General features: G+C 35.2%; 12 protein-coding genes across 15 annotated transcripts in view; 5 read left to right on the top strand and 7 right to left on the bottom strand.

Moving 5' to 3' along the window:
- LOC100374361 (NADH dehydrogenase [ubiquinone] 1 beta subcomplex subunit 10-like) overlaps positions 1–5349 on the top strand; it is an 8036-nt gene extending 2687 nt beyond the window's left edge. The window contains exons 2-4 of the mRNA XM_002731822.4: positions 2559–2697; positions 3410–3549; positions 4938–5349. Coding sequence (XP_002731868.1) covers positions 2559–2697; positions 3410–3549; positions 4938–5044 — 386 coding nt within the window. The 3' untranslated portion in view covers positions 5045–5349. The remainder of the gene's footprint in view (positions 1–2558; positions 2698–3409; positions 3550–4937) is intronic.
- A 6602-nt stretch (positions 5350–11951) lies between these two features.
- LOC100374062 (tektin-4-like) lies at positions 11952–16221 on the bottom strand. Its single transcript, XM_006812816.3, has 7 exons — positions 16158–16221; positions 15413–16003; positions 14994–15064; positions 14242–14385; positions 13535–13757; positions 12904–13058; positions 11952–12435 (listed from the first exon to the last, which is right to left on the bottom strand). The coding sequence occupies exons 2-7, from the start codon at positions 15986–15988 to the stop codon at positions 12219–12221; spliced, it is 1386 nt and encodes a 461-aa protein (XP_006812879.1). The 5' UTR covers positions 15989–16003; positions 16158–16221; the 3' UTR covers positions 11952–12218.
- A 3326-nt stretch (positions 16222–19547) lies between these two features.
- On the bottom strand, positions 19548–54719 carry LOC100374815 (uncharacterized). Its single transcript, XM_002731825.3, has 4 exons — positions 53833–54719; positions 39198–39333; positions 25864–25996; positions 19548–22844 (listed from the first exon to the last, which is right to left on the bottom strand). Exons 1-4 carry the CDS (start codon positions 54609–54611, stop codon positions 22759–22761), a joined length of 1134 nt encoding a protein of 377 aa, XP_002731871.1. The 5' UTR covers positions 54612–54719; the 3' UTR covers positions 19548–22758.
- A 6930-nt stretch (positions 54720–61649) lies between these two features.
- Positions 61650–67167, bottom strand: LOC100371712 (large ribosomal subunit protein eL18-like). Its single transcript, XM_002733382.3, has 6 exons — positions 67107–67167; positions 66889–66975; positions 66003–66110; positions 65128–65226; positions 64207–64330; positions 61650–61844 (listed from the first exon to the last, which is right to left on the bottom strand). The coding sequence occupies exons 1-6, from the start codon at positions 67107–67109 to the stop codon at positions 61699–61701; spliced, it is 567 nt and encodes a 188-aa protein (XP_002733428.1). The 5' UTR covers positions 67110–67167; the 3' UTR covers positions 61650–61698.
- A 168-nt stretch (positions 67168–67335) lies between these two features.
- LOC102806856 (ribosome biogenesis regulatory protein homolog) lies at positions 67336–79720 on the top strand. Its single transcript, XM_085502124.1, has 11 exons — positions 67336–67515; positions 68436–68508; positions 69956–69994; positions 70390–70428; positions 70726–70827; positions 71146–71224; positions 75583–75690; positions 78300–78412; positions 78497–78538; positions 79145–79243; positions 79495–79720. Exons 1-11 carry the CDS (start codon positions 67364–67366, stop codon positions 79654–79656), a joined length of 1008 nt encoding a protein of 335 aa, XP_085358250.1. The 5' UTR covers positions 67336–67363; the 3' UTR covers positions 79657–79720.
- A 1968-nt stretch (positions 79721–81688) lies between these two features.
- On the bottom strand, positions 81689–113515 carry LOC102802268 (sorting nexin-14-like). 2 transcript variants are annotated; one of them, XM_085502122.1, is made up of 21 exons: positions 113407–113515; positions 112907–113062; positions 112106–112163; positions 110834–110900; positions 110515–110567; positions 109607–109693; positions 104401–104477; positions 104003–104058; positions 102339–102538; positions 102017–102066; positions 101297–101397; positions 99315–99417; positions 99128–99168; positions 98681–98751; positions 96723–96768; positions 95236–95368; positions 91712–91805; positions 85943–86013; positions 85441–85536; positions 84896–85041; positions 81689–83851 (listed from the first exon to the last, which is right to left on the bottom strand). In XM_085502122.1, exons 1-21 carry the CDS (start codon positions 113495–113497, stop codon positions 83822–83824), a joined length of 1827 nt encoding a protein of 608 aa, XP_085358248.1. In that variant the 5' UTR covers positions 113498–113515; the 3' UTR covers positions 81689–83821. The 2 variants fall into 2 exon arrangements, with proteins under 2 accessions (XP_085358248.1, XP_085358249.1); XM_085502123.1 differs by lacking the exon at positions 109607–109693.
- A 4395-nt stretch (positions 113516–117910) lies between these two features.
- Positions 117911–131398, bottom strand: LOC144351770 (sorting nexin-14-like). Its single transcript, XM_078009084.2, has 10 exons — positions 131290–131398; positions 124194–124314; positions 121170–121252; positions 120711–120789; positions 120350–120393; positions 120107–120194; positions 119675–119759; positions 119011–119161; positions 118372–118447; positions 117911–118024 (listed from the first exon to the last, which is right to left on the bottom strand). Exons 1-10 carry the CDS (start codon positions 131388–131390, stop codon positions 117911–117913), a joined length of 942 nt encoding a protein of 313 aa, XP_077865210.2. The 5' UTR covers positions 131391–131398.
- A 13287-nt stretch (positions 131399–144685) lies between these two features.
- LOC100376923 (phosphomannomutase 2-like) lies at positions 144686–154878 on the top strand. The gene is made up of 7 exons (XM_085502121.1): positions 144686–144766; positions 145670–145864; positions 148525–148616; positions 149127–149226; positions 152436–152511; positions 153591–153706; positions 154155–154878. Exons 1-7 carry the CDS (start codon positions 144698–144700, stop codon positions 154260–154262), a joined length of 756 nt encoding a protein of 251 aa, XP_085358247.1. The 5' UTR covers positions 144686–144697; the 3' UTR covers positions 154263–154878.
- Positions 154879–157993: 3115 nt separating this feature from the next.
- LOC144351771 (TPR repeat-containing protein DDB_G0287407-like) lies at positions 157994–177375 on the top strand. Its single transcript, XM_078009087.2, has 24 exons — positions 157994–158534; positions 160267–160440; positions 160862–161005; positions 161607–161895; positions 162083–162190; positions 162386–162894; positions 163006–163164; positions 163361–163465; positions 163580–163647; positions 163774–163861; positions 164169–164308; positions 164832–164943; positions 165796–165941; positions 169825–169984; positions 170432–170527; positions 170663–170817; positions 171946–171994; positions 172769–172924; positions 173194–173312; positions 173478–173622; positions 173768–173879; positions 174084–174324; positions 176645–176730; positions 177144–177375. Exons 1-24 carry the CDS (start codon positions 158196–158198, stop codon positions 177182–177184), a joined length of 3741 nt encoding a protein of 1246 aa, XP_077865213.1. The 5' UTR covers positions 157994–158195; the 3' UTR covers positions 177185–177375.
- Positions 177376–179509: 2134 nt separating this feature from the next.
- Positions 179510–215421, bottom strand: LOC102802146 (uncharacterized). The gene is made up of 6 exons (XM_085502120.1): positions 215200–215421; positions 198394–198466; positions 187533–187826; positions 185750–185991; positions 182007–182329; positions 179510–179808 (listed from the first exon to the last, which is right to left on the bottom strand). Exons 1-6 carry the CDS (start codon positions 215389–215391, stop codon positions 179796–179798), a joined length of 1137 nt encoding a protein of 378 aa, XP_085358246.1. The 5' UTR covers positions 215392–215421; the 3' UTR covers positions 179510–179795.
- Positions 215422–255503: 40082 nt separating this feature from the next.
- LOC100367325 (uncharacterized) lies at positions 255504–256540 on the top strand. Its single transcript, XM_002739055.4, has 2 exons — positions 255504–255715; positions 256063–256540. Exons 1-2 carry the CDS (start codon positions 255631–255633, stop codon positions 256278–256280), a joined length of 303 nt encoding a protein of 100 aa, XP_002739101.1. The 5' UTR covers positions 255504–255630; the 3' UTR covers positions 256281–256540.
- Positions 256541–256860: 320 nt separating this feature from the next.
- Positions 256861–288152, bottom strand: LOC102800559 (P-selectin-like). 3 transcript variants are annotated; one of them, XM_085502117.1, is made up of 19 exons: positions 287676–288152; positions 279066–279167; positions 278558–278690; positions 277753–277874; positions 276255–276434; positions 275797–275976; positions 274684–274860; positions 274247–274429; positions 273852–274031; positions 273586–273762; positions 272986–273162; positions 272713–272898; positions 269415–269612; positions 268328–268516; positions 265125–265328; positions 263445–263621; positions 262968–263150; positions 262224–262384; positions 256861–258357 (listed from the first exon to the last, which is right to left on the bottom strand). In XM_085502117.1, the coding sequence occupies exons 1-18, from the start codon at positions 287755–287757 to the stop codon at positions 262260–262262; spliced, it is 2955 nt and encodes a 984-aa protein (XP_085358243.1). In that variant the 5' UTR covers positions 287758–288152; the 3' UTR covers positions 256861–258357; positions 262224–262259. The 3 variants fall into 3 exon arrangements, with proteins under 3 accessions (XP_085358243.1, XP_085358244.1, XP_085358245.1); XM_085502118.1 differs by having other exon boundaries at positions 262228–262384; XM_085502119.1 differs by having other exon boundaries at positions 262968–263147.
- Positions 288153–288358: the final 206 nt, after the last annotated feature.

Here is a 288358-nt window from a genome sequence, read left to right as displayed (position 1 = left end):
AACTAGTGACCTTTTGGCCTACCCCATTCAACGACCGTCGGCCACCCACCGCTGTTGGCGCTGTAACAATTTAGTATCCAGGGTTCTCCACGAGGGGTTTTTACAGGGCACCGCGCCCTGTTATCTGACGCCCTGTTTAAATTGTCAGCGCCCTGTTATATTTCCTGTGCGCCCTGCATGGTCCCATACAAAGAATTGTTTACAAAACAGGCCAACACTCATTGTCTTCCGAAGATGATTCATCGTGCTCAGGGTAACTGGTTCATTGTTTTAAGGTGCAACTGTGAAAATTCCGGTTTGTTATCGTAGCAGGTCACCGTGAGGTGATAACACCACCAAACAAAAAGTTACAAGTTTTTCAACGCGATTAAAAATGAACATGTGGCCCAGAAAAGTGCATTACCGTACCCATATTTTTACTGCCAGGGTGACGTCAAATATATAAAATCATTATCGGTAAAACCATTCGTTAAACATAAGGTCTATGGTTAAAACCAAGTTCGCCGTGACTAGGTATCGGCAACATCGTCACCGCCGAGTGGAACAAAGGCAGCAACCGGGCAGCTATGCACTTGCATGATTGGTAAACGACCAGCGCAGCCGACGTACCATCACAGACATTGCTGATCACCAAGAAGTCCACACGAATGCTTGCTTGAACATTTAAATGTCACTATTTAAAGTTGAATTTTCTTTAAATCACGATTTATGAAAACCCCGGTAAAACGGCCATGCTTTCAACTCGCATCATAAGTGGAAGAAATAAATTTACTTGTGTTCTTTTGGAACAAATATTCTGATTGGTTGTTTTTCGCGTCAATGCGTGGCTTTGGCCAATCAAAAGCATCGTTACATAGTACCAGGGTGCACACAGTAAAATGAACTGTTTCCGGGTCATAGCTGTTTTGAACGAAGCAGACATCAACAAACTTTCGATTCGAATGAAAATTATTCTTTTAAACATGTATTTTGTTTTTTTATACCTAATTCTATTATTTTTGATAGTAACTGTTAACTGCAGATCGAAAATCTTCTATTGTGTACATTTTATTTCGTTTGATCACCTTGGTTTTTGGTGCCATTCATGCAAGTTTTTTAATGAACCAATTACGAACGTTTGTGCGACATATATTTTATTTTGCTTCGTCCAAATAAATATAAATCCTAAATATAAATTTTTGCTAATAATTAAATAAAGCATGTATGTATCTATTTGGGAAAATAAATTAACAAACTTGTTACGTTTTTTTCTGGACGCGATCATTACTTGTAAACAACTGATGTCGCCGCTTGAGGAATCGTGCAGCTAAAATCAGCTGCTTATACGTGCTGACGTTTACTTAATAATAGCTCTTCAAAATTCCTATTCATTTTGTAATAATAAATATATATTATGCATATGTAATAATATGTAGATTAATAGATTTTTTAGTTTCCATTTTTCAACATCCTTGCCAATGATGCACGTTACAAATGTGCCACGCCCACTTCACATTGGCGCGCCCTGTTTAATTTTCAAACCGTGGAGAACCCTGGTATCTAAGTTGCATAGGGGAGCAGCGCATTCTGGGTGTTCATGTACTGAATTCGGAAAGCGGTAATAAACATCAAACATGGCTGCCGGATTAGTTTACCGCGAGTATTTGTAATTGAATAATATTTTAGTTATCTTTTCCACATACTTTTTTTCATTTATCCATTTTTTATGTCTAATCTTTCGAGAACATAGCAAATTCTTTTATTTTGCCGATTGTTAGCATTTTTCTTGAATCCCAAAACAACGTGTGAAAACGTATCGTGACCGCAGACCGTATATACGTAAATGCATCTTACCGTCCGTCGGCACTGGTGAGTACTGATGCCACAAATAAAAAATGTTATGAGTTTTATTTTGACAAATCGCCCGTTTTGGCGTCGGGAACAAATCACCTCGTATATTTTCTACATTATAACTCGTACTTGCTCTTGGTTACCCGAATTGCATTTCATGAACGCAGAATAATTTGTGAACGTATAAATCACCGATTTCAAACTTTTTGCATTTCGTAAATATTAATAGTGACCAATCTGTTTGTATTTGAAAAAATTGTAACATGTTTCAATTAAATTAAAAAGAGAATAAATAATAAATAACTTAGTGTGTATTGCAGTTCATGACATAAATGCTAGAATGATGTATGTAAATGACATGTAAATTAGTATGCAGATTTATGCTAATTAGGCCGCCCACCAGCTATTTTGGATTGTGGAGAACACTGACCTGGTACCGGTAACAATGGTCACAAATGATATTAACATGATGCTCTCAATATGCTATGCAATGTAAGCCTAGATGAGTATTGTCAAATTTAAAAGTGGATAAAGCTGAACTTGTTGTACAAGTCTATCCTGTATCTACAAATTCATGAACATCAGCTTCAAATGATGTGTGCAAGAATTAATTACCCCTTTACCACAGCATGGTATACTCATCTGTCCCTTCACAGTCTGTTTTAAACTGAGATTATAGTTACATTTGTACATGTATTTCAATACACATATTATATTATTTCCACCAGAGAAAATTGAAGGTCAACAAAACAAGAATGTATATCCATACTACCATCAGCAATATAGACGTGTTCCGGACATAGATCAATGTGATGTTAATGATATATCATGCATGTATGAAGCAGAAATGCAATTCAAGAGAGACAAGTAAGCTTAAAGCGAGAGGGTCGTCATCTATGCACGTGCAGGAATTGAGTCCCAAGTGCCGATAACAATACACGCTAAAAATGCAAAGGCTCATGGGTAGACGTTTGTTTGATAAAAATAACACGCTGTGGCCATCTGACACATGCGTAGGTGACGACTCCCCCGCTTTAAAAAAATATATAACTACAATTCCAGTTTATAAAAAGTTTTCCATTGCAGTATAGTTGTACAGTGTATGCTATAACTGTTTTCCCAAATGATGGATTTGTGTGACTGAACAATGACCATAGAAAGAGACCATTCAGATATTCAGAAAAAATAACGGTATTTTGTTATCAGGAAATTTAGTATAAAATGCAGATCTGATGTGTGGAAAAATTGAAGCAGTGACTGTAATATTCTTCAGGCATTCACCAATGTCCCAAGAAGTATGCACTGCTGATATGTATACCATGTATTTAGAACCATATTATAATTGTCATTCAGTTCTCACTAGATTACCAGTAGATTACGGATCTGACTGTTTCTCCAATTTGCTTGATATTTGGTATTGATTTGTTCGCAAGATCTATATGAAAGTTGATTTGTCTTTTATATGCATGGCTTGTTTGTGCCAAGCATTCTCTTAAAATGTACGATTGAACAAAGATGGTAGATTCAGAGTTCAGTTTGACAGCACTTGTTAAAATAATGAATGTGTTAATCTGTGCAGGAGAGTTGATGAGGAGATTACCAAGATCCTGAGAAAGCGTATGGAAGACTGCTGGGTTATTGAAGGTGAAAGTGCCATCCAAAATTGCAAATCAGTAGTCGATCAATATGACAGGGAAGCCACAAACTATAATACCAAATGTAAGTCAAGTTCTGTGAGTGAATGTCTTGTACACATAGTGAATCAGTTGAGTAGCAACTGTCGTTGTGAATACCATACAGTCCATACATGAAACTGACAAGCATTGTATGTGTCACTCTTTAGTTTGATAATAATTCCTAAATTTGACATACAGATTTAATTAAAGTTACTCCTTCACAAGTAAATAATTAACATTTATTGATTGTTTTACTTTGCTTTTTAAGTATTCACATTGCTTTCTGTCCAAGCCATAGATCTCTACTTTTGATTTGCCAAGTAATACACTTCCTTGTGGTAATTTTTTCCTTACTGAGGTAGTCACACATATGGCGGAGGTCACTCACAATAGATTTCGATACATTCAAAATAACAAATTGAATTGTTTGAAAATGACTTTTGTGTAAGCACATGTACTCAGGGCATACAACTGGATCACTGACACTCCAAATCCACAAACATTAGTTGCGTTCACGCACAGCTCCTTAGCACGGGCTAAGAGGTCAAATTCCTTAGCCCGTGCTAAGAAAACGTGCGTGAACGCTTAGCACTGGCTAAGGAATGCTAAGTACGGGTTAAATCTGATCCGAATTTAAGACGCGGCCTAGACCTTAGCACGGGCTAACGAAGTATGCGCGAATGCTTAGCCCAGGGCTAAGCGCACTCTGCGGCGACCTTTGGGTGTGAAAATTGTCCCATGTTTGTATAACGACACTATTCCACCAGTCATTACTCCGCGCTCACTTCCACACTAATCGGGTCACTGTAGTAGAGCGTACAGCAGCTCCAATCGTAGACAAAATAAATTTGGTTCGCTGTCTACGACATGCATTAATAAAACGCTGTATTCTGTTACGCCCGTTGTATACTGTTTATGTGCATCCAAATAAGTGGTCCGTCTTCTCTCGCGTTCCTGTGCACGTCGCTTCAAAATTAGAACGAAACATGCCAGCAGCAGAAATAGAACCACGCGCATGTCATTCATTTTTCGTTCGTAAATAGCGGCTTACCAAAGGTCACCGACTAATGGCAGCCCTTAGCCCGTGTTAACGACTGGCCCTCCCTGTGCGTGGACGCAATTGGGTCTAGCCGAAATGCAAATATGCTAGATAAGCCTAAATCAGCTTAAATCTTAGCCCGTACTTCGTGTAACGTGAACACAACTATTGATATCGTTCCATATTGTTCAAATGTGGTGCCGTATAGTGCAGTTATGCTTTTTCTGTCTTCTCAAAGCATAGGGCAATACAGTGAAGTTTGTTAGGCAGCTTTTCATCATATACTAAGGGGCTATTTTGTGTCCGCCCAAGCGTGGGCTCAGAGGATACTTAGTTATTTCTTTTTAAAGAAATCAAACTTTTCTAACATTGCTTTCCTGCTTTTTCAACAGATGGCAACCTTGGCGGATTTGGATCAGCTCGAAGATGCCTAATGAAACAAAAATATCGCATGATTGAAGAAAGAAATCTAGCAAAGCAGGAAGCAACAGTCCAGTAAATGGTTTAGTTACTTCGAAATGAATTTGTTTTTCCCCTCTGAAATACTGAGAATAGCCAGTGGCAGATAGTGTGTGTGATGTATATTAAATGAGTCTAAAGTAACTAGCATACTACATGTATAGCTTACTTTGAGAATAGCATTGATGATTATTAATGCCTGCCATAGTCAATTGAACTCTCCATGGTGGTATAACTTGAAATATGCAGGAACCATCATCATTGGAGAACATCAACCCAGAGCTTTGTTTGCATGAATATATACAATTTGGAAAGTTTGGTGAATAAAATCAAGTTGTAAAACAATGTCTTAAGCGTTGTTTCATGTATTCCTGACTTTGTACTTCGTTGTGTACATGAATTTTTGACTCCCATGTGCGAAGCACATAATGGGAGTCTTTGCAGTTAGTGTGTATGTGTGTCCGACTGTTCCACTGCTATCTCAAGAACCATGCATCGGTTTTTGATGAAACTTGGTGCATAGATACTCTGGGCCAATGCGCAGATTTGATTAGGTTTTGGTAAAAATCCATGCTCGTTAATTACCTAATTTGCATGATAATTAGCTAATTTTTAGCTGTTCTATGACTGTTCCACTGATATCTAAAGAACCACTCATTGGATTTTGATGAAACTTGGTACATAGATGCTCTGAACATATGCGCAGATTTGATTAGTTTTTGGTAAAAATCCGTGCATATTAATTACCTAATTTGCATGATAATTAGCTGATTTTAGCTGTTCCATGATTGTTCCACTGATATCTAAACAACCACTCATTGGATTTTGATGAAACTTTGTACATACATGCTCTGAACTAATGCTAGGTTTTGATTAGTTTTTGGTAATAATCCGTGGATACTAATTACCTAATTTGCATAATGATTAGTCAATTTTCGGTTTTTCCACTGATATCTCAAGTACTAATCATCACATTTCAATGAAACTTGGTACATAGATGTCATATGACACTGCACAGACCTGATAGTTTTTATGGTAATATCAGTACATATTAATTACCTAATTTGCATAATTAATTAATGTTCAGCATTTGATATAAGTAGTGAGCATTACATTTCAATGAAACGTGGTACTTACATACTCAAGGACTATGCAGAGATTGATTGTTTCCGATAAATATTTGTGCATATCAATCACCTAATTTGCATAATTAGTTAATTTTCAGCTTCAGGGTATCTCAAGTACTAATCATCGCATTTCAATGAAACTTGGTACATAGATCCTTTATGACTATGCAGAGACCTGATTAGTTTTAGGGTAAATAATTGTGCATATTAATTAACTAATTTGCATAATTAATTTTCAGCTTTTCTACTGATATCTAAAGTACTAATCATCACATTTCAATGAATCTAGAATTATGCAGAACCAATTAGTTTCCGGTAAATATTTGTGCATATTAATTACCTAATTTGCATAATTAACCAACTTTCACACTGATATCTCAGGTACTAAACATCACATATCAATGAATGTACATGGATGCTGTAGGACAATAGACAGACCTGGATAATTGTGGGTTAAAATATGTACATATTAATTACCTAATTTGCATAATTAACCAATTTTAAGCTTTCACACTGATATCTAAAGTACTAATTATTCCATTTCAATGAAACTTAGTACAAAGATGCTCTAGGACAATGTACAAACCTAATTAGTTTGGGGTAAAAATCTGTTCATATTAATTCCCTAATAAGCATAATAATTCATAATTTTTTGGTTCTAATCACATTTCAATTAAACTTGGAAACATAGATTTTCTGTTACATTGCGCAGACCTCATTAGTTTTACACTCAAATCTGCTCATATTAATTTTCTGATTTGCATAATTAGTTTTCAGCTAAGTAATTTCGAATTATATTTAATGTGTCTCCAATACTCTCAGCACATGGGAGTTCTTTCTAAGCTTTCTTTGATTTACAGTGGAAGGTGAAAATAGGTGTGCATAAAACCTGCAATAACCCTATCAATGTTCCTTGTACAACTAAATACATTACACAAATGTTTGTATGAAGTATCAAACAAAACAGAGAGATAAAATAATGACCCCCCCCCCCATAGCGCTATATTGGATGAGGAGAAAGGTTTATAGCAAGGTAATGTCCATCGTCCGAATCGCACGGCCCTGTGTCTTCGACCTATAGGCCTCTACACGATACCGTGTGGGATCGCATAGGCTAATTACGTATCTTAAGCAGTGAGATCTGATTGGGCGAGCCTTGAAACAAGTCACCCAATCAGCTTGGACGTACCAAATTATAAAACAAAATTCCACTTCCTGTTTTTGTCGCTATGAAGACATCCTTCCCACACAAAACTGTGTTGATTGCCTGTACCTGATGAGGCTTGAGAGCACTAACACCAAAAACTTTCGCAATTTTATCATCACAAATATCCATTTTGTTTAAAATGAAACGCCAATAAAGGATTTGTAACACGCAAACTGATTGGACAATGATTAGCCACAACTGACTACTGGGGGGCGCTGTTAAAATACGCATATTTGATGGTCGTTCTGCCAAGGTCTGTTTAGAGACTTGGCCAAATAAACTTAGACCTTGGCTAGTGAAGATCATGGGTAATGTGTAAGGCGACTTCTCTGAATTAAATGACGATGTGGAAGATTCATTATTTAGTTAAATTTTGGCACTTTTTGTTGAAATGAATTTACTTTCGAATACAGGTTTACGTTACGTCATAAAATCCTCTAATTCTGGTAGTGGTGATTTATAACATGATAATGTAAAGCTATTACGTCATAAAAACCTCTAATTCTGATAGTGGTGATTTATAACATGATAATGTAAAGCTATGATGTCATAAAAACCTCTAATTCTGATAGTGGTGATTTATAACATGATAATGTAAAGCTATTACGTCATAAAAACCTAATTCTGATAGTGGTGATTTATAACATGATAATGTAAAGCTATTATGTCATAAAAACCTCTAATTCTGGTAGTGGTGATTTATAACATGATAATGTAAAGCTATTACGTCATAAAAACCTCTAATTCTGGTAGTGGTGATTTATAACATGATAATGTAAAGCTATGATGTCATAAAAACCTCTAATTCTGATAGTGGTGATTTATAACATGATAATGTAAAGCTATTACGTCATAAAAACCTCTAATTCTGATAGTGGTGATTTATAACATGATAATGTAAAGCTATGATGTCATAAAAACCTCTAATTCTGATAGTGGTGATTTATAACATTATAATGTAAAGCTATTACGTCATAAAAACCTAATTCTGATAGTGGTGATTTATAACATGATAATGTAAAGCTATTACGTCATAAAAACCTCTAATTCTGATAGTGGTGATTTATAACATGATAATGTAAAGCTATTACGTCATAAAAACCTCTAATTCTGGTAGTGGTGATTTATAACATGATAATGTAAAGCTATTATGTCATAAAAACCTCTAATTCTAATAGTGGTGATTTATAACATGATAATGTAAAGCTATTATGTCATAAAAACCTCTAATTCTGGTAGTGGTGATTTATAACATGATAATGTAAAGCTATTACGTCATAAAAACCTCTAATTCTGGTAGTGGTGATTTATAACATGATAATGTAAAGCTATTATGTCATAAAAACCTCTAATTCTGGTAGTGGTGATTTATAACATGATAATGTAAAGCTATTACGTCATAAAAACCTAATTCTGATAGTGGTGATTTATAACATGATAATGTAAAGCTATTATGTCATAAAAACCTCTAATTCTGGTAGTGGTGATTTATAACATGATAATGTAAAGCTATTACGTCATAAAAACCTCTAATTCTGATAGTGGTGATTTATAACATGATAATGTAAAGCTATTACGTCATAAAAACCTCTAATTCTGATAGTGGTGATTTATAACATGATAATGTAAAGCTATTACGTCATAAAAACCTCTAATTCTGGTAGTGGTGATTTATAACATGATAATGAAAAGCTATTACGTCATGAAAACCTCTAATTCTGATAGTGGTGATTTATAACATGATAATGTAAAGCTATTACGTCATAAAAACCTCTAATTCTGATAGTGGTGATTTATAACATGATAATGTAAAGCTATTACGTCATAAAAACCTCTAATTCTGGTAGTGGTGATTTATAACATGATAATGAAAAGCTATTACGTCATGAAAACCTCTAATTCTGATAGTGGTGATTTATAACATGATAATGTAAAGCTATTACGTCATAAAAACCTCTAATTCTGATAGTGGTGATTTATAACATGATAATGTAAAGCTATTACGTCATAAAAACCTCTAATTCTGGTAGTGGTGATTTATAACATGATAATGAAAAGCTATTACGTCATGAAAACCTCTAATTCTGATAGTGGTGATTTATAACATGATAATGTAAAGCTATTACGTCATAAAAACCTCTAATTCTGATAGTGGTGATTTATAACATGATAATGAAAAGCTATTACGTCATGAAAACCTCTAATTCTGATAGTGGTGATTTATAACATGATAATGTAAAGCTATTACGTCATAAAAACCTCTAATTCTGATAGTGGTGATTTATAACATGATAATGTAAAGCTATTACGTCATAAAAACCTCTAATTCTGATAGTGGTGATTTATAACATGATAATGTAAAGCTATTACGTCATAAAAACCTCTAATTCTGATAGTGGTGATTTATAACATGATAATGTAAAGCTATTATGTCATAAAAACCTCTAATTCTGATAGTGGTGATTTATAACATGATAATGTAAAGCTATTACGTCATAAAAACCTCTAATTCTGATAGTGGTGATTTATAACATGATAATGTAAAGCTATTACGTCATAAAAACCTCTAATTCTGATAGTGGTGATTTATAACATGATAATGTAAAGCTATGATGTCATAAAAACCTCTAATTCTGATAGTGGTGATTTATAACATGATAATGTAAAGCTATGACGTCATAAAAACCTCTAATTCTGATAGTGGTGATTTATAACATGATAATGTAAAGCTATTATGTCATAAAAACCTCTAATTCTGGTAGTGGTGATTTATAACATGATAATGTAAAGCTATTACGTCATAAAAACCTCTAATTCTGATAGTGGTGATTTATAACATGATAATGTAAAGCTATTACGTCATAAAAACCTCTAATTCTGATAGTGGTGATTTATAACATGATAATGTAAAGCTATTACGTCATAAAAACCTCTAATTCTGGTAGTGGTGATTTATAACATGATAATGAAAAGCTATTACGTCATAAAAACCTCTAATTCTGATAGTGGTGATTCATAATATGCAATATTAAAGATGACAATGAGTTGCTATTTTGTTTTCTAAATCAGGACTTCCCAACAAATCTATACAAGGTCACTACAAGACAAATTTCTGTCCTTGAACTTGTAGCGTGTCTTGCCACATTACTCCAATTTACACATTTTGTCTTTCAAGCTTGCACACCTTACCTTTAGCCGGATGGGGTGAGGGGGGTGATGGGGTGAGAGACATTTTCAGTTATTTCTATGGTCAAATAAGCCTTGTTTTAATGATGTAGAATGCAATAAATGCATATTTTGGGTTATGTGTGCTTCTAATCAAATATCAGCACAAAGATCATGAACGAAAATTCAGATTTGTCCAAAATGTAGGTTATGACCAGTGTTCTCTCCAGAAAACAGCATGAAATATTGACTAACAATATAGTATGTTAATTGCTTCTAGTGTATGCATTATTATGCTAAATAGACTATTCTTTATCAAAATTTAAACAGTTTGAAACCCAAGATGACTTTGCAAAACACTTTGGTCTTTGCCCAATCTAGACTTGTCGGCGCCACTTGATTGACAGGCGCGTGGTTTGGGATTCACTATTTCATAAGGGTTGTCGGCATGGTGAATTGCAAGTATTATCTAGCGTGCGTAAACAGCAACCATTCTTTATTTTTTATGCTTATGTTGTAATTTAAAAAATAGTTGGGTGTGGATTAAATTTGTTGAAAAATGTCAACCTCCTCGCTCATTTTAGTCAGTTGTACCTGTTTCAAAAATGGACTAGACATAATAACGGTTGTGATACCCTCGTTATTTTCAAACTGCAGTTGAAAAAGTGATTCGCTCAAGGAATTCACTTTTGATAATGGAATGACCCCAATTGTGGTCTAGATTGGAAAAGAGCCAAGTGTTTTGCAAAGTTCCAAGATATATTGCTATCTGACTGTCCAAATGATTCTCAGAACAGCTGTAATTGACCACTACCATCATGGACCATATACTACATTCAAAGATGGGTACATATATCGCAGAGTTAGCATCAGGTAAGCATGTATAATGAAGGGTTGTCATGTGATTCAAAAATCACTCCATGCAAGATCTTGCACCATTGACATTCACATCTCATTTTTAATAGCGCAATATCAGGCAAGTCAAATACGAATACATACACAATATTGTATAGGAAAACATATTTTATTGTATATTATATAGTAACATTCCAGTTTTGAAGACAGCAATAAGTAAAACTTAACATCACTGACTATACTGTATGTGCCACCAAACTCAATCACTACTGCCAAGAACATGCAGAATTTGACACATTTGTCATTCTGTCCAAATTGTCTTTAATATATCACACTGACGCAGACTTGCATTATTAGTGACAATGGGGTATAAAATAGTGAGAACACCGGGAATCTGGTGGTGCAATAAAAAGTTGATTTGAAATAAACGTTAAGTTTCACTGCACGCCATGTAAATAAAACAAAGGAAAGCTTTTTTTTAAAAAAGAAAAAGACGTTGCCTTGATCGAGGCACTACTTGGTAATTTATATAATCCCCCCTAACCCTACCACTCTGCACTACACCTAACATAAACTAGACTAGAAAACACCACTGCATTTTCAGCATATTACTTTATTGAGCAGATTTATATATAAATGGCAGTTGCATAGTTAATATGCAAACTTCACAGAAAAAAATCCTTATCAATGTGTTTGAGAATCTCTACAAATGTGTCCAGTTTATCATGATATCGGCAATGCCGTCATACTTTTTAGTTAAATTACAAATAAATTTATCCCCCATGGTTTTCACAGTTGAAAACAGCACCCTAAGATTACAATTATTTGTTGATGTCCTATTTTTTTTTTTGGTCTGGTTCTTACTGATATCCTACAAGTTTTGATGTAGTGGGATAACGTGTACGGGTGGTCATGCATTTGTCCTTGTCAACGAAAAGGCTGTTCTTCTTGACAGTGATTTCTTTTTCTAGAGTCATCCTGGTATCCATGAGATCTTTCAAAGAGGCTTCAGAGTCTGCCAATCTCTGCGTTAAGTTGTCAATTGACTGTTGAATTTCACCAACCTCACCAATTAATCTTAAATAAAAGAAAAAAAAAAGAAAAAAAGAATTAGTAAGGCTACTCTGTACAGAAGTGTCAATGCAAGAAAACAATGAACATTGCATTTGGAAATAGCAACACCCTTATTGGTTTCAATAGTACAGTGAACCATGACCTTGCCCCAACAATTTTTTTATGTTCACAACAAATGTGACATATAACTGATCTGATATTGTATCAGCGTTTTGTAAACACTCAACTACATTGTGGAATGTCATGAAAAACAGGACCAGCAACATTAAGGAATACCAATAACATATTTGCTCTATTAGTAGCACATGTGCTTACATGAATGACACAAGTATTTTCATATACGTAAGTTTGTATACAATGTATGCGTTTCTAATAGACCAAATACAATACTTGATTTTGGCTGTGAAATCAATTTTTATTTATCAAGCAGACTGCTTCAATGTTTACCGAAAATACTACTGTCTTACTTACTTGTATTGTGCAGGGTCACGGCACAGTTCAACATTAGGTCTGCCTGTTCTTATGTGAAGTCGAGTCTGGGCTACTTTCATTGGGGCTTCTTTATCTTTGATGGCTTGCTTCAAATCATTAATATTTTTCTCCATGTCGGCAACTTCATCAATGACCTATAATGGGACGACACAAGGTGTTATACCAGTAGTTAATATACGATATCTGCAGTTTTCACACGGCAACGTTTTACAAATAAATCAGACTTGATCAGATGAACCAAATACTGTAGAAATAATTCAAGTTTCTTAAATTTTTAAACTTAATCTGTATAGTCAGTAGCTTGGGAATTAATGTTGCTAATCTGATTTATGTGTGGTTATGTAATGAAACTGAATAAATAGTACATAAGCACTTGCCATTGTCTGTTCATAATGCTCTGAAAGTGACTATTTAATCACATTATCAAAACCACAACCAATTTGTATCTGATCAAAATAGTTAATAGTGGTAGTATATTTTTAATAAAATAGTTATTCACATTCTTCATTTTATATTTTCCTTGTGAAAATTGACAATTAATTAAAAATTTGAAATATGAAATGAAGTTCCAGTGAAAAGTGATAAATATATTGATTACTATGCAACGCACCTTTTTGAGATGGTTCTGCATCTGTGTGAGTGCATTATGGACCTCCTCTACTCTCTTGGCAAAGGCAGAGTCCACAGTATTGCACTGTTCACGCATATCATTGGAAGTATCAGTTAAGATATTATCAATCAAGTTCCTAAGTTGAATAGATGCCATGCGTTCATGTTCAGCTCTAACAATGTTGTCATGTGAGAATTTGGCCCATGACTCTGGATCTGAAGCACTGGTGAGTGAGAAAAAAACAACGATTATTATCATAGTATGTACATGTAAGTCATGTAGTGGTCCTGGCACTGTTTGCTCTGATGGTGACGACATATTGTGTTACCTGGCATCTACCTAGCCAAAGTACCGGTAACACTGGAGAGACAACTGTTTACATTGTTATGGGTTACCAATAATTCATTATGAATCACGTTGCCTGTTAATTTTGTGTCAAGTTTTGACAAATAAATGTAGCAACTGCAAAGTTATGGTGCATCTGTGATTTTATTATCTGAAAACAGTTTATAATTATTCACATCAACATTACAACTACACAATTTCATGCCCACCTACAACATCAACATTACAACCTTTTGATTGCCATGTATTTTGCCTATCTACATTTTTGGTACAATATTTGAGTTTTGCGTTCAAAGGGTTATTAACCTACAATTAAGCTGTTACCAGATGTTGGTCAGAAACAGGAAAAGAGTGTTACTTACATTTCCTCAAATTTAGCAGATCCTTCATGATACTGGATATCAGTAGAGTTGTTATTCAAACTGGCACACTTCTCATCAAGTCTGAATGCCTCAAGTTTATCTGACCAATCCATGGTCAACTTGTGCTTACCACCACGGTTCAACCTGGCATAGACACAATAAATCAATGGTTAATAACAGCAACTTACTATGGACCATCAAATTGTTAGAGCAATAAATTTAATTTGTTAACATGATATTTCTGATGTTTAAATTTTAAAATGTTATGAATGTCACTGACTCTTCAAAACTTATTAGAATTTGTTCATTGCTTAGCATTATTCACTACATTTTACTGTTATTTTTCTCTCTTTTTCCATCCCCTCGGGGATGATTAAAAAAATATTAAACTTGGTATGATTCAGATAATTAGTATTTCCTAAGCACTGAATAATTCCATTCTAGTGTCAATGTGTCATTAATAAGGTAATAAAATTTGATTAGAGAACAAGAGCTTGTTACCATGGAAATTATTTGAAAGAACATCAATTTCTAAGATTCTCTTAGGAAACTGTTTTAAAGGTGAGCAACGGTGCATACACATAGTGTGCGTACACCAGTACTGCCATGACAATGACATGCACCCATTATTTCCTCAAAATTACCAGTACAGGTCATAACTATGACCTACCTTAAATAACACAAATTATCTTACATATAAATACATGATACAGTATGGTGTATATTGAAATATTCGGATGAATTCTACTTACTTGATCTGTTTATCTGATTCGGCGATAGTCCTCTGCAGTAGATCTCGCACTTTCATGATTATACTCACTTCCTGCAACATAGAAGGACAGAAATAAATTACTCTAAATATACTGAGACAAGTTGAACCTAACATCAAATAATAGTGATATCCTGAAAGCCTGTATTATGAGCCCTTAATCATAAAAGTTATAGCTGTCTCGTATCGTTTTGTTTACTTTGCCTGACAATATAGCTGCTGGTTCATAACCATGGCATCTCTTTTAGTCAATTGTGTGTGGATGAACAGACCTTTTATTTCCAGCTGATTAGATCGATAGAATTGACTAGTTTTCATAGCACACCAAGTTTGTTATTGAACTCGTAACTAATTAACACATGGTAACATCTTAACAAATTATTTTTTTTAAATAACACATACTTTGTTTAGCTGCAATTCCACGTTGTCTTGTACAAGATCGACTTCTCGTCTTCGGGCACGACATCTGAGGTTATCCTGGGCAATCATAAGTGGGACATCAGTTGCATCCAGGGCATTCTCCAACCTCTTTTTCTGTGCACAAAGCAGATCAGTTTCGTTCCTGATTTCATCGATTTCTCTGTTCAGCTCCTCTTTCCAGAAATGTATATCGTGGATACGTTCTTCCAGCTTCTTAGTAGAGTCCTGTTGCGTACGCTGTGTCTGAGCCGCTGTTTCGGCAGCAGTCTTCTTCGATTCATGTCTCACTCTCTCGGCGTTGTCCCGATCAGAAAATGATTGGTAATATTTCTGATAGTTAGATTCGTTCCATTCTTGAGGCGTGTGTTTCGCCGAACGGAACCCTTGTGACGATGGAGCACCGGTGACTAGACCAGTTACACCGCTGTCGTTCAATGTACTGAGCTTCGCAACACTCTGAGCCAGTTCGGTTTCAGCCAGGGTTCCCGATCGCAGCGGTAGAGTCGGCATTGGAGGAGTTCGCTCTCTCGATAGCAACAAAGCTCCAGCGTCGGCCATGTTGATTTGTCTAACCTAGGAAGAAATCGCAAAATGACCGTTATGTTTCCACTGATTAAAACAAGCTAGCGTAAATAATTCGACGGAAATGCCTCCCTGTAGACTAAGCAACTATTAAGAAGGAAATGAATGACCAAAATCCAGGTAAACTCAAATTAATTGGACAAACCTGGTGGATAAAGTAACAGCAACAGAACGTCAGAGAGTGATAAACTGTGTACGTTCCTAGGGCACCTCGCGATATGCATATGGAACGTTTGTTTGTGGTTGTCAGGGAGATACCGTTCTTTTGTTCTACTCCGTGATGTCATGAATCACTGGCGCTGTGATTGGCTAGCAATTATTCCTTAGCGACAAAGTGCGCCATCACCTTCTAGAGTCGAGAAGTACGTAAACAAAAAAGAAGAACTTTCCGGCAAGTGCACCATCCGACTTGCAGACAGGCAATCACAGTAAACATTTCAATGTGTGCCACCTGTCGCAAAACGAGCACATGTTTTCCAATTTCAGAAACTGAAGTTGGCTACGGTTACTAGTAACCGTGAGTTGACTAAGAAATTGTGTATATTCTTTCAGAATACATGGAACTATGTGCAAAATGTTGAGATGAAAATTATGACTTTCAAAGAACAGATAAAGAAGAACCAATCTGATTAATATTTTTTAATTTATCTATTTTTGTTTATATTTGAAAATATTATTTAAAAAATCGGATTTTAATCAGATTGTGGAAGAATGTTCACAAGATCGTAATTATGAGAGCATTTAACATTTTTGCTAAATCTAACTTCTGTAAGATTTCTGATAAGAAGTATCCAGGCTTTTATTCAATAACATTGTGCACTATGGAAACTGATAACACTTGAAATCAACGCGGATGGCCCTTGGTTTTGTTTTTCAGATATTCGAAAGAATCATTGTCCAACATGCACATAGTAACTTCCCAGTATGTATTTTGACAACCATCTCTTCATTGGAAGTTATATTTTGTGATACATGCATAATAAATATCATAACAAATGGTCGAAATTCTCAAGTTACACTGGTTTCTATGGTGATATTATTTCTTCATATTTCATAATTTTGCTTGGTGCAATGTGATGAATAAGTCGTACATTATTGACACGAACTTGAATCCTGACATTGTTAAAAACAATTAAACAATTATATATAATTTATGCAGTATGGACTTTGGTAAATGATAGCGTTCCATTGAGTACTAGTATATTGGAAAATTCTTTCCAATAATGCACTGCATACTGTGCAAAAACATGACCAGTAGTGCAAAATTTGAATTCGCCTAGACCTGCCCGAAAAATCTTCTGGTGACTCGTCATATGATCATGTGCTGATATATATAAGCCCATGTTAAGCCCGACTCATCTCAACTCATCTTCAAACGCCCAGCCATAGCGAGTCGTAAAAGGGTGCGTAGCTGTTCCACTACTTATGCATGGTTTCTATTCGAGATGGTATCCGATTTATTCAGATTTTATGTTAAAACGTCTGGTGTCGATATAATGATATGCGGAGAGTGTGCGGTAGGTAGCGACTGCGTCCAAATCATGATAGCCCCGTACTTTTATCCAAAACACGTGACTTAATCAATATTCACGAATTTGAAAAATTTCAATCTAATCATACAATTTGAATTTTAAAAAGCGATGACATAATCACGATTGTCATTTTCCCACTTTTTATAAATCGTTCATCGTTTTGTTTACGTGAGCATAACTGCCGTAGTTAATTGTGAAATACTTATATTGTCTGTATATAAGGTAGACCAACAAATAATTATCTATGTGTTTCTCAGTGGGCATTAAATATCTATATAAAACACGTATTATAATTATTATTGACAGTATACTGTATATAACGTCCATTCTGCGAGAAACCCAAAATAGGATTGTTATATGCCTAGATCAGACTGGTACTCGAGTACAGATATACTCAGATTATATAGAAACAATGCACATATCGATAACTGTCGAGGAACAGGGTTCTAGGTAACACAAATAGTATGTTCAGGTCCGTCACGGTAAAACTATATTATCATCATACTTCATAATCAAACTCGAACATTTTGTGATGTCTTGCCCTGTCGATGCCCAACACAGAAACATTCTATCAGAATTTTGCAGGGGGTGAGATCTGCTCACCAACCTCGCGCCGAAGCCGCGACCTTACTAGGGGGTCCGTGGCATGCTCCCCATTAAAAATTTTCAAATCTAGACGCTCTGAAACGCTATTTCCTGCATTTTGAGGGGCAAATTTCGCCGACACAAAGGGTTTCAGCATTTTTTCCGAGGGGACGACCGCTCCCCTGCCCCGTGGGTAGTATTTATCTCGTCGTTTATTATGTATTATTAATATTTGGTCATCATGGTTTGATCTATCGCTACTGTGTGCGTAATCATGCTTTGACCAATATTTGCGAATCATTCTTTTAAAATTTATACAGCAACTTTTAGATATGGACATTATTCGATGATCTTCCCTTTTTTGGATTTTCTCGGTGCCTTTGTTTTTCTTTTCTGTGTTTTTATGTACTGCCAGTGTGTTCATTGGAATGGATGTTATCAGGGTGTTATGAATAAATACACTTGTGTGTTCACTTAGGTGAAAAGATGTTTTTACAATGCTGTCACGTTTGACAGCTTTGGTTATCACTAATTACCACAGTGAAATCACACTGTTTCTCTGTGATAAATTGTCGATTATCGCATGAAGGTACCGCCGTGATTAGTGATAGCATGGAGGTAGAAAAGATCTCTTTTCTACCTCCATGGTGATAGTTACGGGCATTTTATTCGAACAGTGCCCTCTAGTGTTAATCCATCTATTTTATTTCCACCAATTTGTTAACAGCGCCCTCTATTCAGATTATAGTATTTTCACCGACTAAATAAATTGGGAAATTTTTATATAATATATGCAGATTAACTAGTTTACACATATTATAATATGCAAATTAATTTGAATAATTCGGCATTGATTTATGTTTGTTGGACTTTTGTTTAAAATATTACCATACTGAGGTTTGTGAAAAGTTAGCAGGTATATTAGGCCTCAGAAAACAACATGAGGTCCATTCAAGTTGCCATGGTAGAAATGTTAAATTATTTCCCTTAGTATTAGTCTCTTTATGCCATGCCCCCTAATGTGACATGAATGATATATTTCTATGTCAATGTAAACTAAGCGTATCTCTTGCAGTATGTTCTTGTTCAGCCACAACATTCAGTTATCAACTCAATCATTTCTCAGGATTAAAATTGTGGGGCAACGTTTGTCAGATTTCACTCAACAAAATGAACAGTTCAGGCAATGACAAGAACAAAATAACAGTTTTTCCTCACTCATAATTTATACTGTGAGACATGGCCAGATACTGAAAAAAACTGTTCAACTGCCAAATTGAATGAAAACCCTGAAAACCCACTGCAATTTCATACCATTTACTTCATGACATCACCAAATGTTATTACACCAACTTACATCAATTATCAATTCACTTGGATGTCAACATCCACAAAAAAGTAATACACACAATATCATATTCACATAGCAAATTAAATATTTTTAATATCACATCATAATTCATATATATGGTAATTGATACATATATATTTAAACATCATCTCGGGATATGACAGCACTATAGATATTAACTAAAAAGCCAATAATTACATAGCAATGCAATAAAGACAAACTTTAGACTACAAGCCAACAACTGGTGTATTCTCACCATGCTTATTTGATTTTTCATAATTTTAAATGAAATCTGTCCAAAGATTCATTAGTTCTCACTTAATGGTGATAATGACAGGAAGTACATTCCATTTAATCTATACATTACCTAACTACACAAATATGCACAGGCAACCACTATATTATATCATTATAGACTGCTTAAACTGTACTTTTAGCCATCGGGTGTTACCTACACCATAATATTATTTTACTGATAATAATGTTTAATTTTGATTAGATCACCACAACTTGCTACCAAATACATGTATCAGTTATTAAATGAAGTTCACTTCTGCATACAGGGTTCCTATACGTCTCATTTCATACTATCTTACCCCTTTGAATGAATTAATCTCAAAACTTACACAAATTGTGAACATTTCTTAAAATATGCAATCACATTATTTACTACTTGACATCTTAATTGACCTATGACCTGCAGAAAACAAACAATTACGCAGTTAAGATCAAAATCACAGTAACTGTTATAGTAAATAAATTAGCATACCATATTTGCTTTATTAAAAGGGAGTCTTCAATAATAGTGCACATATATAAAACATGAATTGCCTTTGTAAACTGGATCATTAAAAAATTACATAATTTGACCACAGACAGACCTCTGTCATTTACTTTCATATGCACCTCCAATAGATCCAATATATGGTAATTGGTTTCAAACTGCAGACATTTCTGTATTTTCAGAGGTTTCCACAAGAACTCCACAAAAATGTTCTCATAATTTAGACATTTTCAAGGCATCAAAATAGTCAAGCTTGGTTAGGACATTTTTAAGATTTCAGAGGAAACTTTTGATTTTCAATGAATTCAGTTAAGAATAAAAACTACATAACTACTTTAGTTTGGAAAATAAAATACTCAATGACACAGTCCCGTCTTTGAACAAGAAATAATATGGCCTTGGTTAGTAAAAATATGACTTTGTAGTAACTTTTAACAAAAACCATCAAGGCATATCAGAAAAGATAAGATAAGAAAATATAAAAATAAAACCAACATGGCTGCCAGTTGGCCATTTCAAATGAAAAACAAAATGTGAGTTGTTCAAAAAGATTGAATATAACTGAATCAGCTACACCTGAGAAACAGTCAATGACATGTTCAATTGCTGTTTTTTGGTGTTTATGAGAACAAAAAAAGCCACCGGTAAATGAAAGCTCAACAAAGCAGGCCAATACGGCCACTTTTGAAAAGAATTGGTCCTGGCATGTCTGGGAAATTATGACAGATGCACACATGCATGCACAGCCGAAACCTGAAACAATTCAGAGTTCCAGATTAGGGGGACAAAGAGTATTGGATATGTTTTCACCTGCATTCCATCGACTTACCATGACTCTCCGACACAGATCAGATATAATTTTCTTTTTAATCACACACACAAATAAAACTTTTATTTGGAATATAAAAATATGAGATTAGAATATTATCATTATATCAGTAACTACATATCTAGAGCAGTTATATGTACACATTCGTTCATAGACCTTATAATAAAGCTATAACCCAACAAGAAGCATTTTACCTAACTTCAATTAATTGAAACTATACGATGAAATTTGGAATCATTATCGCAATATACCACTTACTTACAATGAATCTATTAGTATAATATAAAGAAATATAAATGATTAAAGCGAGAGGGTCGTCACCTGCGCACACGGGGGAATCGAGTCCCAAACGACGATAATAACACACGCTAAAAACGCAAAGGCTCATAGGTAGACGATTGTTTGTAAACAATGACACGCCATCTGACACATGCGCAGGTGATGACTCCCCGCTTTAAATCGAGGTGTAAATGTAAATAAGAGTAATAATTTAATGCACACTATATCATACAGGGTGTAAATGAGGAAGAATAAACAGAAATTTGTCGGCAAAATTCAAATAAGGAATCCTTGTCGTAAATTGTGATCAAAATTCAAATTTATGAGGTATATGTATTAGAACGTAGTCTGTTGATGTTCAATATTAGTGAAACAAGCATTGATAAAACATATGTCAGTGTGTTTTTTAAAACTTGGTTTACAAATACATGTAGTCATGTCAAGAAAATATATAGTGGATATATGGAAAGATTCAAACTTTCACCACTTTTGTTTCAAATGTAAAATCATTATTTATTTCAAGATATTTTCTTACCATATATAACGAGGATTTCTCATCTGATTTTTGCTCAACATTTACATACTTATAAGAAAGTAAATTGAAGAACATATTTATTTTACAGTTTTTCTGATAACAGTATTTCTCAACTTGTATTGCACACATCAAGCATAATATAAATTCAGAACCATTCAATGCAGTACACAGGTACGTGTAATTGATTCCAGACTGCAACTACTAGCAGACATTGCACTGTCTGTATAGTTAAAAACTACACTGCTCTGAACCATAAAATCAATAACATTAAATTAATTCCAGTACTACCCCCGGTATATACGGATTCATTCAATATTTTACTTTCAAACAGCCTTGTTTAATTATTTAAAATCAATTAAATATAATGAATTAATTATGTAAGGTACGTGCTTGATGTCGTATTGATTTTGTAGCAATCAACATGTGATAGGTAGAGCACATTAAATCATCGTCTTTAATCCCCACATTTATCACTATTAACAGAATAAACCTGCATAATTTTGACCATTCTTACATTAAATGTCTTGATTTGATATGTAGTCTGTGGGAGATAAAAAGCCACCTGGGCATGTTGATTTTAGAAAACATGTTGATCAAAAACTTTTTTTTTTTTAGCCTAATAACACAATATACATGGCATTGTTTTTTCACTATTCAACAAAATAAACAGAAAAGAAATATTGAAAGATTGATAACAACTATTTCTAATATAATAAATAAATATAAGTTATTTAATATGTGATATTACCATATATTACTAGGCTATGGAAAATAATATATATAACGTCAACATGTGAGTATCTCTCTTATGATAAAATAATTTCTTTGTTGTCAAGGTAATTTTTCTTTCTTCAATCATATTCCGATCCAATGGTTATGCTGATCTCCCCTGGAGTGACATATGTTGAATGGTACCAAATATTGGTGTCGACTACAACTAGGAAAAAAAAAAAAGGTATATCATTTAGTAAAAATTTCAAAAGGTGATGAAAACATCTCGAGACGTGTTATTAATTGCTTGCAGACAAATAGCACACAGGAAATGAGATATACATGTATACCTACGTATAGTGTATATATTACGTACGCCTATAGACTTAAAATACATCTAATAATTTATCAGATTTTTGAAAACCTGATGAATAAAATAATTGTGGCTTAGAATAAGATGATATGAAAATAGAGAAAACTTTTTTTTTTGTATATGTTATTAACTAGATCTTACGATGTGTTAAAACAGACAAAAGATGTAGACTGGTCTCTTTTTTCTGATAATCCCAAGAATTGAAGCAGCAATTGATTGGAGTGAAAATTGGGACAATCTTATTGATATTGCTCAGAATTGATATCCGTGAAGTGCTAGCAGCGTAATTTGTAGCATGCATGCTGAACAAATATCTTATCTATTATTAACGGTAGAATCCTACAATCAGTGTCTTTTGAGAGTGTATGGTATTACCTTTTTTTATGATTTTGTTCACAATAAACTTAATGTTGAATGAAATATTTTTTTTTTTTATTAAATTTTTTTTGTGCCAGGCAACAATTGAATGCCAATTTTGTCTCTCCTGACTTTTTTTTTGTATGTGCACATTGCAAGTGCTAGTGCTGACACATTTTGCATTTTGCCACAGAAGTCATATTAATGTTTGCGACTACTTGACAGGGCTGTGTGGCCATCTCTCTGTCAAATGGCAACTTTAATGCACTATCCTGGCATCAACCAGGCTCGGTCGAACACAAGCACCTGCGGACCTTAACCAAGATTTCCCCCCAAAGTCGCATTTGTTAGTGAATGAATCTCGGCCAGTGGAATTGGCCTTCCCATTGAGTCTGTGGTACACTCACCCAGGGTAGGGGTTGACCATTTAATGTTCAGCCTAAGGTAGGATTTGAACTTGGGTCTACTGATCATAAGTTTGATGCGACAACCACTATGCTACCAGTTCTTTTGATTGTAAATATTATTTGGTTCAAGCTTCCACTCACCCAATGATATTTGAGTTATTTGTATATGAAAAAAATAGATCATAAGATTTGATCTCATTTCATAAAATTTGATTTTATCCTATTTTTATTTTGTGAGTTTGTATAATTTGATTCTAAACTTTAAATTGAAAAGTAGAATTATTACCAATATTGTTGTCAGCTTAAATGATTTCAAGTTGTTACAGCTTACATGTATGACTGATATATATGCCAGATATTGAAAATGCCAAATAATGGCCATGCTCACATGGTTCTTACATACTTTTGCAAGTTAAAATGGTCATTGTGCTTTGTCACTAGAGTGCACAAATTCATAGGAAAGGTATACATATTACATATTAATATATAATAAATGCAAATTTACTATATAGATTCCTTGTACATTAGATGACTGTGGTATCAACATAAGTTATTACAGTGCGCAATATGTTAGCCGTACCAAACAATATGACAGTAAGAAAAAAAAACACAAGTCACAATGGTGCTAACAGAAAAATTAATCCATGAAATAACATAAAATCTACATAGGTCAGTGAGTAATGGATCACCACATCACAAATGGCACTTACTCTTCAATGGGAGACTGACTTGTGTATCTATACTATAAAATTGGGTTACCTACTAGCATTGTACGCGCATAACTCAAGATAAAGCTGGGTTAACTAGCAATGTACTTGCATAACGCAAGATAAAATTTATATTCAATATACTAAATGACAGTCAGCATGGTATACAATAAATAGTTTTATTTTTGTTTGGTTTGACATTTTTTTTTTTTTTAAATTGGCAGAAATCGCTCGAAATGTCTTGTCAATGAGCAGCGTGTTATAAAATGACATGACACTGAGATAATGTTAATGATTATATATTCTCAGTATAGTAAATACTTGAATTTACCATAATTTACACTACCTGAAAAAATAGCCTGATACATTACAATATTACCAAGGTTGAAAACAACTGAAAGTGCACCATACATTTCTTAATCTATTTATGGACAATAGCATTTACACTGAATGAGACCTTGAGTGTAGCACTGATACTTATCTCAAACAAAATATATCATTCTCAGGCATTCACACCGAAAGTGTGGCGAAACATGCAAGAAATCCCCACTGTTGACATTTAAATGACTACAAAAACTGCAACATATTTGCATATTACACTGTTTTATTAGCCTCGGTCAAAGAAGGTATACCCTTTAAGATAAGAAGATTATACATCTGTAATTTCAAGGGCTGTACATGCTTGACAGAAAGATGAGTTTAACAATATCACAGTTATATTTATAACAGATATATTATCTTAATGTTAAATCCTAAAAATCTAGCTGATCAAGATGCTGAGAGTTGAAGATATAACATTATTATATCAGTGTCTCTTTAAACATTCTCTTTCTCTTATTTTATAAGCCAAGCAATATAAAATACATGTATTTGCAAGCATGTATTTTTTTCATTTATAATATCATGCCAAGATAAATGAGGTATTACAATTTTCTAATGAATTTGTTTTCCAAATCCCAAATTGATGCGCAAAAGAATTTTAAATTTTTTATTTAAAATTGTCATTAAAATATTATTTTTCATAGAAAATTAAAAAATTTATTCTTAGACTATTTTTTTTTTTATTTTGGTTGAAGGCAAAAATGAGGTAAAGATTTCACAAATTCACAAAATTGTCACTTGGATTCCTCTCACTTAAATTGACTTTATGTATATAGTGCTATCTTCAAATATTATACCACACTTTTCAAATAGTGTATTAAACTTTTAATTATACTGTACATAACAAAAGCAACATGTATAAGCATGAGTTTACAATCACTTGTAAGTTTTGATTAACAAGTTTATATTACAACTGGCTATAATAGCAGGATAGGTTAATAATGTCATTTCAATATCGTGAGTGAATTATAAGTCTTCAGGGTATTCATCAATTGAAACACTTCACAGAATTGTACTTACTTATATCGCCTTTATTAACAGTAACCTTCATGGATTCCTTACACACATCTTCACATTCAGGGGGAGGAATCAGAGTCCAGATTTTTTGTCCTGAGATCTGTGCCTGCCAGGATGGACGCTGAACAAAGTCTAACTGTAAACAAAAATAAAAAAATGACAAATAAATAAATAAACAAACAAATAAATAAATAACCCTAAATGGTTTGTCATTCTATATTTTTGTATACCATTCCTAATAAACACTAATTTAGAATTATTAAAAATGTTTTAGAAACTGATAATCATTTTGTTTTTCATGATTATATTGAATATAATAATTAATATATTGAATTTAATAATTAATAAACCTGTATTATTATTTAGTCAACTTATTTTTCATGTTAGCAGACATGGGTGATTATAAAAGCAGAGTTTCATTTTAATCCAAGCCATAGGCAATCTGATTAAAATTTGACATAGGCAGACACTCACCCCCCCCCCCCCTCCCAGGTCAGTAACCTCTATAAAAATTGCATTCAAATCTTGTTTGATCAACAGCCAATCACTCCATGCATATGTGTTGTTTCTATATTCGACAAAAGCCTAAGAACGTGATTTCCATTTGTATTGTGTCAGATGTGGTTGGAGGCAACTATTTACTTACGATAAGATAAAAAAAAAATCCAATGACAATCTACCTGAATCAGGTTTTAATCAGCCTAAGCCCTAAAGACTGATGTTAAACTAAGAATAAAAAAACATAATGTAGCCTTGTATTTATTGGTATTGTCTACAAAAAGAAAGTGTTGAATTCTGGAACTATACACGTTAATATTACAATGTTTCAAAAACAAACTTGTAAAAATCAACGTATATTATGCTCTTATTAAAACAGCTCAATGAAAGCAAATTTTGAAATCTCGTTAAAGGGTACACAATTGAGGGGGGACTGTAAAAGGGTTAATTATTCAATGAGTTTTACTTTTGCTTATTTCGCTGACTGGAAAATGCGCTAAATTAAAACCCAGTGAATATGTAAAATTGAGCACAGAACACATTATCTAAATGATAAAACTGTGAATTTAAAACTCACCGAATATGTCTGAAATGTTAAATCAGTGAAATTTAAACCCAGTGAAAATTAGTTATTTTACAGCATATTACCTAAAGTTTTCTTTACTTTTTAATCTTACCTTTGAGTATTGTGGGAAATAATACATAATAGTACATGTACATATCTGCCATAACTAATTATTGCATTTGTTATTCATTCTCTGTAGAAATAGTGTATTTTCAAATCAAATTTTAATTGGCAAGGAATATGACGAAAATCTGATTCTGAAGTGTTATTTTTGCATAAATGTTGCTTTTTGAAGTAATTCTGCCAGCAGCTAACATATAGCACCTTTGATTTTGCTTTATATTCAGTGCCACATAATTTAGAAATGAATGATGTGGAAACTGACCAAGTGTAGATGTAAACTAATAGTCCCCGTTTTTGGACGGCTACGCACAAAGATGTTATGTTTGTTCCTTGATTGATGATAAAATGACATTAACACATGTCAACATGTTTGCATTCAAAGGTGAGCTAAAAGGTGAGAATGAATTACTATTATCAGGATCATGTGATATTCAGAGCTCATAAAGTCACCTTGTTTAGGGTCATTTACACAGCCTTATCTGTCAACCAATCAGCATGCAGACACTGAGCAAAGTCATTATATGAAAGGACTATGTTGAGTAATAAAGTAAAAAGTTTTTTTTACAAAATGCTAACTTTAGATCAGTCTTACATAGTGTAAACTGCCTTAAAGTTTATAAATCAAGAGAAAAATGTTGAAGCCGAAAAAATGTACTTTTGCTTCAAATCCTTGACAGAAAGAGGATGTGTAGTTCAGAACTTATATACAAACTGTTATTTCGAATAAATGTTGCTCTCACAAGAAATAACTCCTTTATTGCTATTTGATAGTCGAAAGAATTACCGTGATTTAAGCTAGCTATAGTCCACTCAAACCCCAGTGTGGTACGTTTGCTAATATGCGTGATGAACTGAAAACTTATGATGCAAGCAATATGGGAATGCAATAAATGGGAGACGTGCGATAAATGGATGACTTATGTTCAAATAATTTTATTACACAGAGAGGAACTGATTGAAGAACCACACATGGCCCATTAGTTTAATTGGTTTTGCTGTTGAACCAAGAAAATGTGATTTCCTGACTCAATAAAACCCAATATTGTGGAAAAGCAGAATTGTTTGATTTCCTTGATTCCAATATAGTGGAACATAGTGTCTGTTGATTCAATTTAACTCTTTTTATTCGATAAGCAGTATATATATTTTTTAGAGGCATGGAGGGTCGTCTTTCAATGGAAATTACAGAAGCTAATGATAATTGTTTAGGACAAATATTTAATTAGAAATTAATTACAAATTAGAATTATTTTAATTGAATCAAAACTATTTTGCATTTAAATATTCTTCAGAAAAAAAACTCATGAATTGTTTTGACTATTCACATTTTAAATAGATCAGATGACATTGGATTAATTAAAAATAATTTAAATCTACCGGTATATAAACTCATTTTATTTACTTTGCATTGGTTTCCATGAAGAAATTTTGGTCTTTAATTTATTAGTTTTCAAAGAGCTCAAAATATAAGAACAAGCAATTGCATTACATAGTTCCTGTGAGTTCTCAAGTTTGTGGAATATTCTGAAATGTGCCAGCAGTTGCCCATTTTGAATCTGGTCTGACAAACAATATGATATGAATTAAAAACAACTGTGATTCCACCATCTTGAATTGAATCAACAAATGAATAAATGAGCATTTGTGCAAAAGAAGAATTTTAACCAGCTTCTAAAATCGAAATAACGTTTCCAAAATTTACATTTACAAGAGTTCTTTGTGATGTTTACATGATTTCATTGCACTAAGTGTGATAATTACATGAATCCGTTGTACTAAGTAGGGTGTACACAAGAATTCTTTGTACTACCGGTAAGTGTGGTGTTTAAATGACTCTGTTGTACTAAGTGTGGTGTTTACAAGAATCCTTTGTACTAAGTGAGGTGTTAACAAGAATCTTTTGTACAAAGTGTAGTGTTTAAATGACTCTGTTGTACTAAGTGTGGTGTTTACAAGAATCATTTGTACTAAGTGTAGTGTTTACATGATTCATGATTCTGTTGTACTAAGTGTGGTGTTTACATGATTCTGTTGTACTAAGTGAGGTGTTTGCAAAAATCCTTTGTACTAAGCCAGGTGTTAACAAGAATTCTTTGTACTAAGTGAGGTGTTAACAAGAATCCTTTGTACTAAGTGTAGTGTTTACATGATTCATGATTCTGTTGTACTAAGTGTGGTGTTTACATGATTCTGTTGTACTAAGTGCGATATTACAAGAATCATTTGTACTAGTGTGGGGTTTACAAAAGTCAATTATTATGCTACATGTGGTGTTTACATGATTCCTTTATACTAGTGTGGTATTTACAAAAGTCCTTCCATAACCATATATGGTCATCTGGTACATTTAGTCATATCTCTCGTTTGATGTTTTCGTTAGCCGAATGTCCCTATCTAAAACATATTGAAATATTACAGTTATGCATATTAATGAGGTAACATATGACCATCTGATGTCACATCTCTTGTTCAATTTCTTCAACATTGTACTGGCTGCATCGTCCAACAGTGCTTGAGATACTAATGAGGTCACAAGGTCATGTGATAAGTAATTACTTAATATTTCTTGGGCAATGCCTTATTATAGCATCAGTTGCACATCCTTATCTTCAACAGTGGTTAAGATATTACAGCTATGCATATTAATGAGGTCACATGACACAATTTGTGCAAATTATGTAATAAATATGCATGGATTTCACCCCAAACCTAATAAGATCTGTGCTTTGTCCCAGGGCATTCATGTTTCATGTTTCATTGAAATCTTGGGATAAAGATGGAACAGACAGACATGTACATGCATAGACAAATATACACACATATAGAGGCTATAATTTCAAAGATTCCAATTATGTTCATAGTATTATAGTATTCCAGATCACTAGTGTAATTAACATTATATATTGCTTAGATTTTGATCAATTGAAAAGAAAAAAAATAACTGTTTCAATTATTTCATATTTTAAACAATTAAGTCGAAAGTACCGAAAACAGACAGAAACAATTTACTGGATTGAAAAAAACAAACAATTTGAATATATATAAATGCTCCATATATGTAATCAGAGACAGAACAACTCAGTGGAAAGCACCCAAAGCATCTGCATATATAGCAATATGAAAGCAATTAATCTTGCTAAACAGTTTTGAAGAAAATGATTGATGAATGCATGGAGATAAAGGAAGTTATTACTGTCAGAGGGGAGTGTATGGTAAAAAGTCAACAAAGCATATCATATTCTATTAAAATGAATAGCAGTAACATTACTTAAAAATGATGTCTGAGTGATCTGTCATCAACAAATACATCCCTGAATAGGATTTGATTGAACTGACATTTGGGGACACAAATGAAAGGATGTAAATTTCAATAAATTCAACCAAAAACTTGATGAACACATGCAAACCACATTGTTTTTATACAATATTTTCAAACAATCAGTCAAAGTGTGACAGAAAATGGATGCTAATTTGAATCTATTAAAATGCCAAAAAAACAACAACATCAATTCTGCATTTGTAATGCAACCAGCCATATTGTGTTTGTCTAGGCATGCCTGAGAAATGTTTGATGATATTTTGAAAAAAAATTTTTTTTAAACTTAATAGCTAGGGAAATGTAAGGGAAAAGTGCAAGGGAACAATTTGAAGTGCGTGTGTATATCTATGTGTCTCTGTATGTAAATTGGTTAAGAATATGGACATTGGCCAGGCAAAGATGGATGCATGGAACTATAAACACAAGTCAATTACGTTTCAGACTATATAGGACTAAAAATAGCTCATAACATGGATTTATATATATCATGTTTTTTAAATAAATGTGATAGCAAATTTCTTATCAAGTTTCCATTAACCTTAGGGTGGTGAAGCAATACAACAAATTTTGCAGGCATCATCACTTTGTCAACAGAGGGCGCTGTGCAGTTTTAACAAATAAAATTGGTACTCGAGTTTTTTGGGGTGCAAACACTCACCAGAAACACAATTTTGTTCAGACCTTAAAAGCTTTTTTTTTCTTTTTTTGTGTCATTAAGACTATGTCAGCAGTCTTCTATGATGAGATCAGATTTGATAAAGGCCATATATCAATCAGAGTACTAAGCAGGAAATGAATGCATCAATGAATAATGGTTACTAAATATAAACATTATTGCATTCAAGATTACAGTTAAATAAAATATTATGAAACAATCGTCATATATTTCAAAATGGAGAAATACTAATGTGACATTAATGAGCTTTGGTATAGACATTATGTGCAAGTTGATAAAAGGCGACTATAATTTATTTATCATAGAACATTAGATTTGTGTATTAAAACTTATATACCCTAAATTAAAAGTTGAAAACATTAAGATCTTAATTATTAGGATATTTTAAGACAGTTGGAAATGAATTTTAATACTGCAGCTAAATCACTCTTATCCTTATTAAAACAGGTATTTTATTTACAAACACTAAGTGTACATGTATATTTGTGTCAGCAATTGACTAATACTATGAGGTTATTACGAGAATACCTCAAAGGACAGTACAACTGGAGTATCGACTGATGTGCAGCGCAGGTTGTTGCGCAGCGTACGTACAGACTGAGTGCATACTTTGAAGTATCTTCATAATAACCTTATTACTATACATCTTTTCCTTCCAAAGATACACCCTGGGAATGCCAAAATCTAAAATGTTTAGAACAGAATCAGCAAACTTTTTTGTGTGGAGTCCGGTCAAACTCCGGTGGCAGCCATGTTTGTTTTTATTATGAGAGGAAGCTTACGCACTTAATGATTCCATATTTGGAATTCGCATTTCCTAATATGGTAGGATGAAAATACCCCGTAAAATATCGCAAAATTACGGCAGGCTGTAATGTATGGCGTTACGGTGACCTGTACTATGTATAATAATGGGTTTTAGTTTTATTTATATTTATTTTATTTCCAAAATGGACTATCGGTACTATATTATAGTCAAGAATGACCATTTATTGTGAGTTAATAGTCATAATAGTAGATTCCTTTAAAATTAGGAGTTATGGTTATGCATCCACTCCATCCATCAATGGAAAAAAATAAACAAATTCATTTTTGTGAGTGGAATGAGGGTAATTCGTATAAAAATAGATATACACTAATTTGCATAAAATAACAGTTTGAGTTTCATAAAAAATATAGGCACAGTAGATAGGTTTAGATTTAGTACAATTATTTTTCTATTTCCTGTAACTATAAATAGCGATGAGTGGCTAGATCATTTCAGTAAACTATATAACAATAACAACAATAATGCTGATTTTAAGCAATCACTAAAATTATTAGAAGATACAAAATTATCTAACCATGAGTTAAACAATGTTATTTCATATAATAAAATTAAAAAAGCTATTAAAAATTTAAAAAACAAAAAATCAACAGCAGAAGACAGTATTTCAAATGAAATGTTAAAAACAAAAAATAGTCTGTTAATTCCATGTATACGAAAATTATTCAATTTTATTTTGGAGAGTGGCACGTATCCAACAAGTTGGAAATCCACCATCTTAGTACCAATACACAAATCAGGTGACAGATCGAACCCATCCAATTATAGAGCAATTGCTATATCCAACTGTCTATCAAAATTATTCACAGGCATTATGAATTGCAGATTAACAAACCACTTGGAGAAAAACAAATTAATGAATGAGGTACAATTTGGATTTCGAAAAAACAGACGCACAAGTGATGCAATTTTTCTTCTGAAGACAGCAGTGGAAAAAACACTGTATGGAAAAAAAGAAACTGGTGCTAAATATAAAAGATTATACAGCTGTTTTGTAGACTTAAAAAAAGCATTTGACAGTGTCTCAAGAGATGCTTTATTTCTAAAATTACAAAAAACTGGCATAAATGGCAATTTCTACAACATAATAAAATCAATGTACACTGATCAAGAATATAAAGTAAAGCTAAACAGTGGTATCACAAAGGGATTTCATCCAACAAGTGGTGTCAAACAAGGGTGCAACATCTCACCAACGCTTTTTAACATTTTCATGAATGACCTCCCTGGTATATTCGGTGAGAATGTAGATAAACCAATCATGATTGGCACTTTTCCCCTAAATTGCATTCAGTATGCGGATGACTTGGCAATTATTTCGGAGTCCGTGGACGATCTACAAAACTGTCTGAACAAACTAAATGATTATTGTACAAAATGGTACCTAAATGTTAATGTTAGAAAAACTAAAGTAATGATATTTAACAACAGTAATCGTTTAATAAAAAATATGAATTTCAAAATAAATAATGAAGAGATAACATCTGTTAAGGAGTTTTGTTATTTAGGAACCATTTTCACACCAAATGGTAAATTTAAAATAAATCAGTCAAACCTAAAAAATAAAGCTATGAAAGCTTTATTTAGTATACGTCACACTATACTAAATCATAAAATGATCTCTACAAAACTAAGCCTTAAACTTTTTGATCAACTCATCTCTCCAATTTTGTTATATATGGGTCAGAGATTTGGGCCAATGAAATTACAAATGAAAACAATTACTTGGAGCAAGCATGCAACCACTTTTACCGGTTTATTTTAGGTGTTAGTAAAGTAACACCATTGATTGGCATAAGAGGCGAAATTGGTAGAATTCCTATAAGGATTAAGGCAACTTTATCGCTAATTAAATATTGGCACAGATTGTCATTGTTACCTGAAAATCATATTCTAAAAAGTGCACTAAAAGAAACAGTGTCCTCAAACTCAAGCTGGATAAAACATGTTAAAACAATTCTTGGACATACTGACTTATCTGAAGTAAATAAAATATATAAAATGGGAAACATCGCTGAATTAACAAAGTTGTTGGAAGACAAATTGAAAAATAAATATATACAAACATGGTATCAGCAACTTAGTCATGTCCCAAAAAACGGAAAATCAGGAAACAAACTAAGAACGTATAATTTGTTTAAAATGGAATATGAATTTGAAGGATATTTAACAGAAATTCAGGACTTCAATTTGAGAAGAATGGTTACCAAGTTTAGACTTAGTGACCATAATTTGGAAATTGAATTGGGCAGGAGAAAATTTCCAAGAATGGAGGCAAATTACAGATTGTGTAAAAAATGCAACACAGGTACTGTAGAAGATGAAAAACATTTCATCCTTGACTGTTGCTTCTTCACTCAAGAAAGAAATACCCTCTTAGAAGATTGTAAATTAGAAATGTGCAGTACAATTAACCAAAATTTAATATTCACTTGCATCATAAATAGTAGTACTGCACTTGCAAAATACTTAAAAAATACAATTTATAAAACCTAATTGTAATACGTATTTTATATATACCCTTTGATTTGTTTGTAATTTTGAAACTTTTGTTGTTTTTGTTTATTTGTGTTTGTTTTTTCTGATCTGTATCCTTACCATACAGCACCCACTGATGGTGCAGTTGTGTAATAAAGTTATTATTATTTAAAGTGGCACACAAGCAGACCACCACATATAGCACACATAACCAATAAAACATAATTGGTTCGCAATAAAACATAATTGGTTCGCAGAAAAGAAATAGTATGTACATGTATGTCATCCTGATATTTTGAACTTCAATTTACAACCCTAAGGTCACATTATCAGCTGTATCACAATAGACCATTTTCTGTTCACTGCGAGAATCACACGTTATGCGTGAAATCGAACGTAAACAAGCAGCCTGTCGGCTGAGATAGCTCCGCTGTTAGCAATGCACATGGCAATTAAAGAACAGAAGATATCATTAGAAAATGAACAATTCTGAGAGAGGTCCACATGTCATACCTATATATGTAATATCAAAGCAATTGCACTTGCGGTTTTCAACAAGAAGTCGAAAATATCACTTTTTACCAAAAATTACAAAAATATTCATCAAAATTAGAGAATTAAAGATATCATCATGAAATGAACAAATCTGAGAGAGGTCCACATGTAGTACCTATATATGTAATATCAAAGCAATTTGACTTGCAGTTTTTAACAAGAAGTTGAAAATATCACTTTTTACTAAAAATGACAAAAATATTCACCAAAATTAGAGAATTGAAGATATCATCATGAAATGAACAAATCTGAGAGAGGTCTACCCAAGGTACATATACACCAAGTATCAAAGCATTCAGGCTTGTAGTTTTCAAGAAGAAGTCGAAAAAGTAAAACATTGACACGGACGACGACGGACAATCACTCATATGATAAGCTCCGCTCGACAAAGTCGACAGCGGAGCTAAAAAAGGACAAACAAAGGTCATAGCGTCGTAGTGGCGTCAAACATCATGTGGGATTCAACGCAAAAATATATTGGGGGGCATTTCCGAGCTTAATAATTGTGCTGTACACATTTGATGACAGACAATTCCGATTAAGTGAGGGTATTCGAAAGCAATATTCCTCTGTCGAAGATCGGCCGGTCGATATGAGCTACAAAATAAAGAAATTTGAGTTCAAAATCAAATCGTTTGATTTTTGCGGCAGACGTTCAATGTGCGTCTTTCATGCATCTCGCGAGATCTCGCAGTTGAACGGAAAATCACCTATCAGAGATGTATGAAAAGACAGAAAAGTATACAAGTATATAACAGTGATGCAGCTATAAACAATAAACACAGAGCCAAAGATGATGTGTCTATATGTGATTATATCATTCACAATAGTGACAATTAGTGAGAAATATCGCTGATATTACTCACTAAACATATGGCAATATGCATGATAAACATCATCATTTTATGTGTGCTCAGTATATGCAGAAAACCAAAGCGTGTACAGTACATTTTTTATCACTACAGTATGAGAATTTCCAACTGGATAACAATTAACAATTACTCAAATGGTACATTGACAATAACTCATAATAATGATGACTGAAAGTTCATTTAAAAAAAAAAATCAGCTAAAAAGGGTAAAAATTTTGTTGGTTTTGAAAATAATTGGCAGTCGATCGTTAAACTGCAAAGGCGTATTGAACGAGCTTAGACGTCACACATAATTAGGATACTCATAGAATCATAAAGTGTAACATTTTTTGATTTGTGCATATTAACACTAGCCCACGACGTCGCTCGTATCAAGCAGTTCTACAAACCAGTGACATCAGGTGATAACCTCCTATTATTTTTAATCTCTGTTCATTTTGTGATATTCAGGAATATTAAGACAAGGTGGAAGAGTGGAATTTTTTTGTAATGCTTGTTGTGATTTAATTTGATAAAATTGTTTCAACACATAATAGAAGTATGAAGAAAATCTATATATTTGGAAAAGCACCAAGACAAATTGAACTCTTTGGGCATTGTGACAATTGATGCTTCCATGAAGTTCAAGACATGTATTACTGACATTATTTATTGGTGACGTGAAAACAGAACTGAGGGAATTGAAATTGAATGCATCACATTCCAAGTACAAAACATATTAGTAAATTTATCTCTATTAGAAGCGTTATCATCGTGTCACAGCAACTTTGGCACATCATTAGTGTTTGGTCATAGCAATGCTGTAAATCAACCTATAATGATGGTGGTAGGGATTATATTCTGAAATATATGAGATTAAAGATTAACACACATGCCAAAACCACGGAAGCTGGACACTTGACTGTAAGGGATATACAAAAATTGTCTAATCCTTCAATATTGAAATGGTCAGCATTTCACAGAAAATAATTTAAAAACCATCAAAGTTTTGTTTGTATCAATTCTGGACATAGTTATTCAAAAATTTCAAATTGTTTATTTTATTTATATCTATATAAATGTAACATTTATGATGTCAATAAAACCCTATTATCGGGTATATATTCTAATAAAACCCTATTATCAGGTATATATTCTAATAAAACCCTATTATCGGGTATATATTCTAATAAAACCCTATTATCAGGTATATATTCTAATAAAACCCTATTATCAGGTATATATTCTAATAAAACCCTATTATCAGGTATATATTCTAATATATTCTAATTAATGCATGTTGGGTGACTGTGTGTAGAATTCAAACACACATCTTTGATCAAGTCTATATTCCAGGTGCAATCACACCTGTGTGAAAAAGTGTGAAAACTCTATCAAAAAAAAACATGAAATATTAAATATTAATTTTTCCATTACATGATATTGTTTTTTTTACAATACCAGAGTGTTAGAATGGTTATGTAGACTGATCAAGAGTGGGAATCAGACATTGAACATCACTGTTGTCTCATCTGGGAAATTTCACTTCAAATCATACATAGAGTGGTTTTAATCATCAAAACCACATTTGATATTTGGGACTACATGGCAGGATTGTGTTTTAATCACCAAAACCACATTTGATATTTGGGACTACATGACAGGATTGTGTTACAATCTTTCTATCGTTATTGCAGTTGAAGCAAATGAAGATCAATCAGTCCCATTTGAATACAGCACCTGTAGCACCAAGGGTCCACAATGGATGTATCCATTAGCAAATAAAAATATCATTACCGCCGATTGAATGAAAGCATTATAATTTGCATCAATGCAGTTTTTCTTACCAACTATCAATACAAATATTATCATAAACAAATATTTATTTATTAAAGATTTCCTGCATACTATAATTTTTCAATTTGCTTAACAAGCAAACTCTCGGCTGAGATAGCTCTGCTGCTAGCAATACACATTTCAATTAAAGAATTGAAGATATCATCACAAAATGAACAAATATGTGTACTTGTATGTATATTATCAAAGCATTCGGCCTTGCGGTTTTCAACAAGAGGTCGAAATTATTACTTTTTACCAAAAATGACAGAAAATTCACCAAAATCGGGGAATTAAAGATATCATCATGAAATGAACAAATCTAAGAGAGGTCTACCCAAGGTACATATACACCAAGTATCAAAGCATTCAAGCTTGTAGTTTTCAAGAAGAAGTCAAAAAAGTAAAAAGGTTGACATGACAAAGGTAATAGTGTAGCTAAAATATGAGTTTAATCTTTGACCATAAAAAATTACTTTCCGAAGAGATTATTAAGATGTTACTGATTTGAATTTTTTTGGTTTTCTACAAAAAGATTTTTCTTGCTTATGAATGAAATTTAGTAAATTTTCTTATAAAATTGATTCTAATGCATTTTATCATCATCATGCTTCAGAATAAAATTCAGTTATTCATGCCTAAGACCAGGTAATATGGCCAAAAAGCAAGACTTAGCTGATTCCAATCAAATTGGTTATGCATTTCAGTGGTCATGTGACTAGGTAAACAGTTTCTGAATAAATTTGTAGTGTATGGTCATTAATTGAAAGTGACTTAACTATTTAACTTCAAAATTTGCAACTAAATTATATTTATATCTTTTTAATTATTTATTATTTTTGATTTTGATTTTTTTACTATGAACATTTAATCCAACCTTTTGAAAATATTCCTACAAATATTCGAGGCATGTATTATGTGTCAGGTAAGCTATTGTTCTTTGTCCTTATGCTAATTGTAAAGTTGTATTCACATGCAGAGTGTAATTGCAACAAATAACTGTATATCAATTGTCAACTGGAATTGTTTTAGCTATACATATATGTTGGTTTTTGGCCATAAGTTATGTAATTTCTTACATTATTTTGAGTCAAATAAAATATTCTATTCTATAACTTAATTGTAACATCACTATTGTAAATCAGACTAACTTGGCTAAAATTGTGTAGCAGTATCAATGTCTGGAGTTAATGAGAAGAAAATGTTGAAAAAGTTGGCACAAAAAGGAGTTTAAATCCACACTATCAACCACAGCAGGTAGAACCCAGCGACTTAGCGATTTTCAATGAAGGTAATTCTTGAAAAATACAGGAATTTTAATGTCAAGGGGTATGCACTGAATAATTCATGAGTAAATGACAAATTTTGTATTTATATGTAAACTAGCATAAGTTCAGCACTAGCATGTTGATTGCTGAATCTTTTAATTTTATCATTTTTTCATGGTATAAAAGTCTGATACATTCACTTAAAAAATGATATATAAACCAACAGTTTTGGTCAAAGTAAATTAAATTGTACTATTGCCTTCATACTTTTAACTTGACTCTGACCAAAACTCTTGGAATACCAGTGGACCTACACTTTCGCGTGGTGTTTCTAATACATACATGTATATTTGCTCCAATTCCTGAACCTCCCATAAAGATCCAATCCAATGCACTGGACTCAGAGTCAACTGGTAAAAAGTATGGTCTCTCATAATGTTCACGTAGGACAGATGCAACTTCCGGATGGCAGTTACTCCTGCAGTAGAAAGATAATAATAAAATAATTCAGAATTTGCTTCATCAATGATGTATATTTTAAAACAGTGTGGAATTGTTATAACATTTTCATATAGTATCATTGAAAAATGATGTGTTAACCTGTTATTTTGTGAAATGAGTCTGAAACAAGTAAATTTCAATGTAAATTCTCCCAGTCAATTATTTCAAGAATATATCAAATGATTTATGTATATAGTTCATCATATTTCATATTTAATTTATGTGTTAATGAATTTATTTCATTTTATTGAATTTGAATGTAATTATGATATTAAAATTAAAAAACCCATTATGCTCCAATACATTTATATCTATTACAAACTTGGCCACATATAAAGCTGGTATTAAAGTTTACCGTTGAATAGCTTGTCTGAATACAAGTTAGGCTGTGATAATGTTCATAGCTATATAGTGTTGAGTTCAATGGTTATATTCTCCCTTGGGTGTATTGAGCATGTACACCTGAGCTCCACAAGGTGAGGTGATTTGATGCAGATTGAAGGCAGCCAACGTGCATTAATTTATTCGGCTGTCGTTTCACCATTATACTTGCACTATAAACTATATTCAATGAAATCAAACAAAACCAGCACATGCTCTGATGTGTTTGCATGGTAAACTAGCAGCCTGTCGGCTGAGATAGCTCCGCTGTTATTAATGCACATTTCAATTAAAGAACTGAATATATCATCAGAAAATGAACAATATGTATAGTATTAAAGCAATCGAACTTGCTGTTTTCAACAAAAATTCGAAAATATAACTTTTTATCAAAAATATTCATCAAAATTAGATAATTGAAGAACAAAATCATCACGAAATGAACAAACCTGAGAGAGGACCACATGTAGTACCTACATGTAGATATGTAATATCAAAGCAATTGGACCTGCGGTTTTTAACAAGAAGTTGAAAATATCACTTTTTACCAAAAATGACAAAAATATTCATGAAAATTAGAGAATTAAAGATATCATCAGGAAATGAACAAATCTGAGAGAGGTCCACATGTAGTACCAAGATATGTACCGGTAATATCAAAGCAATTGAACTTTCGGTTTTTAACAAGAAGTCGAAAATATCACTTTTTACCAAAAATGACAAAAATATTCATCAAAATTAGAGAATTAAAGATATCATCACAAAACAAACAAATCTGAGAGAGGTCCACATGTAGTACCTATATATGTAATATCAAAGCAATTGGACTTGCGGTTTTTAACAAGAAGTCGAAAATATCACTTTTTACCAAAAATGACAAAAATATTCATCAAAATTAGAGAATTAAAGATATCATCACAAAACGAACAAATCTGAGAGAGGTCCACCCAAGGAATGACAATGCAATGACATACCAAGTATCAAAGCATTTGGGCTAGTGGTTTTCAAGAAGAAGTCGAAAATAGCATTTGTGACCAAAAATGACAAAAAAATTCGCTATAAATAAGACGATTGAACATATCCACACGAAATGAACGAATCTGAGAGAGAACCACCCAAGGTACCTTCCTAGAAAGTTTCATAGCTATACAGTTTGTGGTTTTTAAGAAGAAGTCGAAAATGTAAAGTTGACGACGGCGACGACTATAAGCAATACTATAAGCTCCACTCGACAGCGGAGCTAATAAAACACAAAGTCACATGTTGTGATGCGTTTCCATGGAAAACCAAACAAGAGTCATGCTTTTATCAGTTGAGCTGATATGAGTTATAAGATGATAAAATCTATTGGTTTAAATTTGAAATTGATTTGAGTTGTTACAGAAACGCTGATTGATGGATCCAGAGAATTTTAGCTCATCCAATCAAATCATTCAATTTAACTACAGCTCAAATACACTGTAGCTTTTCCTAACACTTATATCCATGCATGCCTGGGTTCCTAGGAACGACAATGAATGGTTGGCTTCAGCAAAAGCATGCAAATTAAACGATGATCAGCAATGTGTTGTGCAAATTAAGGGATCGATGCATGCAGTCAAGGGGTTCTAGTTATTTGTGTTACAAATATTTTTGCCAGTGGTACCTAATAAACAAGATGATTCGCTGCAATACATCCAAACCAGAGCAGCATCTCAGGTCACTGGTACCAAACAACGTCACTCAATTGCAATGACATTGAATTTTGTTTCCACTAAAACTCCACTAGTGCATAAGAGAGGAAAGACAGCATGCAATCAACTGATTTTACACAGTAACACATGATATCAAGGAAATATAACTACAATTCACAATATCATGATCGATAAACGATTCGTATTAGGAAAACGACCTGTTTTTTTGTGCATTCAGACTGTGATGAGCTCAAGTGTTTGGCGGCCTTGATGGACTAAAATGTTCTTAAAACACCGGACTGATGTAAAATCACCCTGGTAATAAATGAATAAGATTTATGGCCCCGATTCTAACAGCATTTGATAAAACAAAATGGCTGCCAGCCAGCTATTCTGGATCCAATCTGGTGTGGGGGGGGGGGGGTAACGTGCACCAAGGATCCATTTTATTAAATAGGCACAAAAAGTTTGAATGAACTGGTCACATGGTAGCATGGTGGTTGTCGTATCAGACTCATGATTGGTAGACCCAAGTTCAAATCCTGTCATGGGTGAGTCTGTCAGAGTCAATGTGAAGGTCTATCTATTCCACTGGCCGAGATTCATTCACTAACAAATGCGACTTTGGGGGAACTTTGAAACCATGCATGCATGACTGAGATTCTATTCCAGAATGGCAGAAATACTTGATTTTGATGAATTTTTAGCGCTAAATTGTTAGTCTTGAAGTGATTCATAATATGTATGATAGGAAGTGTGATGTGTGTATGAAATTTGAATGTAACCAACCCTGTGGCATATGTCTGAGATACCAGTGTGAATGCATGGTCAGACGTACAAAGGTGAAATTATAATTATTCGTTTTCAGTCTACATTCAAACTAGCCGAAGGCGAAGGGTTAGTGGAAGAAAGAGTGCATAAGCTTATGAGATATGAAAGTAATGCATAATAATATGATATATATATTATTACTCAAGGCAAATTACTGTAAACCACAACTCTCACCACTTATATTCATGGTTGAATAATTTAAACGCATATGCAAATGTAATTTTCATTCCTGTCACAAGCCCAGTGAAATTATGTTCATTAGCCAACAAAACTATAAACTTTTACCAATTTACAAAAACTCAGGAAATTTTAGCAGTTATTTACAAAATTATATCCTATAATGGTCTTCGAAGATTGACTCATTTTTAAATAAAAACCAAATCTATCATTTAGCTGTCAGCAGTACTAACTGATCGAATCTGTTTAATATAAAATGTGAAAACTAGGGAAGATTCACACCTTCCAAGACACCTTCCACAAATATGTCAAACAAATCAACACACGCCATGCATGCATTGATAGTTATTTGACTTGTCAGCTTCATGCAATTTAACAGTGATAGATTTATTTCTTTTAATTTGCAACCCCCTCTCGAATTCAACTGGATCACCCCTGATAGAATAATGTTGCAGCATGCAGACAAATGTAAATCACCATCACACTTTTACATCTGACAGGAAAGAAACCATAGTGTGTGTATGTTGTTACATGTAAAGCCATCATTCATGAAAGCTTTAACATTTTCATAACATTGTAGCATGATACTAAAATACTCAGGTGTGCTTGAAAAAATTCTATGCAATAAATGCAAAAAATATTCTTTATGATTACTGCACAATACACATGGCATATCCAATATTTATACTAATAATCAATAATTAATATCAAAATGAACAGATATTAACAATTTATCAAGCTTCAGTATAAATAAATTTTAATTTAGTATTAGATGTAGACATCGGGAAGATCTGGGTATATATTGTTCCCCATGGCCATATATTGTCATTTTTTTCCTCCCTTGTAGGTAGTTTGAAAGAGATTTACTGAGGAAGGATTACTCAGATTTAATCCCTATCTACTGTGTTATTTATCACAGGGGATTAACTAAAATCTGATGTGACAAATCCCAATGTGACTTTTTCTTTAGTGACATTAGGCAAAGGTTAATATATAATTGTATGAAATCTGGGTAAATCATGTTTGAACTCAATATGATCTTGTTGAAACCCTAAACCATTAAATTGTCACTGCGAGAAATTTTTATGATTTAAGGATATAATGGCAAATATAAAATTTGATAAAACTAACAGCCTGTTTGAGTTTTAATGTCTATATAATGAAATATTCACACAATATTTTGTGATTCATTACCCTGATTTGTGAAATTCACTAAATTTCACTCCCTTCAACATTTAGAATACCGGTATAATAAACGGCTCCTTATTTTTGTTCTCAATCAGTTTTCCTTGCAGCAAAATTATAATATTTAGTAGAGCAGCAAAGTGTGAAAAAGGTCCTTGTTTTAAGAGTTGCAACATATATCATATAACATTTCAAAGAACATTTTACCAGGAAATGTTTTACAGTGTAAATGGAAGTTTCCATGGTAACCATGGGTATTTTTGAGTGTAAATCATGTAATTTGATTTTAATTTGTATTACCATTTACCTTGCAGCCAACCTTAATATCCATGTCTGGTCTCAAACTGAAGACACGTCAAAATTATGCATGAATTGCAGTTATACTATATGTTATAGTTATGGACTTTTCCGCACAAAAAAGATGTAGAAAATTTACCATTTTGAACCCACCATATAAATAATTTAATTAAACTACCCAGTCACTTAAAGCGTGGTGGTCGTCGCGCTGTGCATGTGCGACATTTGTGTTGATTAACTTTGATTTTCCCATAATCCAATGCGCTCTTCAAATTGAAATCACAAGTATGAGGTTTGACCTGGGCACGACTTGTACTGAATACAGCCGGTGACTCCTTTGATACCTTCCAATCACCTAAAAATACATAATTAAAGCTTGGTTAATACTCATTGATCTGCGCAACGGTCAAAGTCGCTATCTTTGTTTATATGAGACCCACATATCTCGTGCATGTGTGACGCAACGACTACCGCCCTTTAACTCACAGCATGCAGAAAATTTTGCATCAGTTGAATTATACAAAAGTCACTATGACGACCTGCCTGACAAATAGTCCCAAGCATATTTTTTATTTGTACAATATTTTACCACTTTTCCTATTGGACAAAATTCTCTTGCAAATAAAATGGGTTTGCAATATTATTGCCCAACATATATGAGTAGTTTTCCTGCTACTCTATGTTCATTACCAGGTAATAAGACATCCAGAAAAAATCAATTTACAAAAACTGAGTTAGCAGGAAAACCGTGTTATCTCGTTACAACCCATTGAACATGCCTCTATTTGATTAAAAAACCAATCTTATATCTCAGTTTAATACTAGATTCATGCTCATTTAGCTTAATGATACTTAAATGCTTTTCATTTGAACTGCTGGATGTTTATTAAAGTATACTAGACTTGTATAGATATGTCCAATGACAATTGGAGCTGACAAGAACAGACTTTAATCATTGAAACATTATAATTTCAATTTAAGATGCATTTTAACTACATGAATATATATATACCATGTTTTTTGAAAATTGTTGGTGAGCTAAAAATGGCTCTTCTGAACACAGTGATTTGGGAAGGCTATCATACTGTAATCTTTTCTAACACCAGCTAAATTATTTTTTTTTGTAGTCACTGAAACCTATTATGTAACTAGCTTTAATGACAAATAACTTAGACGTGGCTTTGAGTCATGAAAAGTGTTGAATACTAGTTCAATTCTATATCACATGATCATGGTGTAGATTTACAATACATTAGTTATGTTTATTGTGAAATTTTTTAAAGAAATATAATTAATGATTATGAGGAGTAATCCAAGAATCATGTGTGCTGAGAGTATTAGAGACATGTTAAAAATTAATTAAAAATTTAAGATTTGTCTGCTATTTGAGATAAACAACGTGAAAAAAATGTTATAATACTTGTCACAACCAAGTTTCATTCAAATGTGAATTTGAGATATTAATGAAAAAGTCAGAAAATCATGGATTATTATGCAAATTAGGTAATTAATATGAACAAATTGTAACCTCAAACTTGGCAGGTTATTTACAATGCATGTCTATCTACAAAGTTTCATTGAAATTAAGATGATTAGTAACTTGAGATATCAGTGGAAAAGCCAAGAATGTATTAATCATTATGCAAATTAGGTAATTAATATGCATAAACTTCCTCTCAAAACTAATCAGGTAATCATCCCAGAACATCTGTGTACCAAATGGTTCAGTGGAACATTCATGGAACAAATACAAATTGGTGAATTATGATGCATATTAGGTAATTAATATGCACAGATTTCAACCAAAAACTAATCAAATCTGCACATTAGCCCAAAGAATCTGAAGTTTTATCAAAAGTGGTTTCTTGAGATATCAGTGGAACAGACACATACACCTCTAACCATTGTTTTGACGACACATACGCAGTGGATTAACTTGTAAGAGAGTTGCACTATGTCTGGATTAAAATATAATCTAATTAAACTTCAATAACATTGCAATTGTATATAGAATTGCATTTTAATTAAATAAAAATGAAGCAAAATAAAAATAATTTCATACATTCCATGACATAAAAATGTTTGTGAAGCTTAGGGCTAGTAAAGAGGGTAGGTATGGTACAGTTATATTAATATTCATATAAATTTGATTAAATAGTAATATAAATTATGAAAAATAGGAGGGTTGTCACTTGGTAGGTTTATCGTCACTTGGTAGATGTAAAGTTAAATGGAAGTTGTAACATCAATGATAAGATAAACGCACACATACAGACACACGAACTGCAATTCGACCATTTTGTGCTTCGCACACAGAAGTAAAATAACTATTAATAATATATTATACCAAATTATGTTGGTATGAACACCCAGGAAGAAAATGATGATTATAATAACATTATAGATGTGAAATTTTGAATGCAACATTTTTATTTATTTTTCTATAATTTCTATGTTGTTTTTGAACTAAATGGACATGACATTCCATTGACTACTAGGTCATTATCAACATTTTGAAAAATGACTTTGGCATTTTAAGATTTTATGATAAATTAGCTTCAGGATGAATGATTAGAAAAAAACAAGATTTACTATTTTGTAAAATATGACATGCTGTTGAAAAATGAGGATAATACCAAATAATTGTGGATAAGTATTAGTGCAGTGGAAGGGATTAGAGATTATCTATTAACGGAAAAGACAGTCACAACAAATGTATAAGCTTCAGTGTAACATTTCACCCATATTTCCTTCAATGAAAGGAATTTCCACACTTCCTTTCCTCAATACAACACATAAAACCTGAGATTCAGTGTAATTTGAACTGAAACGTTTTACTCATCTATCCAAGCAAACATCAAAAGAAACAGCTATAAGTATCCTAAATTGCTGTTGGTTGCCTAGCAGCCTGGTCTTCTTTATCCCACGTTGCCATGGTATGCATCATCAGGAGCCCATCTGTCTAATAAGTTGACTCATGATTGCTTTAAACGACTTCCTAAGACATATCGTGATATCCTAATAAAGACTATGACTTTCATCTCACATCAGCCTTCTCCACTTCCTATTACTCCTCAAATGCCTTCCTATCATCAGGTAACAATATACCTGGAGGAAGGATGAGAGGAGGATGAAGTGTTCCCATGTTGCTAACCAAACAAATTAAATAGTCACAGAAGAGTATAGGTATTTGTATCAATGACCCTTGAATGCCTCAAGGTTTAAATCAATAAAATGCATTTAACACAATAATTTTGAAAGGCATTCATTAGCTGGATTAAACATTCAGAGATAATAACTGAGCTTGGAGGATTCTATCTGTATGCAAAACTGGCCATTATTACCAGACGACTGGTACATTTGTATTTCAGTAATTTTATGCATATATCACAACAACAACAAATGATGTGATTATGTCATATTTTTGTAAATTATATATACATGTATAGTATAATATTTTTATGACTCATTTTAAAAAAAAATTTTTTTTCTTCTGATAAAGCAAATACAGTATAGTTCAGAAGCAAAAATACTTGGTTGTTTAATTACACCGAGAAACAAGTTTTCCACATTGAAATATAGTTATAGTCACAAATAAAGATTTTGTTAAATGTTGTAATTTTTCCAAAATTATTGTTGGCAGCCACAAATCACGGCTATGTTAGAATCTGGTTTTACAATCTACTTAAAAAAGTGTAATAGTTTTTTTTCAGCAAAATGTAGATACTATGATAATATCAGGCTGTCTCATGCGACAAGTGAACTACCACAAATTTTGATACCATGGTTTAAAAAAAAATGCGTTGCTTGTTTTTTTTAATTTTGTTAATTTAATATGACAACAGAATAAGCAAGACATAAAAAGACTTGTTTTGAAATGGTGGAATGGTAACATTTAGAATAGTGAGTATAAACTGGTTAAACTCTATTCATTGTAGCATACTGTGTACACATACTGATACCTTGATGATTCACCCCACCTTGCCCTGCTAATGTGGATATTAACTGTGAAATACTGAAGTAAGCTACAATAACAATGAGAATTACAGCAATTCCAGGCACTGATTTGACGCTGAAGTAGTGCTAGAAATAGAAAACATTCTACAATAGGTTACACAATTTGTTTTCACATTTACATAAGTTGTAACTAGAAATATATGAACATCGACTGCAAATCAGAGGAATGATTGACAGATATTCCCACAATGTTTTCTATTTTTGCTACAAAGTCAGGTACACTTAGACTTTGAGCGTGTCTGTCTTTTAGTCACTTTTAGTCAGTCATCGTGTTGATTGCGTGTCTACAAATCGGCATTTCTCCAAGTTGTTTAAACACCACAAGGAAGAAGCAAGGAGTCGAAAAACCAGTTGAAGTGAGAACAAGAGTTGTCGATTTGTATTTTCGTGGACTGTCATTTGCTGAGATTGGAGATCGAAGTGGTGTTTCAAAGAAGACAGCTTATAATATCGTCAAACGGTTTGTTACCACCAAGAGTATACTGTCAGGAAAGCGTAAGGGCGACCAATCCGCGACTAAAAACTGACAACGTTTTAGACTGTGTCGAATATTATAAAACATTGAGACCGAGCATTCACGGACGGGAAATTCGACAAAACTATACAAAGACGGTGTATGTACGGCAGCATCACTTTATGCGCCCCTCTCACTGAAATAACATGTGACGCTAATTGAAGTAGGAAACTAAGTTTAGAGCCTCGGCCATTTATTGGAGGAGAAATTCAAAACAAATGTACCGCCACTTGTATTGGCAGAGCTTCCTTCTGGTGTGCTTCAAATTGTAGACATGCTGTCTGCATTATTTGTAACCACTTCTGTAAATGTGAAAACAAAGTGTGTAACCTATTGTAGTAAGTTATCAACATCTAGCACTACTTCGACGTCAAATCAGTGCTTGGAATTGCTGTAAATTGAAAAAAAAAACTGCTAGCAAGGCTGGAAAGCAACTTTGGATCTGGCATGCATCATTGCTACAGGGACCAATAATGTAAAATAACAACTGAACTCTTTGTTCCACTGGCAAATATGTGAACTTTAAACTCAACTTTGGCAACATCCAGATTTTCTCTAAGAAATCACATGTCTTAAGGTAGAAGCCTAGTCATAATTTTTGAGAAAATTGGTAATAAATCGCATGACAATGTTCCCAGATTTTTTTAATAATTCAGAACAACGAAAGGTACTCCATCATTAACAATATATGATTTTTTCAGCCTATGTCACCAGGCTAGATTTTGAGATATTGCATAATATCTCTGCCATAGGAACCTGTGGTAAAAGTGTTATAATACATGTAGTGTAAAAATTGCGATTTTCCACTAAAATACAACCATTAATTTCTCGAAAAAAAGGCTGGTGACCCCCAACTTTTTTTAGATCAATATCCTTATATTGCCTTGGAGTACAATTTATTGCAAAATGAATAAATTCTGGGTTTTTTAATTTATGAGTAGGCTTCTACCTTAACTTAAATTCTTGGAAAACAAGCCAAACAAAAACAATTGTGTGTTAATCAATGGATTACTTTTCTGAGAACTTATTTGCAAGTTATGGTTTATTTATTTCAAGAGTGACACATACATAAATCAAAGGAAACACATATCATGTTTTATTTCTTAGGTATATCTCTAATTCTAAATTAATTAACAAAGAAAGTGTATGTACTAGCTTACAGGAATAAAATGGTAGCTTGGCTGTATTATGTCAACGTATCTATATTTGAATGTGATGCCATTTTAATCATAAAAAGTCACATTTTGGTGATTATTTCAAATATGGGTTTTTGTGACTGAATACAGCTGTAAAAGTAAACCTGGAAAAAATGTTCATAACCAACCAGCAAATAATTGTTAGAGCTTAGGATTCCTAATTACCATATACTTCCAGTGGTACACATACATCATTTAAACATGACCTTTTCAAAACACAAATCACTGTTCCTCTCAAATGAATACAGTTGATTGTAACTCAAAATTGTTCAGCTAAGAATCTCCAAGGTTTATAATTTTATAGTATTCTCATGATAATTGAAGCCACAAAGAATAAACTTCATTATAAATAAATCATGTAAGACTGCCAGCCCAAGGGAATTAACAAGTGATTTACTAGAATTAAATCCAAATCACGCAAATGAAAATCAAATGATTGTAGAATTAGTCTATCCAATATATCATTTGGAACTGAGTTACCATAATTCAATTTTCTATTTGCTAATGCTTTTTTGGAGAATGGCACAGGACATATATTAAAACTTTAATATATGATCTAATTTACTCAACTAATTTGACACTAGAGTACAATAATTAGCATTATATTCTAGAGGAAAAATGATGATCAGACCTGATTGGCTTAAACTGGTTACTTTGGTGCATACCACCTAGCAGATGTGTACATGCAATTATGGCAGACGGCTAAATGCAGCAAAAACTTCACATGATGTACAGAAGTGAGCTGAAATTGGAGAAAATAACTATTACATAAAATAAATTCCCATTTTTTTTATACACATTACGTATGATATATTGACTAAATTTCCCTATTTGATGAGACTATTACAGTACATCCACGTTTGATGATTCAAAATGATATTTCACTGCCACAGGATACAAATTTATATACCGTTTAATGTGAAACACAATACATCACTGCTTCCCCCAGCTTCAATACAAAAAGCGCTTTTTGCTTTCATCCTTCCATTCGATACACTGTTGAATTTCATAGAAGCTTGACAAGCTTTCTGACGTATTTTACTCAATAAATATTGCATTTGCACCATGCTGCTAGAGGAAGAGTCAACTGTTGCTAGGCAACAATGCTTTTCATCCAGATTGTTCTTTTTCTATAATTCGTCCCAAGAGACTTATTCATATGGGAGTACAACTGTATGTGTTAATGAGATCGACAATCACATCTGAAACATGGTAATTCATACAGTTGAAAAGAAAAAAAAATATTTAATTTATTTAGTATAACTAAAATAAAAAATATGTACATAGAAGGTAACAAATTTTTAATTATAAAAGGCAGGGGTAAGATTTCATCGATTATAATTAAAAATCAGGAACACAAATTGTTATTGCATATGCACCATGCACATTAATCTTTTCTGGACGACTCAGATGTATATTTTTCAAACTGACCTAATCATAATGCAAATGTTTGTGAGTAAATTTTATTTTAAACCAAACCATAGACCCTAGAATACTAGGATCTATACAATAGATGATGTTGAATATTAAAATTATTAATTGTGATTAACATTTTTTAATGAAATAAGCACATTTTGAACAGGACAATTTAATTGCAATTGATTAATTGATGTGTTAACAACACATTAGATGTACACAAACATTACAGACATCATACAGTGCCCTGGAAGAAAACATCATCAGGGTTTTCCATAATATTTTCATCAAAAAGCTCACATACTCAATATTTACACACAGTACACAAAAACATAGTGATAATTTTTAAGGACAAGTTAAGGCTAATTAGCCGGCAACCACCTGCTTTTAACACATTCAACATAAACAGATTTCACTCCATATTTTATGGGCAGCACACATTGCTATGAATGGATATGTTGTTTTTTCAGAAGAGAAATGTTTACTCTATATATTTGACAGTATTAACTGATGTTTTCCTGTTAACACCCACAGGAAACCAAATGGATGCTGAATTTAACAACACACTTTGATTTACATATCGGTAATTGCCAGTGTATTACTGTTCATCAAATTAAAGTAGAATGAATGAATGAAATCAATAGATTGCTTCCTGAATTCGTTCACATGTTTCCTGAATTTACCATCTAGTACTATGTTATTAAAATAACCGTAACACATATAAAGTCAACTTCTCTTTAAATTTCATATTGACATTATGAATTTAATATTTCATTAACCACTTGAACTGTGGTGTGTTTTTCACCAATTTGTTCATATTTTTTAATACTGAGTCAAAACTTGGATCAAATGAGTAAACTCATGCCAGTCACCTAACAGCTTAAATTTCTACAAATCTGTTACGGTAACTTTCGATTAAAAATTTCCAGTTTTTACAAAATAGCTACAAATAATAATAAAATATAGACCATAAGTTTGTGGATTCAGACCACCAACTACGAACACGCATATCATTATAGATTTTAGATGGGCACTTTTCATTTTCTGGCTATATTCCTGATACCATATATATTTATGATAATGGCCTATCATATAAACTCCATTTGTAAAGACACACCGCACAAGAAAATAAAGGTATAAACTATGTTTAATAAAAAATAAAACTAGAAACCAACAAGTGCATTGAACAAGGTCAAAAATAGCTAAGCTACTTAGGCCAAAGTTACAGCAAGCTCAGTGTACATGCATTTAAAAATACATCTGTGAAAAACACAGATCCCACTTATTAGTACATGTGATTATCATTTGTATATTACAAGTGTTTCGATGGGCAAAATAAGTCATATCTTGATGATTCAGTATTGGAAATGTACTTTTGGTTCAGTAAATAGAAGACATTTCTATTTATACATCTATTGGAGCTAAGTAACACAAAAGTCACGTGAAATTCAGGGACCATACATGAGCATCCATTTTCAGAAATCTAATTTAATATGGGCAGGACTATTATCGAAAAAACATCTGGACACGAAAACAAGAAGAAAAATTTACTGGAAATTCAACAGTAAAAAAACAGTACCTATAACAGTCTAGAAATATCATCACCACCCTAAGAATTCTAATGCTCCAATATAATCAGGCATGACACATCTACCATGCGTTACAGAGAATTGTTTTATATTTGCTTTGATATGAATTCCATTATATAATGGCTAGAGCCTTTGAACACAAAAAAATCATAAACGATGTGTGATCTGGATGCATTTATTTTTATCAAGTATTTCATCTAAAATTTTTGCTTTTTTTTCACAATTAGTCCAGAGTTTTACAGCGTTATCAGGAAAGCCATTTAATTTATAACATGTTCAACAAACGTTTTATTCAAATTCAATTGAGACAACTGGATTGGCTATAATAATTTGCATGGTTTTCCACTATGTGCTGCAAAGCCAATCAGACTTTGGTCTATACGCCTATACAGGAGTATGTATTCATCTGTGGTGACGTCTAGGTAATCCTTGTGATTGGTCAACAGCAATTTTCAAATTTATGAATGTTTTTCATGTTTATAAACTGTAAAATTAAAACTTTAAAACAAGCTTTTCTGAAATCACTGTATTTATTTCAGTTTTAATATCATTTGTTTGATTTTTTTTTAGTCCAAATGAAATGTAACATTGATAGCGTGCCCACCCCTCAAAAAAACAAGTGTGAACTTAAAACCTTTTGGAAGTCACATGCTTCATTCACTGCTCTAGTGAGAGAGAACATGATATGTATTTTTTACAGTATGAATAATTCTATATCCCACTCAACCAATCACGATCTTTTTGAAGTACAGTAATATTAAGAATTTTAACTAATCATATTATTTTAATTATTTTGTCGTTGATGCCAGCAAATTTTTATATTGACCACAATTTGGAAATTTAATTAGCCTGAAGAGAATCCCCCAAATCTCAGCAACAAATAGATTTTGTAATAAATTTAAAAATGATACTGTGGAAGATGGAGCACATTTTAGTCCAAGCAAGAAAATAACTTTTTGATTATTGTAAATTGCTATCAAATTATGATACAAGATCATCAACGTTTATATTCCCAGACCCATTCACCAACCAACCGCTGGGCGTTTAACAAATGGGGAACTAGGGTGTTAATAGTTAAGTTCTTTTAATCCAAATCCAAGTTATGTAATGTTATATTCAATTACCCCGGTACTTCTATCATTAATTTTTTTCCAGATATATAGATATAGGGCATAGTATTAGTAAATTACAATTACTTACCAGCCAACATACCACGTTCTTTCATTCTCTTTAAACGCTGCTCTGTCCTCAGTCATGTTGAAAACCTCTGCAAGGGTTCTGAATTCGGTGTTATAAGGGAAGAACTGACACTCTTCTTCTACATTCAGCAACGCTCCGTCGATGCCCTCGTAGAGCTGTTTGAAGAAACTGAAATTGAAAGCCTGCATTGCAGTCCAGTTAGCCGTGGCACCGGTCACTAATACCGGCACACCACTATACGCGTGGCGTTCGAGGAATTCTTCCCGTGAGAGATTCTCGACTACAGGTACGCTGTCAAACCCTCGGCATATATCGCAGTTCTCAACGGGTCGTGTGATCTCCATCACCATAAAATTTGTGTCGACGAGACATGGCATTGCTCTGACGTCGTCTACGAGTAACGTAAAGCTGAAGTCCGCGGTGTAAAGCATGAGCAGAAACGCCAGCATCACTGGAAATATCAAGGAAAATACATAGACCAGAGTATTTTTTTTAGCAGGAACCTTGGAAAACAGCCAATATAATAAGAACGACCAGACTCTGTCTACCACTGGCGCCAACCCGGAACTGGCAGAGTTAGCATTACTCTCTCCATCCTCAAATTTATTTTCCGCACGGACCTCCGCGGCCGAATTCCAAGACTTTAAAAAGATTTGCCTTACACGCTCTTTTTCTAATCCATCTTTTTCAGCTTGTCCACGAAGCTTGACGAGCTTCTTGATCAGCTCGTCGCGTCTACTGCCATTTGACGATGTTCCATTCCGGAATTTGTTCGGCATTTCTGTGAGTCCCTGTTGAGCACCACTGGCAGTCAGAAGACATTCAGACGATAACAGTTTCCGGGTTTCGGGTGCCAAACTTTGCCGTTGTTTTTATAATATTTACTGGAACCACGTGACTCGCATCTCGCTTATTATTGGCCCGTAGTGCTGGCGGATAAGTGACGTATTCCAGTTTCAGATTAAATGTAAGAACGGATTTATTTTAATTGAGGCAATTTTCCTTTTGTTTACGGGCAATTTACCACGTGTTTGAATCGGTTGTTCGTGACATGGTGATGTTTAAATGATCGCCGTTATGAAAAATAACATGCTCGACTCGCGGAAGTAAGTGGGAGTGTGCGCGTAGTAATCATTGCCATGGTTACAAGCTCACCTTCGTCGCACCCAGACGAGTCATATTTTCCCTACCGTAATGAAATATTGTTATGTGTTATTGCTGCAATACGACGTCTCTCTGTGACGCAATAGAGCAACACAAATTCCATTTATAATCTGAATTGTGTTTTTGCTAAGTCGATCATCGGCGTCGCAAATTCGACGACTATAATCTGATTTATACGTGGGTATATCACCCATGTACCCCGCGATTAACCCATATTGTGTGTCATTTCGATCATAATTAAAATCGAATTATAAATTCAAAATACAGATATTAAAATTAAAATTTTCATATATATATATTTATTTTTCATATTTTAAATTTAAATTGTCATATTTTAATGTAGTATGGTTTAAAATATGGCCCAAGTGATACACCATACATCTTCATTTTTTGTTTTATTTTGTAATTTTTTCATCTTTTCTCTGTGTCATGGTACATATAAAATGAAAATTTTAAATCAAATACTGTTGTTGATTCTGTTAAAATTAATATTATTGGTACATATTTTCCGAAAAAGACACTGTTTGTGACTAAATGAGTAGGTGAAAATTTAGTGTATTTTCTACTTCATTCGGTTATGCACAGCTTGAAAGCGGCGCTGACCATCTCGGAAACAAATATACTCATCGGAAACAGTTGATAACGCTACGTGGACGGGAGTCAGTCTATAATGACAGACTGGAGTTTTTTTCTGATTTGTTTTAAACCTCAAGGCGAAACATATAAGACCGGGGGAGGCGAGTCATTAGCACACCATTGAACGAATATTCCCACCGCCTAGAGGATCTAACAATTGACAAGGGGTTCTTCTTCCTTATAAATTTGAATATAACAAATTAGAACTAGACTATTGTTTGGTTAATAGGGTCCACGTCCTTGTCCGTCATTATGTTTACGGGGGAATGCCATTTTGTAAACGATATAGTACAGAAGTTGTGTTGTTATTAACTTGCAATTATAAAACATTGTCTCTTATCAATTCTCATGTGACATGTACTGTGTTTATCAAAATTCCCGGATTGGATGTATAAAATGTCAGTGCATGAACTACCCCAAATAGTCAACATTTCAAAATGAGTAATTTACTGAATTCCTCTAAATTTCAGTATCAACAAAATTCGACTACCGTCACGACTGGGACAATATCTCGAGACAGCCAGCGGCACCCAGGAATTGGCAGTCGGGTTTTGTAGACGATGTGGAGCAAGCTGATCCACGAATTGTACATATATATTACTAGTATTTACAAATCCAAAAAAGTGTCTAATTGTTTTCCTCCGTTCAAACTCAGACTTGTATTACTAGTTTGAGGTTCAAACGCATAGTCGAAGAAGGCATAGCGGATTATTGTTACCATGATCCACTGATGCGAACCACCCATTTACGGAATCTCAGCGAAACATGGTTGGCGGAATATCGTAATTCTCAGTGGCGGGCCAGGGGCCATGCCCTCCAAACGCGTGACGATTCATATGATCTGGATTACGCAAAGCTTCTCTGCTTTTTACGCTCCGTATATCTTAAGCGTAGCTTGGACCCCCCAATACATTTTGCTGGATCCGCCACTGGTAATTCTTGCGTCGTTCTATATGTCTACAGACTGACAGACTGAGTTATCTAAAGAAGCAACACGATATCTAAACATTGTTTCGTAAATCTTTCCGGGGTTTTACAGAACCGTCAGGGCAGTTCGATAACTGCCAGAAATATTTCTAATCACAACCGTACGAGGGCGTTTGACCCATAGCCGTCTTTCCCTGTGTGTGTTCGCTCAGCGTAATGTATTTGAATAAAAAAAACCCACATAATAATTAGACTAATAACAATTATTGATATCGTAATATGTCATAAAATAACAGACTTATAAAATAAAAATGGCTGAACTCGTCATGAGCGGATTTAGAGGGGGGCACGACCCCCCCCCCCCCATTTTTAACAACCAACAGGGCTTCGCGCCATCGGCGCTTGCGAACTTGGCCTTCGGCCAACTTATCCCCCTCCCTTATTCCAGAATCCTAGATCCGCCCTGCTTGTTTCCATATATAACTCACACATTCCAACAGGCCAATTACAAAAAGAAAAACCGGATTCGAGGAGTGGTGATTTCGCGTCTGACCAAGATTTACCAGGAAAAATGAACGGGGAATTATCGTATAGTAAAACAATAAAATTGCACGACTGGGCCGTTCTGTAACTCATATGTAGCCCCAGTGGGCTATATAATCCACAAAATAACACAATAATCAGGAGAAAATAAACATTCATCAATGCAATCCAACGTTTTTTTCTAAAAAACAGACTGAGGAACGACGAAAAACGGTGTTAGTGTGTCCTCGCTGTAGTACTCTGTCGCGGCGGCAGTTCGATGTGCGACTGAACCAATGCCCACATTCGCAACACGGTCGTACGAGGGCGGTGTTTTTATAGCTTCATAACAAAATCTCAACTTGTTCCTTCTAAATTAAAAACAAATATGAAATGGTGGTGTGATTTCAGTTTTTTGTGTGGAAAAAGTTGACCTGTAAGTTGACCAGATGACGCTGCTGTTGCGATAACACATACACAAATACCTGACAAGTAGGGACCCGGAAATTGACGGTTTGCTTTCGGCTGCAATGACGGTACATGACGAGTACCCGAAATACTAGTACATGTATATAGTTCACAGGTAGACTCGGCTGCGCATAACAACAAGTACCGAGGGAAGCAGTGTAACAAACAGTAAAGAGACTGAAATGGAGTCTATATACTTCAGTATACGATTCAGTCAAAAATGATTTGATGTTTTGAACAACTAAACATTCAATTTTGTAAAACCATACTAGGAGTTCACACAAACTCAATGAAGCAGCATTGCGACAAGAGCTTTACTTGGAAGCTACCAAATTCAATGAATTATCATTGATGTTTGCAGACATATGACTAGGTACCATGACAGACTTGTAACTGATGAATGTAATGTTTTTGTGCATTTTTCCTACATCAAGGAAAGCAAAACTATAGGCAACATGGACATTTTTTTCACGTAAACTACAAGAAATTACAGAAACCAATGAGAGCCACCATGATGTTGAAAGTTTTGAAAATAAATTAAAGCAAAAATTTATAAAAGATTTATGATCACCAACTTCACATAAAAAAAGAAATTAATAAACTACGTACATATAACAATTTCAAATCTAAGTACTCTTTGAAACCATACTTGGAATATGTAAATGATGTCAAACACAGAGTTGCCATCACTAAATTTAGAATTTCTGCACATAAACTACCAATAGAGAATGTAAGATATTTACAAATACCACCAGAGGAAAGTGTATACATGCTATTCGACGATATAGCTGAGATGCATGCTTTCTTAGATTGCAAGAACCCGGAGATGGAAACTGCTTGTTGCCAATTTTTCAGAACAATCTCAATGCACAATAAATAATTTGAGAGTTTGCCTAAGCAGATCATGTTTAAGAAACTGTTGAGATAGTTTCATTGTCAACAGTCTATATTGGAGTCTATATTATTTAGAGTCAAATATTCTATTCTACGTGTTACTTAACTATCAGCTTTGCCAGCCAAGGTTCGAATTCGTCCGTGGGCAGAGCAGAGTGTGAGCTATATACATATACATGTATATAGCTCGCGAAACCGTGGATTTCAAGTTGGAAGATAATTCACTGCAAACATACACGTGACCTACCAGTACCCACCTATAAAAGTCAAAGAATCGTCAGGATTTCTGGCTGGCTAAGTTAGGTGGATACTTCGAATCTATTTGCTGCTAACAAATGAGTTCCGCCGGTTCGCGCCCGCGGTTTGTGCCACCGATGCAATCCGGCCTTTTGCAATTGTATTCTACGCCCCCATGAGACCCAGCCCCGTTTTACGCTATGTTTTGTATATTCTCTGTCCAGGAGAAGTATCGAAGAGTTGACCACTCACATCGAAATATGATAATGGGTTCTTCGCTGTGCGTTACGGTGAACCATCGAACGCGATGCGAAGTTTCCAAATCATGTCACCTGGGGGCGCTGCTATCACTGCCCAGTGCGAAAAGCTTTTCTACGAGAAACTATTTCTTGATATCTCCACAGTCCCTCAACAGTGGAGGGACTGTGATATCTCAAAACTTTGACCGGTTTTAAAGGTAGGAGGATTTGAATGTGGGTCTATCAATCATGAGTTTGATGCAACAACCCCTATGCACAGGGGCGGATCCAGCAAAATGTATTGGGGGGGGGGGGGGGGGTTCTATAGGTCGAATACACGGGACCGTGCGATTCGGACGATGCTATGCGTAATCCAGATGCATTTTCATGCGTTTGGAGAGGGCCATGGCCCCCTTGGATCCGCCACTGCCTATGCAACCAGTGACCGGTATACATTATACAGAAACATGTCTGATTAAATTGCCATTACGTACTGGTACTCTTGACAAATAGTTACTTTTTTTTTATTTATATACGATAAACATTTGTGCAATAGTTTGTCCCGTTTCTGAATTGAACACAAAGTACTTTGACACTTTTGAGACACAATGAAATGAGAATTATTTATATATTTTTGCACAATACTTTTGATTCTGTTGATATAAAATTTGTGACTTTTCACTCCCTAGCACAAGATTACTATCATCTGTTTAAACATGTAATGACCAATTTTCTACAGGTTTGATATGATTGAATGTGCATTTTTTTCATGTTGGCCAACCGATGGCAAATTTAGAAGAATTTACTTCCGAACATAACATTTCAGACATGCCTAGAACTTTCATTGCATCCATATGCACCAAATCAAAGATCTCTGCTGGCACAATTAGGTTTTTTTTAAATGCATTACAATTGGGCATTTCGAAAATGCAAGAAACCAAATATCACATGTGTAATCTTGTTTTCAAAATTATTGTAGATCTGTATGTTAACCACGGAACTGTGCATAGCTTTGCAGACTGGTTTGGTAATTAACCTTTTTGGAAATATTTTTGACTCCCGTGTGCGAAGCACAAAAGGGAGTCTTTGCAGTTACCCTGTCTGTATGTCACTTTTTTTGTTCCACCGTTATCTCAAGAACCACTATTCAAATTTTGGTGAAACTTGGTACATAGATGCTCTGGGATAATGCGCAGAGTTGATTAGGTTTTGGTAAAAATCTATGAATATTAATTACCTAATTTGCATGATAATTAGCTGATTTTTAGCTGTTATTCCACTGATATCTGAAGAACCACTCATTGGATTTTGATGAACTTGGCACATGGATGTCTGAACTAGTGCGCAGATTTGATTAGTTTTGGGTAAATTACCTAATTTACATAATGATTAATAAATTTTCAGCTTTTCCACTGATATTTCAAGTACTAATCATAACATTTCAATAAAACGTGGTACATAGATGTCATATGACACTGCACAGACCTGGTAGTTTTTAGGGTAATATCAGTGCATATTAATTACCTAATTTGAATAATTAATTAATTTTCAGCTTTTGATATTTCGAGTAGTAATGATCACGTTTCAATGAAACTTGGGACAGTTACTTGAGAACTGTGCAAAGACCTAATTAGTTTTTTTGTGTAAATATTTGTGCATATTAATCACCTTATTAGCATAATTAGTTAATTTTCAGCCTTTCACCTGATATCTCAAGTACTAATCATCACATTTCAATGAGACTTGCAACATAGATGTTCTAGGACTATGCTGAGACCTGATTAATTTTGGGATAAATAATTGTGCCTATTAATTACCTAATTTGCATAATTAGTTAATTTTTTGCTGTTCTATGGCTGTTGCACTGATGTTTAAAAACCACTCATTGGATTTCAATGAAACTTTTAAAGAGTACCCATCACATTTCAATGAACCTAGGACTATACACCATTTAGTTTTTGGTAAATATTTATGCTTCTTAATCACCTAATTAACATAATTAATACTGATATCTCAAGTATTGATCATCACATTTGAATAAAACTTGGTACATACATGCTCTAGGACAATAGACAGCCTGATTAATTTTGGGTTAAAATCTGTTCATATTAATTCTCTAATTAGAATAATAATTAATATTTTTTTGGTTCTAATCACATTTCAGTGAAACTTGGTACATTGTGCAGACCTTATTAGTTTTACACTTAAATCTGTTCATATTAGTTACCTTATTTGCATAATTAGTTTTCTGCGTTTCCATCAATATCTCTAGTACAAGTAATTTTGAATTAATTTTTAATGTGTTCCCAATACTATCAGCACACAGGAGTTCTTTCTAAGCTTTCTTTGATTATAACATGTTAAGGCTTTAGTATTCATCAGCCCCAAACTAACCATAACAATGTAGTGAAAAATCAAGGCATTATCAGTATAATCCATACAGTTTGGATAATTTAAAATTTACACATAGCACTATATACAAACATCTATTTTACAGCACATTTTTGTGTGCGAGCAATGTTACAAAGTACGCTATTATTTCCTGTCATTAACAAAGTTAATTTTCTGCAGAGGGTTTTACCAGCTACTAAATACCCACAAATCTGTAAATCTGTTCTGGTCTGCAAGTATCCATAATCTTCAGATTGACTATCAATCAATCGCATTTAATAGCTGATTGCGTTCGTTAGGTATCACTACTAACAGGCTACAATAAAGATGACTGACAACTTTGTTCCTCACAGAAAATCAGTTTTATTCTGCATTATAAGTGTAATATTTAATTTTTGAAACCTCGACTTGCACGACGACCACGAGCCTTCTCAAATTTACGGCCTTTAGCTCGTACAAATGGTTTAGTGTGGCTGTTTGGTACACCAGGAGCTTTTCCAAAGTGCCTGTATGCTTTACGGGATTTTCGTGGACCTGAAAATCAAAAAAAAAATAGTCAATCAGTAGTTAGTGACATATTTGAATATATTACATGCCTATCACTGAATAGACTTCAGTCTTCTCAATGATCTAAAAAATAGTTGGTAGCCATATTGAAACATTTACAAATTACAATCTTTTGATAATCAAGTGATTATAATTTGCAGTCATGGAAATATATATTGACATTTTATGAAATGGTCTGTTTAAAGTCCGATTTATACGCGACCATGAAATACAATGCGTTCGATTTACAAAAGAGCAAGTACAAATCTTGTGTGCCTAGAGTATTTGAGAGCATTCAAAATGAATTCAAATTTAAGTTTGGCGTTTCAAACAAGAAGATGGGCGACTATTATTGAGATGCACAACTTGCGATCAGTATTATTGAAGTTAATATTACTTAAAATAAACTTGATTGTACATCTGTGGTTTTCAGTCTAATTTAACACATGTTTTGAGATATTAGAAATGGGGCTAATAATTAGATAGTTAATATACATTTAAACTCATCGTGCGAATTACACAAATGAATTATTGTGCAAATCAAGCAATTATTGTGCATAGAATCAACCCATAGGTCTGTATTGTTCAAGAGTACATATGTCCCAAGTTTCATTATAATGTAATAAATAATCCCGGAAAAATTTCTGGAAAGCTGAAAAGTCAATTATTATGCAAATTAGATAATTTTTATGGATGTATATATACGAAACAAATTAGATCGTAGCATTGTCCTTATGTACTTGAAATATTGATGGAAAAACTGAAAACTGACTATTAGACAAATCAGGTAATTATTATGAACAAATATTAATGTGACTGGAATATTACAGACCATTTGTGCACCAAGTTTCATTGAAATGTGATTAGAACCAAATTAATTAATCACCAATTATGCATTGTTATGCAAATTAGGTAATTCATGTGCACAATTTTTTTCGTAATGCAATTATGTACCAAGTTTCATTGAAATTAAATTAGTACTCAAGATATCAGTGGAAAAGCCAAAAATTGACTGATCATTATGCAAATTATGTGATTAATATGCATGGTTTTTACCCAAAACTAATCAAATCTGTGCATTAGTCCAGAGCATCTATTACCAAGTTTAATCAAAATCCAATGATTGGTTCTATAAATATCAATGGAACAGTTAGATAATTATCATGCAAATTAGGCAATTAATATGCATGGTTTCAACCGAACCATCATCAAATCTGCAAATTAGCCCAGAGCATCAAAAAACAACAGTTCTTGAGGTACAAGTGAAACAGACAAATTATGAGTGCTGCTTATGTTTCATGCAGATCGTAGAATTTAAGAAAATGGCAAAATACAGAAATATGCTATGATCTTGGAAGATTCCCTTTAAAAACAAGTCATTGTCAATGACACGTCCCCGTTCCGTTCATATTTGAGTGACGTATACATTCAAAGCAGATCATGACCGAAATGCACCTGCATATGTACAACACATTGTGCTAAATCTGAACAAAATCCATCCATGCATGACTGAGATCCGGTTCTGGAATTGTGAAAATACGTGATTTTGATGCATTTTCGGCCTTAAAATGGCTATCATTCCACTATTGTTAAGCAGATCATGAAACAAATGCACATATCTATTTGTGACATGATGTACCATGTGTGTGTGAAGTTTGAACTTGATCAATCCAGACATGTCTTGGATACGGATCCAGAACTGAATTCTTTAACAAAATGGCCGCCAGTCAGCCATTTCGAACTTGATCCGAAAAAAAAAAAAGACGTGCATCAAGGTCCTATTATGTTTAATGTATGTACCAAATTTGAATGAAATCCGTCCATGCATAACTGAGATCCGGGTCCGGAATGGTGAAAATGTGCGATTTCAATGCATTTTCGGCCTTAAAGCGGCCGCTATTCAGCTATCATTAATCAGATCATGAAACAAATGCATGTGCATATGTCCCATATAATGTGTGATGTATGAGTGAAGTTTGAACTTAATCGGTCCATGCATGTTCGAGATACAGGTGATCACGGACGGACGCACACAGGGCAAAACATAAGTCCCCGTTTTCGGACTGCGTCCGAACGGGGACTAAAAATACAGACAAATTGACAGAAGTATGTGGGAAAAAACCTAAAATATGTATTCATTACAAACACTGATGACACACTAATCTGACATTTTTTACCACTATTTGAATTCAGAAGATAAACGCCCTGAGTACTCTAAAATTGTTACAGTGGTGGTGGTGGTGGTGGTGGTGGCTACAACAACAACCCAAATCCGGATAGGCAGAAATGCACACAAGTTTTTAGCAATGACCATTCAGCCATATTGAACCAGAATCAAAAAAAAACTTACCTTGAAGGAGCACTGTGTTTTGTCCTCTAGGAGATCGCAGAGCTAACTGATCAAAAGTGATGATTTCACCCCCAGATTTGAGAACACGAGAACGAGCACCCTCTGTCACATGCAGTGCACATATCTATACAGAATAAAAAGCAAGAGAATGAAAGAAAACCTGGAAAACTAAAACTGCTAATTTATTTGCATGACAATTTTTCTTGCGGTTTAATTAGATATTCATCATGTAGTCTAAAACCAATGTAATCAATTCAATGTTAACCACATTTTACAGCACTGAAATAAACTGATGAGGTTTGTTTTGACTTGGCCTCTTTGATTCCAACAGCTAGCACCCATTGACAGGGCTGCTGGGTATACCGGTACACAATTTTTTCGCTCTCGATTTTAAATATGGTTCTACACGATGTCGTTCATATTTAAATCACAAATGACTAGCCCTGTTCATTGATATTTTTTAATCATGTTGCAGATGGTGCTCCGTCGATAGTTTAATTTGTAGGGGGGAATGTTTTTCAAAATCAGATTTTGAGTGAAATAATTAAATGGTAAATTTTTGAATGCAACAAGTGTTGTAAACTTTAATTCAATGAATCATTTGATCATAAGCATACAACTCAATTTCAAATTTCAGCACTCCATCAAATATATTGAAACTTTTAATACGCTAAATTACAATGGTTAAATGCAAAGTCGTAACAAAAACACCACTAAGAATCTTCTAGGTATATTGCAATGCTCCAAGGAAAATTGATATGAAGTAAGTATTTTCATGAAAAGTTTATTTTCATGCTCGCTGTAAAACAAACATTCTTGGACTAATCAATTAAACATATGAACTAAATTGATCATAGTTATGGAATTTGAATTAATTTACTCTAAACAACAATAAAGAACAATGATCATCAATCTACTTACTTTGAGTTTAGGAATCTGAAATATCCTCAGATCATCTGTGACTGTTCCTACAATAACAGCAGTTTTGTTATCACGTCCTGGTTTTTTCATTTGACGAGTCTGTGAATGAGTTCCAATCGACATATTAAGAACTTATCATTAACAATATATGAATATAAATCCAAAAGTTTTCATCTTCTTGAGAATTCAGTATTCATATTATTAAAAATATATATAAATTTAAATACCTGGCGCAAAGTAAATTAACCACTGTTGCACACTATATTCACACTGCTTTTAACAAACAAAATTTATAAACTTGACTTTTTTATTTCAATTTATGTACAAGTTTTTTCATAAAATGTTATTTTTACACACTAATAGAAACTTTTTTCTAAGATGCAACAAGCTATTATTATTACCACTTTAGAATATGGGATTACAGAAGTGCACCACAAACTAAAACTTGCATTTATTGTATCACTAAAATCAGCCTGCCTGTCGTAGGCAATACTAGCAAGCTGAACTTGTTTGATTTTGACTGCTTTGTTTTAATTTGCTCCCAAGAAGAACATAAATGTGAACACAAATTTGTTTCATACACCTAGCTGGCAATCTGTTCAGCTAATTGACTGATAATATAGCTGTATGGCAAGCAATGATCATTTCAGAGAGCCAGATCTATTTATTTGGATGCAACATATCAGCCAATGGTATTGCTAGTTATGCGTTAACAAAACAATTCTTCGACTTAACATTCAATTGTTTTAGGATCTGTGATTAATACAGCTCACATTACCAAACATTAAATTTACCAACAATGTGAAAAAGGGTTTTCCAACACCAAGCATCCCATATTTAATAGTACATCATATCCCCCTCCAAATGTCACTTACCACTCTAGCAATAGACATGGGTTGGCGGTTTGCTCGGCTCATGAACAAACGCTTCAAGACGATCATATTATACTTGGCACCAGTTCGGCGAGCCAAAAACCTGTACAGCTGTCAACATAATATAGCAAAACATTAATTTGATTTGAAAAAACAAGTTCCATATTGATGCTCAGACAAGAGTCAAAATATACATTTGTACAATATTGCAGGGCAAGTCAAAGATAAAGACTCGTTAACAATGGTAATGAATACATCTACCCCTCCCACCAATATACTGTAAAATACTTTATTTTTTAGCTGGAATTAATTTTCGCCGAAACAACTTTTTTTTTTTTTTTGTGTGGAATACATTTTCACTGATTTTTGACGAGTTGAATGTAAAATATAGGAAAAAAGGTATATTCGCTGGATTATATTTTCACTGAATCATTCCTTCAGCGAAAATTAATTCCAAGCGAAATTAAAGTATTTTACAGTAACTAGGGTTGTCCTGGACCTGTGGTTGAAATTCGGGAGCTATTTAATTTTGTTGTTGTTTTGAGTTGCTTCAGAGTTTTAAATTAACCAACTTTACAGGAAAAAAACGAGTTCTATTGTTACTTTACATGTTCACGTTAATTTAAATTGTCGAATTTTACTTATCAATAATTAATGTGTTTACAAATATTCCAGTTGGTCGCTAGACTATTGCCTTCCACACATGGGATACGATACTACGGATGCGTAGTCTCTGGGTCTAAAATCCAATAAACTGTCACGTCCAACTCAAAATCATAACATTACACCCAACGTGCATAGCATGCATTTTGATTTATCTTAAGCTCTTAACTTAAAGTCGCACGTCACAACCATACAACAGTGTGCGTGTTACTGTCAGTGTTTATACCTTGACGAGCAGTCTGAGATAGACATCCTTGCTTCTCGGTTTCTTTCTGTGAACCTTTCTCAGGTTCCGATGGTTGAGGTCTATACCCTAAAATAAAACATTGGATGGAGACTTTAATCTATAAGGAACGGTATTACATTCAATTGCGAAGAAAATATAGTTAACAGAAGCAGATGTAAACGGATTTAGAAGGAGAGGTTACATTTCAATAAACTCACCATCTTGTTCGTCGACGGAAGAGATCGAATACTATTGCATGCTGGGTGATATGACCTTGCATGACCTACAATATTTTGCGCTAAATCCGTTTTACTGGGAACATATTTTTTACTTGACAATTAGTAAAATAGCGAGGCTTATATAATTCCACAGAGTTGTAATACATATCAATTATTAAGTTCTAAATTTACAGTTTGAGCTGCAGACTTTAAAGCAGCCATACTGATAATTTCAACCGACCTACAGAGTTTTAAAAATGGCTACTGTTGTCGAAAGCGTGCTCCTGGCAGCAGCGGAAGAAGAGAAAAAATATAAAAGTATTGAAGTTAAAAAAGCCATTCCTCTAGAGATTGATCCTGGAAATCTTCTCGCTTTCGACACAACTCCTTTGGAAGTAAGATCTTTCAGGTGAGAAAGAACAAATTCATTTCTAATTGACTGTTGTGTCCGTCTGTGAGATCAGCTGATTGACTACGGGTACGTCTTGTACACTGTTTACAGCAAATCTCAGAAGTATTGGGAAGCATGTTAGCAAACTTGTTCACTAATTCGCTTTTGGTTTTGACAAAATATCTTTGCATACTTTTCTGTTTCGTAAAATCTCATAAACTTATTTATAAAACCTCATTAACTTATTTAAAATACCGTTTTTTATAGATAATACCACAGTCCCTCTATGATAGAGGGACTGTGATATAAATACCTATCATTTTATGGTGACAGAATTGGAGGTCATTGGATTTAGTCAAAACCAAAGTGGTTGACAAATTAGTGAGCAAGTCAGCTTACTTGCTGTCCCAATACTTGAAATAGTTGGGAAACACTATTCTAAGGTGTGAATCGCCCGAATTCCCTGTACAGTGTGTGTTGCGCTTGTGGGTAGACAGTGGTGACATCATAGCATTTACTTCGAGCTCATTTGGAGCACTTCTGTTCAGTGTTACGTCTAAAAATATTGCGTATTTTAAGCAAAGTCGGTAAATTTTATTTAAAGCATGGATGTACGTAATATATACATGGTCAGGCCTTGTCGGGGCTCAACCCTGTCGGAGTTCAACCCCAAGGGTTTAGTGTAGCTGAACTTGCCTCGAGTCGAATGCGTAAACATGGGCAGTTTTGCTGGCTCAAGCCATAGGGCTCTGATAAAATGCTGTCGTGTGAACATAGCAAATGTGTTACAGGGAACATAATTTGTGTGTAGTTGTGAGAAAAATCTGGATGCATCAAGTCATTTAAATGGTACACCTACATTAATTGTTACTTTTCATTATTAGCTGATCAAGTTTGTATTGATTACAAAAGTTGTATTTATTACATTTTTTTCTCAGACAAAATAAAAAGACCTTTCTTGATTCCCTTGCCAGAGACAATACTCAACTACTCATCAATGACATATGGAAGGTAACAACATGAATATTTGCATTAAAAACTTTGATTACAATTGTTATTCATACATTGTAGGTAGATAAAGATATGTGTATTTATCACATACCCACAACACATTCAATTCATACAATGTTTAGTGTGAAATATCACTGCTCTAGAAAACAATACAATATTTACACTACATGTAATTGTTTTATGCTCAAACAGTATGGGGAGAAAAATAAATCATGTGATACAAAAATTTCAGACTGAATAACAACAATTATCTGCATCATACACTGAGAAAATAATCTATCATGTGATTACCATCTTTTCTTGCCCTTAACTTTGATGTAAATTAATATCAATATTGAATAATTAGGAGATCACTCTCAATATGTAAAACTAATTGATGGTTTACATTAGGATAAATGCTTTCTAATTTGTCTAAGAGAAGAAAAGGTATATGATTTACAATTTACAGGTAGTGTGACAATCTGATTTCACTGCCTTGTCCAGGCTTCACAAGTCTACCTCACAAGTCATCTTGATGTGGTCTTGGACTGCAGTAACCAGTCCAAATGAAACTCAAATAGATATTCAAACAAATGAATGTTGCTAAGGATTTTATTCCTGCTGGTTACTTGGTTGTTTGCCATTAGGTATCGTAATGTCACTCACTTTGGCTTTATTGGTACTGCAAATGACTACAACACCAAACTTCATTATCAGTCTTGATAACCCAGGGATTTTTCTAGAAAAAAACTGCAAGAGGGAACACTGCAATTCAGCGGCACCACCAAGTGGAAGAGATATTGTTCTCCCTACCAGGGTGTGGAGTTTTTGATAATTCTGAGTTAAAATGAAACATTTTATGGCTCCTTTGGGGCCAAAATTACTATCAGACAGGTCAGAGTTGAAGGCTGGCCACATTTGATCTCTGGTCAATCAGAATTTTATGGTTGCCAGAGGATCTGCTCCTCTAGTTAAGGGGGCGCATGGCCATGGCATGAGGGCGCTGCGCCCCTGTTCCCTTGTTTAAAAAAATCCCTGTAACCCATGTTTAGTAATTGTTGGCGTTCCTACTCCATCACAATTATTTGGGTAGATTCTTTGTGTCCTGGGTATTAGCTGAGAATTTGAAAATATCTGTTAAAAATACGCTAAAACGATGATTTGAGCATTTTATTTGACAAAATTAGAAAGAAACAAGAAAAATAATAAAATGTTGCCTGTCAACAAACGTCAAGTTGACACGCTATGTTGACACAATCTGAAAAATGTTTTGAGGCAATGTTCTTATTGATTGTAGCCGTAAATAAAACAGCAGTTTTGGAGAATCCTTTCACTCAAGTTGTGTTTTACATTTATGTGTGCTGCTTTTACTAGAAATACATTTCCAATACAATATAGAAACACCTCTGCACTTTACCAAAGCACATGCGTTCCTTTCCTTGATATTTTAATTATTTTTCACCACCAGTTACCTGTTGAAAGAGTAGAGGATGTCATAGTTGCAAAAGTGAGTATACATTAGAATGCAATAAAAACAGTCAAACCAGTAGACAGTGGTATTTAGTGTATTGATTTACTTTCCAATTATTTCATTTTCCATTTCTTTATTCATTATTGAACTTCAACTTCGGGGCCCTCATTTTTTGCCTTGGTGTAATATTAATTACTGTGTTCTCATTAGAAAAAATTATGTTGGCATAATTTGTGCCTGGTAATACAAAATATATGGATCTCATAATCTTGTGTTCACATCAGTATCTATTAGAACAGTCGTAAATATTTTGGCAACTAGATAATGCTCACAATGGCACTGACTCAGCACTTGAATTTTTGGCCATTTTTTTGTTGCTTTTATGTACTTTTTCAATTTAGCGATAGTAGTTGAAATTTTTTTTTTTGCAGTTACCCCCACCAACATATCGAGTGCCTAGAGAAAAATCGGTAAGTACACTTCTGGTCATTGGTGGTCATTGGTGGTCATTCATTCATTGTTAACTTTTCTTAAAGAGGACTTCTTGAAAACTGCTTTTCAGATTGGTTTCCTGCGTGGTGTGTGAAAGGGCTTTGTGTTCAACTCAATAAATCTGCAGTTTTCTGTTTGTATTCAATACTTTGTTAACAATTAGCACTCATTAAAGAAAGTTGCCCCTTGCATATATGTGTGTGTCATATATGGCACTGTGGAATTCATTATTGATAAGTTTGTCTATTTAATGTTTTCAACTATAACTGTTTTAGATACCAAGAGCAAGACCTCCAACAAAATGGCAGGAATATGCCAGACTAAAAGGAATTCAAAACAGGAAAAAAAGCAGAAAGGTGTGGGATGATGAACAAAAGGTAAGAATGATCTTCCACTACATACCAAGTTTGGCTGATGTTGATTGGGTTGAAGAATTTATTCATACATTGTACTTGTTTTAGTGACTTTTGGTCATTTTCATACAAAAATAAAGTGTGCATGGATAGTTGTACCGAAAAATCTGTAAAAGTCAATTCAGCCCATTTGAATCACAACTTCAAGACGAGACAGTTGCATGTTCAAATAAAGATGTTTTTTTTTGTAAATTTGATTGCAAAATTCTGAAAAGATAACTCAATATAATATTCACTATGGGTTAACAAAAAAAATCAATTATGAATAAAATTGTTTCACAGAAATGGATACCAAGCTGGGGATATCAAAGTAAAAATGATCTGAAGAAAGACTGGCTTTTGGAAGTACCTACAAATATTGGTGAGTGTAATAATACTGATTGCATACATTATAGTTTATCACTTTGGCATTGACTGCTAAAGAACTGACTGCCGACCTACTTCCAAATATGTGATCACTTGTACATAGAATGCGTTGTCACAGAAAGTGATGTGAGTTCAATGCCAGTTTTCTCAAAATTGTGTATCTGACACTCAAACAGAGAATTTATGAGAATTTTGTTTAAATACTTCCATTTCAAACACAACAAGAACAACTCAAAACCAAAATGCTAGCAATGTTAATTTTGCAAAGGAAACAAAGTTGAAAATGTAAGAAGAAGTACAACAACTGTGGTTGGCATTATTCTCTGTAAAATAAAAAGAAATCAGTATGAATTTCATGTAAACTATTCAAGTTATCCACCTACAGATTGTGTGCAAGCATTGAAGTGATATGTGATGACAAATATTTCTGTCTAGTGCATCCAGTGAATAGGGGTCTCAATAATATCAGTGTCTCTTTGGTAATCACTTTCATGTAGATCTTTGAAAATTGTTGTCATATACGGAACTTAAAGGGGAACTAAATAGGGCCTATTTTGGTGTTTGTATTTATCAAGTTATGTATATTGATTATAAATTTGAAAAAAAAAATTAAAAAAATGATTATCTTCAGAGTTATGATGATTTACATATGAGAAACCATAAACCTGCGAAGGACTTCCGTTTGCGCCATCTTGCCATAAAAAAAACGCCCTCATGTGGTATAAACAGGTAAGGTAACAAAGCATGATGACGAAATAGTATCTGATTAAATATAAGCAACTTAGGGAGCCATAGCTGGCTGGACTGGTGAATTGACTTCTAGTCTAGGTTGTTTCGACTTTTACGTTAATGTTATTTACAAGCATATCAACATACAAACATTATGGATGTGCGATTGATCGAGACAGGCATTTTGTTTTGTTTTTTGTCTGTCTAATAAATGCTGTTTCCAGTACTGCACTGTGCGGCGTGCAAATTATTCAAAGTATGGATGCTGGAGTATGCAATCTTGAGTTCGTAAGGTGGTGGAAACATTTTCGTCCATGTATTCACGGGGCTGCACTGGCAAATCATGGGACAAGTGTCACAGGAACACCAAGCAGATTGTTCACAGACTTCCGTGTAATTTGAAATAAAACTTTCATCCGAACAAGGGGCATCGTCGACGATATACTCTCATCACTCACACTGGACTGATCTGAATCTTCACAGTATACCGTACTTCCCTGATCATAAGCTTGGGGGCATGAACACGTAAAGGAAAAGTAAGGGATGAGCTTGTACTCGAGGACCAACTCAGAAAAAATGATTTTGTTTTGGGGTTAAACACTGTAACCATCTTGCAAACAACGAAAAATTATCCAAAAAAAAATATTCGTTCACCACGCCGGGCTCGGGAAAATAATACTTATTTTTGAAAAAAAATGCGTCATTGATTTGAACGATACTTACAATGAAGAAACAAACATGTTCATAAAAAACACACACATTTTATTACAATACGATTTACATACCGTCTGAATTTACGGTGAAATAATGGGTAGGGTCTGTGAGGAAACAGTGGACGAAGGCATTTATCATTATCTTCGTTTTGGTATGTTTTCGATCGTACGCAAACTCTCAACGCAAAACAAGTTTCCACCATGAGGTTTTTCAGCACGATTTGACCTGGAACCACTTCCTTTGACATAACAGGTCATGTCTTTCATTAACCAATCAAAATGATGTGTCGTAATGATGAAATTTTCCGATTATTGACAATGATTTTTTAGCGCAATGCGGGAGTGAATTACCGCAATTTTAAAATGCGATCTGTAGCACTGATTGCAACGAAAAAAAGATGATTTTTCCCCCTAAAAACTGGCGATTTGCAATTTCCGAGATATAAACGACGGTTAATAGTAACCGTGGGTAAACTGAGTGTGGAGGAAAAATTTAAACGCCTTTCTCGGTCGCCAACATGTCTCATCGTTCACCCTAGACCTTTCATGATAGTCTCAAAGCAAACCATGCCCAATAACCAGGTACACACCTTGACGATCACATTTTTGGCTTTTCGTAAGCTACTACTCAAAGAAATATGGATTACTCCAGAATTGCAACATCGATGTTTATCCTGAGTAAATGACAGAATAGAAACGATGCGAATCACGTTGTGTACGTTCGCCATGTACTCTGAACTTGAAATTAATGCGAGTTTTCTCATAAAACTAAAAGCATGAACCAAACTAACATGCCAATCACGATTATTATGAAATGAAACACACCTTTTACACGCATATTTTAAAGAATATCGTCGACGCCCAGTAAAAACACTCTGGGCTTATAATCGTGAATGCCCTCAACTCGATAAATACCAAGTAAAAACATAGGGATGGGCTTCATACTCGGGAGGGGCTTACGATCGGGGAAGTACGGTACTTTAACGCAATTGGGCTTTCACTCTCAGAATACTGTGTTTCAAACGCATAAGGCTCTAACCCAAGTTTTAAAAAGCACATTGTGCATATAAAAGTTGAGTTTATACTAATAGTACACAATGCTTGGCAGCATGAACGGCTATGTACAATGGCGTATACGAATGCGATCAGATACTAAAACGTCATAGCTTTGAAAAGTACCCGGATGTTGAATATGTTCGTTCGTTAATTATTCCCCTCCATGAATGGCCTCCATGGCAAGCACTTCAAATGCCTATCCAAGCTACAGTTATAATTAAAACAAAATTAAACCACTGCAATATTATTTCGAATACAGTTTAGAATATACACAACTATAAATTAAGGCCGCATTTAGGTTCGCTTTAATTTACTCCGAGTGTCCACACACTTCATTTTTTGCATTTTAAACTTTTTTGAAGGATTTTTGTTTTGTTTGGGAATGACATTCAACTTCGTCTAATAATGTATTGAGTAAAATTGTAATTGAAACAAACCATGAAAAGATGTTACCAGACCACTGGGTTTTTTTTTATTTTTTACCAGCCTAACTAGAAAGTTACTTGTCACAGGTATGGGTAGTCAGTAATTTCAAACACTGTCAATATGCAATAAGACCTTAATCTGAAAATTGTTCTTGCAAATGATTAAAAATTGTAATTCAAATTTGTTGTACGCCAATTAATTAGTCCCCGTTCGGACGTAGTTTGAAAACGGGGACTTATGGTTTGCCCTGTGTGCGTCCGTCCGTCCGTGCGCCCGTCCGTCCGTGATCACCTGTATCTCGGACATGCATGGACCGATAAAGTTCAAACTTCACTCATACATCACACATTATATGGGACATATGCACATGCATTTTTTTCATGATCCGATTAACGATAGCCGAATAGCGGCCATTTTAAGGCTGAAAATGCATCAAAATCGCACATTTTCACCATTCCGGACCCGGATCTCAGTTATGCATGGACGGATTTTGTTCAAACTTGGTACATACATTAAACATAATAGGACCTTGATGCACGTCATTTTTTTGGGGGGATCGGGTTTGAAATGGCCGACTGGCGGCCATTTTGTTTTAAAGAATTCAGTTCTTGATCCGTATCTGAGACATGCATGGATTGATCAAGTTTAAACTTCACACACACAAGGTATATCATGTCACAAATATGTATGTGCATTTGTTTCATGATCTCATTAACAATAGCCAAACGACGGCCGTTTTAAGGCCGAAAATGCATTGAAATCGCACATTTTCACCATTCCGGACCTGGATCTCAGTTATGCATGGACGGATTTTGTTCAAATTTGGTACATACATTAAACAAAATAGGACCTTGATGCACCTCATTTTTTTTTCCCGGATCAAGTTCGAAATGGCCGACTGGTGGCCATTTTGTTTTTAAAAAATCAGTTCTTGATCCATATCTGAGACATGCCTGGATTGATCGAGTTCAAACTTCACACACACATGGTACATCATGTCACAAATAGATATGTGTATTTGTTTCATGATCCGCTTAACAATAGCTGAATGATGGCCATTTTAAGGCCGAAAATGCATCAAAATCACGTATTTTCACAATTCCGGAACCGAATCTCAGTCATGCATGGATGGATTTTGTTCAGATTTAGTACAATCTGTTGTACATATGCAGGTGCATTTCGGATCAGACCACGGAAAGTGGTCTGCAATTTCGGTCATGATCTGCTTTGAATGTATATGTCACTCAAATATGAACGGAACGGGGACGTGTCATTGACAATGACTTGTTTTATTAGTATTAGTTAAACTGTGCCAATATACTTGTCAAATTAATAAATTCTCTATGATGTAAATACAAAGAATCTAAATTGAGAGCCAATGGTTTATATAAGAGGCAAGACTAACACCACTGCTGTCTGCTCTTTGTAGATCCATACCAAGACATGTTTGCAAAGAAAAAACAAGAGAAAAAAGAAAGAGTATCAAAGAATGAACTACAAAGGCTACGAAATATAGCAAGAGCACAGAAAACAAAAGGTCAGTGATAAGAATGGATGGCAAGCTATATGAGGGGAATGGAGGTGTGGTCAAAATATAGCCAAAGAACAGACATTAAAATGTCAGTGATCAGTATGGATGGCAAGCTATATGAAGGGAATGGAGGTGTGGTCAAAATATAGCCAAAGAACAGACATTAAAATGTCAGTGATAAGTATGGATGGCAAGCTATATGAGGGGAATGGTGGTGTGGTCAAAATATAGCCAAAGAACAGACATTAAAATGTCAGTGATAAGTATGGATGGCAAGCTATATGAGGGGAATGGTGGTGTGGTCAAAATATAGCCAGGGAACAGACATTAAAATGTCAGTGATCAGTATGGATGGCAAGCTATATGAGGGGAATGGAGGTGTGGTCAAAATATAGCCAAAGAACAGACATTAAAATGTCAGTGATCAGTATGGATGGCAAGCTATATGAAGGGAATGGAGGTGTGGTCAAAATATAGCCAAAGAACAGACATTAAAATGTCAGTGATAAGTATGGATGGCAAGCTATATGAGGGGAATGGTGGTGTGGTCAAAATATAGCCAAAGAACAGACATTAAAATGTCAGTGATAAGTATGGATGGCAAGCTATATGAGGGGAATGGTGGTGTGGTCAAAATATAGCCAGGGAACAGACATTAAAATGTCAGTGATCAGTATGGATGGCAAGCTATATGAGGGGAATGGAGGTGTGGTCAAAATATAGCCAAAGAACAGACATTAAAATGTCAGTGATAAGTATGGATGGCAAGCTATATGAGGGGAATGGTGGTGTGGTCAAAATATAGCCAAAGAACAGACATTAAAATGTCAGTGATAAGTATGGATGGCAAGCTATATGAGGGGAATGGAGGTGTGGTCAAAATATAGCCAGGGAACAGACATTAAAATGTCAGTGATAAGTATGGATGGCAAGCTATATGAGGGGAATGGAGGTGTGGTCAAAATATAGCCAAAGAACAGACATTAAAATGTCAGTGATAAGTATGGATGGCAAGCTATATGAGGGGAATGGAGGTGTGGTCAAAATATAGCCAAAGAACAGACATTAAAATGTCAGTGATAAGTATGGATGGCAAGCTATATGAGGGGAATGGTGGTGTGGTCAAAATATAGCCAAAGAACAGACATTAAAATGTCAGTGATAAGTATGGATGGCAAGCTATATGAAGGGAATGGAGGTGTGGTCAAAATATAGCCAAAGAACAGACATTAAAATGTCAGTGATAAGTATGGATGGCAAGCTATATGAAGGGAATGGAGGTGTGGTCAAAATATAGCCAAAGAACAAACATTAAAATGTCAGTGATAAGTATGGATGGCAAGCTATATGAGGGGAATGGAGGTGTGGTCAAAATATAGCCAGGGAACAGACATTAAAATGTCAGTGATAAGTATGGATGGCAAGCTATATGAGGGGAATGGAGGTGTGGTCAAAATATAGCCAAAGAACAGACATTAAAATGTCAGTGATCAGTATGGATGGCAAGCTATATGAGGGGAATGGTGGTGTGGTCAAAATATAGCCAAAGAACAGACATTAAAATGTCAGTGATAAGTATGGATGGCAAGCTATATGAGGGGAATGGAGGTGTGGTCAAAATATAGCCAAAGAACAGACATTAAAATGTCAGTGATAAGTATGGATGGCAAGCTATATGAGGGGAATGGAGGTGTGGTCAAAATATAGCCAAAGAACAGACATTAAAATGTCAGTGATAAGTATGGATGGCAAGCTATATGAAGGGAATGGTGGTGTGGTCAAAATATAGCCAAAGAACAGACATTAAAATGTCAGTGATAAGTATGGATGGCAAGCTATATGAAGGGAATGGAGGTGTGGTCAAAATATAGCCAAAGAACAGACATTAAAATGTCAGTGATAAGTATGGATGGCAAGCTATATGAAGGGAATGGAGGTGTGGTCAAAATATAGCCAAAGAACAGACATTAAAATGTCAGTGATAAGTATGGATGGCAAGCTATATGAGGGGAATGGAGGTGTGGTCAAAATATAGCCAGGGAACAGACATTAAAATGTCAGTGATAAGTATGGATGGCAAGCTATATGAGGGGAATGGAGGTGTGGTCAAAATATAGCCAAAGAACAGACATTAAAATGTCAGTGATCAGTATGGATGGCAAGCTATATGAGGGGAATGGTGGTGTGGTCAAAATATAGCCAGGGAACAGACATTAAAATGTCAGTGATAAGTATGGATGGCAAGCTATATGAGGGGAATGGAGGTGTGGTCAAAATATAGCCAGGGAACAGACATTAAAATGTCAGTGATAAGTATGGATGGCAAGCTATATGAGGGGAATGGAGGTGTGGTCAAAATATAGCCAAAGAACAGACATTAAAATGTCAGTGATCAGTATGGATGGCAAGCTATATGAGGGGAATGGAGGTGTGGTCAAAATATAGCCAAAGAACAGACATTAAAATGTCAGTGATCAATATGGATGGCAAGTTACCAATATGCACATGCAGTACATGTTTGATTTGACATAGTATTTACCATGCCGTTTATTCAATGTTATTACTTGCAATATTACAAGAAGATAAACTGAGTATTATATTGAATTTGATTACAGTTCCTGGGGTAGGACTAACTCCAACTGAAAATCCTACTAGAATTCAACTCAACAAAGCAGCTCACATTGCAAAACATTCAACAGCATCAATTGGAAAATTTGAAAGCAAGCTGGTGGGTATAACAGTACAGTTTTAATTTTCATAGCATAAATAAATTGTTTCATCAATCACATAGTTTCAAATTTCTCATTCACAGCCAAAGGAAAAAGAACCTAAAAATCTCGGCAACAAAAGAAAGGTAAGGCCTGCATCTTTTCTTTCACCACCAAGCCAACTAGTATAATATGACAGTATAATTTTTTTGCAACCAACCATTAAATTGGTTTCAGTCATATTTGAGCCAACAACAAAGTGTAATTGTGAATCAGAACTGTACACATTTGAATTGATGTGAATCCCTATGGGCCTTTCCTATAGAGATATAAATGAGCTTGAAAGCTGGGCGATATCAAATGAAGTTACACCTCAACAACTGTAAAATTGATAATGGGAATCTGTCCTATAGTTGCACTTTAACATCACAGAATGGCACAATATGGCACTTGATCTAATCTCACTTGAGAAAGATCTTGGGATTTGTAATGATCAAAAATTGCAGTTAAGATTGCTGAATGCCACCATTTTGAAGCTGAAAATGCATCAAATTCACACATTTTCACTATCCCGGACCCAGATACGAACCATTTGGTTTAAATTTGGTGAATAAATTGAACTCAATGGGACCTTGATACATATCATTTTATTTTGCCTGATAGTTCAAAATGGCCGAATGGTGGCTATTTAAAAAAAAATGCAGTCCCAATTCCATGTACAGATATAAAATTATGTATGTGTTCATTTTCAGTTTGAGTCAAATGTTGGCAACATGAAAGCAGAGAAAGCAAGGGAGATGAACATATTTGATCAGATCATCAGAAAGAAGCCAAAAATAGATCTCAATAAGGTGGGCGTTAGCAGTTACAATTCTGTGATTGGTCAATCCACAGTCACATGAGGAATGTGCTATTTTATGACGTTATAGCAATTCAAGAAAAAAAAAGTTTTTTCAAAATGTTCCCAAAGTGACGCTGTACCCGATAGTGGAAACATTTTAAAATTGCTTGGAAAACAGTGCACAGACTAGTGTACATTTTCATGGATCATGCCATGCTCCTTCCACCAACTTATTTTGATATTCAATTTTTATGTTTTCAGGCTGCCAATCAACTAATCCATTCTGAGGAGACTGAGGCTAGTGACAGAAAGAAACAAGGAGGAAAAAAGAAAAAACATAAAGGAGGCAATAAAGCATTACCTAAATTAGTAAAAAAAGTTAAAAAGATTAAGATCAAAGGAAAGAAAGGTCGCAGACACTGAGTGAAATTGGTTTAATTTAAATGTAAAATAAATTCTAATAAAGTTGAACTAGCTTCAATACTGATGATGACGAGTTATTGCATTATTTTGTGGTTTGATTAAACTATTACCGTAAAAACTCTGAAACTTCACTTTAAAAATTCAACCACCTATAATTATGCTGTTCTTTAAATTTTTGTCCACCTCAGATTTGTCTTCTTGGACTAATGGTTTGACTCCAATTTTGACTTTACTTTAATGAAAACAGAAACCGTTGAACTAACTGGACAGAAGACGAGTTTACCTACCTTGTCATTAACCAATCAAAATACCACATGTTACGGTACTACTGACATATTCAGAGATTGTAAAGAATGCATCCTGGAATAAACTTTGTTATTGACAATGAAGTATGACCTGTTAGCATTGATCTCACTGATTTTAAACAGGTGATTAGCACTTTTAGAAAGCAAAACAAGTACTCAATGGAGTTTTAATAGCTTTCATGATAACAAATGAAATACATTTTACCAAGTCTTCTGCTAACGGTATTCGTAATGTTTTTTCAGGTCATGAATATTGCAAATGAATGTGTTTTGATGGAAATTTCAATATAATTTTGTAATTTAAAAATCTGACAATTTAAAAGTGCTTGACATTTTGGTATTTACGGTACATATATCACATGAAGTGTTGGATAATACCAGATACCCAAGCTTGAATAATACATAGTAGTTGGTCTTTTTAGTCCGAAAACAGCGACTTATGGATGGGCCTCTGTGGTGGAATCTTGGACATGCCTGAGCCCATCACATTCAAATTCACACATACATCTTGGGATACAAATGGCGACTGTTGTCCCGCCATGCATGCATGAGATATGGGTCTCGTATAAACAAAGATGGTAACTTTGATTGTTGTGCAGATCAACGAGTACAAACTGAGACATTGCCATGCTTTAATTTGAATGGTTACCGACAGTAATTAGTGCAAATCACACCCAGGTCAAAAACCCTACTTGTGATTTCCATTAGAAGAATGCATTGGATTGTGGGAAGTTCAGCGTATATTAACACAAATGTTGCATATGTGCGATGGTCAAGGCCCTTTAAGAATTTCTGCCTTTCCAGAAGCAGATCTTTGTTATGTATGAATGGATTTTGTTCAAACTTGGTACATACATTGGATGTTATTGGACCTTTTCAGGTCAGATTCAAAATGTTCAGCTTGTGACCATTTTGTTTTAATAAATGTGGTTTCGGAGCTGTATCTCCTACATACCTTGACCGATCATGTTCAAACTTACATGTACATTATACATCAATAATTTCTTTCCAGGTCAGCTGCAAAAGCTGTTCTTGAGCCACATCTGACGGACTGATCGCAATCTTATTTCACAAATACATCAGACATGTTATTTGTTTCATGTTCTGATCCAAAGTGGCTGACTCATATCTGTTTTGTTTAACAGGGAATCATTCACTTCAAGACTTGTCTTTTTTTATTCTCCAAATAATAATTCAGCAATCAATTAGTGAAATATCTGCACTTTATTTATACATGGTAATAATTGCAGTACTGTTTTTAGAGAAAACTAGAAGAAATTTGCTACTATGTTTTGTAATGTGGACTGGATACAGCATCATAACTAGAAGTTCAGCGAGTGGTTACTCTTTTCTCACACTACTGAGTTTAGGACTTTGTGAGAACTTTTATGAATGAAAGATGTGAATAAAATTCTGTATGTTATTCATGGTTTTCACAGTGAATGACCCATCCATTTCAATCAACAAGCACAGGTGCACCAATACACATGGTGGAATTAATTTCTCTGTAAGGTGTTCTGAATATCTCTTATCTCAACCATATTTGTTGATTGTCATGTTCTTGGATTAAACTTGGAATGGTGCTCTTTCATTCTGTGGCCAAAATGTACACTTTTCTGGTCTTACTACATGGGCCATCTGGTAACTTTCCCGTCAGCTCTACATTTGTAGCAGAGTTTAAAATGCGTGCTTTCTATTTTCCTAAAGATGAATCACAGCTACAGAACTTGTATTGATGTTGGAAACTACACAATTTATTCATTTACCTATATGTATTTGAAAAATAAATATGAATGCAGACTTGTACCTTGACAGAAATAGTTCTAAAAGTAAAGCTATGTCTTAAATGTATTCTTTAAATAAATAAATCATAAACCCTGCTGGGAGCCTTTAACCCTGCCATCATTTTTCACATCAAACAGTTGATGCAACACTTTGCACATCTTTCTTTGTAAATTTCAAACCAAGTAAACATAATTTTCCATGCATATCAAAAACGTTTTACAAATACAAAGACAGTTTGGCTATCAAAGGTTAAAGATTCCCATTAGTACACAAACATCCAAATCAAGAAAACCAACTGAAATAGTTGACTATTATTGCACTTGCAGTATATACACTTTGTTAACATAAATTCAGTTATAAACTATTTCACACACACACAAATACTTCTTCACATATCTGGTGATTCTGTTGAGAGTATTGGAGACATATTAAACATTAATTAGCCTTCCAAACAAGATGCTTAACAACTAATATTTATCTGCTATTTGAGATGTACAACATGAAAACAATGTGATCTATCTTGAAGTTTATAATACTTACAGAAAATACATTTGATTTAACATCTGTGGTTTCAGTCTAATTTATTTCAGAGCACTTCTATCACAAGTTCAATTTAAACCAGATTTTTTGAGATGTACCAGAAATTGGCTAATGATAATAAAATAATCAATATGCATGTTTTCCATTATTAAATTAATCACATCCTTCTGTGGATTATCCCAGCAATTTTCAATGAAATACACATTGTTCAAATTCGGCAATTAATATACTCAGATTTCAATCCAAAACTAATGCATTGTTCCCAGACACTTGTATGCCAAATTTTAATGAAACAAATTATTATGCATAAATTTCAACCTCGAACTAATTAGATCTGTGTGTTGTTTCAGGGCACATATGTACCAGGATTCATTATAATATGATGATTATATCTTAAATAACTGATGAAAAGCCGAAAAGTAAATTATTATGCAAATTAGGCAATTAAGATGATAAGTATATTGAAAAATTACTAATTATTATGCAAATCAGGTAATGAATATACACAATGTAAAACTAATAACTTAAGGTATACTCAATGTATCAAGTTTCATTGAAATGTGATTGGAACTTGAGATATTGATGAAAAAGTCAAACAATTATGACTAATTATGCAAATCTAATATTTTTCAATCTGCACATTAGCCGGGAACATATATGCATCAAGTTTCATCAAAAAACCAACATACCGGGTATGCTTATTGAGATATCAGTGGAACAGGCAGACACACTAACTGCAAAGACTCTCATTGTGTGCTTCGCACATAGGAGACAAAAAGTAAAATTCATTTGATGTCTTCCATTATTGTTTTGTCAATGACAAACTAAAAAATGATTAAAAATTTGATACATAAATGCTGTAGTTGGTAACTGTAACATTAAAAGGGAAGTCAAGGCAAGTAACATAATGCTCCCAGATGAAATCAACAGTCAGTGGATATGATGTCATACTTTACCCATAATCCTTTGCTGAAGAATCAAGATGATGGACTACATGAACTGATAAAAAGTGATATAAATAAACTATAAATTGCATTTTCTTAAATTTTTAGTATGTTGTTAGCCTTGACTTTTCCTTTAAAACTAAAAAAAAAAAATGATTGACAAGTGATACCTACTACAACAATATATTCAAATGAATCACAGCAACTGTATAGACAGACTACAACACTCCATTGTATACTTTGTTCTCATGAACATCTTCTCCAGCCTGTAGTCATACTTTATTGAGAGATAATTGTCATAGTATTTGCAGTGAAGTGAACCCCTTTCTATCACATACTACACGCTAGTGTCAACCAACAACCAAAGATGCAACACAAATTTCCAAACATGGTGATTCTTTGAACACATACATAGCACCTTTTTACAAACACAGCTAAATAGTGTGATCAGATATCTTGTACTATGTAATACATCGTGTACAGATAGCAACTGTATTGACAACCATTAGGATAGATATGAAACAATTAAATCCCAAATCAAAACATATTACAATGTATTCTTATTGCAGCCTCTTGAAATGTTGTGAATATTCATATTTGTAGGTTCACTGTCGTTCTTTCCTACAAAAAAATAAATAAGTATCTTAAACAAGCAGCCTATCGGCTGAGATAGCTCCGCTGTTAGCAATGCACATTTCAATTAAAAAAATGAAGACATCATTAGAAAATGAACAATATGAATAGTATCAAAGCAATCGGACTTACAGTTTTTAACAAGAAGTCGAAAATATCACTTTTTACCAAAAATGACAAAAATATTCACCAAAATTAGAGAATTGAAGATATCATCACGAAATGAACAAATCTGAGAGAGGTCCACATGTAGTACCTATATATGTAGTATCAAAGCAATTGGACTTGCGGTTTTTAACAAGAAGTCGAAAATATCACTTTTTACCAAAAATGACAAAAATATTCACCAGAATTAGAGAATTAAAGATATCATTACAAAATGAACAAATATGAGAGAAGTCCACATGTAGTACCTATATATGTAATATCAAAGCAATTGCACTTGCGGTTTTTAACAAGAAGTCGAAAATATCACTTTTTACCTAAAATGACAAAAATATTCACCAAAATTAGAAAATTGAAGATATCAACATGAAATGAACAAACCTAAAAGAGGTCTACCCAAGGTACATATACACCAAGTATCAAAGCATTCAGGCTTGTAGTTTTCAAGAAGAAGTCGAAAAAGTATAACATTGACACGGACGCCGCCGACGGACGACGACGACGAACAATCACTCATATGATAAGCTCCGCTCGACAAAGTCGACAGCGGAGCTAAAAACTTAACTAATTTGCAGTTGTGAACATTTATAATTTGTCGTTGCTAAGTTGTTATATTTTTTCTTCGGTTATAGATGTTTATGAAAAATGTAGATCCAATCAATAATTCAAATTGAAGTAACATTTGAGTACACAACAACAATAGTTTATTCAGTGCTTTTACAAGCTACAGACCAGAATAGAAAAAATGATATCACAGTACATACATTGTTGAATACAACAGAGTATGACCTGAGCATACAGTGCATGTATATGGTAAAACCTGAAACGCTTGTATATATTGCAGAGAATTACGCAGTGTTAACTTACTTCTAGCTCTGGAAAGAGTTCTAACAAAGCAATGTCCAACAAAACATATGACAGCTGTTTGTTTAATTTGGGATATTGCAGCAGATCTAGTATGACTTTAGATCCGGAATCAAACTGGTCTTCTCCTATTGCCAGAGAAAAGATTTCTGAAAAGTCAAAAACAAAATTATAAATGATACACTCCTGAAGTTTAACATAGAAATTATCACAAGCATTCATCTTCACATGTATTCGATACATGATTTACAATGATGTAGGAACATTCAGGGTAGGTATTTTGCAGTGCAGTGTTTGTGGGAAGATTGCTACACAGCCAACACATATTTAAATAGTGGAAATCACTAGAGTTTGCAGGTTATTGATGTATACAATTGTATTGAACATTAACTTGAGACTCATGTGCCATATCTGCTTTATTTGTGTGCATATGGCACCAGGCAGAAATATTTGGGCTGTAAATAAATACCAAAATCTAGTGGCGCATATGTAAGAGACATTTTGGCTCTCTACGCAGATGATGTTAAAGCCAGTTTACAGAAACTTACTTGGTATAAATTTCTTCAGTTCTACAAATGTTTGTTCAAGCCTCTCTTTTTTTTCTTCATCAGTTCTTGGTGGATCATTATCAAAGAAAATAGCATCTAGAAAGGCAAGATGGAAAGACTGAAATTTTGCCCAGTAAACATGGACTGCAAAAGTCATCTTGTTTATTATGAGTGCTAATATCAATAAAAATTTTCAAAAATTGTGATTTAATTAAAAATTATTTCCCAACAAGATTATATTTGTCCACTTTCTATGGGAGTTATTTCAATAATAATGAATCTCCCACAATCAGAACTAAACAAATTTAGTTAAATCTGGGGGCTTTTTTAAAATTAATTTACTTGCGAACCAAGGTGTACATTAATGTGAAGCTATGATGTCATAAAAACATTAAATCTGATTATCATCTACTCAACACAATAATGATGGTAAAGCCAAACTAATAAGCACATGGCATGAAAAGTGTAAACCGTGTTGAATACCATATCACATATTACTTACCTCGTAAGATATGGATGATAAATTCCAATTTTTCTTCTTCTAATACTAGATCTAGTTTATAACCCATGTAGCTGGAATATATGATAGGATGCAACGAAAAATAACTTAAGATGTAAGAGAGGTAACTGTTTATGTTTTGGTGAATTTCACAAACGAATGTTCAGTCCTCAATGAGTTTTCATAAAGTAGCTTTGATTCTATGCAAGGTACCAGAAAATCTCCGTCCCTGAATATTAATTGTTTGTTTTTATGAGAGGTATCATATTAGGAAATCTCTGGGTATGAATTACTGGGGTACTGGGAAATTTCTTTACACTACAGAATATTATTCCTCTGTGTACAATACTTATGCATTTGATTATATTGAATACTACAGAATACTACCGGGGTATTACTCTGTGTGCAATACTTACTAATACATATGATTTATATTGACTATTTACACTACAGAATACGACCAGGGTATTACTCTGTGTACAAAACTTACTAATACATATGATTTATATTGACTATTTACACTACAGAATACGACCAGGGTATTACTCTGTGTACAAAACTTACTAATACATATGATTTATATTGACTATTTACACTACAGAATACTACCAGGGTATTACTCTGTGTACAATACTTACTAATACATATGATTATATTGACTATTTACACTACAGAATACTACCAGGGTATTACTCTGTGTACAATACTTACTAATACATATGATTTATATTGACTATTTACACTACAGAATACTACCAGGGTATTACTCTGTGTACAATACTTACTAATACATATGATTATATTGACTATTTACACTACAGAATACTACCAGGGTATTACTCTGTGTACAATACTTACTAATACATATGATTATATTGATTATTTACACTACAGAATACTACCAGGGTATTACTCTGTGTACAATACTTACTAATACATATGATTTATATTGACTATTTACACTACAGAATACTACCAGGGTATTACTCTGTGTACAATACTTACTAATAGATATGATTATATTGACTATTTACACTACAGAATACTACCAGGGTATTACTCTGTGTACAATACTTACTAATACATATGATTATATTGACTATTTACACTACAGAATACTACCAGGGTATTACTCTGTGTACAATACTTACTAATACATATGATTTATATTGACTATTTACACTACAGAATACTACCAGGGTATTACTCTGTGTGCAATACTTACTAATACATATGATTATATTGACTATTTACACTACAGAATACTACCAGGGTATTACTCTGTGTGCAATACTTACTAATACACATGATTTATATTGACTATTTACACTACAGAATACTACCAGGGTATTACTCTGTGTACAATACTTACTAATACATATGATTATATTGACTATTTACACTACAGAATACTACCAGGGTATTACTCTGTGTGCAATACTTACTAATACATATGATTATATTGACTATTTACACTACAGAATACTACCAGGGTATTACTCTGTGTGCAATACTTACTAATACATATGATTTATATCGACTATTTACACTACAGAATACTACCAGGGTATTACCCTGTGTACAATACTTACTAATACATATGATTATATTGACTATTTACACTACAGAATACTACCAGGGTATTACTCTGTGTGCAATACTTACTAATACATATGATTATATTGACTATTTACACTACAGAATATTACCAGGGTATTACTCTGTGTACATTACTTACTAATACATATGATTATATTGACTAATTACACTACAGAATACTACCAGGGTATTACTCTGTGTACAATACTTACTAATACATATGATTATATTGACTATTTACACTACAGAATACTACCAGGGTATTACTCTGTGTACAATACTTACTAATACATATGATTATATTGACTATTTACACTACAGAATACTACCAGGGTATTACTCTGTGTGCAATACTTAATAATACATATGATTTATATTGACTATTTTCACTACAGAATACTACCAGGGTATTACTCTGTGTGCAATACTTACTAGTACATATGATTATATTGACTATTTACACTACAGAATACTACCAGGGTATTACTCTGTGTACAATACTTACTAATACATATGATTTATATTGACTATTTACACTACAGAATACTACCAGGGTATTACTGTGTGTACAATACTTACTAATACATATGATTATATTGACTATTTACACTACAGAATACTACCAGGGTATTACTCTGTGTACAATACTTACTAATACATATGATTATATTGACTATTTACACTACAGAATATTACCAGGGTATTACTCTGTGTACATTACTTACTAATACATATGATTATATTGACTAATTACACTACAGAATACTACCAGGGTATTACTCTGTGTACAATACTTACTAATACATATGATTATATTGACTATTTACACTACAGAATACTACCAGGGTATTACTCTGTGTACAATACTTACTAATACATATGATTATATTGACTATTTACACTACAGAATACTACCAGGGTATTACTCTGTGTGCAATACTTAATAATACATATGATTTATATTGACTATTTTCACTACAGAATACTACCAGGGTATTACTCTGTGTGCAATACTTACTAGTACATATGATTATATTGACTATTTACACTACAGAATACTACCAGGGTATTACTCTGTGTACAATACTTACTAATACATATGATTTATATTGACTATTTACACCACAGAATACTACCAGGGTATTACTGTGTGTACAATACTTACTAATACATATGATTATATTGACTATTTACACTACAGAATACTACCAGGGTATTACTCTGTGTACAATACTTACTAATACATATGATTATATTGACTATTTACACTACAGAATACTACCAGGGTATTACTCTGTGTACAATACTTACTAATACATATGATTATATTGACTATTTACACTACAGAATACTACCAGGGTATTACTCTGTGTACAATACTTACTAATACATATGATTCATATTGACTATTTACACTACAGAATACTACGGTACCAGGGTATTACTCTGTGTACAATACTTACTACATATGATTTATATTGACTATTTACACTACAGAATACTACCAGGGTATTACTCTGTGTACAATACTTACTAATACATATGATTATATTGACTATTTACACTACAGAATACTACCAAGGTATTACTCTGTGTACAATACTTACTAATACATATGATTATATTGACTATTTACACTACAGAATACTACCAGGGTATTACTCTGTGTACAATACTTACTAATACATATGATTATATTGACTATTTACACTACAGAATACTACCGGGGTATTACTCTGTGTACAATACTTACTAATACATATGATTATATTGACTATTTACACTACAGAATACTACCAGGGTATTACTCTGTGTACAATACTTACTAATACATATGATTTATATTGACTATTTACACTACAGAATACTACCAGGGTATTACTCTGTGTACAATACTTAATAATACACATGATTATATTGAGTATTTACACTACAGAATACTACCGGGGTATTACTCTGTGTACAATACTTACTAATACATATGATTATATTGACTATTTACACTACAGAATACTACCGGGGTATTACTCTGTGTACAATACTTACTAATACATATGATTTATATCGACTATTTACACTACAGAATACTACCAGGGTATTACTCTGTGTGCAATACTTACTAATACATATGATTATATTGACTATTTACACTACAGAATACTACCAGGGTATTACTCTGTGTACAATACTTAATAATACATATGATTATATTGACTATTTACACTACAGAATACTACCAGGGTATTACTCTGTGTACAATACTTACTAATACATATGATTATATTGAGTATTTACACTACAGAATACTACCAGGGTATTACTCTGTGTACAATACTTACTAATACATATGATTATATTGACTATTTACACTACAGAATACTACCAGGGTATTACTCTGTGTACAATACTTACTAATACATATGATTATATTGACTATTTACACTACAGAATACTACCAGGGTATTACTCTGTGTACAATACTTACTAATACATATGATTATATTGACTATTTACACTACAGAATACTACCAGGGTATTACTCTGTGTACAATACTTACTAATACATATGATTATATTGAGTATTTACACTACAGAATACTACCGGGGTATTACTCTGTGTACAATACTTACTAATACATATGATTATATTGACTATTTACACTACAGAATACTACCGGGGTATTACTCTGTGTACAATACTTACTAATACATATTAAATGATTTATATCGACTATTTACACTACAGAATACTACCAGGGTATTACTCTGTGTGCAATTCTTACTAATACATATGATTATATTGACTATTTACACTACAGAATACTACCAGGGTATTACTCTGTGTACAATACTTACTAATACATATGATTATATTGACTATTTACACTACAGAATACTACCAGGGTATTACTCTGTGTACAATACTTACTAATACATATGATTTATATTGACTATTTACACTACAGAATACTACCAGGGTATTACTCTGTGTACAATACTTAATAATACACATGATTATATTGAGTATTTACACTACAGAATACTACCGGGGTATTACTCTGTGTACAATACTTACTAATACATATGATTATATTGACTATTTACACTACAGAATACTACCGGGGTATTACTCTGTGTACAATACTTACTAATACATATGATTTATATCGACTATTTACACTACAGAATACTACCAGGGTATTACTCTGTGTGCAATACTTACTAATACATATGATTATATTGACTATTTACACTACAGAATACTACCAGGGTATTACTCTGTGTACAATACTTAATAATACATATGATTATATTGACTATTTACACTACAGAATACTACCAGGGTATTACTCTGTGTACAATACTTACTAATACATATGATTATATTGAGTATTTACACTACAGAATACTACCAGGGTATTACTCTGTGTACAATACTTACTAATACATATGATTATATTGACTATTTACACTACAGAATACTACCAGGGTATTACTCTGTGTACAATACTTACTAATACATATGATTATATTGACTATTTACACTACAGAATACTACCAGGGTATTACTCTGTGTACAATACTTACTAATACATATGATTTATATTGACTATTTACACTACAGAATACTACCAGGGTATTACTCTGTGTACAATACTTACTAATACATATGATTTATATTGACTATTTACACTACAGAATACTACCAGGGTATTACTCTGTGTACAATACTTACTAATACATATGATTATATTGACTATTTACACTACAGAATACTACCAGGGTATTACTCTGTGTACAATACTTACTAATATATATGATTATATTGACTATTTACACTACAGAATACTACCAGGGTATTACTGTGTACATTACTTAATAATACATATGATTATATTGACTATTTACACTACAGAATACTACCAGGGTATTACTCTGTGTACAATACTTAATAATACATATGATTATATTGACTATTTACACTACAGAATACTACCAGGGTATTACTCTGTGTACATTACTTACTAATACATATGATTTATATCGACTATTTACACTACAGAATACTACCAGGGTATTACTCTGTGTACAATACTTACTAATACATATGATTATATTGACTATTTACACTACAGAATACTACCAGGGTATTACTCTGTGTGCAATACTTACTAATCTAAGTAGCCTTCTATTGTATTCTTTGCTAGTATTTTAACAGTCATCAATATTTGATGAATCCAGACGGGAATTTCATAAGCAGCTCGAGCTAGAAACGAACAAAACAGATAGATAAAAAACCTGAAGTTTGTAAACATGATGTTGATCAGAACAAAAACATATTACAGCAATTCCAGGCACTGATTTGACGCTGAAGTACTGCTAGATGTTGATAACTTACTGCAATAGGTTACACACTTTGTTTTCACATTTACAGAAGTTGCACAAATAATGCAGACAGCATGTCTGCAATTTGAAGCGCACCTGATGGAAGTTCCGCCCATAAAAGTGGCGGTACATTAGTTTTGAATTTCTCCTCCAATAAACGATCGAGGCTCTCAACTTAGTTTCCTATTTCAATTTCAGTGAGAGGGATGCATAGGTGGCGGCACTGTAAGAACGTTAGAGTTATTTTACAGAACCAGCTGACCGACTGATCATGGCAGAATTGTTGATCAAAGTGCATTTATTCCTACTATGGAAATATCCGTATCACGCCGATGTATATAACTGAAAGCTGCCTGCAACAAATGTCCTATGCAGACTTCGTCCAGTATATCAATAATGAAATTGAATACATAGGTAGAAAGGGTGTTATTCGATTATTAGTTCTCGAAGATGAGAACCAAAAGGTTGATGTGCCACCAAATAATCACTTTAAAAAGCTTATCACTAGCAACACACGATCACACGTTCAGCAAGGGTTGCCGCCGTATACACATCGTCTGCGAGTAATTTTTGTCGAATTCCTTGTCCGTAAATGCTCGCTCTCTACATTTTATAACATTGTCAGCTAGTTTTTTAGTCGCGGATTGGTCACTCTTACGCTTTCCAGGCAGGATACTCTCAGCGGTAAAAAATTGTTTGACGATATTACATATATACAATATTTTATGGTACATGTACCATAAAAAAACCCTCTGAAGGTTTTTGGTAGTGTAATAAAGTTATTATTATTATAAGCTGTGTGCTTTGAAACACCACTTCGATCTCCAACCTCAGCAAATGACAGTCCACGAAAATACAAATCGACGAAAAACTCTTGTTCTCACTTCAACTGGTTTTTCGACTCCTTGCTTCTCCATCGTGGTGTTTAAACAACTTGGACAAATGCCGATTTGTAGACATGCAATCAACACGATAACTGACCAAAAGTGACTGAGAACAGACGCGCCACAGTCTGGGGCATCGAACTTTGTAGCAAAATTAATAGAAAACATAGTGGGCAATATCTGTCAATCATTTCTCTGATTTGCAGTCAATGTTTATATTTTTAGTTACAACTTATGTAAATGTGAAAACAAAGTGTGTAACCTATTGTAGAATGTTATCTATATCTAGCGCTATTTCAGCGTCAAATCAGTGCCTGGAATTGCTGTAAAACTACCTATTTAAAGCCTGTAGGTTTTAATACAATGTTTAACCATTATTTGTAAATAATGAAAATGAAACAGCAATATCATATGACTATTAAGAACCAGATTTAACCACTCGTAAAGTGATTATCTTGCATTGGGTACTGTTGAAATCAAACACTTTCTACATGACTGTGAATTTAAAAACATATCCGGAACCCATTAGTGTTTGCCTAGTGTGTCCTCTATTATGAGCAAGTAGCATAAAGTTAGTGCATTTACAAAATGATAGGAGACAAATGAATACTGAAGTCAAAATAAAAAATCACTTGTATAAATATTTCTAAACCATGTAATGATTAGACTGATGAAAATATTTGTCAAAATATATCAGAGTTCATAGCACCAAGAGCCAAATGATTTCCAAGACTTTTTCAGACCTTTTTCCAAACTTTAACGCATTTTTTCCAAAACATTTTGACCCTTAATTCAGGCCAACATGGTAGAAGGGCGGGTGCGGGGATAGCAATCACTGCCGACACTTGTCGGAACTGGGGTAGGAATCACTTTATAAATCAAAGAAAGCTTAGAAAGAACTCCTGTGTGCTGAGAGTATTCAAAATTAATTAAAAATTACTTGAACTTGAGATATTGATGGAAAAGCTTATGCAAATAAGGTAACTAGTATGAACAGATTTAAGTGTAAAACTAATAAAGTCTGCACAATGTAAAAGTAATAAGATCTGCGTAATGTAATATCTATGTACCAAGTTTCATTGAAATGTGATTAGAACCAAAAAAATATTAATTATTATGCTAATTAGAGAATTAATATAAACAGATTTTAACCCAAAATTAATCAAGCTATCTATTGTCCTACAGCATTTATGTACCAAATTTTATTCAAATGTTATTATCAGTACTTGAGATACCAGTATTAATTAATTAGGTTAATTAGGTGATTAAGAAGCATAAATATTTACCAAAAACTAATATGGTGTATAGTCCTAGGTTCATTGAAATGTGATGATGAGTACTCTTTAAAAGTGTCATTAAAATCCAATGAGTGGTTCTTTAGACATCAGTGTAACAGCCATGGAACAGCAAAAAATTAACTTGAAATGTAATGCTCACTACTTATATCAAAAGTTGAAAATTAATTAATTATGCGAATTAGGAAATTAATTATACTGATATTACCCTAAAAACTATCAGGTCTGTGAAGTGTCATATAACAGCTATGTACCAAGTTTTTTTGAAATGTTATGATTAGTACTTGAGATATCGGTGGAAAAAACGAAAATTGTCTAATCATTATGCAAATTAGATAATTAATATAAACAGATTTTCACCCAAAACTAATCAAATCTGTGCATTAGTTCAGAGCATCCATGTGCCAAGTTCATCAAAATCCAATGAGTGGTTCTTCAAATATCAGTGGAGCAGTCATGGAACAGCTTAAAATCAGCTAATTATTATGCAAATTAAGTAGTTAATATTCTTGGATTTTTACCTAAATCTAATCAACTCTGCGCATTATCCCAGAGCATATATGTACCATGTTCATCAAAATTTGATTAGTGGTTCTTGAGATAACGGTGGAACAAAAAAAGTGACATACATACATACAGACAGACAGACATACAGACAAGGTAGCTGCAAAGACTCCCATTTGTGCTTCGCACACAGGAGTCAAAAAAGAAAACAGGGCTTTCTAAAATGAATTACCGGTAATAACTATGAAGAAATTTAAAGACATTTCAAAGACTTTTATTTTTCCTGTACATGTAATTTGAAGACAACTCAAAGACTTTCCAGACTTTCAAAGGATTTTCCCAGCACTACGAACCCTGTATATGCAGAAATGTATCTCTGTGTCAGACTTGCCAACATTTAACTACTCCAAGTTTGAAAAAGAGAACAATTACTTGACTTATCATGTATACAAAAAGTTAACAATCACACAAGACAGATAAGCTACATGTAACCCCCAGTATACCTTCCTTTTCATTTCATTACAGAGAAGGCAATAATATGGATCAAGAACTCATAATGTTTTATTATATACTAAGATAAAACAAAATCCATTTCTAAAATGGTTTGACTACACAATGAAACACCTACCTAAATATACAACATACTCAAAAGCACCATCTAAATCCAATACATTGACATCAGTAATCTCTCGAGTGTACTGTATTTCATCATCATCATCCACATTGAACTCAGCATTATCATCATATATATCACTATGTCGCTGTATGCAAAAAAAATACATATTTAATAGTATAATTCTTCATAAAAAGTTATAGATAGAAATGTGTTAACTTGTGGGATATAAATTTGAACTATTGAGGGCTTTTGGGGGGCAAACTCGCATCTTTTACAAACAGCCCTGTGCCAACATCAACTGTAATACTCTCCTGTTTTCAAGTAACGTGTTAGTTTTTTGTTTGTTTTTGAATTGTATGGTTATATTGGTGGACTTTCCATTAATTTAACTGGGAAGAATGTTTTTAAGATTTCTCACTGTTTTTGGCTGCAAGCTGTCTAACTGTTGGAACCATAGTGATAGGTAACTGTATCTGATTTCTAATATAATGAAAATAAAACTAAGGGTGGGATGTCAAATTACCAAAGAGGGCGCACTTTAAAGCACACAGGATCTGCTAACATATAGTACTGAGCATTGTCCTAATAAACTGTCATTGGCCGGTTAACAGAGGTCAAAGTTTATAACAGATTGTAAGTTATATTGAAGGGTTAAAGGTTGCTTGCCAATAAAATATAGGATACAGGGCAAAATACAGTATGTACAATGCCTTCAAGTATTAGTACTTGATAAAAATTGATTAATTATACAAATTATGAAATTAATATGCACCTATTAACCTAAAAACTATCAGGTCTGTGCATTGTCCTATGACATCTATGTACCAAGTTTCATTGAAATGTGATGATTGGTACCGGTACTCAAGATATCAGTGGAAAAGCCAAAAATTGACTAATTATTATATGCAAACTAGTTAATTAATATGCACATATTTTTACCCAAAACTAACCAAATCTATGAATTAGCTCAGAGCATCGATGCATAAAGTTTTATCAATAACCAACATGTGGTTCTTGAGATATCAGTGGAATGGGCAGACACGTCCTACCACCATTGTGATGACACACATTTGATTAACTTTTAATATTAAAGTTGAAATAACTATTAATATAGTTGTGATATAAACTCTATTGAAATGTGTTTCCTTATAGGGTTGTGTTTTAATTCAAGTTTAATTAAACTCAATTACAGTGCAATTCAAAATAGAATTGTCTTTTAATTCAGACAAGTTTAATTAAATAGAGGTTGAATATCCCATGAACATAGAAATTAATATAAATTGAACCATATCTTCCCCCTTTACTAAACCTAAGCTATGCAAACTTAGCTTTGATATGTAAAGTTTTGATCTATTTGAACTGATCATTGAGGAATTTGGGTAGCATTAACTTATTCATTCAAACATGGCAAACTGTCCATTAACTAGCATACTGTATATAACCATGAAAACAATTCATATATTCTCATAGACCAATTCAAGCTATAAATCAGTGCCTACCTTTTCTAATAATGTCTCATATGTTTTGTCTCTGAGGTCATTTCCACTGTAAAGTAAAATTTAACTATATAAATTGTCAGCATCTGAAGTCTGGGTATTGGGTCTATTTGATACATGTGGAATTCAACAGTAAAAACACCTTGTTTTAATGACTCATTGAATACATGTCAATTAAAAAACCATTGAATTTATACGTCTTTAGTAATACTGATATGAGCTCTTCTTGATTTGAATACAGTACTGTAAATGCATTAATTATTCACTGGGTTTTAATTTCGCTAATTTCACGGATAAGTGAAATCCACTAAATTAAATCCACGTGAACATAAATATAACAATAAAACTCATTGTTTCCTTCACAAACTCGTGAAATTAAAACACAGTGAAGTGAAATTAAATGTCATTGAAAATAAATGCTTTTAAAGTATTCTGTGTTGACCATTTCTCAAAATGAAGAACAATTATGACTAAACATGAACACAAATATCCTATAGTGATTTATAATATATTCATCAGTCTCGGGAGATAGCACAGACTATATCACCTGATACCACAAACAATGTCACCTGATAACATCACCTGATACATGTACCACAAACAATGTCACCTGATAATGCAAACAATGTCACCTGACAATGCAAACAATGTCACCTGATACCACAAACAATGTAACCTGATACCATCATCTGATACCATCACCTGATAACGCAAACAATGTCACCTGATACCACAAACAATGTCACCTGATACCACAATGTCATCTAATACCATCACCCGATACCACAAACAATGTCACCTGATACAGTCACCCGATACCACAAACAATGTAACCTGATACCACAAACAATGTCACCTGATACCATCACCCGATACCACAAACAATGTTACCTGATACAGTCACCCGATATCACAAACAATGTCACCTGATACCATCACCTGATACCACAAACAATGTAACCTGATACCATCACCTGATACCACAATGTCACCTGATACCACAAATAATGTCACCTGATACCACAGATAATGTCACCTGATACCATCACCCGATACCACAAACAATGTCACCTGATACAGTAACCCGATACCACAAACAATGTCACCTGATACAGTCACCCGATATCACAAACAATGTCACCTGATACAGTCACCCGATATCACAAACAATGTCACCTGATACAGTCACCTGATATCACAAACAATGTCACCTGATACTGCCATCTGATACCACAAACAATATCACCTGATACTACCACCTGATACCACAAACAATATCACCTGATACTGCCACCTGATACCACAAACAATGTCACCTGATACCACAATGTCATCTAATACCATCACCCGATACCACAAACAATGTCACCTGATACAGTCACCCGATACCACAAACAATGTAACCTGATACCACAAACAATGTCACCTGATACAGTCACCTGATACCACAAACAATATCACCTGATACCGCCACCTGATACCACAAACAATATCACCTGGTACAGTCACCTGATACCACAAACGATGTCATCTGAAACCGTCACCTGATACCACAAACAATGTCATCTGATACCGTCACCTGATACCACAAACAATGTCACCTGATACCACAAACAATATCATCTGATACTACCACCTGATACCTCAAACAATATCACCTGATACTACCACCTGATACCACAAACAATGTCACCTGATACCACAAACAATGTCACCTGATACCACAAACAATGTCACCTGATACCACAAACAATGTCACCTGATACCACAAACAATGTCACCTGATACCACAAACAATGTCACCTGATACCACAAACAATGTCACCTGATACCACAAACAATGTCACCTGATACTGTCACCTGATACCACAAACGATGTCACCTGATACTGTCACCTGATACCACAAACAATGTCACCTGATACCACAAACAATGTAACCCGATACTATGACATCTATTACCTTGGCTTGGGTTTGGGAGCTTCGGTGGATGCAGCAAAGGACTGTAAAAATGGCTCCAAAAATTGCCCTCTCTGAAAAGAAAATTGAATGAATGTTTTCACATGAGGTAAAACAGCTTCTTTATACTTCACATACAATCTATGATATGGGTGTACATATATGTTGCCTTTACCCACATCTCACTCATAGAAAAATTAATGATATAAGGCATGTATATGGCCTACTATTTTTAATTTGTTTCACAACCACCACTCAAGAAATAATTAAAAAAAAAAAACATCCCCTGAACCCAATTATTCTGATGATTGTACACATTGTGTGAATTATGGGGGAAATAATCAATGCACTGGGCATATGCCATAGTATGGGTGGAGAAGAACATTTGTGCTTTACATTTATAATGAATAAAACATATAAGAACAAAGTACACTAATTAGATGTTCTCACCTCCTTCAGTAGTCTATTTGGCACTGATTTCAACATTTTACCTGGAGGCAAAATAAATGCAAACAATGAATTATTATTAGACTTAGTGAGAACTTTTTTATTGCAACATGTTTTTTTAAATGAAAAATGATCCAGAGGAAAAACAATTTTCACTTTTATTTCACAAAATGTCAGAATATTAACTCACCAAAGTTGACATCTGGTAATAGTTTGGCAACAAATTCATCCTTAGTAGTCAAGAAATTATACAACAATTCACTGCCTCTCAACACTGGCTTGGTTAGTAACATCTAAAAGGTAATACAGTAACAAGTTTGATATTAATTTTATTTGAACATGTATGTAAAATATGCCAAGACAGTATGTTAAAATACATGGTTAAATGAACATGTGTGGCTTGTGATAATAATGGAGATCAAAGAAAGCTTAGAAAGAACTCCCGTGTGCTGAGAGTATTGGAGACACATTAAAAATTAATTAAAAATTACTTGAACTTGAGATATTGATGGAAAAGCTTATACAAATAAGGTAACTAATATGAACAGATTTAAGTTTAAAACTAATAAGGTCTGGACAATGTAACATCTATGTACCAAGTTTCATTGAAATGTGATTAGAACAAAAAAATTATTAATTATTATACTAATTAGAGAATTAATATAACAGATTTTAACCCAAAATTAATCAGGCTGTCTATTGTCCTAGAGCATTTATGTACCAAATTTTACTCAAATGAGACGATCAGTATTTGAGATACCAGTATTAATTATGTTAACTAGGTGATTAAGAAGCATAAATATTTACCAAAAACTAATATAGTGTATAGTCCTAGGTTCATTGAAATGTGATGATGTGTACTCTTTAAAATCCAATGAGTGGTTCTTTAGACATCAGTGCAACAGCAAAAAATTAACTAATTATGCAAATTAAGTAATTAATATGCACAATTATTTATCCCAAAATTAACCAGGTCTCTGCATAGTCCTAGAAGGTCTATGTCACAAGTCTCATTGAAATGTGATGAGATATGAGATATCAGGTGAAAAGCTCAAAATTAACTAATTATGCTAATAAGGTGATTAATATGCACAAATATTTACCCAAAATCTAATTAGGTCTCTACACAGTCCTCAAGTAACTATGTACCAGGTTTCATTGAAATGTGATGATTCCTACTTGAAATATCAAAAGCTGAAAATTAATTAATTATGCAAATTAGGTAATTAATATGTACTGATATTACCTTAAAAACTATCAGGTCTGTGAAGTGTCATATGACATCTATGTACCAAGTTTTATTGAAATGTTATGATTAGTACTTGAGATAACAGTGGAAAAGCCAAAAATTGATTAATCATTATGCAAATTAGGTAATTGATATTCATGGGTTTTTACCCAAAACTAATCAAATCTGCGCATTAGTTCAGAGCATCCATGCGCCAAGTTTCATCAAAATCCAATGAGTGGTTCTTCAAATATCAGTGGAACAGTCTTAGAACAGCTTAAAATCAGTTAATTATTATGCAAATTAGGTAATTAATATTTATGGATTTTTACCAAAACCTAATCAACTCTGCGCATTATCCCAGAGCATCTATGTACCAAGTTTCATCGAAATTTGATTAGTGGTTCTTGAGATAACGGTGGAACAAAAAAAGTGACATACATACAGACATACATACATACATACATACATACATACATACATACATACATACATACATACAGACATACATACATACATACAGACAGACATACATACAGACATACAGACAGGGTAGCTGCAAAGACTCCCTTTCGTGCTTCGCACACGGGAGTCAAAAACCACAGTTGGCAGAATTCCCAGTTATCAACCAATAGATTGTTTTCTTTTAAGAATTATCTAGTGGAAGAAGCTCCATTCATTGGAGTCATATTTGACAAATTTCCTAACTGGATTAGTCACACTGCCAAAAGAAATAAACTTATCAGCGGAAAATGTAAAATATTATTTAATCTTTGACATATTAGCTTATTTAGTTATGAAAAAGTATATGACATAGAGGTGTGGAGAAATACATTCTCTCATTTAAAAATAATTTTAACAGCTTAGAAAATGGCAGTTTGAGCAGTCAATTGATAAGAAATTTACACAATTTTAGAAATAAACATGTTTGTCACAAGTCATACCTGTAGCCATTTTTCCAGTATTGGTAACTTTGATTCAATAAAGTCTTGGGTTCTGGTTCCAAAAGACCTTTTAGAAGGCAACGAACAGTCCTCAAATACACCTAAAAATGTAGACATAAATCTGTAGAACTTCAAAACATTTTGTGAAAGAGACTAGACGATGCTAAGAGTGAATGTGAATTTAAGTTGCATTCCCATTTTGGAATTTTAAAATCTATTGAATAAATACTCGTGAAAATTAATTATACTATAATTAGTTAATTATATAATCTCTTTATGGCAAATACCACTGAAGATGCTGCCATGAAATTGAGAAATGGGTCAATGAATTAAGTAACTAGTGCATTAACAAAAGAGTCAATGAAATAAGTGACCAGTACATTGAAAAATAAGTCAATGAAATAAGTGACTAGTACATTGAGAAATGAGTGAATAAAATAAGTGAATAGTACATTGAGAAATGAATCAATGAAAGAAGTAACTAGTACATTGAAAAATGAGTCAATGAAGTAAGTGACCAGTACCTTGAGAAATAAGTCAATGAACTAAGTGACTAGTATGTTGAGAAATGAGTCAATGAAATATGTGACAAGTATGTTGAGAAATGGGTCAATGAGACAAATGACTAGTATGTTGAGAAATGAGTTAATGAAACAAGTGACTAGTATTTTACTGATACTGTCATAAATACTTCAACTTTGTGATCAATATCAGACCTACCATGAAATTCAGTCAATTTGTTCTCCAAAACATAAAATTCATGATATCTCCTACAATGAACAAAAACAGAAGAATGAAGAGCAAAAGAAAAGAATTCAAATCGCATAAACATAAATTAAAAAAAAATAAAATATCTGTTTTTTAATACTAATGAAAAGCCACAATGTAGTGCTTGTTATGCACAAAATGATTTACATAACAGATTTCCTAATACTCAAAACATATGATGCCCAACAACTGTGGTATAGCCACTCAAAGTGATTGAAACATGAATCATCATCATTGAGGGTGAAAAAAAAACAATGAAAGGAAAAATACAAACCTTTCAACTTCCCAAGACATCTTTTCCTCACCAGCTGTCCTGACATCTAGTCTGTCAACATGGATGACGTAAACAAAATACTTATTATTGCCTTCTTGGCGTAGTCCACACCTCAGTATATTCACCCTCCATGCACTGAGATCACGAAGTGGGAAACTCAACGGCAATATGTCTTCAACTCCAAGAATGTCAGTTACAGACTGAAACATCAATATTCAAGTTATTTACTTTGGGTTAAATAATAATATTGTACTTGAAGTCAAAAGGCAGAGTGATGATATACTCCACACTGTTTATTTTTAGTTTGTACTTTTCAGCAAAGCTAAGAGTTCCGTGTAGTAGTAATATGGCCAAAAATAAAAACAGCCGTTATTCGGCCATCTTGGATCTAATTATGAAACACACTGATATGTATGATGTATGTTCCAAATACGAATGAAAATGGTACATAAATTGTGGAAATATAGTAGTAAGGCCAAAACCTCAGATGGCTGTCAATCGGCCATCCTTGACCAGGTTTTGAAACAAATTGTCGTGGACATGCATCCTAACATGTATAAAGTACATGTATGTGCTAAATTTGAATGAAAACTGATAGAGCACGTCCAAGATATCGCATATAAAAAAAAAACAAGATGCCTGCCAGTCGACCATCTTTGATCCAATTGCGAAATAAATCGTCATGGACATGTATCCTAACATGTATAATCTATGTGCCAAGTCGAATCACTAAACCACTGCATGTGCATATGTCCCACATAAGGTAATAGGCACATGCTAAGAATGAACGGAATCGGTCCACAGGATTCTGAAATATGACTCTGGACAGACTGACGCACGGACGGACAGACACATGGATGGACAGACTGACTCAGGAACTCACGGACAGTCGGGGACATGTATCCTAACATGTATGATCTATGTACTAAATTTGAATGAAAACTGACAAAGCATGTCCAAAATAAAATATTTTCGAAAAAACAAGATGGCTGCCAGTCAGCCATCTTTGATCCAATTGTGAAATAAATCGTCATGGACATGTATCCTAACATGTATAATCTACGTACCATGTTTGAATGAAAACTGACAAAGCATGTCCGAAATACAACATTTTCAAAAAACAAGATGGCTGCAAGTCGGCAATTTTGAATCGAATCGCTAAATCACTGCATGTGCATATGTTCTACATAAAGTACTAGGCACATGCAAAGAATGAACGAAATCGGTCCAAGGGATTCTGAGATATGACTCCGGATGGACGCACGGATGCACAAACGCACAGATGAACAGACGAACGGAGACCGAATTATAAGTCCTTGTTTTCGGACTTCGTCCGAACGGGAACTAAAAAATGCATTCAAGGACTATGAACTATTATATTAAACCCAAATTTAAATAAAAAATATATAGGGTGTGTTTTATAGTGATGAAGTGATGAAGTGATGCACACATAAACTTCTCATCAAACAAAACAGTATTTGAAAAATAGATTACACATCCAAACAATACTGTGAATGCCCTTCCATTCACTCATTATATGACACAAAATGACCACATACCCTGCTTGAGAGCATGACATTATTGTTATTTACCGGTATAAATATTATATTTAACTAGAGTGCAAATATGATTCTATAACAAAGGTGTGGTAACATTTTTCTTACCTGTGGTGAATCGCTTTCAAGCATATCTTCTGCTTCCATCAATAACCTTTCTTCTACTAGAAAACCCATGAAATACAAAAATGTTAATATGTTACATCTTATATTGTTTTGCTGCTAGAAATTTTTACGATTTGATTATGTAAACCAAACTACTATGCTTAAAGCTGATGTGTTGAGAAATACTAGTATTTTGCACCAAACTAAGATCAGATTTTACAAGATACACTTGAAGCTGATGTGTTGAAAAATACATTTTTGTATTTTGCACCAAACTGCAATCAGATTTCACAAGGTATGCTTGAAGCTGCAGCGCTGAGAAATCTTTAAAACTTTATTTTAATAAATTATTGGCCAAAATATTACAACTTTCTTTTTTCCAAACAATAACTATTCTTTACCTGTTTGACTCTTGAATACTCCTTTAATTCTACTGCCTAGTTTAGATACAGCAGACAATGGTTCATTAGATCGTCTCCTTTAAACAAACACAATATACTGTAATTGTAAACTCATGCTTCATTCATAATAACCAAAATGAAATCAAAAAGGTTAGCTTTCATGAGTTTTCTCAGAATGAAATGTACAATGGTTTTCACTCTTCCCAGACATGTGAGTGAATACACATTCTAGTTATGCTAATGGGTAATTTACAGTGGTCACAATAAATATATAGCTCAATTATCTAAGTCAAATTTAAGTTTAGGATTTGACCCTTGATTTTTTCTGCAAACATGTACGACTGAAACCAGTATGCCTGGAGAAAACGCATCACTAGAATCACTACTAATCAGGGTTTTGATTGGGATATTTCCGTAATTAGACATCAAATTATACATTGTATTCCTATTTCTGAAAAGTTTTGCTTTTCAAAGTAGTTTAACAATGGATCAAAAGTCAATGTATCTGATCACTGCACAAAGTCATAGCTTTTTTGTCAGAATTATAGAAATTTTCAAAAAAATGCAAATTTTAATAGTAATTAACCAAAAACTTTTTTTTCAGGACATTAGATACCATATATGGAAATAGAAACATGCAATAGGCTTTCATTGATGGTTATGTGTATGTTGAATCATGGCACTGATTTGTTAGCAAACATGCAGTAAGATTTCATTGATGGTAATGTGCATGTTGAATCATTGCACTGATTTGCTAGCAAACATGCAGTAAGATTTCATTGATGGTAATGTGTATGTTGAATCATGGCACTGATTTGTTAGCAAACATGCAGTAAGATTTCATTGATGGTAATGTGTATGTTGAATCATGGCACTGATTTGTTAGCAAACATGCAGTAAGATTTCATTGATGGTAATGTGCATGTTGAATCATTGCACTGATTTGCTAGCAAACATGCAGTAAGATTTCATTGATGGTAATGTGTATGTTGAATCATGGCACTGATTTGCTAGCAAACATGCAGTAAGATTTCATTGATAGTAATGTGTATGTTGAATCATGGCACAGATTTGTTAGCAAACATGCAGTAAGATTTCATTGATGGTAATGTGTATGTTGAATCATGGCACTGATTTGCTAGCAAACATGCAGTAAGATTTCATTGATGGTAATGTGTATGTTGAATCATGGCACTGATTTGCTAGCAAACATGCAGTAGGATTTCATTGATAGTAATGTGTATGTTGAATCATGGCACTGATTTGCTAGCAAACATGCAGTAAGATTTCATTGATGGTAATGTGTATGTTGAATCATGGCACTGATTTGCTAGCAAACATGCAGTAGGATTTCATTGATAGTAATGTGTATGTTGAATCATGGCACTGATTTGCTAGCAAACATGCAGTAGGATTGCATTGATGGTAATGTGCAAGTTGAATCATGGCCCTGATTTGCTAGCAAACATGCAGTAGGATTTCATTGATGGTAATATACATGTTGATTCATAACACTGATTTGCTAGCAAACATGCAATAGAATTTCATTGATGGTAATGTACATGTTGATTCATAACACTGATTTGCTAGCAAACGTACATGCAATAGAATTTCATTGATGGTAATGTACATGTTGATTCATAACACTGATTTGCTAGCAAACATGCAATAGAATTCCATTGATGGTAATGTACATGTTGATTCATAACACTGATTTGCTAGCAAACATGCAATAGAATTCCATTGATGGTAATGTACATGTTGATTCATAACACTGATTTGCTAGCAAACGTACATGCAATAGAATTTCATTGATGGTAATGTACATGTTGATTCATAACACTGATTTGCTAGCAAACATGCAATAGAATTCCATTGATGGTAATGTACATGTTGATTCATAACACTGATTTGCTAGCAAACATGCAATAGAATTCCATTGATGGTAATGTACATGTTGATTCATAACACTGATTTGCTAGCAAATGTACATGCAATAGAATTTCATTGATGGTAATGTACATGTTGATTCATAACACTGATTTGCTAGCAAACATGCAATAGAATTTCATTGATGGTAATGTACATGTTGATTCATAACACTGATTTGCTAGCAAACATGCAGTAGAATTTCATTGATGGTAATGTACATGTTGAATCATAACACTGATTTGCTAGCAAACATGCAGTAGGATTTCATTGATGGTAATGTACATGTTGAATCATGGCACTGATTTGCTAGCAAACATGCAGTAGGATTTCATTGATGGTAATGTACCTGTTGAATCATGGCACTGATTTGCTAGCAAACATGCAGTAGGATTTCATTGATGGTAATGTACATGTTGAATCATGGCACTGATTTGCTAGCAAACATGCAATAGAATTCCATTGATGGTAATGTACATGTTGATTCATAACACTGATTTGCTAGCAAACGTACATGCAATAGAATTTCATTGATGGTAATGTACATGTTGATTCATAACACTGATTTGCTAGCAAACATGCAATAGAATTTCATTGATGGTAATGTACATGTTGATTCATAACACTGATTTGCTAGCAAACATGCAGTAGAATTTCATTGATGGTAATGTACATGTTGAATCATAACACTGATTTGCTAGCAAACATGCAGTAGGATTTCATTGATGGTAATGTACATGTTGAATCATGGCACTGATTTGCTAGCAAACATGCAGTAGGATTTCATTGATGGTAATGTACATGTTGAATCATGGCACTGATTTGCTAGCAAACATGCAGTAGGATTTCATTGATGGTAATGTACATGTTGAATCATGGCACTGATTTGCTAGCAAACATGCAATAGAATTTCATTGATGGTAATGTACATGTTGATTCATAACACTGATTTGCTAGCAAACGTACATGCAATAGAATTTCATTGATGGTAATGTACATGTTGATTCATAACACTGATTTGCTAGCAAACATGCAATAGAATTCCATTGATGGTAATGTACATGTTGATTCATAACACTGATTTGCTAGCAAACATGCAATAGAATTCCATTGATGGTAATGTACATGTTGATTCATAACACTGATTTGCTAGCAAACGTACATGCAATAGAATTTCATTGATGGTAATGTACATGTTCATTCATAACACTGATTTGCTAGCAAACATGCAATAGAATTCCATTGATGGTAATGTACATGTTGATTCATAACACTGATTTGCTAGCAAACATGCAATAGAATTCCATTGATGGTAATGTACATGTTGATTCATAACACTGATTTGCTAGCAAACGTACATGCAATAGAATTTCATTGATGGTAATGTACATGTTGATTCATAACACTGATTTGCTAGCAAACATGCAATAGAATTTCATTGATGGTAATGTACATGTTGATTCATAACACTGATTTGCTAGCAAACATGCAGTAGAATTTCATTGATGGTAATGTACATGTTGAATCATAACACTGATTTGCTAGCAAACATGCAGTAGGATTTCATTGATGGTAATGTACATGTTGAATCATGGCACTGATTTGCTAGCAAACATGCAGTAGGATTTCATTGATGGTAATGTACATGTTGAATCATGGCACTGATTTGCTAGCAAACATGCAGTAGGATTTCATTGATGGTAATGTACATGTTGAATCATGGCACTGATTTGCTAGCAAACATGCAGTAGGATTTCATTGATGGTAATGTACATGTTGAATCATGGCACTGATTTGCTAGCAAACATGCAGTAGGATTTCATTGATGGTAATGTACATGTTGAATCATGGCAGTGATTCGCTAGCAAACATGCAGTAGGATTTCATTGATGGTAATGTGCATGTTGAATCATTGCACTGATTTGCTAGTTAAGATGCAATAAGATTTCATTGATGGTAATGTACATGTTGATTCATAACACTGATTTGCTAGCAAACATGCAATAAGATTTCATTGATGGTAATGTACATGTTGATTCATAACACTGATTTGCTAGCAAACATGCAATAGGATTTCATTGATGGGAATGTGCATATTGAAACATGGCACTGATTTGCTAGCTACATGTACGAAATATCAATCTATACATCAAAAATATATGTTGAATGTTGATTTGAAAACAACATGTACATGTATAGATAATTTTTTATTTTATCACATGTATTATACATTAGCAGTGATATAAAGCCATGTAATAGTTTTCAATATTACACTCAATGAACAAAAAATGCGATTGGTCCTTACATGCAATTTGCAATTGTCATTATCTAATTATCTCTTAAAATTCCAAAACATACAAAAACTATTTATTTTGATGAGAACTGTTCGTAAAAATAATCAATCTGCATATCCTGCTACATACAATATGTGTTTTCATTTTAAATCAGGTTTGAGAATTTTGCTGTTTCTAATGTTCCCAACCTCACAGTTGCAATGCAGTGAATTCATATTCTGCTCTGAACCACCACTACGTCTTGTCGATTTACTTTTAAGATGCATGAAGACTGCTAGTAGAACTAGCCCACAATTTAATTCAAATGTTGCCAATGTGTCTCTATAACAATAAATACATTGGTATTTATTTTTAGTCTAAAAATTTATTTAATCGCAGTCGATAAACTGGATGCAGCGCTCTTTTATAGAACAGCATTCCTCTATGAAATGAATAGAACAATAGCACTAAGACACTTAGGACGTGCAAAGGCAAATAACAATTTGAATATTTTGCAAGGTTTCTGCTAACAAAACAGTTAAAATGCATACATGTGATAAATAGGATATCGTGAATGTGTAATATTGTATTAATTAAACTCATGTTGTAATTTTTATATGGTCCTGGTCTTAGGTTTGGAACATATGAAAATTATTGATGATCTATGATGGATACATTTTTTACCAAGTTGTAGCTGCAACATTGCCATGGTGATAGATGATCATAGTGCATCAAACAAGTGAAATAACTATCAAACACCATGACTACAGTACACAAATCACATTACAAAACTAAAGGATCACATGACCACAGCACAAATATCACCTGACCACAGTACATAAATCACCTGCCCACAGTACATAAATCACATGACCACAGCACAAATATCACCTGACCACAGTACATAAATCACCTGACCACAGGACACATAATACATCTGACATTACACTTGAACAAATCACACACCATGCGTTGAACATTCAATACATAGATGCGTTACTAACCGTTGCTGCAACTGAGCTGCAGAAGGCGGTGGTGGGGGCGGCGATGGCGGAGGCGACGGTGTCGTAGGTGAGAGGTCACTGACAGGACTTTATAAAATAGTTGCCATGGCAACGACAGTCAAGAGATAAAGCATTACCATTATTAGTAAGTTAAACCTTGTTCCCAACCGCATTACATATCAATTAATACAAATTATTAGTAAAATCCCACCACCTAGTAAATAACTAAAACATTCATTTAATAGTAAAAAAACAAATCCGCAACATGCGACTGACATATTATCTTCTACTACTATAGAACAACAATTTTGGCATGAATCAGAATTAATTAACAAACGATTGTAAATTGTCTGAGGCAGTAGAAAATACAGTTATCACTATGTTAATATATACATCTAGTGTTAGCATGAATGTGTTAACATAATTACATGCCAATGACGAAATCAAGAAACTAAACTAAAAGTACAATATAAATTACGGAGCTCATATTACATGCAAGAATCGTTCATACAAAACTATCAGTTAGATATCAACATATAAAGTAGAAATGAACAACAGTTGCCATGGAAACAGTGGACTAAATATGTATTGTATCAGGTTACAACAATCAACCCAGGAGTAATTTTGTTTAAGCTTGTAACTAAAATTTTTTTTTTCGACAGCTGACAGTGTGTGAAAGCAACATAATATTGAGTATACATATTTGCACAAACCATATAACATACATACACACATACTCCACAGTTGTCTTTGCACAATGAATCATAACTACATTGTGCATCACAACAACAGACAATCCACAAACACAAATATATTTGTAACTACACGCCTTCATTATCAGAAGACTATAACTTGATTCAGAGGTTTAATTTCAAGAAACTGATTTTGAAACCACTTTATGTACACACCTGAGAGGTCTGCAGTCATATGACAGTCTTCTCCCACACAGCATTGTATAATACTACAAAAAAACAAATGAAAAAAAAACAAAAAACGATGAACAAGTAACAAAAAGAAGAGTAAAAGTTGCCTTCTTTGGCAATTACCAATGTATATTTGTTGAATGTTTCTCAGACACATGTAATGTTATTTATTCAAAGCACTGTAAGATTGTATCTTGTATACTTTGAACTGCAATAAAAAAATCATTTAAAAATGCCCAAAAAAATGCTACACATTAAAATACATGAAAACATGCATTAAAACATCAATGAACTATGGACTTACTGCGTCACTTTGGTGAAATAGAGGACAAAAAGTGTTTTCCAGTAAATTATATGCATGTTCATAAGCCCTGTAAAGTAACAAAGAATAGTTAACTATCCTATAACACATGTAAGAAGTCATGTATTTACATACTACTAGTATACTATATGAATTATTATATACTAGTATACCGGTAGTATCATATGAGTAACTGTGATATCCACTATGTAATATTTTTTTTAATCTGCAACAATTACATTATTTGATCTACACAATGTGATATCTTTTGACCCAGTTGTTGACACAGAGTGCAACCCCAAATTCAGAGATAGCAACCTTGCCAGTATTGGTCACTTTGTAGTACCGGTAACTCACATAATCATTATTGATAAGTAATGTTCCGATTTGCAATATTTTATTTGTATTCGGCAAAGAATCAATGTTAAAAGGTGGGGTAAGCCAAATAACATCTTGTTTAGAAAATTCCAAAACAACAGTCAGTAAACGTTTGCCAGTAAACACCACATCAAATATTTACTTATTCAACAATAATAATGAGCATGTATTCTGAAGTACATGCACTGTGCTAGCTCTGCCACTGTCACAGATCTTGGCAGCAAATTTTCTTACTCGTCCTTTTTTTCATGGTCAGTTTTGTGATTTCTTTAATCATGCAGTTGCATACTGTGGAATACTTTATTTTCACTGGAATTAATTTTCGCTGAAAAGGCTTTTTGGGCGTTTTACTTGGAATTTATTTTCACTGATTTTTCATGAGTTTAATGTGAAATATAGGAAAAAAAGTATATTCAATGGATTTTATTTTCACGGAATCATCCCTTCAGCGAAAATAGCGAAAATAAATTCCAAGCGAAAATAAAGTATTCTACAGTATATGATAAAAAAGTAATTCATCACTAGTACCAAGGATCATGCGTGGTATTGCTCTACATGATAAAAAAAATTATTGTTTTTGGTGATATCGCACATTATCTTTGAGATTAGATATGAATAACCTCTACTTAGTGGCCAAATATGGGCATGTGTCTCCAAGCATAGGAGATCATTTGCTCAATGGGAGAATGTGAGCGTAAACGCCATTCAGGTTGTAATATTTGTAAACATGCCTCTGAGATAATATACATGAATATCAGTCTCCAAAACAATTACCAACATCACTGGTAAACAAAATCCAGCAAACTTTTACAAGTGTTATCTAAATAGAAACAGTCCTAAACCGCAAGATACCCCAGATATTTATTCTAAATGTATGTTTGCATGAAACCAACCAACCTGAATAATGCATCTGAAGTACGGAGTCGTGTAACCTCCTTATATGGACCCTCAGCAACTATAATAAAACAAGCCATGCATGGCACAGTCCCTGTTAGTTATCAAATTTAAGATATATAGTTTTGTTTATAGTAATATAGCAGGAATAGGATTATGATGATTGTTTAACATTAAAATGATTGACATTTGTATCTGATCGTCAAACAAGTACTTGTTCACATTGAGCAATATTGCTCTGGAACAGCATTAATTAAAACAAATTCAGCCATTTTGAACACATGTATATATCTATAAAATGATGTATAATGAATATATAAAACTTGAACATAATCAGTCAAAGCATGTCAGAGATATGGCTCTAGAACCACATTCACTAAAACAAACCATTTTGAATCCAATCTGAAAAATAAAATGACGTGCATTAGGAACTCGTAATGTCTAATGTATGTTATAAGTTTGAACGAAATACATCCATAAATGCCAGAAATGCTTAATTTTGATGATTTTTCAGTACAAAATGGCTGCTATTCGGCCATCTTGAATCAGATCATGAAACAAATTGATGTGCATATGTATAATGTAATGTAAGATGTATGTGTGAAGTTTGATTGTGATTGGTTTAGGCATTTCTTAGATACAGGTACGGACACACGCACAGATGCACGGATACACATAGGTCAAAACATAAGTCCCCGTTCAAACAGGGACTAATAACAAAAAGTATGAGAAGATAGAGAAGATCTACTGATGAAGAAAGTGCACATCATTTTTACAAGTTGCAATTGTGGATAAACTACTTACTTGATTTAACTTCACCTATAATGTCATCTTCAAACTGTATTCTATCTATTGCATGAGGTGCAAAGTACAATCTGTAAAGATCTTGAGCTTCTTGGTGCAGACATACCATCTGATCAATAGACAGTTCTGGCACTAAACTTCTTCGATTAAAATCCTCTGAAAAGCAAATATTGAAAACCATAGAACCAATGGTTGTCATTTTGCACTTCATCTATTTATAACACCCCTGCATACTTAATTACTGTAAAAAACTATTTTCGCTTGGTATTAATTTTCGCTATTTTGGCTGGAGGAATAATTCAGTGAAAATTAAATCCAGCGAATATACCTTTTTTCCTATATTTTACATTCAACTTGTCAAAAATCAGTAAAAATAAATTCCATACAAAACACCCCAAAAAGTCTTTTCAGCAAAAACTAATTTCAGCTAAAATAAAGTATTCTACAGTAACACAAAACCTATCATTATTATATTCCTTACAGAAGCAAATGGCACATACCTACTGAGAGACAGAATTGTAAAACATTAAGAGATCCTTCATTTTTCATAAATTCCATGAAGTGATACAAAATCATCTTATCCTTCAGCATATCAGTCAATTCTAAACTCAGTGCCTACAAAAGAGAAAACACTTTCAACAATGCTGGCCAAACGGGACAGAAACACTCACCAGGAATAGTGAGCTATGGGTGTGTTAAACACTTTCAACAATGCTGGCCAAACGGGCCAGAAACACTCACCAGGAATAGTGAGCTATGGGTGTGTTAAACACTTTCAACAATGCTGGCCAAACGGGCCAGAAACACTCACCAGGAATAGTGAGCTATGGGTGTGTTAAACACTTTCAACAATGCTGGTCAAACGGTCCAGAAACATGCACCACGAATGGTGAGCTATGGATGTGTTAAACACTTTCAATAATGCTGGCCAAACGGGACAGAAACACACACCAGGAATGGTGAGCTATGGGTGTGTTAAACACTTTCAACAATGCTGGTCAAATGGTCCAGAAACACGCACCAGGAATGGTGAGCTATGGGTGTTTAAAAAACTTTCAACAATGCTGGCCAAACGGTCCAGAAACACACACCACGAATGGTGAGCTATGGGTGTGTTAAACACTTTCAACAATACTGGCCAAACGGGCCAGAAACACGCACCAGGAATAGTGAGCTATGGGTGTGTTAAACACTTTCAACAATGCTGGCCAAACGGTCCAGAAACACACACCAGGAATGGTGAGCTATGGGTGTGTTAAACACTTTCAACAAATTCCATACAAAACACCCCAAAAAGTCTTTTCAGCAAAAACTAATTTCAGCTAAAATAAAGTATTCTACAGTAACACAAAACCTATCATTATTATATTCCTTACAGAAGCAAATGGCACATACCTACTGAGAGACAGAATTGTAAAACATTAAGAGATCCTTCATTTTTCATAAATTCCATGAAGTGATACAAAATCATCTTATCCTTCAGCATATCAGTCAATTCTAAACTCAGTGCCTACAAAAGAGAAAACACTTTCAACAATGCTGGCCAAACGGGACAGAAACACTCACCAGGAATAGTGAGCTATGGGTGTGTTAAACACTTTCAACAATGCTGGCCAAACGGGCCAGAAACACTCACCAGGAATAGTGAGCTATGGGTGTGTTAAACACTTTCAACAATGCTGGCCAAACGGGCCAGAAACACTCACCAGGAATAGTGAGCTATGGGTGTGTTAAACACTTTCAACAATGCTGGTCAAACGGTCCAGAAACATGCACCACGAATGGTGAGCTATGGATGTGTTAAACACTTTCAATAATGCTGGCCAAACGGGACAGAAACACACACCAGGAATGGTGAGCTATGGGTGTGTTAAACACTTTCAACAATGCTGGTCAAATGGTCCAGAAACACGCACCAGGAATGGTGAGCTATGGGTGTTTAAAAAACTTTCAACAATGCTGGCCAAACGGTCCAGAAACACACACCACGAATGGTGAGCTATGGGTGTGTTAAACACTTTCAACAATACTGGCCAAACGGGCCAGAAACACGCACCAGGAATAGTGAGCTATGGGTGTGTTAAACACTTTCAACAATGCTGGCCAAACGGTCCAGAAACACACACCAGGAATGGTGAGCTATGGGTGTGTTAAACACTTTCAACAATGCTGGTCAAATGGTCCAGAAACACGCACCAGGAATGGTGAGCTATGGGTGTTTAAAAAACTTTCAACAATGCTGGCCAAACGGTCCAGAAACACACACCACGAATGGTGAGCTATGGGTGTGTTAAACACTTTCAACAATACTGGCCAAACGGGCCAGAAACACGCACCAGGAATAGTGAGCTATGGGTGTGTTAAACACTTTCAACAATGCTGGCCAAACGGGACAGAAACACGCACCACGAATGGTGAGCTATGGATGTGTTAAACACTTTCAATAATGCTGGCCAAACGGGACAGAAACACACACCACGAATGGTGAGCTATGGGTGTGTTAAACACTTTCAACAATACTGGCCAAACGGGCCAGAAACACGCACCAGGAATAGTGAGCTATGGGTGTGTTAAACACTTTCAACAATGCTGGCCAAACGGGACAGAAACACGCACCACGAATGGTGAGCTATGGATGTGTTAAACACTTTCAATAATGCTGGCCAAACGGGACAGAAACACGCACCACGAATGGTGAGCTATGGATGTGTTAAACACTTTCAACAATGCTGGTCAAACGGTCCAGAAACACGCACCAGGAATGGTGAGCTATGGATGTGTTAAACACTTTCAATAATGCTGGCCAAACGGGACAGAAACACACACCAGGAATGGTGAGCTATGGGTGTGTTAAACACTTTCAACAATGCTGGTCAAACGGTCCAGAAACACGCACCAGGAATGGTGAGCTATGGGTGTGTTAAACACTTTCAACAATGCTGGTCAAATGGTCCAGAAACACGCACCAGGAATGGTGAGCTATGGGTGTTTAAAAAACTTTCAACAATGCTGGCCAAACGGTCCAGAAACACACACCACGAATGGTGAGCTATGGGTGTGTTAAACACTTTCAACAATACTGGCCAAACGGACCAGAAACACGCACCAGGAATAGTGAGCTATGGGTGTGTTAAACACTTTCAACAATGCTGGCCAAACGGTCCAGAAACACACACCACGAATGGTGAGCTATGGGTGTGTTAAACACTTTCAACAATGCTGGTCAAATGGTCCAGAAACACGCACCAGGAATGGTGAGCTATGGGTGTTTAAAAAACTTTCAACAATGCTGGCCAAACGGTCCAGAAACACACACCACGAATGGTGAGCTATGGGTGTGTTAAACACTTTCAACAATACTGGCCAAACGGGCCAGAAACACGCACCAGGAATAGTGAGCTATGGGTGTGTTAAACACTTTCAACAATGCTGGCCAAACGGTCCAGAAACACACACCACGAATGGTGAGCTATGGGTGTGTTAAACACTTTCAACAATGCTGGCCAAATGGTCCAGAAACACACACCAGGAATGGTGAGCTATGGGTGTGTTAAACACTTTCAACAATGCTGGTCAAACGGTCCAGAAACACGCACCAGGAATGGTGAGCTATGGGTGTGTTAAACACTTTCAACAATACTGGTCAAACGGTCCAGAAACACACACCACGAATGGTGAGCTATGGGTGTGTTAAACACTTTCAACAATACTGGTCAAACGGTCCAGAAACACACACCACGAATGGTGAGCTATGGGCGTATTAAACACTTTCAACAATACTGGCCAAACGGTCCAGAAACACACACCAGGAATGGTGAGCTATGGGCGTATTAAACACTTACTGAATTTCTTGGTTTATGATTGGTCTCATAGAATGCTTCTAATATACACACTTTGGGTGACGGTGCATCAGTACATGCTGTCATCTGAAATTAATAAAATAATATGTTTTAATACAACTTTCAATGAGACATTCCACCAACTTGATAACCAGCATGAAAAGAATGTAATCACCTAGCAGCTCCTAGTACTGTATTAGTTCCAAAAAAAGTGCATATTAACCCAAAAATTCCTTTAAGTTATTATTTTATACAGAATCATGAAACTATTACGTATTTTGATCATAGAAAAATCACAGTAATTTACATAAGCACACATAATAGAGCCAAAAAAAAAGGTTAGTTGATGTACTTTATTTTTTTATGTATCCGAACTTGAACATTGCTTCTAATACAGCAAATACTGCATATGAAAGTGAAGTGATCTGAATAAAATAAACTTACTGGTTCTTCATCAAAGAATATGAGAAGTAATTTATTGACCATGTCCTGTAAAAACAAATGTAGTGTTAATTCAATAGATCAAACTACATTGCGCCTGGTAATCAAAAGGATCTTGTAAGCTAACAGTTAACGCCAGTGTTGTTATGGTGACCATAATAAGTACAATGGAATTGACCAACAGGAAGGCAATGTTTCAGTCTTTTGAAATACAGTTAGGCCAGGCCTCAACTCACTTACAAACCCATAGTGAACAGTCACCACAAGACTACATGTATGTTCACCAACAAACTCTATTAATAAGTGGTCTCTATTAATTTGCACACTCAAATGTTATCACTAGCAGTCCACCAGAATTGTGGGTGTACATTTGGCTAGGGCTGAGATACATGCTTGTAGCTAGCCATCTGCCTGCATGTCATTTTAATAGACAGGTAAAAAATTTCATTTGGCATGTAAAATTTCTAGAAACTTTTATTGAATATTTTCAGTTTTTACAAATGGCCATAAATAATAAAAAAAAAATTACAAGTCTGTTGATACAGACTAGCAACTGTTATTTTGCATTTCAATACAGATTTAGATGAAGACATTTCATTTTCTGGCTATAACCCTGCTGTGATGAGATGTGATGTAATGGGCTGAATATATTTGCTTGAATTGCTAAAAATGTAATGTACAATCAAAATCCAGTACGTAGAGTTATTGATTTTGAATTAAATAATCATGCAGCCATTTCAGAAAAACAGTTGTTAAAATGACGTGCATCTGTAACCCAGTATGATCCCGATACAAAGCCCTGTTCAACTGCTAGAAATGATTCCACACATATCCACAACTGTGATTTTAGACAAAATGACTGTCAATTTGACAAATATGATCAAATCACACAAAATAACACAGTATTATTATAGTATTACATGTATTTTTCTGAAGTGAAGAATTGTCATGGACATGAATAAAAAAGAATAAATGGCCACCAGTCGGCCATTTTTCATTTGAATCTTGACAAAAATTTGACATGCACCTGTAAGCCAATATGCATAATGATGATACACAGTTTGAAACAGGGACTTGAAAAAATAAAAGGCGACTATGTGAAGTTACTATGTCAACCACTTAATTGACCAACAACAAAAACATGCCATGACAACACAAGCATTGATAGAAAGTGTTATTGCTTACAGGATCTGCAATTACATCCATTCCTTGAAGTAATAAAGAGCCTGACAATATCTCACGTACCAAGGCACAGACACCCCTGTTGATTTAAAACACAAACAATTATGTTATTATACAAATAGTATGGTTACATTCACACCTGTAAACATTATCAACATTCAACTTCTTTGATAATTGTGGATCAGATGGACATGATACTATACTGTAAACATTTTAATTTACACTCATAGAAATGTTTGGAATTTTATAAAGACACTCTTCATGATTTTCACTGATTTAGGAAATTAAGATTTCTCATGGCAACCAATCTTGATAAATTTTTTGAAAGGTGAGAAAAGTTGACTGAGATGCTTAAAAGGTTAACACTGACAAGAGAGACACCACAGAGAATCAATGACTGTCACCCACTGATACACAGTCGTGTAAAATGAAGCATTATATCAATGACTTGTTTCAGATAAGCATGCATCTCATCTCATTCAAAATTTTACTTTTCATAACATGATAATGTCCACATTCTATATTTTGTAGTGGAATATTAATACATGTACGAAATATTAATTTTTAATTTATTTTTAAAAAAAAATTTGAAATATTTCTGCATACTGTTTACATTGCTATGACAAAATAATGCATACTCACTTGCACTCCAGGGCATTGCGTGGAAATATATGTGGAAGTAACGCTTCTGTCATCTTTCTGAGATACTGTAACTCTGATTTTCTACTGTGCATTGCACAGTGCAGATGCTGTCCCATTAAATCTAAAGTAACTTGTTGAATATCTTCTCCACCTGAAATAAGTAAAAAACGATAATGATTCAGTTATTCACAACATACCTGTAAACTAAAAACTTCCAGCTTTCATGATGTATTGGAATGACAACAAGAAATGAAAACGTCTCACTTTAGTATCAGCCTTCAAAGAGAAGCTTGAAAATTAGAAAACTGAAAATCATGTCAACTAATTTACAAACAGTGATACCATGTCCATTACCGGTAGACATGTAGAAATGTAGGCGGATCACCCATTTTTAACTTATCAAAAAATAATAATAATCAAACATATATAAATACATCATTTATGTTGTTAAAGCTAGATGTAAAATAGGAGATTTGAAAATAGACAAGGTAAGCAAGAAATATAATATTTTAGTTTGCAGTTACAAATTCATACCCAGATAAAACAGTGATGAATGCAATCAAATTCAGGAAAACAATCATCATCTTAGCAATAGTTTCTTGTATAAGGCTGTGAGATTTGATTGATTTATACCGGTCCCATCAACATGAAGACTAATTTTTACCTTCTTTTCTGCCCTTCATGTAAGAATCAAAATGTGAAAGAGCAGCTTTGATGAGTTTATGAATAATTAAATGTGGTATATCCAGCTGTGAGTAAACAAAAGAATACATGAGTATTAGAGGTATGAGGAACATGAAAACATGTTCATGGACTCATCACTGTTCATCAATACAGTCAGACAAGGACCCCATAGTCTGCTTTCCAGACCTCCAATACTAGAGAAGAACTCACATAATACAAGAAAGGGTTCCATTTGTAATAAACATATACAGAAAATACTGTCATTTTTTCATGTCATGTGATAGTAAGCTTTTGAAAGAATGATGTCATGTGACAACAATAACATATTTTAATAGTAATTACTGTGAGCACAAAAAACTACAACTGTTAACTAAAATGCACACTACAAACATGATGAAGGCAGAAATCTTACCTTCTTAGCTCTTTTAAGAATAACTGCAACAGCATATCTTAAAGACTGACGAAGAGTTGTCACAAACTGTTCATCTGAACTCAAGTCACTGAAAGATAATAATTAGTCACAATCACCAATAAAATAACTGTGCTAATGAATGCATGTAGAAAATCACAGAAGCAAACAGTCTAGCTTTCCCGTGTACACTGGGGAAGTTAAGTACATTTAGGATGGTAAATATATATGTAAAATTGTACTTACTGATACCAAACATAGATAAAATTTTTAAGCACCAACTCTAAAAGCTGAAAAAAAAATCAATATAATTTTTATTACATGTAACTTGTTGGCATTTAAGAATTTAATTAATACAATGGTACAATTAGTGTCAATTAAATAAACAAACAAACATGGTTTGCATTGGATGAAATTCTTGTTATTTAAACTGTTTTACTGAATATATGTAATTCAATATGAGTACCACATGTGCTCATGCATATAACATAGAGGTATGTCTATAAAATAAAAATAAATAATATTTCAATAAGTGCAATTTTTGGTTTATGTGTACTTAACATTGGTTTTTAACATTGTCATCTATGTGAAGTTGATTCCACTTTACCTCGGCTATCGCATTATCTACCCTTTGGGGAATATAGAAATTAGCCCATGGTTGTAGAGTTGTTATAGTTAGTTCTGGTCTGCAACAAAATACAACAAAAAAACTCAGTCTCAATCCTAGTTTGTGTTGTATGTATATATATTGAAGTAAATATGAATAAAATAAATTAATTTCTAGCAGAGTGGTAAGCCTTATGGGATCTAGCACATTTGAATTTACAAACGTCGTTTTGCATGTATTAAAATGTGTTTACACTGAAATTAGAAACAACAACTTTTATACAAAGAAACTTTTATCCTACACTATAATCGTAGGACAGGGAGAAGACCAGTAAACACTCTTTGAGACGCTTGTGAACAAATGAAAATCTTTTCACCATTATGTGCTGTGACCCATTTTATAAAGATTTGTTTGTCTGAATCAAATGACCCTATGTATGAGGTAGCGATGTTGAATTACCTGTGCCTGGTACACTTTTCATCTCCACATATAGAGCAGACCTTAATGGTTTGTACTGGTGTATCACTCACATCTGATGTGACCTGCAACAACACACAAGTACCGGTAGTATAATAATGTAGACATGGCATATACAGTGTTATTCCTAGTTACTGTACACACTCAATAGCTTAGTTCAGGTAAGCGCTCACAGCTCAATACTTTGAGATTTTCTTTCAAATTTGGAAAAAAAAATCTTACGAAACTAAAGCGATTACAGGACAGTGGCTGTCGCACAAAATGTATTCTAATTTTATGTAAATAATGCATTTTTCATGCATTCTGTATGTTGCTATGTGTCCCATATCAAACAGGATGAGATGCAACGACAACCGTTCATTTAATTATCTACCAGGCATTTATTTCTGTTGTATTTCTTGTCACAGATAAAAACACCCAAAGTAAATTGCGAACTTTTTCCAAAATTTACTAAAAACCCAAAGATGAATTAGTAAAATTACAATGGATAACAAAAGATAGATTGTAAATAAACATTGTAAACAAAATAAACAATAGTGTCCCATGATTCTTTGGTGCAATCCCTGGGCTTGGAAGGTTCCCCTTTAAAAGATGCAACATTTCTGTGAAGCTAAAAAATCTGGTGGTTTCAGCCAAATTGAAAAAAATGTGATTGCTTTAGACTTTGAGATACTGATTTCATGTTTTTGAACAGACATGTCCTTTGCAGTGAAATTCACATTGTAGAATTTCAGAATTTTTCAACTGTAGTAAGTTATACAATTCCAACTTACCAGTTTATTTTTACTTTACATACAAGACATCTTTAAGGTAGAGATGCAGGTTGGGAGACTATATTTCTAATTGCCTCTAATTACTGTAATTACATGAGTAAAATATACTTTTTACCAATCAAGTTATATATCATTTGAAAGAGTTTTATTTAAACTTTTGAGTTTTATGGTTTACAATAATGTACAATGATATCAAATTAAGTGGTGTTGATTTTGGGTTAAAATCATGCATTTTAGGTGAAAGTGCACTAAAACTTTTGAATGCATACCCTGATTTTAATTTAAGAACACTTATTTAAAACTTCTGTTTACTAGGAACATAATGGCTTATTTATTAGTGTTTCCATTAAAAAGTTTTTACGCAGTGCTCTTTGAAACATTCACATTTTATGAATCGTTCACAGTTAACAGAGCCGCTAATTGGCATCTCTATTGATTTCTGTTCCAGTGAAGACAGTGAAACCATACGAAGCCATTTACTTAGGATAGACCTGAATAATGACCCCTGAAAATTTCATTGAAAACAAACTAACCGTCTAGAAGTTGAAATTTTGAGTAAAAAATGAAACTGAGATAATCGCCATTTTGTAAAAAAAAGTTTTAAAACGAATCATTCGCTTCATATGTGTAACAAAAACTCCTAGAAATACACTATACATCGTAATTTGCCGATGCTAAATCGTCAGGTAAAAAAATAAAATAAAAATATTTACAATTCGAGGGAAACGGACGAAAAATCGTCCGCGAAGTCTCAACCGTGCGTGAAAACTGTCATGGCGTTGTGTTATCAATTCCACTGAGGGAGGGACACAATGGATTACGTAAAGCCGATGACATATTCATACAGTTATATAAACATAGCGATCGCCATTGCGTGGGTTGAGTCTAAATTTACCTTTCCTCAAACCTTTAAAAAATACTTTGTATGACGCAGTTTCCGTGGACCGTGCGAAGTTAAACGACCAGGTTGAAATGGGCCCTAATATTTTACTACACAACGGCTATTCGCAGTTTTTACTACTCAATCACGCAAACGCCGGTGAAATAAATTCAAAATAAAATCACATTGGAAAGAGAACTAATGTAAATCAACCTGGAAATACCTCATTCATAGAGTTCCCAGAGGTCGCCGATCACGACCATACAACGTAGTTTGCGACAACGCTACCGGTGCATGCTAGCTGACAAAGGGGTTCCCGATTAAGGTAACCAAGATGGCATCGCAGAGTGCATTTTTCCCGCGGTGTTTAAAAACAGCATCTCATTGCCGATTTTTCGGTAATTTCCAGGGTATTTTTTTTTATTTTTAATTAACCAAGCATTTTATGTTTGTGTATTTTAACACTGAAAAGTTAGCGATGACAGCAACAACTGTGCTGTTTGTCAGCACGATAATCATTACAGCGAAACAAAAAATGTTTAAAATGTTAAAATGCCGTTGGAGTAAAAATTTGTGGAAACATTTTTTAGTTTCGCCCACAATGCGAAAAAGCTTGAAATCTATGCACCAAGAAAACAAAAGAAATTGTGGCCTTGTTTTGCACGAAAATTAAATCGCCCTATCGACGCTACCTCCTACATAAAAATAAATGAAAAATCAATTTATTTAAGGGTGAAAAAGTTTACTTATCAATTACAAGTGTATGTTTTGTTTCATTCCGCTTGCTCGCTGGAATTGTCTACGTCTTGTCTGTTTTCGTAGTTTGCTAGTTGATCGCGCTTGAGATAAGTAAACAGAGAGCCAGGACAGGAAGTCGCACACCGGCTGCTCCGTAACTGAGGCCAGCAATTATTTGCATATAACATCAACAGTGACTTGTCAATCAAAGAGCAACGTAAACAAACTTTCGGGACTTTTAATCACATACGCGTGCCTCGGTTCCCTATATTTTAAAATTGATTTTTGAGTATGTTCCAGCAATGACAATGCTCCGAAATTTTAACACTATCTAGCCAAGACTGTCTGGGTAAGAAAAAGCAAAAAAAAAAAAAATTCACGAAAAGTGCCCACGAACCTGCATCTCTACCTTAATACACATATCTCAGTATTAAACCTATATATAGATACAACTTTCATGGTCTACTTAGTGTTCAGTTTTGTACTAATATATAACACGGTTATTGCTTTTTATTTTTTTTATATGAATCCCATGCAATGTTTATAACATTTTTGAAAAGCATTGATTGTGTAAATTAAATGTTCTCAGCGTGTCTGTGGCATTTTAATGCTTACTTTTTGTTCTCTTCTAAACATGGGTAATAGATTAGGCAATAATGGGTTATTGCTAATAATAAGGTAAGACATCAACAGTCCAGCAACAAAGGACCATCCCATCATTAATATGTGCAAGTAGCTGAAAGAGATAAAAAAAGATCTATTTTTCACATACCTGGAAGAATTGATGATGAATAATTTGATATTCTAGTCACACTGCGTGAAAATTAGATTTAAATTGGTTCTGTTGTCAGAACTGTCATGTCCATATAGGGGAGGCTCACACAACAAATATTTACAATAATATATATAACCCTATTTGTACCATTCTTGTTTTTTTAGAATTTGGTACGATTAGGATTATGATAATAATGACAAGTTTTTTGAATATCTGCTAATAAAAAATAAAAGCCAGGTATAGAATTATATGAAAGTGATTGGTCAAAGATTGTTGATGATAAAGTACTACCAGTAGTGTCGATCTTAAACATTGGTCACTGTGTTTGAATGAACTGTGCTTAATTAACGTAGGCCAACCAGAGAAAAAAACAACAACAGAACAGCAGAACACATACATGCACAGTTCTAACATGTTTTGCCAGTGACTTAGCAAAATGTACGTTACGGAAATAGTTCATTCCATATTCAAATTGTCTTTACCGGTATTATCTATGCACCTAGAGCCATCAATAACTTAGCACTAGTGCACCGTTGATCTGCAATGACAACATTTATAAGGGTCGTGGTTTACACCCCATTGCATATTATTAACATCCCTCTACGATAGGAATATATACGATAGAGGGACTGTGCATATGGGTCATTCCAGTTTTTATCCACAACCCCCCTACGGATGGATATTAAGGTTATGACACTCTATGGATTCAAATCCACCATTCAGGTGTCGGATTTTTGTTAACTAACACACCCCCTGGAAACTACTGATTTGACGTATACGGATGGGTATGTGAAAAAATTATACCCCTCGGATACACACAAAAACAGAACCCCTCGGAAAAAAAGCAGTGTGACTTGCAAGTGGCCTACTAGTGGGTCTTCTAATTATAAAACAGAAATTGGTAAATTGGGATGGTATGTTGCAAAGAGCAGTGCAGTTGGAAGGAGTCAATGATTTTTTTTTGGGGGGGGGGGTCTGCACAACTAGAGTGATGTCATAATATGATGACGTCATCTAGAGGGATGTTTGTGTCCCACATTGCTTTGTGCACCTTTTAGTTGAATGACTTTTGTCATTGGTGTTGATTTTTTTTTTATTGTGATATGTCTCTAGTAATTGCAATGTAGAAGTACGTTCAACTGAATGGCCAGGTAATTTGCGGACTGATTCACAAATCATATGTATGAAGCAATATGGCGCTCAGTGTAAATGCAAAAATATACATCTAGAGTGCATATATATATGTAGAGTGTAATAACATTTTTTTATTGCTCATAATTTGCAAGGTCTAATGACTATTGGTAAAACTTTAATACACAGGTTTACTGCTTTGGATTTAATGTCACAAAAACATTAATTTAAAGTTGTATATATTATGTTTTATATTTAGTTGAAAGCCCTTTGTAAATAGGTTAATTTGACCCCCTTAACCAAATCCAAAAACAAAATCCAGGACAACATCTATGGGTTTTGCCTGAAAAATGGTCAAGTTATTTAAGTTAGGAAAACAACTTAAATCCCATGATGCAACAGTGAGTAACTTACCAACATTGGCCTGTGGAGTCTGGCTGCACATTAAAAGCGTAAACTAATGAAAAGAAATGTTATAACACAGCGAAACTTAGCGAAAAAGTATTGTGATAACAGTAGAACCTGCCAGCAGTACAAAAGTTCATACTAGTAGTTTATTTACAATGTTGAATTGAGACTCCCTAAGTTGTTGAAAACTCAAACCAACTGGTTTCAGGCCTTATAATGTATGCTGTATAGTAAAACATATTTCTGAAAAGAGGAAATGATCAATTTTCAACAAAAATTAAAACATAATACAACTTTAAAACCTAAATGTTCATATGATATGTCAAAAGTTTGATAATTATAATTGTGAACAGTCCTCAATACTTTTGCCCTGAAATATTGAACCATTTTGGTGTGACAAAAGACACAAGTTAACCAAATAATACATAATGTATGTATTTATGTATTGTCAACTTCAGCTAAGGGTAGGCATGGGTAGACACACTATGGACGCATGCGTAGATGACAACTCTCTTGCTTTAAATGTCAGTGCATGAACTCTGGAGGTCATTGCCCATCGTGGGATGTAATTCAAACTTGTGGTTATCAGTTGAAATGTACAAGACAGTGTTCTCCCCAAAGCGTTTTAGCGTAGCGGGGCCGCTACTCCATTATTTATGCCGCTACTCTGAGAGATTGCCCGCTACTCTGTGGCATTTCCTGTTACTCTTTGTTTTAGCTTGTTAATACACGTGCGAACCTGTTAGTCAGCGTCATCAGCGTCCGGTACTGTGAGCCAAATCAGGTGTGAATGGAAACATGTCAGTGATTACGCAAAGACAATGGACTAATACAGCTTCGTACTTCGACAATAAACACTTTCGCCCTATTTAATTGGGGTAATAGAGAGTATTTTCTCAGTAGCATATTTGGCTGGAAGAAGCAACGATGTCAAACAGCAGAAATATTACGTTGTGGATCCGCGTAGAACGCCCTGCTGGGCCCCTGGTTGCGAGCGATAAACCCACCAGCAACGCGGTCACCGGTACCCCTGTCGGCAGTGGTACTAAACGTGTCCAAGATGATGTTACAACGAAAAGTGCAAAAAAATAAACTCTAGATTTGATGCACAATGGACAACAAAATATACGTGGCTGAGAGAAACATCCGATGACAAAGGTAAAAAAAGTATTTATTTGTAGCGTTTTACTTGGAAGCGAGTTTTGACCTAGTTTAGTAAATTTTTGTATGGCTTCATTTTTTGCCGATCGTCGAAACATTTTTTTGGAAACGACCTTCTTTCTGGAAGTTCAAAAATTGTTGGCTACGATTTATCAAAGTAACTAATACCAGGGCTCGAAATTAGTGGTAGCCCCGTGTCCACAGACTACCAGTTTCTTTCTTGGGGCTACCACTTTTCAAATTTGGTAGCCCAACTGGGCTACCAAAAATCCGGGATGAGACAGTGTTTACTCTAGGATGCGTGATTGCCCGCCTACTACACACGCCCTTAAAAAATTCTCCGAGGGCAAAAATCGCCCTTTTCCTCACTGCCCATTGAATTCTTTTTATGATGGCCTATGCGTGTATGATACAAATAACAATCACCCTCCCATATATTTCGTTTAAAATTGTGCGTCCTTACATTTAAAAAACATTACCTTCTTCGGGTATATCAGGATGACGCGTTAAGCAACTTGCCGAGGCAACAATGCATTGTTCTTCCCGCTTGTTGCGTGATTTAATTAATTATTTTGCTCGTCCAATTTTTTATTATTACTCAGTAGTGATTATATTAACGTATAAAAAATAAATTCGTTGAATTGTTATGAAATGCAACTTAGTTTCATCGTAAGCGAATGATTCCAAACGCATATTAAACACTTGATGCTGGAGAATATCAGCAATGCTTTGACCTGGGACAGAGTTCTTTGACCTGATAATCACAAATTAACCAATCAAAATGATGGGATGATGCCAACGTGCTCATAGCTCATTTTATAAATAAGTTAATGTTATTGAACGCATCACGGAAGAGATTTGCCGATATTGTAGTATGATCTTTTGGCTTGGATTTAGATGGGAAAATGGGATGGGTTTTTTTTAAAACAAAAAATTAGTTGTTTTCAAACGATAAACTGAGCATTTGAAGAATAATTTAACATTGTTTATAGTGATACCAGCTCATTGTTGAAACAAAGCTTACCCATTCACGCTAGTCACCATAAAAATCATACTCTTGAATAGGCATCAATGACTACGGTAAAACTTAAATTAGACCATAGACCTTAAAAAGTCTATGATTAGACTATATTAGGCGTCCGGAATAATTTAAATGTCCAATTACTAGTACGCCAAAATATTTAATGAAAAAACCTGATTTCTTTTATTTTAAAAACCAAACAGAATCAAGTACATTGCATAGACAGGATTACGTTACAGTGGTGTTAGTTCTGAGTGTTAGTTCAATTAAGCGCCATTTGCAATAAAGTTGTCAAAATGTGACCTCAAATTAGCGCCAAACAGAAATGAAAATGTATCAAAGTGGCGCCTATATGAGGTATTATACGGTACAATCAAGATAATTTTTTGTGTGGCAATTTAAGTTTTGTGACAATAAAATTGAATACTATAACATTAAAACTTTAAACTTAGAATTTGTAGTATTTCACAATGCACAATGAGTGAAAGCAGTGAAACTATAAAACATGAACTCTTTATTTCAGTTAGGTTCTCCTGTCTATAGGAAATTAGTACCGATACATTCAAATATATGAAACATTATCTACCTGTCAAAATAATGTACTGAACATGACATTTGTTTATAAAAAAAATATTCTTTTTTTATTTTTACGGCATAAATACTGCTCTAAAAATATTGGGCTACCAGGGATTGATCTTGGGCTACCAGATTTAAAAAGTGGTAGCCCAGATGGACTACCAGAAAAAAAAGTTAATTTCGAGCCCTGAATACTAGTATTGTGTTTTGAAATAGTTGGGTAAAGTTTATCGTGGCAATTTTTAAGTTTAGCGACTTTTCAAAATGGCGGCAATTTGTTTATTTTCGTGTTGATCGTGACGATATTTTTTAAATACAAGTATTGATTCGCTCCTATTTCTTATCTTTTAGGAATGCTGTGACACATATGTGGAAAATTCAACTTAAAAACATCCAGAAATAGTTCTTTGGTATGGAATTCTATGCCATGTATAACTATTACGAAATATGCTATCGATAAACACGCACACTCGGAGATGCACAAGAAGGCCATGTCATTTAATAGAAGTGGGAAGCAAAGAAAATCACGGCGTTCTCAAAAGCTGCAGATCACTGGGCTTCCATGAAAGTCCGAAAAATCAACATTACATAGAAATCACACAGCAGCAGATTCATTTAATCTTCTACATAAATTTGTTAAAAAATAAAGACACATTTTCATCCATGCAAGCCTGTCATCATTGTTTTCTTTATCTTCAGACAAATGCTAATGATATGTAAATTATATGCAAATTAGCCGCCACTCTGATACATTTTTCTGAGGAGAACACTGCAAGAATAATGTAATCAAAGTGCACTGCCCAGAGTTTATTATATTATAGTAAAATTTAAACATTGCGCATGATATGGTATGTTATTGTATGGTTTAAATTGCATAATCACTTCATTTCGAATAAAATAATTCACAATAGGAACATCGATGAAGTATTTAAAATACTATTTACTAGACTACTATCTTTTTCAATGATTTAAATGCGCATATGTGTAAGTTTGCAAAATTATTACGAATGCAACATTATAGAGTCGGTAATCTTGAGATACTCACAGACCCAATACCCCGGGTCAGTACCCTAACAATAGTAAAAATAACTTGAGTTTGCGTAATTATTATGAAAGCAATTACAATGTTGAAATATTCAGAGCCGGTACAATATTGTAAACAAAATTGCGTAATTAGAAAAGCCAGTACAGAGTTGTGTACAAGTTGCGGAAATCATAACAATTTGACTAGAACGACACACAAGGCAAGAACAAAAGGGGTTGCTAAGGTAACGTGCCAAACTTCGGTCAACATACACTTGATGTCAGCATCGCAGCACAGCAAGTTTTGCAAAGAAGTACTTGAATTCAATTGCACCCCAAAATGATGTCGCTGATCACTCAGTTGTCGCGGCGTATGTTGTACCAAATTTTGACTTCGGCTTTTTTTTCTAAGTGCATGCGACCTCTCACCAATGTATTAAAACACTTTGAATTTATACTTTGCGTGATTATATTTGGTCTACGCGGAACATTAAACTTTCTAAACATTATCTGAGACCATGCATGATGTATATTCACAAAATCATATTTTATATTATGTACGTCTTTCATTCCAAGGCTCAGGCAAATAAAACAAATGTTCTTCTGCTAACTATTATAGACTAGTTTCCAAGCTTTTGACTAAGGCAAATTTATTTAATTTTCTATTAGAAATTTTTGTGATTCTTGTAATTTCCCAGTCATTCATGGTCTTGACAATAAATGTGAATTGCCGTGCGAGCCTAGAGTTAGAATAAAGGGAATGAACGCGAAACTTTCGAATTATGCCAGCCAGTAAAATACAGAGATTTCAAATATTATAAATAAAATGTATACAAGTGTTGTAATGTCCGATGTAATAGCCACATGTCGAGTTGAGTTTTTTTTAAATTTATAATGTGAACTATTCCAGCTCATGGATGCCAATGAAATTTGAGAACAACTGAAATGTACAAGTCAGACTCTTTTAAATGAATGTATCAAGTATACACATGAATTATTTGCCCCAACACATTGGTTTATTCTTTATTCTAAGTTGCGACTGATATGTTTGTGTGGGCTTGATCGGCACAGTCGTATAATAATAAATAGATTTTCTTGGGTTAAAACAGTTTGCGAGCAGGGGTACAGCCACGTATGACTGCATGCATTTTAAAAGGGCGTACACCCTCCCCCCAGGTCTCTTGGCTGACAGATTTTTTTTTTACAAACCTACCCCTTGGAAGCTTAAAAATTACGACCGCATGGATTCACATCATCTATGGGGAGTGTGCATGATATGAAAAAAAAAATATCAAAAATATGACCCCCCTCGGAATTAAATCATCTGTAGGGGTGTGGATATAGAAAGAAAATAGTCAAAAAATGACACCTCTCGGAATTGGACCATCCATACTTTTTGTAGAAATATGACCCCTCGGATTTAACCCATCCGTAGGGGGGGTGTGGACAAAAACTGGAATGACCCTATATACCTTAGGCTGTATGATTAAAACAAACAATTCGGTACTAATAATTTATTTACTTATTATGTCCTGACAATTGAAATGGGAACTAGCTGCTTTCCGTCAAGGTGAATATGAATGGTTGTTATTTGTTTATACTTCCGGTATACTTACTTGGTGAACACAACGCTGAGAATAAATAGAATCCCGATGGCGTAGGAATATCTTCGATTTTTGTTCCCGAGATCCCACAGCTGTGTTGATAAGTCCGCCATCTTGCTTAGGGTTATGGGTCATCTAGGATTTTCGTCGATGTGACTTATTTTATGTGAGGGCGCTGTTCCACCCCCTGATGCTCATTATGCACGATGCACACGCACGCACAGGTTGAGCTACATATCTCGTGCGAAAACCAAAGACATACATGTATGTATGTGTTTTCTAATGTGTTTGGTAAAAACTATTTCGTAATATAAATAAACCTGTCTTTGCGTGAGAAATGTTTCTTGAGCAACTTTTCTGGTACCGTGACAGGTATCAGGAAATTAAACGTCATTTTACGTTTTTACCGGAAATAAAATGAAAGTTCTATTTACAGTAAAAAATAAGTTTTTACACTTCACAGATAAAGCAAATTCATAATTACATTTTACATTTTTATAATATTTATTATATTCATAATATTTATAATATTTTTTGTGTTTAAGAATCAAAATTGGAAATTGCGTACGAATTGTGACATTTAATTCGGCAAATGCTCTATACGTGTACAAAAAATAATATCTTTGTACAAATTACGGAGAGAATAAAATAGCTGATTTCATTTTACATCTTGCCCATGTCTAAGAATTTACGTGTTTTATTTATTTAAATTACATTATTACGAAAATAAAAACAATTGATTACAGCTTACGAAAATACCCCTTGCCGACCCTCATTAAACTCTTCATAGTAATGTAATGTGACATAAATTGTAAGTGAAAAGTACAGAGCCCTGGCTGTGTGAAATAAAAGGCACATGTTTGTATACTTTGCAACAACCCATTGCACATGTTTATTTTTAAGACTGCTGATACAGTCACTGGATTGTGTTGTCAGCAGAATTTGAGATACATACATCCTGTCTCTCCCTGTGGCATAATGGTATGTCTCAGACAGTGACATGGTGATTGTGAAATACCTTGGAATGTGCTGAGCCCAGTGTTGTTGGCAATGAAAATAGATATGACATCATTGACCCGAGTCTCCTACTTTAAATTGGTAGAGCTTGGATTAAGAGTGGTTTATTCCACTTCCAAAATTGGCATCCTCTGTACACTGATTTGTCGGCTATTTCGAGATAACCAATCATTTCGTTATATACATTTTATTATTTGCATGGCCATAAATTAGCTAGGGTATTTAAGTTGAGACATAAGGGAAAATCTTTAGTCAGGAAGGTGACCTGACTTGATCCTGTAACATCTTGTGATGCTGATTCCTGACTCCAGTGAGCTGTACCCTATACAGGGGTACATATGCAGACGTGCTGTGCAGTAATCCCTGCTGATCAACAGGAACCACTGAAGCTCACTGCCTGAACTACTCCCGTTGTACCAGTAGCAGCAGATAGCAGTGCAGTTGCCGATACTCCCTGGACACAGAGCACGAGTTTAAATTGTAGTGCAGCTGCTTCGCCAGTGTGCCAGATATGAAGGAACGCAACATTGCACATTGCTGTCCAATGGAGAGTGGAGTGTTCCCTGCAGCATCGATCAAGTCTCTAATTTATTTTATTTTACAGTGTATCCCCCTCCTTGCTGGTTCCAGTGACCAGCATCCCTGTTATTTGTTCATTAAAGTACAGGAAACCGTATATATTGTGTTGTGTTAATTTGTTATAATCGTTACTGGTATATTTCTTTCTCTGCACAGTCTCAGTTGTGGTGATATACATTCACCAAACGATCCCCACCCTGTGACAGCGGACGAGCTGAGAGGGAGGAAACTTATAAGATAAGCACGCTACCAAAGACAAAGACTATTAGACTGGCATTAAAGACAAGCTCCCCGATCCTGAATACGGTGTAGCCCCATAAAGGCCCCCCCGCATTTAACGTCACATTGGTGGCAGCGGTGGGATACAACTGGTGCAGAGGAGGTGAACCAGAGAAAGCAGATCAAGGCGACTCCTGTTACAGATCAAGAAATGGCAGAGAAATATTCCAGTAGAAAGTATCCAGACTGAACCAGTAGCTGATGCAGAGCAAAGAAATGATCAGCAAATTTTTGTTGATACATTAAGAGAAATACAGTTTGCACAGGCAGCAGCTGGTGATACTGCAGAGCTTAAAGATCTAGTGGAGACTGAAAAAGAGGGGGTTGTGCAGTCAGAGGGTAAAGCAGAGGAGCTGCCACCACAGGTGACACCAACCTCTGGCTATGGGACCCAAGAAATGAGTAAAGCTGACCTGTTGACTGGCAGTAGAGTTACAGCGGAAAAGCCGAGTGAATCAGCAGTAGCAGAGAAAACAGATATACCATGGAGGCTGGATACAGCCACACCATGGTACCGATCAGCATTGAGAGGGAGACCAGCTGACAGAGCAGATGACTTATGGCTTGGGTACCCCTGGGCACAATCAACTGGCAGATGGCTGACAAACCCCACCTCAGATTTATTTGAGGAGGTAAAAGAGAATCCAGAGCTGGTAGTTAGACCAAAGTTGTACAGAGAAAAAGCACTGAAAGGAGAGGAGGCTTTCCATCAGAGGGGCATGTATCCTGTGACAAAGCCTAGCATAATTCCAGAAAAATTTAAAGGTGAAACGCCATGGAGATATTACAAAGACTATTTTGAGCAATGGGCAATTGTAAATAATTGGGATATGGCACATAAGTCCAGGTATTTGGCAGTGAGTCTGTCCGGTTTGGCGCAAAAAGTGCTGACCCAAGAAGCAGATGGTGGAGAAATACCGTACCAGGAGTTAGTCACCAGACTGGACAGGAGATTTGGTCCCGGCGGGCAAGCAGATACATATGCGGCAGAATTGCGGATTAGACAGCGCAAGAAAGATGAAAGTTTGCAAGAATTGGGTGAAGCTATACGGGAATTAACAGAGATGGCCTACCCAGGTATGGATCCTGCTTCCCAGGAAAGGCTAGGCAGGCAGTATTTTAAGAATGCCATCCCTGAAAAGGAAATAAGAGACGGTATATTCAGAGCAAATCCAAAAACATTTGACCAGGCGATACAGGCTGCATTGGAGACTGAATCACACGTGATGTCAGAGAAAAGGAGACTGGCTGAGCGGTGCCCCAAATTTGGCAGGGTGCTGAATGCTGAAGGTGACTCGGAGATGGTAGAACTAAATGAAGGGATAAAAGAAATGGGGGTCGGAAAATTCCAACCAACCCAGATAGGAGAGCAGTCATTCGGTGGAGGGAAAGATAAAAGACCAAGAAGGTGGGGCCAGATGGGAATTGAGTGTTACAGATGCGGAGGACGGGGGCATATTAAGAGAAACTGCGCAACTCCACCAAACGGGTATGCAGGAAACGAATCACGACCAACCCCAGGGGCCAGGGCTGGGTCGGGAATGCAGACAGGCCCAGGCAACCCCAACAAGCAGTAAAAATGGTGCAGGGACGGAGGGGACAGGGTACGCAGGCAGGGGAGACGAAACTAGAGGAATCAGATACAGCGACCCCCCCAGCAACTGAAAGTAGACCCCTGCCTACCGTACATGACTATACAAGGGCAACAAGTGGTATATTTGTGGCAGGCAGAATAGGAGGATTACAGAGATATTTTTTAATAGATACAGGGGCATCAGGAACCCTGTTGTCAAGAAAACATTATGAGCGTATACCTGAGATGCAGAGACCTGCATTGGAAGCCATGACGACTCGGATCCGGCAAGTAGACGGTACCTTGATGAAACAGCATGGTGGAGCTAATATGGAGGTATGCATAAGTAAATACAAAACCACAGCCGATGTGATTGTAGTGGATATGGAGACTGATGCAATATTGGGGAAGGAATTGCTGATTACCTTAGGCTGTGTAGTGGACATAAAGATTCTACAGCTGAAATTTCTGGATGAAATAGTCCCATGTTATGACTGGAAGGCCCGTACTCTTTGTGCCAGAGTGGTGCTGAGAAAAGCAGTTGATATTCCTCCTGGCAGTGAAATGTTAGTACGATGTGATGCTAACAGAAAGATCCCAGGCTCTCGCAGGGAATGGTGATACCAACAGATAGAAACCCGATTGCGGAAAGAGGAATAATGGTGGCAAGAGCATTAGTATCAGATTGTAATGGGGTAATACCAGTACGGTTGTTGAATGTAACCCCACACCCAATACATGTAAAACAAGGCACTGCGGTGGGGATGGTGGAGCCGCTATCAGAGGGGGAAGGTGTGGTTACAGCAGAGAGGGATAAAGAAAATGAGGTACCACTGAAAGAAAAGCAACTGCCAGAATATTTGCATGATATATGGAGGCGGAGTACAGCAGAGCTGGATGACGGTGAAGCAGAAAAGGTAGCGGCATTGCTGATGAAGTATGCAGATGTATTTTCCAGGGGTGATGATGATATGGGGTGTACCAATCTGGTTAAACACTCCATTAATACAGGTGAGGCAGCTCCTGTTAGGCAACCCTCAAGAAGACTACCAATTTGGCAGAGAGAGGAAGCGGGGAAGCAGGTGGAAAAGATGCTAAACGCCAGTATTATTGAACCAAGTTGTAGTTCCTAGACCTTAGACGATATTATTATGTACGGCAGAGATGTATATGAGAAGTTAGAGCGTTTGGAAAAAGTATTGAACAGATTGCTGATAGCCAGGTCAAGACTCAAGCCAAAGAAATATGACCTGTGCAAAACCAGTGTAATGTATTCGGGTCATATAGTGTCAAAAGATGGTGTAGCGACCGATCCAGACAAAGAGAGAGAGAACCATAAAGGAGTGGTCAACGCCAAAAAGTGTGAAGGATGTAAGAAGTTTCTTGGAGATGGCGTCCTACTACTGCCGGTATGTACAAGGATTTGCCAAAATAGCAGTACCTTTGCATAGATTACCGGAGAAAAATGAAGTGTTTAATTGGGATACAGAATGTGAGATTGCTTTCCAGGTATTAAAGGAGTGTCTGATGTCCGCCCCGGTACTAGCGTATCCACAGGAAACAGGAGAATATGTGCTGGATACAGACGCAAGTGAAACAGGTATTGGTGCTGTCTTATCACAGGTCCAGGATGAAAAGGAAAGGGTGATAGCGTATGGCAGCAGGTCGCTGAGTAAAGCGGAAAAGAATTATTGCGTCACAAGGAAAGAATTACTGGTATTGGTGAATTTCGTGAGATACTACAGGCAGTACTTGTACGGTAGGAAATTCACCATCAGAACTGATCATGCAGCTCTAAGGTGGTTGTTGAGTTTTAAGTGTCCAGGAGGAAAACTCGCCAGGTGGATCGAAGTCCTTGGGGAATCCGAGTATAAGGTTATAGGCCAGGGAAAATCCACGGGAAAACTGACGGGTTATAAGGAGACCATGCGGGAAATGTGGTTGGCAGGGGGAACATAGCGCTGTGATTTCCAGGGCCGGAGAGTATAGCAGTTCATTGCAGGATACTCCCACTTGCATGAGGGACACAGAAAAGGTGAATATGGGAAAAGGAATAGTGGACACCAGGATGGTGGAAGCGGAAATGGAGACCCAGGTACGGGCTGTCAGAATTCAACCTAAGGTGAGCGGTGATCAGATAAAGGAAGCCCAGACGGCTGATGCGGAAATAGGTCCAGTAAAGAGGGCGAAGGAATGCGGAATCAGACCAAAATAGGAAGAGATGTCACGGTTGGCGCCTGCCGTGAGAGTTAATTGAGGAAGCTGGAAGCAACTCGGAATAAAGAAAGGTGGAAAGTATGCGACGGTTGTGATAAAGACATTAGAAGAGATCGGATGAAAGCGAAAATTATGAACCAGTCAAAGTGCATTTTTGTGGAATCAGATGAGGAAGACATGAAATAGAACTGAACTATAAACTGTGAGTGAATAACCCTGTATGGGAAATTTGCACTGCCGTGAAAAATGTATTTACCTTTATTTGGGTGGCATATATATTTCCATTTGGATTTAGTGTAACTAGAAATTTTAAAGTATAAAAACCGCACTTGTGTGTGAAGGATTAACTATTCCATATTTAATTATTTTTGTTGTATTCATGAAAACTAGTTTTTATTTTATTTGTGGCCAGCGAGATCTCAAACCACATTCCTACTGCTAGGCTGCAGACCAGCATTGGGAGTTTGGGGAGAGAGGTTAAATTGACAAACAAAATGGCAGTCAAAAGTCAACTTGAGCTGTGACTTGTGTCCTTGATTTTGTGTACTATTTCAATTGAGAGGATAGACTTCAGATAATAATTACCACTAAATGTATAACCAATTTCAATTTTTCAAAATAATTTATGTCTGTGAAAAAATGCTATGAAATCAACCCCGGTGTGTTGAACTCAGGGGGGAATAATGTGACATAAATTGTAAGTGAAAAGTACAGAGCCCTGGCTGTGTGAAATAAAAGGCACATGTTTGGATACTTTGCAACAACCCATTGCACATGTTTATTTTTAAGACTGCTGATACAGTCACTGGATTGTGTTGTCAGCAGAATTTGAGATACATACATCCTGTCTCTCCCTGTGGCATAATGGTATGTCTCAGACAGTGACATGGTGATTGTGAAATACCTTGGAATGTGCTGAGCCCAGTGTTGTTGGCAATGAAAATAGATATGACATCATTGACCCGAGTCTCCTACTTTAAATTGGTAGAGCTTGGATTAAGAGTGGTTTATTCCACTTCCAAAATTGGCATCCTCTGTACACTGATTTGTCGGCTATTTCGAGATAACCAATCATTTCGTTATATACATTTTATTATTTGCATGGCCATAAATTAGCTAGGGTATTTAAGTTGAGACATAAGGGAAAATCTTTAGTCAGGAAGGTGACCTGACTTGATCCTGTAACATCTTGTGATGCTTATTCCTGACTCCAGTGAGCTGTACCCTATACAGGGGTACATATGCAGACGTGCTGTGCAGTAATCCCTGCTGATCAACAGGAACCACTGAAGCTCACTGCCTGAACTACTCCCGTTGTACCAGTAGCAGCAGATAGCAGTGCAGTTGCCGATACTCCCTGGACACAGAGCACGAGTTTAAATTGTAGTGCAGCTGCTTCGCCAGTGTGCCAGATATGAAGGAACGCAACATTGCACATTGCTGTCCAATGGAGAGTGGAGTGTTCCCTGCAGCATCGATCAAGTCTCTAATTTATTTTATTTTACAGTGTATCCCCCTCCTTGCTGGTTCCAGTGACCAGCATCCCTGTTATTTGTTCATTAAAGTACAGGAAACCGTATATATTGTGTTGTGTTAATTTGTTATAATCGTTACTGGTATATTTCTTTCTCTGCACAGTCTCAGTTGTGGTGATATACATTCACCAAACGATCCCCACCCTGTGACAGCGGACGAGCTGAGAGGGAGGAAACTTATAAGATAAGCACGCTACCAAAGACAAAGACTATTAGACTGGCATTAAAGACAAGCTCCCCGATCCTGAATACGGTGTAGCCCCACAAAGGCCCCCCCGCATTTAACGTCACAGTATCGTGTATCTGAATCTTCAATTTCAACTCGTGACACATGGTACTTGTGCGAGTTATTTAGAACGATGAACGTCGATGGAGTACGATATACGAATGCAGGCTCGTCTGGGGACTGTTTTGGTTCAGAATTCGCTGGTCTGTGGAATGAGAGAAATATCGCTATGCCCGAAGTGTTTTGCAAAGGAATCCAAGATGGCCGACACCCACTGAAGAACACGTGTAAGTGGATAATAGCGCTGATATCTTTATTGCTAATATTGTCTGGGGATATCGAATTAAATCCCGGGCCACCTAAAAGAGGGACAAAAAAGAAAACTAATTCAATGGAGTCGAAGAAAATCACCGAGGTATTTGGATCCCAGTCCGTAAATGGGGATGACTCGCGTGGACGTCAGTCTGTGTCCTCTCTTTCAAGTGGAGATGATGGTATTACACTTGTTGACATTATTGCTGAAATCCGGGATCTCAAAAAAGACATGAGGCAGCAGATTAAAGTGGTAGATGATGGAATACAGCAGTTATCTAGTGAAGTTCGGGAGTTGAAATCAGGTGTGAAAGTTAATTGTGAAAGAATACAGCTTTTGACCGATGAAGTTAAGTATTTGCGTGATAAACTTTACACAGTTGAATTCGAAAATGATAAAACGAAAGCACAGTTGTTACGGAATAATCTCATATTTCATGGGCTCCCTCAAAGTGGGTTTGAAAATTGGCAGGAGACAGAAGATGCTCTTCGGAGTTTTATTTCGGAAAAATTGGATATGCATGCAGAAGAGATGGAATTTGAGCGAGTTCATCGCATTACTCATGTACGTAGTCGTCCACAACCTGTAGTTGCAAGATTTCTTCGATATAAGCAACGAGAAAAAGTCCTTCGAGCATCCAGTGTGCTAAAGGGTACGAAATATTGGATACGCGAGGATTATACCCCCAGAATCAGGAACCTGCGTGGGAAACTTGGAAAATATGTTATGGAGGCCAGGGAAGAAGGAAAATCAGCAAAACTACTTTATGACAAAATTAAAATTGACAATACTGTGTACAAGTATGATGAAGAAACAGAAACTATCAAGCCGTTGGAAACCAGTGACTCACTACGAAAGCAGCAAGGGACACACAATAGAGTATCTGTAGTGGCCATGCCAACTCCTACTGCGTCCAATAATTCAAATACTGTTAATGACTAGGAATTTGGCCATGGCCTTAATAGCATGGGGAGTGGCGCTGAACTAAAGTTTTTAGTATGGAATGTAAATGGCTTAATAGGAAAGTTGGCTGATCATGATTTTGTAGATTATTTAAAATCATTTGACTGTGTTTGTTTGGTAGAAACTTGGGTGAGTACCATATTTGATTTTAAGATTGAAGGGTATGAGGAACTACATGTTAGTGGTCTAAAAAAGAAAAAATATGGAAGAGCCTCCGGTGGAATTTCTGTGTTTTTTCGTAAAAAGAACATAGGTCAATTTAAAATTAAGCATATTTCTAAAGATCCATACTGTGTTTGGTCTAGGATTATAAGCAATGATCACACAATACTTGTATTTGCAACAGTGTACAGACCTCCCGAGGGTTCAATATTTGCACATGAAAAATACTTTGATCAATTAGAAAAAGATCTGATTGTATATTCTGCAAAATTTGGTTGTAATGTCATAATTGTAGGCGACTTAAATAGTAGAACTGGTAACTATGGTGATAATGTTGATCTAAATACAATGTATTTGCCAATAGATGATTTAGAGCAAAGTAATGATATACCTTTAAGGGAGTCGATGGATAATGAAATCAATAAATATGGTAGTGAACTTCTGGATTTTTGCATTAGCACTGGCCTCAGAATTGTGAATGGTAGGGTTTATAAAAACACTGGTAGTGGGAATTTTACTTTTATTTCAGAGGTTGGGACAAGTGTTGTTGACTATGTTTTGTCATTTCCAAATACGTTTCCATTGTTCAATGTATTTACAGTTGGAGCTCGGGTTGATTCTGATCATATGCCACTTGAATTTGCTATATCACTTGCTTATGGTTCCAATTCTGCGAATGTCAATGACTTTCAACATAGTGTCAATTATTCTACTCCTAAACTAAGGTGGGACACCAAGGGAAAACCAAAGTATTATAATAATATTAATTTACAACACGTTGAAGGGATGTGCCATGATTTTCATGATAATATTAGGCAGGGAAATGTAAGTAAAGCTGCAAATAATTTAGTTGATATTATATATGCTTGTAACACACATATGATGCACAAACCTAATTATGTTGGCAGGTCATATTTTAACTCCTGGTTTGACAAGGAATGTTGTACTACTAAAAGAGAAGTAAATCAAGCATTGAATCGTTTCAGAAATTGTAGAAGTCAGGCTACCTTAGACTATTATTTGCAGTCTAAATACTCATACAGGCAACTAGTTCGTGATAAGAAAAATAATTATCAAAGAAAAAAACGTGATGAATTTTTAAAAATGGCGATACAACCTAATTCAAAACAATTTTGGAAGAGTTTGAAATCTAATAGGCCCAATGTGCCAGACAGTATATCAGAGGTTGAATGGTTTAACTATTTTAATGATTTATTTAACCCTCTAACCTTGATGGAGGACGAAAATCAAAAAGAGTTTTTCGCATCAATCAAAAACTACATGGATGATTTAGAAGATAATGCGGTGTTAAATAACGAATTAAATGTTTCTGAATTTGATGGGCCTATTTCTTTGGATGAAATTAGGGAAAATTTAAGTAAATTAAAGACAAATAAAGCCCCAGGACCAGATGGTATACCCACAGAATTTTGGAAAAATGCTCCCATAGAAATCCATGAAATGTTATTTATTTTATACAACAAGGTATTTGACCAGGGAATCTTTCCTGATGAATGGGGTAGGGGATTAATATCGCCTGTATACAAGAAGGGAAATAAGGATGACCCCGGTAATTATAGGAGTATTATGTTATTAAACGTCATAAGTAAAATTTATACAAGTATATTAAGTAATAGGTTAAATACCTGGTTAAAACATTATAATGAAATTGTAGAAGAACAAAGTGGTTTCCAGAAACATAGAAGCACATTAGATAATGTTTTCATTTTACGTACTCTTGTGGAAAAATATGTCTTTCAGTTAAAAGGTCGTTTCTATTGTGCATTTGTGGACTATGAGAAGGCCTTCGACAGGGTACATCATTGCTCATTGTTTTACAAATTATCGAAGACCGGTCTCAAAGGCAAATTATTTAATTCCTTATATTCAATGTACCAGCATGTAAAGGCAGCAGTGAAAACTCCCTGGGGGGTAACTAACTACTTTAATATTAGTATGGGTTTGCAACAGGGCTCTGTGATTTCACCTCTTTTATTTTGTTTCTACATTAATGATCTTCATGGGGCTTTTCAACGAGGTCATGAAAGTGTAGTTTACCTGTGTGCTTTGAAATTGTGTTACCTATTGTATGCAGATGACCTGGCTCTGTTTAGTAGTACACCCATTCGTTTACAACGATTATTGAATAATTTGGCAGACTATTGTTCAAAGTGGAGACTTACAGTGAACCTTAAGAAAACTAAAATTATTGTTTTTCGGAAAGGGGGTCGTTTAAAAAACAGTGAAAAATGGTTTTGGAAGGGTAAAAGCATTGAAACTGTTTCAAAATATAATTATTTGGGGGTTATACTTTCCAGTTCTGGAAAGTGGTACCAGGCACAAAAATATGTTTCTCAACAGGCCAGTAAAGCACTTTTTTGTTTGGAAAAAAAGATACAGAATTTGGGTGGTGTGCCGCCTGATGTTGCTTTTCGTATATTTGATTGTAAAATCCTCCCAATTCTCCTCTACGGTAGTGCTATTTGGGGCACTCATTCTGATATTAATGATGTGGAGAGAGTACACAATAAATTTTGCAAATTTTTACTAAGTGTTAGTTTGGTTGCCACTAATTCCGCTGTTAGGGGAGAGTTGGGTCGGCATTATCTTAGAGTGTATGTAAATGTTGAAATTATTCGTTTTTGGTTAAAACTAATACGTGATGTTTCTCCACATATTTTAAAAGAATCGTATAAATTTCAACTTAATATGGCAGGAGCAGGTGCTATTTGCTGGGCTTTGACAGTTAAAAATCTTCTCTATAAATATGGTTTTGGACATATTTGGATTGACCAATATGTAAGTAACTCTATTGCATTCCTGGAACTATTTAAACAGAGGTGCTTTGATATTTCCAGACAAGATTGGAGCTCTGAAATTAATAGAAGTCTCAAACTAGTAACTTATTGTAAGGTGAAACATGAATTAACATGTGAGAAATATCTTACAAATATTGGTCAGTCTTATGCAATATATAGAAATGCTTTATGTAGATTAAGGATCTCGTCCCATGTACTACAAATTGAAAAGGGTAGGGCCAGTGGTACTCCACGTAACCAGAGGTTGTGTCCTTTTGGCTGTAATGTAATTGAGGACGAATACCACTTTACATTAGTTTGTCCCAAATACAGCTCCCTAAGGTTGAAGTTTATTGCACAGTATTACTTCTCCCCACCTACAGAGATAAAGTTTATTTCATTATTTCAGAATCAAACCCCATATATACAATTAAACCTTGGTAAATTTATATTTTATAGTTTTCAAGTACGTCAGCTTATGCTTGAAGAGAACACTTAATTATGCAAATGTTATGTATTATGATTTTATATTTGTTTTTCTTTACTTGTTTCTGCGACCATTCCAATCTAATTTATTATGTATTTATTTGTATCTGTACATAAGGCCAATGGCCACAGTACGAAATAAAGATATATATATAATCGTTACTGGTATATTTCTTTCTCTGCACAGTCTCAGTTGTGGTGATATACATTCACCAAACGATCCCCACCCTGTGACAGCGGACGAGCTGAGAGGGAGGAAACTTATAAGATAAGCACGCTACCAAAGACAAAGACTATTAGACTGGCATTAAAGACAAGCTCCCCGATCCTGAATACGGTGTAGCCCCACAAAGGCCCCCCCGCATTTAACGTCACAGTATCGTGTATCTGAATCTTCAATTTCAACTCGTGACACATACCAATTATTTTCTCCTCTCACGATAGTGACGAAACTTATTCGATAATGTAATAAACCAATTTTGAATTTCTGCAGGAATTTCAGCAACAATTAAAGAAAACTTACTGAGAATTTGTGTTATATTTATATTATATTCGACATTGGCAGGGATAGGGCTTGAACTTGGAGATGGAATATTCGCTGGGGTAATTTTCAGTAATATCATTCACCATGAAATGATATTAGTAATCGGCTTTCCATAGTGTTCTGTTTGCGTGCCAATTGTTAAATGCGATTTACTATAATATTCTGATATTCTGCATTGCCAACCTTACATGATACAATATCACGATTCTCTTCTTCTAACTCATTTATGCGATATATTGACCGTTTAAAATTCGTATATACCTCAAATTAACATGTTTACTTTCCAGAGCGTTTTTAGAATGTTATTATTATTTTTTACTTATTTTTTTGTATCTTATTTAAAAAAATACCGTATTGCATTTATCTACTCATTCTTAATGTAGGTATATGTCAGTTTCAATATGAGGTACAGAAAATGATAAAAATAGTGCTGGTCACTGGAGAATTCTGCTAATTTTGAGTAATCAATGATTAAAATTGGCATAAAGTCGAGAGTTGTACATTTATAACTTGCACACCAAATAATCGATAACTAGCATTGGTAACATAGAAGCAAGAAACCCTGTGACAAGAGTGGGGGGGGGTAATTGTTTTATTAAAATTGCACTCAAGCTATGTAATTTTTTTATGGTAGATGCAAAACTACATTCTGTACAAGACGACTCCGACTAATCTGCATCACGCGCCATACATCCCACAGTCCTTTGCGTTCACACGAATTCAGCAAAATGGCCGGTCGTGATAGTAGTGTCCTATGTCTCTTCGATGTCGATGGCACCCTGACACCAGCGAGGCAGGTAGGTGAAGAGTTTCGTGCATATATATATATACGGTAATATCATAATTACGAAATGGTGAATTCCGATGATGATCTGACCAAGAACATATTAAAAATCAGACTTAATTTAATTAGATTGTAAACACGGCCACGTCGCAAGGTTATCTCTATTTGGATACTAGTACCTTCGGACTCGCGTAAGGAAAAATCCATGCCGCCTTGGGGATGTCAGTGGAATGAGATGTTGTATATCTTTTAAAGAGATTTCTAAATTGGAAGTATTTTTTCTTTCACGATTTCGCGTTTTGTAAATTTGTTTACGAGTTTCTCAGCTGTTGCCTGACTCCTACTGCATGACCATGAGTGTTTACATATTCATGAGGGGGCGCGGTCGCGTTTGCTTAATACTATTGGCTAGATTCGATTTGATTGTATGGTAATGTACTTAGTTGTTCAACTAGATGGTGCAACCTTGGAAGAAAATTACGTTAGAAATACTACTAGTACGAGTTACAGCAACTAACGTTGAAAATAAACACAATAATTTTTAAACACTCATAAAGAGGTATTGTAATTTACACATTCAATCAAACAATTATTTCCCAATATTTTAGCTATAACACAATTTCCATAATTTAAGATCACCTTGCGTATTAACTATTTCAAATGGAAATATATGGACACATATTTTAACTTTCGTAGTAACAAATCTGTGGTAGGGATTTTCTTGCTCAGTCAAATAATTTACCATGTCATAATTTTGGAAGTCTCTGGTTGAGTTGTTATTAGTAATTCATATTTATATTAGCCCTGCCTTTCTTAAAACGCGGTGGTTGTCTGCCATCCTTTAATGATATTTTATTCATATTGCCGGATTTCTATCAAATCATATATGCTGTTTGATACAAATTTCTTTTCTTAGAAAATTATCGCTGGAATGGGTGATTTCCTACAAGACCTAAAGAAAAAGGTTGTTGTTGGTTTGGTGGGCGGATCTGACTTTGCTAAGATTGCGGAACAAATGGGAGGTGGTGACTACATCTTGCAAAATTTTGATTACGTCTTTACAGAAAATGGACTGGTAGCCTATAAAGATGGAAAACTTATCGGCAAGGAGGTGAGATGTGTTCTTACTACGTTACATTAAACATATACATGTATCAGCAAATTTATAAATTCAGCGAAAATGTATGTTACTCATCAGGAATCAATGTAATTTTCTAATAAATTATAAACTGTATTATTTGTCTAGTCACTGTTAAACACATTTGACATACTCGGTAAATGCTCTAGGTTTGTATTCAATCATATTGACTGTTTTATTTAAATAGGTCACCCAATTTTTTTTTATCAGGATAAATGTACTGTAAAATGACTAATTTTCACTGGGTTTAAATTTCACTGATTTACCATTTCAGGCATATTCAATAGGTTTTAAATTCACGGTTTCGTCATTTAGATAATGTGTTCTATGCTAAATTTTACATATTCACTGTGTTTTAATTTAGCGCATTTTTCCAGTCAGCGAAATAAGCTAAATTAAAACCCAGTGAATAATTACCCCCTTTACAGTATCAAATTTTGTCAATAAGAGTTAGCACTTAATATGACCTCTATGCATTTTACGTCAAATTAATATTTGACAGAATCTTGAGGATTGGATACAAAATACTATAATCTGTATTAGAAGCCGCTGTTTATAATAAAATGATACAATCCAATAGAGGGGATGAGGCTTCTATTAGAGCATATACACATATGAGAAATGATGAATTTTTGATTCCCAATTGTTAAAAAAAAATGGGTGCGACTTCTATTAGGGATGCAGCTTCTAATACAGATTTTACGGTACATGTACTAGCAAACAAATTGTTTCATGTTTTTTTAATTAGCCTTTGACAGAAAATATGCTGCATTTTATATACTATTTTTTTTTTTTACATTTATTTACCATTTTTCTGTCCTCTTTCTTTGATACCACAAAGGTCACTCTGGCCATTCTGAATTAAAAAATATGAAAACATGATGACAAATGCAACAAATTGTTGTTTCCATGGAAATCGTATCTGAATCTCTAATAAAATTTAGTCAAATGGTTCATATCAAGGGCACCTGCCCATTAGAGTTCTATAGAATCCATCTACTGTATTTACTTTATTAGAAGTGCATCTCCAATAGAAGTGCAATATAAACCTAAAAATTGCATTGGCTATACATTAAAATATTACATATTTTGACCATAGAAAAAATCTCTGTTATTCACATAAACAAATTTTGTAGTTTTAAATGGACAATCATTCCTAAAACTTCATAATCAAGCGTCTGTAATGTTTTGAGTTATAAATAAAAAATCATAACCTCCTTGGCAATAAAGTAATAAATGTATATTTTAATATTCCAGTTTGTCCATGTTTAGAGAGTAGTGTGTGTGCAGTATAAGAACAAGATGTTACAACCTGTTTTGTCACTGTCAAAGGATTAACTTATCTCCAGCTGACACCGTTTTGTAGATTCATTTCGTCTATCTATGAATACTTCCATGCTATACATGTTTTACTTTATCTCAATGTGTTATGAAAAGTTCCATCGTATTTTACTTTATTGGAAGTGCTTCTCCAGAAACATACATATTAACTAAAAACTGCTTTTCTAGTATGCTGCATTATTAAAATATGACTTATTTTAACCATATACATATTACGTTACATATTACGGTATATTTACTTGTTTTTCTATTTTTCGGATTAAAACATAACTTTCATTGTAACCCCTGCTGAAATCAATCTTCCTTCAGGTTTCATTGGCATTGCAATATTTAAGTGTTTAATTTTATGTACACAGATAGAAGTGTGAGTTTAATACTGTAAAATAATTTATTTTAGCTGGAATTAATTTTTGCTGAAAAGACCTTTTGGGTGTTTTGTAGTATAGGGAATTTATTTTCACTGATTTTTGATGAGTTGAATGTAAAATATAGAAAAAAAGAAAAAATCATTCCTTCAGCGAAAATAAATTCCAAGCAAAAATAGTAATAAAATAGAAAGTATTTTACAGTAATGAATTGATTGTATAGTACACCATAGTTTGATATACAATATTCATCACATAATAGGACCTAAAAAAATGTTCCACTTGCAAGAATTATTTTATTAGATTATTTTAATTATTGTGCAAAACAATTATGTAACAAATAACAATATTGGAGTTGGTAAATATTGATTTTAAAATTTCACCAAATGAATGGATATGAAACAAAAAATCAACTGTGATTTAAATTCAAATCACAAAGCTGATTGAAGACACAATTGTTTTTTAGAATATTTTTTATATAAAATTCTAAATCATGTGATTTTATTTTGTAATTATTATCACTGTATCCTGCAGTCTGTAAATGTTAATTTATTATATGTACACACACTACCTGACATACCCTAATGAATATATAGTAAAGTAATTAAAGTACATGTACTACAGTCAGCCATAATCATATGATAGTAAACACTTTTCAAACACAACTGGTAGACATTATCTCCTTAGCATATTGCCACAAGTTAACACATATTTACCATTTCTGTGATCTACATTAAAATGCTTTATATTTTAGATTGTGTTGGATTTTATTTTCACAGAATCATCTCTTCAGCAACAATAACAAAAATAAATTGCAATCAAAAATAAAGTATTTTACAGTACTATAAAACAGGTCAAATTTGTATTCCAACTACACATTTGTGGATATTGATATATGTTTATACCAATTTGTTATTTTCTCTCTAGAGTATACAAAGTTATATGGGTGAAGAAACTCTCCAAAAATTTCTCAACTTTTCTTTGAAGTATATGTCAGAGCTGTGGCTTCCTGTGAAAAGGTATGTTTCAATAGTATAATATATACTCAGTCAGATTCAGGATTTGTTATTCCTGTACATTTTATCATTAATTAAATCCAGCATGACATGATTAATGTATTTATAATGAGAACATACATATTTAATTTATCTTTGGATGTGCTTTAAACACTGCACATTGTCTAGTAGCCTGAGCCACCTATGCCAACTTGTCAGGCTAATTGTCTAGAGGTATTTAATTTATGTTATTAAAGGGGCACCTTCCAGTTGAGCCTAATCTCACAACAAATTTACTTTCTGGATTAAAATAACAATGGATAACAAAAGATAGATTAACATTGTAAACAACATAAACGTTAGTGTCCCATGATTCTTTGGTGCAATCCATGGGATTGAGCGGTTCCCCTTTAACTACCGGTATGTTAATGCAGCATGCACTTCCTTCCTTCCAAACTTGTATACTAATCCTTATTATCTTTCCTGTTAATTTAAAATCCATGTTCACTGAAGATTATCTCATTCATTCAACAGAGGCACGTTTGTTGAGTTTCGCAGTGGTCTGATTAACTTATGTCCTGTTGGTAGAAGCTGCTCCCAAGAAGAGAGGGTTCAATTCAATGCTTTAGATCAGGTATAGTTCAACTACATGTATTTGACCTCACAAAGAAAAAAAAAAAAAAATTTCTGGTCAAATAAATTTTTCAAAATGAGGTGGGGTGATTTTAAAATATTTTATCTAAAATATTTGCCAGCACCTTTAATCAACTCTTTAATAGAGGACGCTGTGCAGAAGAAAAATAAGTGAAAAAAATGACTCACACTCGTATATTTTTTTTAGTTCCGCTGTCGACTTTGTCGAGCGGAGCTTATCATATGAGTGATTGTCCTTCGTCCGTCGTCGTCATCCGTGTCAATGTTTTACTTTTTCGACTTCTTCTAGAAAACTACAAGCCTGAATGCTTTGATACTTGGTGTATATGTACCTTGGGTAGACCTCTCTTAGATTTGTTCATTTTGTAATGATATCTTTAATTCTCTAATTTTGGTGAATATTTTTGTCATTTTTGGTAAAAAGTAATATTTTTGACTTCTTGTTAAAAACGACAAGTCCAATTGCTTTGATATTACATATATAGGTACTACATGTGGATCTCTCTCAGATTTGTTCAATTTGTAATGATATCTTTAATTCTCTAAATTTGGTGAATATTTTTGTCATTTTTGGTAAAAAGTGATATTTTCGACTTCTTGTAAAAAAACCGCAAGTCCAATTGCTTTGATATTACATATATAGGTACTACATGTGGACTTCTTTCAGCTTTGTTAATTTCGTGGTGATATTTTCAATTATCTAATTTTGATGATTATTTTTATCATTGTTGGTGAAAAGTGATATTTTTGACTTCTTGTTGAAAACAGCAAGTCCCATTGCTTTGATACTATACATATTGTTTATTTTCTAATGATATCTTATGTTCTATAATTGGAATGTGCATTGCTAACAGCGGAGCTCTCTCAGTCGACCGGCTGCTTGTTTTTTAGCTCTATTGTCGACTTAGTTGACAGAGTGGAGCTGTTCAAATTACTGATTGTTTTTCAGCATTGACTTTACATTTTTTACTTCTTCTTCTTCCACTTTCTTTGATACTTGGTATATACCGGTATGTACAAATGTTTGTCAACAGGATTACCTGGCAGCCCATTTCACAATTGTCATTTTTGATTATTCTGACATTTTTTAACACTTTCAGTTACATGAATTGTACAGAATGTTCATAACACTGTAGAGAAGATTTTATCTGCCTTAAATTTGTTTTCTAGTTACGACCAAATAAATATATACATGCTACTGACAATCCTTTGGGTAGTTTTGACAGGCTGTAATTAGAAAACTAAAGCATAGCAATCAATTTAAGACTAAAGTATTTGCACATTGTCACAAAACAAGATTGCTTCAGAATAAATGCGTAAATCCTGTAAAACCACCTTTAGATTGAGATATGAAATTGTTCGTCTATTTATCCCTTGATTAGACAAAACATTCCTACAGCATATGCAGTAGTGTATTTGCTGATATCTTAATGTTTATTCATCATGTTGTCTTCCATATTATATTCCTCCTTCACATCATCGTCATTGACTCCCGTGTGCGAAGCACAAAAAGGGAGTCTTTGCAGTTAGTGTGTCTGTCTGTGTGTGTGTGTGTCTGTTCCACTGATATCTCAAGAACCATACATTGATTTTTGATGAAACTTAGTGCATAGATGCTCTGAGCCAATGCGCAGATTTGATTAGGTTTTGGTAAAAATCCATGCATATTAATTACCTAATTTGCATGATAATTAGCTGATTTGTAGCTGTTCCATGATTGTTCCACTGATATCTAAAAAAACACTCATTGGATTTTATGAAACTTGGCACATACCTGCTCTGAACTAATGTGCAGATTTGATTAGTTTTGGGTAAAAATCTGTGCAATATTAATTACCTAATTTGCATATTGATTAATCAATTTTTGTCTTTTCGACTGATATCTCAAGTATTAATCATCACATTTCAATAAAACTTGGTACATAGACATCATAGGACACTGCACAGACCTGATAGTTTTTAGGGTAATATCAGTACATATTAATTACCTAATTTGCCTACTTAATTCATTTTCAGCTTTTGATATTTCAAGTAGTAATCATCACATTTCAATAAAACTTAGTACATAGATGTCATAGGACACTGCACAGACCTGGTAGTTTTTAGGGTAATATCAGTACATATTAATTACCTAATTTGAATAATTAATTAATTTTCAGCTTTTCATATTTCAAGTAGTAATCATCACATTTCAATGAAATTTGGTACATAGATGTCATATGACACTGCACAGACCTGATAGTTTTTAGGGTAATATCAGTACATATTAATTACCTAATTTGCATAATTAATTAATTTTCAGCTCTTGATATTTCAAGTAGTAATCATCACATTTCAATGAAACTTGGTACATAGTTACTTAAGGACTGTGCAGAGACCAGATTAGTTTTGGGGTAAATATTTGTGCATATTAATCACCTTATTAGCATAATTAGTTAATTTTCAGCTTTTCGCCTGATAACTCAAGTACTGATCATCATTTTTCAATGAGACTTGCTACATAGATCCTCTAGGACTATGCAGAGACCTGATTAGTTTTAGGGTGAATAATTGTAGATATTAATTACCTAATTTGTATAATTAGTTGTTTTTTTCCATGAATGTTCCACTGATATATAAAGAACCACTAATTGGATTTTAATGAAACTTTTATAGAGTATTCTTCATCACATTTCAATGAACCTAGGACTATGCAGAGGCCCAATTAGTTGTTGGTAAATATTTATGCTTATTAATCATCTAATTAAAATAACTAATTAACACTGATATCTCAATTACTGATCATCACATTTGAAAAAAATTTGGTACATAAATGCTCTAGAACAATAGACAGGCCCGATTAATTTTGGGTTGAAATTTGTTCATTTTAATTCTCTAATAATAATTCATAGTTTTTTTGTTCTAATCACATTTCAATGAAACTTGGTACATAGATATTACATTATGCAGGCCTTATTAGTTTTACACTCAAATCTGTTCGTATGAGTTACCTGATTTACATAATTAGTTTTCAGCTATTCCATCAATATCTCAAGTACAAGTAATTTTTAATTAATTTTTAATGTGCCTTCAAATACTCTCAGCACACAGGAGTTCTTTCTAAGCTTTCTTTGATTTTTTTCTGTGATTTCTTTTCTGTCATCACCTGCATCATATGTCTATCATTCAATCTCACCCATTGATTTACAGAAAGAAAAGATCAGGGAAAAATTTGTAGAAGCTTTAAGAAAAGAATTCTCATCTTCTGGTTTAGTGTTTTCAATTGGTAAGTGCATGTATGAATATAGAGTGTGCCTAACCATAGAGCATAAAGTTGACAAATCATACAGATTTCTGCCTTTTAGAAACAGTATTTTTATATTTCCTTATACGGTAAAAGAAGTGTCATGAGAATTCAAAACTAAAATCTCTCTGATTGGTTAAATAATCCATGTGGCACAATAGGTGATTTTCCGTTCAACTGCGAGATGCATGAAAGACGCGCATCGAACGTCTGCCAAAAAAATCAAACGATTTGATTTTGAACTCAAATTTCTTTATTTCGTAGCTCACATCGACTGGCCGATCTTCGACAGAGGAATATTGCTTTCGAATACCCTCAATTAATCAAAATTGTCTATCATCAAATGTGTACAGCACATTATCAAGCATGAAAATGCCTCCAAAATATTTTCACGTTTGTTGAATCCCACGCGATGTTTGACGCCACTACGACGCTATGACCTTTGTTTGTCTTGTTTTTACGTTCGATTTCACACATAACGTGTGATTCTTGTAGTGAACGGAAAATGGTCTATTGCCACACTAACTAATTATTACACTTAGGATAGTTACAACTCTTACTGCTAAATATTTTTGGTTTGCATATAAATTGTGGGAGCATTATGTGTGGATTAAATATGCAGCACTCAAAATGCAAATATACCTTACTCACGATAAAATAATATGAGGTTATTACGAGGATACAGAAAAGTATGCATGAAGACAGTACAGTCGGAATATCGACCGATGCACAGCAGACTGTCAGAGTGTATACTTTCCAGTATCCTTGTAATAACCTTATTATTATGCATCTTTTCCTCCCAGGGATGCCGAAATCCAACAAATTTTGAACAGATTTAGAAAACCTCTTTGTGTAGGATTGAGTTAAACCCCGGAGGCAGTCATGTTTGTTTTTATTATTAGAGGACGCTTATGCACAAAATCATTCCATATTTGGAACTGTATTTTTTAATATGGTAATATGCAAATACCCAGTGCAATACCACAAAATTACGGCATGCTGTAACTTATGGCATTACGATGACAGATGTATAATAAAAAATAATTTTTCCATTTTTGCAGGTGGTCAGATAAGTATAGACGCTTTTCCAAAAGGCTGGGACAAAACTTATTGTTTGAACCATCTGAAAGACGAGGGCTTTAAAACAATCCACTTTTTCGGAGATAAAACATCACCGGTAAGAATGATTTACTGTTTCAGTTTCTTATTTGATTCCATTCAATATTGTACTATTAGGATTTTGATTATAAACTTGTATTTGACATATCTGTTATTAAGACCTGATTATACATGGACCACTATATAGAATTGCAAATAAATATATATATATATATATTGGATATTTTGCAGAAAATGTGTTTTTCATTTGAATAAAAATATTAATTTTGCACATAATTTTCGCATTGTACATTGTGAGCTGCACGCCATGTTATTGACAATGGCAAGTTCTACATGTATGAAAAGGGATATCCATGGTTTTAATAATAATAATAGTATCATAATACATATCTACATATTTGTTCCCATGCTCAGGCGATTACAAATTATTCAATCCCGGAATGCAAAATTTAAGTAATTTTAATATGTTGGTTTTAATCATGCGTTTGGCATTTTTTTTTTGATAGGGTGGTAATGACCATGAAATATTTGCTGACTCAAGAACTATTGGTCACTCTGTCAAAGGTCCAGATGATACACGTAATCAGGTTGAAGAACTCTTCTTTAAGAATTAATCCATTATTATTGATTATCTTGTCTTCCTGTCACATGTAATGAGACAACTAAAATAAAACTAAATTTATCTTGAATTATATAAAATTGATAACTGTAAATATTCTAATTTAGGTGTTACTTATGGCACATTTCAATCTTTCCTGATGTCTTAATTAGAGTAGTGTCAATGGTTAACTCCATTTCCACAAGGTTAAATTATCACTGGAAAATGAGTTAAATACTTCTTCAATGCTCAGTTTTATTTTTAAAAAAATTAAAAATTTCCTGGCACAATCTAGCTTTCTGATTATTTTAATTTTAAATTAATAATCTGCTTTTCCTGTCACTTCAAATGACAAAGTTTCAGGTCAACTCGTAAATGGAAAAAACATGGCAGATACATTTCACATTTGGTGTTTACATGGGGTTGAAAACATTTGCTTTCAATCAAACTAAATTGAATTGACTTGCATTTCATTGTAAACCAAAGAATATTTTTTTTGCATGTTAGTATAATCAATGATCATAACTTTGAAAACATGTGAAATAGCATGACCAGATTAACACTACTGTGATCGTTTTCCACTAAATCAATGTGTCAGTGTTGTTGTTTTTACATGAAACTTGTTCTATACTTAAAGTTTAAACCAGTAATTTTTGTTATAAATTTTTTTTTAAAAAAGAGTGACACCTACATTGGAATATTTACAGTATATTTTTTTTCAGGGATAACTGTTGTATACTCAAAATTTAGAGATTAGTAGGTGAAAATTATTGTACATTTTCATGGATTTTAAGGATCAGGGAAGGGTCAGATTTTGTATTTGGATTCACTTACAGGACTACATGGGGAAGTCTTTTGGTGTGCAGAACATGCAACCTTATCATATCAACTTAATTTCATATTTTCTTATGGTAATAGAATTTTTAATTTGGCACAAGGCGAATATTTCTTATGTCGTTTTGTTCTGTATTTCAATACCTAGCATAACAGAGAATTCCATTATTTAATTTATGGTGACTTGTTTTTATCAAATTTGACTGTGACAATATTCATTGTAATTATTATTGTTCAGAAGTTTTGATAAAATATTGAAAGATATCATAAATATTGATATATACATGTATATATTGGAAAAGACCTGTATTGTGGTACACTTGAGAAAGAGCTATCGTTGCTATTAGATATATCAAGCACATTAGGATAGCACACGATGGAAGCACAACACAGTCTAGCTGTTTACTGTGTGGTAAAAAATAGTTAAAATGTTTTTTAGAACATTTTTTTAAAACAAGATATACACATTATGGTTTACTATCAACACAATACGCCATTATCTCTTGTTGAGATGCCATATTACCATTCAGCACATACAAAATGCTTGTTCTTGGATGTTGATCTTCTGTGCAAAACAATTATGTTGAATGCTTGGTGATTTCAGCCATTAATCAGTGGATAAAGCATAGTAATGTTAAAATTGGGTAAATATATATAATGAAATATTATTAAAAATAAAGAATATTTTATGATTGGTGGAAAATTGTGCAATTTCATTTATTGCTATTGTTATTGAGTACAGGTATACTTGTATGAATAATGGCATCCTGATTAAACATTGTTGAACATTGATGACAAGCAATCTTGGCCACCCATAAGATCTTTGTACAAATTATGGATAAATAAAATAGCTGATTGCATTTTACACTTTGCCCATGTACACGAATTTATGTTTTTTATTTATTTATTTAAATTACATTATGAAAATACCACTTGCCGATCCTCATATTACCAAATTTGCGTAATCATTCATAATGTTATTTAATCAATGAAACTTGGTACATAGATGGTCTGTGCATTAAAATCTGTGCATATTAATTACATGATTTGCATAATAATTAGTTTTCAGCTTTGTTATCAATATCTCAATTATCTTATTTTAATGAATCTTGGTACGTAAATACTCAAAGATAATCTAATTTGTTTTTGGTTTATATACATCTACAATTACCTAATTTATCTCAAAAACTAATTATTGCATTTCGAGAAGACTTGGTATACAAGACCTGATTAGCTTTGGATTGAAATTCGAGAAATTTGGTTTATAGATTCCCTGGGGTAATCAACAGACATATGCATATCGATTATCTAATTATCATTAGCCAATTTCTAATATCTTAAAAAAATCAGATTTAAATTGAACTTGTGATAGAGGTGCTTTGGAGTAAAAAAAAACACAGATGTAAAATCAAATGTATTTTCTGTGAGTTTTCTGATTGTTTTCCTTGATTATTTTTAAATGACGCGTAAAGTGTGTGTACGTCTGTTATGATACTTATTGGAAAACGATAAAATGAATTTATTATGAAAGAACAATAACCTATCATAAGTAATACTGATAATACAGTTTTTATTCTTGGCGCATGAACATGAAGGGAAACAAAGAAAACGCATGCGCAGGTGACGACTCCCCCGCTTCAATGAACGTTTGTAACATCCGTCTTTTTGGTTGTGCACTGTATTCAATTTGGGAGAAAAACAAGTAAACCATGAAGTAGACCAATGTTGTGTAAAAATCAGTCAGTGATTACATGACAGGATGCCGCCCCTCTAAAGTTTTTGATAGGGGATAATAACCCATAATAAGGTTACATTGCCCCTCTACATTAGAATCCCTACTGTATATGGTTACACGGAAACTAAAATAATGTCTGAAATGAAACACTAGAGTTTTAAAAGATTGTCCCATACATGAAAGGAATACCCCCAGTAGCATGTTAATGTGTTAACCGTGTACAGTGTAATAGAATAAGTAAAGGTCAGTTGTTGAATGACTGGTCTCTTGAAAAAGGTGACTACACCTACTGGGCAAGTTGTGAAGAAAAACATTGTTTGGGGATATATAATAATAATAATAATTTTTATTGCTTAATCGTATCCTTATTTGGATATTGACTCAGAAAAAGAAAATTACAATAAATAAGAAAAACTGAGGCAAAAATGTGGCAAAATGGAAGTGCTAAAATAGAAAAGAATAGAAAAAAAGAAACTATTTATTTAGGGGCAGCTGGTTGTTTTTTTAAGTGATTTTCTCTGGCACTGATACAATTATAGATGTAGCTTGCTAGTTTTGTTATTTATTATTTCCTTCAACATTTCAGTTCTCTCATTTTCACACAGCTTGCATTCAAGTAAGTAGTGTGCATTTCGTCGTCAATCTCATTTTAGTCGCAAGCAATGCACTTTCTACTATCGCAAGGATTTTTTTGTATCGTCTTTTTTCTATTTTTAAAATATGGGCGCTAATTCTCAATTTTGTTAACGCTACTCTATGTTTTGCATTTGTTACTGTTGTTAGATAATTTTCATAATGGCGCTTTGGTTTTTGTTTTTATTATCAATATTCAATGTGATAATTGTTTTCTCCCTTCCATGGCGATTTTGTAAAAATCCAAATTATAGTTAATAGCCATGGAAGAGAAATATTAAGGACATGTCTTGTGATATTATAAATTAAAAAGTAACACAACACTTATCAAGGGTGCTACAATCAATTGGGCCACTGGTCCTCCTCTCCTTTAAATCCGCTGGTGCACTTGATATTTATTGTTATTGTGGCGAGAGAAACGTTCGATTGTTTGACGCCCACGACTTGTATAGGTGTCCTGCTTTCATACGCACGTTGTTGTGAAAGTGGTTGTCATAATACTGTCATTGAACGAACGTAGTCTGAGTACGCTACAATAGTAGTCAGCTGATTCAGCCTGTCACGATTTCCGAAGTCATTGGGTCAGTATCACCTAGGTAAACTGTCGTTTATCGCAACGTGCAGTTACTAAACGTAGCGAGGAAATCGGTTGTTATTTTTGGCCAAGAAGAACACAGTTTACGTTTTCCCAGAGCGTTCTCATGTGGCCGTTGTTTTTGGCTTACGTACAGTAATACCTATCGCAATATGCCGGGAGATCCATTAACGAAAGAAGGTAGTAGGCCTGGTACTCGAGCAGAGTCCAGAATGAGTGTTATTCATGAGAAGAAAAATAATCGTTTGGATAAACGAATCGTCCGTGTTTTCTTCAGTTCACCCTTCAGAGGTTTGGAGATTGAGAGAGAAGAAATGACCAAGAAATATTGGCCTAGATTGTCAACTATGTGTAGTAAAGCAGGATTTGAATTTGTGCCGGTTGATTTAAGATGGGGCATTACTTCTGAGATGACCGAGAACGCAGGAACATTAAATGTTTGCTTACGGGAGGTAGATCGATCAGACATGATAGTCGGATTTTTTGGACAGGTAAGTGTCTCACTTTTTAGCGCCGCCGTCATTGAAGCATCTTCGTTAGCCAAGGTTCATTTATTTATATCGCCTTATATTTAATACACCTTGGCAGACAGTATGTAGTCAACACGTATTTAGGTGCGCCCTCTCTGGCAATACTTGAGATATTGTCCTCAATTCATTGTCAAGTCAACATTGGTCGTTATAGTTACATCCCGGGGTTACATGACGGACAAAATTTATTTTTGCTAGAAAACTGTGCTCCGCCGAATCAACGGAGCCATTTCGTCAGGTCGCTTGTCATTATTTACACTGCCCAGTTCTGGTGAGTGTGCATGACTCTACGGCGACATATTTTAGTCGAGTTGGAGTCAGATTATAGAATGTTAAAACGTCTGTAGGCATGATGAGATTTGGCGAATCTATATGTATGAGATAGTTAAGACTGGTCTCGGTACTTTTATTCAATGAGGTAACAGGCTTTAAGCGCGATTATGAAAGTATTTTCTAGTTTTGAATATTTCGCTGACTTATTATATGACTCAGGTGCAGATTTGTGTTGAGGGCAGGAGTGTTTTTCTATTTTTTGCAGGGGACGGGAAATATCAGTACCCCCCCCCCAGTGGGCAGGGCAGATTTCTAAAAAAAATGCAAGGACAGAGAAACTTTTTTTAGTGGGTAGGGTACTTACATAAAAAAATATCGCAGGGTGGGCAAATCAGCCTTCAGGCAGGGTATAATGAAAACCGCATTCGGGGAAATAACGTCTGTTAAATGTGGGCAGCCGTGTGCTATCAATAACTGAAAATGCGAGTCATCCACTGATCTGCTGAGTGGTTAATGTATCCGCCCCAAGGGAAGGCAACCCAACGAGAGAAGAGTAGGGAAAAAAACGCTTTTTAATGAGGGGGAGGGGAAAGATGAATTTGGCCAGCAGGAGGGCAAGTCGGCGGTCGGGGAGTAGGCAAAAAAGTTTTTTCTACTGAGGGCAGGGGAAAGATGAATTTGGTGAGCAGAAGGGAAAGACAATTTGTTTTCAGGCGGAGGGTAGCTTATGAACAGCTTTTAATTTCTCCTCTTTCCTTAATATTAATTAGCATACTTCAAAAGAATCATAAAATAAATATCGTCCCAGAGAATTGACTATTTCAATTTATTGCTCGTTGGCTGCACCTGATGACTGTGATTTCATATGAATCATTCATGATACACAATTCACTAACTTAAAGGGCAGTGGTCGTCGCGCCGCGTTCTGTTCGATATGTGACTCTTAGCGACGTACACAACGCGTGTAAAATACATTGTTTGTTTGTTTGTTTGTTTGTTTGTTTACATGAAATTCGAACACGCGCTGCGCCACGATTCACATAAACAAATCCATCACCAAACACTGGCAGTATTAATTATTCAATAATATTTGTTTTCTTGCCGTGATACATTTATCATATCTACCCGTAACGCCACGATCGGTACGAAAATTAAATATATTCGGAACATAGATCAATAATATTTATTTATTTATTTATTTATTTATTTATTTATTTATTTATTTATTTATTATACAATGTACAATCAAATTCGTCGTATGATACAGGGAAACGAGGTAAATACAGAAAACTAGGCGATGTTAATCTAATTTGTTGGCCTGTTCGTAGGTAGTTATCCATCTTATCATACAATTATAAATAGACAGTACTACACTTAAACAAGCCGAAGACAGTGACGAGCAGGCAGTTTTTTCTTTTAGCGATATGGTTGGCATGGTAGCGATGAACTTTTACAGAAGAGTTTTGATGCTGCGTCAGTGCAATACCCATGGGTGGATGAATACCGTGACAGATCAGTGACTGAGATAGAATTTCTACACGGCCACCTTAGGAATCCTGGTAATAAACCTGCATGTTTCTTCTTCAGAGACAAGGTACGTATATACATGTACATATATATATATATATATATATATATATATATATATATATATATATATATATATATATATATATATATATATATATATATATATATATATATATATATATATATATATATATATATATATATATATATATATATATATATATATATATATATATATATATATATATTGTGATGTACCAGTTTCTTTAGATTTCAGACAATATCTGTAGTTTGGCAAATTATTCATGTTTGATAACTTTTTGGAAAATCAAAGAAAACTTTCTGACTTCTATATCTTTAGACATAAGGGTGATCTTTGATTTTGTTATAAGAACAAAAGTAATGACTTGAAAATATGACGTATATATATTGTCTTGCCGACTACCCAATACATTCAGTTAATGCGCATCTGGTAATTTATTTAGGCCTATGATGATAAGATGTTAGAGGATTGTCTGTCTTCCAATAGTCAAATAGTATCCATGAAATACCAATCAAGCACCGATGGGAAGGATTCTGCTGAGCGTCTTGATGACCTGAAGACAAGGATACTTGAGTCCAGGGAACAGGTAAGTTCCACAGACATATATATGTCATCATTGGAAATAAAGATTTACGACCACCAAATGCTGTCCTGTCCCAACTACATGTGGGTGACTATGATGTAGAATTTGTAAAAAGATGCAATTTATCATCCGTACACCAACTGATAAAAATAATCCATTTATTGTGTCCATGTACTTTTTAATTGAATACGTGGCTTGCAACAAATCTTAAGCATGCATACAATGAGTACATTTGTGGATTAGAGGCACATGTGAGATGTATGTCCCTACTTCCCCGCAATCACAGCACTGTTCCTTGTATGAACGTGCCATCCCATCTCAACTGAGAATTGAGTATTACTCGTTTTATACTATTAAACGACACCAGTAAGATTTAATTTTCCCCAAATTGATGAAGAACATAGCAATAAATGAAGATGTTCACCTATCTTACATAAACACGCAACATGGACAACCCTGAATTCACATTTTTGTTCGACATTTCATGCTAAATCTATGTATGCGTTTATTGTTCCATGTAAAGCTGATTGATATCATAATAGTGTAGAGGACAATAATTTATGCATGACAGTAACATTTTACTGCCCATTAACTTTTCATTTAGTGTCTGGACGTTGTCGATAACTATTCAAATCCTATGGAAGGAGCACAGAGAATGTTCGAAGCCATAGAAAGTTATTTATTGAATACTGTCTTAGTGACTCCCGCAGAAGATATTTCTGACCACGAAAAAGCCTCACAGCAGCATAACGCGTATTACATCAGCCGTCTTGGAATTGGAGCTAACCGAGAGTACATTGGAGGAGACAAGTACCTGAAAGAGGTTGATCGACATGTACGTCCCGATGTTGAGAGATATGAAAATAAACCTCTTCTTGTGTTGGGAGATCCAGGTATGCTTATTTGATCCTTAAATTGCTAGAATATATAACTTCCATTGAATGTAAAATATAGAAACAAAGGTATATCGCTGGATGTTTCACTGAATCATTCCTCTAGCGAAAATGACCAAAATACTAGGTTAGATTCAAATGTGTTCAAAATTGAAATTGACATTTTGTTCTTTCTGTTTTTTTTAAGGCTTTGGCAAAACTACTCTTCTAGCAAATTGGCTATTTAAACATCAGCAGGAGCATCCAGAAGATATTGTTGCAGGACATTTTGTTGGCTGTGCACCCAACAGCACAAGTAAGTATATAGTGAATGAGTAGTGACAACGAGATTATTTAAAATAATAGAACACATTGTTTTAAAGTTATTACTGCCACAGGAGCATTATTGTGTTATTATTTTGTAGGAATCATAAACAGAACATCACATATCTTTGCAACTTTGCAATTTTACACTGAGATTGTTTACAGTTTATTTTATATCATTCACCAGAAGAAAGAGATGTCATGATTAGGCTCATCATGGAGCTTAAAATGGGCTTTAACAATAAATCAATTGGCACCATAGAAACAGATACAATTGATAAATCAGAGTCTGATAATGAGTCTGTGAATGCTCTAAAGGAAAGGGATTGTGATGATGTTGAAATTAAAGCTGAGAAAGATCATACTGAGCATGGCAACATCGAAACGGGATATGTGACCACTGCTAACTCGGGCGACTCAGCAGACGCCATGAACAACAAAGAAGAAAATACTACTGATGTCAAAAACAAACAATTAATACACGATGCAAATAGTGACGATAATAAGAATTTCAAAACAGAATTCACAATTGATGAAGACATCAACGACCTACATTCTAAACTGGTGAAGATGACAACATACGAAATGTTCCAGGAATTGCAGGACATGCTTGAGAAGATTTCAAAGAGTGGCCTACGTGCTGTTATAATTATTGATGCTTTGAATAAAATGGATCCCGTACATAGAACAAAAAAGGTAGGTAATCACATTTGTCATCATATTGTGAAAATATCATGCACCGACAGAATCTTTAATTTAAACTATGTATTTTGATTTGTTAATACTATTATATTAATTGCTTTTCAGGAATTATATTGGCTTCCAACCAAACTTCCAGATGGTGTATCTTTGTTAGTTTCCAGTCTGAGTGATACAAAGGGAACTCAAATTTTACTAGAGGAAAGAAATTATGACAAATTGGATGTACAGCCTCTGACTGTCGCTGCGAGAGAGAAAGTAATTAAGGTAATATATACTAATGTATTGAGAATAATATGTTTTCTCTAATTACTATTTTACTATCATAATATTAGACATAGTTAATGTTCACAAAAATTGCATATGAGATTTGTAAAAAAATATGTACCTATACTGTAATTATTCATGAATTAAGTGTCAAAAAACAAATATAAATTATCACTGTGTAACTTTCCGTACACAGGAGATGCTTGATTTACGTGGCAAGGAACTTCGACAGCTACATGTATCCCAGATCACTGAAAAGGTTCAAACAGAGAATCCATTGTTTTTGAAGATTTTCTTACAGGTAGGTATTGATATTGCTATTATGTTTGATATTATATTCGTAATTTATATAAATTATTTTTGGTAGGTTAATTACACTGAATTTCTTAGTAACCATTCTTTATTTGTGTTCCAGGATCTGTGCAATTTTGGTGATTTTGAAAAATTGGAAGACCATATAGAATCATTGTTAAAGGCTGACAGGTCAACATTCATTCATTCATTCATTCATTCATTTATTCATTCATTCATTCATTCATTCATTCATTCATTCATTCATTCATTCATTTATTTTATTTTCTATTATCTAAATATTAATATTTTTTACAGCACAAAAGAATTGTTTATAAAGGTGTTGGAAGGACTTGAAATGGCACTCGATCCATCAAAGTCTTGCAAAGACAGTGTTATAAGTAGGGTATGGATTCTGTTTTTATTTTTGTTTTTCACTTATAGCATGAAATACCTTCTTGAATGCAAATATCCGTGATAACGGGTGAAGGAAATGAGGGAACATTATTTGAAGGCAAAAGCAAGTCTTTTGGCTCTTTCACTCGAAACAAGATCGTTTGTGACTAAGGTATATTCCGTTCATACTTAGCAGGTGTTAATTGGCCATCAATTATAAGTGAGTAAGTTCTTTCATATACATGCTACAGTAGCCATTTCACACATCACGCAATTCCATGAATCATAGTAACATACAATTTATGCATATATTATAGGTAATGAGCAGCATCATGGTTTCTCGTAGTGGATTATCGGAGCAAGAAATTAAATCAATTACAAACATTCCTGATCATATTTGGTCAATGATTTATTTCACTGTAGACGACTTCTTCATCGATAGAGCTGGGCTACAGGGGTAAGTCATGTTCATCAACTCATTACATCTACTATCTACATCAACACATTACATTACACATTACATTATTCAATGAATGAACACAAAGTTTCAAAATAGACTAATTTTGAATACTTCTTAAGAAATATCAAGATGCACGTGATCACAGTATGTTTATCCGAATCTTAGTTCAGAAATGTTCTCATTATTTAGAAATTAAAGGCAACACTGTATTATTTTATGTTTGGTTATACTGAACCAGGAATGGATGCACGAATATTAGTTGGAGTGGTGCACCTTTTATTATGACATTGTTGCAATGTATTATGGGAAATGCATAAATAACAAGGGACTTTCTCTAAATCCACCACTGCTGAATATATTTTTCTATGTATCGTTTCCATCCATTTCTACTCACAAATACTCTGAAGCAGGTAAGACCAAGTCATGCTTACCCAAGTTAGCCATGTTTATCCAAACTAAAATTAACCATATTTATTTTTCAAAATGTTACTCAAGATTTAATTTCATGAATTTGTTGCAGGTTTGCATATGACGAATTGACCACAGCTGTCCAAGAAAGGTATTGCAATGAAAAAGAAGTAAGAATCCAACACATCACAGCTGTTGCTGACTATTTCGAAAGCTGCCTACAGGTACACGACTTACAATATATATCCTCGGGGCGGACATCCGGGCATTTTCTACCGCCTGACAACCCTCGCGGTGAAAACAAAGACCAAAAACTCGCAGAAAACGGTACTTTGCGATGGTTGTTGAGATTCCCCTGAACAGTGTAACAAGATTAGTCCTACGTGTGTAACATATATGAATTTGGTTATTCAGAATTACTTCAAAGTTGAGTTTGTGTTGTTTTCTCGAGTTTTCACCGGCTCCACCGGCGTTCCACAGCAGCGCGCACAAAGCCCATAGAAATACGTGGCACAGTGGTGCGCGTCTTAGCAACGTAGAACGTCCGTGACGTAGCTCCGCCCCCGAGGATATATATATATATATATATATATATATATATATATATATATATATACAATAATTATTTTATAGAGGGCGATTTTTGCACAGCATGTGAGATTGCCCTTGACTCATACAGCTTAAAGAATATTCAGAATGCATCTTGGGAGTTATTGTTATGAACATCAATAAGTTTGGAACATGATAGAGAGTTAGTTACAACGGGCCACTGATGCATCAGTGGCTCACACAAGCAACTTAATGTAAGTGGCATATCATTACGACAAGTAAATTGGTTAGTATATTGCATTGCGTTGAATGCATTCAATACAAACACTGTATTTAAGTAATTATATGTCAAGTGACATCAAGCTTTTATCATTCCGAGTTCTAAAATAGATTTAACATATCAGTTCAATACAGCTGTTTGACAGGAACTCAACGTACGAGTGTTGGAATATTTCCAACTACGATGTTTTGCTTACATGAATAAATTGAACAAAAGATAAAACAACACATTTCTATCACGATTTCAGAAAATGGGGAATGTATTTAGAAAATCGGCGAAGGTGCCTAGCAGAATTGCAAAAGAATTGCCATGGTTACTGAATAAAGCTGGCAATACTGAAAGATTGAAGACTTGCTTGACTCATTTAGGTTTGTTCACAGAACTCTATCGAACGTAAGTAATTAAACAACATCATAACCATACATTGTTTGAGAATCACTAACATCACACTAGATGTTATATTTATGTTGTAAATGTGTCAGCTGATAAGTATTTGTATTTCCCGGACGAGTAAAATATAGTGAATACGTTGTTATATGACTAATCAGTCTAAAAGATTGAGTACGATATATAGTTGCGTTATGAAATAGTTCTGCACTTTGCTATCAAGGCGCGCCTGTGATATAAATAAAGCCATAATTGTGAACAAATACCCGTTACCAGATTTGGATGAACTCACATCTGAATTCTGCGGATCAACCGTATTCTCGAAATTAGACTTACATTATCTATAAATACTGCTAGCGCCTGCAAGCTGAAATCAGGCCGGAATAGTAACTTATACCATATAGACTATTATCCGCTCCAAGCGCATTTCAGAAGATACTCGCATCTGTGCTGACTGATTATGAGGGGCTGCTCAATTAATCGACAATGTCACAGTCCATGGGTCAACACGAGTAGAATACGACCAACGCCTAAATGCAGTACTGGACAAGCTCGCAAATTACAACCTCACTCTCAACAAAGAGGTGGCGCGTTATGCTTCATTGTATTAGATTAGTTATCCCAGTATTACATTTGTTGCCCTGTGCCACGTTTCTGAATTAATTTGTCCTGCTGACCATTGAATCTACTTTGTTGGTGCAGATGTTAGGTGTAATGTGTTGATGTAGATGATAGACATAATGTGTTGGTGCAGATGGTTGATGTAATGTGTTGATGAAGATGATAGATGTAATGTGTTGGTGCAGATGATAAATGTAATGTGTTGGTGCAGATGATAGATGTAATGTGTTGGTGTAGATGATAGATGTAATGTGTTGATGTAGATGGTAGATGTAATGTGTTGATGAACATGATAGATGTAATGTGTTGATGCAGATAATAGATGTAATGTGTTGATGAACATGATAGATGTAATGTGTTGATGTAGATAGTAGATGTAATGTGTTGATGAACATGATAGATGTAATGTATTAGTGCAGATGATAGATGTAATGTATTAGTGTAGATGATAGATGTAATGTATTAGTGCTGATGATAGATATAATGTGTTGATATAGATGTTAGATGTAATGTGTTGATGAACATGATAGATGTAATGTATTAGTGCAAATGATAGATGTAATGTATTCGTGCAGATGATAGATGTAATGTGTTGATGTAGATGATGTATGTAATGTGTTGATGTAGATGTTAGGTGTAATGTGTTAATGTAGATGATAGATGTAATGTATTAGTGCAGATGATAGATGTAATGTGTTGATGTAGATGTTAGGTGTAATGTGTTGATGTAGATGATAGATGTAATGTATTAGTGCAGATGATAGATGTAATGTGTTGATGTAGATGTTAGGTGTAATGCGTTGATGTAGATGATAGATGTAATGTATTAGTGCAGATGATAGATGTAATGTGTTGATGTAGATGATAGATGTAATGTGTTGGTGTAGATGATAGATGTAATGTGTTGATGTAGATGGTAGATGTAATGTGTTGATGAACATGATAGATGTAATGTATTAGTGCAGATGATAGATGTAATGTGTTGATGTAGATGATAGATGTAATGTGTCGATGTAGATGTTAGGTGTAATGTGTTGATGTAGATGATAGATGTAATGTATTAGTGCAGATGATAGATGTAATGTGTTGATGTAGATGATAGATGTAATGTGTTGGTGCAGATGTTAGGTGTAATGTGTTGATGTAGATGATAGACGTAATGTGTTGGTGCAGATGGTTGATGTAATGTGTTGATGACGATGATAGATGTAATGTGTTGGTGCAGATGATAAATGTAATGTGTTGGTTTAGATGATAGATGTAATGTGTTGGTTTAGATGATAGATGTAACGTGTTTATGTAGATGGTAGATGTAATGTGTTGATGAACATGATAGATGTAATGTGTTGGTGCAGATGATAGATGTAATGTGTTGATGAACATGATAGATGTAATGTGTTGATGTAGATAGTAAATGTAATGTGTTGATGAACATGATAGATGTAATGTATTAGTGCAGATGATAGATGTAATGTATTAGTGCAGATGATAGATGTAATGTGTTGATGTAGATGTTAGATGTAATGTGTTGGTGCAGATGATAGATGTAATGTATTAGTGCAGATGATAGATGTAATGTGTTGATGTAGATGATAGATGTAATGTCTTGGTGCAGATGATAGATGTAATGTGTTGGTGTAGATGATAGATGTAATGTGTTGATGTAGATGATAGACGTAATGTGTTGGTGCAGATTGTTGCTGTAATGTGTTGATGAAGATGATAGATGTAATGTGTTGGTGCAGATGATAAATGTAATGTGTTGGTGCAAATGATAGATGTAATGTGTTGGTGTAGATGATAGATGTAATATGTTGATGTAAATGGTAGATGTATTGTGTTGATGAACATGATAGATGTAATGTGTTGGTGCAGATGATATATGTAATGTGTTGATGAACATGATAGATGTAATGTGTGGATGTAGATAGTAGATGTAATGTGTTGATGAACATGATAGATGTAATGTATTAGTGCAGATGATAGATGTAATGTATTAGTGCAGATGATAGATGTAATGTATTAGTGCAGATGATAGATCTAATGTGTTGATGTAGATGTTAGATGTAATGTGTTGGTGCAGATGATAGATGTAATGTGTTGGTGTAGATGATAGATGTAATGTGTTGATGTAGATGATAGATGTAATGTGTTGGTGTAGATGATAGATGTAATGTGTTGATGTAGATGGTAGATGTAATGTGTTGATGAACATGATAGATGTAATGTATTAGTGCAGATGGTAGATGTAATGTGTTGGTGTAGATGATAGATGTAATGTGTTGATGTAGATGGTAGATGTAATGTGTTGATGAACATGATATATGTAATGTGTTGATGAACATGATAGATGTAATGTGTTGATGTAGATGATAGACGTAATGTGTTGATGTAGATGGTAGATGTAATGTGTTGATGAACATGATAGATATAATGTGTTGATGTAGATGATAGATGTAATGTGTTGGTGCAGATGATAAATGTAATGTGTTGGTGCAGATGATAGATGTAATGTGTTGGTGTAGATGATAGATGTAAAGTGTTGATGTAAATGGTAGATGTAATGTGTTGATGAACTTTATAGATGTAATGTGTTGGTGCAGATGATAGATGTAATGTGTTGATGAACATGATAGATGTAATGTGTTGATGTAGATAGTAGATGTAATGTGTTGATGAACATGATAGATGTAATGTATTAGTGCAGATGATAGATGTAATGTATTAGTGCAGATGATAGATGTAATGTATTAGTGCAGATGATAGATGTAATGTGTTGATGTAGATGTTAGATGTAATGTGTTGGTGTAGATGATAGATGTAATGTGTTGATGTAGATGATAGATGTAATGTATTGGTGTAGATGATAGATGTAATGTGTTGATGTAGATGGTAGATGTAATGTGTTGATGAACATGATAGATGTAATGTATTAGTGCAGATGGTAGATGTAATGTGTTGATGTAGATGGTAGATGTAATGTGTTGATGAAATGATAGATGTAATGTGTTGGTGTAGATGATAGATGTAATGTGTTGATGTAGATGGTAAATGTAATGTGTTGATGAACATGATATATGTAATGTGTTGATGAACATGATAGATGTAATGTGTTGATGTAGATGATAGGCGTAATGTGTTGATGTAGATGGTAGATGTAATGTGTTGATGAACATGATAGATATAATGTGTTGATGTAGATGATAGATGTAATGTGTTGGTGTAGATGATAGATGTATTTGTGTTTTATCATAATTGATATTCGCAGTAACGATGGAACCTTCGATTTGTATGAATATTGGACTTCATTGGAAACTCACGGAAAAGAAATATCCTCACTTTATATGAAATCTGTGAATGAACAAGTGGTCTACATATACACAGACTGGTTGGAACAGTACGGGGAAGCTCGTTCACCAGCAAAGGAGGTCGGTAATTATTTAAACATTTTCCACATTGAAATACGTCTTTAAAGACACATATATAAATGTTGGTAAGTTGATTCGATTAATATGACATTCTATAGGTTGACTGAATGCCAATGTACTTACTAAACATCTCAGAGCAAATCACAACACCGAAGCTGAACAATATTGTTCACAAAACCGGCTGACATTATTTGCCATTGGTAAGCTTTACCATAGAAATAAATAGACACACACGCATGTGCGTTTTATTGCACATCTGTAGACCGTATACCCCTAAATGGATTGCCCGGTAGTAGAAGCTCATTGGAAAATTCGGCTCTGGTAGGATATACTGCAAGTACGTAACTGGAATAGTTCGTCGAAAATGTTCAGATATCTTTTTTGATCAACAATTAGCTAAGAAATCGATATTTTTAGCTGGACCAATCAGGTGCGTTATTTTTGCAGCTGCTAGAAGTTGTGTATTGCATTGCTGAGATACTGAATGACAGTGGACATCCTAAGCATTCTATACAATTCACTGAACGGTCACTAAAATTACAGGTACAGACGTTAGTTTCTTAAATATCGTATGTTTTGAAAGTGTTTTTATATACTACATTTAATATAATACAACGGCAGTATTTGAAAGTGATAAATATGTATTGACCAGTATTAATTACTATAATGTTTTCTCAGAAATTCGCCTACACCGAAGAAGACTTAGTTGCGGACAGTTCAGCAGCAAGTATGTACTGTGAAACGTTGAATAAGCTAGCGTGTACGTATTGTGATCTAGAGTATTTTGAGGACAGTGAAAAGCTTCATCTTGAGTGCTTGGCAATGAGAGAGAAGTATGTCATCAGTTATGTTTACATCCTGTTTAACAAAGCAGTTCAAGTATATGCCATGTAATATTGATATTGGAAATTCTGTATATCCACTAGTACGATTGTTCGCTTATGCCGTCACGGTAATATGACGGTACAATTCGCAGCTAAATCAATTATTATGAAGAATAACTTGCCTCAGTTACTTCATAACTTGTCATATTGCACAAATCTTTATTAACTGTCTGGTCTATTACTTTCTGAAAATCACTTTGAATTATGCGATGCAAAATAAGCATAATTTTTGAGAACACATTAATAAATCACTTTTAGATTTCATGGTATGAGGTTTATTGATTTGATCATAAATTTGACCATACATGATAATCGTTTGTCTATAGACCTTGATAGACCGCCATAATTTCGTTGAGATCTTGTGTTCCTAATGCCATAGTTACATCGGTCTGGGACATGGAAAGCAAGAAAGAGAGAGGATAAAACACCACTTGTAATATTTTATAGATCAACGTACGTATGATGGTTATTGACACCATCTGTTTTCTGTTAGTTCAATTCTATGAAAATATTGTTGATATCAATTTGGGCAATTGTAAAAATAAGTTAGGAATCACCTTATTATTTGTTGAGGAAATAAAGTTTATTTATAGTACCACATTACGCACGTGTAGACTGAGCATACTGTATATATGCGTTTTACGAATTCACGTCGGAAGTCATGTGTGTCAAGACGACACCAACACAAATATAATATTATTATAGAAATACAAATGATTGAAAGAACATTATTCCTTTGTTTACAGATTGTATGAATTGTAAAAAAAAGAAACTACAATTGCTAGACGTTATGAAAACAACAACACTTTTCTCATATGTTTTTTTGTTGTTTGAAAGGGTTTTTAATTCGTTTAAACATCGGTGCCAAGAAATCGGAGGGAAATACATTCCAAAACAAAAAGCAGTGATGACTTTCCAGAATGTTTTTTGCCTTTACACTTGTATTATTAGTTTCTCGAGATAGCCGGTGGCATAAGTAATCTAAAACTTGTAATCACGTCTAAAACTGAACTCATGATAAAGATTTAACTGACAAGTAAAAATCGTATATTTGCAGAATTGGACAGGGTAAATCACCTATAATGGTCTAGCAGGAGTATATAAAGGACAGCGAAACTATGATAAAGTAAGTGGTTGGAGATGACAGTTCTGTTCGTGTGAAGTGCTTGAAGTCACCGTGCACATCATGTTTATGCACTATATTTCTACAATAATGAACTGGAACATATATGTCCCAAATTTGGGAAAAATGTTCTAAATATTCTGATTGTATACTACAATTTTAAGATCAATGCAAATAGTGGTTGTCGCGCGGCGTATGCGCTTTTGTGTTGATGATAATAGCTTTCCCTACAATCTAAAGCGCTCTTCTAATGGAAATCACGTGAACGAGTTTTGACTTTGGAGCGACGAGCATTAATTATCACTAGTGACTCGTTCGATACCATATAATTACCAAGGAAATTACCTATTTAAAGCTTGGTAACATCTGTTTGTCTCCGTTGGTCTGTGCAACAGTTAAATTCGCCGTCTTTGTTTATATGAGTCCCATATCCTTTACATGCGTGGCGCCATGATGACCCTTTAAAACACAGAGATACAACCATCTTCAACTTGTAATTTAGCTGTATTTAGTTAATATTTGTGTTATTTAATATTAAGTGCTAGACTTTAATTTACAGTTTTGTTTGTGTAGATTGTTTTTTTTTTGTAAGTCATTTGTTTTGTGAACTTGAACATATACATTTCCCTATAGGACTTGGTTGGGTATATTATTCCTACTCTACACAAGTAAACCAGCTTTGTAGCAATAACTGCTCGTCTCCATGATTGTTCATACAACGAAGACAAAGCCAAGATAAATGTTGTTAACAGTACATTTTGCCATTTTTCCATGTAGGCAATGGAATACTATAAAAAGTGTTTGGAAGGACACAAAGCTGAAAAATCAGAAAACCACTGGCTGGTTGGTTGTTCACTGAATAATATTGGTACAGCATTAATCGCGATGAAAAACTACGGAGAAGCTGTGGATTATTTTCAAGAAACATTGAAGGTAACACGAAGTAGTAGAGTAATAATAAGAATAATACGATTCGCTAATTATTTTTTAAACATCTGACATCAATTCCAAATTACTAAGTACTGTAATAAACTAATGTTATTCAATTAAATCACCAGTCTCACAGATTAAGGAATTGTGCAATCAATGTTGCAAGAGTTTCTTTCTAATGCATGCTACATGCAATGATTGATCTATTTTTTTCTTTGAGTCAGTAGTGTGCACAAAATTAGAATAAAGTTTTATTATTTTTTGCATTAAAGGTATACGAGGTTTGCTATTTTGGACGATTTCATCCTGAAATCGCTGGAACATTGAATAACCTCGCCATTTGCTACAGAAATTTAAAAGAACTGGACAAAGCAGAGCCCCTTTATAAAAGGTGATTTTAAAATGTGTTTATTTGTATTCATTTGTTTATTTCTATTTTTTCTGTTATATTATATATAATGTATTATTTCATAAATAATGTTCATAATCATCTACTGAAATAGTAATGTACTTAAAACAACAACATGTAAAATGCAACATACGAATGTGTTATTAGATCATATGACATGTCGGTGCAAGCGTATGGTGAAAAACATCCCGATGTGGCAGGCAGACTGATGAACTGGGGTGTATTCCAGCAACAAAAGAAAAACTACCCAACAGCTCTTGACATGTACAAGAGGGCGCTAGCTATATACAAGGTAATGTATTTATTGCTATTTAGATAATGATCCAAAGATTTAATTTATGTAAATCACTCAGTTTTTGTCTGTTTTTCTTTATTTTGATTGTGGCGATAATATGGCAAGTAGTTTGTGCAATAAATAAATGTGCTCTATTTGACAGGACGTATTCCACGATGAACATGTTAGAGTACTTTTCGTCATGGAAAATATAGCTATAGTATTGGTTCTTATGGAAAGGCAATATGAAGCCCATTCTTATTTCTTGGAAGCAGGTTTGTATCTTGTCTAATAATAGTAGAATAGTAATGCGCTGTGAGATTACTATTTGAATGTGTTATTTTACTACTAAATGTTGCATCCGTAAATGTTGAACTATGTGCAGACTTGTTGGCATGTGTTACACGATCGTTTAGTTGTCGACAATGAATGATACAGATGTTCGCAAAAATTAATGCTGCAATTCCTTATTTTTACAGGTGAAATTCTTTATCGTCAGGGTCGAATAAATACATCTTTACCGAGCTTGAATCGAAGGATGCTGGCTTATTATGTTGATAATAAACGCTTTGATGATGCAACCAATCTACTGTTGCGAATGCTAGATGCTTCGTTTGCGGAACCCATTCATTACTGTGCATTAGATGAAATTGATAGGATGAAAGGCACAGAAAGACCCAAGAGAAAATATGAACACACCCTAGAATACGCACGTACTAGGTAAATTAATATATATATATATATATATATATTCTATCTTCCTCATACTCATTTGAATGTATGTTTAGCAAAGCTTGGCCAATAGCTGCTCGCGACTCATCAAACTTTTGACCAACCACTAGTGAAACGAATTTTTCGAACATATTGAACATATATGCACGACTGTTTTGTATGCTGTTTTATCAGTGTCCATGCCATGTTTTTGTCTTGGGGTCATGCCTATGAATTATAAGAATGATGTTGTTTTCAATAATTAGTTTTTGTTGGGAGAGTGCCAGCTTTAAAAACAAGATTTGATGTTCACACGTATTTCCGCTCACGTTTTTCAAAGTCAATTCTGAGATAATTATGCTGTTTTGTGTCTTAATTAATTAATAATACCTCTTACCGAAATCCCTGAAATACTGTTATTATTGTGTATCTCGACAGACACGACGTGGAAACATTTCGACCATACAACAGAGATCAGAAATAAATTCGCATATTCGAACCCAGGAACAATGAAACCACAATTGTTTGCACACAGGGGCACACAGCAGTAACCAAAATCACATAAAAATACCAAGATGTGAGCCACATAGTAAGTGGCTTTTGAAATCAAAATGAATTAAAAAAATTACCCTTCTTTGATCATTCGCATCATTACGTTGCAGTATGACTGGATGAAATGTGACTAATAGTATGAGTGAGTAATGTGTTAATAACACATATTGCATGACTATAAGGGCACTAGTATACGTCTATTTTCCCGAGGGACTGTGGGTACCAAACTATCAGCTATTTCACGAGGCCGCAGGCTTAATAGTGACTCGGTGAGGGAACATTACGATATAGTTGTTTGCTTTTACTGGTTGTCAAGAATATTAGCTTCGAAGTTGTATTTTAATTTTGTAAGAATATGCCCCTATATTTTTTACAACTTCGTCAAAAATAAGATGTGACCTTACGGTGACACTAACAATTGTGGAAAAACAGTTACCATTTTAGAAATGATGGAAACAATAATTAGAATATAATTAGAAAACAGCAAAATATTCAAATGATGTATTCTTGACAATGGCGTATTTTTTGAGAGCAAATATAACCATGGATATACTATTACCGTTTTTATTCATGTGTGACCTCAAAACACGTGCTTTCTACCAATGTATAAGTGGTGGTCATTCTTGTTCTGGTTACAGTTTTCAACATTTTCAAGCAAAAAGACTATCATTTTATCTTAAACCATTTCCCAAAGACAGCATTGCTTCTATCTGCCGCATACTTAGTATCCCTTCATTTTTTTCAAATTTCACAGAACGTTCTATGTTGCTAAGACGCGCACCACCGGAAATATGTTGTAATATTCGTTCTATTTAGGTACGGGCGACCCCAGCTATAGTGTGCCGATCTACTTGTGAATGGAGAACACTATGGGTGTTGTCGCTGGATATCAGAAGAAGTCTTGCAATGCTGCCTTTTACAAATGTTTGTTTTATTCGGTTAAGGTAGAGATGCAGTTTACCTGACAGGTATTTTAATTAGTTGATTAGGAAACCAAGATGACCTCCATTGTCCACAAAACTATATATTTTCGGAAAGCTTATCGTATGAATTTGTATGAAGTTTATACATAAATTAACACCCATGCTAGTTGTCTGTACGGTTGTTGTAACACTGTTCAACCAAAAACAATGCCCCGACGGCGTTTTGAAGATAGACACAATGTCAATCATTTGTGAAAATTTCAAAACAAAAGGTCAAAGCGTCTAGGAGCTACTTTTTTTAAAGTTCTGGGATGTGCACTGAAAAGAAGCTAAGATAATTGCTAATTTGCATAACAATTCACTCAGTAAGAAATTTGCTAATGCTCATAATTAAAATGGCTGTAACAGTTCCAAATTTAAATGTATTATCGTTTTGTTAAAAGTTAAATATAGTGCATATTATGGAGATCCAGTCATTTCTTGTTTTCACCATGTTTCTTTTTTATTTTTTATGTACAGCCTTGCTAAATCTTTCTAAGCATTCAAAGGAGAGAATGTTTGCACCTGTTATCTATATTTTAAAATCGTTTTTTGAGTATGTTCCACTATTCACAATTCTACAAAAGTTTAACAATCTATAGCCAAGACTGTTTGGAAAATAAAAAGCAAAAAAAAAAAAATTCACTCCCAAGTGCCCACGAACCTGCATCTCTACCTTAATAATACAAATATTGACCATGTATCGCTCGTTCTGTAAATCGACCTTGGCCCGGGTCAATATTTCAATAATATGTATCGAAATAATGATATGATTACATAAAGACTGTATTTATTAATGACTTTACATAACGCAGATATCCTGACAGTGAGGATATAAAGGATTATCTAAAAGAATTAGAAGAAGAAGCGGAAGAATCATCAAATACAGTAAATAAGAATGGTATGTATCATGTACTTTATGTCATTTGGCGTCGCACGTTTGTGTCACGCAAGTCTATGAGATTTTTTGTGCCGATAACAATCCTAACGTCTGAAAATGTTATAACACCAAACGTACTAAAATACCATCACAAAGACTACAGACCGACACAAGAAGAGTGATAGAGAAATTATACAGAAATTGTTTCATAATTATTCATAAATCATATGCCACATGTCGGGGAAAGTGAAAGTATTATGAAACAAATATCCAAACAAATGAGTCTATTATTATAGATGATTATGTTATAAAAGAAACTAATTAATCTACATTTACAAACGCGGACTATACAATCATTGTTTCCGTTTGTATTTATTGCGTAATCATTGCATCCGGGTATGTGTAATTTAGCAATCTGATTTATTCTTCTACAGTTACTTCACAACCTGAGGTCACCGAAGCTAAAATAGATTAAACTATCGAAATGAGAGATATACACTGGAAAATATTACCTGATACACACACTCCATTATTTGCCAGTATTTTTTGAACAGAGGTTAACCTACGAATGTGTGATGGTATGGCAAATACAGTGAAATGTTTAAGTACACTGAATGTAATACACCTAACACCAAACTGGAAATAATAAATCAAGGTTTCACTGTGGTTGATCACCTGATCAATGAAACATACACAAACATTATTTTCATACATCTTTTTAAAGAAAAAGATGGGAAGAAAGGGCTACAATTGACTGCTGTCGACAAGGCCAAAACAGCTCTTTACCACACGCAACTTTAGATCAATTTGTTTCGTTGTTATTATATCTTGACCACAAACAAACGTATACTAGAGATGTTACACACAAAACACTTCGTGCATATAGTCCGTAAATTCCTGTATAGCTTAGTTTGATAAATAGCGTAATATTGTATTGGTAGCCAGTATATATATTTATATTTTTATATATTTATATTTCAAAGTATATCCGGGACAGGAATTGTGTGGGGCTTCGCCGTATTTGTGAGATGAGAGCTTGTCTTCAGTACAGATCTAATAATCATCTTCTTTGGTAGCGTCCTTATCCTTTTCATCTCAGCTGTCACGGGGTGGGAATCGTTTGGCATCGCTACTACTGTCACGATGTGAGGAGAAAGATGTACCTAATAATGAATGTAATAGTTCACAACAACACTGAATATAATATTAATGACTGAACACTAGAGGGTGCTAGTCACTTAAACTAGATGGGATTGGAGTATATACAATTAATAAATGTAATCGAAATGATTATCGATGCTGAAAGGAAATCCCCACTCTCTGGGTGAACAGCTCCGTAGATCGGCGTCTTTCTACCTTTTAGCCACACTGATGCACAGGTGTTTTAAACTCGGGTACTTGCAGCCTCATACCGTTATTTTGCTACTAAATGAGATAGTGCTAGGAATATGACGAATTCATATGAGAAGCAAGAATTATCTCTGCACACACGAGTCGGGAATCTGCACACAGGATATTGCAGTCAATTCGAGTAGCTATGCCAATTCAAAATAGGGTGATACTTAATTCCATATACACGAAGCGCTGGTCAGTTGCATTATATTTCACAATTAAACTAGTATACCATAAATCATAGTGGGGGGGGGGGCTGTATTTGTCTCAACGCGTTACAGTGAATTCAATGAGAGATAGAGTATAATTTAGCCTTGAGGAGGAACAAATTGAACTATCGTATCAAGAAATTAACTTTAAGAAAATATATCATTCAAATTATATATGTAAGCTTAGCATCTTTAGTAGTATTTGTAACCACGTGAAATGTGAATTTAATCCCTTCACAATGTCGAATGCAATAATGTAATGTAATTACCAACTTTGAAAGTATGCTCTAATATGCTCTCTATTTTTGAAACACTAAAAAGAGATTATTCATTATGAATAAAAATGTCGGGCATATGTTCGTACAGTGCAACGACTTGCTATTTTCAACAATATAAAGGGCGCTGTTTAGCCTTACGTTTGTCAGTGTTATCATTTGTCAACCAGAAGTTAAATTTCTACGTAATATATATTCAAGCATGTTTATACCCTGAAATATATATTATACAGAAAAGTCGTATTGTGTAGTAGTATGCTGTATTTTGTAACGTGTATTAACAGTTATTTAGTAAATTGAGATACGTTCTAAAGCCAGACTTATATAATTTATTATTATATTTTATTGGCCAATCAGAATCGCACATTTTGCATATCAATAGAATTTTTATCAACATGCCGCAGCTTGTTATACTGACCAAAATCATAAACATGTCAAAAATTTGGACGGAATTATGGACTATAAAAATATTGGTAACTATTAGATTTGTGATGAATAACTACTTCTGACTGTGGCAAGAGAAACCTTGAAGTGAAAAACGTTTAATTCGGTACAACATGAATGTTAACTACTGCTTCACCTAGGTCGACAATGGTCATTTCGGGTCGGTCGACAAATATGTATATCGACTTTGACCGAGGTCAATATTTGTACGATAGTGTCCCGGGTTGATGAATTGCAACCGACGCTGATAATGGAAAATTAATAACGAACATCGATACTGGAACAGACATGTCAGCGAACCAGAGCATACTTGATTTAGATATTCATATGAATAAGAGCCATCGCTCGAAACATCTGATTATATTGAATAATTAAGACCATTATCTACTATCAATGTTTGTATATTATAATTCATGCGGCGTAACTACATATGGGTTCTTGAAAATACATTTTTGTTTATAAATAATCGACTCAATAGTATTTATTGCTGAAGCATTTATATCTGCACTATTTATTATTTTTAACGTAAGACACGGGATTAAAAGTGAAATTACATTCATAAACACGTGCCTCTTTTTTATTTTTGCCGAAACAATGCATAACTGTAGACATATAAGTATGTTACTTCAAGTGTCAAGCACTTCATATTACATTTTATAGAGAAGTTCTAGAGAACAGGAAGATTACCACCAATCCCCCAAATAATAGCGGCAAAGCAAAATTGTAAAATTGCTGGGTATTCATCATAAGTCGCACATACGACTCGTTATGTTGGACAACTGTGAAGAGAACATAATAAAAATGTACATTAGTTTGTGTGTATATAATATATATATATATTCGTGTAACAGGAATATTTATAATCGTATATAATCGTCGGGCAATGAATTTCTTCAATCAACTTTGTGCAAAATGAATAGTATTTAGTTTCGACAATTTCGAAGTTATGAAAATATTATGTGATAGAATATTCTCTATCGCTATACTATAATGTATAAATGCAATTTCGGAGAAATACAATCCAAAAAAGGACCTTCTCGTTTGAGTATACGTTCACATAGGTAGCGAGATGCGTTATTTTCTGTTTCAAGACACAAAGTTCACACGATTACACCAGTTTCAAAACAAGCGAAGTACACAGAAGATGTAAAGCTCGGAGGAATATAAAAATAGAACTCAAAACCCTTTAATATTAATTACTACCGTATACTAAAATATGTTTGGATATTTAGAGTAGTAACAAATTCGGACTTCCCAGATTGCGTAAAATGGGATAATTTTGCGGTTTTGACCCGAAAAAAGCTGGGCTAAATCATTTGCTGTGGGACGGCCGCTTAGGTATGTGCACTCTAACTTAGAGCACATGAACTTGAATTCGGCTGAATTCGGCGTTTTTGTGTGGAAAAATCCCTTACATACGAACACCTAATTACACGAATAACCTAGAACCTAGAACACTAAGCCGGGGTATTTGAAACCGAAATTGTCATCTAAGTGTAAGGCCGTCGCTGATTAGCTGTTGAGCTGGAATGACAATTTTTGGTTTCAAATACCACAGAAAAGTGTTCGATGTCCTTAGTGTAATTAGGTGTTCGTATGTAAGGGATTCGGCCGAATTTTGTTATCGATTGGCTTAATATAACCCCAACAGATCGTATTTGTGTGAAAGATTAGTATTTTTGTCCTGATTTGTAGGAATCTGAAAAACGCGTTTCACAGCTTGTCTCTTATTTAGTTTTATGCTGCATTCAAGATGGCGGCCCCCATATAGTACATGTCGTATTTATTTTATTATCACATGTGTACCAGCTGACTGTGGGTAGAGCTGTATGTAGTGTTCATTTCTAGGCAATGTAAAATATATACAGATTGTTTTGATTCAGACCTGTCGCATTTTGTGTATACCAGTCAGACACTGAAAAGTAAGTTAAAGTATTAGTAAACGGTGCAGGACATATGGGACTCTGAATCACAGGTAGGCCCTGAAAATAGCATCATCATACAGTGTTACAAATGATGCTTACAAATAATCCGATATTTATGCTGGAGAATAAAGTACTGGAAACTGTAAATTACACAAAGTAGTCAAATCAATAAGAAATGATACTATGGATCCCATGGTATACATAGAAGTATAACTACAAGAATAAATGTTAGCCGACATGCAATGTCTAGTATTGCTAAATCGCCGGATGTGGCACATTATATATAATTGTAGTGGGAATTGCCAAGCCAGTTTGTAAAACTGTGAACAGATATTTTCGTAATTAACACTGACCGCAAAATAGGCCCTTGGGTGTTACTGACGGAATATTTTGTATTGTAATTTTTTTCAATTTTAATTAGTTGTATTGCAATACGTTAGTAATAATTAAAACATATATACATTTTTTTATTTCAATGCTGAGATTAAGTAGTTAAACAGTTGCTTCGTACTATCTATATCGGATTGTTCTTGGGATTATTAATTTCAATAAACAATATTCAACTATCCTTCTGCAACACCAGTAAGATCATTACTTACAGTGTGTCACTGAACAGTATAAAATGACGCAAAGCTCATTCTATAAATGTACACTGGTGGCAATATATTCACTGGCGGATGCAGAAATTCGGTAAGTGGGGAGCGGGCTTCTATTGACGTGCCCTCCGGTGGGCTGGGTTTGTCAATTGATTTGATTTTTTTCGGGCTGAAGGTGGGAGGGGGGGGGGCTGGCGCTGTACATAAACTACTCTTGCCACGTGTCACTGAAGGACAGTTTGAAACTAGTATAGTGCAACGTAATATTGTTTACAATATTAATAATTCGGTCTACAACGATGTTAATCTAAGGAATTTATATTAAGCTGAGTCATCGCGATTACGTTAATATGAGAAATGTAATTCGGGAAGAACACATCCGTAAATAAACATACATAAAATAAATAATTATCGCTTTGAGGAATACTTTATTCTCGTTTTCTATAATGAGCATACCTGTTTATCACTTGCCAGCTGAGACAAAACTCCTGAATATTGTGCGTTGTGTCACCATTCTTCTTGATGAAACCCTCGAAGGTATGGGTTGCATTTGCAGCATACTTTGGTCCAAGCATTCCACGTTGTTTTCCAACAAGAGGTGAGTAATCCTCAATTTCAAATCGTATTTCATTGTGACCGGTTTTTGCATTCTTTATCCATAGGACCCACCAGCCCTCAGTTAAAGAGAATACCACCTGTGTGTACTGATCAATAATCTCCACAGCAACCGTCAAATCATCAACAACAAAGGCAGTACCATCACACATCTGACTGTCAATCTGTGTAGTATATAAATATCAGGAACTGTGTTCACACCTTGTGTTAGCAGCATCTATTCGTGATTTGCCTGAATTTCTGATTGTATACACTCAGCATACAATTAGCCACTCATCACAAAAAAGCTACATTCCGGGTTCTCCGAGGAACATTCTACCACTAAAATTATTCGTCATCCTATTTTATGACACCCTCCAGTATAAGAAACATACTAGTAATATGGCTGTAAGCAGCAACAATCAGCTTCGACCAATAGGATATTGAACCCGCGTTGCTATGAATATAGTAGGGGCAAACTTTTGAATGAATGTATTATCTAAGTATGAAGTTTTAGTCAGATACTTAAAATGGTTAAATATCATTTTGAAGTGATTGATATTAGTTACTTGGTGTCACATTATGTTGTTACTAGTATATGGGCAATCAATGTGTATGTTCATATAAAATTGGGATGCTTGTAATAACGTGTATGCATGGTAATTAGGCCACATAACCACTCTATCATTTCTTATATATATATATATATATATATATATATATATGTATAAGATATGTACATCATTCCATTCATATAGTTTTATAAATATAAAACTGTGCTACATAAGAAGAAATTATCAGTCTGGAAACATTCATAACAATTAATGTACAAAAGAATGATATATGGACCTCTAAGTTAAGACCAAGTCGTTATATCAGGTGCAAAAGAGAGCATATTCTTTCCTAACATAAAATGAGCTTTTACATAAAGATAAATGATATTGAAACAATCAGAAATCGTCTGCCTGGGTGATTTTGTCGTATTTTGTAACCAATTCATCTACCATAGAAACTATTAAATGAGATAAGACGTCCTCCTAAGCCAGCTTGACTTGGCAGCTTGGTAGAAAAGAGTCTATGACGTTTCTCAAGCTCCAGCATATCGAGAAGCTCGGAAATGCATACACTATATTGAGGAGATAGAGGGATATTACTATAATGATTGATTGAAGTCATTGATGAATACTGATAAAACTCTCTTGTCATACAGTCTACTAGAAGAGTTAAACTTAGAGTCGAACTCAAGGAGAACATCCATATATGAGGCAAAAGAACTTGAATCCGTGGTAAATTTGATTTAAAGTTACATATATATCATAGAAATACAATTATTAATTGAAAGAATTGTTGATGAACATCATCAATATACCTGGAGGTGAAAATGAATAATTTCCTACTGTGTCTCACATATACTTTTCTGTGCCATGTTATTTTTAGCATTACATTGTTATCTTTAAGGCACTAGTTTAATGTCCCCATCTGAAACGGTGATTGAGATATTACAGTTTAATCAAACTAATGAAGTTACATAACCATATATGGTCATATGATATTTTAGGAATATTACTTTTCCTTTTCATTCACTATAGCACTAGTTGCATGTCCCTATCTAAAAACGTGCTTGCAGTATTATAGATATGCATATTAATGAGGTCACAGCAAAACGGAATAGTCACTGTCAATAAATGTTTTAGAAAACGATAGAGGAAAAGAAAAAAAAGTTATGATAATAGGTTTACAAACTTGACAGGCTTTGCAAGACTTTATATTCAGAGCAAATTTACGCTATAACCACTGTCAATAAATTGTTTTTAAAAAACGATAGAGGAAGAAAAAACAAGCAGCCGGTTAGCATTGCAAATTTCAATTAAAGAACTTAAGATACCATTAGAAAATGAACAATATATAGTACCAAAGCAATCAGACTTGCTGTTTTCAACAAGAATTCAAAAATATAACTTTTTACCAAAAATATTCATCAAAATTAGATAATTGAAGATATCATCATGAAGTGAACGAATCTAAGAGAGACCTACCTGAGGTACCTATATCTATAGTATCAAAGCAATCAGACTTTCGATTTTTAACAAGAAGTCAAAAATATCACTTTTTACCAAAAATATCAAAAATATTCACCAAAATTAGAGAATTGAAGATACCACCATAAAATGAACAAATCTGAGAGAGGTCTACCCTAGGTATCAAAGCATTCAGGCTTGTAATTTTTCAAGAAGAAGTCGAAAAAGTAAGAAGTTGACACAGACGACGACGGACAAAACAAGTGATGATAATAATCGGCTTTCAAACTTAAAGGTTTTGCAAGACTTTATATTCAGAGCAAATTTGCGCCATAACCATTGTTAATAAATTGTTTAAAAACCGATACAGGAAGAAAAAAGTGATAATGATAGGATTTCAAACTTGACAGGTCTTGAAAGACTAATATTCAGAGCACATTTGCGCTGTTTGATTCCATGAAGTTTAACTATATTACCCCTGTATTACATTACTACCCACATTCAGTACACTTCACGTATTAACACCAACTTATATTTCATATTAGCTCCATCAAAAACTGTCTGTCCAACAAATCTGTACTTGCATTATCAAGAACCAGACTCAAGCTATACGATGCCTGCTCATTCTTTCATGCTTCCACTTCGTTCACGAAATACACTAACAGCAGTTATTTATTCTGCAGCCGAACTGCAAACTAAATGTTGTGAAAAGTGTTACTGTGGTGGATCTTAGACATTATGCACTGCTGTTTGAAGCGCGCTAAACACAACTAACATAGTACTAAATGTTCGTTCGAAGCAGTGATACATTGGTTGTCAACCTATAATTTCAAAAAAAGAGGCCCCCATTGCAAATGCACATTTAATGGAAAATGAATCCCGCGTGCAATTCAGTGAATTCACGGATATTTACATTACAGTAAGCTATTGTATTTATTACTGTGCACGAAACATTTGTTTGCTGACAATACAGCTTGTACATTGGTTGCAAAAAATGACAATATTTATAGTGATTACGTGCTTTGCTACAAAATAACCGACATTTAGAGGTGTTCACAAATTAAGTGTAATTCATGTAGGATCATACACCCCTTCTTAAACAGGAAATATACTACTTTTGAAGTACTGAAAACGCAGAAAAAATATTTAAAGTGAAGAAGAAACGATGCTGTCCGCCTTAACAAAATAGCCTTTTGATACCTTTTTTTGTTTTGTTTTTTGTGACAAATTTCGAAACACAAAACTGGGAGCAAGAGATACTTTTGGTTTAGATGGAATACTGCGGAAACTGTGCAATGCAAATTATCTTACATATGTTTCGTAATATATTTGGATTGCGGTTGTATAGTCACAAATACATTATCACACTAGCAGTCTAACTTCAGTTTCATATCAAACTTGTTAGTGATATGGTGATAAAAAACGTCATCGTGTGACATGAATACATTAATCAAGTTGTTTAGTCGATGGTCAAATCACCGCCCTGACGATTTAGAGGCGATTAACAGAATTCAAGAAACACATTGTAGTTAATTGTCACAATTAGTATATAATGCATTCTATAAATAAGCGACATAATTTACCAACCTCAATCGTTCCATCTTCCAAAAGATATATGATGTGATTATCTGCGACTATATCTGCGCTCTCTATTACGCTAAGTCCTCCTCCAATGGATACAAGGTTCGCGGTCAATTCAAAATCATGTGCATCTGGTTGAAGTGTCTGGCTCAGAATATAGCTACAATCACTGTTAAAATCAAAGCACATGCCTTCGAACGTGGTAAAATGTGGTTCACCAATGCAAATACATGGGTCACAGGGACAACCTGTAACGATACACATGTCTGACAGTTAATAGTATGGCCTATTTATGTACTTTATTGCAACAGTGTGTATTTCGGTTAAACTTGTACAATCAGTGGTATATATGAAATTTCTTGATAACCGATAGTCACAGATATTTTATAACTTTGATGCCAGAGTTGAACACAGAGGATAGTTTTGATAATCTGTAATAATATTTCGCATACTTCATTGATCACTCCCAAAATACTGCATAACTTATTTGACATGCGCAAATCGAATCTCCGAACAACTAGACGATCTATCCAGTATATGTTAATGTTGGATTTGTGCACAACAATTTTGTAGATTAAATAAATAGACATGTTAAGCAGGGTGAGCATAATTCGTTTGTTGACTCTGTTCATTCGCACTGAGGTGGTTTTCGCTGAAGGCGATAACGAGTCTTCAGAGCTTGTTCGTCCCCAGCTGGACATAGATGTCCGGGGGCTTATAACTTTGGTTCGGTGCGTACGTTTGCGCGTTCTTGATCATACCTTGGACACGACCCAATTCATGTACACTAAGAGAAGTATTTTAAGGAATGTATGGTAAAAAGGATTTTTTTGGTCATTTTCGGTGAAAAAAATGTGCTACGTCGTTACTCTGAATCGCTTTGACTTTCACGAAATTAGATAAAAAGACGTGTCGCTGAAACGTATAGATACACCTTTTGACAAAACATTACATCTTTTGATCCCAAAATATACTTTATATGCGCAGATCCAAACACTAAATTGAAGGTTTACGCACAATACATTACATATGTTTATAGATACAACCAACATGTGTTAAGTGTGTCAAAACAATGGTTTGAAATAATGTTTCTGCAAAACTATTAAATGGGCCTATTTGGATCAAAAATATAACTTTTGGTGAGAAAATAGAGGGAAAATGGTGATTTGCCAGTTTTGGGGAATGTACAAACTTTACATATAGATATGCCGATAATAATAATAATATTGTTTTTTGATAGCCACACTTTTACAACGAAAGTCTAATGAAGACGTATATTTGGGGCAAAATATGCCATTTTTCGTCAAAACATGATGCCTTTGCTTGTTTTCGACAATCTATTGACCAATGTCATTTAAAAATTACATATAGGTAATTATATTACATTCATTGATAGACACACTTTCACAATCGAAATGTAATAAGATTGCCTATCTTGGTGAAAATATGTAACATTCGAAGGGTGAAAATTATGTAACATAAAGTGTCAATTTATGTAACATTTTTTAAAAAAATGTGTCCTCCAAACTAAACATGTCCATATTTTATGTAGAATGTATAACTTCAGTTTTATTTGTTGCAAAATAGAAGAATTGGCAAAAGCTTAATAAACAGTGTCTTTAAAGTGCATAGTTACGATTATCATGTGATGCCATGGTATATAGTGATTTATACAATGTATGTATGCAGTTCGAGCTGTACACTTCAGTTGGGAAAAATAGTCTATGCAGGATGAAGTGAAACCAAGATTCTTGGTAAGACATCCAAATTTCAAATGTAGTATACTTACTAGTTGATATGCTGAATATTCCCAAATGTCTTGTTGTCGTACCATATTTCAATCTAGCGATAATGTATACTGTGGTACATGGTTTGTATGGTCCAAGAACAACAGTGAAGGTTGGGTGTCCACGGTAGCTAAAAAATGGATTTCGTCGAATATTTATCCAGGTGCTCGGCATAGTAAGAAGACTGGTTGAATATTTTATTTGCATTATTCCATTGTGACAAAGGTTAGTGAAATCGATTATCCAGAATGGAATATGGTAGCATGTCGCCCATAGCACGTACGCGGTCAAACATTCTAATGATAGAGAATTATATACAAATGAGTTACATTTTCTGGAAACATACACATACACACGAAGAAAATATTATTTGTTTGGATATTGAAGGCACTGATATATTCAGTGTTAATGCTAAAAAACGACCTTGGCACACCGTCACATTAATCCTCAACTCGACATCTCCCGCCTGTCAATCAGGCTTAAATTCACTAGCTTAACCCTTAGCATTTAACCTGGGCTTGTGTCATTCGCTCAACAATTCACACCTTTGTGCATAACTAGCCCATGCTTTCTTTGTCCAAACACACTATCTCGCTGCCTCGCTGTATGCAACTTAGTCTCCCGCAATTCGCTTACAATGGTTCCAGCAAGAAAGAAGAGATCGCCAAAACGACCAGCACGCTTTACCAACGACGATGTTACAACTAGCCAACCTACCACAGCACGTCATCGCCGAGCAATGGCAGCACGATCAGCCGTCATTGCAACACTTTCAACTACACTACAGACTCATATCGCCGGAGATCAACCGTCACCAGCGCAGACTCTACAACCAAACAAGGGCAACACCACACCAAATGCATCAAATACTGTTACGATGTTCATGCAAGACCTTGAGGCTTTGATAGTTCGTGTACAAAACCAACAGTCTGCAGCTGAACCACTCGCTCAAAAAAACTCAACCGTCAACACAAACGAATCAACCACTCCACGATTTATTGTCTCCAGCTTCAACAACGAATTGTATCGACCTTACCCACGCCACTGCACCAGTGACGACAGAAAAAACCGCAACAGGACACCCAGCGCAAATGCTAAACAATCCCTCCACTATTACTCAGCTGCTCTAAGCAGCTGGCGGCGCACCAACGTCCAACAACAACATGGTTGCTCCTATTAACGTCAATACCGGCATTGAACCCGACTATACAGACATCAGTCAAGCCATCCTAGTCTACAACTACAACTCCGGACCACCAATCAGTGTTCTACCATCAGTTCCACCTCAGAGCTCCACCTACCATACATAGAACAATCAATGCTGAACGCACTTGTAAATCGGGGTAAGTTCATTGATCTTTCTACCCTGCATCCTGACAACCACCGACAAAACTATACCCCACCAATTTCTACACGTTTCGAATTGGACCCCGACAACCCATCTGTTGCTACAGTCACCTCTCAAAGTAAACTCAATTCCATTAACATGCTAGGAAGTTGGCTGTTTGCATTTGGATCATTTGCAGCCTATCGTGCCTTCTATTTCCCGCAAGAAGCAGTGCACCTCATCAATTATATTTTATTCATTGGCGAGAAATCCGACATCTACAAACCTGAAGCATGGCTCGCATACAATAAGGCTTTTCGCGAAAACGTATCCCGCTACCCCAATGTCCGCAATTGGAGCGTACCTGACACATCTATGGACTATACCTACTTTCAGCAGCACCCACATCTACTATTACCACTCTTTTATGAGTGTAGGTAACAGGGCCACACTAGACAAGAATGTCTAGCACTATGAGGCAAAACAACCAGCACCCAAAACAATTTCATTCAGCCACAAAACCATAGTGAATAACAAATACATCTGCAAAAAAAGTATGCTCAACACCATGCCCACACAGTCGTCAACACATCTGCAGCACCTGCGGGGGTCAGATCATCCATCACAAGACCAAACAGCAGGGCCTTGCAGCCCTTTTGGTAAAATGACAATATCCACCAACGTGATAAATACCATGTTCCCAACAACACCACTTAACCTCGAGAACTGCATAACCACCGAGACAAACACTTTGTCTCAGCAATTCTACTCGACATCTCTCAAGGCGCACCCTTGGCTTCACCGGTCACCACCATCTACGATACACTCGCAATGCTAAAACTGCAACATCCAACCCAACAGTTATAACAGAGGCAATCATGAAAGAAATCAAGCTAGGACATGCCATCGGCCCCTTTGAAAACACTTTCATAAACAAAGACCATTACTCATTGTCCTATTCCACGGTAGATGACGCAGTAGCACTCATCATGAAGCATGGTCCTGCCTTTTGGCCTACGATCAGCACCATACCTGTTCAACAGAATTGCAACAGCCATTGAATGGATAATACAATGCCGAGCCAATACCAAAGACCTGCTACACTACCTTGATGACTTCTTTGCGGTAGGCCTACCTAACACTTGTAAGTGCCAGCACATGAAGGAGATCATGTTCAACACATGCAACCATCTGGGTGTACCCATCGTGGAAGAAAAATCGAGGGCCCCGCCATGACACTGACATATTTTGATATTGAACTGGACAGCAACGCCATGGTCATGAGGTTACCAAGCAAAAAAATGGCCGATCTCACCACAACGCTACCGAAGTGGCTCAACCGACAGTCATGTACCAAGCGTCAACTCCTCTCCCTCATTGGCACCCTGAGCTTTGCATGCATTTTCTTAGATGCATGATTGACTTGTCCACAACAACACCACATCTCACACAAATCATCAACCTGTCAGACGAACTGTTTCCTATCTACATCTCCTGTCTAATTTGGGACATCAATGGCATGAAAGGTGCATCATGTTTCATTGCGACAACTCATCAGTCATCAGTATTTGGGAGAAAGGGTCATTATGTTGTGCACACATTATGACACTCGTCCGACAGATTTTCTACATATCTGCCCGAGGCAACTTTCACATAATGGTCACTCACATTGCAGGAACCGATAACTCACTTGCCGAGGCTCTCTCTCGATTGCAGATCCACCACTTCCACCAACTGGCACCACAAGAAATCACCAGTCATAGTACCAGATGTCTTCAACCCTGGGAACATTCACACCATCCTATCTCAGCCCATGCAATGAAAGCACAAGAAAATCAAGCGTCTTTCTATATCACTAACAGCATTGCCACCTCAAGAAGTTGCACGTATCAGTCAGGGCAGACAAGATATTACAACTTCTGTCACAACTACAGTCTCGCTCCGCTACCAGTCACACGCCGCTCTGCCATCCTCTTTTACACACATAGAGCATCACTCTCATTGACGTATAAAACAATTAAAATATACCTCGCCGCCATCCTACTACAGCACACAGAGATAGGCTAGCCAGAGTTTCCAGAGGATCATCTACTGCTTCGCACGCTCCACTGCATCAAGAAACAAATTGGTGACCCTAAGGCTACACGATTACTGATAACCATTCAGTTACTGAGAACACTAAAAAATCAGTTGCGCTGTTGCATCAATATGGATGTAACAGACATACTGATGTTATGGGCCGCATTCACCATGGCCTTTTTCAAGTTTTTACGAGTAAGCAAATTTTCCTCTCGAAAACAACCTTTGACCTTGAACACAAGCTTCTCCGACCCGATGTTAATCTTGGTAGTGCAATCACCATCAACGTCAAGGCAGCCAAAAACAATCCATTACGACGTGGCCACACACTGACCATAGCCCCATCTGGCTCCTCGGTTTGTGCAGTACGAGCTCACCACAAATACATCGAGGCAAGTACACATACCACATTCTCCCAGCATGCACCAGCATTCCAGTTTACAAACGGCTCATATCTAACACGTCAAACCGTGACAGACTCAATCAGAATCCTTCTCATGCAAGCAGGGAATCCGAGTGTGGAGAAATACTCATCTCACAGCTTCCTTGCTGGAGCCGCCACAACAGCCGCCGAAGCCAACCTTCCCGACTGGCTCATCAAGACCCCTGGACGATGACGCAGTGACTCATATCAGCTCTACATTAAGACTCCATCATGCAGTGCCAACGATCCTCGCCAACCACACCGAGCTTCGGAACTAAGCCAACCAATTCACGATGTTTTTCGAACAATGCTATTAAGACAATTTATCCTTTTGCTGACTTGTATTTCACTTGCAATCCGCACTAGTCATTTTTACATTTCCCATCGTCTCTGATCAACATTGTATACAGATCTTTCGTTTCAATTGTTCACTCGCAATTTTTATTCGTAATTTTGTAATTTGACTACATTGTAATCCCTGCTCTGTAACCATGTGCTCTTGTCCCATGCAGCCGCTCCACATTCTAGAACAAGCAATGCCTTGCCTCACCAAATCATGCAAATTGTTCAATTCCACCACCTCCTCTTTAATTTGGTGGAAATGCCACACAGAGCATGCTGGCTCTGGTCAGGTACGACGTTGCCCTTACCATGACATGAGTCAAATATATCTTGGTCTCCTGTCATGGGGTCGGCCGCTATGACGCCTGATGCAGAGCCACTGTGTAAGCAGGTGTTACTCGGGTAGCATGCGTCGCCACCTCATAATGACACTCAGTGGTTTTGAGGGTCACTATGAGGTGACACGTGACGACGCCTAGTGTGACATTCACTTCCCCCACTTCAAACGACAATCCTGTCTCATGTGTTGTTTTTTAGCATTTATTGTTTGGATATTAAAGGCACTGATATATTCAGTGTTAATGCTAAAAAACGACCTTGGCACACCCTCACATTAATCCTCAATTCGACATCTCCCGCCTGTCCATCAGGTTTAAATTCACTGGCTTAACCCTTAGCATTTAACCTGGGCTTGTGTCATTTGCTCAACCATTCACACCTCAGTGCATAACTAGCCCATGCTTTCTTTGTCCAAACACACTATCTCGCTGCCTCCCTGTATGCAACTTCGTCTCCCGCAATTAGCAAACCAACCACCCACCCTCCATCTTTATATCAATATGTAACTTTGATCTTTTGTTATTTTATTTTCAATAAATACAGTGTAGGGAAAATGCCGCACAGAGCATGGTGGCTCTGTTCATGTAAGACGTTGCCCTTACCATGACAGGAGACAAATATATCTCGGTCTCCTGTCATGGGGTCGGCCGCTACGACGCCTGATGCTGAGCCACTGTGTAGGCAGGTGTTATTCGGGTAGCACGCGTCGCCACTTCATAATGACACTCAGTGGTTTTGAGGGTCACTATGAGGTGACACGTGACGACGCCTAGTGTGACATTCACTTCCCCCACTTCAAACGGCAATCCTGTCTCATGTGTCGTTTCTTCGCATTAAATTAAAATTACTGCCACCCCAACTGGAACTCGGTGATCAATGGAAAACTGAAATAAAAGACGTATGTACATGAATGTTGTCAAAGACCTGATCTGGAAATATATTGTCACGAAAACAGAGACAGAGTCAAAGTCTTTCACTACGACCAATCGTGTTGCAAATAATCAATGAGGTCACATGACCAGCTATTTCAAATTTCTGTTCTAGCACCCAACTAACATCAAACACACACAATTGGTATACACACTAACTGTGTTTCAGTCAAAAATAATTTAAATAACTTTAACATTTTCATGGAATTAGACATATGAAAATAAACATATGTACAGATCAATAGTGATCTGCAAGGACACCCCGATTTAACGTAAAAAAGGTACAGGAGGCTATCCTGCAAGATTAGAAGCCACGACCATCATTATGAACCCAATCAACAGACTGTGCGGTGGGCTCAAATACTTTATTAGGGATGTTCCAATTCTTTTCTTTATTCCAAGGGTTAAATAGACGTTACATGTTCTCCAACCAATACAAAATTCCGGGACAAATCGTGCGCCTGAAGCATTAAGACAATTTCACATCGCTCTGTTTTCTTAAACCGACAAGCCGCCATATTACGTCACCAATCGCCAACAAATTTACATACACGCTACATGCAAAATTGCGGACTAATAGGATTATTGGTTTTGGAATATTAATTATAGTACAAACAATCATGTAACGTGCTAATAATATTGGTAGATACTGGCTTCATATTGTAATTGCAACCTTGTAATTGACCTATGTTTTTCATAATAAATTCCAATAAATTGCGAGGACTTTGTAATTGTGCAATTTAGAAAAGTGTTTGCTAGATATGTATAATTATTTTTTCGAGACAATATAAATTGTCATTGGTTAAAGCCATTTATATATTACAATTCATGGGCATAATTGTTCTCCTAGTAACTTTGATCATTATAGAATAAACTACTGCTGGTAACTCCTGAGCGGAGCGGAATGACTGCTCGACGTAGTCACGAATGGCGGCTACAGTCAGTGTAAAGTAATACTGATGATGACTGAGCGATGTTCATAACAGTGCAACAATGTTTCTGCTTATATGACAAAAGAACTCAACGGTTATTTGGCGCCATATTATGTGCAGCTAGCATAGTAATTTCTTAAATAACTTCAGTGCAAACCTGTAGAATACTGTGTGGGTAATATTTTTTATATTGATTTTTGTTGCATTTGCAGCAAATAGTTACCAGACAATGAGAAATCTATAGGATTGAATATACCCCACAGCTGGCTTCACATACATTGTTCATAGTTCATATGGTGCTTACACCAGGATTTAATTACAGCACCTAGGCGGTATGTGGTTACAGCTTAATGTTCGAGTAATCGCAAGAAATTGACATGACAATAGAAATTCATTAAAGACTGCCACTCCCATGCAATTAACAGCGAGTGAAATTCCTGGGATTGAAACATATATTTTGAAGTCACTGGTGTAGGCAACGAATAACTGCAAGTTGACATAAAGACGAGGTAGTTTATTTAATCAGTGGTCAACTAGAGGCTGAAATTATAATTAATTTGTTTATTTCAATTTCTCCTGACGTCAAATAGAATACACTGGTGAAACACGGTAGTAACTGTGGGTGAAAGGATGTTTTGGGGTGTAGTTTACATTGTATATAGAGTGGTAGGGTCGGGTGTAATGTGTTCATTTCCAACTATTATGAAGTCACGTAGAATTTTTTCTGACATGTTTTCAAGCATTACATGTGAATCCAATTTTCACTGCGCTGTGTCTCAATAGAGTATGAGGGAAATGGCATATTCACTGGAATTTATTTCAGGGGAAAAATGTTTTCAGTGATAATGAAGTATTATGACAGATACCCTCCCCGTGGCTTTCATTGCGTATGGAAGTTATTTTCACGAGTGATGCGGTGTATCCTGCTGCCGTACTTTCACGAGCGAAGCCACGGGGAGGGTGTGGGGTTCTGTTATTATACACATGTCCCATATTTGATTATTTCATATTAAAAAAAGAACGTGCAACAAACCGGGATAGAAATTTAGATCGGGGAACCCAATTGCCCATTAATATGCTCCAAGACAGTGCTGCGACCTAGCAACGCTTGTCAGTGTAGAACGCGTGTCGCTGTACGTGTGAAAATAAAATAATCAGACGTCTAATTTAAGTCATTGTCAGAATAAATAACTCGTGGATGTTTAAGCGCGGTGGTCGTAGCGCAGCGCGTGTTCGAATTTCATGTAAATAAACAATGTATTTTACACGCGTTGTATACGTCGCTATGAGTCCCATATTGAACAGGACGCGACACGACGACTGTCGCCCTTTAGTTGGGACCACGACAGAACCAGAACTTAAACTGGGCGACTACGATACACGGTTGATGTTGAAGTTAAAAGTTCCTCCACAGATCTGTGCATTGGCAAACATGCCGTGCAACTGCAGTACTCCACTGACGGAATGACTTTCGTTGAAATCGGTCGTCGCTGACTCGTGGGCTGCACACTACAACCTCGTTTGTGATGTTGCTTGCTTGTCGTGGATGGACTGAGTCTTGGTTACCGGTTAAATTTTGCTAATTTGGCGTTGGTAATCTTTATTTGGAACCGAGTAACGCCGCAACGTCGCCAACAGAAACCTCATGGTATATCGATGTTGATGGTTGCGGCTCCATATTAATCGGAGATTTCACTGCGGGTCCAGGCAGCGGGTGGATCTTCCGAGAGCCCTTCAAGATTTATAAAACTCAGATTCCAGGTGGTCAACAAACATTAAGTTCTCCCAATCCTAGTATTCTATGTGATGTACATCTAACATGCCAAAAATGCTGGTGAACGATTTGAACCTGACAAAAATACTTGAAATAGATACCAGGAAGGGGAGGGGGGTAAAAGAAAAGTTATATAACATTTTATTATTCAATAATTTATTAAAATACATAAGTTTGTCCAACTCCCTGTGATACAACACCTCAGACATAGCTCATTGTACTCGGCTTGAGTGTGGGCAAAAAGTTACTATTTGAATTTTTGATATCTGTTTTCATTAATGAGAAAGTTGACCCCGAAGTTAGAGTAACTGTTCAGCAGGAATGGGTTTTTAACTCTTCTGTGATTTTTTTTGGCTTGGCTGATTTTGTCACGGTTCATACTTGACAGGCAGGTCGTATCATCACTAATTGGAAAAACAATCCTGACCCACCGCTACCATGGCAACAGCCAAAGTCTTGTAATAGCAGTGCCCAAATGATCATGCCTTTTATTGTGGCTACGTTGCGCACTGGTAAGAGATCACCGGCGCCGACATTGTTACCACTGTCAACGGAATCCCAACGCAGCTTTGAACTTTGAATAAAATGTAAATGCTGCCTCCAATCTAGAAAATACTATCGCAAAACGGTTGGAAATAATACATTTAACGGCTGAATACGTCCTAACAATAAAATAAAGTGACTTCTAATGACTGCCATGTTATTTTGCGAACCTCGTATAAGGTGCCCGGTTTTAGTTATAAACAGACGTTAGCTTCACGTTCATGTCCCTTCCATGATAACAGCCGAAAACATATTGCTTGTTTTTTACCGGTTTTCATTGGCAACCGAAGTATTTTTATTTTGTAAACAAATTTTCGTCTGCTATTTTTATTCAGTTCAAATCGTTCAGCAACATTTTTGGCATATTAGGTGTACATCACATGGAATACTACGATTGAGAGAACTTGATGTATGTTGACTGATTTTTATCATAGTACGAAGTACCAGGAAGTTACTCAGTTCCAAATAAAGATTACCAACGTCAAATGAGCAACATTTGACTGGTAATCAAGATTCATGTAATCCATGGCTAACAAGCAACATCACAAGCGAAGTTGTAGCATGCAGTACCAGTAAGTCATCCCGTCAGTGCAGTACTGCAGTAACACGGCATGTTTGCCATCAGCATTGTATTCAAACGAATCACGTGGTGTGCCGTTCTCGTTCAAACCCGGGATTCGATCAATAGGGGAGTCCCAATTAAAAAAACACATTGCAAATCATGCAAGTTCAACATTTTCAAACCAATATACTAAAACAGAAATGCTCAGAGATGCAAATGAAGGATAGATATTACTTTTCACTATACACATCTCTGTTGATACTATCCCTCACATTTTCTACTCCCAATTACTCCTGCGTAAAATGGACTAGCCTCTTCATGTTGACATTCAGACTAAAATCACGTGACAGGCTGTTAAAATTGGCTGTTGTATACTCTTTCGCCGGTCTGGAAAAGGTGTTTAATTAACTCACATTCAAGCAACAATGCAGATTTCCCAGTGGGAGTGAGACTATTCGACTCTGCCACTAAAACAATAGGGGTGTTTTTAGCAAAAAACGAATAACCCTGGAATACACACAATATACTGAATTTCGGAACAAATCGTGCATTACTTACAGCAGCAGAATACCACAGAAATATCAGACGAAACATGAAAACACTATATATTGTATTTCAGCTTGAACCCTCTATATTGCAATTCAAGGAATTAACCCCATATGTGCATCCATTTCCCACCTTGGTATCACCCACCCCTGAAAACAAACTCTTAATACCACGCTGAAGCGTTTGGTAATGAAGCGTTTGGTAATAAGTGAATCAGCTTGGGAGAGAATATCGTTCCGACAAGGCTCGTCAGCGCTGAACTTGGTTCCCTCCTAGTATGCGAGGCACCAACGTTTCGTGAAAATCGCAGCCAAGGAGATCAAATTCACCTCTTGAGACAAAGTTTGAAGAAAAACCTTGAGAAAAGTTTACAAAAGCACAACCCATTACATAATTTAGTAATAGTTTTTATTTAATTTGAAACGAAATAACGTAATTAATCTGTGGTCACCTGAACAACACACATGCAAATATGCACTAGTTACAAGGAGCTACTCGCCGAATAGTTTATGGAGCCCTTGGCATGGGTTCCACGCGCACCCGTTGTTTAGTTCCTACTAGTGACTCCTCTCCGGGATGTCCAGATCGCGCTCATGAAACTTCGTTACTATAACGGGGAAGGGTAGTAAAAACTTGAGTGTATGCATGACCAAGATAAGGTAAATATGTGAGTTCACACTGTTTTATTTTTCCGAAAGCAAAGCTGTAACTTTAGACCAAACTCAGACCTAACACACCAGGCCATGTGCCAAGGCCTGGCCTACATATGACAACAGATTTCACGCTGTGCTTATTTGAGAAACAAATATAATATTATTATACAGTCACTGTAACTGCCATTGGTGACAACCGCTAGTAACTAACTCAAAATTATAAGAACACATTGATAACAATCGCCACCAATGACATGATTTCAGCCAAATTGGCCAAAGTTTTTTTTTGTTTTTTTTAGGCAGGCACCAAACTCAGGTGCCAAATAATATCAATGAAAAATACTAAACTTTCTGCAAACCTGATAAAAGAAGTACGACATTAGAATTCCACTATTAATCTCAATATTACTCACTTCCTGTCGTCGATCGTGTCGTTTCGGTGACATTGTACTTTTCAACAGCTTCAACCAGAGGTACAAGTATGACCTGAAAGCAAATATTACAAGTACATTACTTTTTGCACTGAATCTAACCAACCCAGTCGCTGGCATGTCATACAATTCATAGCAATTCTTGTAAATTCGCAAATTCCGATCAGATGAAAAACGAAATACTGTAGAATACTTTTTTTTCGCTTGGAATTTATTTTCGCTATTTTCGCTGAAGGGATGATTCCGTGAAAATAAAATCCAGCGAATATACTTTTTTTCCTATATTTCACATTAAACTCATCAAAAATCAGTGAAAATAAATTCCATACCCTGTCTTCACTATTTAGATAATTAGTTTTTTTTTCTGATCACCATGACTGAAAGAATTATATAGTACTCGCATGATATATTTGACCCTGGATAGTAAATTGGGAAGTCGAATAATGTAATTCAAGTTTACATGATGCTATTTGGTAGTGGAAAATGAAGGTGATATCAAACATTCTGAATTTCCTAAAGGAAATGTATTTATTTCGCACACAAAGAACTATAAACCAAGTAGTCTTCATTGTTTTAGACTTGAATATTAGTAGCTTGAATACTAATTAACTAATTTCATCATGTTTTATGGATATCATAAGAGTTGATTCAACTGGGTTAAAACCTGGTACGAATGTAGTTACTGTTTATGCCGTTGGATATCTGCTACTACTTAGAGGAAATAATCTACATTTGTTAATTAACTAATTTGCAAACTAATTAACTAATTGATCCAATGATATCCTGAATGGGTTAAATATTGGTACAAAGCTATTTTGTGTCCTTGATTGACTAACACTATGGAATTAAGCTGCATATGGTAATTGTCTATTTTGCCAATAATAACCAAGTAAATCAGTTAGAAGTCAATCTATGAACAAACGTGTATGTTCGTTCATAAAACATTAGATAATTTTGAATTGACTTTCTAGAATCTCTAGTTTGTACTTGCAGGTGTTCACTGCATACCTTAGAACCTCAGTATTTTGTAAGGTCTTTATAATTGGAGGATTAATCACCCTTGGATGCGGTATTTTACAATTACATTGACTAACTGAGATGTAACCTTTGTAAAAACCCATTGTAACTAAATACTGAATCTATTATTATGACCAGTTTATTGCAGTTCATTTTGTGTATTTATGTAAGACGTTTATTTCTTTGATATTTTGGTACTTCGAATGACCTTGGTGTATTTCAGTTTCTTCCTATAGTTTGTATAACCTCTATATTAATATTTATTAATATTTCTTCGCTCATATTGTATTAAAAATATTCTCCTCCTATCATATTTCTATTAAAAAACTCGCCAATGTTTTTACTGCAAATACTCTCCTTCTCCCATATTCGTATTGACAATGCTTTCTTACGCCCGTATGTGTACTGGGAAATATTCTCCTTCGCCCATATTGTATTCAAAAAAAAACATTCCTTCTTCCCCATAGTGTACTGAAAATACACTCATTCGTCCACACTGTATTGACAATAATCTTCTAATATATTTGTAATGATATGAAAATATCCCCTTCTCCCATATTGTATTGAAAATACTCCCTTTTGCCCATACTGTATTGAAAATAGTCTCATTCGCCCATATTGTATTGGAAATAGTCTCATTCGCCCATATTGTATTGAAAATAGTCTCATTCGCCCATATTGTATTGAAAATAGTCTCATTCGCCCATATTGTATTGAAAATACTCATTTTTGCCCATATTGTATTGAAAATAGTCTCATTCGCCCATATTGTATTGAAAATAGTCTCATTCGCCCATATTGTATTGAAAATACTCCCTTTTGCCCATATTGTATTGAAAATAGTCTCATTCGCCCATATTGTAATGAAAATAGTCTCATTCGCCCATATTGTATTAAAAATAGTCTCATTCGCCCATATTGTATTGAAAATACTCATTTTTGCCCATATTGTATTGAAAATAGTCTCATTCGCCCATATTGTATTGAAAATAGTCTCATTCGCCCATATTGTATTGAAAATAGTCTCATTCGCCCATATTGTATTGAAAATACTCCCTTTTGCCCATATTGTATTGAAAATAGTCTCATTCGCCCATATTGTATTGAAAATAGTCTCGTTCGCCCATATTGTATTGAAAATACTCATTTTTGCCCATATTGTATTGAAAATAGTCTCATTCGCCCATATTGTATTGAAAATAGTCTCATTCGCCCATATTGTATTGAAAATAGTCTCATTCGCCCATATTGTATTGAAAATACTCCCTTTTGCCCATATTGTATTGAAAATAGTCTCATTCGCCCATATTGTATTGAAAATAGTCTCATTCGCCCATATTGTATTGAAAATAGTCTCATTCGCCCATATTGTATTGAAAATACTCCCTTTTGCCCATATTGTATTGAAAATAGTCTCATTCGCCCATATTGTATTGAAAATAGTCTCATTCGCCCATATTGTATTGCAAATACTCCCTTTTGCTCATATTGTATTGAAAATAGTCCCATTCGCCCATATTGTATTGAAAATAGTCTCATTCGCCCATATTGTATTGAAAATAGTCTCATTCGCCCATATTGTATTGAAAATAGTCTCATTCGCCCATATTGTATTGCAAATACTCCCTTTTGCTCATATTGTATTGAAAATAGTCTCATTCGCCCATATTGTATTGAAAATAGTCTCATTCGCCCATATTGTATTGAAAATAGTCTCATTCGCCCATATTGTATTGAAAATAGTCTCATTCGCCCATATTGTATTGAAAATACTCATTTTTGCCCATATTGTATTGAAAATAGTCTCATTCGCCCATATTGTATTGAAAATAGTCTCATTCGCCCATATTGTATTGAAAATAGTCTCATTCGCCCATATTGTATTGAAAATAGTCTCATTCGCCCATATTGTATTGAAAATAGTCTCATTCGCCCATATTGTATTGAAAATAGTCTCATTCGCCCATATTGTATTGAAAATAGTCTCATTCGCCCATATTGTATTGAAAATAGTCTCATTCGCCCATATTGTATTGAAAATAGTCTCATTCGCCCATATTGTATTGAAAAAAGTCTCATTCGCCCATATTGTATTGAAAATACTCCCTTTTGCCCATATTGTATTGAAAATAGTCTCATTCGCCCATATTGTATTGAAAATAGTCTCATTCGCCCATATTGTATTGCAAATACTCCCTTTTGCTCATATTGTATTGAAAATAGTCTCATTCGCCCATATTGTATTGAAAATAGTCTCATTCGCCCATATTGTATTGAAAATAGTCTCATTCGCCCATATTGTATTGAAAATAGTCTCATTCGCCCATATTGTATTGCAAATACTCCCTTTTGCTCATATTGTATTGAAAATAGTCTCATTCGCCCATATTGTATTGAAAATAGTCTCATTCGCCCATATTGTATTGAAAATAGTCTCATTCGCCCATATTGTATTGAAAATACTCATTTTTGCCCATATTGTATTGAAAATAGTCTCATTCGCCCATATTGTATTGAAAATAGTCTCATTCGCCCATATTGTATTGAAAATAGTCTCATTCGCCCATATTGTATTGAAAATACTCATTTTTGCCCATATTGTATTGAAAATAGTCTCATTCGCCCATATTGTATTGAAAATAGTCTCATTCGCCCATATTGTATTGAAAATAGTCTCATTCGCCCATATTGTATTGAAAATAGTCTCATTCGCCCATATTGTATTGAAAATAGTCTCATTCGCCCATATTGTATTGAAAATAGTCTCATTCGCCCATATTGTATTGAAAATAGTCTCATTCGCCCATATTGTATTGAAAATAGTCTCATTCGCCCATATTGTATTGAAAATAGTCTCATTCGCCCATATTGTATTGAAAATAGTCTCATTCGCCCATATTGTATTGAAAATAGTCTCATTCGCCCATATTGTATTGAAAATAGTCTCATTCGCCCATATTGTATTGAAAATACTCATTTTTGCCCATATTGTATTGAAAATAGTCTCATTCGCCCATATTGTATTGAAAATAGTCTCATTCGCCCATATTGTATTGAAAATAGTCTCATTCGCCCATATTGTATTGAAAATACTCATTTTTGCCCATATTGTATTGAAAATAGTCTCATTCGCCCATATTGTATTGAAAATAGTCTCATTCGCCCATATTGTATTGAAAATACTCATTTTTGCCCATATTGTATTGAAAATAGTCTCATTCGCCCATATTGTATTGAAAATAGTCTCATTCGCCCATATTGTATTGAAAATAGTCTCATTCGCCCATATTGTATTGAAAATACTCATTTTTGCCCATATTGTATTGAAAATAGTCTCATTCGCCCATATTGTATTGAAAATAGTCTCATTCGCCCATATTGTATTGAAAATAGTCTCATTCGCCCATATTGTATTGAAAATAGTCTCATTCGCCCATATTGTATTGAAAATAGTCTCATTCGCCCATATTGTATTGAAAATAGTCTCATTCGCCCATATTGTATTGAAAATACTCATTTTTGCCCATATTGTATTGAAAATAGTCTCATTCGCCCATATTGTATTGAAAATAGTCTCATTCGCCCATATTGTATTGAAAATAGTCTCATTCGCCCATATTGTATTGAAAATAGTCTCATTCGCCCATATTGTATTGAAAATACTCATTTTTGCCCATATTGTATTGAAAATAGTCTCATTCGCCCATATTGTATTGAAAATAGTCTCATTCGCCCATATTGTATTGAAAATAGTCTCATTCGCCCATATTGTATTGAAAATACTCATTTTTGCCCATATTGTATTGAAAATAGTCTCATTCGCCCATATTGTATTGAAAATAGTCTCTTGCATAGTGATTACTGAGTAAGTCTTAGAGGGGACTGCGTTTGGCCCCTGTCACGCGTAGAACTATAGCAGGAATCAGGTGCGTGTATATGACATACAATAGCCAACTAATGGAGCTATGAAAAATGGAACTTGTAGTGAACATAAAACAAATCAAAGAAAGCTTAGAAAGAACTCCCATGTGCTGAGAGTATTGGAGACACATTAAATATAATTCGAAATTACTTAGCTGAAAAGTAATTATGCAAATCAGAAAATTAATATGACCAGATTTGAGTGTAAAACTAATGAGGTCTGCGCAATGTAACAGAAAATCCATGTCTCCAAGTTTAATTGAAATGTGATTAGAACCAAAAAATTATGAATTATTATGCTTATTAGGGAATTAATATGAACAGATTTTTACCCCAAACTAATTAGGTTTGTACATTGTCCTAGAGCATCTTTGTACTAAGTTTCATTGAAATGGAATAATTAGTACCGTGAAAACTCCAAAACTTCGACCCCTCTAAAAAATCGACCGCCTATTTATTTGCCGGGTTTCGGTGTTTTATTTACCTCTAAATTTTCGACTCCACTAAAAATTGCCGACTCATTCTTATTCGAAAATTGCGACCAGTTTTAGTTTTCCCCCAAACGAAAAAAAAACCGATGTGAGCGTTCAAACGGGACCTTCCTCAAAGGCATGAATCCGGGTTTCTGATTGACTGAGAGATTTTTATTTTATTGGTAACGAAAATATATTCTAAACAAGTAACCTGTAGAATGCTGTGCGGGTAATATTTTTATATTGATTTTTGCTGCATTTGCAGCAAATAGTTACCAAACAATGAGAAATCTATTGGATTAAATATACCTCTCAGGTGGCTTCACATGCATAGTTCAAGCCTGCCTAACCGGTGCTTATACCAGGATTTAGTTACAGCTTCATGTTCCCAGTAATCGCAAGAAATTGACATGACAATAGAAATTCATGAAAGACTGGCACTCCCATGCAATTAACAGCGAGTTAAATTCTTGGGATTGAAACATATATTTTGAAGTCACTGATGTAGGCAATGAATAACTTAAAGTTGACATAAAGACGAGGTAGTTTATGATTTAATCAGTGCTCAACTAGAGGCTGAAATTATAATTAATTTGTTTATTTCAATTTCTCCTGAAGTCAAATAGAATACACTGGTGAAACACGATAGTACCCATGGGCGAAAGGATGTTTTGGGGTGTAGTTTACATTGTGTATGGAGTGGTAGGGTCGGGTGTAATTTGTTCATTTCCAACTCTTATGAAGTCACGTAGAATTTCACTTAATTTATTTTTGCTGACATGTTTTCAAGCATTACATGTGAATCCAATTTTCACTGTGCTGTGTCTCAATAGAGTGTGAGGGAAATGGCATTTTCACTGGAAAATGTTTTCAGGGGGAAAATGTTTTCAGTGATAATGAAGTATTATGACAGAACCCCATACCCTCCCCGTGGCTTTCATTGCGTATGGAAGTTATTTTCACGAGTGATGCGGTGTATCCTGCTGCCGTACTTTCACGAGCGAAGCCACTGGGAGTGTATGGGGTTCTGTTATTATTACATATGTCCCATATTTGATTATTTCATATTAAAGAAAGAACCTGCAACAAATCGGGATAGAAATTTAGGTCGGGGAACCCAATTGCCCATTAATATGCTCCAAGACAGTGCTGCGACCTAGCAACGCGTGTCAGTGTAGAACGCGTGTCACTGTACGTGTGAAAATAAAATAATCAGACGTCTAAACTTGAGTCATTGTCCGAATAAATACTGCTCAAATTGACTAAGTGTTCAAAACGTCATAAAAAAGACGCCGCCGACGATGCGCGTCGCACAATCTTTTTGCTAGCTGTCAAACAACTTGTCAAGTCAAAACATCTACGCGCCAAAGTGAAAAGGCTGATTTTACTGCGGGTCCAGGCTGCGGGTGGATGTTCAGAGAGCCCTTCAAGATTGATAAAACTCAGTTTCCAGGTGGTCAACATACATTAAGTTCTCCCAATCCTAGTATTCTATGTGATGTACATCTAACATGCCAAAAATGAACGATTGGTGAACGATTTGAACCTGACAAAAATAGCAGAAAGAAATGTGTTTACAAAATAAAAATAGTGATTACTTGATTTAGATACCAGGAAGGGGAGGGGGTAAAAGAAAAGTTATATAACATTTTATTATTCAATAATTTATTAAAATACACAAGTTTGTCCAATTCCCTGTGATACAACACCTCAGACATAGTTCATTGTACTCGGTTTGAGTGTGGGTACAAAGTTACTATTTGAATTTTTTATATCTTTTTTCATTAATGAGAAATTTGACCCCAAAGTTAGAGTAACTGTTCACCAGGAATGGCTTTTTAACTCTTCTGTGATTTTTTTTGGCTTGGCTGATTTTGTTCAAACTTGATAGGCAGATCGTACCATCACTAATTGGAAAAACAATCCTGACCCACCGCTACCATGGCAACAGCCAAAATCTGTTTTTTGAATACTTTTGCCCCAAATTTATTACCTCCTACCAGTCTTGTAATAGCAGTGGCCAAATGATCATGCCTTTTATTCTGGCTACGTTGCGCACTGGTAAGAGATCACTGGCGCCGACATTGTTACACTGTCAACGTAATCCCAATTGAACTTTGAATAAAATCTAAATGCTGCCTCCAATCTAGAAAATACTATCGCAAAACGGTTGGAAATAATACATTTAACGGCTGAATACGTCTTAGCAATAAAATAAAGTGACTTCTAAAGACTGAATGTTATTTTGCGAACCTCGTATAAGGTGCCTGGTTTTAGTTATAAACCGACGTTAGCTTCACGTTCATGTCCTACCATGGTAACAGCCGAAAACATATTGCTTGTTTTTTACCGGCTTGTTTTCATTGGCAACCGAAGTATTTTTATTTTGTAAATAAATGTTCGTCTGCTATTTTTATCCAGTTTAGCAAAATTTTTTGCATATTAGGTGTACATCACATGGAATACTACGAGATTGACAGAACTTGGTGTATGTTGACTGAGGTTTATCATAGTACGAAGTACCAGGAGGTTTCTGCTGGCGACGTTGCGGCGTTACCCAGTTCCAAATAAAGATTACCAACGCCAGATGAGCAACATTTTAACCGGTAATCAAGATTCATTCAATCCACGGCTAGCAAGCAACATCAGAAGCGAAGTTGTAGCATGCAGTACTAGTAAGTCATCCCGTCAGTGGAGTACCACAGTAGCACGGCATGCTTGCCTTCAGCATTGTATTCAAATGAATCACGTGGTGTGTCGTTCTCGTTCAAACCCGGAATTCGATCAATAGGGGAGTTTCAGTAAAAAAAAACACATTGCAAATCATGCAAGTTCAACATTTTCAAACCAATATACTAAAACAGGAATGCTCAGAGTGCAAAAGTATGATAGTTATTACTTTCCAGTATACACATCTCTGTTAATACTATCCCTCACATATTCTACTCCCAATTACTCCTGCGTATAATGGACTAGCCTTTTCATGTTGACATTCAGACTAAAATCATGTGACAGGCTGTTAAAATTGGCTGTTGCATACTCTTTCGCCGGTCTGGGAAATGTGTTTAATTAGCTCTCATTCAAGCAACAATGCAGATTTTCCAGTGGGAGTGAAACTATTCGACTCTGCCATTAAAAAATAGGGGTGTTTTCAGCAAAAAACGAATAACCCTGGAATGCACACAAAATACTGAATTTCGGAACAAATCGTGCATTACTTACAGCAGCAGAATACCACAGAAATATCAGACGAAACATGAAAACACTATATATTGTATTTCGGCCTGAACCCTCTATATTGCAATTCAAGGAATTAACCCCTTATGTGCATCCATTTCCCACCTTGGTATCACCCACCCCTGAAAACAAACTCTTAATACCACGCTGAAGCGTTTGGTAATAAACGAAGTTTCAAATAAAAACGAACACAAAAACCTCGGCATGCTGCGTTTCTGAATTGTTGATTATTACTGTACTCAGTAGTGATTATAATAATGTACACAAAATAAATTTGTTGAATGGTTATGAAATACAAATAAAAGTCAACTTAGTTTCATCGTAAGCGAATGATTCCGGTCTCGTATAAACGTTTGATGCTGTAGGATATCCGCCATGTTCTCTTAGGTCAAATAGGTCAAATCGCTAATTAACCAATCAAAAAGCTGGATGATGCCAACGTGTTCAAATTACCATAGCTTATTTAAATATGTTAATGTTATTGAACGCAATGCGGAAGAGATTGATGTTGTAGTACGATATTTTGGCTTGGATTTTGATGCGAAAACGGCATGATTTTTTTAAATAAAAAAATTAGTTGTTTTTAAAAAATAAACTGGTCATCTGAAGAATAATTTAACATTGTTCACAGTGATAACAGCTCATTCTCGAAAGGAAGCTTACCCGCTCACGCTAGTCACGATAAAAGGGCGAATTTACGGCAGAATTTGGTCCCTCAAATAAGGGACACGTGAGCTTTGATTCTAACCGGATACATTGCACTGGGTCGAGGAGATCGTTTGCTAAACTTCCATGTATCTTTTGTCCAATGGGTACCTGTACTTCGAACATTCGCAAGTTTTCCTAGGTAGTGCGAGACAGCTTTGTCTTTTGACCTATTAGTTTTGTGCTGACCTCTTCTCCGCGTCTTGATGTTTTGTTTTGCTTGTCATAATACTCACTGATTGATGACTTTGTTTAGATTTTGAGTTACAACTCGGCCACGACCTTTGCTTTTACCGTGAAACATGAGGAAGTTTACGTCAATTGACGGACATTGCATTTTTTAAAAACTAATGAAGCACACTGTCTATCATCCCCATTTTTTTTTGCTGATTTCTATTCTGAAAAATTCGACCGTCCGAAAATGCACCTTAATTTTGACTCTAAAAACATGTCACATTTCTAACACCAATTATTTAAAACCGGTCGAAATTTTGGAGTTTTTACGGTGCTTTAGATATCAGTGTGAAAGCTTAAAATTGGTTAATTATGCAAATTAGGTAATTAATATGTACAGATTTTAACCCACAATTATTCAGGTCTGTCTATTGTCCTACAGCATCCATGTACATTCATTGATATGTGATGTATAGTACCTGAGATATCAGTGTGAAAGTTGGTTAATTATGCAAATTAGGTGATTAATATGCACAAATATTTACCGGAAACTAATTGGGTCTGCATAATTCTAGATTCATTGAAATGTGATGATTAGTACTTTAGATATCAGTAGAAAAGCTGAAAATTAATTATGCAAATTAGGTAATTAATATGCACAATTATTTACCCTAAAACTAATCAGGTCTCTGCATAGTCTTAAAGGATCTATGTACCAAGTTTCATTGAAATGCGATGATTAGTACTTGAGATACCCGTGGAAAAGCTGAAAATTAACTAATTATGCAAATTAGGTGATTAATATGCACAAATATTTATCGAAAACAATCAATCTCTGCATAGTCCTTGAGTATGTAAGTACCAAGTTTCATTGAAATGTAATGCTAACTACTTATATCAAATGCTGAAAATTAATTAATTATGCAAATTAGGTAATTAATATGTACTGATATTACCATAAAAACTATCAGGTCTGTGCAGTGTCGTATGACATCTATGTACCAAGTTTCATTGAAATGTGATGATTAGTACTTGAGATATCAGTGGAAAAACCGAAAATTGACTAATCATTATGCAAATTAGGAATTAGTATCCACGGATTATTACCAAAAACTAATCAAAACCTAGCATTAGTTCAGAGCATCTATGTACCAAGTTTCATCGAAATCCAATGAGTGGTTGTTTAGATATCAGTGCAACAGTCATGGAACCACTAAAAAATAGCTAATTATCATGCAAATTAGGTAATTAATATGCACGGATTTTTACCAAAAATTAATCAAATCTGCGCATATGTTCAGAGCATCTATGTACCAAGTTTCATCAAAATCCAATGAGTGGTTCTTTAGATATCAGTGGAACAGTCATAGAACAGCTAAAAATTAGCTAATTATCATGCAAATTAGGTAATTAACGAGCATGGATTTTTACCAAAACCTAATCAAATCTGCGCATTGGCCCAGAGCATCTATGCACCAAGTTTCATCAAAAACCGATGTATGGTTCTTGAGATAGCAGTGGAACAGTCGGACACACATACACACACACACACATACACACATACACACATACACACATACACACACACATACAGACACACTAACTGCAAAGACTCCCATTTTGTGCTTCGCACATGGGAGTCAAAAAGTGTTGTTTTTTTAATGCTGGCAACAGAATTCTAAAAAGTCAAAATTTCTCAATAAATAACCAAAATATTCACAACAAATGAAAAATTGAATGTGCTTTCGATGAAGCAGTTAAGAGTAATTCTAGTTGGATAAAACATAGAATATATGATCAAATATCTAATGTTAAAATAAAACACACAAAAGAATATACAAAATTATGGAAAGAATACTTAAATTCTCCTCACAGTAAAAATGGTAAAGATGGCAATAGAATGATAACATATAAATTGTTCAAATCGCATTGGACATACTTACATACTTAACTGAAATTACAAAATGTCATACAAATTCAGTTGAAGACGAACAACATTTTCTTGTAGACTGAATTTTTCGACAAAGAAAGAGGGGAGCTGTTTCAAAAATAGGAATTAAAAATAAACTAAATAAAAAAGACAATTTCATTAAAATACTGACATGATTTATACTTACTAAACAAAGCAAAACGAGAATCGCGTATATGAAAACTATCACAATAGGAAAATCCTGTAATTAATATTTATTTTTTTCCTATTAAGCTTTTAACATTTTTTAATTTTATTTTTAATATTATCATAGTTTGGTTTACTTAGCTACTGTAATTTGTTATGATTTGTATTTTATTTTATTTTATTTTATTTTATTTTATTTACCATACTGCGCCCTCTGATGGCATATTAGTGTAATACAGTTATTATTATTAATATATTTGAACCACATTCATAATGTGGTAGTTGAGTTTAAAAACGTTCACCGACCATTTAGGATAATTCTGAAAACTATCTACAATAACGTTTGCATCCAGATTGAAGGCATGTTTAACAACATATCATCGTCACTATTGGTTACTGATGTAGCACATACATGTGGAACAATGGGTCAAAGGTAGCATTAAGAGGTCAGGGTAAATTTTGATTAATGTCAGAATCGGTTTAAGGTCAAATACTAAAATCCTCTGTTCACTAATTAGATTATGTCACCATATAATAATCATTTATTGGGAATGTGAACTTGGAATCTGTATTTGTATATTCGGCAGTAGTACAATTACTATATAATATATAATAACGCTGCATATGCAATGGTACAATGAAATAGCTGACTAGTCAATCAGTATCAGTAGAAGACGAATATAAATCAAACAAAATACACGAGAATACACGCTATTGCGTCGAGTATGAATCAGCGAACTGTTAGCAAACGCCGGTCGGTGGCCGGATCAGTGCCTTGTCTGCCATGGCCTGACCGGCGATGGGCAAGACGGTAACACTACATTCAAAGTGTGTCTATATTTTACATCGAAATTAAATTCGTTGTGAGCGTTTACTGCTTTAAATTTATACCTTCGAACGAATCAACTTTTCTGTAAAATAATTCCATATTTGACTGTGAGTGTTTTTTTAAATGTATTTTCTGCTACAGAAATGCTCCCAATTATAGAACACTCTCACGTATCGCCAAATCACGCACAACCTTGTATTGCTGGCAACTTTCTCTTCCTTAGAAAAAGTGAAAATTTACCCAAAAAGTTACATTCGTAAGCTCAGCCTTGGAACTGACCCACTACGGCCATTCTGATACACATAGTAAAAATCTTTATGAATATTTGCTTTTTTTTACTTGACGTTATTCAGTTTTTTATATATCGTATCTCGGTCTTTGTAACTATTTTTCTATTAGAAGTGCTTGAAAGGGCAAATATTTGATTCAACCATGCACTTCTAAAATCAAACTAATACAAAAATACTGAACTGCAGAATGTTATATAATACATATTAATAGTCTTAGTATTGTATTCCACCATGACAGAACGAAATTATTGAACTTTGTTTTATACCCTCACATCGGATTTCAGCTATATGTACCGAGAGCCAATCAGAACACTTTAATTTCAACCACTCACACCCTGGTCGCATTTCACGATTTTTTCGAGAGCTAGCCTTATGTATGCGTTTTCATTTATTTTCGGATTCCGGCGATAAAGGTTGTGAATTTGATTACTATTAGTTATGTACCGGTTGCCTCTGTAAAAACCCCCAACTATCTCTATATATCTACATCAAATCATTGTACGTCTTTCTATCATCAATAAATGCCTTTAGCGTGTAGCAGTTTCAACTTGACCACAAACTGCTTTCCGACATCAGAGCAGCTCATAAAATCAATTTGGTAAGATAGCAAGAAAGTTACTTTGGGATAATCGTTTACACGCCTAAAAAATGCGAAGTACATAACGAATACAATGAATTGAATAAATATACAGTTTTACAAACAATTGTTACTTGTATTTCATTACATTGTACTTGCACATTTCGAAATTGGTATTAACATTTTCAAAATTCGAAGATTAATTACAGAATAGATAAAACATCGTTACATCGAATACCCGGTGACACCGATATCTCCTCAATCTGTTGGCTTTAAAGTTCGTTCTGCCATCCGCTTCGAAGAACGAAGTGTGAGAATATAAAACATTACATCATAAGAAAATAGTTAGATCAGTTGATTTTTGTACTGCAATGTCAGAACAAATTTCGAACCAACGTATCGATCGCTATTGCGTCGAGTATGAATCAGCGAACTGTTAGCAAACGCCGGTCGGTGGCCGGATCAGTGCCTTGTCTGCCACGGCCTGACCGGCGATGGGCAAGACGGTAACACTACATTCAAAGTGTGTCTATATTTTACATCGAAATTAAATTGTATCGGTAATTACTCACAAAATCTACCATATTTGCATACAAATAGATAAACTGTCCCTAAATCATCATCTCCGACTAGTTTCTCAGCACACTAACACCACAATTTGTCTTCTTGATAAATCGCGCTAGTCGGACACATTTTTCAGAAAGGCGCTCTGCGATTGGTCTACAAAACTTTTCGAAAACTAGTCTAGTTGCACAAGATTTCTAATTTCCGAGATACGATATATACAAAACGTAATAATGGCAACTAAAACCAAAGAATATTCATAAATAAACAAAAATAACTATATAAATTGAAAATTGAAAAATAAAATAACATTAAAGCCAATACCTACGTCGGATTTTAATCAGGTTGATTAACACTATATCGTAATAAGATTTCAAAATCTAGCTCAATAGCTATGTCGTTTTGAAATCAATTGAAGGTTTTTGCTTTTCCGAATGTTTTGTAATTTGTCTAAGTGTGCAACTGAATGTTTGAATCCCAAATGCATCATGTAACTAGATACGTCATCACATAGCATTCAAACATAGTAACTTTCGTGTTGAAATTGGCCACAAGAGCCATGGTCATTAAGATTAATGCTATATGTCAATTTAAAAGGGAATGTGAGGAATGCATTACAACTGTTTGGATGCAAATTCTCATTTCAGTCAAAAGAGACAGTATGTTTTTAATGGTGAACAATGTAGATAATTTTACTACTATGATGGTAAGCATGAAAAAGCAACACTGAAATTTACCCGCAACATTTATACATACGGTTGAGTGCATCAGCTGGCAGTCAGTGATTGATAGCAAAGAGATTGGCAGTTAGTTGTAACACGCTGTGGAAACTCTGGAACTTTTTTTTTATTGCGAACACATAAAAATCCCCAGGAGTAATTAAAATGGTTACATAACAAAAACAAAATAAAGAAACAATATCATAAACACATAAAAACGGAGTAAACCGTATCAAATGCATGAATATATAAATCGAGATGTTCTATCCATATTGATTTGATAAATCATTAAAAATAGAATTGTCATTCGAGAGGTTAGTGAAATTGGTAAAATTTGTCATGCCAACTTCATATAGTCATTTTCTTTTATAATTGTAAAACGGGCATATCATGATAAATATCACATGTATGTTCGATTAAGTGGTCAGATCGATGCATGCATTTTTTCTACTTTTTTTTTTTATCTTGAATGCCGTCCTGCATCGATCTTTTAAATCATGGTTACTTACTCAATAGCGACGACATGATTCATTTAAATTAAATAATTTTCTAGTTTAGCATTTTAAAATTTTCTGAAGGCTATAAGTTTATTTTCATTAATCTCATCTAATTTATCATTCCAAAAATAAATGAATTGTTCTTTTAATTTGGTATGTCACAAATATGCACAGTGGGAATTATTGTAACAAATTCTATTTCTGTCGTTTATATCTCTGCATGTCACAAACTGACCAAACAACCGACCAACTAACCGATCAATTAACTGAATATGGGGAACACAAGATTTGCTCATTGTAAATTTAAGTAAAAGTAATTGGCACTTCTTAGATGGACTTAATTTGAGGTGTTAACTTGGCCAGCCCCATGAAATCAGCCGTGTTGGCATGTGGCGGCGCTATCTAGGTGTATTGGTTTCAACGTTTCCAGTTCATAATATGTTCTACTGGCATCATTGGGTCATATTTGTGGATATGGACGGGCAATCACATCTAAGTGTTTGAATTATTGCTCAGAAATGTGCATGAGGAATTCTGTGAAGTCTGTAGTGACTATGTGCTGAGTGTGGTGAAATGAGCTACCTCGACAAAAGGAGTGGTCTAATGGTGGGTGTATGTATGAATTAAAGGCACCAAACTGAGCGACCAAACGGTGAATACGACACTAAAACAATTAGTACGAACTAAATGCCAAGGAAACTACATGAACAATCGTTAGCGTGAGAATATCTGAGTTACACCGATTTGGAAGTCTTCGGAATCTACGATAGGTGAAGGGCGACGCATGATGTCATTGGGAGTGCGGTGATTGGCAGATAGCTACGCTGTGTTAAAACACCAGTGATCTGTGGCTGACGCGCTGATGGAGTGGGTTGGATTGTTACTGAGTATTCAGTCATTTGGGTTACTGGACAACATTTACCCGTGTTTCAGAATGGATATGTGTATGTCATACACTGAAATGGTTATATTTGCCTCACCCATCACGAGCAATTCAGTAGAACTATGAGCTATATAACATTATTGCATGGTGTGATAGCATGTTGTCAATTTAATCATTGTTGATCAGTTACCAATCTGTGTTTGCGATGCCGTTCAGGCAGTAGGCGCCGGTCGATGCGATCTCTGTACGAGGTGGGCGTACTTGCCGCCAGGTATGGGGGATATGTTGTACTCTGGTCAAATCCCCAACCCATTTTAGACCAATTTTACCCTAAAATGTTGATTTCCATGCTTAAAATATTCTATTTTAGCAGTTCCTGTTTAGACTACTTAGAAGAGATTGTAGTATTGGTTTAAACTGTTGTTTTCATTCAAGATCCATAGTTTTTGCATATGAGCATCACATTATTTTTACCAAAAACATTGTAAAACGATACCCTAAAGAGCTGTACTGACTTTGTCCACACTTTGTTTGGTAATCTCGAACTTAAAAACTGTATCTTTTATTTACCGATTAAAATCTGTTTTATCTGTCTTAGTTTGAATGAAATGATCCGTTATCCATGTGACTCAGCAGTAGCCTCACTGATGTGATCTGGTAGAAATTTAGTAATTTGATCAGGAATAAATGGCTGTGGCAATCAAATTAAACACTTATACGACTTGTCAATATACCACTTATTTAGATGAATTAAATTATGATTAATAACAACTAAAGACGACTTACATCGGGATCAGGTACAGTGTCATTTGATACATCCTCTCTTTCTTGCAGGTTCGCAGGATGTGCACAAGTCAGGAATGAACTGGACAGAAACACCACAACTACAGATAAAACGACTTTTTCCATGATGAACACAATGAAGTCCCTATCGGATCCTCTACAATACAAAACTAACTGTTTTACAGACGATCGCATTAGACGCAATGCGTTTCGAATGAGCACTTTTCGCGACAGGATGGGGTGAGATTACAGTGCTTGGACAATAGACAACTAAGAATTAAAATCATGTAATAAACACGCGCGGTAAAATCCGGCATGTGTTGTCAGAAATTTGTAAAAATAACAATCTGTCTATTGGTTTGCATAATCATGAGGTGAATCACGACACTAACTATTACGTTGAGTTAGGTAAATCGAATGAAAAAATGTCTAAATATGTCGGCACTGTGAACAAAGTGGGTAAAAATATATATGTAGGTACGTAGGTAGGTAATAATATATTATAAAAGCTTGCGACTTTTGGAGATAACATTATTTTGAAATTTTATAAAGTTCACATGTATTGATACGTTATGCTGCTGATGGTGAAGTGTGGAGACATATATTGAACAAATGTGATGAACGATTAATCATTTGATATATTAGTAGCACTGTTTGAATTTGTATTGGTATTAGTAGGGGTATTAATTTATTTATGATTGGACACAATGCTATTAACTAGGGTAAGTCATACTTGATTTAAGGTCGGTTATATTGATCTAGAATTTGAAAGATTTGGTTTAAAATTGGTATCATTTAGTCTATAATTGAAAACATTCAGTCATAATTTCACAGGGAACTTCTTTCAAGCAATATAAGCATTATAGGTTCACAACATTAAAACATCTTCCCTAGCCAATCACATTTTACTCTGTCACCTATTCATCTGCCTATAACAATTTTAATTTATTTTTATTTATAACACTCATGTTTTATGTGCAAACTGAAAATCAAATTAGTGAATAAACAAATCAAATGTTAACAACTTGAAAACAAACAAACATTTCCCTTAAAACTAATATGACAGCATCACAAAATGTTCTACTTATCCATTTTTATCAGAGTTGAATTCTAAATTAAATGCCTCTTATTTGATACTTCACATTATGTTTTTGAAATCTGAATCTGTATAACCGAACAGAAAAATTCTTTAGTAAATTATACAATTTTCTGGTAGGCTAACCAAAACTTGTCTTCATACTTATTCATTGAAAAACATTATAACAATCCTGCATATATCAATGCAGTAGTATTGAAACCTCGTGTACATTATGATGTGATAATATATGTGGGGTTGACTATAGTGTGTATAAATTACAAGTAATTTTGATTAATTTAAAAAAATGCAAAACATTTAAACTTAAATAATGATGTATAAAATATATGTGAATTGTAAACATTAAAATAACTTAATTAATGCATTACACCATGTTTATAAGTGGGCTGAACAAAATATCAATCAATTTAAAATCAAAGAAGGCTTAGAAAGATCTCTCTGTGCTGAGAGTATTTAAGACAAAATGAAAATTAATTAGCCTTCCAAACAAGATGCTTGGCAACTAATATTTGTTTCCTATTTAAGATACACAACTTGAAAACAATGCGATCGACATTATTGAGTTTATCCTATATTTGATTTTACATGTGTGGCTTTCTGATATATCCCAAGGCATTTCTACCACAAGTTCAATTTAAATCGGATTTTTTTTAAATATCAGAAAGTGGCTAATAATAATTAGACACTCAATATGCATGTTTTACATTATTTAACTAATATGTATGTAGAAAATGTTATTATAATGTGATGATTAATTCTTAAAAAATCGATGGAAAGCCAAAAAGTAAATTATTGTTCAAATTACATAATCATTAAAGTGTAACTGGATTGGGCCAATTGATATTTTTGTGTGCAAAATTTATTTATAAACAACATTATGAAAAAAAATCAAGTGAAAAGGGTATATAAGTTGGGTAAACAGTCAATGATATTCCAAAACCGGGCCACGACCCCCTCTCCCGTCACCTTCGAGTTTTTTTGGCATTACGAGTGTTGCCGAAATGGCACCACCAACGGGACCATAAAGCAGGAGATTGCGAGCAGACAAGATTGTTTACCATTTTCCATACGCAAGCGTTTAGTAAACCAGCATACAGTACAGTTCTCGCGAAAGCTTTGGCTTTTGTGGCATCATTGTCGCCTACGAACGGCTTCATTGTCGCCTCAGCATCGCATCATTGTGGCATCAGCTTCGCGTCATTGAAAATTGAAGCTGTGCTCGCCTCGCTTATTTTGTGGCATCATCGTGGCATCAACATCAACATGGCATCAGCTTCAAAGTATTGTGACATGAATAAAATGACATTTTACTAAAAAGATATCTTGTTGAATTATTTTAGTGTTGCGAGTATTGGGCACCACAAACTTTGTGAAGTACATTACAATCGGCAAGGTGACGAGCGTCGTATTGACTGCAAGGTAAATTGTGATAAATTTAAATCACACGATGAAATCGTCGTTCGGATACAACAAAATTTGCTATATACGAAATGAAACTGTTCTTGTTATAAAATTACCTTTTTTTCGCTCATTTTATTTTCTGGTAAGAGAACCGATCCTGTGGCCGGACTACTAATACATACACAACACACGTACGCCGTCCGGTGCGTCGGAGTTGTCGCCAGTCATCTTGATACAAAGTTCCAAAACAAGTGCGTACATTTCCAACTATGATTGGATGGTTGTGATGGCGTCGGTCTGGTAAAATTTGACATCCATCGATCTATACGTACTTTAAAAGTATTCTCACAAAAAATATTTTCAAATAAAAACCACATGCCCTGTAAAAAACCGAATAGCGCTTGACATGCAGAAATAATTTATTGGTCTTCAGACAAAAAACGTGTCCATTTAGTTGTAGCCGTAAATATTTAGTGACCAGCCGATGAACAATTTGAAAGTCATGATTCACACGGAAGTCCTTCGATACTGAAAATCGTCGACCTCAGTCTGGTTTTCCTCTATTTCCCAACTTGCAAAACTGATTTGTATCTCAGCCCTGTTTTTTTTCTTCTTTAAATATAAATCCCATCCGTTTGTCAAAATATGCTGATGTTTTTCAGTGAATAATTGTGAAGCCTGTCACAGCACAAGAAAACTAAGTTAATCGACGCCGGAGATTGGATGGTACGACGACCCTTCAATTTGCATCAAATATGCTTTGTTACAACATCATTGATTGGCTGAGAGTCACCTGATCGGGGCACGACCTGGGTTACAGAACCATAGTTGTCCGTATTATCAACAGAACTTTGCGAGAGAATCACACCCACATTTTCATCCATTTTAGCGCGGAAGTTGCCAACAAATGTCGAAAAACTCGTGAATTTTATAGATTCGATTAAAATAAAGCTAGCGATTGGTAAGACTGGTAAATAATATATCCCCCGATGCTCTTCGATTTTTTTTTATTTCAAAGTGAGAAATGGATAGTTGAAATTCCATCGATTTCAAGGCGACTGTTCCACCGCGATAACTCTACGCACTGTTGTAGTTTCGCGAGGTAAAAAATATATAATAAATAGTACTTGTTCATTATTTGGTTTTACAGCCGGCAAATTACGGGACATGATCCACCCCAACGGGGATCGATATTCCAAACAAATTATTGGAACACGGTCGGTGGACCTGTCATGAATTTGTTTTTGCGTATCTGTTGACCGACTTAATTAGTTGATTATTAGCTGAATTGCTGTGTTATGTCTGTCATCGTTTAGGCCTATTTGAAGTTTTGGACGGAACTTGGCTCAGTGATTTGGAACTAATTACCAGATAACCGTCGCGATTCTGACAGTTGGTTTCCATAGTTATTAATGTAGTGAACGATTAATCAAAAGATATGACGTATTTAGTACTTAGTGTGATTGGCTTTATGATTGAAGGTTACGCCCTAGAGTCTTTTTACTGCTTTGTAATTGGTTAGAGTTTTGAAAATGGCAGAGACGACTCAGAAACTGCGCTTGACGACTAACACCGTTAACAGTATGGCACCGATGAACGACGCTGAAGACAGGAAGACTTCTGAACCCCTTATGAAGGACGAATATCGTATAGGACTGTATAATTAAGAATTGTGCGACATTAAAGACAAGAAGATGAAAGAACGACACGAACTAACGCGACAAGAGAAAAGACGCTTATAGACTTTGATTAGAACTTTAGCTATCTGTGTATTGCTTAGAGAACTGCTCGCTGGACACTGTAACTGACACTGTAACTCAAGACGTTGAACTCTTTTTCACAATCCCGTTTTATTTTGTGATGTTGAATTGTATGTATGTAAGCGCCCATATCTTTGTTTCGAAGTGATATTTGGTGACGTGCGAGGTCCTTTATAACGATTTAAGCGCGCCTCAGTGGACAAGTATTTGCAACACAGTGTTATGAGTTTTGTGAATTTTTATGGTGTTTTAATGAGTTTATGAGTATGGATTATGATGGGGAAAGTAATGCCCCAAAGAGTTTTTCAGAGTTTTGAGATTTGTCGATGTACAGAGATATCGACGTTTTAAGAGTTGTTTTTGTTTATGTGTTGTTTCAGGAATACTTCTGACGCTTTTTGAGTTGATAGCACCTTTGTAACGTTTTTTAATGTCTTTTTGAGGTGAGAGTTTGGTGCGCTTATATACGTATTGTTTGATAACGCAAGCTTTTTTTTCATGATTGACAGGATTATATGTAACATAGTAGTTTCTATCGTTTTACTTTTCCCGTCTTTTTGCCAGAGGAGTAATGTATTATGAAAGCGAATTTGTCTTTGCATTCCGTTTCCACGCTGTATGACTTGTGTTTAGATTAACGACTTGTGAGTTCAGTTGAAGTTTATAAGCGTATATGACAGGAGTTTGATTAATAGCTTTTTATTCATTGTTTATTAGTTACCGCTTTGCAATGCTTTAACCGAGAGACGCATCCCTGGTAATCACGTGATCATGCTGTCGACTGCAGCGATTGGCTGATCGCTTGGTTACACCGCCACGCCTTAGTTTTTTTGACCTTTTGATATAGAGTTTGTAACTTTAGTAACGGAGACAGTGCAGCGAAGGGTTACCCTCAGCGGACCGTTTTGAGAAAAGTGAGTCGATTGCTAGCCTTTCCCTTGTTTTTGATTTATAACCGTTGATATTTGAAACTTTATAACCATTGTATTTAGACTTTATAATCATTGTACTTAATTAGTGTGTTTTACTCTTTTTGATTTATACCTTTTATTAGTATTGTATTTAACCCGTATGACGATGAGTAGATGACGGTATCTTTGATTTATGAACGTGTTATGCCAGGAGGCACAATCTCAGTTTGGGTGAAGGGATGTGTCATGAATTTGTTTTTGCGTATCTGTTGACCGACTTAATTAGTTGATTATTAGCTGAATTGCTGTGTTATGTCTGTCATCGTTTAGGCCTATTTGAAGTTTTGGACGGAACTTGGCTCAGTGATTTGGAACTAATTACCAGATAACCGTCGCGATTCTGACAGTTGGTATCCATAGTTATTAATGTAGTGAACGATTAATCAAAAGATATGACGTATTTAGTACTTAGTGTGATTGGCTTTATGATTGAAGGTTACGCCCTAGAGTCTTTTTACTGCTTTGTAATTGGTTAGAGTTTTGAAAATGAATAAAGAGAGTTTGAGTTGGTCTTGGCGAATACTCCACGACAGACGCGGTAGAGAGAGTGCAGTCCTGGACAGTCTAGTGCAGTCCTGGAGAGCCTTGGGGCGAGTGTTGACGCAGTCTAAGAGAGTCTTGGGGATTTTTCCCCAGCGCGCCGTGTCTTATAGAGTGCTCGATTGACCAACTAAGACGAGAGCTGAAACGTATTTCGTTGTGTGTGTCTGATTTGACTGTAAAGTATAAGTGACTTTCCCGATCCCGCACCTCAAGGGGACGAGATAGAGAGACGAGACGAGATTTCCCCCTGACAAGTGTGGAGAACCCAGAGAGAAAGAATTTCCCCCTGATAGACCTTTCAAACAAATGAAATTATTAACGAAAGACAAGATTTTTCTAGATACTTACGAACAAATATATACCAAATATATGCAAAATTGACAAATACACAAAGAGGTGTAATATTAGGTTTTATTTTAGCCATTATTTAATATTTTCTTTCACTCAGTCCATGCGCGGGAGTTCTATTTAGGTTCATGGTCCTTCGGCTTGTCTTCTCCTTGGGGAAAACAACAATAGTTCGAATTTACGACATCAGTGGACCAAAGCCGCCAAGAACACCAGGAAATATTGGGATGGACCTTCTCCTTATAACGTTATCTGCAGTGCCAATTTTACGCCCGAATCATGTATCAGTACAATTTCATTTGTTTCGATCTTGCAGTTGTATGTATTCGTTCTACCGGAAATAGAACACGCGATCTATCGGACGCACAAAAATTTACATTTTAGAGTGCAAATTTTCTAACATTACTGATACATTGTTTAGGTGGAGTTTAATAAAAATAACAACGTGAAGAATATTCGGTCACGATGTTCAAACTCTGTGCCTGTGCCTGAACCGGGTGCCTGATTCGTCATGGTCATTTTGGGGAGGTACACGGTCACCCACATTGCGTACTTTTCTCGCAGGTTCAAACCTGTATGGGCCACTTTGTCCCTGGCACTGTAAAACAAAATCGTGACATCTCTTGTTGTCGTCATATTCCTCGATCTCACAACTCTCGTCAGACGATGATAAGATAGATTCCGTGTCGCTTTCCGAGCACTGCATGCGTATAGCGGCCATTGTGACGTCACAAATCACTCTTGTATGCTAATTAGGTTCTCTAGCTGAAGCCTCGTTCTGAGTCGGCCAAGAAATTGGACGTGGATGTTTCCTTATCCAGAACATTATTATTGATCGTTTATTTAATTTATGTACATTTTTCACTTGATTTTTTTCATAATGTTGTTTATAAATAAATTTTGCACACAAAAAAAGTCAATTGTCCCAATTCAGTTACACTTTAAGGATGTATATAAACACAAAACTAATTGTCTTAACGTATTTATGTAACTTGAGATATCGATGAAAAAGCTGAATTAGTACGCAAATTTGGTAAGTAATATGCATAGATTTAAACCAAATCTAAACAGGTATGTGCATTGTCCTAAAACACACCCATGTACCACGTTTTATTGAAATGAGATGATTAGTAATTGAGATATCAGTGAACATGCCACAAATTGACTAACCATTACACAGATTAGTTGATTAATATGCACTGATTTGTATTCAACACAAAGTAGGTCTGTGCATTGACCTATGACATACATGTACCAAGTTTCAATGTGTTTTGATGATTGGTATTTGAAGTATCAGTCAAAAAATAGACAAATTATTATGCAAATTATGTAATTAATATGCATGGATTTTTACCCAAAACTAATCAGGTTTGCGTATTTCCCCAAAAACATATATGTACCAAGTTTCACCAAAATCAAATTAGTGATTCTTTAGGTATCAGTGGAAAAGTCCCGGAATTGCTAAAAATTAGCTAATTGTGATACAAATTGGGTAATTATTATGCATGGATTTAAACCCAAACCTAATCAAATCTGCGCATTAAGCCAGAGCATATATGCTTCAAGTTTCCTCATGGTTTCCATGGTTTTCGTGATATCAGGGAAACAGGTGGGCACACACACACAAACTCATTAACTGCGAGGACTCCTATTGTGAATTTCGCACCAGTATGAAAATTAGGAAATTTTGGCGATAAATTATTGAAAGGGAGAAAATGGGTTCAGTAATCAATAATATAATACAAAATACGTGTCTGGCAATTACTTTTTATCATGGTCATTTTATCGAACAATTACTTTATATCATGGTCATTTTGTCAAGCAGTTACTTTGTTATCATGGTCATTTTGTTGAGCAATTACTTTTTATTATGGTCTTTTTGTCGAGAAGTTACTTCTCATCTTGGTCATTTTGTCAAGTAATTACTTTTTATCATGGTCATTTGTCGAGCAATTACTTTTTATCTTGGTCATTTTGTCGAGCAATTACTTTTATCATGGACATTTTGTCGGGTAATTACTTTTTATCATGGTCATTGTGTCGAGAAATTACTTTTTATCATGGTCATTTTGTCAAGCAATTACTTTTTATCATAGTCATTTTGTCAAGCAGTTACATTTTATCTTAGTCATTTTGTCAAACAATTATTTTTTATCATGGTCATTTTGTCGAACAATTACTTTTTATCATGGTCTTTTTGTCAAGCAGTTACTTTTTATTATGGTCATTTTGTTGAGCAATTACTCTTTATTATGGTCATTTTGTCGAGCAGTTACATCTCATCTTGGTCATTTTGTCAAGCAATTACTTTATGTATAGTCGTTTTGTCAAGCAATTACTTTTTTATCATGGTCATTTTGTCAAGCAATTATTTTTATCTTGATCATTTTCCCGAGCAATTACTTTTATCATGAACATTTTGTCAAGAAATTACTTTTTATCGTAGTCATTTTGTCAAGGAATTACTTTTTAACATGGTCATTTTGTAAAGCAGTTACTTTTTATCGTGGTCATTTTGTCAAATAATTACTTTTTATCATGGACATTTTGTCGAGTAATTAGTTTTATCATGGACATTTTGTCGAGTAATTACTTTATATCATTGTCGTTTTGTCAAGCAGTTATTTTTTTATCTTGGTCACTTTGTCTAGCAATTACTTTATTCATTGTCGTTTTGTCAAGCAATTACTTTTTTTATCATGGTCATTTTGTCGAACAATTACTTTTTATCATGGTCATTTTGTCAACCAGTTACTTTTATCATGGTCATTTTGTCAAGCAATTACTTTTTATCATGGTCATTTTGTCAAACAATTACTTTTTATCATGGTCATTTTGTCAAGCAGTTACTTTTTAACATGGTCATTTTGTTGAGCAATTACTTTTTATCATGGTCATTTTGTCAAGCAATTATTTTTTATCGTGATAAAAATAATTACTTTTTATCATGGTCATTAATTTTTATTATTATTTTATCATTATTATCATGGTCATTTTGTCAAGCAATTACTTTTTATCGTGGTCATTTTGTCAAGCAATTATTTTTTATCATGGTCATTTTGTCGAGCAATCACTTTTTATCATGGTCATTTCGTCAAGCCATTATTTTGATCATGGTCATTTTGTCAAGCAATTATTTTATCATTATCGAGTAATTACTTTTTTTGTTTTAGCTTGTATTCAATAGATATTAGCATTAATACTGAATGACTAGAGAAACGGATAAGATAATATTATATAGTATATGTAAACAATTATATATTGGTTCTGTGCATGCTATTAAGTACCTATTTTATATGATATCAAATATATCATGTTAAAACGGCTCTATAAATCTAAAACGAAAACTTTATATTGTGTGTGTGTCTTGTGAACCAACATACATACAAAATATAAAAACTACAGAAAATGAAATATTGATTGCAATATGCTGTGTTTTTGGTGACGAGCTATTGGGGACGACCGCCATTTTTACATTTTAAGCCAGTTTCTACGTTGTCCGTTTAACCACAGACAAAGTACATCTGGTATGTACACTGGTATACGTTTGCGAGAAAAATTATTACACTGTTCATATGAAAACAATATTCAGAGAATGATTGAAAGGGCCTCAACATTGTGGTATTACATGTGTAAATATCACTATTTTGAGCTTCACAAACGATATGTCCCTCAATTATCATGTAACGATTTAGAACAGCTTGTCTTACGCACACATATACTGTTTACTCATATGAATGTTTTCTGTCACACCAGCTTGTTAAATGACACGACTAGACTTACAGTACGCATGTACACAATTAAAATTAAAAAAAACATAGAACGCGTTCGTTTCATGACTGTTGAAGTTGTCAAAATAGATTAAAAATATAATCAGATAATATTAACAGAAGAATTTAGAAAATATTACCTAGAAGGCAGTAGAAAGACAGCAAATCTCAAATATAATCAATGTTGTCTGAAGAACAACCCATTATTAAATAATGTCTGACAATGATTAGTATTTTAAAACATAAAATCTGAAAATAAAAACATTCTATAGCACACGTGGACGTACATCTTTTTAAAAATGTGATCGATTGGTTCTTGTATCGAATAAATCAGCCGCTCTTGAACATTATATCGGAAAGTATCCATTATATTACTGTTTCCATGGCAACCTGGTTCCCATCTCTACCGTAATATAATTCATTGGTCCGGATTTCAAGGGGAAACCTTTCCCAATAAACTTAATAAATAGCCCTCGTCTCCTGCCACTAGTAGTTGAAAACAACATATGTACTCATATTAACCCTCTTTATACCGTCTTGAGATTAAACATTATATTATTCTAAAAAAATCGTACAGTGAAAGGAAGCAAATTGACTGTTCTAAAGATATATATCATAATTGTTCACCTCTACTGCTTAACACTGGTAGACAATGCTAGATACTCTCGCCGACTTTGTTATCAATATATACGTCTATTTTGATCTATTCTTTCAAATCGAATCATACATTGTCTCAAAACCCAGGGAATGTAGAGTAAATCTCTGTACAACGTGAATTACATGACGAAGAATTGATCTCGGGAATCTGTAATAAAAATAATTGTGTAGTTTTGGGTCTTACTTGTCACTGCATTTCTCGGAATTGGTATTGGGTTCAATAAATAACTTATCCTATTTTGGGTTAGGAAAGGCAAAGGTGGTAAGACTAAATTTGCAAGGACGCATGTCGTTTAGATCGGACTGTTCTTTTGTTTAGAGTACAGTGTATACTGTGACCTAGAAACATGGCAACGTTGTTTTTTGGTGAATATAGAACATGTTTCAATAACGGATTTTGATTTGTAATTCCTTACTGGAACGTCTCCTCTACTCAATGGCACTAGCCCAAAATGGACTCCCTGTTCAACGAATTTTTGATTGTAGCAATAATGTTCACTTGCAGACCACTAAGTAAATATATGGAAATACCAGTTACACCACTCATGACTATTAAAACATCACCCATGAAGATCGGTGATTCGATTGTTGGCCAGGATAGCTGTGTTTAGTGTTCATTTCTATGCAATGTAAAATCATATCACTGGTGTGGACGACGGCGACGGCTGGCAGATTGTTTTTGTTCTGTGGCTCTCCTGGCACGGCAACTGATTTTAGCTTTTTTATTACTATTCTGATGTGTTCTAAGTCGCATTTTGTATATACCAATCAGACACTGACAAGTAAGTAAGTACTAGTAAACGGTCCAAGGCATAGTCAATAAGGGACTCACAGGTAGGCCCTGAAGATAGCTTCACCATGCAGTACCCCATTAATGAACGAAATTTACCCTGGAGAATACTGTAAAACATGCAATTGTAGCGAATTGTGGTAAAATGACGTAATAGCAAATTGTTGATTTAGCGAATCCCTCTTGCCATTGTTGATTTCTTTGTTTGGCGGCCATTTTGAATTGATAATAAAGTCATTAGTGACATCTTGAATTAGCGAATCAGTTCTCTAGCTAAATTCGCGAAAAAGACATGTTTTAAAGTAGAGTACTGGAAACTGCCAAGTATACAATGTAGTCAAATCAGTAAGAAAAGATACTTTGGACCCTGTGGTATAGATAAAATGTAAATAAAAAATAAATGTCAGTGTATACAATATTTGTTTACAAAATCCTGCAGCCAACATGAACAAGTTGTCAATCCCTAATATTGCTAAATCTCCAGTGGTGAACTTTAAATCTCACTTATTGGGATTTGCGCATGAAAAAGGAAAAATATTGATTTCTTATTTTGATGTTATATAATAAATTCTACAATGAATATTTCATTTTGTTAGTGTATATGTATGTATTAAAATATGTAAAAAATATATCTAATTGATGACGGGAATTGCCAAGCCAGTTTATATAATTGTGAACAAATATTTTTGTGAATACCACTGAACGCGAAATAGAGAAATATTTTGTATTGCAATTTCTTTGAATTTTATTTGCAATATATTGGTAATAATCAATATATATATATATATATATATATATATATATATATATATATATATATATATATATATATATATATATATATATATATATATATATATATATATATATATATATATATACATTTCTTTATTTCTATGTCGAGAATGAGTTATACATTTGTGTTGTACTATAATTTCTTATCTATTGGAAAATTGTTCTGAGGATTATTAATTTCAATAAACAATATTCCACTATCCTCCAGCAACACCATAAGCCCATTACTTACAGTATGTCAATATGCAGTAAAACAAGAATGCATGATGCAAAGCCCATTCTATAAATGATCAAATGTTTCTTGGTCTAAGAAACTAGGGACATTATCAGAGCATGGGCCTTATTGAGGAACTCCTACCAGAGCAACTGCACAAATCATAAGGGCAAATTAACAGCTCCTTGCTATGATATTCCCAGAATAACACCAGTTGTTAAAGAAACATAAAATTTTAATTCTCAACAACAAGAGAAATGTTATTTATTCTGTAACTAATTAACAGTGACTAAAAATAAAATTACCATGTCAGTAATAAATTAGTAGTGTAAAAAAATTGTTTTGTTTAGATTTCATAAAAGACCTGGAGTAATGCGTTTTTCTTAGAGATAATGCTAGTACCCCCGCCTTCCAGCATAAGAGCCATGTTATGATACCGAATTCTGTAAAATACAATGTGAAATACAATCGTCTAACCAAATTTAAACAATGATAGAAGATAGAAAGAGTAACTTCTTACACTTATCTTGGGATAAACTTAAATATAACAGATTGATTAGATAGAGCACAACTAGACCTGAAAAACAAGGCTTTAAAAGCTAGCTTGAAAATGAATCAAATATTCGTTTCGGGATCATGCATCTCATGCGAATTCATCTAAAGATGTTTGATGCAGTAATTAAACCAGTCCTTCTGTACTGTGTGGAAATGTGGTCACGTGATATAGTTAAACACACAAAGGATTTGTGTAACTTTGCACATTAATAGATGAAGTCCACACCAAGTTTTGCAAGATTTTGCTGAAAGTAAATAGCAGGGCTCCCAATCTAGCGTGTTTACTTGAACCGGAAGTTAGTCTCTCGCCATAGAATGCACTAGGCAAATGATGAAACATTGGACGAGGATAAGGGATATGCCAGTAATACACTAATGAGCGAAGCATATAAGCTTGACTTGAAAATGCACAACTTGGGTGTCTAGTGTGATTCAAATATTAGATAAATTTAAACTTAATATCTGGAAAACAAGCCTTAATAAGGACATGTCAGAAAAGATTTTTGTGTGAACGACGACAGACGCACAAACCATAAAAATAAACTGAGAACGCAAAAAAAATTAAATACAGATTTTCACTAGAAAAATATTTGCAAATAATAATAAAAAAAACACTGGCGGCCATTCATTTTTCCTTGTGTATCAAATAAACAAGATGGAATTATGGCTAAACGTCATGTTTCATCTTTGAAATTTACACTTAGACTATGAAAAATATCCATATTTAATGCTTCAAGTAATAAAGACATAGCGGTTTTATTCCATTTTAAATTACCCCTACACCTGCCCTACATACTGTGACCATTCATTATTTTTTTCTCATTATCACAGTTAAACTTTCATAATACGAGCCTAATGTATTGAATTGGACTGAGGGCGTACTACGACAAATTGAAAATTGCAATATTAGAGTCAAATTTCATTATTTCAAACAAAAAAACCAACCTGCGAGATTTGATACAAGGTAGAATTGCCATATCCGGCCCTTTGACATGGAAACATTCTTGGCGGGGGAACCGGACAGAGACCCAAGCCAGCTGAAAACTTAAAAAGCCTAATCGGTTAAACGATTGATTTGGAGTCATCTACGTTAGGTGAACTATTAGTAGAATGTCATTGAAGCCATACCTCTAATGTTACGACGTTTTCTATTAGCTGGAGGTTAAAATATGTCGGCATGACTTGCACTGACGCAGGACGAAACAGTGCATTGAACAGTACGAAGCTCGCCCGTCACGGTGCTTGGGGTTGGTACGTGCAGTATGTCGGTTAATATCAAGGTGCAGGAGGAAATACTGGGATTAGAACTACCGGTTAGAGCTGGTAGACTCAACGTTTTAATGAATGACCGGTTTCAAGAACGAAGTATGTATCTGGTGGAGGTGTCGAACGAGTCGAGTCGATCGCGAGTAATCCTGGTCACTCATTCGCCCGATATTATGTCGTTTACAGTATCTCTTTACACTACGCTGGAAATGCCACGAACACCAGGATGCATACTTTATATATGACAGCTTATGAATTTGTAATTTCTCCCTGCACTAACCATTGAATGAATATAGTTGCTATCCAACTTCAGGGCGGAATCTAACGCCATGATTAGGAAAACAATCTCGTGGTTACAAATTTAGTCAACAATCTAACTGAAAAGAAAAATTATGTAAACACAATACCACTGTATTCAAGAGAATTATTCCGCATTGCGTCCACGAAATACATTTGGAGGTGAAGCATTTACATGCAATCAACTGACAAGGTGACACGCCCTCTACCCCGATACCCATTTTGAAATGTTGTTGGTTGATTCCTAGCCCCACAATGTTTTGACTGCCACCGGATATGTCGGTCCCTTTGCGTATACCTTGAAACTATGTCGGGTCCTACCAATATTGAATATTGAAATTTTGATTTCAATATATCAATTTTCAATTCAGATTTGTGCGCTATACAGCGAGGGCCAATCATCGCGAAGCTACTAGTATTAAATATAAATAAATCTAAACAACTAATACAAATATGTTAAGGCTTCTGTTCGACTCAACTCCCTTGATAGGCTACATTTACGCTATAGCCGTACTCAAGAGTTGGCCCGCAAAACGCACACAAGATGTTCCTCATAGACCAGCTCTACCGTTGTCTAGGGTGCCAAGTGAAATAACCAAGTCTATTCCTGGCCGGGTTGCCGACCTCCTAAATCCTAAAAAATTCTATACAGCATACTATTATAAAACAGCGAAGCAGTACGTCATCGGATAATGAATGTACAGTCACAATACAAAATACAAAAGACAACATATGTCTTTACGATGTATATAAAATATATGCTTATAATGCAGCATAATATATGCCCAAAACATGCGGGATGCTGACAATAAGTGATTTTAAAACTTCCTGCTAAAACAGCACGCATACATGATCCCCCATGGTAACATATGTCCTCGAACGAAATTGTTCCCAGCTCTGGATTTATATCAAGCTCCAATACCTAACATATTTCATTTTAAGAGAGTATATCTCGGTTTTGAACTCGCAAATTAGAGGAGCTATTTCGAAAATAACATATTAACGTGAAATATTAGCCTTCCCAACAAATAATGTGATGCCAATCCGGAGTACATTTAAATTTCTTCAATATTTATATTAACACTCAGAGCTACAGAAAATAAAGAAAGTTATATTTTGACACTGTCCTTTGACAGGACATTGTAACCAGGTCATACGAGTTGTACTTTTGTGCAAATAATAAATCCTGTTTAGAAATTCGCCTCTCGTGCAATAAACAAACACATACTGTGACCTTGGCTGACCACCGTGACTGACCTGAGAATATACCCAGGTTGTGCGAGTGGCACGGGGAACATGAACGCCGAATGTTAATGATATTGTCGTTTCTCTGTAGCTATGTTATGATTATTCATAAAAACTTACTTTATGCTTAACCTTTGACTCGAACAATTGCCAACTTCAAGTTGACTTGAAAAGATAGCAAGAGTGCTGGAAAACATTGAAGTGTAAAAAATTCAAACTGGGTAGGAGGGTGAATATTGCTATGTCCACTGTCACATAATGACACATCGACCACCACTAGATTCTTGTTAGATTCATTTAGATTCTACTTTATCAGCAATGTCATCCCAGTTTTTTTCTGAACAAACAAAAGATCATCGCCGAGAAGTACACCAAAAACTGTCCATTTGACATCTAATGGACTGGTTTTCCAGTGGCCAACCCATAAATCTTGTGATTTTCAATATCAGGTAAGTGTGATTATTTCTACAAAACGCTTCCTCTTGCTATAAAGAGACTATCTATCACTCCAGGAAGAGAATATGTTTGATCTTTGATGGAGTGAGTATTACTAGTGCTGACTTTAAGCGAATTGGGAGCCTTTAGTTATCAGAAGACTTACAGGTTCCCACATTTTTACTTAGCTATTGTCCCTTTTCTTTGACAGTAGGATAATAACAGAATAAGGTGGCAACATATTGGGAGTTGGCCTTCTCAATTGAAACCACAGTCAGCTGGCGCACACGTGATAATAAAATAAATACAATATTTACTATATGGGGGCCGCCATCTTGAATAATGCATAAAACTAAATAAGAGACAAGTTGTGAAACGCGTTTTTCAGATTCCTACAAATCAGAACAAAAATACCAATCTTTTACAAAAACACGGTCCGCTGGGGTTATATTAAGCAAGTGTTATTAGGTGTTCGTATGCAAGGGATTTATCCACACAAAAACGACGAATTAGGCCGAATTTTGTTATCGGTTGGCTTAATATAACCCCAACGGACCGACAAAAGGTTGACTTCAGTAGCGAGGGAAAAATTTACCGAAGGTAATATTGCTTACTGCAACGAGTTTGTCAATTTCCTGCACACCATTGACCCCATGAAGATACAGTTTTTTTACGAAGCTGGAGTAAGAGTCGGCAAAGATATGAACCCGCACTTCGGCCATGCTCCCCGAGGTGAGCGTGCAGTCGAAATACAACGCTAGCGGCGAGCGTGACTTTGCACCTTCTGTGCAATTTGGGACGTATTACGTATTTCAAAGTGTTCAACGGTACAACAGATACCTACCAGTTTCTCATTTTTTTCGAAGAAGCTGGCGAAAATGTTAGACCGCTAACCGAGCGACCAGTGCTGGAATATGATGACATTGTTGTATTGGATAACCACCCAACGCATCAACATGAAGGCGGTCGCTACCTCGGTCAATGGTTGGAAGACATTGGAATCGGCATGGTGTTTACTCCCTATTATTCACCAGAATTGAATCCGGCAGAGTTTGTTTTCGGGAAAATGAAACAGATATTGTCTTCCCAGCGTTTTAACGAACTCATTCGACGAGACTTGCATCTTGCTGTGATGGAAGCACTCAGGGAAATTACACCGAGGGATTTATTCGGTTACTACCAATGTGTTGGGTTCATGGATTTGTAACTGAATCAGGCTGCTGACAATAGATTATGTTTCGAACTTACTGCACGTAACAACATTCATTCAAAATGTGGGACTCGAATGAATTTAAAATTATTTTAGTTTTGTATTACCATATTGCTAGTTGGATCTTCAACAATATTTTTAACGTGTGCCACTTTACAATCTGATGCTTTTATTGTATTGTAGTTATTCCCATGTTTCAATATAATTTGTTATATAAATTAAAGAAACCCGTAACTCATAAACATGTGGTTTATTTCAAAGCAAATACAAAACATTGCATAGTTATTTTTGACAATTGTCAAGTTGTTATATCAGTATAGTTATGACAATTTCAAAATAACAGTAACAAAAAAACAGCAGTAACGCTAGGAACAAACAAAGTGTATATCTTTAAATGCGGAAAATTTTAAATGTTAACGCTTACTATTTACTAATAATAATAGTATAGCCATGCAGTATAGCAATGACCCAATGAAACAGTTTACTGTAAACAAGTCAGTGTCAATGAACTTCAAAATACAGCCACCTGTAAATGTTAACAAGCTACAACATTTTTACTTAGCTATTGTCCCTTTTCTTTGACAGTAGGATAATAACAGAATAAGGTGGCAACATATTGGGAGTTGGCCTTCTCAATTGAAACCACAGTCAGCTGGCGCACACGTGATAATAAAATAAATACAATATTTACTATATGGGGGCCGCCATCTTGAATAATGCATAAAACTAAATAAGAGACAAGTTGTGAAACGCGTTTTTCAGATTCCTACAAATCAGAACAAAAATACCAATCTTTTACAAAAACACGGTCCGCTGGGGTTATATTAAGCAAGTGTTATTAGGTGTTCGTATGCAAGGGATTTATCCACACAAAAACGACGAATTAGGCCGAATTTTGTTATCGGTTGGCTTAATATAACCCCAACGGACCGACAAAAGGTTGACTTCAGTAGCGAGGGAAAAATTTACCGAAGGTAATATTGCTTACTGCAACGAGTTTGTCAATTTCCTGCACACCATTGACCCCATGAAGATACAGTTTTTTTACGAAGCTGGAGTAAGAGTCGGCAAAGATATGAACCCGCACTTCGGCCATGCTCCCCGAGGTGAGCGTGCAGTCGAAATACAACGCTAGCGGCGAGCGTGACTTTGCACCTTCTGTGCAATTTGGGACGTATTACGTATTTCAAAGTGTTCAACGGTACAACAGATACCTACCAGTTTCTCATTTTTTTCGAAGAAGCTGGCGAAAATGTTAGACCGCTAACCGAGCGACCAGTGCTGGAATATGATGACATTGTTGTATTGGATAACCACCCAACGCATCAACATGAAGGCGGTCGCTACCTCGGTCAATGGTTGGAAGACATTGGAATCGGCATGGTGTTTACTCCCTATTATTCACCAGAATTGAATCCGGCAGAGTTTGTTTTCGGGAAAATGAAACAGATATTGTCTTCCCAGCGTTTTAACGAACTCATTCGACGAGACTTGCATCTTGCTGTGATGGAAGCACTCAGGGAAATTACACCGAGGGATTTATTCGGTTACTACCAATGTGTTGGGTTCATGGATTTGTAACTGAATCAGGCTGCTGACAATAGATTATGTTTCGAACTTACTGCACGTAACAACATTCATTCAAAATGTGGGACTCGAATGAATTTAAAATTATTTTAGTTTTGTATTACCATATTGCTAGTTGGATCTTCAACAATATTTTTAACGTGTGCCACTTTACAATCTGATGCTTTTATTGTATTGTAGTTATTCCCATGTTTCAATATAATTTGTTATATAAATTAAAGAAACCCGTAACTCATAAACATGTGGTTTATTTCAAAGCAAATACAAAACATTGCATAGTTATTTTTGACAATTGTCAAGTTGTTATATCAGTATAGTTATGACAATTTCAAAATAACAGTAACAAAAAAACAGCAGTAACGCTAGGAACAAACAAAGTGTATATCTTTAAATGCGGAAAATTTTAAATGTTAACGCTTACTATTTACTAATAATAATAGTATAGCCATGCAGTATAGCAATGACCCAATGAAACAGTTTACTGTAAACAAGTCAGTGTCAATGAACTTCAAAATACAGCCACCTGTAAATGTTAACAAGCTACAACAAGCAAACACAACTAAACTCACTGCACCAACCAATTATTTTGCAAATAATTTTTCAAATGACTGGGGTGCAATCTACACTAACGACTGACTCCAATAACCACTGCATCACTTTGAGTTGACTATGACCGACAACTGGAATTATTTGCAATATTTAGAATCAGAATCCTGTCAAATTTAAAAGTTCTGGAGTAATTCTTGATTATCATTCGCTCTGCTTGGCTTCCGATGTTTTTCATTCTCCCGCCAATCATGAGAAGTGTCGCCAGATTTACCTCCGAATATGTACATGTTTCAATAATACATGCATTCCAGTTGATCGCAATGTCATTTTTTATCTTGTAATAACCAGGCGGCTTCGTACAACATGTCTAAATTATTATTGGTAGTACTAGAGTCATGTTGTTGTGTTGATAATGCTGTTACCGGATCAAAACGCTCAGTCTCCGCAATGTCTAGTGATTTATTTTTTAGTCCACGCATAGACATATCAATTGGCATGTCGTTCGAACACTGGTCATCTGACTCAGTTTTATCAAAACGTGAAAAAACGCTTTCACTTTGATATTGTATTTGTGTCTTGGTCGGGTTATAACATGTACTCGGTGACAACTCGTTTACGGCCTTGACGGAAAGTCTTGAATGTTGACTTCGGTTTGGATTGGTCTCGAAGTATCGATTGAATGTACTGAAATCAACGTTGTCATGGTGAATACTAGTGTGTACACGATAAGGTTGTGACGTAACAAGCTCGTCGTTGATCCAGGTTGTTCCAGGGCCATAGACTGAACTGGCAAATCCGGAATTCGGTTCACAAGACTCAGATGACTGAGACAATAATTGACTGGTGAATGATTCAGTAATATGCCTACGTGTTGGTACGGGAATCTCTGGACTGACCCTGTTTCGTGCTGCGTGTTGGTTGAAGGAAGGCGTCAAGTCGACCGGAGCTTCATCACTCAGGACGGTACATGGCGGGTTCTCATATGTCCTGCCAGTGGCAATAACGCTGTCTTGTTTTGTCTGTAGTAGTCCTTAGGCTGAGGGGGTCCCCGTGTGCATGAGAGGCCCCCTAAATTTCTCTTCATATTTTTGAAGTACACCATGTGACACATCAAAAATGTTTGGGTAGACTTTGGGTAACCCGGCAATAACCGAGAAAATTACGTCATAAGCCACGCCCATTGGCGCTCTGTTGGAACTGATATTTAGGGGTAGGGGAAACATAAATCACTGTATCTTTGAAAGTATAAACCATAGAACAATAAAATACCCCTTAAAATGTTTGTATTTGAGTACTCTATTCATTCAAATAATCATTATGCAAATTAGAATGTTAATGAGATCATTATAGGTCAAAAGGTCACGAAAATCCAGTTGGAGTGAAAATTTGACCGTTTCTTCAAAAATACCCTTCCAAATCATAAATTCATCTATTTTGATATTTGTGATGCATGGAAATGTTAGAAGAGATGTTAATAATAAATTTGATACACTTTTCAGGTCAATTTATGCCAAATTACATGTCATGATATTAGTTGAAAAATTCCCAAATGCAAGTGTTATACAGAATATGCATAAGCGTAGTGTGCAATCTTGTTGTGCCTTCTATTAGCCATTAAAATGTTTGCCACACTTTTGAAATAAAGAAATCATTATTCTCATGGTCTTTGGCTTCAATCTTTGCAAGAGGGTGGGAAAACAACAAATCTCTTTCGAATTCTTCGGAGGCAAAGTGCTGCAGAACCTGATTAGAGAAACATCCTTAACCCCTTGCTTTGGAAATTTTGTTTCAATAAAGGTAAGTCTTTCAGTTAAAATTTTCCCCAGAAGATGGTGTTAATATCTTAGTCCGATAGGTGGCACCACACAACTTCTTGGTTTTAAGAGCAGATAATCAGATAATGCTTTGTGCAAGGAATCATAAGGAATTATAAAAATTACTGCAATTGGAATCCATCCCCATCCATATGAAACTTTCTGATAACTAAAAAAACTGGTTACATTGCAAAAATGTAAGTATTTCTGGCTTTAAAAGATCAAGTAATTAGATAAACAGTTCAGGTTCAAAGCATGCAGTGTACAAACATATCATGTGCTTACAGGTACCTGGTAGGCCACTATGTGCCAATACTTTGTATGTGTAAATGTATGTAAGATGTAAACAAAAACAAATAGCTGTCCATTGCATCCTGTAATGTATGACTGTTCGCTGATGTTGTTACAGTCGTAGACATCTTATGATTTCATTTGGTCAATTTCAGGGAATGACAGCACATACCTAAAATGGAGGCTAGCACTAGTGGAGTGAAACTGTTACCTTCCCCAGCAGAATCGCCTTCTGTCGAGAATGGCATTATTTGCCAAACAACAACGTCTGACCCAACCATCAGCAACCCAAATGGTAGGAAACGCATACGTGAAGCTGCAGACATTCGGAAGGACTCTGTCACTAAAAGACTTAAATTGCTTGGTGATCATGAGGAACATTTCGTATATCACATGACAAATGACTGTTACAAGAAGTACACATTGCGAAAAACATTAAATTTGATAACAGAAAAAAGGAAAAGAAGTGATCAGTCACCCTTAGCCGAACTGTGTAGAGTGCGATAACGGGGTTTACCCCGTTCTCCTCCTAGTCCTCGTTGTGACATCTACAGCCAAAAATGTGTAGTATGTACGCATGTCAAGCATAAAAATGTGTACGAAAAATTTAGAATTTCAGAAACAGCTAGGGCTAGGAAATTCTTAGAAGCTACTGTATTTCTACAGGATGGTGTATATAGTCGCACATGTGATTTACAAGATGAATATTTGGAGCAGACCTATTATGTCACAAACACTGCATCAGGACTTACATATCAAAGTTTGATCGTGCAAAAGCAAAGCCAGGGGTTATTCAGCCAATTAATCCTAAAAAAGGGCATGGTCAACAGTGGTGCCAGATATAGAGACTGGGATTCGGAATGGTGATGGATATGAACTAAGTCAGGTCAGAGATCTTATAAACACTGAACTGAACTCTGACATTAAGGTGAATAACAGAGAAGTAAAGGTCCTTCTAACTGAACACTTTGGTTCTGAGATTTCCTTTTCTCAGCCAAAACAAGTCAATAGATCTCAGATGTTTTTCAGTAGTAGTGTAACAGCAGAAAATCTTGCAGAAACTATTCGCAGCACGGACCCTATTCGACAGTGTGCTGAGACAATAAGACAATGTCTGTTAGAATTAGATTTTGATTTACAAGACAGGTTCTGTGATGTAAATGACTTAGAAACTGCAACTGCAAACATGGTTGTACCAGAGCCACTCCTGAAGTTCTTTGTTGTATTGTATAACTTTGACATTGATTCATTTGCTATTGCTTCAAAAAGGTTGGCTAAGAATGACTGTGGTGTAGGTGTTTCTGAACAAAAATGTAGACAAGTGCAAGGTCTAACTCAAACTTTGTATTATATTCTTCACCGTGGTAGGAAAAGGACACCTTTGCATATGATGAATAGTCAGGCAATTTATGATGCATGCAAGAGTGCTACTTTGATAACAAGCTTCAACAGATATGGGCTATGCATTAGTTATGATGAGGTACAGCGTTATCACAATGATATGAGTAGATTTATAGTTGAGTCTAGTAGTGATGAGGTCCCCTTTCCAAGCCATTTTGGCAGTTCACAGTTTACTATTGCTGCCTTTGATAATTTTGATCATGATGAGGCAACCCTGTCCGGTATTGGAGGTAGTCATGACACAGTGAGTGTGCTGTTCCAAGATGATTATGGCTCAAAGGTGGAAAAACCAAGAATATCAGCGACAAGGACTGAGCATGGCCCAAAGACCTTTGATTGTGAACTCAAGTGCCAAGAACTTCAACCGTTCTACAAACCGGCTAAAAGGGCCGACCTTTCAGCAGACTATGCCACTGAAACTCATCTAGTGGATCAGGACCTTCTGCAGGCTGTAAAGTCAAAGGATCTGGCTTGGTCTCTTGCTCGATTAGACTTGTCTGAAAACCAAACCTCCGTCAATATCAAACCGTCTGACCAGACTATGCCAGCTTGAAGAGAAACCAATGCTGTTTTATCTGAGAAAGACATTTCCAAGAAGAGAGTGTTTCCTCCCAGTTCTCCCATACCCCGTGACACAGTATGATACAGTCTATACTGCCCTAAAGAACATGAATGGAATACTCCAGCACCTTGACCAGCAGAAGCTACCTGTGACATGTGATGAGGGTGTCTACCAGATAGCACGTGAAATTGATTCGTCCAGAGGAATTTCAAGACATTGTGCTATGCATGGGATCATTCCGTATGGCAAAGGTGGCCCTTGGCTGCCTGGGGAAATACCTAAAAGGAAGTGGAGCAGAAAGCATCCTTGTGGAGAGTGCAACCTTTGGAGTAAATGTCGTTGACTCTGTCCTTGGTGGAAAGAACTACAGCAGGTCATTGAAAGGGTTGCAGTTATTGAAGGAGGCATTATTGCGGTTACAGTGGGAAGCGTTTTTCAAGGAAAGTGACAATCTAGAGATGCACAAAGAGCAACTGGATATGTTGGTGGACCTAAAGGTAAAGGTTGCTTCATCAAGCGGAGAAAGTGCAGCCACTTTTCAGAACTTTCAGGAAAAGAGCTGTGATCTCTTCAGCAACTTTAACCAATTCAATGATCATGCAAGGAGCACTAATGAAACCTTCAAGTATTGGGACACATTCATCCGCCTAATTCAGAAAGTTGAAAACCTTGCTCGTGCTGACAGAGATGGAGATTGGGCATTGCATCTCCAGGCTGTTCAGGCCTTGCTTCCCATCTTTGCGGCCTTCGATTCAACAAATTACCTAAGATGGTGTTCTTTACACCTGGAGGATATGCACAAGCTACCAGAGAAAGCACCAGCCATATATCAGGCCTTCATTGATGGTAAATTTGTGGTGAAGAGAACACACGGGAAGTGCTGATATCATGGCTTTAGAGCAGACAATCAATAGGTCGCAAAAGAGTGCATCTGGAATCATTGGCAACACAAGGAAGAAGAGATTTGTGGCAATGTGGGAGCTGATATACCATGAAATGTTGGCCATTAGCAATTTATTCCGAGAGTTAACAGGGGTCAGCAGCAGTCTATCTGAGGAACATGCTATAAGTAAAGCAGAGATAGCATCAGGGGAACAGAAAGTGCAAGCCATTATTGCTACAATAGAGAAGAATGAAAACCCATTTCGGCTAGTTCCTGAGCAAGTGAAACTTCACAATATCCCCACCCAAGAAGTTATGTCTGACGAAATCAGAAGCCAGTTACTGTCGGTGATGGAAATTGGGACCAAGGCATATGAATCTCTGATGAAAGAGCGCTTTGTTGTGAAGTCAGTGAGGTTCTCAGCAACAATTCATCGGATAAACCTGAAGACATTTCTGAGCATTCATAAACCAGAAAAGAAAAGCAAAGGAAAGTCATCTAAAGGGAAAAAGAAGGAAGATGCCCAAATGAGGCGCTCTATTGAAGTGGCACGTGCCAGAGGAAGGACCATGGAAGAGCTATTGCAGTATGATGTTTCCTCCACCTCATACCTGTTTGATCCGGAGGGACTGATGACAAAACTCAAAAGAGTGCACTTACCCAGGATCTAGAGACAAAACTGACAGACGAGGATGAAAGAGTTCCCAGAAAAGATGGTGAGTTACAGACTACTTGTATAGCTGATGTGATGGCTAACATAAGGAAGATAAAAACAAAGGGTATTCAGACCTTTGATGAGTTTTGTGAACAGTTCCTGGACTACATCACTGTGGTTAGTCGGGAGTCAGACAGACTGGATTTGGTGTTTGACTCTTATATCGAGAGTTCAATAAAAGATTCAGAGAGAAATCGCCGTCAGAACAAAGCCCCCATTGAAATGAACTCCATACTTTACGACACACCTTTACCCAAAGAAATGGACAGATTCTGGCCATCCAGCAACAATAAACTAAAACTACAGATGCTACTTCACACTCAGGCCATGACGCGTGGAATAGAGACACCTTCCTCAGTTCATGTTGTGGCAAGTTACTTTTCTGGTACATCTGAAAGTGCTGCATGCAAGGGCGTTATGGATGGCAATTCTGCTGAAATACCAGACCTGTGTCCTGATGTAGAAGAGGCCGATGCTCGAATCATCCCACATGCAAAGCATGCAGTGAGTAGTGCAACTCAACGTATTGTTGTCTTGTCTGGTGACACAGATGTGTTTGTTCTTCTCATGCACTACTGGGATGTTTTCAATTCTGAAGGTCTGAGGGAACTTTGGATTAGAGCAGGTGTTGGGGATTCTACAACATACATTCCAATTCACACACTGGAACCAAGAATCGGAAAGGACCTTTGCTATTTGCTGCCATTAGTGCATACATTGACTGGCTGCGATTATACCAGCAAAGTGGGGACAAAGCATGCAGCCTTGAGCGCGAATCCATTGGAGTATCTCAGTGATTTTGATTCTGCACCAAGTTGTACTGATGATTTTATAGCATCCTGCGAGGCATACTTGGTTCAAGTGCTTAAAAGGAATACCACGTGCACAACAGTGGATCAACTACGGGACTACACTTACCATCACAGCAAAGGGGTCTCCTTCGATCAGCTTCTCCCAACTAGCCATGCAGTACAACAGCACATCCGTAGAGCCTATTACACAACTTATGAGATGGTGACATTGTTACACCCCCATAAGCCAACACTTCTGAATCCAACTGCCTTTGGCTTCAAGAATACAGATGAACTTTTGCTGCCAATTAAAGTCCAGATACCAATTCCTGAAGAGTATACAATCCTCTGCAACTGCAAGAAATGCAGCAATGACAGATGTGCCTGTCGCAAAGGTGGACTTCCTTGCATAAGTTTCTGCAAGCACCAAAGTCTCCAGGGAGATGAGCAAAGTGTACAATGCAAGAATCCATCTGGTTCAATTCACGGTTGAAATCTTGGACAACTCATAGTGTATGACTGCATCTGTGCAGTGTGAATCTTTAGTGATAAAGCACATGATACATGTAATAGGTATGGGTAAAATCAGCATGAACGTTTTCAACTATTTGGCTACAAACATGGTTAACATGACATTGCATCCAATACTGTTCATGATTGCAAAAATCCAGTTTGAAATGGTTAAAGTGGCTATGGGGATAATACGTTGTCACTAATTAATTAAAGAATGGATATATAGTACAATGTCATGTACTTATACACTATAATAGTAACATTACAGTGCACGATATCCAACTACTACATTTTTCAATTTATATTATATAATGCTCCCTGGCATAGAAGGGCCTAAAATGGATATCAAAACAATTAGTAGCATCTCTTCTAATATTTCCATGCATCACAAATGTCAAAATAGATTAATCTATGATTTGGATGGGTATTTTTTAAGCAACAGTCAAATTTTCACTCCTACCGGATTTTAGTGACCTTTTGACCTTTAATGACCTCATTAACATACTAATTTGCATAATGATTATTTGAATGAATAGAGTACTCAAATACAAACATTTTAAGGGGTATTTTATTGTTCTATGGTTTATACTTTCAAAGATACAGTGATTTATGTTTCCCCTACCCCTAAATATCAGTTCCAAAAGAGCGCCAATGGGCGTGGCTTATGACGTAATTTTCTCGGTTATTGCCGGGTTACCCAAAGTCTACCCAAACATTTTTGATGTGCCACATGGTGTACTTCAAAAATATGAAGAGAAATTTAGGGGGCCTCTCATGCACACGGGGAGCCCCTCAACCTGTGGATTAAGCCGAACCCGGGACAGAATCGTGTTCGTTGCGAAGAGTTTGTTATTATTATACCTATTATAATTTCAATTATAGCAACTCCCTCATTTCGTGTCGCACGGTCTTGATCAAATTTGAAGGTATTCAAACTTTGTTGAATCCCAAGTTTCAACATCAAGTCGTCTTGTTCCTTTTCTACTTTGCTACAGTGATTTTCTTCTGCCGACATTTCGCCGATGTTTTACTTGCAGTATTGTCAGGTATTTTAAAGTTGGACCACCTACGTTAATAACATCCGGTCGGATGCTACTTTGTGTCTTTTGCCTGGCAGTTCGCCGATTTTCTCTAACTTGATCTCGCTCAGTATCGTCAATGCGACGTTTTGATTTCTTGCTACTGGTAAAATTACTATGAGTCTCAGAAAGTTGAACATTGTGCTTACGAATAATAACCTTTGGAGATGAGTTTAACGTTACACGTTTATCGACAGCTAGGGTTGGCTTGTCTGCTTTCAGTGGAGTTCTCAGCTTTGCCACTTCGTGAAAAATTAGACGTCTGTGTCCCGGTGGTATTTCTGGTAAGAAATCATAAATATCATCCTCAGTTATCCGAGCCAGCGCCCGAACACTTGTATATCCGGCCGTCTTCAGTGTCGATACATACTTTAGGAGTTCAACATCAATGCCACTTAACCACCATTCCAGTTGACTTTCTCTTGAAGGACTGTTGCCGTAACTCGCCATGATGACATCGAGAAAAAAGTCTCGGACGACTGATTATAGAAATACGCGCTATAGTATTTGACTGGTTGAATTCGGAGGTCATGTCGGGTCAATGGGCGTAACTTCGTGACGTTGGAGGGCGTGGTTTACACTTATTTTTTTGGCGCGTTGACTTTTCGTTTGAAAAGTTGGATCACAGCCAGTGATTAGTAGCGTGACGGCCAACCGATTCATCAGGCCTGGCAGTTGCGCAGTAAGGGCGAATCAGAGGCTGAAAAAACAGGTCTTTACTAGACTCGTCACATCCGACAATGTACAACACACACACTTACATAACGTAATGGTTCATGCCAGGTGCGGCCTCGTTCTTGATTGTTACAGAAGTATTTTTGCTGCGCGATTAAACAAAGTAATACTTCCTCAGCCTAATAGGACGTCTTCCAGGCTCAGGCTCAGACCTGAAACAAAAAACACTCTGTTAATAACTTTTACATCATGGCTTCTCATGCCAAAAACGTTTACACAAAACAAATGTGTAACGCCGCCAGGTAGAAATTGCAAGTTTCATTAAATACGCCATTGTGGCATTTTTTTTTGTACCATGTACTGTATTCACATGTTATACTAGTAGTAATCTTTCCAATAGTTCCACTACAATTGCATATATATTGTCAGCCGAGCATATCACTGTCCGAAAGAGGTCGACTGCCACATGGGAATGAATAATGTGCCACAAGCTTGGCACCCATCTCACCTTCGCACATATCTCGTTCAATAATTTTGCGAGCTTTTTTCCCATCCCAACTTATCCACTGAAATGTAGATCTCAGAGCATCAAGCTCCTGGACAGCATCACTACTGGTGCTCCAGTCGTAATTTACTGTTGCTGTCAAACGCGACCCTATCCACTGAAATGTAGATCTCACTTAGCTTTAAGCTCCTGGAAAGCATCAATATTGATGATCCAGTCGTCGTTGACTGTTGCTGTCAAAAGCAACCCCATCCACTGAAATGTGGATCTCACAGGGCATCAAGCTCCTGGAAAGCATCACTGCTGATGCTCCAGCCGTAATTTATTGTTGCTGTCAAAAGCAAACCCATATATCCACTAAAATGTGGATCCCACGGGGCATCAAGCTCCTGGAAAGCATCAATATTGATGATCCAGTCGTCGTTGACTGTTGCTGTCAAAAGCTACCCCATCCACTGAAATGTGGATTTCACAGGGCATCAAGCTCCTGGAAAGCATCACTGATGATGCTCCAGCCGTAATTTACTGTTGCTGTCAAAAGCAAACCTATATATCCACTAAAATGTGGATCCCATGGGGCATCAAGCTCCTGGAAAGCATCAATATTGATTTTCCAGTCGTCATTGACTGTTGCTGTCAAAAGCAACCCCATCCACTGAAATGTCACAGGGCATCAAGCTCCTGGAAAGCATCACTACTGATGCTCCAGCCGTAATTTACTGTTGCTGTCAAAAGCAAACCTATATATCCACTAAAATGTGGATCCCACTGCAACGACTTTTCGTTTGAAAAGTTGGATGACAGCCAGTGATTAGTAGCGTGACGGCCAACCGATTCATCAGGCCTGGCAGTTGCGCAGTAGGGGCGACTCAGAGGCTGAACAAAACAGTTCAGTGGTTTCAGCAGTAACAGGGGTGTCAGTCAAAGTAATGAACCGTCGTTCTTCTATTTTGACAGGCACAGGGGTAGAAATATACGATAGCACGCCGCAGCGCGTAACAAATTTAAGTAAAAGGTGGGAAACCAATTCATTCCTGGGCGCAATGATCCCGGGACCCACCGTAGGCGGCAGTATTTTCATTCGAGGTCAATTTTGGATCACCAGGTCATTCCTAAATGCGTAATTAGGACTGAGTCGAGAATCAATTTTGGCAATCTGATTAAAATCTGATGTAGTGTACGGGCTTTAATTATTTTGACTATAAACTTATTTTAATTTTATTTTGTATTACTTTTGTTATTAATGCCCTTTTATTTTATTATTTTACTTTGATTTTGATTTTGTGATTTTTTTTAATTCCTCCCTACCTACATCTGATCCGACGCCTATGTAAGTCCCGTTCAAATCTCGCATAAGTAACAGCCAATCACAGCCCCCCTTTTATACAGGCTGTCGGTTGCTTACTTTTCAGTGTAGTGACACTCTACGGGCAATCTCTCTGTACATTATATTTTGCCCACTTGAATAAACCATTAATAGAAAATTGCTAGTATATTTTTATTTGCAAAAGAAATTCCACAGCATTTTACAATTTCTGTCATTACATTGAATATTGTTTTCACTTCCAACAAATGTGTACACTTCCAGATACATCTTCGCCAGCCAAGGTTCGTTCATTCAGTCATCGCTTCAATTTTACATCACTGAGCATAATTATCTAGAATGGAAGCAAAAAAATAAGTAAATCGTAATGATTAGAACACTGTAAACAGCTATAGTAAACAATGCAAACTGATTTTAAATTGTATAACGGTCACCGGCCCACGGCATCGACGCAGAAAATTGGAGCAAAAAAATATTTCTTGATCAATTGCGATGTGTTCCAATAAAAAATATTTTATTCCAGTCCAAATCAGCTCAATTACTTTAATAAAGAGTTATTGTATAATGTACACAATGTTGATACAACTTGATAAATATTTACAGCTACGGCTTCAATACTGTAGACGATGTTGGCCCGATCGTCAACAAAACATCACCCGTCTCCAGGGCAAGCGACTGGAAAAAGACACTGGTATTCGGTCGAAACGTGGAAACAAAATCGTCACTCCCAGAATAACTATGCAAAATAATGATCTAAAGTCGAACCATTCGAGCCACAATATTAACATAACAATGACTTTCGTTGCATTTGACAATGATAAACTTACCGAAAAGCCGTGTTATTCTCGGTCGCTAACGTCGGTTTAATCCGCCATTTTATTTGAGTGTGTTTGCCACCCGACTCCGCCCGGTGACGTCATCATGTGCGCTATAGAAGGAGGTCTGTGATTCGTTGACTAAAATCGTCGATAGTGGGTCTCGTTGAAATCTCGTTACATAGGCATCGGGTCAGATGTAGGTAGGGCGGAATTAAAAAAAATCACAAAATCAAAATCAAAGTAAAATAATAAAATAAAAGGGCATTAATAACAAAAGTAATAAAAAATAAAATTAAAATAAGTTTATAGCCAAAATAATTAAAGCCCGTACACTACATCAGATTTTAATCAGATTGCAAGTTTATTTGGGTATAATTTGCGCTGTCAAGACAAAGTTCAGGCTAATAAAATATGATTGACGACGTTTTCCCATGAGAAAAAAAGTGAATTATTTGTTGAAAAAGGCGGAGAAAAATTGATACGCAGAAATCGTGACGTTGACTCATGGAAATTGTCTACAGTACACGTACACGCATCTTTCGATGACGTGATTATTTTGCCAGCCTGCCTAGGACGACGTACAGACATTGTACTAAGGTAAGAGCCTTTGCCCTTTTCCACAAATTTTAATATATTCTTAACAATTGTTTTACCTCTAAAACTCTGCACACCATGCTATGATCATTCAGTGTTTTGTACTAAACGACTCATCGCTTAGCAAAGCCAATTTTCAGGATTTATTGGCACATGATGTCATGAATCAGAGAATCTAATGACCACAAATAAATATTGCATCGTATATAAATGATGACAGCGATTTAATAGGCCTATGGCCTGTGAACTCATATGATGTGTGTACACGGTGCGACTAGTAACAATTACCTAACCTACCGGTCCTTCACGGCCACAGTTGTCGCGATGCATCTCAATAAAATAGCATCTAAAACCAATTAAGGCCGATATGTGTAAATACTTGTACATTAATAGTCTAGTCTATGCAGCCAGCAATAACGACATGCAAGAAAGGCATTGGCAAAATGATGACCTCGGATGTAGCCATGTCTAGGGGCATGGATATGATTTATAGTCTTTGCCCATTAATGTAATGTTATAATGTATATGAAGTATGTGATCATGATTAATCTTCATGATCATTTGTGACCACACCATTGATTATTCGGCATAGGCTACCACACACTATAATATTGAGCAGAAAGTCATGCAAGAAATTGCATTTGATTCACCACATTGGCATGGCTGGCTGTATTCATTCTTACTTTTTCATGATCATTGTTTGGTTCACTACAAGTTTCTTGTGATTTAGGCGGATTTTTGTCACATGCAAGAAACAGCAAGAGCTGCAATGTGTACATCAGGGGGCTTTTATCATGCTTGTGATGTTGCTATTGTAGGTAAATGGCCACAGCAGGAATGTACATAACTGTCATTTATTAGGCAGAAACTGATAGGGGCCAATTCCTTGTGCTCACTACATACACATGTACATCAGTGAAGGTTTTTCTGTTGCCAACTGCCATTTTTGAAATGGTGCCACCGATCAACAGTTCATGCCACTCACCTCAACCTTAAACAATGACATGTGTTGTCATTTGTTATTAATTTTATTATTATGGAAATGAGTTACCTTTTTCTAAAATAAACCAAATTTGATAGTAATATCATCATGTATAAAAAAAATTGTTTAAAATCATTGTATTTGATATAGACTGAACATGTTGGGGAAAAAATAAATCTAAAATAATAAAATCCCTGCCTAACTACCCAATAGTTTTTACCCTAATACTGGAAACACCAAATTTGTTTTTCATTGGCCTCATAATGGTTTGAGATCTTTTTAACATGATCCACATAAATAATGAGGGATGAACTGGGATTCTGTACAAACAGGTCCATGCATTTACATTCTATGTTTCTGGTTTGATGTTGACTCATTTACAGCCCTGTCATTGGTGATACAAGAAGTTTACTCCTTATAGCATGTGTGTGGTCCGTCTTATGCAAACCAACAATGCTGTTTTTGCACATGGTCAATTCACTCTGGTTATATGTCAGTTGACACATTACCATTACCATGCAATAAATTCATTACTTTTACCGGTTCTATCAGTCTGATGGAATTGATATCATCATTGAGAACTCTATGAAGTACAATTACATTCCATATAGTCTCTTTGCACCTACTTTATTTCTTATTCATTCTGAATGGACAGTTGGATGAACATACAATAGCCTAAAAGTAAGGGGGTATATTTGTACAACACCCTGTAACTTTGCATGATATGGGTCTATAATACTGTCTTGTAAACAGTTAACTACTGGTTTTGTACAGTTTATTGTTGCTACACATATACCTATTGAAAACAACAAGATATAGTATTTTCGGCAATATGACTACTACCAAATTGGTCGGTGGTGATACCTATCATTTGGGTCTTCCGTCGACACTTATCTGCTTTTGCACCATGAGTCGTTCCATGCACATCATACCAGATTTAATCATGACAATCTGTTTACAACACTAATTTACCTCATTATAATGTGCATAACCTGTGTTTTCATTGAGAGGATGCTTGAATGCACGGTAGTGCTTTCAGCATCCTCTCACTAGTTATTTACAATGTGCCTCAAGATTTAATTTATGGAAAGTCCAATCATATCCAAAGCATTTCAACAATGTTCTTCCTATTGAACATTCCTCTACTCAACACCTTACTCAAATCATTCATTACAATATATAATCCTTACCACTTGTTTTATTATTTTCTTCCAGGCAAGATAATTCAACCATCACCTGTATCTCCTATTGGTTCAACTTTTTACTTTATTATTACTCGAATTTTTTTGTAAACTTGTTGTATATTGATGGTTAAGATAAAAAATAAAAAAATTATTTTGTCCTTGTTCATTACAGACGTTTATTCTATTCACACTATTTTTACATGGTTGTCTTCCAACTAGTCATGCTGAGTGATATCTAATAGCAGCTGGCCAAATTACAATCGAGTGGTGGGTGGGTCACAGTCAAGTACAAATAAGCCATTCACTGCCAAAGAACAAATATAATCATTCTTTCCGATCAAGTACTTTAACCCTCTTGATTCAAATGACATAACCAAAAGACGTAAGACATCACCTACTTCCTATAACACACAACACCATATTCACTTAATTGCTCATACATGTATACATTGTCACAGCAAAATCAATTACATAAATTTACCAACAGCTCCAGCAAATCATCTGCCCATATTAACTATAGCCTCTTTTGTAATCCCTCTAATACTTATATTTTGTGTTTCAATTACATAATGTTAGTCCAAAAATGTCAGCTTCTATTATTTGAACACAATCCTATTATCAAGGTCACGTTTGTATTGCGCTGGTCCCGCTAACTCTGGATTTGATTATATAATATTCATACATGAAGTAGAGAAAAAATACCCAGAAAGCTTTAAAAAGGGCACATTTACAGGGACACTTCCTTTGGCCCTTGCCGCCATGTTGAAACCTACAGGATGAATCCACGCGTGTGCTGACTTCGAGCCAATAACGAAGAGCGCCATCTGTGTTCACTTGTCGCGTATGCAGACGATTCTATGAACGCAAATGTAGTTTGACGAATATAAATGGAGGTTTTACAAATACAAATATACATTTCTACCAAATAGCGCCCCCTATGCTCATTTATCATTTAAAAAATACAAATAGACGATTCATGAATACAAATATAGATTCCACGAATATAAATGTAAATTTCACAAAACCTAAAGCAAAATTTGTATTAGGAATACAAAAGGAGAGTTTACAAATACAAATGGAGGTTTTATGAATACAAATATGTCATTTATAAATTAAATGTAAATTCTTGCTCATAAATATTTTTAATTAATATTGCATCACTCGGCCTTCTATAGTCCGATTGTAAAAAAAAATATGTGAAATGTTGCTCTTCTGAATACCTGAATCGTTTTATCTGTTAGTGGTTTATTCGCATTGTTTGTCCTCTCAAAGCTCGAATTTAAATACTAATTTTTCAATTGGAACAAAAATAGAAATGAGTGAACAAGTTACATATGCTATTTGATTTCCAATTAAATAACTTTCCCTAGCTGTTGAATATCTGCAGGTAATTTCCTTCTGATTTAAAATACATTATAATGTTTTTGAATCAATGTTTTCTCAGAGAAAACAGTGGTGTAATATGAATGACGAATTCATAGTAAAAAAACTTATGTTATTCCAAGGGTATATCCTAAAAGTTAGTTGGCATATGCGATAAGCTGCAGATAAAAGCAATTTTCATTATGAAACAGCAAACTAAATTCGGGTTTAATAATATTGATAATGGTAAATGTTTGACAATAGCGCCCTCTGGAGAAATCATCTTTATTTGGAATCCTATAATTGGATGGAAGTTTGAGCCTAGCAAGGCGTGATAGAATTGGCCTGTTATTCAAATAAATAAGCATGAACCACTAATTTGACAGGGAATTCGAAGTGATACCTATAATACAGCAAGCTGTTTAAAATGCTGTTGTGATAGAACTTTTATATTATCCTGTCAAATGCATATATTAATCCACTGAGAAATCAAAATAATGTTCCCTGTATCTTAGCTTCGTATTGATCAAGGGATTTTTAAAATGGGTGTTAACTCCCCTTAAGATAATGGTTGCATCCAATATTAAAATCACGATGGCGATCCGGTTTCTGCTGGAAATATAGCCGATCGTATTACCCAAAACAGTTGGACCCACATTTCCAAGTGCTCCACCTTAGAACAGGTAGTCAAATCTGACATTGGCTGAAGCTTCTGTTTATATGGAAATAGTCATGGTGAAAGGCAAACTGGGTGGTCAAACAGTAATAAAAATAAGCACCCCATACTTCGCTCACCCCAATATGGCGTGTTTCTGATGTATCCATGTAGATTAGGCCTTTCTATCGGACAAACATAACTGACAATACCAATTACCGTGTTGTGCATAAGCGATATAAACACACAAATCGCTGTGAATTATCAATGTGTTTGGATTGAGATCGACATGACCCAGGATTAGGTGTTAAACCTATCGTAGTGTTGTATGCTAAAGTCATTTCATGGAGCGATGACAGTGTTCATATCTCGAAACTCGTCTAAAAGAATTTGTCTGGCACTGTTGTTTGGTAGAAATCGCGGGATGTGGTTTTGATTTAAGGTGGTGCGTTTGTCGCCCTGCAATATAAGAATGCCGTGCAACGGCTTAGTTTTGGAGTCGAGGATTGCAATCACTTGCTTTGAAGTCTAGATCGAGGATTCAGCGTCTTCGAAGGTTGTAGACACAAACACACATCACATATTGATATAGAGATAAAACAACGCCGATAGTAAGAATCAGTGATTTTTTTCCCTGGAAGCGAGAGCGTATGAAAGCTGATTATGACATGAAGTATTCAGCCTGGGATGAACCAGGATATGTTCCCAATAATAAATACAATGTTTAATTCACATTAATTGAACAGCAAAAAAATGGCTGGTGATGTGCTTAGAACTAAGAATATATTCAACGACGTCAGTTTGGTTTCATGTGTATGCTCACCATACCATCATTGTGTTTTATGTTTAGACGCATGTTTACACAGTGGCCAATTAACTAATTGTTCAACTATCGATTTGACACAGGTATCACAGATAAGATAATTGCGTTTTGAAAACAATTACGTTGATCACCATTTTGGTGTGGTTTGGCCTAAACAAGGACTCCACGTGTACAGCTAGCAATATGTCGTGGTATCATCAGTCTCCAGACACGAGTCGACAAATCCAAATCCGATTGAGACATCAGCTATGTTACCAGTCTCTACACGGTGTCACTGATCAGGCGCCGACTACAGAAACGTGATGAAATTTTGATATTGCATTTACGAGGGGTGAACGATATGATGATTGAAATGTTGTCAGATTAAAAGTCAATGGAGGATTACCCTAAACGTACCCTATCGACGTGCAGTTTACATTATATTTCACCATTCAAAACACACATACACACTCGCTGACGTTATGTATCCGCCAGACGGATGAAATGGTTGATGGCAAACTCGTCCTTTCAATGGGGAATGGACTGGATATACTGAATACGTGACACGACGTGACAATAATAAAACCAGTTTCACACAAGGACACAAATTGCTTGATGTCAGGATTATTATATGCTTTTTATGAACATTCTTATTCCAAAATACCGGAAAAAAACATTCTTACGAACATGATAACTTTAAGCCAAATGTTCAACAAAAGGCTCAGATAAAAAACGCAGAAAAAATATTCTCTGCGTTTTTTTATTTCATATTATAAAATCACTATTTACACAAAACAGTACAAAAGAGAAATGTACATTTTCAGTGATGTTTTAAACAATTACATTTCCAATCTCATATAAGAACAATTTGATAATTTAACATTCTCGTTAACATGTTCTCGTTATTGAATATGAAAAAAAGTGATTTTTAAATGAAAATTAACAGGATTTGTTAACGTAAAAAAATCACCATAGTTTGTTGTATATAGGGTTCGTGCAAATATAGGAAAACATTTGACTTCGTTTGATTCATTCTTGTTCGTATGTTCGAGCATTGACCTCAGAAATATGTTCAGTTATCGTTTGATAACATCAGAGATGCACGTGGTACGGATCATGAGAATGCGTTGTTTCAATAATGACTAACGCACGATATTATAACATTCAATGCCAATCATGTTTGAACAATCATACGGCATCTAACAACATAAACATATTTCTTACTAGTCCTGCAAAAAATTATAAAACCGGTCAAAAAAAAAGTCATCGCGATGCTGTCAACGTAATACCCATATGTTTTTTAAGGTCAATAACATTATTCCCTTTTTGGAACTGCAACAGTACTCGAATTCGATATTTTGGATATTTAGATGAAAGCTTTTACAGTCGCGGGGGAATTGGGGGATATGTCGATTGCCTTTCCCTGAGCAAATTGATTTGAAATGTTTCGTTCATCTTAAAATAATACTTTACTTCTACATATTGTGCCGATTCCGTGTTAATTGTAAATGGCTATTGATAATCAGTGTATTCTGTGATTCATTCAGTCTGTATATATACCATATGGTTATTTACATTACAAGGTGACAGTGTTCTGTGTCTGTTTATCGGTGCGTATCGAAGGAAATTGAACGCAAAATACCATTTTCGTCTGCTTGATTTATCTGTGCATTCACTATTCCATTCAATATTGTTCTGAAAAATTACGTCGCATGCACTTACTGGTTGGTTTGAGCCAATTTCAAGTTTCGTATCTACTGAACATGTGTACATTGCATTATGAGAAAGAAATTCTTACAGAGTACAATGGTGAAATACATTTGCATGTAATCTGTAAAAAATAAATAATTAGAAACAAATACACGCACATTGCTAAATTATCGGATGTTTCCACGTGATCGTATTTTGTATCCAAAGCATGTGCCGATATATTATTGAGTGTCTGAAAAGAAATGATACATCATTTTTACTTTTATCTGATTCTTCCTAAATCAACGCTGATTTAACAGAACTGTAAATGCCCCGGCTGAGGTTTCTGATACAAATGAAAAATACAAAAACATTGGAGAACTTCTAACATGATTGTGCGACCCATTATAACAGTATAAATGCACGTTCACATCCCGTTCACAAATATTCAAAAACGGACCATTAAACGGTGACACGTACACATTCATAATATCGAACACAGTACAGGGAGTAAATTGTATCTTGCTGTCGTTACATTATTCGTTACATTTTTTCGGGAAATCCGTAATATCGTACTTGTGTTGTCTGATTGTCGCTCGTAGAACTTAATACTAAACAGTATGTAATCGCATTGCTATATGCACCCCTCCCCAGTATGAGAACCAGGGTTTGTGGTCAATATGAGACTAGATTTCTAATGTATATTACCCTTACGAGCGTTGACCTTTGATAGAGGTGTTTTTAGACGATGAACCAAGTAGGAAGGTAAGTAACTTCTCCTACGCATGCATTAACAATATATGTCAATGGCTTTTGTCATTTTACATCATAAACCCTGAATATTGCGGATGTTGTTCCCAATTATTGAACTTCATAAAACGCCTTTTGTGACGTCAAGCACAATCTGGAGTTTGATTAAACGGATAAGATCGTCGTACAGCATGGTGCTGCAAGACACCTTGCATAACACTCGCCCTTAATCTTATATTCAGTGACAACGATAGAATTTTCTGAAATTGCTTCTCCATAATGTGCAACACATGGAGTACACATTTGTCATAGGATATGTACATTATGTATGTTGTTGGATTATGTTTTCACATTTCGAGACCTACATACGTCACCGTTTACTACTATAATATATGAAATGTACACCTAAAACCATCGAGTGGATTTGGAAAAAAGTATAACTTTGTTTTTGTTTGTATTTTTTGAAAGCGGCATTTTAAAAACCTTAAAAGATAAAAAAATATGTCATCAAAAAAATAGAAATAATAATTAATTCGTTTAATGCCACTCTGGGAAAATACATAAAAAACACGGATACATGGATAAAAAAATATAACTTTGCATTTTAAAAGCCTTAAAGATAAAACCCATGTCATTCAAAAATAGAAAAAAAATAATTCGTTCAATGCCACTCTAGAAAGATACATAAAACACGAATACACAAAGAAAATTCAAGAGAACATAAAATACAATTGTAACAATCCGGCCATGTCGAGGACGTATAAACGTGCCTTTAATTGGATTCTCATTTATTAGGATACATTTGATCGCTTATGGTGGCTGTAATTGTTACGCTTTAGTATGACCCATTAATCACGGCACTGTTCAATTGTCAAGTTCTAGTGCGAGCTAAAAGGTGGTAGTCATGGGCAACCTATTGTTGCTCATCACACTTCCGATCTTAACGATGTGGCACTCTTCAATTTCATAATTCCTCAAGCCGCCCACCATAGAGCCTGGTCTGAGACCTCATCATCGTGGTCATGGCAACTATTAAAGTAACAGGTACAATCATTATTATTGTTATTATAACTATTATTGGGGATAAACTGTTATAAATTCGTCGACAGAAAAACGATATGGTAGGTTGTTTCCACACACCACCAACAATATGAAATCGCGGTGTATCGTAGATGTTTATAAAACAACGTCTATCCGTGTATTTCTACTCCAAGAAGTTGACACGCACATTTGCACAATGAATATGTGTTCATTGTAGTGGCAAGTTGTTAATTATCCTGTTTGAACATCTCATAAAAAGCATTTCATATGACGTATTCGCGTAAATATGGTAGTAATAAAAGATTCCATATTGTACGGTACACATTTTTCATCCAATGATCATTAAAATATGTTAACGTTCTTTTAGAATCATCTGTCGTACTGCCGCCCGAGGTTATGAAAACAAGAGATCGTATATTAGCAATTCTCTCACTGGACCCACCACACTGGTTCTGTGCACTTAGAGTTAAGAACTCCGTCTCGTCTCTGTTGAAATCACGCACTGGAGCTCAGCCATGATTCCACGAGTTGTCGTCTGTCTCATGTTATTCTCAGTAGCGGTTACTTTATGCTTTGGTCTTCAAGAATATCCCTGTGACGGTGAGTGATATTTTGTTTGACTTTTAGTTGTTTTTGTGACTCTATTTAGCTACACGTAACTTCGCTTAATATTTCAATCACTTACGTCACCACACTAGCTATACTATTAATTAATTTATTGTGATTATAGCTACAATACACAATTGTAGTTTTCACTATATTAGTGAGTATTTTTTGTTGTTGGGACCTTATGATATCGAAAAGAAACATGGTAACAAGACAGATCTGATTCCTTTATTTATTATTATTCTTATCATTATTTATTTATTTAGAATTTCCTAGCTATATATATTATAAATATGCGCTGTACATATAATACTTAACGGAAATTCAAAAAATTATTGCAGATGAACAACTGGTGACTGAGTACCAAGGATTCGTTTGCCCCAGTGATGGTCTCTACCCAAATCCCGACGACTGCCATTCATTCTACGCGTGTTCGGATGGTTCCTTCATGTCCATTCCTTGTGGACCACCAGCCAGTGACGTGTACGACCCAGAAGCGTGGAGTTGCAGACCGGAATCATCTTTCACAGAAGATGAATTGAATATGATGTGTACTTAAGTAGGAACACTTCTAGAATTGACACGCATGCATTACGTGGCACTCCACATCCGCTACTCGTGTGTTGTAAGGATCATAAACTCATGTAAATCGGACCGTCTGTTGTACAGTGACATGTGAATATTTTCTACACTCTCTCGTATCGACGCCATTTGCGGATAGAAAGTAGGACATGTTTGTCTAATGTCTGGGACAACGAGTTTCGATATGTATAGTATTTAACTTGAATAAATATCCAACCGTCTGTTTATAGTTGACAATATGAATGTATATACTTGACCTTTACTTTTATTTATCAATACACATTACGTGTAAATTCATACAATGTAATAACTACTATTTCAATACATACACATACTGTTTCATAGTGACAATGGGGCGGGTTCTTTAGATTAAGCTCTCGATTTTAACCGACATTTTTACGGTATGGTTTCTTGCATTTCAACGACTACATTTGGGGAGATATAATACAGTTTATCGAATTGAACATACCCACCCAGATATTTATCAAACCTGTTGTTGGGTTTGCACATATTATACTGTTATTTTTGTTTCACAAAATGCACTACACAAATATATGTAATGTTTGTAATATATGTGACAGTTTAATAACAGCCATGATTACATACGAATTAGCAGTGAATAAACTTACAACAACAAATACATACTGTGGTAATTGTGAAATAGCCTAACACCACGGGTGAGGTGGGGTGATGTTTGTCAATTACCGTAAATACATTAAATATTTGACGTATATTTGTAACACTGCGAATTGTTGTTTTTTTCGAAGCTATATAAACATATACTAGTAGTATGGGACATTCTTGTAATATTTATGTATGTAATAAAAAAGTAGTTATCATGATTTAACTATTTATATCGCGTATATCACCTTATCGCTTAACAGCTATTTCGTCAGATAATGACAAAGCGCACCAGATATATAACAATATTATAACACATTCTGATGCGAAAAACATCGATAGCATAAGCACTGAAAGAATCGACTTATTTGATTAAAAAATCATTCAATTGCCATTATTAAATTTAAACTCAACGAATGACATTCCGTAATTATGTCACTGTCTTTTTGACTAACTATATAGCAGTGTGTTCGTTGTAGCACTGTCACCATACACAGTGGAAAGTATATCGAAATGCCTCAATTTATCGGTCTCTCGGAGAATGGCTGTTTTTTTTTTAAAATATGAATGACGTATGGACAACGTGTAAGCGGTCAAAAACTGACAATGTGCGGTTAATGTATTTTATTAAGTCAATATGGATGATTTTTTGATAAGGATTAAATAATTTTGATATTTCATCATTGATATAAATAATTTAGTATGACTTACAGGTAAATAAAAAAGCGGTATTGCCAGTAACCCTAAAAGCATTCGTTCAATGAAATTGTGAAGAGGTAAGTGCGCGAACGCATCCAATTTCATGTTAGGTAAATTACATGCAATTTTCACAACGCTATGTTGCTGTCAACATAAGCTTTTTATTATTGTATGATAAAACATATTATGTTTTCCCTATCAAAATATAATACCAAACAAAAATATTAAACATAATCAAAAACAGTTATCCATATTAAAATATCGCCCTATTCGATCATAGCGTTGGTGTGTAACCGTTAGTGCTAGAGCTATGTTACAATATGTGTTCTAATTGGTGATGGCGGTAGTGATTCGTAGTATACACACTATAAAGCAATTATTCGAGTGGTAAACGGTAACTTCTATGAATGATCGGCCTGCTGAATTGAATCGGTCGGGACACCTAGCATATGGAGGTACTTTAGATTTGCGTCAATCAATCAAATTTGCATGCAATTCTTTGACGCAGACAAGTCCCACTCGATTAGTCTCACGGCATGTAATCCCGGCGGGCACATATAACTTGTAAAAAAATGCGAAACAGATATGCCCAGAGACTAACGAGCAGTTCTTTATTTAAATTCCAAGGTTCCCTTTCCAGCTGTGTTATGGTTCAGGCACGTTCCATGTGAGGTGTGGAAACAAAATTAGGGTAACTACTCAGGCTAGGTACAGTTGTCATCTGAAATCGTTTTCTGTGTGTGAGAAAAGAAAAAAATAACATTATTATTATTATTATTATTATTATTATTATTATTATTATTATTAATGAGCGTGATAAAAAAAACGAAATATAAAACATGAAAAAAAAAATCTAGGAAACCTGAGTCTGATCTTAGCGGCTGAGTTTTATAAGCCATGCGGACAACACAGCTCAGATTGTTGACAGGATTGTTTAATATACGTCGATTGATTTTTGCGCTTCGAAAACAATATTTTGTAGCAATTGACACTGTATTGGCACATTTGAAAGTTGGAGACAACTGAACCCCGTCCAAAATCACACTACATAGTATAGATTTATTATTATAATTTAATTTTAAACCTGAAAAAAAGAATTGCCATACATACTGCAAATTTCAGTGAATTGAATTACAAAAAAAACACACATTTATTTACAGTGTTCCGATCCACTAAGTATTTGTATATTTTAATTTCTGGTGAATTCACATTCCTCCCAGTTCATGTAGCCCATTGAAAAATAAGAAAATATGCGTCTGAATTGTATTTACATTTATAACTTCGATTGGGATTCCTTTGGTTTAATATTCATTAGATTTCACCCGCAATGTGGGAATGTAATCTTTGCTACTAGTATTTGGATGTATACAATAATACGCCGAGAGAGGGCAGTAAATTAGCAAAACACAATATGTGTGTAAATGTATTAGACACCATGCACGGCACAGTAGTTTTTTCTCTCTCAGATTAATACTATATTAGCACCCCAATCCTAGTATCAGTGACCAATCTGATTAAAATAAAATCCTAGTTTGGGCTTTATTTTTTTTAAATGTGTATAATAATTTATTTTTATTATACATTTTCTTTTGCTTTGTTTTAAATTATCATGTATCATTTATTTACTGGCAGTTCTTTAAGAGTTTTTGGTAATCGCGAGAGCCCACTGCACTCGGATTTGACTCTTATTTTTTTATCAGTTGCACAAAACTGAGCATACATGTCCGAGGGGAGACATTTCTACGATTGACGCAATGTTTGTCACAATACAACACAGAAATATAGTAGTATGCTAAAATTGTATATTAACTGCAGTATTAATACTTTCACAGTGGCTCCCGCATCAAATTTGTGAAGTGTGAGAAGCAGACACATTTTGCAGTTTGACAAGACTTCATGTTCTCATCGATATTAGTGATATTTTGTTGATTTTTGACATATGTGTTGACCTTTGATAATTCTCACCATTTATCAGTGAGAATTTGAATTTTCGTCATTAAACTGTTTTATTTCAAAATTCACACCACCACCACGGTGAAAAATATCCGTTATTGGCGTGAGTGATATCAAGTATAGATGAGCTGCGATAAAGTGCCAGTTTCTCGCTCTAAGTATCACATTTTTTGCAATTCACACTTTGCAGAGTAGCAATACTCTGCGGACAATCTTCCTGTACAACTCATTACATTAACTTCAAAGTTGATAAACCATTAATGGAAAATTGTATTTTTTATTTATAGATGAGATTCCACAATATTCACATTTTTTTCACTATATTAAAATTTGTTTCTTCATTTCCAACAAATGTGTACATTTCCTGCTCCATCTTCGCCAGCCAAGGTTCGTTTATTCAGCCATTGCTTCAACTTTACGCCAAACACTGGGAATAATTAACTAGAATGGAAACAAAAAAATAAGTAAATCGTAATGATAAGAACACTATAAACAGCTATAGTGCAATAATGCAACAATCGAATGAATCCCCAAACTTATTCGAACGCAACAGATTTAGATTGTACAACGGCCACGGCCATGGTAATTATATGGTCGAACCGGTGGGAAAACGTCTCCCGGAATAATCCCGCAAAATAATGACCTAAACCACAGGGAGCCCAGGAACTATGATCAACTGTACGCACTCCCTATGAGCGCGGGGGGGGGGTATCGGCTGGTATCTAGTGTAAGAAATAGACAAGGGATGAAGGCTCCAACCAGCTAACATTTTTAAACTCGACAAAACAGACGAAAAGAATGAAAAATAAAATCTAAAAAAAATACCAGGTTGAAGAATATTAGTTGCTCCTTCAAATTTCGCCAAAGCCTTACCTACATTTTACCGATATCTGCAGAATAAATCAAGAAAACTACAGAAATTTACTCCATTTAGGAATTCCTAACGGTTTGCCCGAACGACGACACAGTTGGAGGCGTGGCCTGTTCAGCATTTGTCAACAACCAATCACAAGACTGGTTACGAACCACATCGAGGTCACGACTCGGTTAGCCTTGCTCAACTGGTTCGTAACCAGTCTTGTGGTTGGTTGTTGACAAATGCTGAACAGGCCACGCCTCCAACTGTGTCATGCGTTCGGACTAACCGTTAGGAATTCCTAAATGGAGTCAATTTGTGTAGTTTTCTTGATTTATTCTGCAGATATCGGTAAAATGTAGGTATAGTAAGGCTTTGGCGAAATTCGAAGGAGCAACTAATAAATATTCTTTAACCTGGTATTTTTTTTAGATTTTAATTTTTATTTTTTTCGTCTGTTTTTTCGAGTTAAAAAAATGTGAGCTGGCTGGAGCCTTCATCCCTTGTCTATTTCTTACACTAGATACCAGCCGATAACCCCCCCCCCGCTCATAGAGACTGCGTATTGCAGTTGATTATAGTTCCTGGGTTCCCTGTGCCTAAACTGGAACCATTCAAAATATAATCATAAAAAATTGTTACATTTAACAATAATAAACTTACCGAAAACCGTGTTTTCCCCGATCCGTTTCATCGCTAAGATTGGTAGAATCCGCCATTTTATTTGAGTGTGTTTGGGATCTTTTTCTGACCGGTGACGTTACCAGGCGCGCTATGGAAAGTGGTATATGATTGTTTGACTGAACCAGTCAGAGGGGAACTCTCGTTATAATCTCGTTATATATGTGCGTAATAATAAGTAATAACACAAGGTAAAAAATATAAAATAGATTCACGCCGTACAATACATCAGATTTTAATCAGAGTGGCCTTCGACATAATATAAACATGATTGTGGAACTCAGTGCTTTTCATTTTTGTTGCGTAGCTATTCGCCTTTCGTTGCCGTTTTTACTTTCACTGGCAAATACCATTACTAAACCATCAATTCATCAATGACTTCGCTACCCTATCAATCTTAACGTGTTTTGAAGCAACTCATTCGTCGGTCCGCGTTCTTTTCGAATTGCGCGAAAGCAATGTATTTACCACCTCGAGTTGTACGTCGCAAATGACTAAACACGACGCGACCACATGACTGTATGTGGCGCATTAAATAAAGTAAATGTTCACATTTTGGGGTAAATATATATGGAGGGGTAGGTGTTCATATTATATTAGACACGATGCATGCAACACACTTATGAACAGCGGGTTATCATTAACTGTAGTGTGAAATACGTATGAGGCGATGTTGATACATTAAAGAGCGGTAGTCGTCGCTCCGCGCATGCGCGTGATATATGGGACTCATATAAACAAAAATGTTGACTGTTGCACAGATCAACGAGTACAAACTGAGACGTTACGAAGCTTTAATTGGGTATTTTTTAGGTGGTTGGAAGGTATCGAAAGAGTTACCGGTGGTAATTAGTGCAAGTCGCAACCAGGTAAAACCTCATACTTTCCATAAGAATGCATTGGATTGTGGGAAAATCAACGTTTATATCAACACAAATGTCGCACATGCACAGCGCGATGACTGTCGCGCTTTAAGATCACTTTCGTTGGATGCGAATTAATGCACATCAGAGAGATTGAACTTGGCGGGTAATAGCTTTTTATTCTTCCACGTGTTTCAGTTATTCGAATCGTATTTCAGTTTTAAAGCAAAAAATATGATGCACATACATACTAATGTTTTTCTGTGATCCAGCTTCATCTATTCTACGGCTTTGGTCTATATTTAATCGTGTCTATCGCCCTCTTGAGGCGCGTATAACTACCGGAACAACTGCGATACGGGCACTGTCTCCTACAGCTATACTGTGTCTTGCATGTTACTTGAATAACTGTTGAGGCAATGAAGAGTTGGGAAAAAACAACGATGAAACATGATGCGCATAATAACACATAAAATTAATTCTTAATATGTTAGATAGGCAGAACAATACTTTCTTAACACTATTGGTAAAGCATGTTCATGTTGCGTTTAATTTCATATTTTAAATATCCAATATAAATGATTGGGGCGTAGTGAGCGGTGATTATGCATATATTACGTATTAACTGAGTAATTCCCCAATACCAACACAAAATAATCATCAACTCAGGAACCAATCAGCGACGTCCATATAGTTAGATAAATATTTCGGTTTAAAAAAGAAAAGAAAAGTGTTCTGGGATCTTTGTGTAATGATCATAAACGTACAATGTGCTCGAATTTGTTAACGGTTGCCTCAACGGATCGTTTGGCTGTGAAAGTTTTGTAATTTCCCTTGATTTGTAAGAAACGAAAAAAAAAAAAAGACCTTAACTTGTCTCGTTATTTCAAGCAGTATTCAAGGTGGTTAGCCTCATAGAGTAAATATCAGTAGATTAATAGGAATTATTTTAGTATCACTTTTGTGCCAGCTGACTGTGCTGTATGTATACCTGAACACGTTGCTGCTCTTCCAGTCCACGAACCATCTCTATCGCAGTATCTAGTATAGGCACCTCCGGTAACAACGAATCCAATCTTGCAATAGTATTCACATTTCGCCCCATAATTGTAATCACCAGAACATACAACTTCGCCGTTAAGGGGCTTCGGCAAGGGATCACATCTCTGACCTGCTGAAATAAACAGCATTCAGCGTTCACATCATAAATGCTGGTCACCATGAAGACACAATAGCGACCCTTTCTACTGTGGTTATAATTTATTTACGCTCCAATGGAATATAAGTGTTGTTTGAATTTTTGTTGAATATTCTAGTTTATAATGGTTCGATGAAAAATCGTTATAATACACTGGCAAGTACGTCGTTTTTATAAATCGGGTGGGCGGGTGAACGGTTTTAGTTTACATTTTAGTTGACGTACCTGCTTACCTGCTATTATCGCACGACATGTTAAGACAATACATACCTGAACAAACAGCTTCCGTTCCACCCCATCGTTCTCCATTACAAGTCCTCACTCTCGCACCTGTCAGTGTGTAACCTTGATCGCAAGTGTATTCACACTGGTCTCTGTCATTGTATCCTGTGCAGCGCACTGATCCATGGGGAGGATCTCGCAGAGCAGGGCAGCTTTGGCTCTCCCCTAGAAAACAATGGATAGAGTGCATGTATGATTTGTTATACGATTTTATGTTGGATGTTACGCAGTGCGCTGTTGATATCATACAGAGAATTATAAACGCCCAACAACACACGTATCAATGCCAAGAGTAATATTGAAAATAACTAAGTAGATGTGTGTGTGTGTGTGTGTGTGTGTGTGTGTGTGTGTGTGTGTGTGTGTGTGTGTGTGTGTGTGTGTGTGTGTGTGTGTGTGTGTGTGTGTGTGTGTGCGTGTACTTGGATTGCTATATGTTGCGAGGACAAAAATACAGATATATAGCTACTTCCGAGGACATACACACCTTCCGAGGACCTTTTTCATAGTCCTCGGAAAACATAACTTATATTAATAGTTAATTCGATTATTAATACGTTTTGCGTAGCTTAGGTTTAGTATCGGGGGAAGGTATGGTTCACGTTATATTAGTATTAATATAATTGTACCATACCTTACCCCGATACTAAACCTAAGCTTCGCAAACATTTCTATGTTCAGTCACGGGATATTCAACTCTTGTTTAATTAAACTTAATTAAAATGCAATTCTCCATTGTATTGCATTGTAATTGAGTTTAATTAAACTCCAATTAAAACGCAACCCTATATAAGAACGCGTTTTAATCGAGTTCATATCGCAACTATATTAAAAGTTAATTCAACTATATTAAAAGTTAATCCAATGAAGTCCTCGGAACATATTGCAATACAAGTATGCGTGTGTGTGTGTGTGTGTGTGTGTGTGTGTACTTGGATTGCTATATGTTGCGAGGACAAAAATACAGATATATAGCTACTTCCGAGGACATACACACCTTCCGAGGACCTTTTTCATAGTCCTCGGAAAACATAATTTATATTAATAGTTAATTCGATTATTAATACGTTTTGCGAAGCTTAGGTTTAGTATCGGGGGAAGGTATGGTTCACGTTATATTAATATTAATACAATTATACCATACCTTACCCCGATACTAAACCTAAGCTTCGCAAACATTTCTATGTTCAGTCACGGGATATTCAACTCTTGTTTAATTAAACTTAATTAAAATGCAATTCTCCATTGTATTGCATTGTAATTGAGTTTAATTAAACTCCAATTAAAACGCAACCCTATATAGGAACGCGTTTTAATCGAGTTCATATCGCAACTATATTAAAAGTTAATTCAACTATATTAAAAGTTAATCCAATGTAGTCCTCGGAACATATTGCAATACAAGTATGTGTGTGTGTGTGTGTGTGTTTAACATGTTTACGTCACATGTTACTATTTTCATAAATGTTATAGTGTGATTTTCTAGTACACAGGTAGTTATTAGGTATAGGAAATATAATCTTTTTCACAACAGTGGGAGTGCAAATGTCACTAAATACATATACTTAGGTACAATTTCATTACAGCTTGTTTAGCAAAAATTCTTCCGCTCGTAAAAGGGACTACGATATAAATAATTTAAACTGTCACGTGGTCAGTTCTACTCACTTTCACATACGGGTTCCGTGAGACTCCATCTTAAATTATGTCGACAAACTCTTGTTCCATGACTACGTGGGGATAATATATAACCCGCATCACATGTATACACACACATGGTACCAACGCGATTGTCATTGTAGTCGCATTCCAATTCGCCGTTTGAGGGCCTGCGCAACCTCGAACACGTGCCGCCAGTCACAGGGTTGTTTTCTGCAAATGTTCACGATATAATAACTAACACAAAATAACTACAGTGTGTGTATTGGATACGGGGGCGCCCGCCAGGTGATTTAGTAATCTCCCATACAATCATCATTAACAACAATCATATGAATTATGCATCGCAAGTATATCAATTGTAAACATTTGTGACTAGGCAATGTAAAGTAAGATATTGTGAATTTCAGATGCCACTAATCGCACTACGTACACTACTGAAAACGTGGGTTACTTAAGCAATAACCCCCGCCGAAGGCGGGTATACCACGAGATATTGCACAATTCACGACATATATGCACGAGCCGCAGGCGAGTGCATATATGGAGTGAATTGTGCAATATCAAGTGGTATACCCAACTTCGGCGGGGGTTATTGCTATTGTATTATACCAATACATTGACAATTCGATAAAACTTGTAAAAAAGAGTTTACTTTCATCTACTAAAAGATCATGATTATGGCCCTTGAACATGAATATTTATAAGAACAGTATGTAGTTGTACGCTGAATGCATACAAAAATTACATGCGCAACACAGTTCAAATTGAATACAAACTAATTTTTATTCCACATGAAAAAAAACATGTCCACGTTGAATAGAGCAGCGTAAACACAAATTAGCATAACAAAGGATGGCCTTTCTGACCTTTTACTGACGCACAACGCGATTTGAAATACAGGGTTGTGTACAGTTTGGCCACGTTTTCATTCCGGTTTTTGTACAATTTGGACTGTAATTTGCCCATTGAAAGTACAGTTGTGAAATAAACCGGTTTTGTGACTCATCATACTACTTGTAACTGTGGATATTTGACGTTCAGCGGTACGCGGCGGGACGCGGTGTATCATGTACGGCGACCGGCACAGCAACCTCAGTTCCAACATCTGACCTGGATACCTTTGGTATAACCAAAGTTTTGTGACAGTATGACTGACAAGTTTTGTCGTTGTTCTGGGGTAAGTTTGATGGTGTAAGATCGGATTTTCGCATCGTTTTTGTGACACGTACATGATATGCCTTGTCTCAACTCCGGCCGAAAGACTTTGCACGCCGTCGCTCTAATACAGTGGTTGGTGTACACTCGGCACAAATCTGTAGCTTTCGAAATTACCTTCATCATCTCCTGTAATTTATTTACCCATAGTGAAGAATTACAATACCATATATCGTCGTCGAATCCTGCGTTGTCCCCACAGTCAGCTGGCGCACACGTGACAATAAAATAAATACGATATTTACTACATGGGGGCCGCTATCTTGAATGACGCATAAAACTAAATAAGAGACAAGTTGTGAAACGCGTTTTTCAGATTCCTCACAAATCAGGACAAAAATACCAATCTTTCACAAAAATACGGTCCGTTGGGGTTATATTAAGCCAACCGATAACAAAATTCGGCCTAATTCGTCGTTTTTGTGTGGAAAAATCCCTTGCATACGAACACCTAATTACGCGAAGAACCTAAGGCTAAGTTAGACAGGTCTGTCTGGGCAACTATTGGGGCTGTTCGTTTTTCGCCGATATAATTGATACTATCAATATTATCGTCTAATAATGTCTAAAAATGTTTAAGTTAGACATCTGTTTGGGCAACTATTGGGGCAGTTAGTTTATCTTCGATATTATCGATAATACCGATATTATCGTCTAATAATGTCTAAAATGTCTAAGTTAGACATCTCTTTTTAGGTAACTATTGGGGCAGTTTGTTTTTCTCCGATATTATCGATAATATCGATATTATCGTCTAATAATGTCTCAAAATGTCTAAGTTAGACATCTCTTTGGGCAACTATTGGGGCAGTTAGTTTTTCTCCGATATTATCGATAATATTGATATTATCGTCTAATAAAGTCTAAAATGTACAAGTTAGACAACTCTTTTTAGGTAACTATTGGGGCAGTTCGTTTTTCTCCGATATTATCGTCTAATAATGTCTAAGCTAGAAATCTCTCTTTAGGCAACTATTTGGGCAGTTCGTTATATCAATATTATTTATAATATCGGAGAAAAACGATCTTCCCCAATAGTTGCCCAGACATCGGTGTCTAACTTATACATGTATTTTATTAGACATTATTAAACCAACTGCCCTCATAGTTGTCCAGGCATGAGTGTCTAACTTAGACATTATTAGACGATAATACCGGAGAAAAACACGAGTTAGTGATGACAACATTTCATTAGATTTTATTAGACGATAATTATCGGATAATGATTTATATGATATTGTCACGCCTTCATGAATGATTCTATTCTATCTAATTTCGCGAAATGGAGGTGTTAGCGCGAAATCACCCCCGACTGGTTTATTCTGCAGGAAATTCATTGCTATTAAATATTCATGATACACATATGAGGTGGGCGTGGAAATACGTGCATAATGAGGTCAACATGGTAAAAGTCACCCTGCAGACCCAACATGGCGGCACGTTGAAATTCGTGTTTGTCGTAGTCGTCGTTTTTAATTCATCACAATGTGTAAAAAAGTAACTCGTACTAGTCGTAGAATTAAAAAAAATCGGCTACAATCAGCCGACGTCTTCTCGGTCAGAGGTCAGTTGAAGGGACGTTGTAATTAATTGGCTTAGATGATTGTCAATTAGAATACTCATTATCACAATTACCCGTTGAAAAATCGACTGGTTCCTGCAGTGTCGATAGAGGGCCATGCAGAATAAACCAGTCGGGGGTGATTTCGCGCTAACACCTCCATTTTGCGAAATTTGTTATTTTATTTAAACTACAAAAACAAATTAATCGCCCCGACTGCGCAGTCTAGGTAAGATGTAGCAATCGTTTGTTAATTTGGCGTAAGTCGGGGTCGCGGGACGGTCATATGGCCTGTAACCATAATTTTTAGCCATCCGCCATGGAATTTACCTTTACTATAAATAATATTTTCATCATCATGTTCATATGAACAGAAAACTATGAATTGAAATCATCAGCTTGCATATTATTATCCCTAATTATATACACTTACCACAACGGCCTTGTACTCCAGACCATGTACCATCTGCTCGACACACTCGTACAGTTGTAACTGCATCTGGCGTTAATGTGTATCCAGAGTGGCATCGATAATCGCATCTTGTACTCACAAGGTATTTGTCTTCTCTGCTACAATCTATATCACCATTGGGTATTCGAGGTAGTCGAGGACAGGGGTTCGCTGTAGAGTTGAAATGATCAAATACAACCAACTTATTGTAGTACGTTATATAGTACGGCAGAAATTGGTAACGACTGATTAGAGAAATGGACTGACATGACCCGAATAGTTGGTTTTGCAAACTTTTTCGGCAATCGGCTGCATTTTAAACAAGTTGCAGCTTGTTTATAATCATCACATGGCAACCAACAAGAAGGCTATTTCAGCAATCCGACCGAGATAGTTAAAAACATAAGGTCAGTAGCCTTTATTTGCGTCTGGGGTAAATAATCGACCTACCTAACCTAATTAAATGCGTTTGCAGCAATAGCCTGTAGCAGTTGATGTATCAAATTGCGCTAGAGTTCTCCCATCCATGGAGCTAAAGTACATGCCTCAACTAATTAGAGTCATCGATGGCGGGGAGAATGGACACAAACGAAAAGTTCAATTTGATTTGAGAAATGCTTTTTTTCAAATGTTGAATCTAAACTCGGTGACAGTGGCGAGATTTAACACTACAACAAGACAATAACTAGTTGAGGACATGGGAAAAACTAAAAGTTTTCATTTTCCCCCACACTTCGATTGCTTTAAAAATACACCCCAGCAGTCTCAAATTTCTTTTCACCACTTCTGCCACTTTCTGTTTCAGTATTTATTTATTTATTTATTTATTTATTTATTTATTTATTTATTTATTTATTTATTTATTTATTTATTTATTTATTTATTTATTTATTTATTTATTTATTTTATTTATTTATTTTATCGTGTCTGTCTGGAGCTTGTTCATATTGCCCTGGTCTGAAACCCCTATTTGATTCATGTTCGCACACACAAATTTATGCCGTCCTAAAATTTAGGCAAGCCTAAGCCTTATTTCCAGATGTGAACCCACCAATTGAGAATAACTTACCCCGACACACGGCCTGTTCTTCCGTTGTCCAGCCAGCCCTTCCTAAACACACAGTTCGCCTAGGGCCACTGACGTGCTGATACCCAGCATTGCACACATAGTCGCAATAAGTTCCTTCCTCGATGGGGTCGTCAGGAAAGCACATGATCACTGCATTTGGTGGCGCATGTAGGCGCGGACATTCTCTATTGGCTTCGCCTATGATAACGAATACGTACCAGAAAATGCTCTTTAAGTTTGTCTTAATATTACATACCGGTATTTACTCATTGTATTCTGTAGGGAAAGGTTCGGGTCGTGGAGTAGGGGAGACTAAGACGAGGTGTGTCTAGTTAGAACACAAAGTAGCAACTGATTTAAGGTATAGATGCAGGTTCGTGGGCACTTGAGAGAGAATTTTCTTTTTTTTTGCTTTTTATTATCCAAACAGTCTTGGCTATAGACTGTTAAAATTTCACAGCATTGTGAATAGTGGAACATACTCAAAAGTCGATTTTAAAATATAGAAAACTGGTACAAACATTCTTACTTTTGAATGCTTAGCAAGATTTAGCAAGGCTGTACATAAATAATAAAAAATAAACATGGTGAAAAAAAGTAATGACGGGATCTCCATATTATGCATTATATTTAACTTTTTACAAAACTATAATAGGTTTAAATTTGGAACTGTTACAGCCATTTTAATTATGAGCATTAGCAAACTTCTTACTGAGAGAATGGTTATGCAAATTAACAATTATCTCCACTTGTGTTTTTCAGTTTAGCATGGAAGTTCAAATCTAAATAGCTCCCACAATTCTTGTTTATTTTGAGTGAAACTTTCACACAACGTTTATCAGTTGTTTATTAACAAATGGGCGTCCAGGCGTTTATTTAGTATGTTTTGTTTTCATATTACAAAGTTGTCAAGCAGGATGTGTGCCGTATAGTCAATTCCGGTCAGTATTTCACACTTCGAATGTCATTGTCCGAGAATGCAAAGCTTTAAAAATAAGCCCAGACGTCCTTTTGTTCGTAGAGACGTTGTCAAAATAGTGTGAAAATGTCAAGACAAACTGACAAAAACTGTGGGAGCTAATTAATTTTCAATCTCTCTAACCAACCAGAAAACACGAACGGAAATAATGGCCGTTTTATGAAAGTGACGTTAATCTTCCACAAAAATGGCTATTGCATCACGACGACATGCCAAAATCCATCATACACCGACGCTTGCCGATGTTCAATGGTCAGATAAAAAAATAAAATAAAAATATTTAGAATACTAGGGAAACGGACGTAAAATCGTCCGCGGAGTCAAAACCTTGCGTGAAAACTGTCATGGCGTCGTCTTATCTTTTCCACTTAGGGAGGGGCACAATGGATTACGTAAAGCCGATGAGATATTCATACAGTTATATAAACATAGCGATCCCCATTGGGTGGGTTGAGTCTAAATTTACCTTTCCTCAAACCTTTAACAAATACTCTGTATGACGCAGTTTTTCACGATCTCCAGTGAAATGGATCATGCGAAGTTAGACGGCCAGGTTGAAATGGGCCGTAATATTTTGCTACACAACGGCTATTCACAGTTTTTGTACTCAATCGCCGGTGAGAAAAAGTCGAAATGAAAGACAACTATTGTAAATCGAAACAGGTTTCATTCAACTACGAGCAGACGCGATGGGTCGATAAAAATTAAAACGAACCCTGACCTCTGGAAATACCTCATTCATAGAGTGCCATAGGTCGCCGAGCACGGCCGTACAACGTACTTTGCGACATCGCTACAGATGCATGCTAGCTGACAAGGGGGTGTCCGATTAAGGTAACCAAGATGGCATCGCAGAGTGCGTGATTTTTCCGCGGTGTTTAAAAACAGCATCTCGTTGCCGATGTTTCTGTAATTTTCGGGGTATTTTTTATTTTTAAGTAACCGAGCATTTCACGTTTGTGTATTTTGCCACTGAAAAGTTAGTTATCGATGACAGCACATCAATGGTCTGAATGGTGTTTATCCACTACTACATCGCAATGCTATCAGCACGGTGATCCTTACAGCGAAAACTTAGTTAAAACTAAGCATCTATATACTGTTACATGTCAATATTTGTGCAAACAGAAATTGTAGGGTAGCAGGATGTTGCATAATACTTAAGTCGTAAAGATTACCGTACATATGGTTAGCCATTCGTTCTTCTTATCTATGCCGTCAAAGACATAACACATTTTCCGACATATTCTAACTATCAGGGGGTTTTAGATTGAAATTAGACAGAGAGGATGTATTCAGCTTCGACTTTTTTTTTGTAGGTTTGCATTCTCGGAAAATTATCGAAGTTTTATATTGGACAGGTTTAATATTTAACAGAGAGGCACGCGGACCCGACGTTGGTTTTCTTGGTAGCTTGAATTCTCTGAGAAGTATTCAAGTTTTTGATCGATACTAGACAGCGAGGCATTCGGTTCCGACTTTGGTTTTCTTGGTGGCTTGAATTCTTGAAGTTTTAGATTGATTTAAGATTGCTTTTTCGGAGGCTTTAATTCTAGAAAAGTTATTGAAGATTTAACTTGATATTAGGAATGTCGGTTTTGGGGCCGACTTTGGTTTACTTGGATGCCTGAATTCCAAAAAAAACGGACCCGACTTCCTTACTGCGAAATTATGTGCTTCACTGCGGATTAATTTCTTAGGTAGCTATAAAATGATTATTTTTGATATGTCCCAAAAGGTACAAAGGGGCAAACAAAGGTCATTAGTTTGTAGAAACGATGCATTGAAACATGGTAGGTTTCATAGCACACAGATAAATAGTTATCCGTTCAGACGAAGTGTGCCCTCATTGGTGAGTGTTTTAAATAGGCAATTTTTACTTTACTCATGTTCTGTCGTTGTACTTTGATAAATGTGGTATGTCAATATTTCTGCGTTTACTCATTTATTTTTCATGTTTTAATGAAAGATTATATTGTACTAGTCAAACCTTAGATTCGATCTAATATCGATCTATCAATTCGAGCCTCCAGGAAAACCAACTCAAGCCGTCACGCTTATCAGGATGTTTCAGATCATTCGACTTAAAATAGCATTTAGATCGATATTATTTGCATTTTATTGAGTTATCATTTCAAATGAGTTCCATAATTATCCGATAATGAAAGAAAATACAATAACTTGCCTGATGGTTCTGTCTATCCAATCCAGTAAATCATGCCGCAAAAAAGACAAAATAATATTCAATACATTATATGCCATTCTTACATTGTATTGATGATGACAACTAGTAAAATATAGTGAATCATGGTGACTTACAATGGCACACAGGTTCTGTGCCAGACCATTCACCGTCCCTTCCACATTCACGAACAGACGACCCAGCTAAACGACATGCCTGTTGTGCCGAGTCATTACAGCGGTACGTACACCTTGTACCTGGTTCATTGTTTCCTTGGCAATTGACGTTACCATGTCTGGGATTATTTAGTGGACGACAACTCACTGAAATTCAAAATAATAATGTTATTTTTGTTCTATAGTTGTTGATTCTTTTGTTTTTCTTTTTTGCTGTACGATTAGTTTACTTACCACTTCTACAGAATACCTCACGTCCCGACCACTGCCCATTGTTACAGTCCCTGTACTGCGAGCCGCTTTCTATCACATATCCAGTATTGCAATAATAAGTACATCTTCTTCGTCCAGAGTCTCCCTGGCACTGCACATATCCATTCCTAGGATTTGGTAGGTCGTGACATTCGACGCCTACGAGGGCGAAACGAAACCAGAATGTATTATTCTCATATGACACACATAACAAATAACATAGATATTATTTTAGTGTAATAATCATGTGTCACTTCCCAACAACAAAAATGCACGTAATTTTGCACAAGTTCATGGTAGCAAGCATAACGTGTAATCCTTGCGACCTTAATCATTTAAATCCGGGAACGTATAAAACCTAAACCGTAATCTACCCTCTAACACGTTAATCTCTTGGAATCAAAAATGAATATGTTTTCATTGCGCTTTCCCTCAAAAAAATATTTCCCCTTTGTGATGAGTCCATCACATGTCTTACGTGATAATGATCGCGTAATAATATACTGATTGTGACGTGTGACGAAGTAGTGAGGATCATTGATTTCGTGAATTGATCATCACTGAGAAAGTTGTTTAACATACGTGTACAGAGGACCTCTCTACCGGACCATCGGCCGTTATTTTGGCACGTTCTACTGGAGCTACCGCTACCCACACTGTAACCTGATTGGCATTCATAATCACAGCGAGACCCGTATGTATAACCATTGCAACGTACGTAGCCATTCCTCGGCGATGACAACTCTGGGCACGATATCTCTGGTAATAAAATAAATATTAATTACTTTTAAGCAAACATGAGACGCTTATAATGTATTATGAAGTTTAATATTCAACGTTTTTCTTACCTTCGCAAACTGCTTCAGTCCCTGACCAGCTACCCGATTCTTGACACGTTCTTTGCGCCGACCCCCGCACAAGGCGTAGACCGTCGTTGCAGCTGTATTGGCATCTAGAACCAACCGCATTCCCGGCAGTACAAGTTATCAGACCGTTTACCGGAGGTGAGAGAGTGGCACACGAACGAACTGTAAGATATAATATACACATGTATATTGAACTTTAAGACAACTTATGCAATAATTAGACTTGAAATGTGCTTGTGTTTCACTTGACTGTTGATACTTGAAGAACCACGGCCGTTAAAACCAAACTAACACCCGCAATAACTGTTCCAACGAGTTTTAACTTACTATAAACTTTATCTTAATACATTACCATTATTTGTAGGGAGAACACTCACGTTGGCACTGTGAATCCGATCCTGTCCATCTGCCATCATTTGAACACACGCGACTTGCAGGACCATGTAGTGTGTATCCGGCATTGCAGTGGTACTGACACCAGGATCCGGGATTATTATCACCATAACAGGAAATATGTCCGTTAGACGGAGAAGGTAAGTGGGGGCAGGGTTCAACTTTTCCTGAAACGAAATAGAAAATAAACCAATCAGTCAAGACGAGTAAAGATGTTTACTCTATTGGCTAAGTTTAGATGTCATTACACACATGTATAAAAAATACCCAATTGAATTGGTACTGTATGATTTTTCTAACACTCACATGGAGAGTTTCGCTGCGAAAAACATCGCACGCAAGCATATAATTCGTAAGAAGCTGAGCTGATCGGTGGAGCGCATCACTTGTATTAAATAGAAATGAAGTGTCACTAACTTACTTTCGCATATACCATTCGCACCTGTCCAGTCTCCATTAGTATTGCATGTACGTGTTGTGGAGCCTACCGTAATATAATAACCAACATCACAGCGATAGTGACATGTTGATCCAGGATTTAGTCCAGAACAGCTGAGGTAGCCATGTGGCGGCGCACTAAGTTGACTGCATCTAATGGCTATTTAAAATACGATATGAACTATTAGGCATCGATATTTGTATTACTAATATGTCATTACCACTGAGCACTCAAGATAAAATTGTACAAAGGAATTTTTAATTAAACATACATCATGACGTTCTTTGTAGAACATATTTTGTTTCTTTTTCTGGAAATAGAAAATATGCAATCTACTTCGAAAGAATTCTTATTAGATATGCTCTTGACTCGACGACAGAAACTTGAGCTATGTAGGAATGACTGGCAGCAGTGCCCTGTTCAACTTACAATATTGGAAGCTTGGTACTCTCTCGAAAATGTATTTTTCACATTACAATATTTCAATTTTATTCATGTTTGTCTGTTAATCAATTTGAGAATAATAACCGGCTGGTATGTAACAACCTATCTTCTGATTATATGAAGTGCTGACGTCACACGATACTCAACTATAGACATACGAGCATGAATTAAATTATTATTGAGCTATTAGTATTAACTGTCTGTGATAAATGAGTCAATATGTTACATGTGTTCCTCTATAATATTTCCACAACATTAGAGCCTCTTCCCGTATTTCTTTGAGTGGAATGGGTTCACTCATCTTGTGAAATAATTAGCATATTGCGGGCATAATTGCAATCATTTTGAACTTGTTTGTTTTTCGAAAGCCCCTTCCATTTTATTGAGTCAATTCGACTTGACTTGAAGACGGGCATAATTACGTTTCTGTGTCCCGAACGGTGCATTTGATGGGATCCGAACCAAAGCAATCAGCATGTCCGCTGCTTTATCAAGATCAATTTTAGCATTCCAATCCCATAGACAGTGTACACAAACCGCACATAAACATAGAACATTAGTAGTATTAGGTTTGTCACTAAACATCAATTTTGGAACTGAGGTATTCCAAACCATCAACGAATAAAACTCATAAATAACAGGTAAGCAAACCTCTACAACGAGCTTCCGAGCCAGTCCAGTGCCCATCAGCTCTACACCTTCTGGTCTCCGTGCCAGACTCTAAATAATATCCTACGTTGCATGTATAGGTACAGGTAGAACCCGGGATATCTCCTCCACGACAACGCAGATCGCCATTTACCGGTGGCATAAGTATATCACATCTACGAACTAAAATAAAGTTATGACAAGTTTACTACGTATACAGAAATGATAATAATTGAATCAAACACAAATATTTTCGATTAATTATAAAGGAAAAACAGCCACCCAAATTTTAGCGTTTTACGGCATTTTCCAACATTACAAACGGTATTCTCCGATGTCTATATTCACAAACACTTGTTAAGTAACCTTGTTAACACATTTTAAAGTACTTAACCTATTTCATAATATTTCACTAAGAAATTCGACAAGCCATGTGTTGAAAAACTTATATCAAAACATACTTTGACAGTTAGCCTCTGTACCGGACCATCGACCACCAGCGCCGCAGTCTCGTTGTTTGGAACCACTGACTAAATAATAGTTAGCGTTGCAATAGTAAGTACACACAGATCCCTGTCGGTTACCAAGGCTACACTGCATACGAGTGTTTGGCGGTGCGTTTAGTTGGTTGCACACAATGGCTGTGGTGAAGAAAGGAAATTATTACATGATAGTATGCTAGACTTATTATACAATGTGTCGCGATTATACAAGTTTGGAAGAAATGTTTACATTTTCTCATTAGTCGTACAGAAATTTTCATATACGAATTTCGGAAGTTTATTTTGGTGTTTTTGTGTGTTTTTTTTTTGCCGAATACATCAATTTGAATAAATGCATCTTCATTCACCTGCTTACTGTTTTGCACAATGACAATCGTTTCTGCTCTAGTATTAATCAATCTCCTAACTTTCATTTCAGTTCGCATGATAATATTGCGTTAAATTAAATTAGTGACGAGAGTTTCATATAGGGTAAGTTACAACTATTTGTATTTAATTTACCAATTAAATTTATATGAACGAAGGGCTGGTTCATCCGGAAATTAAAGACTATTGACGATTGCAGTGTTCTTGATGTAAACATTTAATATTTAATAAACTAATCTTTAATTACTAGTATTCTGTCGCGGTGCATGTTAAGATTCAAGTTTTACAAAAACAAATCATTTCATATTTTAGCTTCTTGAGCCCACTCTTGTAGCTTACAATTGTATGAACCTATATGGAAGCACAGTCGTCGATTGCACCAAACAACAATGAAATTATTTTATGCACGGATACCCATTGTGAGTGCTCTGACCCAATCAGCGCAGTTATTATCTGATGCGAGAGGGCGTGTCATTTATTAAAATTTTAGGTTACGCAGTGTCCCTAGCTTCGTTTTGGCAAACACAACGCCAAAATAAGTTCATCAACTATGTATTTCTTTTTTTACACGCCTGTTGAAACAATACGAGTTTTTACTTTCATTGTTGTTGTAGTGGTTGTTGTTGCAGTGCTTTTACAACTCATTCATACCCATTAAACACTGTGGTATGTAGGCAACACTGTGACAGTAGCGTATGTTGTTCCATATATACAGACAGTTTGTGTAAGAGGGACAAACAATGTTTTTATAAACAACACACACATTCACATTACGGTCGTCATACGAGTCATTACGAGTCGTTTTCGGGATTCACACAAAAAATAGATTATTTATTTACAAAAAATGCCGCCTGTCGAAAATGGCGCTCGGTACAATGAGCTAATTATTTTCGCCAGAAATAAAAGTGTTTTCAAATGTATCTCTCTTACCAATTAAAGCGGGAGGGTCGTCACCTGCGCACGCGCGGGAATTGCGCAACGGCTCATGGGTAGACGCTTGTTTGTAAACAATGACACGCTATGGCCACCTGACGCATGCGCAGGTGACGACTCCCCCGCTTTAATAACTATAAAATACGTATCAACATACCGTGTATTACGATTCTGAATTGACATTCGGCTTTGTTTCCAGCTAAATCTGTGGCAGTGTATGAAATGATATGCGTTCCTTCACGGAATTCCGAGCACGGCTGTGGGCCTTGGCGCAATGGCCTAAATGGAATGTGAGAAATTTGTTGTTAAAATATAATATAAATGTGAGTGTACTTAGACCATTAAAATAGTTGACATATTCTTCAAAGGAAATGAGACATCGGTATTATATGCTAAGATCATAGCGATGCTTGAAACATTTATATCCCAACCATCTACTAAATAAAAATATGCGATAAAAGGTTTTCCACATATGTACGTATGTATACACACTTCTACATACATCATTACAGTACAGTTGATTAGATGCACTATATTTTCATAAATATATTGATTGTGTGTACCTTGACAATATTTTGAATACAACTAAATAAAATATGCATGGTGATCAGTGAAATGTAGTCTTGAACGAATATTCCTTCAACTTGAATTTCCGTGGGAAAGCGGGGTTTATTTCGCCTAATTTTGTCGAGAAAAAACCTTTAGACTGGTCGTACTCTCTACGAGAAACATAGACACACCATCATGTTAATTACCACATCGACAAAATCAGTATTAGCTGGTAGGATGTTTTTGGATGATTCGTGAAAAGTAACACGGATGAGATTTAAATACTTAATAACTTATGAAAAGAAAGAAATTGTAATATTCCTCGGGGAGACAACCATTCCGATAATACATTAATAGTTAGGACCCAAGAATAATAAATACCGGGTAGTATTGATTTGCTTAGACGACCTTACTTAAAGTAACTGGGACCTCTGTTGTCACTGGCCCAAGGTTCTTTCCAGCAAACAGATACAGTATCTCTACCAGACGATATACTACGCGGGGGTATGTGTTGTGGGCACCCGTGTAACTTTGGTGGTACTGTGTCTGAAATAAGAATAGGTGGTGTTATTTCAAATGAGCATCGTTTTGTGATTGTATTATGTTTCAGCTCATATATGGTATGATTTGTGAAAAAGTTATTCAAGTTTAAATGGGGAAATGTTAAGGAATTACAAAATAAGTATGTTTTTAATTTGATTAATTTTGGAATAATTTAGAATTGGCATTTTCGTCCCAAACATATCAGTCAAACATGGACAATCTCCTACTTTAGGTTATGTTGTCACAGTTTATATAATATCCTATGGAATAACTAAATTATGTAAAGGCAGACAGAGACCGCACACAGCCTCACCGTTAAGATAACAGATACATCATATCTCACTACACATGAAATATCCGTTGCGTAATAGCACTTACCAGGAGGCGGCAATGGCAAAGGTTCGATACATGATAGATCAGGACACGGTGGAATCGGAATACAGTCACAGCATCCACCCGGGCATTCACCCCAATTTGCATCTGGAAACAATCGAACAATATCAAATAATAACAATTTTCTTATCTAAGTGTGAGTGTATAGTTTAAATCACGTACTTTCGTGACCAAAAAACAAATGCACATGATTCTTATGCTGTACATGAATACTAGAATGTTGAAAATTGAAAATGGTAGAACATTGGGTATTCCACGTGACCAAAGATTATGTCCATTTGGTTGCAGGGTCACAGAGGACGAATATCATTTTACTATGGTTTGTCCAAAATATGAAGCACTTAGACAAAAATTCTTACCAAAATATTATTTTTCACCACCAACCAAGATGAAATTCATTGCTACAGAGTACTAACTCGTATATTTTACTAAGTTTGGGTAAATATTTGTTTAAGAGTTTTCATTACAGAGAAACTGAAATGGAAGTATGATTTGAAGTATATGTATCTTGTAATTTTAAAGCGACCGTGTGTAATTTAAGTTTTGAAATGTAACAGTACTTTAGACCGGTGGCCATATAGTGCGGAATAAAGAAATGTATATATATACTAGAATGTTTTAATCTTTAAAAAATCTGTAAAACTTGACACGAGGTGAGAAGTAGTGTAACGGAGAGCCGATTACAGTAGCAAGGCGCACCTGTTCGAATATCGTGTTTCGAATATATATATTCGTATATGTGCTTGTAATTCCGAATAAATACATGATTCAATAAATTTAAAATAAAATCATTGACCAACAGCTTTTCGGATGGCGGGCCGTCCACCATTTTATTTCAACCATACCATATGCCTTGTTTGATATATCTATGCAATACATTGGTTGTGTGAGTTGTCACATCGGCGAATCAGGCAATGTTCTATTTTGAATGTGGGCGTGGTTTAAATGTATATACCGCAAACATTTTAATATGATAACCATAACAATACACCCGGTACCCCATGTTTTTGCTAAATCAATAGGCGAGATGTACACTCTCCTCTAGATCGTAAGTACAAAGTAACAAACAATTTGGATAACAGTGTATAGAGTCTTACTCACTCCCATTGTTATACAATTAGATGCAGATTTAATACACTGTATTGCAACCGTTACGGACGCCTTTTATTTACGACGTGTTTACAGGAATTCTAGACGTTTTGGACTCACCCCTCTGCTACACATTCAAGCTCACATTATTTGGTTAGAAGGTATGCGTTCATGGACATCGAAGCTATCTCACTACTGTATTTCCATCTACGGCTATACGATGTAAATAAACCGATTTGTCTACTCCCGATTCGATACAGGAACTGGCTCCGTTACTTCAAACACATACAAACACTCACTATATGATATTACATTGGTTTGTACCTAAATTGCTGTCGACGGTATGGTTGCATTAATCTTGCCAGGAAAGGGCTCGACCTTTACATAGACCACCGCATTTCATTGCAAATTTCACACGCGCACATGTCACCGGGAGCAGTTGAAACCTTTTTGCTGTCTCTGGAGTTGTTAAAATTGAGAGATATATTCCATGTGTGAGAGGTGACATTTGCCCTGCTCAATCTCCGTTTTCCATAGATGCACACTAAACAGAGTGATGTGTTTTCGATTGAGTGTACATGATTAACTAAGAAAATGTGCATTCCTCGACTTAAATATCAACCCAGCGTGTGGTTGATTTTGTCACATGAGTACGCTATTTTTTTAAACAACCGTGGCTAAACTCAGTAGTGTGTAATTTGTTTGCTAATCACGGTTACTACCCTCTTTCTTTTATCCCCACGCCACTTTAAATTATGACATTGTTTGTTTCGCGTTGTAAAGTATTCCCTGTTGAGACATGCTGGTTCGGTGAATGAGAAGTGGTCCTTACTCACAATGGAACATTTTGTTGCGTTTAAGAAATGCATAAAAATGAAAAATAGGAATATTTATAGGAATATTTTAAGTAGACTCTAACTATATAGTTTCTATTTCTGCCACAATGCTTGCACAATGTGGATTTATTGATTGACAATTTCGAAGGAGGGAGAGACACTTTTCGACAATAAACCCCACTTTAAATTTGTTAGGGGATGTAGCAATTAGTATACTAGTATAGATGTACTACTCACACTAATTAATTACTATAACTGATATGTTAAATGTTAATCGTACGAGTACATTGGTCGGATCGTCATTACTGTGGCGAAAACATACTTCGTGCTGTTACCACTAAGAACCACCATAAACAATCACGATTAGCTAAAATAACATGCAGCTACTAATTTAACTAATATTATTTATACTTGTGGAAAAGATATGGTGTGCAAGTCAAAACAGTTAAGTGAGTGTTTTCGAAATTGTTGGTTTGATAAAGAATGTTTAGTCACCAAACGTGCTGTCAGTAAAGCGCTTAATCATTATAGACATACAAAAAGTCAGAACAGACTTGAATATTACCTTCTATCTAAACAATCCTATCAAAAACAATTTAAAGAGAAAAAAGCAGAATTTCAAAAGCTCAGAAGGGATGAACTAATTAACCTGTCTAAACAGAAAAACTCTCATACATTTTGGCAGAAACTTAAGCAACATAAAATTAATGTTTCAGAAAATATTACTATGGAGGAATGGTCACATTATTTCACTAATTTGTCTACCCGGGTCTTGTGGAAAATGAAAATTACAATGATTTTTACGTTTCAATCGAAGATTATATGACTGATTTAGATATAGAGAATATTGGTATACCTGATGTAGATTTGGAATTAGCAGAATTTAACCAACCAATTACTATGACAGAGGTGAAGAAAAATTTGGATAAACTGAAGGCTAATAAATCACCTGGCCCAGATGGAATTCCTTCTGAGTTTTGGAAATTTGCACCTTTAGACATCTGTGATCTGTTGTACAGTCTATATAACAAAGTTTTTGATCAAGGGGCGTTTCCTATAGAATGGAGCAGGGGATTAATTTCCCCAGTGTACAAAAAGGGTTGCAGGGATGACCCAGCAAACTATCGAAGTATAATGCTTTTGAATACTATAAGTAAAGTATACACAAGTATTCTCAGTGATAGGTTAAGTAATTGGTTGAATTGATATAATAAAATAATTGAGGAACAAAGTGGATTTCAAAAAGGTAAATCAACTTTGAATACTATTTTTGTTCTCTATACCCTTGTAGAAAAATATGTTTATACTCTTGGAGCTAGATTCTATTGCGCCTTTATTGATTATGAAAAGGCATTTGATAGAGTACACCATTGTTCAATATTTTATAAGTTGTCAAAAATTGAAATTAAGGGGAAACTGTTTAAATCACTTTATTCTATGTATCAAAATATTAAGGCTGCTGTGAAAAACCCAAAGGGAGTTACTGAATTTTTCCATATTAATGTTGGGCTGCAGCAGGGTTCTGTTATATCACCTTTACTGTTTTGCTTTTACATAAATGACCTTAAGAGTGCCCTCCAACAAGGACGGGAATCAGTTGTGTATATAAATACTTTAAAACTGTTTTATTTGTTATATGCGGATGATTTGGTGTTGTTCAGCAGCACACCTGTTGGATTACAAAGATTACTTAATAACTTAGTGGATTATTGTCTAAAATGGAGACTGAATATTAATCTGAAAAAATCAAAAATAATTGTTTTCCGAAAAGGGGGGTCGTCTGAAAAAATATGAAAAATGGTTTCTGAGGGGTAAAGAAATTGAAATTGTAGCAAAATATAATTATTTAGGCATAGTTTTTTCGAGTTCGGGGAAATGGTTTCAAACACAGAAGGATATCTCGGCGCGAGCTAGAAAAGCACTATTTTGTTTGGAAAAAACCACTATGGGGTTGGGGGACTGCAGCCTAATCTTGCATGCAAAGTATTTGACTGTAAAATATTGCCAATTTTGTTATACGGTAGTTGTGTGTGGGGAATGCGGGGTGTAATAGCTGACATAGAAAAAGTACAAAATAAGTTTTGTAAATTTCTATTGAGAGTTAGTTTCAACGCTTCCAATGCTGCAGTAAGGGGTGAATTAGGAAGACACTCAGTTAGAGTTTATGTTAATATTGAAATGGTCAGATTTTGGCTGAAACTGATTCAAGAGGACGGCTCAACCATTTTAAAGGAATGTTATAATTATCTATACCATAGAGCAGAAGGGGGGTCTAGGTGTTGGGCTTTAGAGGTAAAAAATATTTTATGTACATCTGGTTATGGACATGTATGGTATGAACAAAGAATTGATAATAGCAAGATGTTCTTCAGTGAATTTAAAAGAAGATGTTTTGATATATCTAGACAGAATTGGTGTGCAGAAATTAATAAAAATGTAAAGCTTCAAACATATTGCATGTTTAAACAAGATTTAATATATGAAAGATATCTTGCTGCTATTTCGTTGGCTACTCCTATCTATTCATGTGCTATAACTAGACTTAGAATTTCCTGTCATCCCCTAGAAATTGAAAATGGTAGAACATTGGGTATTCCACGTGACCAAAGATTATGTCCATTTGGTTGCAGGGTCACAGAGGACGAATATCATTTTACTATGGTTTGTCCAAAATATGAAGCACTTAGACAAAAATTCTTACCAAAATATTATTTTTCACCACCAACCAAGATAAAATTCATTGCATTGCTACAGAGTACTAACTCGTTTATTTTACTAAGTTTGGGTAAATATTTGTTTAAGAGTTTTCATTACAGAGAAACTGAAATGGAAGTATGATTTGAAGTATATGTATCTTGTAATTTTAAAGCGACCGTGTGTAATTTAAGTTTTGAAATGTAACAGTACTTTAGGCCGGTGGCCATATAGTGCGGAATAAAGAAATAAAAAATAAAAAAAACAAAAACATGCAAGCTAAAAATACATGTTTTACAGTATGTAGCATCCGATGTTTACATGATATTACCAATCCTTTTTCCACTTCCTTGTGATCATACTCACATACATGCAAACCCGGGATTTTGGTTGTAATTAATCACTGTACCATCGCTCAAGGAGTTGTAATATACTAGTAGTCAGTAGAAATTAAACGTTCAATGGTTTTCAATAGACTTTATTCGCATAATGGCCGTCGATATCACGCAAAATGCGAGAAATTTTATAGCCCCTCTCCCCAAACAATTTGTTTCAGACATATCACTTTGTTACGGAGTTCTACAACTCTGTTAAGAAACTGTTTAACACACAAACTTGTAACAAGGAACTTGTAACTATTTATTATCAAAACAAATTTCCCCCTGGAAATCGTGAGGTATATCGGACAATAACGTTAGGAGTTATAATAATGATGAAGTTTTTTTATGCCAAACATCCTGCTTCAATCTTACTCTAGAAGCGTATTCGAATAGCCATTGAAATTAACAACTACAAATTACCTATGAAACATTCACCCATGAAGATTCGTCTTCATGTTTTCGTGCTTCGACAATTGTTTTCACCCTCTTTACAAATAAATTTTGGTAAGTTATAGTATGATGTTTCAATATAGCACCAACGGATTAAACCCGAAACAGCGAGCAGCGAGATTTTGCCCTGACTGTAATCGAACCTGTCTCAATACTATACAGAATGTATATTTCTTAATATGTATATATTTTTCACAGGAATATAGCCACAGATTCAATGAAAGAAGTTATTGTACACGCATAAACTGGTTTTGAGTGTAGCAATTAGATAATGGAATTGTGAATGTGTGCACAGACTGTCTTTATCGTCATTGAGCTTCTAAGAATCCAAGGAGAACTCGTTTACATGACTTAAAAGTACAACGCCATATACGTGCATTTGTTACCCAATAGTTTATTTTCCCATCTGTGTTTTAACCGCAGGAATGTTGTCGTCTTCAGACTGAATGCAATTATGTTTATCTTAGTGTAGAATTGACCTGAACAGAACCGCTTGCTTACGTCATGACTAGAACGTCAAGCACGAAACACGTGACCAGATTGCCAGGATGCTTACTATTTCACACATTGAAAGCATGCGTGTACCAGGACTGAATAAATTAAACTCGTACTGAAGCGTATTTATGTAGGACCTCCACTTCATTTAACATCGTATACATACATGTTGTGGCTTTTTTGAAGATGAAAAACGCCGGTCACAGACTACGTTGACTATTTACATGATGATAACTGGTTGAACTAAACATTCAACAGCGGCCAATAAATATGGCTATATTCGAAATTTCGTTTTTTTCAAGAATACATTACCGATGTTTTGTATTCGTAGCACAGTATGGATAGTGACTTGGCTGTCGTTCGTGGCATTATATTACAGTTTGTTTAGTAAATGAAAACATGACACTGTACCAAGTTGATGCATGTAGTGTTTATTTTTGCGAGGGGTTGTGACTATAGATTGCCTATTTCTATTCGAAATTCAATTATGAACATCTGACGAACGCTTACTTAAAATCAACATTGATATTCAAACACAATTTGTTGAAAAAGAATATATATTATTAAATGTTTAAGTAAACGACCTCATCAATATACAGTGTTCTGGACATTCGATTGTTTGTTTTACCCAACATAACAGACTCGCGAACACCTGATAGACATGAAGTAGTTTGTTGGCAACTAAAGACTATGCCAGACGCTTATTCAACGAACTGATAGAGACGCCTTTCATCAGGACAGATCATTTGGTAACTGACGTGATTCAGAAATCTCCATTGACTCTAACTATGTTGTCAAACATCAAACTTACGTGCGTTATCACACACGTCTCTGGCAAATATAACGACGCTAGATAGACCAAAGATACGTGGCGAAAAGATACTTTTCTGAAATGTGGATTGGATTTACCAATTTAGCTGGAATGCACAAGTTAGGAAGGAACATTTTTCACCAAACAAGTGATATGTTGAATCACCTAACAGAATTAAATAATCCGAATTGATAACAGTGTATAGACACGTATGATACCATAAGCATCTTATTATTCCCATAAAATTGCCACCCATCTGCTTCCTGTTTTCTCGAAGAAAAGATAAAAATATTTCACTGTCAGTGAAAAAAAGTTCCATAAAAGCGTAGGGTATCTAGATATGTTGTTCTTTGACATCATAATACCGAGTGTCCTGGGCTCCTAGTATTCTCTGCCCGCTTCATGCATAGCTCAAATTACAACACCGTTAAATGTTACATGAAATTAAGTTTGAAAAGCCTATATTTGTATATTTTTCACAAATATTTCACATTTGTAGTGACACCTCGATAGTTGGGGTGTGAATTCCAATTTTCAAATTCTCCTCTATCACTATGTCACATTCACGTATGAGTGGAGCTGCAAAATAATATGCAATCTAATTACATATGCCGTGTAGTTGACTATTTCGTTACAATATTGTGTTTTATAGATGTCAACTGGATGCGAATTTCAGCTGAATCCATATCGGTATTTCAGTCTTAATACAGACAGACAGTAAATTCTCCAGGTCGCCATCACTCGTGTAATGACTGACCCAAATGGCGTCTTGACTAAAGCCGAGCAACTTAGTGTGTCCCTGTATACATTCATTCATACAGACAAGCAATGACACCACTTCTTACTAACCTATTGATATTAAGACATGGGCGAACAACGCTCACAGTGTTCTTTGCAAACAGAGTGACATAAAAAAGAGTTCATAGAAGGTCATTTGATGTCTATGCTGATGGATTGGTAAGAATAAATGGCCTGTGTCCATTCACTATAAGTGTCAATACATGTGTATAGTCACGCAAGCTCATCCCGTCAGATTTTGTCATTTAAAGTTTCGCTGCATTATATAGTTTGTTATATTTGCTGAAAGCATGAAGTTTTAATTTTACCCCGATTTATTTTGTCCTACGTGTGACAATTTAGCGCCCTAGCACGCATCGCAGATACGAATTCTTGTCGGGTCTAGTCTGTTAAGGTATATACTAGGAATATAATACAAAGTGATTACGCATGCACTGTCGTCATTACCACCACCCACCCACTCAACACAATAATCTTATCTTGATAAATTGTTACTTAGTATTACATATTATTTATGTTTTCGCGTCACACTTGGGTTACAGTGATAAAATCCATTGCCTAGTTGCTATGGAGAAATAGTGTCACATGTTGGCATATTTCATTTTATACCAACGCAGAATATGTCCTATAACGCTCATGTAACTAAAATTATTAAGAATTATTATCTCAGTTACCGTAAATTGACTTGACTTTTTCTAACAAAAAAAATGTTGCGGAGTTATTTATAATTTAAAATATACAAATATGCAACAGTTCTCAAAATAGTTCACCTTCTCAGTCACAGACTTGACTTGATATATTCCCCATGTGCAAATTATTCGAATGGAATATATTTGAACACTAGTGAATATAATAAATCACGTTCATGTCTGGAATAATAAATGGTGGTAACGTTTGTTTGATTCACGAGTGCACAAATGCCGCGTTGGAAGCCAGACTACATTATAGACTTTGTACTGATTGACCTTCGTACTAGAGGAGTAATGCGCTCTATAGAAATGCCCCCAGCATGATATCAAGTCGTGGTATTCCGATAACTTACCCGTTTCTTTCACCAGTGCTACTGATAACAACATGGCTACTGCTAGCCGCAGAAATAACGATTCCCCACCGCACACGTCCATGATTCGAAGTATCTAAGGACACAATCCGAAACAAGTCAACCGTAATATGCGAAGCCGATTTCACCAGACAGTCGCATTCGTGGCAGATGTACGTAGGAAGTAACTGCAGACAAATACCGCTCCAAATGTTCCAAGACTTTCAAAACATCCGTTCATAAACACCCATGGTGCAGCGACAGGAAGTGTCTCAGTAGTCAGAGTTATTGTGTGAGTTTCTCGTAAAAGGGATGTCGGGTACGCATAAACACACAGATCGTGAAGGAACAGTGCCAGACAACACGAGTCGCGGTATCGCTACTCCCGCGAAGCCAGGCTACTCTTGTTTACAGTGGCGTGTATCATATCATAAACGCACCGGCCAGTCACGTCTGACGTCGACACTGTTTTCAGCCCGCGGACACATCGACTCATTGATTGCATTAAAGACCGCCGTATTTATAATTAGCATGGGAGAAGTGGAAACAGCGTTTAGCTATCAACTTTTAGCGATAATTAGAGTCATAATTTTTAGAGTGTAATTAGAGTTATTTGGATGCTAATTTTGAACTCAACTCTAAGAACGATTCACATTTACATCGTGGTTATTTTAATCTCTTTTTGC

The sequence above is a fragment of the Saccoglossus kowalevskii genome, chromosome 8, assembly GCF_978046115.1.
Source record: "Saccoglossus kowalevskii chromosome 8, keSacKowa6.1, whole genome shotgun sequence".
NCBI classification, from domain to species: Eukaryota; Metazoa; Hemichordata; class Enteropneusta; family Harrimaniidae; genus Saccoglossus; species Saccoglossus kowalevskii.
Note: the sequence above shows the minus strand (reverse complement) of the source record. Positions and strands in the feature narration are given on the sequence as shown.

Coding starts and splice junctions, on each gene's coding strand:
- LOC100376923 (XM_085502121.1), top strand. CDS start 144,698: ATGGCCGGTCGTGATAGTAGTGTCCTATGTCTCTTCGATGTCGATGGC. Junction 144,767..145,669: donor CCCTGACACCAGCGAGGCAG/GTAGGTGAAGAG, acceptor TTCTTTTCTTAG/AAAATTATCGCTGGAATGGG. Junction 145,865..148,524: donor GAAAACTTATCGGCAAGGAG/GTGAGATGTGTT, acceptor TTTTCTCTCTAG/AGTATACAAAGTTATATGGG.
- LOC102802268 (XM_085502122.1), bottom strand. CDS start 113,497: ATGCTGAAGGATAAGATGATTTTGTATCACTTCATGGAATTTATGAAA. Junction 112,164..112,906: donor TATAGGTGAAGTTAAATCAA/GTAAGTAGTTTA, acceptor GTTTTATTATAG/TTGCTGAGGGTCCATATAAG. Junction 95,369..96,722: donor ATGAGACATTATTAGAAAAG/GTAGGCACTGAT, acceptor TTTTGCATACAG/CGACATAGTGATATATATGA.
- LOC100367325 (XM_002739055.4), top strand. CDS start 255,631: ATGATTCCACGAGTTGTCGTCTGTCTCATGTTATTCTCAGTAGCGGTT. Junction 255,716..256,062: donor TCAAGAATATCCCTGTGACG/GTGAGTGATATT, acceptor AAATTATTGCAG/ATGAACAACTGGTGACTGAG.
- LOC102800559 (XM_085502117.1), bottom strand. CDS start 287,757: ATGGACGTGTGCGGTGGGGAATCGTTATTTCTGCGGCTAGCAGTAGCC. Junction 274,430..274,683: donor TGCGAATGGTATATGCGAAA/GTAAGTTAGTGA, acceptor ATTTCGTTTCAG/GAAAAGTTGAACCCTGCCCC. Junction 274,032..274,246: donor ATCGGATTCACAGTGCCAAC/GTGAGTGTTCTC, acceptor TATATCTTACAG/TTCGTTCGTGTGCCACTCTC.
- LOC100371712 (XM_002733382.3), bottom strand. Junction 66,111..66,888: donor ATCTCAGACTGCTCGTCAAG/GTATAAACACTG, acceptor TTATGTTGACAG/CTGTACAGGTTTTTGGCTCG. Junction 65,227..66,002: donor CCATGTCTATTGCTAGAGTG/GTAAGTGACATT, acceptor ACTCATTCACAG/ACTCGTCAAATGAAAAAACC.
- LOC102806856 (XM_085502124.1), top strand. CDS start 67,364: ATGGCTACTGTTGTCGAAAGCGTGCTCCTGGCAGCAGCGGAAGAAGAG. Junction 67,516..68,435: donor TTGGAAGTAAGATCTTTCAG/GTGAGAAAGAAC, acceptor TTTTTTTCTCAG/ACAAAATAAAAAGACCTTTC. Junction 79,244..79,494: donor CAAAAATAGATCTCAATAAG/GTGGGCGTTAGC, acceptor TTATGTTTTCAG/GCTGCCAATCAACTAATCCA.
- LOC100374815 (XM_002731825.3), bottom strand. CDS start 54,611: ATGCCGAACAAATTCCGGAATGGAACATCGTCAAATGGCAGTAGACGC. Junction 39,334..53,832: donor AGAACGTGGTATGTTGGCTG/GTAAGTAATTGT, acceptor TTTCTACTGCAG/GAGTAACTGCCATCCGGAAG. Junction 25,997..39,197: donor GAATTGGAGCAAATATACAT/GTATGTATTAGA, acceptor TTTTGTTTACAG/TTAGACTTTGTTCAGCGTCC.
- LOC144351770 (XM_078009084.2), bottom strand. CDS start 131,390: ATGGCGGACTTATCAACACAGCTGTGGGATCTCGGGAACAAAAATCGA. Junction 120,790..121,169: donor GAAAAGTGTACCAGGCACAG/GTAATTCAACAT, acceptor ATTTTGTTGCAG/ACCAGAACTAACTATAACAA. Junction 120,195..120,349: donor TTTATCTATGTTTGGTATCA/GTAAGTACAATT, acceptor ATTATCTTTCAG/TGACTTGAGTTCAGATGAAC.
- LOC144351771 (XM_078009087.2), top strand. CDS start 158,196: ATGCCGGGAGATCCATTAACGAAAGAAGGTAGTAGGCCTGGTACTCGA. Junction 173,880..174,083: donor TTCTTATTTCTTGGAAGCAG/GTTTGTATCTTG, acceptor TTATTTTTACAG/GTGAAATTCTTTATCGTCAG. Junction 174,325..176,644: donor CTAGAATACGCACGTACTAG/GTAAATTAATAT, acceptor TACATAACGCAG/ATATCCTGACAGTGAGGATA.
- LOC100374062 (XM_006812816.3), bottom strand. CDS start 15,988: ATGGCCGACGCTGGAGCTTTGTTGCTATCGAGAGAGCGAACTCCTCCA. Junction 13,758..14,241: donor TCTGCTAAATTTGAGGAAAT/GTAAGTAACACT, acceptor CTCACTCACCAG/TGCTTCAGATCCAGAGTCAT. Junction 12,436..12,903: donor CGTGACCCTGCACAATACAA/GTAAGTAAGACA, acceptor CTTTTATTTAAG/ATTAATTGGTGAGGTTGGTG.
- LOC102802146 (XM_085502120.1), bottom strand. CDS start 215,391: ATGCGATCGTCTGTAAAACAGTTAGTTTTGTATTGTAGAGGATCCGAT. Junction 185,992..187,532: donor AATATTCAGCATATCAACTA/GTAAGTATACTA, acceptor GTATCGTTACAG/GTTGTCCCTGTGACCCATGT. Junction 182,330..185,749: donor TGGAAGATGGAACGATTGAG/GTTGGTAAATTA, acceptor TATACTACACAG/ATTGACAGTCAGATGTGTGA.